This window comes from Taurulus bubalis (genome assembly GCF_910589615.1).
Source record: "Taurulus bubalis genome assembly, chromosome: 6".
NCBI lineage: Eukaryota > Metazoa > Chordata > Actinopteri > Perciformes > Cottidae > Taurulus > Taurulus bubalis.
The window spans coordinates 14,707,969-14,996,326 of NC_136594.1; the positions used below are offsets into that span (position 1 = coordinate 14,707,969).

Below are 288,358 nucleotides of genomic sequence, written 5' to 3' on the forward strand. Positions count from 1 at the left end.
ATTGAAAAAGATAAACGTAGCTTAATCATTTCCTAAATTCATGTTTTTATCTCACGCAATATTATGCTTCAAATCATTTTTGTACATTACAGAATTTGCATTCACGTCAAAAAACTGCACTCCTAAAATAGGACAATAGACATTTTAATTAAGCGTCAACCGAAAACCTTAAATGAAAAAAATATTTATGTGGTATAAAATCAAAACATAAATATAAGCACAGAATTATTGAATATGAATTATTCATATTATTTAATTGGTTTATTGTTATGAAGTGTGGAAAATTGTTCAGGTAACACAATTTACGTGGCACTATTGTTTGTATCTCTTATCTGTAAGTGATCATTTAACTGTGTTCCTTTGCTTTTTGGACACCAAGTGCAGGTGCTATGCAGTGTGAGTGTGAATACATAATGTTTTCTTGTGTGTGTTTTTAATACTGTTTTCTTTTCCAGTGTTTTTTGACAAAGGGGGTTAAACATCGAGCAGCCTGTTGATTGTGAAAGGTGATCAATTCATGATTCATAGTCATCCGATTCCTTTTCCGTTATTTGTGCCAGGGCTCTAACTGATTGACAGAGGGAACATGTTCCATGCTGAATTGACATGATCATTATTTAAGTATTTTTAAACTTATAGGGAAACAGTGAAATCCATTGACTGTCTTTGAGTTACAGGTAGCACTGTATGCTGTATGGCACTCCACAAAAGGCCTGGTTGGGAGGCCCAAACCTATTAAACCAATATAGACCCAGAGGACCCCTCACTCCTCAGTAAAACCTCCTGTCGTTGTTTCTGGGACAGTTATGCTTTCATATCCCCCACGGGCACTTGCTACACACGCACATAAACACTTGACACTCCAGAGAGTGCACTGAGCATTTGACCCACAGGAGTTGTTGCTGGGAGACTGTTTGTTTATGTGTGTGTGTATAGGTATAGTATAAACTGAGCGGTCATGGTGTGTGTGTGTGTGTGTGTGTGTGTGTGTGTGTGTGTGTGTGTGTGTGTGTGTGTGTGTGTGTGTGTGTGTGTGTGTCTGTGTGTCTGTGTGTGTGTAATGTACGCTGGTTCAGTGCCAGGAAAGATTTCACTTTTAAAACACTATTCCCATGTGCTGCCATTTAGCAGTGTGTAGTAACACTACACAGAGATGGTAAAATTTATTCTGGGAAAGAATTGTGGACAGATCAGAAAGGCTGCAAACGGTGTGTGTGTGTGTGTGGTGGTGGTTGTGCACGCACACACATGCATGAGTAGTGTGAAAGTGGAACATGGATCTAAAAGCAACACAGGGGTATTTACACAGCTCTTTCCCTTTGCCCCTCCCTGGTACTGCCCATTAAGTCCTAGAGGCCCCTAAATCTCATTCCACCTTTCCAATTTCTAATTTAGCATGGATGGGAACTGCACAGCTCAGCACAGAACAAATAGGGGATATAGAACCCTGTTAAATATGGATGTACAGTATATCCAGACATATATTTGATCAGGTCGAGATGTTGTAGAGATGGATTCCACACAGAATGCATCTCGACTGACAGCTGGTGGTTAGAGTACGATAACATGTAAATTTATGCAAATGTCAAAAGTACACAAAACACAGCAAAGCAACACAGAAAAACTTGTAATGAGAACAAGGTAAAAATAAGTCATAAATATGGCTTAAAGAGTGAAAAACATTGGGTAACTTTCATTAAATGTTCTGAGGCTTGTTATGCAAAGAACTTTGCAGTTCATCTTTCTGGTCATGTTTACATTGGTTTACTGGTTTGTAACTTATCTCTACTTAGCGCTTACCTAACAAAATGCAGGTGGTGAAAAACTGTAGTATCTACTATGTTGTTGTAATGGCAATTAAGTGATGGGTTAGTCTGTCTGCATGGTGAAGAAACATCCACAAACTAATGTAGTTCACATGATAAAGCAGCCGATAAATAATATGGTGACAAATCTTTTGGGTAATAGATTTTATTTAAAAAATGTCAAACACAAGGGGTGAAAGGACAAACTGAAATTGGTGAAATATGCGTTGTCATAGTGGTGTCAACCAAGATGGGGTGGTTTAGGGTGGTGAGGAGTCGGCAGGGTGGTAAGTCGTGATCGATGGTGCCGATCTGACACTTTTCTGTTTAAGGGCATTGTTGTGTGTGGCTGCAGGCTGCGGCTGGGGAGACTCTGGCAATGTGGGAGAAGAGCTGGTGAAGGTAGTGTCGTTTTGCTTGCCTTGTTTGAGTAACAAGATGTCTTTTTTTACTATTCACTTGTTTACCTTTACTCATACATTTTGTACACATTTACTTCACTACTTGAAGACACTTCTCTTTACCTTCTGCTTGATTGTGTTTACTTCATTAAGAATTATCAGTATTATGGTGATAATTCATCTGAGAGGATGAAAAGGCATATGTTGGAGTCACAATCAATAGGCTGCTTCTGTTATGTGTTTCTGTACAGTTGTTTTTGTTACAATTCTATCGATATCACTTCCATGTTGGCTTGTTGCTTTATCTAAGCTATTGGGTGCCTTTAAAAGTTTAACCAAAGCATCCCATGCTTCAGTGAAACTTTATTATTGACTTCAATAACTGCAAATGTTATGTTTTGCTTGTTGGTAAAAGTTTAATTTATTTGTGTTTTTTGGAGAAAAAAAACTGCATTAACTAAAACAAGACAATGGCATTACCTAGCTTTAGTAAGTCTTCAGTATAATACATACAAGTGGATGCATGTATAATTTGTGTCTGTGTGAGAGGGAAACTATTTTAAAAAGCCCAAAACAGACTGAGAACCTAATAAAACACGTAATATAACTATCACAGTAAGCAGTTGCATGTATCTGTAGCAACCAACGCCTGTACATTAGACAACTTGGTGTAAGACTTTTTGTCCGTCGGTTCTCCGATGCTCATCGCTCTGTTGTGTTGCTCCAGGTGGAACTATGAGTGTGATCCTGGAGCTGCCCTACGTCTACTCCATACTCATCTCCTCAGTGGTGGCCATGGTCTACACACTGATGGGGGGGTTCTACTCTGTGGCCTACACAGACGTGATCCAGCTCATCCTCATCTTCATCAGTCTGGTGCGTAACATCTAGCTATTGACCAGTTCACACAACAGCATCTTGACTAATCAGGGAGGAGAGCCTCATAGCTCCAGCTTCACTCTTCAATTGAATGATCAACATCATTCGTGTGTCCTATCAGATTACTCACTCAAATACATTGTAGTAACAAGTCGATGAAAGAAGACAGATGGATCACATTTTCTGCAGAGGTACCTGATAGCTTATTAACTATGCTAGCTGAATAAATTACCTGCTAAATTAAAGCATGTACAGATTTCATTAGCTTATTCAATAACAGCTCCAGTTACACCGTATGTGTCATTCCCCTCAGCTCAAGCGTGTCCTAGCCTTCATTCAATGAATGTGGCATAGTTGTCATAGTTTTATCAGAAAAATTTGCATGAAGATTTTTCACATTCCGTCACTGCATTTCCGCATAGCACTGGAGAGAAACGCCTTTAAAGCTGCACGCTGTTTGTCTATTAGCCTAAATACTGTTTAACTAAAAAAACTAAAACAAAGGCTGGTTATTAGCTGCTAGAGCTTTCAATCATTTCACATGATCTTTGCCAGGAGCAGTTTGCCCAATTGTAGACGTTGAATTTATTATTTCTGAGCACTTAAAAAACTTCTTGTCCGTGTTCACGCTTATTATTACATCGGCGGATAAAGAGCACGTGATGTGATGGAAAAGCGGGATTTTGGGATCTTGTGTAAACTTAATCATTGTGTAGCATAAGTGTATTGTGCAGCATTCAGAAACTGGAGCTTTAACTCCATCACTGGTTTCAGATTTCTTGATTTCAGTGACAGACAGAAATATTCTCCAAGAGAGCCCACAATCAGATTGGCTGTATCCTTGTGTTTGTGTATACAGTGGGTGTGTGTTCCTTTCCTGTTGACCAACCCTTACTCTGTGGACATCTCACTGACGGCCTACAACGAGACCTTCCAGGCTCCCTGGGTCGGCACGGTGACGCTCGATGAGGCCGGCAAGTGGTTTGATGACTTCATGTTGTTGGTGAGTGGGCTTGTTATTTGATTTGATAAGCCAACTGTCAAGCATAACAACAGCAAGGACATGAGTTGATTGCTCATTCTCATCCTGCACTGCGGTGCAATCCGAATCCTGACATCATGTCTAAACCTTGTGTTTGTTCCAGGCTCTGGGTGGTTTAGCCTATCAGGCGTTCTACCAAAGAATCCTATCCGCCTCATCTTACACCCAGGCTCAAGTGACCTGCTTTGCCTCTTCAGCCTTCTGCCTGGTGCTGGGTATCCCCTCCATTCTGGTGGGGGCTGTGGCTGCCTCTACAGGTACACATTATTAATTTACAGCTCTGGAATATTCTTATGTCAGCTTTCATTTTCAAGGATGAAGGTTCATTTATAGTCATTGCACAACAAAATGTAGCTGTTGTTGTTGTTGTTGTGTTTTGCTTACAAAAATGTACAAAAATGTGTTTATGCTGGAGCGTAGTGGTGTGTGGAGAATGTTAAAGAGTCCCACAGCCTGAGGAAAGAAACTGCTCTGTAGTCTGGTCGTAAAGCAGCTGTTACTTCTGTATCTTCTGCCAGATGGCAGTAGGATGAACAGGCTTTGGCTGGTGTGGACCATGTCTTTTAATATCCTTTGGGCTTTTTGCAATCACCTCTTGTCAACAATATCACTGATGCTCGGAAGATGGGTACCAATGATGTCCTGGGGGTTTTTAATCACCCGCTTTAGAGCCCTCCTGTTCTGGGCCGTGCACATCCCATGCCAGTTTGTCCAATCAGGCTTTCTATTGCTTCTGTGTAAAAGTTTACAAGAACTTTGCACTGGAGCTTTGCCGTTTTAGGTTTCCTGTAGAAATACGGCCATTTGTGATGGAGAAGTGTGATGACCATGTCAGGTTTGTTTGTGATGCTGATTCTCAGGAACTTAAAATTGTTCACCTGCTCCACCTCAGCTCCATTGATGTAGACAGGGGTTTGTTTCTGAAATCATTAATCTGCTCTTTGGTTTTTACTGACGTTGAGCAATAGGTTGTTCTCTGTGCTCCACTCTGCGAGATATGAAATCTCATCGTTGGGTGTCACCCGACCGATGATTATTTTACTTAATCTGAATTTATACATTTCTTCTCATCATTTCACTGAATTTAGCTCTGTTTATTAGATACAACACGTTACTTTGATCTTAATCCAAAACATCATATGTCCTTCCTCCCAGACTGGAATGCAACCAGTTATGGACTGCCGACCCCATATGAGCGCGACCAGGCAGGCTCCATCCTCCCCATCGCCCTGCAGTTCCTCACACCGTCCTACATCTCCATCATCGGCATCGGAGCTGTAGCTGCTGCTGTCATGTCCTCCATGGACTCAGCTCTTCTGTCCTCCGCCTCATTGTTTTCCTCAAATATATACAAGAACATCTTCAGGAAACAGGTGAAAATCTTAAAGAAAGATATCAGCATTGTTCATAACCAAATACTGAATACTACTATTGAGAAAAGAGGGTTTGAAGTTTGAATGCTCAAAACCAAATCTTGATGTTATGTCTTGTAGTTTGATCCTATCATAGCAACAGACCGAACATAACTTTAAAATCTTTAATTTGAGGCATTTGAATATGTCTTTTAGAGGTTGATTAACCATCAAATCATGTGAATTCCACTAGAGGATTTCACTACTGGACTACAAGCTGGAGGCAACAACAAAGTAGTCATTGACTTTACAATACTGTAAATACTGGACACAGTATGTTGTCATACTGTACATTATGTAATACTCTAAAGTATGTGTACAGTATGCCCACTGTTGTACACAGAGTCTTGTGTGTGTTTGCTCTATTACAACAATGATTTCATTATTACGCCCCCAAGGAATGTTCTTGTAGTGCTGTAACTTATGCGCACTGTGTCTTTGTAAGGGGATCTCTTGGTAAATCTCTTGCTAAATTGACTTGCATATTGAAAGGGCCTTTCTAGTCTTCCGACCACTCAAAGCGCTTCCATGTTTTTCACGCTTTCAAAGATTCATCCTAATCAGAATCAGAATCAGAACCATTTATTGCCATGTATGTTTTCACATCCAAGGAATCTGTCCTGGCGGGAGGTGCATAACATTTAACATTTAACAAACATTAAACAGAGTTATAATACCCATTCACACACTCACACACACTGATGGCACAGTTTTTGGGAGCAATTTAGGGTTCAGTATCTTGCTCAAGAAGGACACATTGACACAATGACTGGAGAAGCCGGGGATCGAACCACCGATCTACTGATAAGCGACAACCCACTCCATATCTCTGAGGCAAAGCCACATCTAGGAGGTCTCAAGACCAGATGATCGTTATTATAACAAGTTATAATGTGCAACTTAACTCTCTTTGTATTTCTTGTTGTCATTCTCTCCGCTCCTCCAGGCGTCAGACTGTGAGATGCAGTGGGTGATCCGTATCTCAGTGGTGGTGGTGGGTCTGGCTGGTACTGGCCTCACCTTTCTGGACAACAGCGTCCTGGTCTTCTGGCTAGTGGGCGTGGACATGTCCTACACCATCATGTTCCCTCAGCTGGTCTGCGTCCTCTTCTTCAAGGTTTCCAATGGATATGGAGCTTCCCTGGGCTACCTGATGGGAATCGTCCTGAGGTTACTGAGCGGCGAGCCCCTCATTGGCCTCGCGCCTGCTATCCAGTTCCCCGGTTGCCGAATGAATGACGAGGGAGATCTAATTCAGTACTTCCCCTTCCGCACCACTATCATGGTCCTCTCGCTCTTGTCTATCCTGCTCGTCTCTTGGCTGATGTCCATCGTTTTCAACAAGGGTCTGCTGTCTGAGAAGTGGGATGTGTTTAAGGTTAAACGCAAGGAGAAACCAACAGCCACAGTAGTGGACGACCAGAGGACCGACTCTGGCAACGAAGAAAACTCAACGGCCAAGCATCTACTGGACACCACCAGCTTCTGAAGAAGCTTACGGCAGGGGAGAGAAGACAGGCCCTGGCTGAAGGCGAACATGTTTGATTATCTGCTAAGCAGGCGTTTACAGAGGGGGAACAATGGCAAAGGCTGGAAATTAGCAGTAGCACAGTGAAATTGTAGCGATTATATTTACATGCGCAAAGTGTGATCTGAGCTACTCGCACCCTATTTCATCAGTTGCCTCATTGTGTTCTACAGAGGATACAGTGGAAATAGGTTCCCAGGCTAGGTTTATGTCAGCCAACCAGCCATTATTCCGCACAGCATTAAATGAAAATATTTGCACACATAAAAGCCCAGCATGAAATGCCAGGGATTATGTTGCATTATATATATAGAAATGGATGCACAGAAAGTGCATCCGTCAAGCCATTTAATTTGATTTGGATAAAAAAAAAGGATTAAACAAGATTTTTTTAATTATGTTTTCAATAATACAACTTTAACTGTTCATTAGATACTCCTCCCTAAAAACACAATTCTTTATTTAACAGTGAATTTTAATGTAATCTGTTCTCTTCCTTTCTATAGTTGATCTGCTGCCTTATTAAGCTCTACTTCGTTGTGATTCTTTTTTGAATATTAAGATGTGAAGATTCATATACATGTACATTTTCAGAGCAACAATTACCTCCATTGATCAAAAAACTGCTCCGTAGACGCCATCAAGTTTTAGTCTTTAGTCCCACCCTGTCTTACTGGTGCTGAGCTGTGTCGCAGTGCATTGCTGGTGGCTTTGCTATGCAAGCAATATAGAAAATCACAAACGGCTACCAAGAAGACTTGAACAGAAGAAATTTCAAATTGACTGTTTTGCCATGACTAGCAGCAGGGAGAAACAATACTGCAGAACTTGCTCTCCCAGCATGCTACAATTTTGATTAGCCCATTCCCTTCACCTATAATTTACTCACATGGTAAATAATTGAATGTAGCAGTTTTTCTACAACTGCATGGAGATAAAGGACACCAGACGTATGGTTCGATTTCCTTCTCCATTTCCCTCTCCGTACGTGTGAGAGATGTGCCTTTCAGTTTGTCAGTGACTTTTATCCTATTTGTTTTGTATTATATACTTTATGCAAAGCTGTAGTTTACAGTGGGAACATTATTTCCTCTGTGGTGGTGAAAGTGTGCAGCTAAATTCTTGAGAATTCACATATAGTTTCACAATGGTGAAAATTTGACTCCCTTCCTATAATTGGATTTTATCAGAGAACAGATTGTTCAACGACGATAAGTTTTGTTGTACTGAGCCTTATTGTAGTTTGGTTGTGCAAAGATATTCCTGCAAACAAGTGATAGTCACAAAGCCTTTCTCTACTATACTGTTGCTCAATATCACTGGAATCTGGTCTCACTCCGCTGTCAGCGGTTATGTATTGTAAAAGGGGTGCATACTCTTGACATTGTTCAAATACCTCATGGAGTGCTAATGGTGGCTCTAAGTACACACAACGTTGACCTAAGATTCTAACTTCTATCCAAAGAAAAATGTATGAATGTCGTTTTCCGAAGGCTGATTGCACAGAACAAACTGTTCTCAAAACAGGATGCATTTAAGGCACAATGCATCCATCTTTTTTAAGCGTTAATGTAATTGTAACCTGTATATACTCTTGTGTACTCTACAGTCCTTATCATCATGATTTGTATATTAACACTTTTTTCTATCTAAGCTGATCGCTATGCGTTGTGAGTCCTTGAAAAAAAAAAACACCAAAGTGTATTTTATCTCAAGTTAGCGCTGTTTTTAAAGTGAAATAAATTCACCTGCATTTTGCGGAACATTAAATGCAATTTCACCTTCAGACATGTTTAAATCACTGGGCAGTTGATTCGTGTCAGAAGTAATTCTGAACAGCTGTGCGTTTAACACGTATAACAGGAAATGCATGTTACATACTGCTGAGTGGAAATATTGGCCATTTAGGATGAACACTCCGGCCTGATAACGTCTCCAGACATAGTTTGATGGAAGAAAACTTGCAAGCAGTCATCAGCAAGCCGTCCACAATCTAATGAAGGATGGCAAAGCCTTAATATTGGAGGGAATGTTTATTTTCATCTGTGCATTTCGCCACTCTTGAAGAGAATTGTTTTGTTTTTCATTTGGATTAAATCTAGTATCATTTATGAAAGTACTGATTAGTTGTTAGTTTTACAATATCAATTGGGAGTATATTGTATCATCCCCTAACATGTTTGTATACTAATATGCATGTTGATTTACATCATCAATGATGTTTGTATACTGAACTTTCGTGGAAGCTGTTCACTCTTGCCACTTGGCAAGGTCCTACTTTGTAATCAATTAATGTAAAACTCCATAAGGTGATGTTCTGTCAGAATAAAGGCTGATGCCAAATCACTGTTTCTTTGGGGTCTTAAATCATCTTAGTGGCTCATGCAACTTGCGAGCCTTCCAAAAATGTTCCAAGTTATATATATAAATTGTTTTCCCAGGCATCCAAATAACTTCACTGGTTAATGACGGGCGAGCTTCTCTAAAAACACCGGCAGTCAAATGGAACGCAATGGCCGAACAAAAAAGCAATGACACAAAGTACATAATACACATTACATGTGTTGTATTGTTGATTAAATAAACCATGGAAGGTGTGTCACTTCATCCTCCTGTTAATGAAACTGCCCTTTGGTTTGTTGCAAATGAAAGTTTCAACATGATTGAATTGCAATGTCTGTAAAATAGTTCACATTACATTTTTCATGAGATGGAGGATTACAGCAGCCCATAGTGCAAAGGATGGGTTAAATGCAGAGGTCAAACATAACTATTAATACAAACTGCTTAAGTGTTAATTCTCTCAGTTACGTTTTAACACTTCTATTACAACAGTTTGACACTTTGGCACGACACCTGAGCTTTGGGCTAAACTACAGCTATGTTGAATTGCTTCAACATATATCGCCTACTGGAGACTGAGCCTGGTACTCACTCTGTTGGGTGAATATTAGGTTCTTCCCTGTTGTGTCAATTTTATTCAGCTTGAAAAGATATCACTGATATCTGGCTTGTCCACCATTGTTCAATGTTGAATTAAAAATATACCAAATGACAATGTTTAAGTTTTCCAGATATGTAAGATAAGGTAATTGAGGATTGTTTTGGGGCTTTTTTTCCATAAAGAATAAAATGATAAAGTGAGAACAAAAATAACCTCAAAACCTCTTTGATTGATTGGTATCATGTTTTATTTTGGTGCAAAAGATGTTACTTAAAAAAGCGAGCTCTTATACGGTTCACGAAACGCCTGGGCAGCAAAGAAATACTGCTAGATGAAATATATTCTGATCTAAAAGTCTTAAAGCTGCCCGTTCAGTAGGGAAAAAGGGGTCTCACTTCATTCTCTTTCTATTTATAACAGTTGGATGCAATCAACATGCAATCATGTTCTAAAGCAGATACTGTTGCTCTTAATTATAGCAGCTCCTCAGCTAATTGGTATATCATTGCAGATGGTTTCCGAGAAACGAAAAATCCTTTCTCGGAACAGTCGAGGTCAGGGTTCAAATATAACTCTAAACCATAAAGATAATAACCAGATGTTTTTTTGTTTTCTTTTGTAATTGTAACATTAGCTAAATAGGAGGAGAAATTGTTAGTTTTATTATTAATCCATAAAATATTAGCACTCTGTGATGCAGCCCCGAATGAACCTATATAGGTCCTTTTTTAGACATTTTACTTAAACTGTGTAAAACATTACAATAATCATGAACAAATATATTGATGCTACACATCAACTTAAACAAGAGAACCTGGGCTACAATAATTGGTCAGCCATTTCAACACAACTCAAACACCAACTAAAATAATTATTAAAATAAAATAGTTATAATTTTGTCATGAGTCAGCCCACTCTGCATGTTTCCGTAACTAGCATCTGCCCTCACTCAATCTCAATCTCCACCCTTAAGGACAAACAGACTTTGAGGCCCGCGAAGTCTGTGAGGGTTTAGGGCTGTCCAACTGTCACATCGTCGAGTGCTTGAGGGCTCTCTGGCAGACATTTTGAGCCCTTTATGAACACTTTCCGTAAGTCAGCATTAGATGACGATTTTGCTCAAGGGAATTACCTACAGTTCATAGCAATGTGACGTTAAACACGCAGTTTTTAAGCAGACATTATATGTATATATAATATTTATTTTACATTCATTCAACATTTTGTTTTGACAAAAACAAGTAAATAGATAATTTAAAATGACTTCTCATCTCGTGAGGAAGATGTTCAAATCAGTGAATAAAAAGTATAAAATAAATACACAATTGTACACAATATTTTTGTATGTAGTCACGTGATATGTTGCCGCAAAGTGCTGTCCCGTTATTTACAGTCTCTCACACTCAGCAGGTGACATCAGTAAGTAACTGAGGGTTCAGGGTTTAAGGGTTTAGGGGGGACATTGGGACTGAACCACACACTAATGCCATCTCGCCTTCAGGGTAGGAAATCCTTTTAGAAACCAGCCCCTTGTATTGGCCATAATACAATACAGATCAGAGGTTATCTCAGTATAACTGATTAGTCTGCTCAATACCTTTACAAGTAAGAAGAGACAGCTTCTGCTTTTGTAGAGGAACTATGCATAGAAACATCATGTCTATACATGTCCCTGTTTGTCTTATATCTCTTGCTCTTTCCCATAGGAACAAATACAAACCAGATCAGATTGCATGACTACCCAACAAAGAGAGCACATATGACAATGCATACTCAAATAATGAATCATAACACTCTCTGACGCTTCTGCAACTATTCTGTTGAGGGCTGTGATGGGGGCTGGTGTGCAGTCTCTGCTTTGTCCAGTACTTTTCCACTGACTGAGCTACCGGGCTGCGTGTTTGTGGTTGTGTCTGTAAGTGAATGATGTGCCTGTGTGAAAAAGATACAGCTGCACTCGCCATATCAGCCAATCAGAAGGACAAGACAAAAAAAAACAGCAATTCAGAGGCATGATTTTACACAGCACAGGCTAATTTTGACTTGGCTATTTTACATAGACATTTGACATGCTTATCTGCTAAGAGAGGACAGCCTTAGCAACATTGGCAACTCAAAGTGTGCTAGATATGGCTCCAACAAAGACAGGAGGAAGTGTGGTTGAGCAAGTGGGATGTGGTTTCCTCAGTGTACTGAGATATCATAACTCTGTGCAGTGTGAGATCTAGATATGATTTACTTGTGTGTTAGTGTGATAGTGTTGCGCACCACCTGTAAGCACGTCCTATGTTTCTGAAGACAATAGACCAATGTACACACAACAGAAAAATGTGATGTGTGGAGCCAGATTTGTTTTTAACATTGACACAGTACTGTGGAGATAGGTCTAGCAACGCAAGACTGCTTTCCTAGCACGATGTCACGATATCACGTGAAAAACACAGGATCACATATCACCCAAAAAACATCTTGTCAGTCTTTAAGTTATTGTCCGACAAGCTCCTAACAGGACCAATCAGAGTCCAGTGAGGAGCTATTGGCAAATACAGGCATGAGTGTATGCGAGACGACACAAAGAGACGACTGATTGTTCTAAACAACAATGGCGGCTCCTAAAGAGTTTAGTGTAGATTCAGCAATATCATCACACCTCTTTTCCCGATGTACAGAACACGATGCACCTATCTCTGTCATTGCCTCACTTAAATACTGTAATGTTGCTTTTGTTTTCTAATTTTGAAGGCGGAAATATGCTACTAATGGCATCTCAGTTCACTCAGTGATTTCAATAATGTTTTATTTAGTTTCTACAGTGGCTATTTAACCCCATGTTTGGTCTGTCAATTGTTTTATTATTGTGATTGCTGGAATAATTCTGGACCATATTACACAACAACATACCATGTTGGTAGACATTCAATAAGTGAAGGTGCCCACACCGTGCCAGCTGTTTGCAAATTACCCATATTGTAGAGGTCTGAGTGTGTGCTACGGCCTAGAAACAAAATATAAACAAACAGAAACTATCAATACAAAATCACATCCACTCCTCTCCAATAAGATCCCCACTCCACCACCTCTCTGGTTTACATTGGGATACAACTGGTCACAAAGCAAGGTTGGGTGTTTGTTTCTATATTCACAGGGCTCACAAGTGTCACGCATTGAGCGTGACTGTCACGCATTTCGGTCTTAAGTCACGTCCTCCCGCCACACATCGTATTTCTCACGCTGAAAAAACCCTCTAGGCTATTTAATGTGCCGCAGCGCACAAACATGACCTGGTCGCGCTGCCCTCACCAGGAGGAATCAAGCACGTCTCCCCCGAATCCCCTGGAGTTCTGCCGCAAGGTGCCACTCATCAGCCAATCAAAAAAAAGAAATGGGCTACACGAATAGCCAATCAGAAAAACGTATCTGTTGTATCTGGGTGAAATATAATCCAGCAACCAATGAAAATAAAGCTAATAATAATATGGGGGGGGGAGGGAGGCTGGTCTGGATATGTCACTCTTACCTCTCTTAAAAACTTGAGAGCCCTGTATTCATATCCTCCAATTGTGGTTACTCAAGATTGCCGGTAACAAGTTTGACATTATTGTGATGCTACGGACCTTTGCATGAAGAAATTCTGTTCTGTCGGAAATTATGTTCTCTGCAACAACCAGAGTATTCAGTGATTGGCTTTGTCCAGTACTTTTCCACTGACTGAGCTACCAGGCTGCGTGTGTGTGTGTGTGTGTGGGTGTGTCTCTAAGTGAATTATGTGCCTGTGTGAAAAAGATACAGCTGCACTCGCTGTATCAGCCAATCAGAAGGACAAGACCAAAAAAAGGCTAGTGATTGGCTCAGCATTTTCAATTGTCTTTTTAATTTGGTGGCACATGGCTGGTTAGCTCAGTTGGTTAGAGCATGGTGCTAATAATGTCAATGTAAAATGCTTAAAATCCACAAAACATAGGTTTATATTGATCTTTTTATTTTGATATACAATCAACACCACAGAACAGCACTTTGCAAACAAAACTGAAAGCCTGCTTTACCTCCAAGGGTGGTTGAAGATAATTATTTAATTCTACTTACCAAAATCCTTTCATTGTAAAAAAGAAGAAAAAAAAATCTATACATTTGTAAGTGCAGTCTGTTTCTAAATCGATTCAAACGGCTAAAAACATGATGAGACTTCATGTTCTCCAAATACAGATGGCAGGTTGGAAACATTTGTTATGAGGAGGCGCTGCAGTGTATGGCACTGCTGTAGATGTGCAGATCGCAGGCTGCAGGTAGCTCCATTGGATCCTTCGCTCATTTTTTCTGTCTTTTCTTTGATGCTGCTGCCCCCTTCTGGTGGGAACTGGTCCATGTTTTTCTAGGCACAAGAAAAAGGATGTAAATAACAAAAACATACATACATACATACATACATACATACATACATACATACATACATATCTCCTCAGTTGCTATGCATAGAAAAAGAAAAAAAGGTGCACTCACTTAAGAGTTTTGTCTTGCGTCTCTGGAAGAAGAATAACCACCTCCTCCTCTTCACTGTCAGATATATTAATCACATCTCCTGCAAGTCAAAACAAATGTTAAAAATTAAACACTCACGGGATAATAATTTATATTACTTCAGCTTGAATATCTTTTGGCCCGTCAGCGTGCTGGTTTGACATCCAATTGCATCCTGCATCAATTTCTCTATCAAACTCATTTTATGTTTAGTAAAACAAAACTAATTTTAGTCTTTTCCTGTCCTTTTCTCTAGAAACAGAAATCCTGTTTACCCATTTAACTTTTACATGACATTAAGATTGTTCTTAATGGCCCTGCTTTCTCCTCCCACTGCCCCTGGGATGACCCTCCTCTCTACCTCCTTCTGCTTAATGAATCGTGGCTATCTGGATCATGGCCCATGCATACTACTCATTATATGAATAATTTCTGTCACATTCATTGAATGTGCTGTAACTCTGTTACGTTATTCATTCTGGCCACATGACATCTATTGCTTCTGTCCATCCGGGCTGGGGGATCCTCCTCTGTTGCTCTCCCTCAGGTTTCTTCCCCTTTTTTCCCTGTGAAAGGGTTTTTACTATCTTTTTTGGGAGAGTTTTTCCTGATCCGATGTGAGGTCCCGGGATAGGGATGTCATGTGTAAAGATTGTAAAGCCCTCCGAGGCAAACTTGTATTTGTGATGTTGGGCTGTATAAAATAAACTGAATTGAGTTAACAGACCTGCTCTGCTCGCCTCCTTTTGATGCTGTTCCTCTTCCATCTTTGTAATCGTTTTCTCTTGTTCTTCACCACTGTCACATTCTTCTGCTTCTTCGTCATCATACTCATCATCCTCATCATCCTCCAGTCCCCATGTGTTCTGCAGCCCCTGCCCTATCTGACCAACACCTGGGACGGGCACCATGGGGGAAGTCACTCTTGTAAGTATGGTTAAGGAGCCTACATGACTTGCCTTTATAACATGGCAAAGAGACAGATACAAAGGTAGACATTCTGGTCGGTGCTGTTGTTATTCAGGCCGAGTTCAGGATACTTCTGAGGTGGAGCATCGGCTTTCTGGACGATGTCATTGGCCTTCTCCCTCACATCCGTCATCTCCACTGAGGTCTCATCCATTTTCAGTGCTGTGATTCGCTCCTGTGGCAGAGACTCCGCAAAACCACACCTACCACCCTCCTTCCTGGAAAATGTAAAAATGCAGAGTTCTTGTATATCTAAACAGTTAAAACAGCGGTCAAAAATTCCACTTCCACGATACGGACGTGTGGCTGTGTGATGTCACAGCTCACCTTGCTTTCTTGTCGTTCTCCAGGGCTTTGTTGAGGAGCTCTGTGATTTCAGACACTTTAACACTGGCTATTTTACTGCATCTCATAACCTTCAACAGCACACACACACAAAATATATTGCCGTTAACATTATCGTATTTTTCTCATGTGAATAGGTTGTTTTCTTTGTAACTTCACTTGTGTTCAATTTAGAGAGCAGCTCCGCCAGCAAGCATGAGCGTTTGTGAAGCTCGACAGTGACATCATTGTTTTTAGAGAACAATTGACTTCATGACTGCAAAACCAAAATCAACAGTGTAGTATTATCAAGACTCGCTTTACCTGCTCTTTAAGCAACATGATGCCCCCGCTCGACTGAATGGAGCAGATTTCTCTGTGTTTGTTCATGGCGATCATCAGCAAGCCGTCCATCACCCGCTCCTCCCGTTCACAGGGGTCCACCAGCAGATAGGTTCTGCAGAGCGAGAAGGAGGAACGGAAGAAACTTGATGATGTTCTTCCAATGACTGGCGAACTTCAGTCTACGTGGTACTTTTATTACAATAATCATTGTTTTATACACTTGAATGGCAGTTTATTAGGTAAACTATTGCCGTGTAATACTACAGTCCTGCAGTAACTCTACTCTAATGAAGCTTTGGCTATTTAGTTTTCATTTAAACTGTTTTAGAGAGGTGTCAATTCAACTGTATGATTATTTTGGAGGAGGTAGTTTGGGTTGAATATTGTACACAAGCACCCCTCAAATAAAAATCTAAACTCAGTACTTTGCACAGAAAAAGATTCTGTCTTGTAGTCAAACGTGATGCCTTACCCTTGTTGAAAGAAGGAGAAGCTGACACTGATAGGCATGTGGTAGATACTCAGAGGAATGGGGTCTCTCTCCTCTGGACTGTACTAAGGGAGCACAGGAATAAAAACTCAATTACAACCACAAAGTATTAACTCTATTTTGACATAACTGTGAGGCATTTTTTGTTTTGACAATAAATATATGTATTGACACTGACAAAAAAAGTGGTCACTTGAAGTAAAGCAGGAAAGTTGGCACATTATATCATCAAAGAAATCTAAATAACAGAGCAGTTTGGTCTTTGGAGCGTCAGGCTTTCCCCCAGTAGATTCAGCGATGTAGTGACACCACCTGCTGTGTTTGTTGCCGACTCACCACTGTGACTTCATCGCCCTGGATGCCGACATCGGGGCGTCTGAAGTGGCACAAAGCGGTGATGGCAGCGATGCTGGCAGCATCCATCAGGTTCCCATCGTGATTCAACATGTGAACGTCTACTCTGATCTGCCACACCTAAACACACACACAAACACACATCATCACACACTGCTTCTTCTCTCTTCTTCTACGTGTGTGTGTGTGGGGTTGTTTCACCTTTTCTCCAGACACCACACACAGGGACTCAGTATCAATGCACTTGGAGTTCCTCAAGCATCTCTCCAGCTGTCTGTTTAATTTCACTGACAACTCGGACTGTCTGGAGAGAGGGAAAAACCCACAGATGATTTACAGTCTCTGCACAAACAGGTGGAAAAAAAATCAACCATGTCTCAGACAAAGTTTAGTTAGTCAGTTAGTCAGTCTAGTTTAATACGCCCCACTCCATCAAAGACAAAAACTAAAATAATACTACGCATTACAAAATGGGTTAAGTGAACAAGAGGAGTATGTGACATCTTCATATGTTTATGTAGAAAAGTATATGAACATAATCTCCTTTATTTCTCACCTGCCTTGTTCAAATGCTGGCGAGGCCATGGGTGACAGCTCGATGTTGAAGAACATGATTCCCTCGTTTGGTCGACTTTCTTTAGGAGCCACCAGCTCACATGACACCTGGGCCATGACCCTGAAGAGTGCACCACATTGATGCTCAATTATCACAAACATATAAGTTAATGGTCTTTTTAAACTAAACTAAATGCATATGAATGTGGGTGCATGACATCTGCAAGTGCTCACTTCAATTTGGCACAATATCAGTGCCTTGCAGACTAGCTTTGTTCATCACATTATTTTAACGAGTTTAAAAATTGAAAATGAGTCATCTTGAATTACCAATCTGATAGAATGGTGCAAAAATACATAATCAGAAACAGAACACTGTACATGAAGCTGTCAACCCGAAAACAGGGGCAGATATAAGAGGATAACAAGCAAAAACTTGACACATATCTGGCCTAAGCTTCACCTGGTTTTTCCCAGATCCACAAAGCAGCACCCATAGTCGGTCCCAAATGTGATCTTCATCTTTCTATAGTCGTAGGTCTGTCGTCCATCCAGACGCTGCAGAGAGACAACAGGTGAAACTCTAACTAAGGACTTATTGAGATATTGGGCATGGACAACAAAGCCCCCCAAAAGTACCAAACTCACGAAATTCAGAAACCAGCTCACCTTTTTTTCTTCGATCGCTTTGAGCAGGAAATCCCGCTCACAGTTAGACAGCGGCGTGTCCTTCATCCTCACGGTTCTTGGGCAACTGCAGACCAATTTCAATAACTGTGTTCACAACTGCACTGCCACTGATCCAACACGCATGTGGCTACCATAGAAATGTTCTGAACTCTACCCCGGAAGTGGATACTGCATGCCATAGTAAAGGTTGCGGAAAAGCATTTTATTTATTTGACTAGTTCGCAATGATTGTGAAATTACTATTACGTTTACGTAAGTGTACTTGTATTATTATTATCCAGATATTCGTTGGCAGTATGTGCCCAAGGACAATGTTTAGTACGAAGTAAGCTTTTACTTTGAAAGGCAGCTGCGAAGCGAAACTGCTCCTAGTGTGAACTCGTAGTTTTGGGGCTTTTTTAAAGTATACATATTTACAGCAAGTACCTTGCTCGAATTTTAGGTTGAATTGGATATGTGACTGAGTATTATGTTTGCTCGCTCTTGTTGGATATTAACATAATGAATCTTGTTGATAAAGGAGAAAAACTACATTTCAAAACCACTCTACAACTAAATCATGCTCCATAAAACATAAATAAATGTTTTTTTTTAAATGGTAGGGAAACTATTCTAGCCGTTTCAGTTGCAAATATAATGTATTTGAACGTATCTCATGCAAAATAATAGCAATACTGGAGAGAAATTATCAGCAGCCACGGCAACGCTCTCATCCCGGATAATATCTTTGTGCACGTGAAGGCAGCATTCGCGCTCTCTAACCTGCGCGATGTGCGCATGCGTCATGCCCATTAGCAGGGACTCGCTCGCACTCGTCAACCGCGCACCGTTATCCGGGGCCGAGCTGTCATCTACGTCCTATCCTTGCCCAGCCGAGAACCGTGAATGTTATAGCGGTTCACTGCGGGGCCTCGGTGATCCTCTCGGCACAAGAAACGTCACCCCGTGTGTTTGTTTCCCCAAAGCGGAGAAAAAGCTTTCATCGAAACATCTCTGCAATTGACAAGAAGGCGCAAGGTTTGTTTGTGTGCGCTCATTCATTCTCTCCATCGCTCCCTGTGCGACATTACTACTGATTCAGCAAGCTAACCGTCGCTGTCCACTCCTTCAGTCTCTCACGACTTTAAAATGCATGTTTTCTGTTCGCGTTTTTACCTCCAGTGCCTGTTTCATGGGCATAAGCCCATTTGGTTTACCAGCTAAGCTCGTGTTGTGCTAACGTTCGCTGTTCGTGACGTCCGCGAGCTCCGCGTAGCATCGCGAGCTAGCGGAGCAGGTGTTGCAGCCACAGCCGTTTATCTAAAAGAGTTTGGATATATATTGCGGTGATCGGCGGCAGCCATGTTGGTTCCTCGTGACCTTTTCTGTGCTCTTCCTACATCTGTTTAGGCGAAAGCTTTTCTTGGTTCGTGATGCTCAAATCAAACGGGACCTTTCTAGTGCTGTTAACCGTGACCCGGAGGCAGATAGTTGGTTTTGTTAGACAGGTTTATTTTATTCTATAGCTTTGTTAGATGTGTCATATTACCATTTTACTCATTTGGTACAGGATCTTTTTAACATTTTATTAAGATCAACATTGCTCCCCAAAATGGTTATAATCTGTATGGTTTGGCTGTGTTGTGCCTTGAGTGGCTAATCTCCAAAATACTGGATATTGCTGCTGTATTACTGTATTGTTTTCTGTTTCCTGTTCCTCTGCATGGCTTGTTGACTTGTATCTGGAAATTTGAACCATCACTTGATTGGTTTCATACATGCCAACGGACAGCTGAAAAACAGCCAGCTGACTCACACTGGTGTATTTATAGAAACGTTGAGTGGTGTGTATTGTCCTTTTTATACATGAATGCAATTAAATGAAGTTGGGGAATGACTTGTTTGGGATTTTTACAGCATTCACTGTGCATTCCTGTCTGCTTAGTCAGCAAGCAAGGCCAAGCTGTGATAGATTTCATGAGGAAATAGCCTAAAAATTCACAGAAAGGACACAATTGGAATTATTATTTCTGAGAGGAATATTTCATCTAAAACTGATGCATTACGCTAACCTTATGCCTCCATTGAGTTGTTACCATGGGCTTAGTTCACTATTCCTGACATTTTATAGATGCGTCATGTAGAACAGAAAGCATGTATGATGCATGTAGTAACCAGTCAAGGGTTCGCCTCAAACAGTTCATTTTACCGTTCAGGTGGAAATAATGTGCACTCTGTAAAAGCCAAGGCCACATCTGTGAAGTTACAGTGTAGGTAAATGACCCGTTTCATTGTAAAGCAACTGAACCTTCATCAAAGTAGTGTGCCTCTTCCACAGTTAGTTATTTTATTGTCATTAGTTAGAATAGACGGCTGTGGCTCAGTGGTTAACAATCAAAGGATCGGTGGTTCGAGCCCCGGCTCCGCTAGTCTATGTCGATGTGTCCTTAGCAAGACACTTATCCCCAAATTGCTCCCTGTTGCTGTGTCTACGGTGTATAAATGTAAGTCACTTTGGATAAAAGCGTCAGCTAAATGTAATGTAATGTAATAGAAAGACCAAGAACTGACTCACTACTCCATTTTGACTCTAAATGCCACTGGTTGAGAACCACCTTTGACTCATTCTCGTTGAAGTAAAGAAGCCAGTTAATTGAAGGCTCTCAGTGATCCGCTGCCAAATGATGATTGCCTCATATATTCAATATTAGGATTCTGTGCGTCAAGTACAGCTCAAAAGACTTTGTGCATGAAGTGTTTCTACTTCTGTTCAAGGGCACTCTGTGTTGATTTCAACAACAGCATCAAACATCTGAATTATTTGTTTTATAACCTCTACATGTTTTGCATATTGTCATATCAGAAACATGGGATGTGGCCAAGATTTCTTACAAACTATTGCATTGCTTGCATAAAGACCAAAGAAGCAAATAAATGAGCAACATTTGGATGCTTTTCAAGATGAGATATTTGAAACTGCTCCGGGTTTATCATCTCTCCCTTGTGTTTATCCTTTTGATCCCCCTGCACCCTGTTACCTAATAGAACAACAGCAGCATGGGAATTAAAGTTGATTAGGAATCAAGGGAAGCGTGCTGCTGTGCTGTCTGCAGTGATGCTTTTCAATTCCTGCTGCTCTCAAGAAGAGTGAGCAGGTGGGGCCTGATCAATAGATCATTAAAGCTGCTGTTTGGTTTAACACATATCTGAATTGTACCAGTATTCAGCAGGTAGTCTTTAAAATGCATTTTAGGACACACAGAAAGATTCTAATTCGATGCATTTACTGTCACAAATTAGGAAGGGTATTTGGGAAAGAGGGCCTATTATATATTCAAAGAGGCTTGTATGGTACAGATATTAGTGGCATCTGCTTAGAATGAGTCTGTCTTCATGATTTATCTGGTGGGAATGCGTTGCAGCAGAGATGAAGAAGTCTTAAAGATTTTGTGAGATAAGGATGTGATCTGAGGATACGGGCCCAACATCAAGTAGCACTGTTCTCATGTAATCTCAATCTCTTTTTATTTGATTCTTTTAGGCTTGTGATCTCTATTTATATCATTGATGTCCACCTCCATAAATAACATATCACACCTGCCCCTTCTTTCTATCCCTGATCCTCCCTCCCCATGCCCTCCTCACCCTGCTCATCTCTGACGCCCTTATCGCACACTCTGCTCCCCATCCTGCTATCTCTCCCCTCCCCCCACAGATGAAGTTGGAAAGGGGTTGGATGTGGCGTGCGCTGCTCCTGTCCTTGCTGGCTGTGGCAGCTGTGGCGACCCAGGAGAAGCAGTTTGAGGTTGATATATCAGACATCGATGAAGATATGGGGTTGGACGAGGAGGAATTACAGGTTCTGATGGCAGATGAGGAAGAGGAGGAGGAGGAGGAGGCGACAGTGATGGACGAAGACCACTCGGATGAGACAGACAGCAAAGCAAGCGAGAAGGCTGGAATGGATGCAAATGTCTCCTTCCAGGTCAGAAATGGGTCATAGGTTAAGTCAGTGGTTCTCAGACTTTTTTTGTCACGCCCCACTTTGGAGGAAGAACAATTTTTATGCTCCACCACCAAAAAATTGCCTATTGTGGCAATTAACCTGTTTAGCACTGAATATATTTTCAAGATAATAACAATAACCTGCAACCTGTGCAAAACAAAATGAGTGCAGATGTGTGAGCCATCACGTATCATCAGTATTAGTGGCTGCAATGAGCTGGTTTTCTCTACAAGTCTTTTTAAAACGGGATTGTAGATTTGATACAACCGCTCTCAATTCATGCTCAATGTTGAGCTTAGATCTACATTCTGCAGAAAAGCCGACCTCACGGAGATCGGCTTTTGGCAAAACGGCAAGAATCGGAGAGTCACACAAGCGTAACCTGATAACGGCGTAACAACGCTTTTATGTCTGTGTACTTTGTACTATGTGAAGTTCTCATGTAGCTCATGGAGAGAGTGGTCGTCCTGAAACCACAAGGTAGCCGGTTCGATCCCTGGTCTCCCCATAGTTTGCATGTTGAAGTATGCTTGGGAAAGACACTGAACCCCCAGTGCTTCACAGCAGCACACTGCTCATTAATTACAAATGATGGGTTAAATGCAGAGGATAATTTCCCCACTGTGGGATTAATTAAGGATTATAAAATATATATTATTATTATTATTATTATTATTATTATTATTATTATTATTATTATTATTATTATTTTTTTTTTTTTTAAAGCCTCTCCCCCACCTGTAATACCTCCGTGCCCCACAGTTTGAGAACCACTGGGTTAAGTAATTTGGTCATTTGTGAAACTGAAGTGTGGAAAAGGTTTTCTTATAGTTGCAAAATTTGGGATTAGGGTAAACATGGCCTGGAGATTAATTTCTAATTTATGTTTTCGGTTCCCCAGGTAACATACAAGACTCCTGTACCTACCGGAGACGTCTACTTTGCAGAGACGTTTGATGATGGCTCACTGGAAAGGTATAGCCTTACAAATTTACCTCTAAGGGCTGCTTAAAATGCAGCGTAAATGTTTAATTCATGCTAGGATAAATGAGCCTCTGACCAGGGATAAACTTACACAATCAGTGGTTGTAGTGTGTTCATATTTTCTTGTGGAAGCTGAGGGTTTTGTGATGTTGATCTCCATAGTTGGCAGCTGTCAAAGACAGTCAAGGGGGATGCAGATGAGGACGTCGCCAAATATGACGGTTTGTTCCTTCTTCTTTTTTCCACGCCCTCTTGGTTTATCTAGATGTGTGCGTATGAGCCTCTAGTACAGACTAGAGGCACAACTTGCTGTTTTTATCTTTACCTCGCACACACTCACTTTTCACTCGTGTGATGTAAATAACGATATTTACATGGGTCCTATTTTTCACTACTGGTTAACACTTCGAGCAACGTCATTGCTGTGATATGGGGTCCAACGCCTCAGTTCGTGACACTTAACTGCACTTTTATGTCGACAGCACTAAAGCTGTCTCGAGCAGAGACTCTGCGACCGCGCCATGACGATGAATGTTGACTGTCTCTCTGGCTGCAGGAAAGTGGGCTGTGGAGCAGCTGAAGGAAAACAAAGTTCCAGGAGACCTGGGTTTAGTGCTCAAGTCACGGGCCAAACACCACGCCATCTCCGCAATGCTGAACAAACCCTTTGTCTTCCAGGATGAAACTCTGGTCGTACAGTGAGTTCAAGCACTCGCGCACACACTCGCACGTGAAAACAATAATGTGACCGGACTAGTTAAGTTGTGTTCTGGTTGCAGGTATGAGGTGAATTTCCAGGATGGTATTGACTGTGGTGGAGCATACATCAAACTGCTGTCAGACACTGGCAATCACAATCTGGTTGGTATAAATGTTGTCGTTCTACCTTGCTCTATTTATGTGTAATGTTTTAATGTACACAGACCATTTGATGGGCATGTCTGTCCTAAGTATCTTACACTGAATCAAATACTTAAGATACTTTGTGTTAATATTGGTGGAAATCCAAAACCTTCTGAGCATTCCTCCTCTGTCTTGTGTACATGTGGTAGAACCAGGTAAAGGTTGTCCAGATATAAACCAATTTACTCTTTTAAAATAAACCTTTTTTTTCTTCACTTTAGGAGCAATTCCATGACCGTACACCGTACACCCTCATGTTTGGACCAGACAAGTGTGGCGAGGACTACAAGCTGCACTTCATCTTCCGCCACCAGAATCCTCTGAACAAAGACACGGAGGAGAAGCATGCCAAGAGGGCAGATGTCGACCTCAAGAAGTTCTACACTGACAAGAAGACTCACCTCTACACTCTGGGTACAGAGACAATTCAAATGGAGAATATATGTTTTTATATCTGTCTGAAATGTGTCTTTATATGTAATGGCTTACATGCCACAATTACTTCTGCATACCGATCTGTGCTTTTTTATAAAATGTACATTTCTCATTTTGCTCAGATGTTCATTCAGCATGTTTCCCCCTGTGTTAGTCCTGAACCCAGACAACAGCTACGAGATGTTCATAGACCAGTCCAGTGTGAGCCGCGGCAACCTGCTGCATGACGTGGTGCCTCCAGTCAACCCACCCAAAGAGATAGATGACCCACATGACTCTAAGCCAGAGGACTGGGATGAGAGGGCCAAGATTCCGGACCCTGAGGCCGCCAAGCCCGATGACTGGTGACTGCAACCCACATACTAGTAGACAGTACCGATTGTGTTGCAGACTGGACACATTTAAATGGTAGGGCCTCAGTGACCTAGTGATCAATAACAAACATGGCCGCGTGTGTCTCAGGGATGAAGAGGCTCCAGCAAAGATGGAAGACCCCGACGCTTTAAAGCCAGAGGGCTGGTTGGACGATGAATTAGAGTTTGTCTCCGACCCGAGCGCTGAGAAACCTGAAGACTGGTAAATGAACATGTTCGCAAAGCCATAGCCAGAATTATGTTACGGGAAGGAAACAGGAAGGAAACGATCAAGCCTGACGGCCCTTCTCTGTGTGCAGGGACGAGGAGATGGATGGAGAGTGGGAAGCCCCGCAGATTCCTAACCCAGCCTGTGAGACGGCCCCCGGCTGTGGGGTGTGGAAGCGTCCCCAGATCAACAACCCTCAGTACAAGGGCAAGTGGAAAGCCCCTCTGGTGGACAATCCCAACTATCAGGTAACTATATCTAAACCAGGCTTATAGGAGTCGTATTTTATTTCTCTTTTATTAACTGTTCTTAACTTCTTCTTTTTTTTATTAATGCACAAATAATGCACAAATAATGAAGTGCTGGCAGGGTGCTGGCACCCTGCCAGCTCACTCTCTGTATTACTTGTAACACCTCTGACCTGTCCTGTTGGAGATGCTCTCTGTTTGTACACCAGCTGAAGCCATCATAATTGTTTTCCTCTACATTCTTTTCCCCAGGGAGTCTGGAAGCCGCGTAAAATCAATAACCCGGATTATTTTGAGGACCTGCAGCCGTTCAGGATGGTGCCTTTCAAGGCTGTGGGCTTGGAGCTGTGGTCCATGACCTCAGATATCTACTTTGACAACTTCATTATCACCTCTCACAAGGAGGTGGCCGACCGCTGGGCCGCCGACAGCTGGGGGTTGAAGAAGCTGGTGGCCAGTGCTAACGAGGTCAGTGACGTTTTGTAAGGGCAAAGGGAACACAGAGCAGCACCCTCACAGACACTTACATTGTCTCTTTGTGCATATCATTTATGAAGGGAGCAGTTCACAAAGACTCACTATTTGCTCTTGCTCTCTTGTCTTTCGCTCCTCAATCCCACCAGCCGGGGATCTTTGCTCAGCTGACGATTGCAGCAGAGGAACGACCGTGGCTCTGGGTGATTTACATACTGACAGTTGGCCTTCCTGTTGGACTGGGTGTGCTCTTCTGCTGGCCAAAGGTACTGTGAACCTCATGAGTCATTTATTTATTGAATGTTTCTGATCCTCAATTTATGCGAAGCACTCCAGCAAACCCCTCTAAACCAGACTGTGATCCCATCTCCTGTTTGTGTCAAAGAAATCAGATGACGACTACGTCTACAAGAAGGTGGATCCTCTCCAGGCTGATGTAGAGGAAGAGGAGGAGGATGAAGAGGATGAGCAGGCGGCAGGAGATGAGGAAGACAAAGCAGCTAAGGCTGCTGGAGGTGCTTCAGCTGCAGGTTCGAGGGTCAAACACTGGAGACACACACACACACACTCTTCTGTTGTTGCTGTATTGATCGGAGTATTGGTCTTTTGCTGCTACATTGTTCTAGAATCATCACCGTTACTCTCTTTCAAAAGCAACAGAAGGGGCTGAGGAGGGTCATGTCGATGCGGGAGGTGACAATCTCGAGGGGGATGATGATGACGAGGAGGAAGAAGACGATGAAGAAGAAGAAGAGGAGGAGGAGGAAGAAGAAGAGGAGGAGGAAGAGGAGGAGGAAGAAGAAGAAGAGGAGGAGGAGGAGGGAGAAGAGGAGAGCAAAGTTCCTGAGAGAACATTAGAAGAGGAGGTTAGTGTCATTGTGAGAACCATGAACTGATGATGTTGGTAGAGATCGGGAGGTTCTTGCACACTCTTGGAATTAATACTTGGAAAAAGAGCCTTAGATTTGACCACCTACTTTCTCTTTCATTTCGATTTTCTAGGTATCTGATGGGAACCCCTTCTTATAATTCACATTAACCCGACTCATGACCTTGAATACATGTTGCTGTTTGGTGTAATGATGCCCGTTACAAACCACCTCATGGACCTATAAATGCCACACTTTGTTTTATCACGTCACTTGTTTTACGCATGGTCTCCTGTGGCCTGGAGACAACACACTGAACGGGATCACTCACTCACCTCCCTCCTGTTTAGACTAGCTCATGTGTCAGACACTGTGTCCTTGCCCTTGTGTGAAATGTGCACGGCCAGTCTGCCTGCTCTTGTTTTCATTTTCAGTGATTTCATTTTCGAGAGTGATCATTCCACTTGGCATTTAAAAGGTCTTAATTTAATCTAATCAATTTAATTTGACTTGACGCAAAGTCGAGACACCCTGTAACGTGGGGCTAACTCCACACTTGATTTGTTAACATTTTCGGTAAAGCGACAGATGCAAGAGGGATGTTTTATATCTCGTCCATTAAATTTGCCTTTTTTCTTTCTTTTTCTTTTGTGGCACCGCAGCCGAAGAAGGGAGGAGACGTCGCTGAAGAGAGCCACAAACAAGCTGTGAGAAAGAGGAGGGTACGGAAAGACTGAAGAGGTGAACCCCATGCCTCCTGTCTCCTTTCTCCCCCAATGCGGAGGAGGTGGAAGGGCCACCTCATGCTGCTGCTCCACCCTCTCTGAGCAGAGCAGCATATATTTCCTCCAAACCACCTGGTAGCCTGCCGTCCCATCACAGGGCCTCAGTCTCCCAAAACCACATCCTGCATCCCTCACCTTGTGTAGTCTCTTGCCTGCCTGCTCATTGAACGATCAGATGAATCAATCCTCTGGAGATTCTGTGCATTTAGATGTTTTTCTTCCTCCATCCTGAGCTTCTGCGCTTTCTTCATCGTTCTTCTATTCTCTAAGCCGTTGCTGTCAAAAATGCCTGTCTGCCTAAAAAAAAAAAGGCCCACCCCCCCTTCCAACACTGTTCCCGTTCACCCTGTCTCTGCTGTCACTCTTCGCTCTGAATATATGCCATTGTAGTCCATTTCCTCTGAGAATGATGGCAGCAGGCCGTCTGCGCTGCTGTCGGCTCCAGTTGTTCAAACCATTTTACAGCATATCATAGGGGCTAAATCTCAGAAGTTAGACTTTATCATTGTGTCCTTTTGTTTTAAAGAACATGTTCGAGGACACAGTTTGGCAAACTTCCTTCCTTGTTTGAAAAACAGGCCGGGAGGAGAGGACGCCAGGCTGCTAGGAAAGGCTGTTTGAGATGTCATTGCAGAGTCGGGATATTTCAGCTGATGAATCGCCTCAGCTTAGGTTTAAAGGTTTACCTCTATGAAAATGGTTGTTCTGTTTAGATTTTAGATAGTTTGTTTGTAAGGAGCATCAGTTACTCTATTTTTTTTAATTGCAATAAAAAAAAGTATCACAGACGACCCTATTTATTGATTTTGTTAAAGATTTGTGTTATGCTGGTAAGAATAAAGATTTAATATTGTAGTGTTTGGAATGACTTGAGGCAGTTTTCTTAAATATGAAATGCCACTGATGTGCTTATTCTGAATCTAGGTCACTGAATGCCTTGGCCATCCGTTGTCTATAAAACAAGATTAGTGGGTTTCTAGTAGCAAACCGCTAGATATTAAACCTGCGAAAACATGTCTCATTCAGTCAGTACACAGCAGCGCTTTCCCAGAATATCTAGACTAGCTGGAGTTCAGATCCAAGATTGCCTGGGGAAAACATTGATAACTTATTTGTTTTATATTATTGTCTCAAGCTTTTGTAGTTCATGTTCTTGCCAGATTCTGGCAGAAATCCCTGTTTACATTTGTTTGCAAATTGTACATTGCTCTTGAAAATAAAACTATTTAATACAACAAAAAATCTAAAATGTTCTCTTGCAAGTTAATGTAAGATTGGTGAGTTGACAAAAGACCCAGAGGCGTGATCTTAGGTTTTTATTAAAACAAAAAAACAGTTTAAATGCAAAAGTGCAGGGTGTCTACACACAAGATGGTTGGTACCAGGGTGTGTAGGTTGGGCATATTCAGCATGCCAGACAGAAATTAAAGACACTGTACAACTGTTAAACATATCTAATAACTTCAATAAATTACAGCATATACAGCGTTTATAGCCTCCCATAATATTAGTAAGTCCACCCCTTTCAAACAGCACCCCACTCACTTGATGCTTACACATGACTTCTTTCACGATATTATTTAACTGGATACCGGTCCTTAAATTTAAAAGAAAATGCAGATGTGTTCAGATTACATGACTTCATCTCGTTCCACCCTCAGTCTTTTTGATCTGACACAGCAGTAGTCTTGGAGGACACACCCTCCACTCTGCTATGCACTAAGGACATCAGTCATTTTACAGTCAAACCTCCTTGAGCAGGTGGTGTACTCCAGGCCTGGCTGAATGGATCAATAGCACTCAAGGCCTCTTTACTGCTTGCAGTTAAGGGGAAAGCATCCTTTTCTTCCCTCCTTGTTCATCTGGCTCATCTAGTCCACTCCCCCCCCCACCCCCCCACACACACACAAAATGTAATAATGCAGGGTTTGTCTCTGAATCAGCCCAGCTGCATTTATGACCATTTCCTTTGTCTCTCTTACATTGCAATCTGGGCCACAACACTCATTCACAACATGATAAAAAAAAGAATTTGTAACCCTTTCAGTTTAAGTGCAAAACAAAAAGTGTGTAATTGTGGAGCCATTTATGGAGCCACTCGCAATAAAATGTCATTAATGTTAAGTTAAGATTTACATTTTTATGAAGTCTACATGACTTTTAGTTTCTCTGTGCTTTTACTTACATTGTTGTTGAGCTCTCAGTGGTACCTATATTTATCTAGTATCCATCGCCTATTGTTAAAAAGTTCTCAGTAGCTTTATACAGCCTGTAATTTAGGGATTATTGATTTAATGACATGTCATTAGATATACTACACTTTAAAATAAAAAAAACTCATACATGCAATCCAAATACATTTTATTCTCAGTAATACTGTTCAGTTTGCCTGCTTTAAATGGCAGAATACAGTCATGTTTCCGATTGACATGATGACATCCAAGACCTACCGAAAAACTCAGATCCAGCTGATGTAGAAAATATTTTACAAAAAGAAATAACATAAACCAGTGTTGAAATTAGCGTCATGGTCAACCAGTATTTGTAATATGTTTGGTTTGTTTTCACCCACTTAAAGATCAGTTTGAGACAGGAACACCATCAGAAAAAAAAAAAAAAAAAAAAAAAAAAAAAAAAAAATCACAGAAAATCTGAATTGTCCTCAAACACAAAACCAAGCAGGTAAAGCAGAACTAAGAATTATTTTACAAATACTACTTTGACAGAGAGCATTAAGAAACTCAAGGTACAAATGACCCTTAACCACTTCATATACATAGTCTGGTTATGTTTTAGCGTGGAGAGGGAGCTGCTGCAAAACAGACCTGGGTCAAACTAACATTAAATGTATCTATTTCTGAGTCAGCGGCACATGTGACAAAGTCAGTTTATATTTTTGATAATTAAATAGTTAGTTTCGACTCAAGTAAGTGAGCTAGAAGGGTTACAGAAACCCAGGTCTGCTGAGAAAACAAACCCCTCTCCACGTCTCAGTGGTGGGTTCCTTCTCCCAGCTGCTGGCCTGGGACTTTGTTTTTTTCCAGAGGGTACCTCACTTCCGTTTGCTCTTGGTGTCGGTGGTCTGGAAGACGCTCGAGGCCGACATGAGGTTCTCAATGTACTGCCCGAGGACTTGGTTCTCAGATTTTAACTTCAGGTTCTCCTCCTTGACTGCGTCAACCCGCGCTGACAGGTCTGGAACAAAGAAAGTCCATGGTCTACTCAGCTTAAGCATTAAGTTCTAACTGGTCACAGCTGTACGGGATAACATGTATTTTTTAACATTCATAACAACACCATAACAAAGCCATTTAGCCTAATGAAACCGTTTTGGCCATCAAGTTACTGTATGTAACTCAGAGTTATCAGATTCAACAACTGAATTCCCATTTGAATTCATTTTACAGATGTATTCCCCAGTTGAAAAAAAAGTTTTTTAAATCTTTTTTTCCTACAATCACCTTATCTGCCATCCATTTTTTGCATGGTGTTAGTGAATGTGGAAAAAAGATGGAGGCATAGTGTAGAAGAGGTAGATTAAGTGCATTAGCACAGGATTATATCAAGACAGCACAACAACTGAGATGAGGAACAACAGCAAGAAAAGAGCAGCAGCGCAGCGAGAAGCGTCCAACTCCATGCTTAAAAAAGAGCATTAAAGAGACATATGTTTTGCTGGTGAAGAGAGAGGGCAAGAAATGTTTGAGGTCTTATTTGAATTAGAGAGCGAATCAAGAACTTGGTCAGATAAAGTTGTGTGTTACCTTCTAGCGTGTGCTGAAGTTCCAAAACTTGATTTATTAACCTTGTCTTCTCCTCCATCTCCACCTGGTTCTCCATGTCTCCTGCAATAGATACAAATGCTGATGCTATTAACATGCACTTGAAATATTTTACTATTATTTTTACATCATCAGACATAATAGTGTTTCACAAAGTTGCAGACATACCATCTATATCGCAGTTCATGATGAAAAGATCGTTCTCCTGTTTAGTATACAGGGCTGCAGATCCACTGTCCACTGTAAAAGAACAAGAACAGACACTGTAAGCTCCATAAAGCAGCCAGACACCTTATAATAGAATATTTCAAATGCTGGTTGAGATTCCTGACATTATCTACTCCTCTGTTCACATGAATAACACTAATGACCAGGGGACCCGTTCCCTTGGAAACGGTTTCATCAAGGTGGTAAGAGTAACTAAGTGTGCTCACATTCATCGTATAAATCGAAAAGTTTCTTTTGTTCTGTGAAATAGCACCCTTTTCTATTTTCAAATTTGTGATTTCATAAAGGTTTATTGTTTTACTATTTTGGCTGTAGAAGCTAAGCAATTAAGTATAGGCACGCTATCCCTGCCTGCTGAGGGAGATGGGAGCTGACACCGCACCCAGGGTGTGTGAGATGATGATGATGATGATGCTGCTGGCTACAGTATTGGCTACTACAGCCATAAATAACGCCGAATGTACAGTGGTTCGTTCGTGACAAAAACAACGTTACACAGCACATCGCATCTCCCGTTAACGGACAGCTCGTACAGCTAGCTGAGCGGTCTGGCTAAATCCAACTACTTTATACTGGCCTTGACTTCGTTCATCATTTCGTCCTCCACGTCAATAGATCTATTGTTGATCCTTCATTAGCTCGGTACGGCCAGAAAACGCGCGGACATCATCACGAGAATGTCCGAACACGTTGTGACATTTAGTCACGGAATAAAACGGACGTGTCCGATAATGGAAGCGCGGGCGTTTACTAGCTATGTAGCTAAGCTAACTAGTGCCAGCGGTGTGGCTAGCTACACAAACGGAGCTGCTACTTCAACGCCAGATACAAGGTCGGTTACTCACCAGAAACAACCAAAATGAAATAGTCTGATATTTAGAAGTGACTATGTGATACATCCATTTCACAAACGGGCATCACACCGAGTTCCGTTAAGCTAACGATAACTGTTAATGTTACAAGCTAGCTGCTGCCGCTAGCTAGCTAGCTTCAAACGGATATGGAAAGGCGACCTGGTGTTTAGCTGCTTCCATTTTATTTGACACAAAACCCCTAACCAACTAACTAACCAACTGGCACATGACCGCGACCGGCGACTAGACTCACCTACAGCGAGAAATGTGTTCTCCGTTTAGCGGAGTGACCCTGTAAACAGACTATGTGGTAGTGATGATGAGGAGGAGGATGATGATGATGGGAATAATGATGATGGCGACGTCACCGTGTGTGCGTGGCCACACCGACAGACAGGGGGGGGGGGGGCAACTCTGCGCGCGCACACACCCACACACTTGCTGCAGTCCCCAGACTACAGTCATTCCCACCGGTATAACATCACATACGAGATAGTGGCAAAGACAACCTGACCAGCCATGTTGTTCCCACTAGACCTTTGCATGTTTTTGCTTTTGTGCATCTAGATTTATTACCGTTCCACTGTCTCTCTTCCCACCTGCCTGTCTGTCTGTCTGTGTACATGCATGGAGTGGTTGCCAGCCGCCGTGAACATTAATACATGTCTGGGTGTAGTATTCTTGCAGCCTCTGTGCTGTGTCTCTGCTCGATTTGAGGAGTCCATATGCTGCTGCTTGTTAGCCAAACCAACCATGGGGAGGCTGCTGCTTCAGCCAGAAGCCATCTATGACCAGTCTGCTCTCTCTACATCTTCTTCTCACCCTCTCTTTTGCCTACCTACCGTGTGTGTGTGTGTGTGTGTGTGTGTGTGTGTGTGTGTGTGTGTGTGTGTGTGTGTGTGTGTGTGTGTGTGTGTGTGTCAACTACTATCATTTACAAATATGTACTTTCCAGCTCTTTTTTTTTTTTACAATTTATCTATAACGTATAGCTATGAGTGAACATATAAGAAAGCTCAGTATTGTCTAACCCTAACCTAAATTACAAACTCTTGAGAATGCAAACTAGTATGTAATACTGATGTTGTGGTAACAGATAAACAGTATGCACCTTACTGTTACTTCAAATAGGATTTAGATTGGAAGTGTTTATTCCACATGGTAAATTGGGACTTCTTAATATTTAACTAAATGTTTATTTTTTCAATTTAGTTAAAGGGAAAACAATGTCTATTATCTGCAGTGAATACCAAACTGACTTGTGTAGGAGCCACACCTCTGTCCTGTCAGAGAACAACACACCAACATAACTCTGGTTTTACAAGCTGGCCTCATTTGGTCAGTCACATACCTTTAACAACCGCTGTAACTGTCATTGTCATGTAATTGTACAAATTAAATTATACATTTGATTAAATGGGTCGATATTTTGACAAGTGACAAATAGTCCCTTCACACCTGAAGAGCATGTTCTATCTTTATAGTATATCTCTGCGAGAGTAATGCTGTCTATGACAATGTCTCTGGAGAAAACACGTTGACCATAGAAGTTCACAATTTAAAACAACTTAATAAGGGGGATTTACAAATGACAGTTTGTTGGTTCCTCAGCTGCAGATAATAAGGAACTTATTGTTACTACTGTTTGTTTTGTGCATATAAGAAGACGAAGGGCAGAAAAAGGCTTACTTTGAAGAAGAAAAAAGACCAAAACAATTGCAGAAAAGTTCCCTGAGGCTTTACCTGTGTCGTCTGCCAGAGAGACATTAGTGAACGTCCCATCATCCTCGTCTTCCTCGGCATCAATGGCGTGAGTCTCCTCTCCTTCCTCCAGCATGTTTAATTTTTGTTTTTAACTCACAGACTCATTCATTAGTGTCAGAGCTTTCTCTCTGTTTAAACTTTGCACTCGTCTCTTCTCTCTTCCTCTTTTCTTTAAGCCCCGCCTCCACACACACCTACACCTGAATCATTCACATCGTCACTGTCACCTGCCCTGCCTGACTGGTGGCTCGGGTTACAGGGCTGTCACAAGAGTGGGTCGCCATGGTGACCACTGGACAAAATCATAGACAGACATCAGGGGTGAAAGTTCAAGTCCCAGTCTGCTCACGTGAAAGGGAGCCATGGAGGCAGAGCGGAGGCACACACTTGGTCACACATTAACCTGAACAATAAGAGTGTGTGCTGTTCCCGTAAATACAGTCCGATGTTCCTGCTTTTTGTTTGGTCTGTTTGTTTTTTCTTCCCTTTTGCTCAAAAGCCAGAACATCACAAATCTGCAGTGCTGTAAAGCATCATCTTCATGACAGTATAAATGTGTTATTTGCTACCATTATCTGGTATTCTCAACTAATTAGACAACACCCAGAGCAGTGTTGACATACAATGACAGGAGGGCCATATGAATGGAAAACCAGTTTCTATAGATCTGTGGGAGCAGCCTGCACTCTGGTGGTTAATGCTGAACACTGCAGATCAGTGACAAGTATCAGAGAGTCCATCATGCTCCATCTGAGAGCAACCTGCAATGACGTTGCAGTTTACACACGCACTTGCACACGCACACAGTAACAAGGAAGACCGGAGGTCCAACAACCAAATGCAAAAGCATCATGGAAACTAAGTGTGAAAGTCCTGTCTTGATTTTGGAAAAAATACTTCAAGATCCACTGAATAATAGTGATTAATGGTGACGCCAGAGAAGACAAAAGCTGTTTAAAGATGTTGAAAGAATGATAGTGTAAAGGACTGATAATACTATGTAATACAGTATAACATGATCATACAAACAAGAGAAGGACGCTCTAGCAGGCAAGTCAGATCGGGTATTGAAGTCTAGCCAGCTGAAAATAACCACTTACATACATTGCAGATAGTATGAATTACAGCAGCAGGTGGTTTGTTGTATGACAGATAATTTGTTTGCATTTGCTTTTTCTGTGTTTGTGTTATGGTTGTATTACATATCTGTGTGTAGATCTGCCCATGATCCCAGTTGATGTCACTTTAGTGCATCTACACTCTGTTCTGTTTGCATGACCATGATGATCAGTGTCACTACTTGTTTTATGTCTTGTTGTGTGTGTCACACGTGTGTGTTTGCAGAGGATTCACCCGCCCCATAAAGCTAGAAAGACAGTGACATTTATGAGAACAATTTCACGGGGAAGGGGTCGCCGTTAACAAGCAACAGTTCACTGATAATCCAAACCGTACCTTCATACTGCAGCCTGATCGGCTCTCCCTGAGCTTTATCACTCACATGGCATGAAGAACGACACTGCCAACTCAACTTGGCTGGTGACACTAAAGCAGCGGTTCCACCCAAAATACTTGAAAACATTCAAAGGCGAGTGGAGAACAAAGTCAAAATTTAGAGGCTGGTGGAGGATGATGTTTCGCCCTTTAGACGTTTTGAGTGAAAGAGATAGGTGTGTATTTATTTCTGTAGAGTGTGTGTGTGTGTGTGTGTGTGTGTGTGTGTGTGTGTGTGTGTGTGTGTGTGTGTGTGTGTGTGTGTGTGTGTGTGTGCGTGTGTACAGGTTTCTCTGTTTTTGTATATTAAATGCACAACTGTTTGTTGTCGAAATCTGAAACCAGTGGCTTTCTCTTCTTTTCTTTGTGTATACTGTGTGTAGTTAATTATTGCTAAGCAGCGACATCCATGAAACCTGAACAAGATCTGAAGCAGGATTAGCTGCATCCACAACTTTAGAGAGAGCAAGAGAGAGGAGGGTTTATATTGGTGTTACTGTTCTCTAGCCTCTCTCTCTCCCCTGTGATAGTCCACAGACCAGATGCCCACTTTGGCACCAACGGTCTGCCAGTGTTATGCTAGACATTGGGCACACACGCACACGCACACACACACACACACACGCACACACACACACACGCACACACACACACACGCACACACACACACACACACGCACACACACACGCACACAGGGAGGAGAAGAGGCTGTAAAAAGAGCACTCGTCCATCTGCCCATCTCCCAGCTAAACTGGTACTGAGCACATCAGTATGTTTGTGTCTCCCTACAGTATCCTCAATATGTGTGTGTGTGTGTGTGTGTGTGTGTGTGTGTGTGTGTGTGTGCGTGCGTGTGTGTGTGTGTGCGTGTGTGTCTATGAATGAGTCCAACTGTGAATCTCTGCCTACATTTTGTCTTGTGGTAAAAGAAAAAAAGAGTTTCCTTGAGTTTTCTATAATTCAGTGATTTATAGAATTCAAATTACAAAATTACAACATTTTCAGATGTATAATTTCAAACACTGGGGTCCCAAATCCAAACTACATGTTATATACATTTATCAAATGGTGACATTATATTTTCTTTCATTTTCTCAATGTGAATGACTACACAGTAAACAAAACCTCTTGTAATTACATTATAATACGTTATACGTTGGTACACAGTGTCAGAAAATGAGTCAACATGCCATAATCTCTGACCTCTATGAACATGTTTCCTCAGGGGTTTTGAAAGAATACATGTTATTTGTTCCTACACTGATTCATTTTGTAATGCTTTCGAACATGTTCCATCGTTTCTGACCTTAGATATAGAAAGAAAGTACATCAATTCCCTTTAAATCAACATAGCGGGATGGTCGGAGCACACTGCCCACTTTTTTTTTGTTCCTTGCTGATGTTTTGAAACAGTTGTTTCCCATTTTGTATGGGGAGGGATTACAAGCCATGAAAAAACTGCTATGTGTCACTGTTTTCATTCCTTTCTCTTCTGTTTCTTATTGAGAGTAAAGTGAGAAAGACAAAGAAAGGCACAATGGAGTAATAATCTGTGAGAGGACTCTAACTTGTCAAGCTGTGCATGTCTTTAATCAAGGATAGGGTGAAAAAGACGAGGTTTAAAAAAAGCAAAGTTGCATATGCACATTCATGAAACTATACTGTGCGTGTGTGCTAAAGAAACACTTAAGATGCTAAATGTGTGTTTGTCCCGCCTTGTAGCTTTACCCATTTGACTAATTGAATTGCACTAAAATATGCAGCAGCTAGCAGGCAAACAAGGCATATATCTATATATCCATCCATCAATCCTTCCGTCCTGTTCCTTTAAAAGTCTACTCCGGGATTTGCAGGCAGCCATGAAAGGCTACAGTGTTAGTTTACGATCTTCTCCAACATGCTTCCCCCCCCTTTCACCTCCCCTCGCCTCTCCCCCTTTCTCCCTCACTCTATTCTTCCTGCCTCAACCTCATCCTACTCACACATACTCTGCGGGGGGAGCGCGCGCGCGCACACACAAACACACACACACACACACACACACACACAAACACACACACACACACACACACACACACAAACACACACACACACACACACACACACACACACACACACACCCCTGCAAGAATACTTGAGTGAGTAGAGTCGCCTGCACTCTTAACTGCCATTTCTTTTGACTCTGTCTGCCAGAAACCACAGGACGGAACAGAGCTGCAGATGCATCAGCAGTGGAGGATTGTAGCAGCAGTCGTCTCCCTCACCTGCTCCACTGTCTGCCAGAGTAACACGCGCACACTCAAGTCTTCAAAACCTATGGCACCAACCATGCTGCACAGCATGCTTTAGAAACCTAATGTTTTATTTTTGTACATTGGAAAACGCATAGAGCATATGGTAAATACAACTTGAAGTTCGCAGGAACTGAATACTTACAAACTCTACTCCAAAGGTTGTGTTCATGCTCATCAGTTAACAGCGATACCTTATTTACGAATAATTGTGTTGGAGTAAAGTAATAAAGAGTGAGAGACAACTACTTTATAGATCCTGTTTGAATTGTGCCAAAATAGTCAGTCAAGTTAAAGGATATTTTTACAAGTCAAGAGCGTCGCAGTTTGTCGGAAAACGTAAAGTAAGTAAACTTTAAGAAAATACGTAACTAGAAAGTCTGCACACCCAAAAGTCGCGTAAGTGACGTCTCTCTCGGTACATTTGTACATGGACTATAGCTAAGTCACATAGCTAGCTAGTTGTGCAAGACGATTAACTATTAGTTAATTGAATAGTTTTACACAAACTATTACTCTGGCAAACTGTGACTTTCTTGCAAATTATGTTTTGAATGAGCAAACGTTATATGTGTAAATCAAACGGGATCCAAAGATTATTTGTCTCAAAAGAAGCACTTTTTATGCTGTTTGAGTCCTTTCCCATAAATAAAGTTGCTTTTGTTTCCTTTTTAAGTAACAAGGTATGCACAACATAGAGACAACAGAAGCATTTAGGGCCCCAGGGCTTAATCCACCATTAGCTCCATGATGGAGACTGACTTCAGCCAACTTCCTCCTGTCTATAAACCTATGTAAAAGTACTTTGACTTTCAGGGATCCTGTTAAAATATGTAATCAGACTGACAGACACACCAACACGCATACACGTGCACAAACAAGCAAATGCATATCTACACTTATGATGATCTGTACAGAAATACACATGCACAGGCCAAAAGCATCCTTTAGTGACACTTCCTTCATCATTCAGATGCACGTTGAAGCCAGTTGAAATATCTCTTACTGGCTAAAGCCCCAGCTAAGTATGTCTGACTCACTCATGGACTTTGATCATAAAACCCATGCCATATTGAACAATGCTAATCACATCAAAATGATTCACCCAGAGGCTTAAAACCTGCATTTATTGATCATGTTGGCCACTTGGGGGCAACGAAAACTAGCTGTGAACACAACATTGACGTATCATCACCTTAGGACTTATGTGATGTGGCAAACTTGTTAGCAAACAGTTGCTTATTTACGCATCCGGCTAATACAGAACAACATCAGCATTCATAAGGAGTTGTATAAGGAATGTGAGTCCAATATGCCCTCTTTTAGCTCTGTTTTTGGTCTCCATCACGGAAATATCTGACACTTACTTAAGCTACTAAATGATCTACTCTGTTCAATAGCCAGGGCAAACTCTGTCTGACTGCTGCAGGTAAAGTGTGCAGTGTGTTTTTACAGTTATGTTTGCTCTTCTCTTGTCTGGCTTTGGTAAGAAATTGATTGGCAGACGGTTCATCCAATCACCTACTATGTATTCTTTTGAAAGTGCCTGCCCTTTGCCAAACAGTTTCCAGTGACAGCTTTCAGATGGTTCTGTGTAACAAACCATCTAGCGGGTGTGGCATGCTTCAGCTGATAATGATGCTGATGGGAGCTGGGAAAATGAACCAAAACATCAAGCTGAAAGACACTCCGTAGAGCTGAATGGAACTGCAGAGTATACTCTGAAGGGTCATCCTATAGGACCCTTGACAGAATCCCTTCAGTCATTTGAATATATTGATTATAGCCGCTTTTAGTTCTTCCCAAGCGGAAGGGATTGTCAATTTACTGGCTTTGCTGTATGCTACCAATGCTACCATTCTAAAGGATCTTCTCTTCGTGACACGTTCGTAAGCATTTTGCAGTACCCTGTGAACACCAGTTAAATGTGAGCGAAAAAAATATGAAGAACTGCCTTTCAAAATAAAATGAACAAAAAAAACATTGATAAATGATTTTGGCATCAGTGCTGCAGAGCTGTGGACACCTTGTTTTTCTGTTTTGTAGAGACAAAACAGTCCTATTTAATTGTTCTTTTTTGCCTTGCGTCATCATGACATAGCAAGAAAGTGTCAAATAACATTCATTAAGGGATATGCGTCAGTGGGTGTGTGTCTGTGGTCGAGTTATTGACATCAGTCAGTTGTGGTGCTTCTCCAGCTGACCTGTGTGGACACGGAATGTCTCGATGGTGTCATGAAGTCATAAACGCACCCATGAAGTCATGAACACATTATGATCTAAAGTTAGAAGTCAGACTGTCACATCGTTATGTGTCACTGTTTTGAGTGATTGTGTGTGTGTGTGTGTGTGTGTGTGTGTGTGTGTGTGTGTGTGTGTGTGTGTGTGTGTGTGTTTGTGTGTGCGTGTGCATGTGCGTGTGTGTGTGTGTGTGTGTGTAAGTAAGTAAGTAAGTAAGTAAGTAAGTAAGTAAGTAAGTAACATTTATTTGTACAGCGCCTTTCGCAGACCAGGGTCACAAGGCGCTTCATAATTACAATAAAACAATACACAGATTAAGAAGTACATACACATTTAACTTAAAAAAAGGCCAAGACAACTCAATGATGATCATAACAGCCCCAAGGCAATTAAACAAAAGCCTTGACAAATAAAAGGGTCTTAAGTTTCTTTTTGAAGGAGTCAACAGACTCCATTGAACGCAGGGAGAGCGGAAGATCGTTCCAAAGCCTGGGAGCAACAGCCTGGAAAGATCGGTCTCCTCTGGTCCGGAAACGGGTGCGCGGAGCCATCAGCAGATTCTGACCTCCAGACCTCAGAGCCCGAGCTGGGGTGTAAGGCTGGATCAGATCATTGATATACGGTGAAGCCTGACCATGTAAAGCTCTAAAAGTTAAAACCAGAATTTTAAAATTGATCCTAAAGGAAACTGGCAGCCAATGAAGTGCTTTGTGTGTGTGTGTGTGTGTGTGTGTGTGTGTGTGTGTGTGTGTGTGTGTGTGTGTGTGTGTGTGTGTGTGTGTGTACCTTAAATTGTAGGTGTTTTGATATTGACATGAATGATTGTGTTGAAACAGATTTTGTTGGATCAAACAGCAATCATTAATTACATCAACTCAACTTAATCCATTCATTTTTAAGGTCTGCCCCTGTTGTGTGTGTTGTTGGTACAGAGGTTCTCATTCACTGTTGGTTAAGTACAAACTACGAAAAATAATACACTGTAATTCACATATAACTCGATAATCGTGAGCCAGGACGTGCAGCGCTGTCATTCAGGAAGTCAGGTGATAAAATATAAAGAGACGAAATAGACCAAGTCTGCATAGGCAGGAGGTTCGGGGTGGATGAAGGGTTCAATTGGTGACTAGAACTAGCGCCACCTATGAAAGTTATGTAACAAACGTAGTTATTTTAACCCAAAATACAATCTTTTCAACCCAACCTCACTCCCATCTTGTCAGATACCGACGGTTTGTCAGGGCCACTCCATGTAAACCCACCCGCGTCATTATTAGAAGGTCAGAGGCAGAGCAACTGACGTAATATAAACGACGACATCGCTGCTCACGCCCCATGAAAAACTAAAAGTAAACGTTGGCATTATGTCTTGGCAGTCGTTTGTCACTGTAGTCACAAAAGTTGTTTGTCAGTCAAATTTAAGTCAACCACAATATTTTCCTAAACATAACAGTGGAAGATAAGTGGAAGTTTATTTTGACTTGTTTTGCCTGTAACGAGTCGAAACTGACCCACATTTCCCATCACGCATAAAACTGACTCTAGAGGGGCCCGTAAGCATCATAGTGCTCTGATCCTCCTTATGTTTCTGGACATTCGTAGACAGATGTACAGCAACATTTGAAATTCAAAATGTTCATAATATTTCATACAAACCGTTACGTACAGTGTGTATACATGTGCAGATGAGCTTCTTTGTAGAAGTGTGTGTGTGTGTGTGTGTGTGTGTGTGTGTGTGTGTGTGTGTGTGTGTGTGTGTGTGTGTGTGTGTGTGTGTGTCAGCCTCAGTAGCATGTGCATGGTTCTTAAGAAATTAACATATTGTGAAAAGAAAGAAAAGATGTTGTTCCTTAATGAGAGAGGGCATATGCATCTCATTATGGGATCATTAACATAATTACCCAGCATCCTTTGTGATCATGACATGCACATGTAGATATGCATATAAGTGTGTGTGTGTGTGTGTGTGTGTGTGTGTGTGTGTGTGTGTGTGTGTGTGTGTGTGTGTGTGTGTGTGTGTGTGTGTGTTGTTTTCAGTGGAGTCCACCCCATGTTTTCTGTGTGTGTTCTTTTCTCACACACATTTTTTCTTGTTTCATACCTCTTTTCTTTTCTTTCCACCATATGAAAATGTTGTCAGCCTTTTTTACTGTTAAATAACCAACAGTAACAAGTAGGAAAAAAATGTGCCCCTTCATTCTCAGATCAGGCTTATTTAGTGGAAGTTTACTTTCAAATTGTTTTTCTGTTTTGCCTCATACTCTTCTGCCGATCAGGCAGAAAACAATATGATTCTCCTCTCCAGCCTTCAGGGTGAGTGCGGTCATCACCTCTTGTCTCCCGGCCAGAGTTTTGAGAACGTCCCGGCACTGTGCACTGGGAGTAAACACTGTGGTAATGTGTGCATGTGTGTCGGTAACAATAGCATTCCTGTATGAAAAGCAGCAGTTACTGCAGCACAACACAGTCAAATGCCAGGCAAGGGACACACTGCAGAGACAGTATGCTCATTTAATGTGCGCTGATCATATTTGCCATTAAGATACTTCCTTGCAACAGTTTTGTGTGAGTGAAACTCACACAATTGTAGCCGCATTGATTTCTGTGAGATTTAGTTTTCTTTCTCCATTTCCCATGAGACCATGTGCAACATGAAGTGGGACATCAAACTTAAAATTAGACCTGCTAGCTTTTTTATAATGGTACATACAGACAAAGAGGAATCTAGTCTGGAGGATGGAGTATATGCTTCATCTTCAATATCGACAGCTTCCTTGCTGTTGAGGGTAAAGACAGAGAAGTCGTCTAATGTATTCCACACAAACTATCACATACAGTAGACTGGTTTCATACAGTATATTCAGGATGGTAATATTTAAGCGTTCATTCTGGTCAAGTAATTTTAGCACAATAACTAATGAAGTTACCTCGCTTACCAAGTAAACCATGTCATGTTATACAACCAATTCAGCAGTAGAAAAATACAATTGTTACACTTTTCAAGTCTTATTTGTTAACATTTTCTGATAAATACATGATAAATACATTATGTTTAGGCAGAGAGCTGAGATGATTTGTATGTAGGCACAGTATTCATAGAGCTCACTCACAATCACTACGTCTCGGTAGAAATATGCTTCAGCGATTACATGCATGTAGCCATTACTCGGCCTGCTGTATTGATTAAAATAGAAGCTAATCTGTTCAGTCAGACGCAACAAGCTGTAACATGAGGCTTCTACAGTTAGACCAATTAAGAGGGTCCCTTCCAAAGTCGCAGTCTGTTTAGCAAAGAATTGCCTCTTTGTGTGACCCCTATGGCAGCTCAGCAAGGAACCAGTGTCTGGAAACACCAGCATTTTGAATTCAAATTCAAATCAAATTTCATCTATTTCTCACCTTTCCTCCTTCCTACCATCCAATCCCGTTCCCTCCCTGTGGCTCATCAATATAGCAACCACCCAGATTCTCTCTTTATCTCGCTCTCGGAGGCAGTGCCGTGTACATTAAATATTTAGAGACAGACGGTCTAGTGCAACAGCCCAGCAACTTCTCCTGCCTTTTCTCTCTCTCTCTCTTTCTCTCTCTCTCTCTCTCTCTCTCTCTCTCTCTCTCACCCTCTTTCTCTCTCTCTTTCTCTCTCTCTCTGCCTGCCACTCCAGGGAGGGGAGTCTCCGGAAGAGCCCAAAGAGTGGGAGAGCCCCGTTCTCCCCCTGGGTATCACTGAGCGTGTGTCGGGGGTCATCACAGGGTGAGCAACGCAGTCTGAATGTCAAAACACTGTGGAAGTCAACGTGGTGAGCGCAGAGGAAGACAGAGAAGGCCACATGGAAAAAGAACAGGAGTAGGAGATATGTGGTGTAAGTGTATGAAAACATCTTCAAATTAGGTTAATCACATGTCTGTTTTTTTGTTTTTATTTGTGGATGTGGATGTTTGGTCTGTTAAATACTTCCTTCCAGCTTTCAGTTCTCCACACTGAGCATGTTTCTGTGTGTGCCTTTTGTGTAAACTCATTCTTTACCTCCCACACTTGAAGTCGTGAGCAGACAAACCGGCATGACGGTGAGAAAGGAAAAGAAATATGTCTCTCCCTTGTTTGAGAGCGAACGACAAATTATATTTTGTGCCTTTGTTTAAGTGCACACCGCAGAGGCAGATACAATGAAAACAGCTATTAACATCTCTTCATAATCACTTTAACCTCTAAAAAACAACTCTCTTCTTTAATGACTGGCTAACTACAAGTGTTAAAAGTAATCTGCAGTGCTTTTTTATCAGAATGCATAGAAAATAAAGCCATGTCATGTCAAAAGAAAAAGTTTTAGAAGAAGAAAATCTGTTAGTATTATGACAGCAGAGAGGGAGAAGAAACATAGACGATGCAAGTCATTAAGAAAGTGGTTCATTTGTGCCGTGTGTGTAGGTGTGTGTGTGTGTGTGTTCGTGTGTTCGTGTAAAACAACATTCCATTCATTCCTGAAGAGCTGAGCCGGCCAGGCTGGGCAGCAGCACCGAAGCACCAGTTACAGCCACACGCACAAACACATCCATGGACACATAGCTGAGTCTCTTAATCAAAATGTGCTTGTAGTGCTACTTGGACAATGTTTCTGGTCGCCCTCTGCTTTGGACAGATTTCCAGCAACATGAGGTCTGACGGGCCAATCATAACTGCCACCACATCACATGTTTAGTTGGCTGTAGGTCTGTCCAATTGTGTCCAGAGGCATTTTGGTCCACTCCCTTTGATAAACCAACTTGAAAATTGAGGTTCCACATTGACTCACATTTGAGATTTCTTCTTCTGGCGATGTGAAGCTAAGACCAAGGCCAAATGTTCACAAATCATGTTTTCCTTTTGTCTTAAATCTAAACTGAATAGAAAGCAAATAAGGGCACTCAACGTGTCCAGACGTTTATAACATTTACTTTAAATAACTGTTCTGTCATTGTCCAGCCCAATGGAACATGACTCACTCATTTTGGTTTCATTGGCAACACTAATTGTCATGATGGTCACTGTGGGAATCGAATCCTGTTTATTTAATAAGACTGGGAACTACTTTGGAAAACATGGTGTTTGCAGCAGGAAAGAGGAATCATGGTATCTCTTTTAAGTTAAGGAACTGCTTAAATTGGATTTGATCAGAGGTGGAAATCACAGTAATGGTGCACATCAATGGTCAACAGATGAAAATATAGGATGCAATGTTCAATTTGACCATCTATTTAAATTGTAAAAGATAAAGCGTGGACTACTACTAGCTACGACCTAGCTCATTGGTAATCAATTGACTGACAACTGGCACATAATGACTGATAGTTATAATTAGATAGTACATTTTTATCATAATAACACTGTTTTTTAGCATATTGAATTAAAAGCTAAAGCTGTTGCTCCAGGATTCAGGGCTGTGAAGTAGCTTGTGCTGCTAGCATTAGCTTCAGATGCTACAGAGCAGATAATGGGTTACAAGCCAGAAAGCTTTTATCTACGTTGTCGGAGGTAATTCACCAGTAGTCTGTTTGTCAGTATTAGGACTATGCAGATGTTAACATGAATGTACAGGGTTACCATACACATTTATTTGACATCTTATAAGATGTCAAATAAATTGGTGTGGTAACCCTGTGATCATGTCTATAAACCCTGTTTATGATCATGATGATGGAGGAAATGCATAGCCCAGTGGTAGGCTACGGTGTGTTTGTTCTGACACAAAAATATAAATAATTGGTGGAAGAATCTACTGTTGAATTTCAATTCCGAAGTCACTGGCTGAAATCGGCAAGGTTCTCTCTCAGTCAAGGGATGCACTCTAAGCACGTAAAAAGAGGAACCAGCAAGAGTTATTTGAGCCAACATTTCGCCCAGGGCCAGTGGAGACATCTCCTCGCTCAACCCAGAACAACAACAAGCAAACCAAAGCCCTTCCGCTGTCTACAAAGAAAAGAGAAAGCCAAAATGTTCCAAGAAAATCCTCTTGGCTTCAGGTCTGGCAGATAGGGCATGATGAAACAGTCGGAAAGAGTGGGGTAATAATAATTTTCTTCTGCCACTATTATTCTTTCCATGCCATTGTCGTGTCACGATGGAATGAGAGTTCCCTGTTTTTACATTTTGGAGCTAATATTTTTGCTGTTTGGTGGTTTAGTAATGATCACAGTTTGCTTGATCAAACAGTGTCTACATTAGTCTAGTATGAATAATATGTCATGGGAGAAGATAATTAAGTTTGCTTTTCTGTACAATTATTTTCCGTCCATTCAACTGGTCCATGTAAAATCTTAGTTCTTCTGTTTGCTCCAAACAAACAGCCATTCCTGCGCTCCAAAAGATTTCTTCCCTGGAAAGAGTGCTCGTGCTCAACCAGAACTTTGTTTATGAACAAATGTAAAGCTTTCACCAACATGCTTGGCTGAGTTGGAAAAGTGCATGTATCAATGTATGTATTTTATTTCACTGATTTTTTATTGATTCTTTTTCAAATTTGTGCTAAATTTTGATTTCAATTTTGATTGAGTCAATGGTGCCCAATTTAGGATTAAGATATTCATTTAATTAATTGGCCTAGGTACAAAATAAGATCAAACTAATTTCTGAAACACAAAATTATGTTAATTTATCAGACTCATCTCCAATCGTAGATTCTTTCTCGAGTAATTATATTGTTTTACCTTTTCAGGCTTCTAAAAGTTATTAAAGTGACAGCTGAGGAAAATCACATCTCCAAATGTATATTTACATATAATCTCTTATTATAGGGGTCACAGGAAGGTATTGCTTCATATTTAGGGGTCCCAAGCTAGACTAGTGGGAACCACTGGTGTAGCCTAATATCAAAGTGGAAGAATCTTGACATCAAGACCTTCTAAACACTAAGAGGGATATCACAATGTCTTTGAATGCAGACACATGATCATCCAAACGGATTGTTCTAAAATACCAAAAAATTAAAAGTTGTATATTTTGTAGTGAAGCTAGAATAAATCCTAGTTATCCCACCCACATATTTGTGCTTGGCATATAATTTTGATCACTGGTGCTCATGCAAGAATGACCTTGTTATTATTTCAACATTGAAACGGCATTTGAGTACATGAGTGTATTGGTGGGATGCTCAGAAAGCGACAAGGGAGCACATATGGCTTGTACAGTCGGGGATAAAACTCAATCCTACATGACATGGCAGATCAAAATAAAAATGAGAGAGAGAGAGAGAGAGAGAAATAAAAAATGTGTTGCGAGGTTAAGATCCCCAATGTTGTCTGCTTGTGTGCACATGACTGTGTGCGTGTATGCCTGTGATCATTCTTTGGTGGTGACTGGGAAGAGGAGTGACCATATACTGTAAAAGGGTGTGATTCACAACATTACTTTATATTACAATAAATCATCATGTCATGTGTTTTTACCACATTGGAGATCAAAGTTGAATTATTTAAATATTAGTACATTGGACTTATTATTATTTGAAATCGAAACCAAATTCTGTTTATTTTGTATTGTGCCTCATTATAGCAGGAGTATTATTAAAGCACACTGGTCTATGCTTTTCCTTACTACTGTCTTTAAATGGAACTGAAACGTATTCTACTAGGGAAGCTCGAGCCCTCAACTTTTTATGTGTTACTAACCTGCTTCGTATAGCACATTATACAGTATATTTCCACAAACCATGCAATACACCCAAACAATGCATCACATGAGCAGGCCAACCAATAGCTCACCTCATAGGAAGGCTATCAGCACTTAATGCATTTGATCTGGCTTCAATTCATTTTGTAGTGGTTCGCCAACAACAGAAATGTTTCATCGGAAAAGCCTCACTAACTTTTTTTGCGAGTGATTTCACAATTCGGCAAACGTTATCTCAATTCTGAGAAAGGATCTGAATAAGTATGACCTCAGGTGATTGTAGTGGTGCATGTAACATGCACTCTGCACTGGATTTTAATAGCATTATAGGGTTATTAGCAATACGAATATCATTAATAACAATAATAATAATAATAATAATACATTTTGACAATGAACCTCCCAAACTCCACTCCACTCAATCCATGTCAGAATTGTAATGTACTTTCTATATAAAGTGTGTGTGTGACGGGTTCATTAGTATATCAAGTCCATGTAGCTGCTATGATTTCTATAACCAGTTTCACACCTCACTACTAAACCCTGAATGTGTAATAGTATCACAGCAACCTGTAAATAAATGTAATATCATAGTAATAATAGCATGGACGATCTAAAATTTAAATTTGCTTCTGTCATTTGAAACTGTCTGTATAACACTTTGCCATTGAAACGTTCTAATTCCAAATATTAAAGAAGTTTAATTGTGCTTCAGTATCATGGTGTTTTCTCTTTAATAACTTCATTAATACAGAATGAAATTGAGCAGAACAATTTGTATCCTTTGGTTAGTTACCACTCTGGAGGTTCATCCTAGTCTACATCACTGTGGTCAGGCCCTATTTCCTGGCCTGACCACTCTGGTGGAGATGTTATAATGTCCATTTTTTATTTGTACTATAATTAACATTTGACTAATTGGGCCTCTTTGTGCACCTCTGTATGTGTTTATGTTAAAGAGGGAGGTTAGTCATTTGAAGTCAAAACCATGTATGAAACGTGGTAATGAAGAAATTAGCTTATTTACTCTAATGGCATAGATATTTTTCAGCTCAGGGTTGGAGAGGAAAACAGACCGAGAGGGAAAGAGACAGAAACACAATAGGGGTGTGACCTTTTATTAGGACATTACAACACTGATTCTCGGTGGGATCAGTCCGGTCCATTACGGGACACACTCCGTACTCCAGTCCGGGTTTTCCGAGTACCATCAGCAGGCTCCTCACAGCCTCTAGCTGGTTTTTACTCAACTCCTGTCCTGATATCACTCCGCTGGCATGGTGGAGAAGCGGACCTGATTATTGTGATGGTGGCAAGCGGCAGCCAGTGACTACAGACTTCCGCCACTGCTTCCCATATCCGCGGTTTGCGCCATCTGGGCTACTCTCGTTGCCTCACAACCGGACTACCGAGGGCGCTTGTGCCCCCACACACACCACCACCCCCCACACCAACTCAACAACATCTTCCCCGGGATTTCTTTCAAACCAAAACCATATGAGATGCAAGTTCACTGGGAAACTCCGGAGCCCGTTCGGTTCAGGCAGCAAAACTTTTTCTCAAAGGACAACACCGTGAAACGGCGAGTGGACTGTTGCTGCTGCCGCCGCCGCCGCTCCACCGCGGGACGGGTTGTGTGTATGCGACCGTTGAGTGCCTGCTAACGTTCATACCTTCACGGTATTGTTTTTTTTTTTCTTTCTTTTTTTCTCGTGGAGTTGTTGTTAGCGGCGTGGCAGCGGCTTTACTGTTGAATACTACGCTTCGGGGCTGGCTCTCGTCTTACACTGGCTAGGTGTTCTTGGTGAAACAGTGCCGAGGAGAGGGGAAAAGAAACGGCCACTCGCGAGCCCCTAACCAGATGACTACCGGGCTCCAAGCCCTTTAAACCTAGTTAGTTGCTCGCTTCGGCGGTTGTTGCCGGTCGTACCTCCCCGTCCTCTGTCCGGCTGCTCGGGACCCTTCGCCGGGGGGAGAACAGAGAGTAAGAGGACGCTAGGCGCTGGAGGTGGAGGAGGAGGTGGCCGCAGGAGGAGAAGGTGGCGGTGGTGGCGGTGAGCTTTGACGGGGGAAGAAAAGTTCTTCCAAAATAGCAGCCACTCGGCCTAGTGATGGGGGACTTCGCCTCCCCCGCTGCCGGACCCAACGGCAGTATTTGCATCAACAACAGCATGAACCCGGCCGCCGGGAGCGTGGTGCCCGCCGGGGCGGTGGGCATACCTAAGCACAGCACGGTGGTGGAGCGGCTGAGGCAGCGGATAGAGGGCTGCCGGAGACATCACGTCAACTGCGAGAACAGGTACCAGCAAGCGCACGCCGAGCAGCTGGAGATCGAGCGGAGGGAGACGGTCAGCCTGTACCAGCGGAGTCTGGAGCAGAGGGCCAAGAAGTCGGCCGGCGGCAGCAGCAAGCAGCCGCAGAGCAAGCAGCAGGACCTGGACTCTGCCTCCTCCACCGAACAGAGGAATAACACGCTGATAGCGGTAAGGACGAGCTCTAAACCCCGGCCGAGACTGCCCCGAGACACCCTTCACTCACACATGAACACGGCACACACTTCAGCATACACTCTGTCTTTCATTTCCCCTCCATCTCTCTGTCCACAAATTCTTGGACCCCCATCCAGCTGCGAGCTGCACTCCTATCCTACTACTTGTTCACCACTGTGAAAACTTGTTGAAAACACGTTGACGGAGCGCTTTGCAATTGCTTTGGAAACACACACTTCACTTTTTCAAACCAGAGTGCCAACTATTGCCTTTGTTGACAAAGAAATCCGGCTCTTGCTGAAGAAAAAACAAGTCTGCTAGGGCTTGAATGCTGCAGGATTTTGGTAGTGACAAGCCTGACAGCTGATATTTGATCTTTAGCAAGATCAGTGCTGCTTTTGCTCAAAGGAAGGCTGCACATTTGGAAGGAAGGCACTGCTAATTGTCAAGTTTAGATTTTCACCTCTGAAACTTCTAACTAACTTCTGGAGGATGGCAGCATTTTTGTGTTGTATACAAGAAAGCAACTTCTCCTTTCTTGTTCTTTGCTATTGGGTGCAAATTGTTCCGCAAGAAAAGGCAGCGTTGACGTTGCAACATTGCTTCCCTGCGCTCAGCAGTAGCAGCTTATGCTCCAGCCTGTTTTGTAACCTTTGTAACACGCTCTCAAAATCAACAGCCACTCCACACAGTGTTGCAAACACCTTATCACAGCCACCCACTCACTGAAAGTACCCTGTCATCAGACTTTACAAAAATATATACTTCAGATGGCTGCCACATAGTTACTGAACATTTTCACACTGTAAGTAACTTTTGGATATTCATTCATAATTGACTGTAGAGCTTCATCTTAATATCACAGTGATCTCTTGACACATTTTACAAGTAGACTCTACTTCAAACACAAAACTGCATGTGCTTGTATAATAATGCAGCGATGCTCTAGTAATTGTAAATATTGCAAGTCCAATAGAGTCTAAAAACTCACAGTAGATTTGATACAAATGCTACAGTGATTTCCTGTTGGTAGGGGGCAGTGTACATATGGAGGATTGTTCCGTTTCTCATGGCTGTCTTTTGAGGACTGTGGTTAGTCTCTGAACAGGTCTGCAGATCAGATGTTTAAATGATTGAATTTACAAAGAAAACGTCCTGATGTTTAGCTGTAGTTGCATAAAGACACCGCCAAACTGTGCAGTTTGCCACGCATCATCTCTTGTGAGCAAGCCCCAGTTTTCTTTAGAAAATACCAAAGGATACATCGGGAATGTCAACATTGTTGCCCCTTTTGTTGCTGCAATGAGCCCAGTTCCTCTTCTTTTTGAAATGCAAAGTCAGAACCTCTTTGATTTCTGAGACGGCCCCAGTCGTTATTTAGGAGCCACGCAAGCCTGACCAGCTACGGCTTGAGAGAGCAGCAGTGGTTTTAATAGTGCAGGACCTCCCAGCGTTCCTTATGGACATTAAACTGAACCGCCCATTAGATGGCCGGCAACAAATGCTCAGAGAATGGAGGGATTACTGCTTAAAGACACAGTGGCATCCCTCTGCGCTGTCTCTCTCTGCTCCTCTCCCAGTCACTGAGGGTGACACCTCAAATGCATACACACAGCATTCAATAGCTGAATTACAGAGATCTCCATGTTGGTACCCTTTTTTTTGCTACATTTTAAGTCCTTCTTTTTGCGGCATGAATTGCTAAGAAGATTAAAGGGGGTGAGAGAAAAGTCTGCTTTCCCTCTCCCGTTTTTCCTTTGAGGAACAGAGCTGCAGCTAGATGGCTGTATGTAGTCACTACAGAAGCAGGCATTCTAGGAAAGCCAAGTGTGCTGTTAATGTGACTACACATCACAACCACAATGCACCCCACAATCTGCAGGGGTAATGTTACGAACTGTTTTTAGAAGTATACTGGAGGGTGTGTTTAAAGGGAGTTTCACCGACACCAAAAATATAGCAAATATGCTCAAATATCAGGATATAGTTGCACATGAAAACCTCACAAAATTAGGCTAAAGTGACAAAAATGGCTTCCTGCTTGTGAACTGTGTGTGCTGTTGTACTGGTTAGTTGGCAGTGTTAATGTGGTAATTATCAGTTTGAAGAATGTCAGGAATGTCTACAATGTACAAAAAGTAAATAGAAGAAAATCAATAAATAAAAGATAAAAGCAGCAGGACAGTGTTTGGCAAATTGGTTACTCAGCTATGGCAGATTGTAGTTATTCACTGGAAGTAATAGAGGTGTACCTCCATGGTCCACACACGGTCTTAGTGTGATATTACTTCAGCATTCGGTATTGTCATATGCACTGCACTTTGGTCTAATGGTTCTCAGACACACCCACATCGTGGCAGGGGCAAGCCTATAATTATGGAAAGCGTGTGTTTGTGTTTATAGGCTAACTATTATTGAGAAAGGAAAAGAAGACACTGGGAGCCTGTTCTGGCTTTCCCACTATTTCCTTGACGTCATTTAAGCAGAAATTTAGCAACTACAAACCAGTCAAAGCAGTACAGATAAAGGGTCTCTGCCTGGGTGGGATAATCCCAGTTCAACCACATACAGCCAGATAGTGAGGCCCTACTCAATCATTGCTGATATTCACTTTCACAAGATGGACACTCACAAACTTGTAATTGTCTGATAATGAGAGGGTTGCTTGCGAAACAACAGGCCACGTCTCTGCTTTCTGCCAGTAAGCAGCATGTATCACAATATTGCACTGGGATAGTAAATGATTAATTTACATATTAAGCACTTCTTCACTACTGTCTATACTCCGGATGAGTTGTTTGACAAATGCTGTCAGTTATGGTGATGGCCAAAATGTGTGATTTAACGGTTTAGAAGCAAGCAGACGGTGTCCAACTTGCAGGCACATTGTAAAAGCCGATAATTACAGTTCCTCAGGGGTATTGAAGGCGTGTTATTAGTTCTATGTTCATCGCACGTGCGCTCACACATAAACCTCATACCTATAAAGTGAACCTCAACTGTGGCTTCCACATCAACACCAGATTTATAGTCAATGAACTGATTTAACCTTACTAATTATGTAGTTTACTACATAATTATTAACTCCTCTTTGGGCCTACAACAAAACCATTCAACAAATCAAGTGTCAGTCTTCACTGTCACGGTTATGAATCTAAAATATTTATACACCTTAAAGGGGACACATCATGAAATGTCTCACTTTTTCACTGCTTGTGCACATACGTTTGGGTATCTGGAGTGCTTATCAACCCACAAACTCCCTTTCCTATGTCACTAGCAGACTCATTGGAATATACTGCTCCCATTTCGAGTACCTCCACCCATGGCTTGAGAACTACCGTTGCAATAGTGTATTATATTCTTTTTGCAAGTTAATCAGAGCATACTGGGCTTTTTTGGGAGGGGGGTTGAAAGAGACAGGTAATAAATCAGAGCGTTTCAGACAGAGGATGAATACAGGGATTTTCAGATAGACAGAGAATTTTTTTTTTCTTTTTCTAGTAGAAACCCAAAATACAAATATGAACACAATAAGTCCCCTTTAATGACCGAATATACAGCATGGCGGACGTGCATGTGCACATGTCTGCTTTTACTCCATTTGGTGTCTCTGTAAACAGGTGTGTGTGCCTGTGCAGCCAGCGTGTACATGCCGCATGGTCTTAAACTGCACATGCATGTATGCACACAGGTCCACACAGACCCTTGCGAACATGCGTTGATAGCAAAATGTGCATCACGCAGGCATTTGTGATTGGTCAACTTGGGTTGCATGTGTCGTCTTCTGTAAGTCTCAGATTTCGTTGGACATTGTTGATAGTGAAAAAAAGTCGAAGAAAGGCTTTGTCCTTTCCATAAATTCCTTAAGTGTATTGTTTTCTTTCGGCACAAGAAAGAGCAGTGCACCAGCTTTAGAGGTTAATGTAAATGAGCATTCAGGCTTGTTGAGATCACTGTTGTTGGAGAGATTTGTCTGTATTCTTGTCTTTTTTATTTCTTTTATTTGATGGATAAATGCAGTACAGAATTTTGAGTCTAAAAATGGAAATTGCATGTTGATACTGAGTGAGTGACACCAAAATCTGACATTTGTCAATGTTTTCTATCACTGAAAAATGGTCCGCTGTCAAACTTAATTGTGTCTGTATTCAATATTTTAACATGATATGAAGTTGTCTACTTTTGGCTAGTTATCTAAGGGAACAGACAAATTACACAACATGTTCACCAGTAAGCTGTCATGTTTTCACTGTGCCTTTGGAAGCAGTCAGTTTTTTGTTGTTGTTGACTGTTGTGAAGATCAAACTCGTGACATTTCAGTTACAGGCACGTGTCTCTGAACCAAGGGGCCACGATGGTTCTTAAAAACAGAATTGTGACCTGTACTTTCTGACAAAACATCCAGTCGGCTCTGATTACCTAATCGCTAACAAGTTTACAGCTGCAAGGCTGAGGTGCACAGTGAGGGGCTCGTTAGTTCCACTAAAACACAGTAGCTCAGGACAGTCTGTCTTCAGCTCTGCTCGCTCCTTGGCATCCACCTCACAGAGGAATGTCTCACACACACACACACACACACACACACACACACACACACACACACACACTGTTGTCCTGCTCAACTCTTGGCAGCAGAGGCCGGAGTGTGGGCGGCTGAGTTTTCATGAATCCGAGGCCTTCCTTCGCCCTCCCTTCCTCTCCTCCCTCCCTCTGTTCACCACTTCTCTGGTTTCAGCGCTAATATAGTGTAGATGGGTCTTGGTGGCTATAGCATTGTTAATATCAACTGGGACTGTTGCCCAAGTGCTATATTTAAACCACTGAGCTGGCATGGAGCTGACACTCACCAGTACATACACGCACACACGCCGAGTGTGACGTCGACAGGCACCCGTGACATCACAGGCATGCTGTTTTTAACTCATTACGTGCTTATTGTCACTGGCTCGCTTTTTGGACTGTGTCTTTCAAATTCATTTCAAATTCTTCCTTTTATCTTTTCTGTGTTCATGCGTACTTCATTCAATTTTTTTTATCACTTCTTACTTATTTGTGCTTCTTCTCGCTCTTAATCCTCAGTCCCTACACACATGCCACAAACTCTGGATGTTTTGGATTTGCGGCGGCTGCGACCACATTCCCTTCCACCCACGCTTGTTCACATGTTCTACAGGAACACACACACGTTCGGCACAGACCCTTGAATAAGCGAGGGAGCAGTATTCCCTCTGTATAGGCGGCTGACGCAACAACAAGCTCCTGTCCAGAAAGTTTGAATCACTCAAAGTGAAGTAAATATCTTTTAGATAAAGCTTGAAGCTAATCACACTATTAATACATAATCTTCTGTCATGCTCTCACATACTTACAAGCATACCTGTTATGAAGGTTGTAATCAGTAATGGTTCAACAGGGTATGGCAGAAGGCCTGCTTCATGTTTCAGCCCTCAAATATTTGCTCAACTAGTTCCATGGGCTTGTTTAGTTGTTTCACCTCCTGACCACTTTGTGTTGTATTGTCCTCCCTAAAGCTACATTTGATAACTAAAGTTCCCCCGAAGCTTGTGAACTCGGATCAAACTGTCCAACTAGGTGGCGTTGATCAAATATGACTCAAGATTCTGTTACTGTATGGCCTATTTCTTGCCTCAAATGTTTTTAGTGTACTGTTTAGCTGTAAGATTAAAAGGTTTGCTACAGTCGGTTGACTGTTTTTAACACGGCTGCCAGGTCAAAACCCCCGTCACAAACCATTTTGATGATCAAAATTGTTTCAGTCTTTTTCAAGCAGAAATATTGAAAAAAATCTAGTTTTATATTTTTTTTATGTTCTGCTTCTCTTCGTCATATATAATAATAGTAAGCTGAAAAAATAAATATTTTTGAACTTTGTTTCAACAAAACGATGTTGACTTTCTATTTTTTGACATTCCTTAGAACAACAATTAATTAATTAATCAAAGTAATCTGCAGAGTAATAAATAATGAAAATAATCCTTAGTCCCCGGCCTCCTTACGATGCAGCATGCTTTTGCAGCAACACACGATCAATATTAGATTTCTGAGGCTAATATCAGTATTTGAAAGTTCTCTTCTGAGAATGGTATATTGGACAATATACTGTTGTGTTTACTTAAACACGGAACATGAACAGACATGTTGAACAACTGATCTCTTAAACGTGAATAATGAGAACCCATCTTTGTTCTATTCCCCCCTCATGTACTTGCACACACAGACACACAAACAGTAAAATATAGATGAGGTGGTTATCAGAGATGCCTGGGTCCTGTGAGAGCTAATGTGCATATATGTGCGTTGCGTTCCTCATAAATGTGAGAGTGGAGTAAATGTTTTGTGCATGTAGATATTTGAGTGTATGTGCAATGGCAACGTTTTCTTTGCTCCCACAGTCATGACTGAATGTTGTGAACGGTTCTGTTTCATCTTCTAACATGTAGCATATGACATGTTCATTTCATCTGTATAACACACACACACACACACACACACACACACAGAGCACAGAGCTCAATCAGAAACAGCCAAGACTGTGGTTGTTTGTTTGTTTTCTTGTCTATTGGCACTTTGTGAGGTAAGTGATCACCGATTAGGAAACTGTTCTACAACCAAGCAGGCTTTCTGAACTAATGACCCAGGTCAAGTCCTGAAGTTGACCACCCACTGTTGCGTTAAAACAAAATCTTTCCCTGCACGACCTTTGTATGAAGGATAGAAAAGAGAATAGTATGTCTTAGTAGATGCATGCGCGCGCGCGCGCGCACACACACACACACACACACACACACACACACACACACACACACACACACACACACACACACACACATACACATACACACACTGTGTAACATACAGTAAGGAAGAGTATGCAAAATGTTGTTCTTGGCAGGAACATGTGTTTCTACAGCAGATGTGTGACCACCCAATGTGTGTTTATGTCTATGCATGTCTGCTCAGAGTTGCAGTCAAGTGGCAGCAAGTAGTAGTTAGCCAACCTTAGCTCAGACCTCTGTCCACTGTGGGACATCGAACGTTGCCGCCAACCAAGTTCTGGTTCCGGTGGTTTAGCTTCCTCTGGCCTAAAAACAGGCAACCTTTAGAGACTTTTCTTCTGTTTCAAAACTCTTTCAGTACCGTGATAACCTTTTAAAAAGGTCTTGGTTTAATGATTTTTTGCTGACACCACATTGTAATTGTGGTGTTGTCTTACAAGGGGAATTGTTATAACATTAAAACTAGTTGTAATAACTTGTTCAGTACTTTTTCAATTAGTTGTACCAATGTTGTAAGATTTATTCTCTTTACCTGCTATTACTATGTACTATGGATCCAACACTTCTATCCCTGCTTTTCTCACTGATTTATTGTTCACCAGACAATGCTAGAAGACACACATCAATACAAACTCATCTGACTGTTGGTCCCTGATTCTTCACTGTCAAGTTATAGTCAGTGGTGGAAGAAGTTTTCAGATACTGTACTTAAATTAAAGCTAAAGTATAGAAGTATTATAATCCATCTGTACTGAAAGTACTCATCTGCAGACAACAAACTCCCCTGTCGGTGAAATATGTGGAGTAGAAGTGTAAAGTAGCAGATTAGGGAAATACTCATTAGAAGTATATTAATATTATACATAAGTACAGTACTTGAGCATATGTACATAGTAACTTGTTGTGTTTTAATGGGGAAACCATCATTGTAAGCTGTTATGATCTGTGTGACTAATCTTTCTGCTAAGATTAAAGCTCTTTTTAGAAATATAGATTTTGTTTAGCGTGAATTTGAACAAAAGTCATGCGCCCCTCATCAACATGACTCCTTTATGCACAGGGTTTACTACTGAGGAAATATCACCTCTTTTTTGACGGATAGTTTACAGCAACCGGGTGACCTTCCTGTTACCTTCCTGTTTGTCTGTTTAAACTCTGGGTCCATCACGATCCATTTACCCCCCCCAATAAATCAGTTTCTTGAATTAGATAATATGACCCTCCTCCATCCTTCCTCCTTTCCTCTTTATTTGTACACCCCCCGTCAAATGGCAACCTACCTCCATTTGACCTCCTCTTTGTAACCTTCCCTCCCTACTTTCCCTTGATCATTCACAGCCCACCTGTGCTTTTCTCTCTCTCTCCCTCTCATCCCTCCCTACATCTCTTTGCCCCTTGTCTCCAGTGATCCCTGGTTCAGTCTCAGCTAGCAGGCTTAGCGCTCTAAAGCTCTCTCAGCGCAGGTCGGTGGCAGGGAGAAATCCAGCGCTAAGAGGGAATTACCTACCACACGGACTCCAGCAACACACAGGCACATATACTCAGGCTGTTACTGTATACCCACCGATCTGTACACACAGACACACTATCTATTCAACTGCAGGTAACGGGTCTGTTTGAACTTAACCTGATGATTATTCAGAATTAGTGCAGACACATCTATCTGTATTCACCTAAGTCTGTGTTTTTCGGTCTCATATTGCGCAAAATGTCGAGACCGTTATCATCTGTCTCTTCCCTCCTTTGTTAAATGACATTTGTTGTTCTTTCTAGGGCTGGCCAAACCCCCCGCACCTTCCTATTTAGCCAGTGTCATGAATTTTTTATGAATGTTTGCGTGTGCAAGTGTGTGTGTGGGGCCCTCAGCTGCATCAATAGCCATTAGTGCAGCAGCCGGGGTAATTGTGCCACGGTGGCTGCAGTGCAGGAGGAGAAAAAAAAAGAAAAGAAACCCACATTATCTGATAATACTGCAGAGGGCAATACGGAGGAAAAGATGGAGCGAGGACACAGTAGGGCAGAGCGGGACGGTGTGAGGGAGGATATAAACTGTGTGGTCAGACGGTTATAGCTACGCCACAGTCTGCTAACTGATTTATAGAGGGTGATTTCAGACTGGAAGTCTTATGGTACTGCAGCAGTGGGACCAACAAATATGACACTGATTGCCTGAAACTACACCTGAAGCCAACACATCTGGCTGGGGAAAAAAAAGTTCTGAGATGGATGCTGTCGGTGTCAGCTGATTTATTTGACCTCACACAGGCCTCAATGAATCAATTTGTGGTGATCGTTCAATTGCAGCCTTTGAAATACTGTTTTGTCGCCGTTGTTGAGCATGGTTCTTCGTTCTTGAAACAGTAGTTAAAGAAATCTTACTCCACACTTACTCCAACTTTCTGATTTCATCTTAAGACGAAGAGGTCGGGGATGTAGTTGATAATGTAAGTGGATGTAAATGTTGTCGTGGGAAGTCAAATCTGGCAAATTAAAACCAGCAAGGGATAACAGACATTTCACACTCACTGAAACTGGTTTAAATCCGATACATGGTCTGTGTCTTTGATACGCAGCTCGCGCTGCTGCACTGCTTAACCAATTCCACAAAAGTCAAAAGTAGACTGGAACAAATGGAGGTGTAAAACAGATGGTTACTCTGTCTCCCTGTTCAGTTGTGCTTGTTTTGGTTCATGATGAGTTGAGTTGTGTTTGGTTGAGCTGAATACTCCGTTAGCAGCCTGTCTGCAGATCACTTCCTGAATGGTTCCTAAAATAGCAGCAACAACGATCACAACCAAGGAAACACGGCAGCTGCTATTTATCTGCTCTCTCTCTCTCTCTCTCCATAGGCTAGGGTCATAAAGATTTTTCCAAAAACTAGTATTCAACACTAAGCAACACGTTATTCCCTCTGTTTCCTTTTTGGTTGATTTGTAGCAATTCTACTATTATTCTTAGTCGAAGTAAATAAAGAGGTGTGCTTAAAAATCTAATTTCCCTAGAAATGGCCTAGATCTCGAGCACCTACCAGACAGTGTACTATGGATACAGTATTTACAAGCTAGACGTTTACCCGGTTTCCAGTTCCTATGCCAAGCTAAGCTAACCGGCTGCTGGCTGTAGCTTCATGTCTAAATCAAAGAACAGATATGAGGGTGGTATCAACCTTCTCATCTAACTCTCGGAAAGAAAGGTAATGAGTGCATTCCATGAGGCCAAACCATTAGGTGTTTAATGCAACCTAACTTAATAATTGTTTTTGCCTTAATCTCACAAAGTATTTTTTTTTTTTTTTTACATTTAGAACTGCGATCGTTTTGTTCGGATGAAATTACGTTCCCCTCCAAACATAATTGAGAGGGCAGTTAAGTTGTATGGAAACACGTGGAGACACGGTTGCTTTAACGGTTCATATTTAATAGAAAGCTCATGTGCAGCTAAAATTGTGTATCTTAAGGTTATTTTCCCAAACACATTTTAACAAAAATCTAATTTGTCTGTTCTTTATTCATTGGTTTTAATAAATATCTTGAAATTCTTAAACTGCTTTGTCATGATAGCGACGATATGTGATTGTGTGGAAACAGATGGATGACTGTTATGTTGCGGCATTCCTTCTAGAAATAGTTACCATGACTTTAGTGGAGATGCCTAACATGTCATTGTGTGGTTTAATAATAATTTATATGACACTTATGACCTGGTAGTTGTATGATTTATTCTGAATATTTTTATTTTAGTTTGGACCAGTTGAGAATCAGTACCTGTGTCCCTCAGAACATTTCTTGTTCCGTCTCTGTTATCACTTTCTGTGCCTTGACTTTCCTCTGCTTCTCTGCTCCTGTTCTTTCTTCTTGACACTCTGTGCCCCTTTTCCCTTCACCTTTCAGTCTCATTTTTTCATTCCATCTCCTCGGCTCAGTCTTTCTGCCAGCCAGCCTTTGCATATCACAATGTCTTCTCAACCTCTGTTCTCCATACCACTTCTCTCCCTCTTCTCCCTCCCTCTCTCTCTCTCTCTCTCTCTCTCTCTCTCTCTCTCTCTCTCTCTCTCTCTCTCTCTCTTTGCCTTCACCTCTCCAGCAGAGGAGACAAGATCTGCAGATGTCTACCCTGCTACTTTGCTGTCACAAACTGTTCCCTTCAGTGTGTCACACAAAGCACTTTAAGTCACAAGAGGAGTGGGAAGAACAAAAATATAGCCGTGAAAAACTACATTTCCCTGTAGAATTTGAGCAGCTGTGGGTCAGCCGTGTGCTTTTTGTAAAGTGAGCTTTTGTGAAGTTAGCAGCTTAAAGCTCAGCTGAAACCCTCTAGTGATAATGTTCCCAAAGTCTTTCGTTTGTTACAGTTTGAAAATGCAGCATTTCCACTGACTGCAGGAAAGAGCAGTGATTATGCTCCTTTCAAGCTTTGTAATTGTCCCTTTTCCCTCTTCATGAAAATGGAAAGAGTGAGATGCTTGTTTTATTTTTGGCTTGTTGACAGTGAAGGAGCCATTGGGTTTTTTAATGGATACTTAATGACTGCTGCACAAAACATAACAAAGAAAGCCCCTCGAGGATCCTTACTGTCAGCCAACGGAAGTCCCTGGAGAGACGGAAAAGTCCTAATCTTTGTTATGCACATACACTAAATATTTTGGAACATTAAGAGTGTATTTTTCCACACTATTGCTTTTCCAGTTCATTACACCTGTGTGCCAAGCAAACGGGTTTGCAAAAAACAATATGGTCTTTGCAGATGTAAGCTGCTTTCAGTATGCAGACAGACAGACAAAGAGATATTCTCTTACTTTAAATGTCAAATCTGTGCTGGTATCAGGCTCTAGGAATAGACCCTTTTGTTTAGGTGACAGGACTGTTCACCGCCTACTCAGCGAGGGCCGTTCACACTAAATACTTGATTTTTGTGTTTTTAACATATAATTTAAATGTAAAGCTGCGTTCAGAAACACACTCTGATTTGATTTGTGTGCTATAATGTCTTAAAGTTACTAATGCTAATCTCATCTGACTCAAATATTTCCGCATGTAAACGTTTGTTGACAGGCTAACTACCTTTGCAACGATGATCAGTCCACTACTTTGGTCCAGACAGAAATAATTTTGGGATTTATTGGTACAGACAGTCAAAAGATGTATCGTACTGATTCTATCGTACAGGTCAATGTTTTCACTGATCCAGGGAATAAATCGTCATCGACCAGATGGATTGGCACAGCATTTTGTGTATGTTTATAAACAAATACCTGCAAAACTAATGGCATTCCCACCAGCCGCAGCTGCACAATGTGTCTAGTGCTAATTACAGGGGTTGTATGGCAATGAAAAGTCATAGCAATTTTCCAGGCCTTGAGAAGTTTTGGAAAAATAAATAAACCCAGAAAGTCTGACACAAATACCAGTATAATGGTGTCTCGAAAATCTATATTAGTTAAACAATACTTTAATGTTAAAGTTACATCACTTGACATGGTTCTCTGTGTGGGATAACGTCAGACTTCAACCTTTTATCTTTATTTTGAATATTGTAGGCTTTATAGCTACTAAACATTAGCATGTTAGCACTGCCATTGTGCTTAAGCATTGCTTTACCTAAGTGCAGCTTTACAGTGATGCTAACGTGGCTGTAGAGTCTTCATTCCCAGACGCTCCAAACTGTCATCAAATAACTATAGCGGCTGATCACACTGATTTCTCTCACCCACGGGCTTCGCTGCTTATTCAACATGCTAAATTTGCAGAAAAGCCTCTGACGCAGGAAGACTAGTGCCAACTGTGCGGGACACATCGCAAGGACTGTAGGGCGACAGACGCTCACCGGCATTGGCAGACTGTATATCTTGTCTGTCGTGGCCTTTACTCTTGTTTCACCCAACAGGTTCCCAATTGAGGTTTCAGAACATGTGCAATTTCACAATAGATATTAGTATTGCAATATTTTTAAGACACATACTATGATAGAGACTTATCCATTGCGCCCACTCCTAACTGTGATCAAATGTCCTTGCGAGGTGAAGTTGAGAGTCACCTCCGGTTCTTTCTCATCGTGTTCCTTTTGACTCTTGCCAGCATCGTGATCATGTTTCAGTTTGCCTGAATTATACATCACTGTTGAGGTGTTGCTGTAGCTGATTTATACTTACCTAGAATGTACCTGTTGTCTGTCATAGCATCACTGCAAAACTAGATTACCTGTTTTATACATTCATCCCATTAGTAATCATAGTTACCTTCACATTGTGATGGGGAGATAAACTGATGCTTTTGGGGGTTGCAACCTAAGTGGCTTTGCTCGAAAAAGAAAAGCCAATGCATCTAGCATTAGAGATGATGATGCTGGAGAACATGCGTAGATGAGTTGGAAGATGTTCTACATTGTGCCCTTTATGTACCTACAGAAACACCACAGATCCCATGTGTAAGCGCATAGGCGCCATGACACTTTGTCCAGCCTTATCCCTTCAGCTTTAAGGTCAGACGAAATGTGTCCATTTGAAAAGGTCTCACCGGCTTTGACTGCTTTGGACCTGAGTGGTCAAGACGGCTACAGTCTGATCTGGAATCTTTTCATTCTGCAGCATAATCTGCACTGGTTATCAGACTTGAATGCCCCGGGCATCAAAAGGATCCAATTGAGGTTTGCACTGTAGAAAACATGTACAGAATGCAACCTAATCTTCTATCTTCCAGTGTGATTGATCAGTAGGAATTTAAGAGGCAATGGCAGAATTTAGATTTCATGTTTATTTCTGAGTTAAAGACATTGGAAAACCACAAAGAAAATGGAGATGTGCTGGGAAATGAAATTTGTTTCTGAGGTTTTTCTTTCCTGCAGAGGGCAGGTAAACGAAACAGACGAGGGAATCCGGCAAAGAAATGGCACGGAACCCGAGTTGGTACAGCTGCACGTACACATGAGCTTCCCATTAGCCCCCCTCCTCGTTTCTCTCCCTTTGTCTCTCTCACTCCCTCTTTTTCTGTGTGTCCGTCTCTCTCTCTCTCTCTCTTTCTCTCTGTCTGTCTCTCTGTGTCTCCCTCTCTCCCTCTCTTTGTCTGTCCGTCCATCTCTCTCTCTCCCCCCTCCTCACGAGTGGCTGTTTTTGTGGATTGTTCTCCCGCGGTTGTCATAGCGACAGTGATGCAGACCGCCCGAATAGGCTGCCTGTCTGCTTGGATGTGTGTGTGTGTGTGTGTGTGTTAAAACGCCAGAGTGCCCTCGGCTTAGAGAGGAAGTGTTTGGAGGATTATGTAATGTCCTCTTTTTTTGGGGGGGGGATAGGGGAGTTGGAAAGAAGAAGAATAAACTCCTATCCGTTCATCTGTATGTCTCTCTGTCTGCATATTTCTTTGTATACCAAGGGAGTGTAGTGTTTATGGATACCATGCAGTTAAGAGCATGGCTACTTTAATAGTTATTGTAGATGTTCTGTCTTTCCAGGTTCTTTTTGTAAGTGGGATACTGTTTTTCAGCACACAGTGTCGGGCTATGGGGGTTGACGTGAGGTTCTTTCCTGTGTGTAAAGTTTCCATTGAAGCTGTGGGCTCTGTGCCAGCAGGAGCCACCCTATATAGATAGGGTGGAGGGGGGGCAAGAGGGAGAGGGTGGTTTGAACTTGATGGGGGGAGAGAGGGAGAGCGAGAGGGAGGGACGTTGGGCTTGGTGCCAAGTGGGAGGTGTGTGAATCCTGACGCTGCCATTCTCCCGCAGAGAGCCCTCTTATTGGACAACATAAGGGGGTCTATAAATAGGCCCCTAATCTGCAAAAGAGAAAGCTAAAAATAGAGAAAGAGAGAGAGAGAGATGCAAACAGACGGAGAGAGAGAGGGGGATCAAGAGAGGTAATGATGAACAGTTTGGTGTAGATGGCAGAGTTGTAAACAGAGAAAAAAAGTTTTGAAAAGTCAAGCAAAATGTGAAAAAAAAAAGTTTCATATTCAAGATTTGGAATCGAGAACTGCATCAAGGGTTGTTCGGTCCTGATCCAGTATATACTCATGTTGTCACTTTAAGGGATCATACAAGGTTTAACTTATTTGCTTTAAACTAATGAATACTGAATGAATAATTTTACATCCCAGAGGTTTTCAAAATAAATTGGTGAACTTGGAGCAGACCAGTTCAGGGACAATTAGGGCTGCAACTAACGATTATTTTAATAATCGATTAATCGGTTGATGATTTTTTTGATTAATCGATGAATCGGATAATCATTTTTTTTTTATCAAAAAAGCGTTAATTTCCAACCCTTTATTCAAAAACAGAAGTGACAGTGCAAAGCATCTTCAGAAAGTGCACAAACAGGTTGCTCCTTGAACATCCCTGAGCTGTTAATTAAAACAATAAAATGGACTAACACTAAAAACATACACATGTATACTTTACATCTGCCAAATGTGAGCCCTTTTTACTGTAATTGATCCCTCCAGAGGCTGCATTTACATACTGCTTTACCAATATGTATGAAATACAGAGGGAAGCTGTACTGCTCCATATAGAGCGTCCTCTTCCTTAAACGCTTTCATTCTGGGTCTCTTATGACCACGACATCACGTTGTTGGCTAAGCCCAACTACGTGATTTGCTTCATTCTACTTTGAGTAAAAAAAAAACAACCTGCAGCCAGATCCGCCGGTGTGCCGGTTTAACGTTAACGAGTGACAGCGTGAACTGAACCGGACCCGGGGGGTGACGGCATGTTTCATCACGTTACGTTTTTTTACAAGCAAGACTGAACTGTAACGGAACATAACGGAACTTTAACGACAATACACAACCCAAACACATTAGCTAACGTGATAGCAAGCCGACGAGCTTCCATTAAAAACAAGTTTGAGGAACATGAAGACGCTGATTGGCCAAGACTTGACTCGTCAAAGATCTTCTATTTTTGAGAAGATCACAACCTCAGCTTTTCTCGTGTCTCACTCCAATCTCAGAAACGCTGGCCGGCCAGTTGCTTTGCTCCGCTCTTTTTTTTCTTCTCCGCGACTTATTGCCCGGCGTAATAATCGCGCGACACAACGAATCTATAATGAAATTCGTTGCCAACACTTTTGATAATCGATTTTTATCGATTTTATCGATTCGTTGTTGCAGCCCTAGTGACAATTAACACTAAATCCATTGTGTGACTTTTTAGTTTGCATTGCATTTGAGTTGTTACAATTACTTGAGTGTCGCAATTAATTCCAACAAATATTCATTTTGATTTGGATTAACCAAAAAGATTACATCTCTACAAATTATAACAAGCAACTCAAAACGAATAACTAATCAGTTTTCAGTCAGCAATAGGCTCGTTCGTTTGAGCTGCGCCTCGCCTGGAATCCAGACGAGAGCAGGCGGCCGCAGCAGGAGGCGTTGACAATAACCTGCGATCAAGTCTGAGAGTTTTCAGCTGCCTTCAAAGTAGACACAGGAAGTCACAGAAAAAATGACTTCCTGTTAGTTCCGAACTTTTGTCTACTTGTAGTTTACAGATCACGTTTGGATTTATTCATATGTGTTTGTAAATATATATTTACGTAGAAATGTGTGTGTAGCTGCATCCTTTGGTCTTTTTATGTCTGCCTTTGAAATACATTACTAGTAGTTTTGATGTGTGTTGTATGTGTGTTTAGATCAAACATATCAGTCAATAATCCAGCGTTAAGTTTTCCAACTACACATAAAATAAGGATTTTCTACAACATGTGGTGTTTACTGTCAGATCTAAGAGCCAATCAGCTCTCTGATGTGGCGACAGCCAGGCGTTTCCCATCATGCACTGGGCCACGCAGTCGTTGGAAAGCAACTGTGGCGGCTGACTCTGAAATCGACAGCGACTTGATCTCGTGAGAGTATCGTTGACCACGTGTGCATGACGTCAGAGCAAGTCGGGAGCAAGTCGGACACAAATCTAACCGGCATGCATTGCGTGCCGATCGCCGCCAATCGATTCTGCGCAGAACTGGCTCATCTCGAACGAGCCTAAAAAATGAGGCGCCAGTCAATGAAAGCTACTTAGTTGTATTAGTTACTTATTGGATACATTATTGACTTCTGTTAGGCCCTTAAAAAAATGAAGAGTTCACAATTTCCCACCCCAATTAAGACAATTACATGTAGGGCTTTTAGGTTTTTGAAAACTAGTTTCAAATCTTAAGTTGTTTTGTAATACATTAAAAATGTATGACTAAAGACCCTGGGCATTCAAGACATAGCTGAGATTTATTTAACATGTGGAAAATATGATGGAAATATGGCATCTATGTTTTTTTGGGTTACAGTCTCCTCATTGCTCCACACAGATCTCATGTTTTCATTTGTGCATCATGATTTGTTAGCTGTCTGTTTCCATAACACCTATTGACAGTGCTGGCGGCACCACGAACAAACAACCCAACAACTGTCATCACGTTTTGATTCAGATTCAGACAAACAAACACATATTTCATATGAAACGACCAAAACCATTGTTGTATTCATAGACCCTAATGTCGATCTTAAGAGGCTAGTTGAGAAAATACGTTTCCAGGGCCTGAAAGTTTGTCCTGAAAGTTTGCTTTATTTTCGGAACAGACTTGTACCAGAGTAAACGGGTAACATTCTTCTTCCTCTTAATTTCAAGTATTATTTCCTTTCATAATGCATCTCCTACTTTCTGACAGGGCATTATTGTGTTTATGCCATTTATTGGTGTTTTAAAACTTGGAGCAGGTTTTTTTCACTATGTCCCTTCAGGAACATACCTCAGGGTTCGTACGGTTGTGAAAAATAGACTCCGACCTCAGTGGCAGCTCGCACTTTTTGACAACATGTAAATTCATGCAATGCAAGGAAAATGCAGATTAATGATGTCTTCACTTTAGGGCTGCAACAACGAATCGATAAAATCGATTATCAAAAGTGTTGGCAACGAATTTCATTATCGATTCGTTATGTCGCGCGATTATTAGGCCGGGCAATAAGTCGCGGAGAAAAAAAAAGAGCGGAGCAGAGCAACTGGCCGGCCAGCGTTTCTGAGATTGGAGTGAGACACAGGTTGTGATGTTCTCAAAAATAGAAGATCTTTGACAAGTCGAGTCTTGGCCAATCAGCGTCTTCATGTTCCTCAAACTTGTTTTTAATGGAAGCTCGTCAGCTTGCTATCGCGTTAGCTAACGTGTTTGGGTTGTGTATTGTCGTTAAAGTTCCGTTATGTTCCGTTACAGTTCAGTCTTGCTTGTAAAAAAACGTAACGTGATGAAACATGCCGTCACCCCCCGGTCTGGTTCAGTTCACGCTGTCACTCGTTAACGTTAAACTGGCACACCGGCGGATCTGGCTGCAGATTTTTTTTTTTTTTTACTCAAAGTAGAATGAAGCAAATCACAACGTGACGTCGTGGTCATAAGAGACCCAGAATGAAAGAGTTTAAGGAAGAGGACGCTCTATATGGAGCAGTACAGCTTCCCTCTGTCCCAGTATTTCATACATATTGATAACGCAGGGTATGCTAAATGCAGCCTCTGGAGGGATCAATTACAGTAAAAAGGGCTCACATTTGGCAGATGTAAAGCATAGATGTGTATGTTTTTAGTGTTAGTCCATTTTGTTGTTTTAATTAACAGCTCAGGGATGTTCAAGGAGCAACCTGTTTGTGCACTTTCTGAAGATGTTTTGCACTGTCACTTCTGTTTTTGAATAAAGGGTTGGAAATGAACGCTTTTTTGATAAAAACATTTTTTTTATCCGATTCATCGATTAATCGAAAAAATAATCAACCGATTAATCGATTATTAAAATAATCGTTAGTTGCAGCCCTAATTCACTTGGTAAATCTGGAGAAAGACCAGGATCAGCGCCGTTCAAAATGGGTAAAATGTTTACGGTCTGTAATGGGAAATAATATTTCCAGTACAGGACTCAAGCCGATCACCGTTTTTTCACCCCAGTGACAAACGCGTTGCCAACAAAAAAAGTCAACGTCATGTGACGAAGCAAGCTATTCCACGACAGCCATAGGTTGTCATTCATTTTAGTGCAGATATACTGTGGTGAATTTTGACATTGATTTTTATTCTTATTTTTTTCATGTATACACAGGCGTTTTAGAACTTGTATGGTCATGAAAATGTACCCAAAGTAATGGATATGTATTGGTAAAAATGTGTATGAACTCCGTATCTCTTCTTTCAATGCGCTCAGCTCCACCTTTTCCCCACGTCTCCTTCTGCACTGTCCATGACTGGAACGTTGTGTTGTGTACGTACGTGCACGTAAAGTGAAAACTGCAAGAACTCAGTGTGAAGTTCCTCCCTGATCCTCAACTCCCAAGATAAACTTTTTCATGTCTTCTAATCTCCTCTCCTCCAACCTCCTCTTCTCCCCACTCGTTCAGAGCTTACTCAAGTCTCTAATTATGTGAGTGAGTTGGGAGGGTGGGAGTGTGTATGTGTGTGCGTCTGTGTACTCTACAGTTGCCCGCATGTTTAAGCCTGTAATTAGTGCTCTTTAAGATGACAAAAAAATTCAGAGAAAATGTTTAAAAGAGCAGGCCTAGGCGTGTGCATGGACGTGCAAACTGGGCCACAGAGAGAAGTGAAAAGGGGTGTGTGTGTGTGTGTGTGTGTGTGTGTGTGTGTGTGTGTGTGTGTGTGTGTGTGTTGGGTCTCTTTAAAAATTATCTTCTTCTTTGCTCTCAGAGCTTTGGGAGAAAGGTCATGAAAATGTTGCAGTGGATTAAAAAGGTAATAATTTGCGACAAATTAGGTGATGTCTAGTGTGGGTCAGGACTTTAAAGGGAATGGCTGGCTGGTTACAGAGAGGGTGGGGGACCGGCTTTGGATTTGAGTAGACCGAGTCTATATTTAAAGCTGTGTGTGCGAACTTGTGCCTGTGTGTTTTAGAAAGTGACTCATCATTTGTATTTGTACACGTACAGTAACCCAACACCCTACCCAACCCAGCAAAGGACCGGAGCAACACTCATTATTCTCGCCACCTCTCACTGGGCCGGCCTTCTTTCATTCTCGCTTAGGAAATGTTCTTTTCTGTCCCTTTTTTGTGTGTCTTTTTTATCAACTTTTTTCCCTTTCGAGCATTCTGCCTCATGTTGTTCACTTTCATCTCTCTAAAATGTCTTTCATACTTACTTGTCTTTACTTACCGCTCTCCATGCAGCCTCTGTTGCAGTCGTGTGTCATGTGCTCTCAAACCCAAAAGGATCGTGTGTCTCATTGAAACCACTTTGTCACTTCCCCCTGAGCTCCAGGTTCATGTGAGGTCACCTCAGCCTCCATTGTGACTCCAATACGATGTTCAGTTGCACTGAATGTGAGAATGCAATACACACACAGTCTGCCACTGCCTGCACTCTTTAGGTAACTAGATGGGAAGTCATCGACCTTGTGGTCTTGATTTTTACACATTTTAGATTTCTGTTATACGTTATATTTCTGTTATTTCTATAATAACGTCACCAGAGCATTGGCACCAGACAAAAAGAGCTCCTCGGGTCTGAAAAGCAAGGAGAAGTGAGATCCGATCATATGCCCTCCCCAAGTGTTATTTGTGTGTAAGAAGGTTTAACACACGCGTTTGATTGATTATTAATTGACTCATTAACTGTATTTGTTATAAAACAAGCAAAGGACCAGAAGGGAAATGCAGAAACGTTTTGTTGAATGTAATTTCCAAACTCTCTCCCCTTGCCTCCTGTAAATTAATGTATCGCCCCGAAGTGTAATATATTAATAAGAACTTGTTGGCTGAGACTTTTTATGCCTTAGGTGATCATACAATGTATAATTGCATGATATTTGAACAAAGATTTTGGCATCGAATCTCAACACTTTTATGGTCCCGACCTACGTGTGCGCCTAACATTTGATCAAAAGCTGTCAAGTACCAAAAGATGGCATCGAATGTCCGGTCAGATTTGTTATCTTGTTTATTTTAATTCAAGATTTGGCCAATTTTAGAATTCTATTCTGGCAAAGTTCTTGTGTTTAGATGACAGTTTGCATCTGAGAACTTGAAGTTGGAGTTAATTCAATTAATTTTATAGAATAAAAACATGTTTATATTGAGCAAATTAAGTTGAAGAAGTATTGCTTGGCATTGTATAGATATATATAGGACATGTTTGAATGATACTCAGGTTGATTTGTGTTGTACAAACGAACCAGAAAGGTCATACTGGGTAAAGACGAGATCGTCTGAGATCCTGCTTTGAAAAAAATTAATTGTAATTTAACCTGCAAAGACGATGTGTGGCTCTTTCTGTCTCGGTCCGCCTCTCTCTTGTCCTTTGACTCTCTCTAGCTCATTCTCTGTCTCACCTTCTCTGCTTTTCCTCTCTGACTGTCATTTCACATTTATGACCGGCCGGTGATGTGTACCCAAGACAGATGGGGCACGGCAAGATGGCCGCTGTTGCCCTGGCAACAGTATGGAGAGCAGGAAAAGAGTGAAAGTTCTTCTTTTTGGTTGGATGTGCAGGTTATCAGGGAGTTACAGAGAATATATGAAGAGGGCAGCGGAGACACTCAAAGAGATACTGTCAGTGTTTCAGTTTCTCTGCAGCTTCACTCTGGACATCAGCAATAAAAGATAAAAATAGTACTGACTATCAATATCTTCCTGTACATCGGACCTTCAATTCTGGGTGTTTATAGTGTTGTTCATTAGCGGTTTGAAACGGACCCTGAGATTCAATGTCCAGTGACATTGTGTGTGTGTGTGTGTGTGTGTGTGCGCGTGCGTGTGCGCGTGCGTGCGTGCGTGCGTGCGTGCGCTTAAAGAAGCATGGTTTGTGGTCTTTTGCTGTCTGTCTTGATGCGACGCCGGATTAGAGTGGTTACATAATGTGCTCTGAGCTTCAAGCCGCATAAGCTAAAAGGATTAACACAAGTCTACTAGAGACACTGGTCCACACATACACACAGTTCCACTGCATTATAGTATCCATCTGCATGTACACAAACATCTTGTACACAACATTGAGTCATTTGTTCGGACGCACAAAGACCAACTATACAGATACAAATAGTGACACACGCAGACACAGAGCACCTCCGATGGTGTTATGTAACAGTGGGCTTCTCATCTTGTTCATCGGAGGCAACAAACTTTGTTTGTATCCACCAGCCACAACAACTGATGGTTTTTCAGAAATCGCTCAAAACTAAACCCACAATGTTGGCATCTACTTCTGATATAGTTTACGCTGAACGAGGGACAGTGAAAAAATGGTTGGTTATCAAAAAAAGAAACTAACCAGCCCCAATTAAAGCTGACTAGCATGTGGCTAGTGCTACATATAAAAGTAACTTTGTGTGTTTTTCATTACAACACAAGTGGTGTTCCCCTTTAATATTGGCATATTGTGTAACTGATATCGCTGTAGAAATATTCAGCCTGATCTCATCATGCTGGACTAGATGCCAGTAGAATACAAGATACAAACAATATGAGAACCTGCTCCCTTTGGGAGTCCAGAGACCCGTGGCACTCTGCCAGTCTTCAGATTCATTTCTTGTCATTATCGCATTCTCACAAAAGTCTTCATAGTTCAATGGATAATACTACATTATAATAGTCCAGTGATTAAGTTCTAATCTAACACATCTATAACTAGGATCAGCAAATATTTTTAATACAGTACAAGGGTCACAAAGTACAAAGAGTGGGTCTGAAAAAAGATTGAGAACCTGGTGGTGACACATACTTTTACCTTCGCTACGTTTTCTGCCTCTATGCTGATTTTTAATTTTTTTGGCCTGTCGGTATTGTCCCCTTCTCGTCTTTCTCTAATTGCCCTTTCCTCCACACACTCACACTCATCAAACCCTGCATTGTTTCAAGTCTCTTCGATCTCTCATACTAAATGGATCAGATGTTTTTGCTTCTTTGCACATATTGACGCAGTTGTGCATGTTTGCACATTTACATATTTATTTGTGTGTGTGTGTGTGTGTGTGTGTGTGTGTGTGTGTGTGTGTGTGTGTGTGTGTGTGTGTGTGTGTGTGTGTGTGTGTGTGTGTGTTACCTTTGCCAACAGGACTAGCGTCTAATCTTGTTGTTAGTAGACCTGAGTGTGTGTGTTAGTTGGCATCCACTTTTACGCAGCCATTATTGCAACGAGTAATCTACTCAAAATGAGCTCTCCTACTTTAACTTTTTTTTAAAATATATATTAACGGAATAGGTTGAGATATAGGAAAATACACGTTTTTGCATTGTTGCATAGTTGTATGAGAAGTTTGATCCACTTCACCTTTTAACAGTACATATAAAAGCAGTTTAGCTTAGCATAAAGACTAAAAGCAGGGAGAAACAACTTGCCTGGCTCTTTCCAAAGGTAACAAAATAGACCGATCACACTATGATTGGCCAGCTGTGCGGAGGTAAGAAAGTAAGCAGTGTTTGAAGTTCTCTCTCTCGCTTGCGTTTAAAAGTCTCTACACAACTATTTCTGTCTGTGAACAGCCGAGTGCAACACTACGAATGTCTTCCAGGAGAGACAGCTGGCCAGCTTTTCACTCCGTCAGTCAAGTGCGGCCCTTCAAATCAACTATAAACACTTTGGACTTCCGATCATAAGTGTTTATAGTTAAGCATCCTAGTAAGCATAACCCGACCCTTAAATTGACGACAGGACTCCTAAGCTAAGCTAACTTGCTATTGTTTGTAGCTTCATATTTACATTAAAGACATGAGAGTAGCATTAATTATTACATTTAACTTGGCAATTGAGCATATTTCCCCAAAGACTATTCCATTAAGTAAATTGTGAAGAAGTCTGTGTATATTTCACATTCTATAGTTGATATGATATGTTGTACTTGTGTGAAGCATGCAGTTCAATTTTTCAGGCGTTTTAATGAGGAACTGAAAGTAATGTCGTCACAGACGGTTTATGTGTCTATGTGAAGGTTTGATTTACAGCTTTTGTTAATTGTTGTACTTTTAAATCCACTTGTTGAATGGACTACAGTATGTGGATGTGAATTTACCTCGCTATTGCATGTGTAAGTGTCTAGTGGGTGAGAGGTTAGTACGAGTGCATGGACCACACTAATAGCCACTCACACAGAGCCTAAACATGAGAAAGGGTAGCCTGGGGTTGGCTCAGCAGTTCAGGCGTTTTATTGATGCGTAAAAATGGACCCGGAAGGAAGGAAGTAATGACAGACCAAACCCTCCCCCAACCTTCTGCACGCACACACACACACACATACTTGCACACACACGCTCTCCATTTCCTGCAGTAATTGACCCCTCTTTCTCTACTCTCCTTTATCCCCTCAATTAGACCATCTTTACCCAGTCCCTCACACATGCAGTCTCACACACACAGATACAACGATTTACCATATTTTGTCACATGTGAACAAGAGAGTCAGAGATTATGAGTGGAAAGCGAGGGATGGTGAGTGTGTAGGGGAATGGGTAGAAGTGAGAGGGAGGAGAGATGACTTGAGGAGGAGAGGTGTGTTTAAGGAGGGAGCAGTGACATTCAGGCTGCATCCACACTAATACGTTTTTGCTCACGTACACTGGGCCGGTGTGAACAGGAAGTGGATTCGTTGCTTAGTTACAGAAAATAATAAGTAATATTGTACTCTTTAATAATAGGTTATGCTTGATACTCAAGATCTTCCTCTATATACTAAAACAGACACATTTCTTGGAAAGTTTTAGAAGTTTTACTTTTTCAAACTCGATTACAAGGCTGCAGGTCTTGCTTTATCTATCACATACACACACACACACACACACACACACACACACACACACACACACACACACACACACACACACAACTAATATACTTAAAAATTAACACATACAGATCAAAGTCTACTAGATTATGGGTCAATAAATTTGGTCAACACGCGTCTCTCACTCGTTTCCTCACTGTTGTTGTTGTCTGTTTTTACACTGGTAGCTCAGCCGGGTATCTGAAGTATTTGTCGTACTGGAGAGCAATTTATGTTTTTGTTCGTTTACATTTTAAGAAACGGGGAAGGTCACGTAATGACGAATAAGACCCAATCAAAGAGCAAATGCTGGTGTCTACGTCATTGTTTTAAAACATATGCAGTTCCGCCAGTCAAAGTAACCCCCGGAGTTTTCAGAGTTACCCGGCTTTCAGTAATGTTTTTAAACTTCTTCGTTTTCTGGAGTAGTGCGTTTCAAAAGGGAAACGCAGTAGTGTGGACGGAGCCTCAATGTGTAAAATCTGAAGCTGAGGTGAGTCTGTAGGGCCTCGAGCATGCAAGGGTCGGCTGATTATTGAAAAAGTGACACACACAACAAGATTTATCAAAAGACCTGACGCAGTCATTACAGGAAACTTAATTTGTACCTTTGCTTTGGACTTTGTTCATGTGTTCACAGCTTAGTCACATGTTTTATTATTTTACATATCTCACTAAGACTATGATCAAACTGATGTTTGCTTTCGCCTCACTGGCCGCTTTTTCGGCAGGAGCCACCAAAATCAACACAAAAAGAAAGTTCCTTTTAGTAACTTGAATCAATGATGAACACAGCAAACTATGACCCCATGATACCCCCCTTCCCTTTCTATTATTATGGCTTTTTTTAATTTATTTTTTTAGAGCCAATTACATTATTTATTCCTATTCAAGTTCTGTGGTTGATCACTTTTTGTCAGTGTATGGTCAAATAACAACCAACACATTCATATGTGAATGTTTTATTTCATAAGAATCATACCTTAATGTATTCTCGATTGCCTCATCTCTCGCATCTGAACTGTTGAAGTGTATGATAAAACAGTTCTTGGTGAGCTGAGAGCTCTGAGACAGCTGCAGCTCTCTTTGGGCACTGGCACGCCAGGCTGTCTGATCAAAGCTCCCAGTCACCTCACCTCGCCTCACTACTTCTCTTCAAAGCACACAGTTTTCCTCTGCACTGAGGGTTTAGGCACACTCATTTGTTGGTTTCATCTCCAAATAAAGTGGTTTTGATGATCTGGCTAACATCCGGCCTTGTTTAGAATAGGGTTGGGCAAATGTTCCAACCGTCAGCCCAACAACTGTTGATTGCTAATATATTTGCGCTTGTGTGTGCAGCGTGGCAACACACTGAATCATCTGAACTGTTTCAGATCAGACCAACTAAAGCCAACATCAGAATCACCTTTATTGGCAATATAAGTATTGCGCGCACATACAAGTCATTTCGCATTGTTTTCACATCTCTCTCTCGAGGTATTTAAACAGAAATAACAGTTGGCAACGGGGACAACAAAGCTAGACAAATGAAGGTAAAGGATAGATGGAACATTGTGGGACACATTGCAGAAACTATGAGCATTAGTCAGCCACAAACACTCTATGACAACCAGTGGCACCCTTACTCAAGGTGGTTTGCTTTGACAGTTGGTTTGGTACAAAGGAAATGCTGCTGTGAATATAGTTGAAACAGTCAGGGGACTTTAAGAAATCTTTTGAAAAAGGAATTTGAATATATCTGGTTTGGGAAGCAAATTCTCACAGATGAAACACCACACTGGATTCTCATACAAATATAACAGCATATTTTTTGGTGCAAAATATGACACTTTTACTTTTCATGTTGTGAAGACTTGTGAATCTGCAGCAGTAGGATTTCATGGCCTGATTGACATTCTTTTGGTCAAACCACCAAAATTGTCATTTTGACATTCAGGGGACATTATACATATTTATAATACGGGTAGATCAAATCAAGCATTTTGATTGGTTGAGAGTAAGTCACGAGGTGTAGTTTATTCAGCCATAAAGTACTGTACAGCCTGTTTACATTTAGAGTGTTCTATATCAGTGCGCACGTAAAAACAACAGGTAGATTTAAATTGCGCGACCGTTAGTTGTCATTTCAAGCTTGACAGTTACCAAACATGTTCGTGTAAACTTTGATATTGTAACGTCTGCAGTAACGACCCGCAGACGTTGGTTTCCTTAACTTGCAGGTGTATTGCTTGAGTGTTCACAGTATTGCAACGGGGCTCTTCGCTAACAGTAACGTTAGCTCAAACGAAACAACTAACAAGTTCAGTTAGCATCCCCCACACTAGCATAGCGAACGACAACACAACGTCACTTCCTCCCTAAAATGAGATGAGGAATGAAAAGGGTTTGACCACAAAATCGTGATAATTTCTAGTGAGAGATAATTACGTCGGTTATTTCCCGACGCGAGGCAAGTTCTCTAAACATCATGGAGGAGAAAAATGACGGAGAAAAGACGGACAGAAGCAGCGAGAGCACTTCTTTACATCGGTGGCTGCGTGTCATCCTCCACCTGCTTCCAACCGACAGTCAGTTTCATAGTCCCGTATGTGCGTCCCGTACGTGTATGCATACACGTACGGGACTATTTTCTCTGTTGCTGAAATGCGATACACAAGGTTTGGTGGCTACAACTATTTAGTGCTGAAAGGGAGCTTACTATTACTATTTATAAAGTCGCAGGTACCCGTATTATAAAAGCAATAAGGTACTTGAGGCAGTACTGTGTCTACAATAATGTACAGTTCAAGGGTTTGCCGGCCCTCCGCTGCGCGTTGGGCCTAACAACTCCCTTGAACAGTACATTATTGCACGACACAGTACTGCCTCGAGTACCTTATTGCTTAAGTATAGAGCCATGAGGATCAACCTTAGAAGGATTACGGAAGCCCTTTGAGTTAAATATTTCCCCTTGAGGTGGAAAGCACCTCTGTGATTGGGTGGCCGAATGATTAACACATATAATTGATCTGCATATTAAAATGTTCGACAAACCCAATATCAAACCCAACTTAGTCTAATGTCAGAATATTGCTGCTCTCAACTTGTCTATAGTAGAAAGGCTGTCCATAGTTTGAAACATGGAACAAAAAAAGAGAGAAGAAAATAGCCTTACATTTCTTCTTCTCCTCTTAATTGGCTTTGGTGACAGAGTTCACTCATCTTTTCTCTCTGGGTTTCCATTTCTTCTCATCGTGTCCCTTTTTCAGTCTTCAATCTTTGGACTGTGAGTCTGCTCAAGTATGTTTTACACACACACACACACACACACACACACACACACACACACACACACACACACATACTCTCTCTCTGTTGCTTGCATCATGGATTTATTTCAGTGACTTAAAATGGGACAAAACTTTTCTCTGTGTTCATCTCCTTTCCCTTTTCAGGGTTTTTGTTTTCTTCTTGTTTCTTGGCTGCTTGACTGTAGGACTCAGGCTTGCGGCAGTGACAGGACAAAAAATAAAAGAGAAATAGGGTGGGTTAGAGGGTTGAACCTTTTGTAGCAGGTAACGTTAGAGAACTTTTGCTGTGGCTTCCCCTTTTGAGTAGATTTCCTTGCTTGGTTTCTCTCTCCATGCTGCTGGTTGATCTTTTGCTCTCCTTGTTTTTTAATTTCCTTTAAGTTGATATTTGTCTCTCTACTCTTTTCACAAATTACCTACAAGCTTCTCCCTGCTTCTCTCTCTCTCAATCTATGCTGATCTCTCCCTCAGTATCTCTCTTTGGCTCTCTCTCTGGCTCTCTCTCTGTCTCTCTCTCTCACTATCTCTCTCAGTCTCTCTCTCTCACTCTCCGCCCAGCCAGCCACAGGAATGTATCTCGAGGAACGCCTGGCGAGACGAACTGGATCAAACGAGTTCAGAGCAGCACTGGAGCCCGGCTGTCTGTAGCTCTCTCCCAGCTTCCATCTTTTTGCCTGCTCTCTCCTCGTCTTCCTCTGTGCTCCCCCTCCCATTCCTCTGTCCTGCTCCATGTTTTCTCTCTGTCCCCTCCCCAGGTGTCCCTCTATCCCTTTACCCTCCTTGCTTTCCTGCAAACCCTTTTGCTGCTCTTTTTCTCCTCTTTGCTTGCTCTTTTCTCTCTCTCTCCAGTCTCCCTCGCTTTCCTTCTCTCGTCCTTCTCCTCTTTTTCTCTGGCACGAAACGGAGACAAAAAGATCTTTTGAATGCCTTCGCGTGTAGGAGGTGAACCTCAAGGGAGGGGATCGTGTGGATGTTTGCCCTGTGTGTGTGTGTGCGTGTTAGACTCTGTTTGTGTGCGCATATTAGAGCCCTTTAGCCCAAAGCTTTAGTTATAAGAGAGGGGAATGCAATTTGATACAAAGGCACACACACACACACACACACACACACACACACACACACACACACACACACACACACACACACACACACACCTTCTTCACATCAGACAGCGAGCCGTGTCGTGCTCTCCACCCTGTCTGTCAGTCAATCAGGCGGCACTCCTAATTGGCTTATAATGCCCTTGTTACCACAGAGGGACCCTTCTGCCCCACCCCCACTTCTGTCTGCTAGCCTGTTTGTTACTCTTCAAAGTAGGCCGTCAAGCATGGGGGTGGGTTTATATCTGTGTGTTTGTGAGCATTCATGTGGGGGTTAAGGGGTGGGTGCAGAATCAGGTCTCCCCCTGGGGCACTTGCACAAGGATGCACTCCCTTCTTTGTCTGGGGGACAGTAGAGAGCTCTGGGTGTACGTGTATGTTCGTAGACATGCAATTGTTGTTTTGATCTCTGCTCGCGTGCTTAAGCTTGTGGGTGTGTGTGTGTCTGTTTGTATTTACAGATGTGTATGTGCGTGTGCACAAAGATAATTAGTGTCTCGTTTGTGCATTAGACTGTTGACCCCTAACAGATTCCAAGGTCAAAGATCTTCCTTTCTTGACTTCAGTCCTGTTGATTGCTTATTAGAGAATAGCTTATTTGCTAGCTAGATGCTAACAGATCTTATGTAATTCTAAGGCTCGAAGGCTAAAACATTGCACTGAAACTGAAGTTTAGGGCTATATTGAATTACCAAAGATGTGACTCTTACCAACCTGAATGTACTATATTACAATTATCAAGACAATGTAAGTAAGTAAGGATATGGCTGGTGATCTTATGTATTAGTCTTAGAGCTGCAATGATGAGTTGATTAATCGATTAATCAAAATTGTAATGTACATATAAATAGATGATAGTCGTAATAGTTAGTTGCATACCTAGTTTTCCTATATTCCAGCAAAACCATGAGAAGACCAAAACCAACAATGAAGCGTATTGTCTGTGTCCACAGCCTGATCTAGTTTATTCATTGGCCTCCACTGTTGTCCAAACATATTGTTCCCTGGGTGACATGCCCCTTACTTACCATCAACACTGCCACTATAGTTTTTTGAAAATCAATCCCTCCTTGCCAGAATTAATAAGCACTAGAGCACCAAACGCGTATTAATCCACTGCAGAAAATAGTCCCCTAAAAAGCACTATTTAGTTTAACTATCTATTGCTAAAAAACTGCAATGCTTTGCAAGAAATGTATAATTATTTCTAAAATATGAAACAAAATAGTTTGGTTATATATTTTTTAAGAATTAGGTTTTCTGCGGGACGGCACAGGGAAGTTAGAAAGTATTGAGGAAAATAGCTACAACAATCAAGGATATCAACCCAGATAGTCAACCAACCAGATGTATTGAGCTCAGTCCAGAAACTCAGAATATTTACCTCTTCATGTAATCTGTCTAACAAGTAAAAAGTAGACATGACCATTTTGGGGCAGCAGATCAAGCTAAAAACAAAACATTATCATATTGTCACCCTATATAGTGATTACGGCTAATGTGGGTTTATCAGAGTCTTTCCCTATCCTGAAATAAGCTGCATGCTTTGACTGGAAGGGCTGATGAGACTAAACCTAAACAGAAGTTGTGGGCTGTAATACCAAGGCAGTGACTTCAAAGACGCTTAAGCTCTCCATTCAGCTCAGTTCAGGGGGAACTTCAGAGTTGGGTGATAATTCTCTGTTGGTTTATCACCACAAGTGACCCCTTTCACGTTACACATATTAAAGTATTCAAAAGGGTAACTTCAATAAAAGAGGAGGGACGACATGCAGCAAAGGGCGGCGGGTCGGTTTCTCACCAGCTATAGTTAAACCTTATACGCAGTTATATATTATAGTTTAGTATAGGTTTTCTCTAGTAACCTGTGTTCACTGTTTCAGAGTTATACTTGAGCTAAAGCTTCATTATTAGCAGGGTTGCAATGACGGGTAGGATTAACCCACGCTGACGTAATCCCAACAACGCAACCTGGTTGTTGCTTGATAGTGAAAGCTGTTTTTATAAACTGGGAATTTCTTTCTCTTTGTCTGTCTCTTTTCGTCTCTGTCTGTTTTCCTCTCGGTGTGTGTAATTGTCCAATGCCTCTTTAAACCACATGCCGTTTGAAATAAGGAAGTGGTCTGCCATCATCTCATTGGCTGCTTTAGTGGGTTGTGGGCGGGTTAAAGTCATTGCGACTGAGCAGGGGATAAAAGCCGAGGCGGCTTCTGAGAAGAGGCAGGCTGTGTGTTTCCAGATGATCTCCCGACGGCAGACATAAACGCGCACACACACACACACACACACACACACACACACACACACACACACACACACACACACACACACACACACACACACACACACACACACAAGAAACACAGCGTGACAGCTCAACAGAGATGAGTGAGCTGTGTCTGTGTGGGTGAAGAGGAGGAAAGACAACAGATGAAGTAAATGTAGAATAGAAATGGTTGGGAGAGGCAGAATAGCTAGCTTGGATGAAGAGATCGAGGTAGAATGGCGATATCACAGGAGAAAAGAAGGAGGCAGAAATGATGAGAGATGAGAACAAGACAGGAAAGAGGGAAATTGGAGATGTGAGGAGCGCAGCAGAGATGGGAAATTAGAGTAGAGATGGTGGACAGGTGGTGCTGGAGGAAAGCAAAAAAAACATGAAGAAAATGAGCGAGGTAGGACGAAAAATGTGCATGTCACAGCCGGAATGAACGAGAGGGAGGACGGAGAGGGAGGAGAGGAGAGGTACATATGACGGATAGAAGGCTAGATGAAGGGGGAGGAGAGGTGGGAGGGGAGGAGAAGAGCGGCGTATGTCAGCTAGAGAACAATAAGAGGCGTTCATGACACGTCTCCAGGGGTATCGACTCGCCGTGTTCCTCCTAATAGGAGCTAAAATAATTAATAACTTCCTCTGACGCTTTCATTCTCTGCCTTTCTCCTTCTCTCTGTCGCTCACGCACCGACTCACTTTCGCTCTAAACATACAGGGACCCATTCAGACACTGCATACACACACACACACACACACACACACACACACACACACACACACACACACACACACACACACACACACACACACACACATTGGTGAGTAAACGGCAAGTAAAGAGCAAACTGGTTGTCTGACTGATTCTGTTGTTTCCTGTGGATATGAATCTCCTAAATTCCCACCACGCACACGCGCCACAATAAACCCTGTGTAATCATGCACCACTAACAAACCCCCTCCTCTGAAAAACATACACGCACTGTAGTGAGATGGAGAGACAGATACAGAGAGGGAGAGTCCTGTTCTAATGTTCACTCACATGAATAAGTGATGGTGTTAAGAAGCGACAGTCTGGGTGGGAGGGCGGTCGGGGCAGTGGGGTGTGTGTGTGTGTGTGTCTGTGTGTCTGTGTGCGTCTGCGCATGCAGACACACACAGACTTATTTTTTAGCATGAGTGGTTCCTCAGGACCGCAGAACCAGCGCTCTGGAACAAAGCCCGATGCTGGTATTCCACAGTGTTGGTGGTGTCTGTGCGTGTGTGTCTGCAGCAGTGTGTGTGTTCATTGTGTTTCATGGCATGTGTGTGACATGCGGATGTTTATGGCCTGGGGGCATGAGGGGATAGAGAGCGAGAAGGAGGAGAAAAAGGCAGAATTACAGAGAGGGAGAGTGTGGGAGAGGGGGAGGGAGGGAGAGAGAGAGAGAGAGACAGACAGAGGGAGGGAGAGAGAGAGGGAGAGAGAGAGGGAGAGAGAGAGAGAGGGAGAGAGAGAGAGAGTCATTGAGATGTTGAAAGCGAGCCGCAGGCAGTCTGTGTGCTCTCTCTTTATCCCCCCTTCCCCTCCTCCCCTCTCTTTCTCTCTCTCTCGCTCCTCTTTGTGAGCATGGAGAGCAGATAAAAGCCGTCCTAGTCTTGAGGACAATAACGGCCATCACAGCTTTGCTGCAGTCGGTGTCGCCTACCTGCCTCCTCTTGTCTTTGTAGCATGAGAAAGTGGCTCCGGTGCCAGCTTTATGTTAGCGCCCGCAACACACAGCCAGTGACCGCCTGTACAGATTCTGTACTTCTATCTGAGCTTAGTCTCGTGTCACACCAAACCCTGCTACTCTTTTGTACTCATCACATAAGCTCCTCTCACACATGCAGCTGCAACATTGCAGGGTACTGTATCTGGGTATGGAAGCACTTTTCTACTGTAGATCTCCTAAAGACATATTCTGCGTTGAGCTTGTTCACCAATTAGAGTAATGTTCTTGACAGATGAGGCTTTTTTTTCCACCACGGGGGGCAGCACAGCTGGAAAACAGCAGCAAGCTGGAAAAATAAGGAAACCACAGAAGAAGACGGCTCTTAATTCTCACATAATGCCGTTCAAACTCAAATACAGTTAGGTTATATGGCAAAATGTTTTCATATGTCTTTTCAAATTAGTAGATAGTTTAATAGTCGTGGGAGCTCATACCTCGGATCAGATAGGTAGGTAGATTGATTATTGGCCATTCATAGCCTTGTTTCTGTGATTTGACTGTTTGTTTGTATTTTGTCAAGCAATTTATCCTATTGAACAGGATAGCAAAGTTTTTAATTTTTCTAGTTGAGGCAATGTTTTTATCACACAGCCGTACTTGTAACCTCTTCTGTGTTTTACTACTGTGATGAGCCATGTGAAGAGACGTATCGAAGTCTTAATCTACTGTATGTTCTGACTGTAGCGAAATACCAGATGATATTAGGCTCCAAGGTTTGAGCTATCATATCATTCATACAGTCATTAGCAACAGGAAGAAGTCTATATGAGAAGAAAAAAAAATGATAAGCTCCAACAGGGTAGGAAATTTAAATATTTTTGAGGGGGACATTTTTGCTCCCACCGACTGAAATCCAGGGGCATAAAAAAAAATTGGGGGCACTTTTTGAAACTTGTGAAGTAACATTTAACCTTAAATAATAATAACCATAACCATAATAAATATGCTTATTTAGGCTTACAGTCTCCTACACTTGCAGTCACAGGTCTGATCAAGGAGCTTTCCATTTTCAAGGCGGAAATCAAAAACATTGGCAACTGGACCGGGTCATATAGGCTGCAATGTTTTTGACAAGTTCATTAAATAATCATAATTATTAGAGGAAATTATGGGGGCATTTTTTGCCCCTCTCCTAGTGATATCAGGGGCAAAATTATATTTCTTAGGGGCAGTTTTGCCCTTTGCCCTCGTGTATTTCTGACGCTGAGCTCCCATCTAACAAAAACAAGGCACTGCCGCTGCCGCTTTAAGACGGCCTTTCACTTGTAGTGGCCATTAGTAGAAATAATTATCCTGAGCAACTCAAAAGTGTGAATTTTTTTATGATAAATATATGAATGTGATAAACATATGAATGTGAAGGGCATATATATATATATATATATATATATATATATATATATATATATATATATTCACACAACCCTCTCTGCATGAATACAGTTGTTCTACACATGAGTGAGCTTTAAAGCAACAGTAATTATTTGAAGTGGTCATAAAGTGAAACTTGATTTGGGCTTTAGACTCACCTCGCAATCTGCTGACATTGTGTTGTTAGCCCAAGCTGTGTGGTGTATAGGTGTTATTTCCATATCTCAGGGTTGGCCCTCTTATCCTGTGGGCATTAAACCCCATTACTTTTTATTTTTTAATTGTGTGGTGTGTGCATGGTTAAAGCTGAGTTTTTGCGTTGAGTGTGCACACTATGTGAAATTCTGCTGCACTTAAATGTGGGACTGTGTGTGTGTGTGTGTGTGTGTGTGTGGCTACATTAGCAGATGTGTTTGGCTGGAAGTCATTTATATGGTAATGATGTCATTTACCTCTGAAATGCATCTTCCTCAACACTGCCAAATAGAGCTTATCCAAACTGGCAAAGGTGTGTGTGTGTGTGTGTGTGTGTGTGTGTGTGTGTGTGTGTGTGTGTGTGTGTGTGTGTGTGTGTGTGTGTGTGTGTGTGTGTGTGAGAGAGAGAGAATATGGATTTGCTTTTGGAAGGTAAGTGTGGGGGTGCAACACTCGTATCCTGTAATATATCAAGATGAATTGTATCTGCATGTGTGTTTGTGCATGGTGTGAGGGGTTGGGGGGGATGGAGGTAGCGGGTAGGTTCCCTTAGGAATGTGAAATTACCATGTTTTGGGGAAATGCAGTAGCCATTTGTCCAGAGCAAGTCAAAGCCTGCAGCTACACAGCCTCACTTCCCTTTTTCTGATGGTTAGCAGTGTGCACACACATGCAGGGCCATCACACACACACACACACACACACACACACACACACACACACACACACACACACACACACACACACACACACACACACACACACACACACACACACCACGTATTTATGTCTTTGTTAATGTAAGAAAAAGTGTCAATGCAAGAAAAAAAGATGATCTAAACAGGCAAGGTGCAATCCCAAACTCGCCTGCAGGTGTTTGATATCTTCATAAGCACGGTGCTCATGATATGGTCTCAGATATGGCAGCCACCACGTATACTTCACACCTGTGCTTATAAACACAAGCACAAGCACACATGCTTCTTACCTGCAGCAGCCCTGGGGAGATAATGTGTGTGAGCTATGAACTCTCATATTTATGATGGACAGACAGCAGGAAGTGATCCTCACTGCAGATTTGACCCAATGATTCCCAGAGCAGCACTCACCCTCATTAGAACACCAGCACGCCTTCATCCCTCCTCGTAACGTGTTCTCACATGTGTATCTGTTTGCCTGTGTGTGTTCAGACTGCCAGACTCTCGCTGGCGTCCACAAGCCTGGAATAACCACACAGAGTTTGTCGCTTTGGCGATAACTATCATTAACACGCTGATTACAGGTCTGAGCATCTTTAAAATAACACAAACACACTGGGGCAGTGGATCAATACTTGCATGCTGAGGTAATGATGGGTCTGCCTGCTCTACAGATGAGAGAGATGATGCATAACGCTGGACGGGATAGATGGAGGGGGATGAAGTGAGAGAAACAGACAGGAGACCAATGAAGAGTAATAGGATTTTAGACGGAGGGTAGAAGTCTGGTGGATTTGGTATGAAAAGTACAGTTTACACGAGGGGGGGAATGGCCTCACGCATAGAAACACAGCAAACAGAAACCAACACCACAGCACATCGCTGTTGTTGCATTAAATGAAGATCACTCTGCCATGAGATGAGATCAACGGGATGAAAGAGTGAGTGAGAGAGAAGGGTAGGCAGAGATGGATAGGGAGGTGTGTAGAGGTCTTGATACATTAGTCTTTCTATCTTCTGTCTCCCCTCAAGATTTCTGCTCAGAGGCAGAGCAGTGAACAAACGCAGTCGGAAACAAGCCAGGCACGGGCACAGAAATCCATTCATAGTTTACACGGGCACAACAGTTGAGGTCAAATCCTTTACTATATAAAAGGAGCAATACCAAAAGTCTGAACTCAAAATATGCAATGTATAGATGACAAGGATGTGTAGAAGTTATGAGCAGTAAAATATACTCAATTATCAAAAGTAGAAGCGCTCATTTCCTCCAGAGTTTTAGAGATTGTGCTTTTTCCCACTGATATTTGTGAATTGGACTGTTTTTGCAATGAGTCTCATTTGCATACTGTGTGCAAAATATATGCATGTGACCTAATTAAATATGCGAAAATATCACAGGAGCACCGAGACGCTATTTGCCTGGCAGCGCAGTTATGGGTGCTTTTCACCCTTTGTGGGTGCTGAGAGGATTATTATTTGTGACGTATTTGTGCAGGTTTAGCGATCGCGCAATCCTTTTGTGAATTTGCCCCCGATTGTCTTTTTCCTGTCTAATAGGGAGAAGTGAATGAGTGAATAAGGGAGTGAATAAAGAGTACTCTACAGTGACTACTTGTGGGGCTAGTTGGCAGGCTGCTGTCAGGTAGCAAGCTGACTGGCAACACGCAAGTGTATGCCATCCACAATAGCCTGCCTGGCTTTTTAACTGCCAGTTAGCAGGCTTCCTTGCTCAGTCCCTAACCTGCTATAAGTCAACAAGTATAACACTAATAAATTAATTAAGTTTATTTAATCGACATATTTGTGTCATGACTCTTGCCTCACTACTCAAGACTATTCCCTGGCAGAGCATGGTGATATTAAAATTGGTGCGGCAGAGTTTCAGGTTTTGGATGCTTGGGATGTTTCGGAGGTTTTTCATCCTCTCAAAGGACGGCACAGTCAAGATAGTTTTGGTCTTTGTTTGGCAACATTAAAGTTGAACAAAAGCTTCTAGCGAAAGCTAAGTGTGGATTTATAGTGGTATGAAAAAATTCCACTGTTCACAGCAATTCCATTGTAAGAAAATGTTGATGTTGTAATTGATTATGGTTAAACTACTTTACTACTCACGAGCCAAACATAAAATGCCCCTAGTACACTTACTCTAGTACAGTACTAGAGTAAACCTAATCTCCTCCGATGCATGTTAGCTCAGTCTCAAACACACAAACAAATAGAAGTGTGGCTCAGACACACACTGTCTTACAGGTATACTGCTTTTTCCTAATGCAAACCTTAATATGTGTGTTTCTGTGTGTGATCTTGTATGCATGCTTGGATCTTGCATTTGTTTCCTGAATGCACGCAACTAGGTTGGACTTTGTTCTTTCCACGTCTAGTTGAACTGTGTGTTTAGGCTGTGTAAACACATGCACACACACACACAAGTGCGCGCACATTCAAAGAATTGCACAGCGGCGAGGCAACAGCAGTCTACTACTGCATGACCTAGTTATGCACACATAAAAATTAGAGAGAGGAGAAAGTGAAGGCAGCCAGGAAGAGTGCTGGAATAACAATTTTATTCAGACAACATCCTGCTGCTGTCTCATACAGTGACATATGATGGCTGAAATGATAAAGCTGGTTGAAGAGTATTTGATTATTAAATCACATTTGATAGCAGAACAAGTGGAGGAGTCCTGCAGCCTGGATGTACAAGGGACAGAGAGGAATAAGGAGACTGGTGTCGTGATTCAAGTTAGTGGGATGTGCTCTCGTGTGGCCATCGATCTGCACGACTAAGGACATCTGGAGCACAGAGCGCACACACACACCAGCTCAATGGGTTCATTCCTCCCCAGAAAAAAAAGGCTCGCACACACTTCCCCATTCAGCACGTCTTCTGGTCAACACACACATTTAACACACACTCGTTCACACTGACGCGTGTGTACAGCCAGTGAGATTCTGGCGTTGCTGCCAAGTAGCCATCAGGGCCCCTCCACTCGCTGCCACAGTGATCTGTTACCATAGCAGCCTCTCTCTCTCTCTCTCTCTCTCTCTCTCTCTCTCTTTTTCTCTCTCTCTCTCTCTCTCCATCTCTCTGAAGCTCTCTCTCCATCTCATTCCCTCAGCTCAGAGGCAATAGTGTAGAGAGGGAAAACTGGTGAAAAAGACGGGAGGGGAGATGGGGGGGAGAAACTTGCCGTTCCTGCTACTGAGCATCCATAAATCTGTGTGTATGTGCAGCAGTCCGCCCTCACGACAGGCTCTGGCAGAGGCAGAAGCCGACTGGGTTTTCGACACAGCCAATCGTACGCTGGTCTTCCGTGGCACATTGCCCCACCGAGCCAGTCAGATGAGCCCCTCTGAAACACACAGATGTACGCAAAGTAGTTGACTCATCAGCTGATACAGATGTTATACTAATATGACAAACAAATATACGTTGTTTTTTGGCTGCGGATGTTGTCATCTACATATGTGTGATGATACAAATGGCTCCATATAAACAGAGACAGGTGAAAGTCCTCCCAATAATGTCCCACCTGTCTCTCATACCCTTCTCATTCTTTCTCTTGTACATTGCGCTCTGTTCCTGTCTTTCTTCAGTCCCCGTCTCACTGTCTTTCTCACCTTCTTTCAGATTCTTTCTCTGTGTTTGATGTTACCCCTGTTGAGTTTAGCCGGCCTTTCTTGCTTTCTCTTTTGTTGTTATGTCCAGGGAGGACAGGTGTTGGACACAATCTGTCCCCATATCTCTCTCTTACACACACACGCACACATACACACATACACACACACACACACACACACACACACACACACACACACACACACACACACACTTACACACACACACACACACACTTACACAGAAACCCTCACATACACAACCCCACAGCTGTCAGACCCCTCCTGGTGACCATCTGGCCGTGAAGCCAGGAGTCCCCCCTTCCCTCACTCTTTCTTTCCTCTCTTGTTGTACTATTCTTCTTCCATATCTACAGTCAAGATGGAAAACCTCTTTCATTGGCCTCAGTAGCTAATTAAATACAAAGGCATTGCATTGATTTCTTGTGATATTGACTATATAATAGGGCTTCTGAATAATGTCTGGCTACCTTCCAAAGTGACCAACAGATCAGAGAAACTCATCAGCAGCAACAGGCTAACCAGCAGTATGTCCTCATCAAAGTTTAATATAATGTGTGCCTATATGGAGTCACAATCCGTTCACATTACCTCCGTTTTAGAAGTGCGACTCCTTTGCTAAGCGTATCCAGCTTTATAGCCTTTACTTGCCAAAACAGCTGTTACTAACTTTTAACAATTTTTCCGACCATTTTCATGTCGTTCCTCCTGTCGCTGATGGATGTGGTGCTGTAAAACGGTCCAATCAATGCAGTGTAGAGGCCTAATGTTCCCAAACATCATTACTTGTTTACAACGCTGCTCGTGCAAAACAGGATGAGTGAATACAATTGCATTCAAACTAGAAGTGAAACAAATTTGCATAATTTCAACAGGACTCTGACATTATAGTCATTTCGTAAGGTTTTGGACAGGATTTGAACAGACTTTTATTCATCCCCATGTTTAGAAATGACAAGCCGGCTTGAAGAAAGCTAGTCCTGCTACCTGTAGTAGCAGGACTGATTCAAGTAAGTTATCTCTAAATACAAGAAATGGTCCATTGAGACAATATCAAAGGTATCCCTACAAAGCATACAATGAACTTTCGGAAGACCAGGGAAACCTCCCTCTCTGATTTGGGTGTGTTACAGTATTCCAAGGTAGTTACCCTCACGCTAGGCTTGCACAATTTGTTTGTCTAAATTTGCTGCTTGGTTTAAAATAAACGAGTAACAATTCAACTCTGCAACCAGAAGAGTTACGTGGCATCTTCTTTCAACGAATGCAATTCCTTTCGTATCACTTGGCTTTACATGATCAATGTGAATGAATAATGTCGCTGATAGTCTATTTCATTTGGGTTACAAAAAAAGAGTAAAAAAAGAGTGCATTCAAAAGCATGCTAAGTTCATTTTTAGTCCTGTACATTTCTCAAAGCTCTGCCTAATACTGTCAAATTCATGTTAACAGGGATGTACTTTTAAGATGTTAAATAACAAATTAGTTATGTTTCTAGGTTCTGTAGGGATCATTTTTCTTCACAAAATAATTAGCTATTTTTTAAAATGTTTAAAATGCCTGAGATATATATATATATATTTTTTCTAATAAGAAAAATGTAACAAATATCAGTATTTTTGTGTGATTTTCTCTGATCATCCTCTGGCCATTCCTTCACAGTATAGGATGGGAGTGGCTGTACGGTTTCTAAGGAGTGCCGGTCTCACAGACCGTTTCAATGAGTCTCACTCATTCAGTGTGATTTAATATCTTTCTGTGTCTTGATTTCCAGAGAGACAAACTTTGAATCCTAGTTTGTCTTGCTACAAGCAAACCAGGACGAAAAATAGAGAGGTTTCATTCACACAGATATACCACATGATTTTGTAACACTAATATATCAACAGTTGTTGCTGTTTGCCCTGTTATTTCATGTCAGCAATCATGTCTTAACATTTGTTTTACGTTGTCAACGTCCTGTTGTGCAGCAGAACTCACCATCAGATGCAGCAATATCTCGCTAATCACCCGTTAGCACTGTTTAGTTTTGACTTTTCTTTCCTCTCTCTCTCTCACTTGTGTGTAGTTTCATCGTAGCTGCTGGTGGAGCCCATGTTGTTGAGTGAGAGAGGATGGGGGAGGAAGAAGGGATGGGGTTGTAGGGGGAGAAAGAGAACAAGTAATACAGCGAGAGAGAAAGAGAGAGAGAGAGAGAGAGAGAGAGGGGGTGGATCTGTTGATTTACTAAAGACTCAAACACGACCAGTCTCCCCTCCCACACACCCACTCACACTTCCCTCTCCTCATCTCTCCCTTTTCTCCTCCCTCTCTTCTCTCTCTCTCTCTCTCTCTCTCTCTCTCTCTCTCTCTCTCTCTCTCTCTGTCACCCCCACCCCCTCCTGGCGTGATGGTACAGCTCCAGAAACAGGAAGGAGCCGCAGCTCTATAAATAGAGAGGAGCTGCTGAGCCAGGCACCACACACAAACACACACACACACACACACACACACACACACACACACACACACACACACACACACACACACACAGTTTCCCCTCACTCGTCCCCTCATTTTCTCTCTCTCTCTCTTTGTTGCTTCTCTGCTTGCCCTCTTTTTTTACTTACACTTTATCTCAAAAGTATAAACAGAGACACACAAACTCAGACATACACACATGCAGAGACACACAGAGTCCTTGACTTGAATGAAATGAGTTGTGCGTTTAATGCTAATGGTTTGTAATGGCTGCTGCTTAGTCTACTGCATTTTACACACACACACACACACACACACACACACACACACACACACACACACACACACACACACCAAGGTCTCTGTCAGTGAGTTGGGGGGTCGGAGATGGATGGGGTAGATGGGAGGGAAAAAGTGATGGTTTTCTGTGGCCACTAGGTTTTTTATGTCAGGTCAGCAGGTTTGAAACTGCTGATGACACACGCACATGTGCACGTTCACACTCTCTTTCATAGTGTGCGCACGCACGCATGCACGCACGCATACACACACACACACACACACAGACACACACAGACACACACACACACACACACACACACACACACACACACACATAAATCACTTATAATATATATGTTATAAGTAATAAAGGCTTCATATCCAGAGTTCCCTCCTCACGACTGATTATTGTTAGGCAAAACATGCTTACTTAGAGTATTATATTGTTATATTACATTTCCCAAATCAGAGCTATACCAGTAGATTACTTACATATGCCAACTCTCAAACTAAAAAAAATAAAAGGATTCATTTGCAGAATTTAAAGGTAAAATTTAAGATGTTATTGTTTAGAAGAGTAGTATTGTGTGTTTATTCAAATCATGGGTGTATTAGGCCCCTTGTGTAAAGGAGGCAGACTGGCAGGCGCTCTCTCTCTTTCTCTCACTCACACACACACACACACACATTCTCTGGGATGACTGCCAAATGGTTCTTTTGTTTGTACCTTCCTCTTGTCACTTGGTTCTTTCTGTCCTTCACTCCCATAGACTCTTTGTTTTTGTGTTTTGTCCATATATTACCCAATATTCAGGGATGTGGCCAGGAAAACTAAACAGTGTGTGTGTTTGTGTGTGCACGCGTCTGTGTGTGTTTTTAAAAGGTTAGCTTTTAGAAATAGGATATTCCAAATAATGTGAAGGTGTCAGAGTGGAGTGTTGTACAGGTCAGGAATTTTAACTATGGTACAAAGCCCAAAATCAATGTTTTTACACTCACAATCTGACTTCCCCTGTTTCCAGTCTTGATGCTAAGCGAAGCTAGCCAGCTGCTAAATAATTACCATACATCAATCTCCTCATTTAACTCAAGGCAAGATGGCAAATAAGAGTACTATTCCTTGAAGGTCCTAAGCAGTCTGCTCGCCAGTTGGTCCATTTGGGCACGGACCAAGTTGCAGACCCTTAATGTCAGGGTCATTCACAGAAAGGCTCTTCTTGTGAGTTTCAGTGACTTGCTCAAGGACACTTCAGCAGGATGGATCCTTGCTGACATGTGCTTGAACCAGTACCCTTGAGATGAAGGACAGACTCTCTGACTCTTCTGCCTATTTTCCCTCTAATTTTGTGCTCATATCCTCCTCACTGAAATAACTGGCTAACATCTCTTTTATAATAAGCCAAACCGTCAATCATTGAAGTCATCTTACAACAGTGCCACTTTACTACAGAGAAAATAAGGTTCATGTGACATGTCTGTGAAGAAAACCAATGGTGCATTTTCTTTGAGGTGTATTTCTTCTGTTATGCTACATTCACACTAAATCAGGCGTGCAGCGCTGTGGGAGTGTCCCTTCAATGAGCCATTTGAATGGCCTGGTGATCACTGTTTGCGTGATTAGCCACCACATAGTTACATAGAGTTGCGTTTCTCCAAAAGTTGATTCTTTGTGCCACAGGGCTTTACATGAACTCTGCGGTTATAGCATCCACAGCCCAAACGCACTACCCTCATTCAACAGAAGGGGAAAACTTTTGTTTTTGCCACAATGCCTGATTTGGTATGAATGCTGCACTAACCCTCTCCTTGACATTATGTCTGGGGAAATAATTCCTCAAAACAAGTTAATTCATTTAGATTTTTAGAAACTTTTCAGTTGGGAAGGACGAAGTTGGGTTCCTGAGTTAGAGACCCTGCAACTAAAACGCAGCTTATAGTTTAAAATACTGTAGGTGGATACAGGCTGGAGCTTTTTGCCATAACCCCCGTTAACACCACTCACACACGTAGACCCACAGTGGCACACAAATTTACTTATTAAAGACCTGTTTGATTTAATTGACTCATTTCACAGTCTAGTGGGCCAGACCAGGAACAAGCGTGTGCACACACACACACACACACACACACACACACACACACACACACACACACACACACACACACACACACACACACACACACAGGCAGGGTACATACTGGCCTGCACCAGGGAAACTAAATGAAATTTGGACAATTATGATTCATATCTGTGGGTCTGTGCTACCTGATTATAGTCACTCCACAATATTCATCTTTGCACACAAACGCATGTCGTTATTTGTTTACAAATGTAGATGATAATTAATTCTCTTTGACAGATAGATACCCATATGTTCTCTTTTGGCAGTGAAATATGAATTGCAGACTATGATAATAATCAGAGGACGCTATTGTCTGATAGGTCCACTCCACTTCGTGGATAGGTCCTTCAGAAGGTTTTATTGTTAGCATAAAAGCAGTGTTTGCTCCTGAGATCAGGATTTATCTGAACTCTGCTTTCCTCCAAAATCTTGTACGCCTTTTAGTTAGTTTGTTTTTTAACTGACCAACCAGCAGACAGAACAAGAGTAAACCAGAGAAGGCATAACACATGATGCATGTATATATGCATGACATGCTTTTGGTTCTCACGTTTTCTTGTACAGTAGTCATCCCCCTGTAGCCACTCAGTATGTGTCTTTGTGTATCGCATGGCCACGTCCCACCTATTATCGCCGGGACTGTCCCCTGCAGTCAATGTCAAGAAAAGGATGAGGAGATAATGTGGCAGCGAGGAAGAAAAGAGGCAAGGAGGCTGGTGGGAAGAAGCTGCATAGCATGGATGAAATATCTTGCTTCATCTTCAAAGAAGAGTTGATTGATGTGTGACCTTTGATTAGGTTTACAACAACCTTCTGTGATCAATAATAGGAGTGCAGTATGTTTTTTGTTAGCTGTACAAGTGTTATCCTCCCGTCAAAATGTTTCTGCTGTTGATCAACATCCTCAAGTCTGCCTCCACATGTAGTAGGACAAAGAAAATCCCCATATTATGGAACTGTCTCGACATAGACGTGTTCTTTACATGTTGTGACTTAGGATTTCGATATGATGCTCAACCTTAAGAGAGGGAATAAGCAAGCAGCAGGAGGAGGAGAAGAAGAAGGAGGAGGATGCAGCGCACAAAGCACCAGAGCAGCAGGTTGCTATAACAACAGCACCTTAGCGGTTCCATCGCTCTCCCTCCCTCTCCCTCTCTGATCACCCTCTCATCGTTTGCTCCCTGCTGTCATTTGGCGCGCTATGCCTTTCCATCAAGCACCTATCTCCTCCTCCTCTCTTCCCTACCTACCTCTTCTCTCCTTCTCGTCTCTCTTCCGCTTGATGTTCTTGTTTCTCCTCCATTCAAAGGAATAATACCATCTGCCTGACATAATTCCTTCTTTCGAACTTGTGTGTGTCTCTCTCTCTCTCTCTCTCTCTCTTACCTTTTGTCTCTCTGTATCTTTGTCATTCTCCCTCTTTCTCTCTGTCTGTTGCGGGAGTCGACTGAGGAGCAGTCAGCAGGTGTTTATGTCAAAGAAAACTGAGAGGAGGGGAAACGAGCAGCGCTCTCCTCCTTTTTCTCTCTCTTTTCTTTGCTCTTTTACATCCTCTCGTCCTTTTTGCTCCGATGCTCTTTTCCCTGCGCTCTCGCTAAGCACTCCAGCTTGATTAAACTGATGCAAAATTTGTCTCCGACTCGATATCTTCTTCTCTGTCTTTCTCTCAAACATGCCATCACACGTTCCGCTCAATTCAGATATGTTATTGCTGTGATTGTCAAACGAATAGACACAGTTTCCTTTGCAGTGCACTGCAGCTGTACTACATATTTGAATGACTGCAGATTGAAAATAGTGATAAAAGAAACAAAGGATTAATTAATTGTGGTTAATATAAAGTATTTGGTTCTGGCTCACAGTTTCGTCATTCATCCTGTTACGTTCCTGAGGCTCTGCATGCTGACTCATACATTAGTGTGCAGACAGAATCGCTCTCTTTCTGTCTGCACCCATCTTTGTTTCTCTCAATCTATTCAGCACTGGTAATGATTTTTTACAGGTGGGTCTGTGTGAGTGCGCATGTGTGTGTGGGAGGGTGCTGTAGTTCACACCACCTGGATAATCATGGGAGTTTTTATAGGTGGGCTTTGAAAGCCGAGTCTGTTATTACCAACATGAGTCACTGGCATTTAGGGAAAGCCGGCAACCCACACACACACACACACACACACACACACACACACACACACACACACACACACACACACACACACACACACACACACGCGCATACATGAACACTCGAACACACAAAAGCTGCATTCAGGAGACCTGAATTATTTAAACCCATTGATTGCAGGACCACACACACACAGTTGATGTAGTTGTGTCGTGACAGTGGAGATGTGTGTTTTCCTGTGTTTTTCTCAGTTGTTCTCCTAATGGCTACACCAGCATAAGAGTTCAAGACACACACACACACACACACACACACACACACACACTGTAGTTTTGGCTGTCAATACTAATGGTGTTTATCATGCCATAAATATAATTAGGCTGACTGTCAGTCACAGTGGAGAAGAGAGGGGAAAGCCAACCTGACAGACCCACCCCACACATTCACACACCAGTAAACCAAGGAAGTCCAAAAAGGAGGATTTGTGTGCTGTGGTGTGTGTGTTTTTGTGATGTGGTGTCTTTGTGCTTCTGCCAGCTTGAGTGGGTCCACCTCAGGGTCAGAATACAATCTGAATATATTTTGTCTGTTGTTCCATCTGAATAACAAAGAGCTAAGCATGCATTTGCACACATACATGTAGCAGTTATGCTTCGTGTGTGTGTGTGTGTGTGTGTGTGTGTGTGTTTGACTACTTCACATGTGAACACTCAGAGCATGTATTTCACAAAATGTATTCTACTGCTTCTGAGCTCTCTTTTTCAAAGAAGACTTCTTGAAATAGATTTGCAGTATACGTACACGTACTGTATATGTAACTTGCATACCGCTCCAGTTGATGTGCATTTGTATGCGCTTGTGTAAATTGATTGAGAGAAATGAGATAGAAGAGAGGTTTAACTTGTGTACTATTTGTTCATTTACACTATACATATTCTTTACAGAAATCTTTGTTTCAATTATCCGAAATAATTGTTTTTAACAATACTGAACTATTTAATTTAATTTCACTTCCTTTTTAAAGTAAGCTTAATTTAATACATTTTCTTGACAAATAAAATTAATTGGAAAAAAATCTATATAGCTGTAAATTAGCAGTATATTCTGCTATCAAATGCTCTTCTTTAAAGGCATCTTAAGATGAGTCACTGACTTTATCCAGGGTATGTAGAAAAGATGAAATAATACTGAAACTACACCCTCTAATCTTTGTCCAGTGATGCTAAAGGAAAGCCTGTGCCACTGCTTTTAACCCAAAGAACATCCTATTTTTAAATGAATCCTAAACTTTGGCTTTGATTTGGGTCAGAGCACAACATTTTGCACCATGGGAACCTTTCTTAAATGAGGTCCCTTCTTCCCATCCGTCATTTTAATAACATCTGCTGTTTCTCTGCCAACTTCATTAGTTTTTTTTAAATTAACATGAGTTAGGAGTAAAATTGAGATTGAGAGTCTATTAAATTTCGTGGAAATTGCACAAGACCTCCATTTTGATGCACTCATCAGCCGGCAACCTCTGGTTCTGAAAAGTGAAGCCAATGCGAAAGTGCCTTTTAGCCTCGCACATACCTTCCCCATGAGTGGACAGCTACAGCCTTGTAACCACCGGGCGGGCATGTACACGTTTCCATTCATATTTCTATTGAGGATCCGCGTCGGTCTGGTGTTCCACACATGCGCATCTACCAATCCACAGTCGGTAGCAATAATGCTCCATAACGTTGTTTGCCAATTCCCGTTGTTTACCTGAGCTAACTCCCTTGCTATTCTCTCGAGGGCGAAGACTACAGTGTTCCTACTTTACAGGAAGTCACCAGCTTGATGTCCTGAAACAAAGATTCAAAGGAAGGTTGTAATGCACCCAGAGGTTTAATGCTCCCTCACCCAGATTTTTGAGCCATGTCTTGCTGGTAATGTCTCGTCCTGAATGTAAACGTGGTACAAAACAGTTAGCAGACAGCGTAACAAATTACAAAATACACTTTTGTTTGCAAGCTTGTTAGAAATGGTATGTTTTGTTGAGGTGTAAATCAAATATGTATATATATATATATATATATATATATATATATATATATATATATACTACTCCCCTCAGTTAGATAAACAACTAAGATGTTGCTTTCCATTGCAACATTTTACTGATGCACTGAGCCACCAAAGGGCTGTTGTTCAAAATTCAAATTCCATTGGAGGGGTTGTAGAGAGACAAAGCTAAAATCCTATCCCAACCTTCCTAACACCACAGATTCACACTGACTAAGTTTTGGGTGAAGAGGAGTACATTTTCTCTCTGTCATACTTTATATTTTCAGACAGGCATTGGTAACAGTATTATTATTACTGCATTGAACCGTAAGCTCTGTCTCATCAATCAAACAGAATTATTATCTGTAAAGATGGCACCCTGCTGACAATTATGTATCCATTTTCTAGACTTTGTTTTCATGTCGGTGCTGCAATGTGAGACCGCTGTTTTCAAATGTTTAAACTTGTGAGAGCGCTTTTGAAAAGTACATTTCTTTTGGTGATGGAAAACACATGCTTGGTGTTGGTAAAAGGCCCAAATGGGGAGAAATTTAAATTTCTCGTGTTGGCATGGTCTTACTCCTTTCCCTTACTCTCACTTCTCTCTTGCTATGTCTGAGTTTCTGTTTGCTGTCCCTCCATACCTCCTTACATCTTCAAACCCCGTCTATGATAGTGATTTCCTTAATTGCCAGCCAGTGTTTGTTAGCACCCTGTCGTTATCTTGTCTGCACCATGACAGAGACTGTTAACTTTAGTGGATTGTGCGGTGGCTGTCTACAGTAAGGCTAAGAATGGGGTGTGGATTTAGACTGAGCAGTCCATGTACCCATTGGTTGATGCTAATGATTGGGAGAATACTACAGATGGAACAAGCTGTTCTTTTGATCTTTCCCTCCCCTCCTGAGAAAACCTTGAATCCAGCCTGATCATTGCTCATGGAGAGCGTTGCTGGTCTTCTCTTCTCTCCATGTTTTACTGAATGCTTGAGAAAATGTACACATGCATGTGCCCTGTTTTGAGAACTGGTGTGATCATTATTTCAGCCAGATTGACTCTATGCAGAAAGTGTCATTGGTTTTGGTGATATTTTGATTTTCAGCTCACCTCTGCTTTCACAAGACAGTTGTGGATGTGTGTAAAGAGGAAGCAGCCTGTTGACTTATGGATTCCGTTTGTTGCTTCAATTGTTAGCGCCCTGAAGACCACAGAAAAGTCTTCATATTGCTAACATGTCCCATCACTGTTGCTCCTCCAGCCCTAATGCATTTTCTCTTTGCTTTTTGTTACAGCTCCAGGAGACTGTAAAGAGGAAACTGGACAGTGCACGGTCTCCCCTCAATGGAGAGCAGAACGGCATCTGTGATGGAGGCAGCTACTCGCCGACTACCAAACGGGTACGGAAGGACGGCTCTGGTGGTTTGGACTCACTAACAGGGCTCCCGAACAACAACAATAACAGCAATGTTCCACCCATCTCTCCACTGCATCACCAAATGGACATTAAGCCCTTACTTGGCGGGCCCAACACTTCCACCGGAAACAACACTACAAACAGCAATGGCAACCACGTAGGTCAGGCATCCGATGAGCTGGGGAAGAACGGTGGCAGCCATCTCCCGGACATGAAGTTGAATGGCTCGCTAGACTTGGAGGACAGCTTCGGCCTCCTTAAAGACCTGAAGCAGGAGCCACTGGATGACGGAGGTGGGATGGAGTCCTCTGATCCCCAGTCTCTGTCCAATCAGAACAAACTGTTCTCTGACATCAACCTTAATGACCAAGAGTGGCAGGAGCTGATCGATGAGCTGGCCAATACTGTGCCAGAGGACGATATGCACGACCTCTTCAATGAGGACTTTGAGGACAAGAAAGAGGCAGAGTTTGGCAGGCCGGCAAACAATCAGACCCCAGGCCCACAAGAAGCAGCTGGGAACACAACGGCACCGCCAGCAGCAGCCCTGCCTCCTCCTCAGCCTCCACAGGGAGGGCCACAGGTTTCCATGGGCTCTCCACAGGTCAGTACTAAGAGGGTCAACAAGATGTCCAATGGCAGGGGCTCTCTGTCCCAATTTGTGACCAACTTAGGCGATTTAGTCACATAGCAATATTTGTACGATGTTGTCTCTGAAGGGAGAATTATAGTATGTTTGTTACAAACTGACATTTAAAGTAAGTACACCCTAACAGACACAATAGATCAACATTATATAACAGCAACAAATCATTAACCATTTATAGTCTGTATGCGTTCTACAAATTACCATTTATGATCCATTCCTGATTGCCAATTTAAAGGCTTCAACTGCTTTTTTAACCTCTTTCTTCACGAATCAATTCAAGGAAATGGTTCTTGGTTCAATTCATAGTAATATATTCACACAGGCATGTCCTTATGTTTACTCTTGCTAAATGACTAATACATGAATAAAACTGTGCAGTGCAGAACACGAAACAAACATTAAATTCTTACATGCTGTGTTGGGGTTGTAATATAATAAAGCCTTATAAGCTAACTGTCAGACCAGGTCACTAAATAAACGAAAAATGAATGGCGGAGACGGGAGGTGATTAGCTTACTTTAAAAGCATAAATATTGGAACCAGGGGTGGACAGCTAGCCTGGCTCTCTACAACAATGTAAAGCTGTCTGATTAGCAAGTTGTATGTAATTTTTTTAACATTTTTAACATACAGAAATTGACCGTCCAGGTTAACTATCCATCAAGCCCTTTTGTGCAGTGTCTCCGACTGTGTGACTTGTGAGCACGATGGTTGTAGTATATCTGCACTGGCAAGATGGTAACAAACCTTCAAGAATAAGAAATAACTCCCCACTCAAACCACAATTCATATTTTACTGTTTATATACATATTCAACAAACAAGAGACAATGTGTTAGTTAGAAAGCTTCAGAGGTGTTGATGGGCATACTTTTTAACTTTGAAGAGAACCAGGCAAGCTGCCACTCTGTGTTTATGTTGAATTCATTTGAGAGTTGATAGTACCTGCGTCTCACAGGATTCATTTGTGTTTGGACTCCTCAGGTCCGACCGTCTTCATCAGGCCCTCAGTTTGCCACCACTGCCAATGGAACGCCTCCCCAGCAACCTTTGCAGCAGTCTCCAGCTGTTGCCATGGCATCAGGTTCCCCATTGCACAACTGCGTGGCTCGCTCCCCTCAGACCCCGGCCCAGGTTCAGACACAAGCAGTCTCTAGGCCTGGGAACGGATACATGATGAACCCAGGCCCAGGAGTCAGTCAGGCAGGCACAGGACCCGGAGCAGCTGGAGTTGCCCCTGGAGGTCAACCTGTCGGACCAGTGACGCCTGAACTTTCTCCAGCAGAGCAGCTAAAGGCGATGGCTCAGCAACGGGCTAAACTGCTGCAGCAGAAGCAGCAGCAGCAACAGCAGCAGCAAGCAGCCAACTGGTCCCCTGCAGGTGCCCCAACCAGTCCATATAACTCTGGTCCCTTTAACCAAGACAAACCCAACAGCCCCATGATGTACCCACCGCAAGCCTTTAACACGCCACAGGGCCCTCTAGTGGCTGGGATGACCCCCAACAATGGGCCCAAGGCCCCCATGAACAACTACCTCCCTCACAACCACATGGGCATGATGGGCCAGCAACAGCCAAACAGCATCAACCAGAACGCCCTGTCCAAGCAACAGCAGCAACAAACGGCAGCCATGTTGTCCTATAACAACACCAAACCGCTGAGTCACTTCAGCGGCAGCGGGGTTGATCACATGGGCCAGAGGATGACTCCTCCCATGGGAGGGAACAATCAGGTCAAGAACCCCATGATGCCTCCCTACATGGGTGGCGGTGGCCAGGGCGCAGGGCCCGGGCAGACCCAAGGGCCCATCCCAGGGCAGACAGCCCACCTGAGTGAGGAGCAGAAGAGGATGTTGCTGATGAAGCAGAAAGTGTTAAACCAGAACATGCCCTACAGCGCCATGCAGGCTCATGGACAGGTAAGGGAACTGTAGATTTAATCAATGTGGCTCTGCAAAGTTGTTTGCGTTGTATTTGTGCAGATAAAGTGTAGGAAGGTGTCCCTCAACTGCCATTCCCCAGATGCAAAAAGAAAGCATTTACTCTGGAGATGAGTGTCACGTTAGAGCGTGGTGGTGTTATAGAGCCCTCAACCCATCATGACCTTATGTGGAGAACAATACACCCAACAGTTTTTGCTTGTCACTCTTTGAAATGAAATATATGAAATGCTGGCAGTCTGCTGGTGATTTTCTAGGAAATATACAGATAACTTGGACTCCATTTTTATTTTTCATGTAAATGGCAGAATGGCAATTAAATAAAAAATACAAGATATTACAAGCTTATTCAACAGTTGACCGGGACAGATGTATTTCTGTTTTACAAAACCTTCCAGAGGTGCAGCCAGAGAAGGTAAAATGGCGGTAGTTTCCCCAGCAACAAGCTAGGGCTGGGAATAGGCATAGGAAAATGGCCTGTCGACAGTGTATTGACGCCTCTGCAACACTAGCAGCACTGATAGCCTTCCCCCACTCCTCCTCAACTCAGACACACAAGAGCATGCACTCACACACCACACCAAACACCAAAGCTAAACGGCTCCTTAGCTCATATCCCCAATCTGTCACAGCTGACTGATGACTGAGATTGGACCACTAAGCCAAGCTAGCTGCTGTCATTACCGAAAGCCCACCTCGGGCAGTTTGTTTCCCGAGCCCAGCCGCAGCCACAGCCCACTGTGAATGCTCCGGTGGTTCAGCCAGGTGTCAGGTGTCCTTAATAATCCACGGGACGGAGGAGGTTATGGAAGTGTGGGTGGACTATACCTTAAGAAATAAACACCTACTCAAGTGAAACATCACGCTGGTATGGTTAGTCTCATTATCTCAGGGCCATTGTATTATTGTCAATAGAAAGTGTGTGTGCTCGTGTGTGCGTGCTTGTTGATGATTCCCTTGTCAATGTTGTCTCCTTCTCCCTTTATCTCTCTGTCTCTCTCTCTCTACCTCCCTTGTGTTCATGATATGGCTACAGTCAGTCACCTCTCCTCTTCCCCCTCCCGTCTGGTGATCGCTGCGTCTCCTGTCCTGCTCCTCCTCCTCCCTCCCTAACCTCCCTCTCTTCCCCCCCCTGCCAGAGACACTCAGCACCAATAAAGGAGCAGATTTATTAATATGGGGCCTTTGTGGCTGCTGCCTGAAGGGTTGTGTGTTTGTGTGCGTAAGTGAGTGAGTGCGTGTCTGTGCACATGTATGTTTGTGTGTGTTTCATAGATTTGGGTCGGGGGTGGGTAGAAGAGGGAGGTGGAGAGATTTATTTGAGTGAGCAGAGGAGAATTGGAGACCAAGAAAGAGAGATGTGCAAAAGAGAAGGGGGAAAAAAAACGACTTAAAGGAAAAAGGAAAATGCAGAAAGAGAGATTTATTGTCGAGTGAGGATCGAGCATATTAAAAAGAAAGTCATGGGGCTGGAAAGAGAAAATAAGTGAGCAATGCAGAATGCAAAATATTCACAGTTCTACATGCTCCATTGTAATGACATGTATTATTGTGGAAATAGGTGCAGATGAGCTTCATTTGAGCAATATTTACAGGATGTGGATAACAGGTGGTACCGGTGATGTCTTGGTGATGTCATCAGGATTATCTTGGCTTGAAGATGAACAAATCGCACACTTTCTCAAAACACCTTTTTGCACCTGTTTTATACTCCGGCTGGTAGGGACTGCTTGTGATAACGCAGCTGAGTGCTTTGCTGGACCCCAGCCGCTACTCTGTAGCCAGAGACACAGTGGAGGGAAAACAGTTTGCTCACTTTTGGGTTTTGGACGGTGTGTTTGGCTAACAGCTAACAGCTAATGGAACGACATAAACAGCGGACTGCATCGAAGCTGTTTTTATTGGGCCTCGACCACCACATTTCCACCCAAGTATAATTGAAGTCTAAATAAATGCTTCATGTCGCAGTTACACCCGTGAGATATTGCACAGAGTCGGCGCAAAGATGAAAATGAGAGTGTATGTATTGTATGAGACGTGCGAGTAAAAAGACGTGAGGGCGGGCCAATTGTGTGTTGGATTCATTCAATCAACCAATCCAGCAGTGGCCATTGCAGACACCCCCGTCAGAGACCTGCACACTTCTGAGTTTACCTTTCTTGTTGTTTACAAGAGCTCCTTCACAACAGCTAGCACATCATTCAATGACAACTCCTGTCAGCTTTATCAAGCCTGTTGGTTTCTCTGTCATTAGAATGTGTTTTTGTGCCGCTTTGGTTGGACTATTCAGGTAAACCAATGTTGAGGACTGTCAAAGCTCAGCTGGATGAGAAAGTGTGTGTGTGTGTGTGTGTGTGTGTGTGTGTGTGTGTGTGTGTGTGTGTGTGTGTGTGGGTGGGTGGGTGGGTGGGTGGGTGGGTGGGTGGGTGGGTGGGTGGGTGTGGGTGTGCGTGTGCTTGTGTATTTATTGTTGTGAACTTTTGTAATGTTATTTGTTTGGGTGTAGTGATGCTAGCAAGGTTTAGATTCAGATTTCTTTGTCTGCGTAAGTGTATGTGAACATTAACCTTTGGTTGTTTGTGTGTGTCTTCTCACAGGTGGTGCTTAAACATGTCTCTCTGCTCCATCCTCTCTCCCCCTCTATGTTTCTGTGTGTGTGTGTAGCCTTGGCTAATCCAGTTAGCAGCTGCTCGGGGAAACTTCAGCCTCGCTCCTCAAAAGCTCGTTAGTCAAGCTTTAATTGTTGCTCCCTCGCTTTGCATATCGCCATGACGCTAATTTATGCCCGTTGTCGCGGTTACCGTCGCCACGGTGGTGGATGTCTCAGTGGAAGCAGCAAGTGGGGGAGCAAAGGCGCGTGCACGAGTCTGTGGACGCCATTTGTGTGATTGTCTGCGTGTGACAGATGCGGTTGCCTCGTGTGTGTGTGTGTGTGTGTGTGTGTGTGTGTGTGTGTGTAACAGAATGATTATGAGACGGATGTGGCTTGTTGCACAAGCGTGTGTGCAGCTGTGTGCAGCTCACAGCGTGTGGGCGGGTCTCTGGGGCTATCTGAGTGATGATTGGGTGAGAATGGATTGACAGGTGTTGGGCTCAGAGGTGGGCTTCTGGTGTCATCCTGATAAATTGGAGCGGGACGTTGTGGCTGTGTATATGTGGAGGAGTGCGTGTGCGTGTCGAAGTGAGCACATGTGTGTGCAGGAGATCACAGTGTCGCACACCGACTGCAGTGCATGACACCGGTCTTAATAGCTCTGTGAGTCACGACACAACGACAAAGCTTTTCCTGTATTCTCCCTTCTCGACCCCTCTCTCTCTCTCTATCCAGATGAAAATCCTCTCTTCTCATCCTCTTTTCTTTTTTTATCCCTTTCTCCATCCTCTTCAACTGAGAACCCTGACCTCCACAAGGTCGCGAGGGTGGCAGGCTTAACACGCACACAAACAGATCCAGTTTATCACTGAACCTGAACAAATCATTGGCTGGACTCATATTATTAGCTGCTTTGAGCTCATAAGCGATATTTTGAATCAGTGTGAGTGACATCACCTAAGAGTATGTCAGTAAATAAAATAAAAAATACCAATCTCATGTGGAAAATAATTATTTGTCCCGCTTCTGTGTTCAAAATGCTATTAGCTGTACCTTGTAGTGCAGCAAGGGGAAATCCCATATAATCCCAAATATATGTCATTTTTTCAGGTTTTTCAGAAAACACCAAAAACTAATACCAATGTAATAGGGGTACACAAGCTGCCTCTAGACACTGCACACCAGGCATACTGTAATAACGGTCAAATTATGTTATGATTACTAATATTATGTTCAGTGAGATTTTCATTGACAAAAATGCTAACTAAATTACTAGCTTAAATGCTAGCTTCAAAATGCCATCTTGAAAAGCTTGTAAAATTGCCTAAGTCAGATTGTCTTTTGACTTAGGCAAAATAAAATGGCCTAAGTCACACTCTTGACATAAGCCATTATACTATAGGGGTAGAATCGCATGATCTGTTCAACTGAGGATGGTGGCCAGTATCATGAGGAGATGATTTAGGCAAGACATTCATTTTTGTCAAAAAATTACGTAGGCCATTATTTTAGGAAGGTGTAGATATGTATTGCAGTGGGTCCCAATAGGTTCTGCGACACCTTGGAGTGCCTACGCAAGATGTATTAATTTCCATTAATTTCTGTGTTATTTTCCCTTGAAAACGGAAATGTAAGCCAATTCGTATTTACATTTTTTTCCCAATTTATTGCCTGCATCTTAAATATAGATTTATTTTATTTAATGGATTTGGAAAATTAAAAGTTGTTCTGCCTTTATGTGAACAAAATAACAAATATCTGTATCTGTATCGCCCACAAAAAACAACAACTGGGGAGCTGGGGACATCAATGCCCCCTAACCAAGTAATGTCTCTCTCTCTTCCCTCCTTCTATCCCTATGAGCAGGAGATGTTACTTTCCCGCCCTCAATCCCTCCCTCACGTACACACATTTCATCTTCCACTCACTCTGTTGCCCCCACCCCCGCTCTCTCCATGTCGCACACATGCACACACACACAAGTGAGTACAGCTCTCTCTCTCTCTCTCTCTCTCTCTCTCTCTCTCTCTCTCTCTTTGTGTGTGTGTCTCTCTCTCTCAGGCACACGTGTCAGGGCTTGAGCTGAGCTGCTCTCAGATCCTGTAGAGAGGCTCTGAGGATGGGGAGGGGAGGCAGGTAGTGAAGGGGTGTTCGGGTGCAGCATTGAGGGGGCAGGGTGGAGACTCTCCCTGTGTTCCCTCTGAGATGCTTCCTGTTACGACTCTCTGTGCGTTTCTTCATTTATTTTCTCCTTCCCAACCCTTGTCTGCTCTCATCCTTTCCTCTTCTCGCATTTCCTTTTGCTTCTTTTTTCTCCCTGGTCCTCTCCTCTCCTTCCCTTTACCCATCTTTTTCCTTCATCCTCATCCTCTCTCCCTCTACCTCATCCTCTCCTCTTTAACCACTCTACCTCTCCTGTGCTTAGAGGGAACCGTTAGTGCAGAGCTCCACTCCACCAGTGCGGATCAATAATGTGTGTGTACGTTCTAGTGTGTGTGTGTGTGTGTGTGTGTGTGTGTGTGTGTGTGTGTGTGTGTGTGTGTGTGTGTTACAACAGTGTCGATACATGTGTGATTTCATTCTGTTCTTGTTCTTGAGATAAGAGTGGACACACAAGTGTGTGTTTATGTATCTATGTGTGCGTGTGTGCATAGGCAGGTAGGAAACAATTTCCCAGGGTCCTCCGATACCCCACAACATACACACCCTCCACCAAATCTATTTGGTTCACTCCTTGGTTCGCGCCAGAGAAGACAAACCGAGACAAACCGACTCCACCCTTCCGACACGCCCGGGGGTGTGAATACAGGACTGCAGAGGAAATATCAATACTCACCTCCACCAACAGGCTGCTTTTTCAGAGGAATGTCACTTCATGTTGGAGTGTTTATCACCATTGTGTCTGTGTGTGTCTGTAACCAAGCCATTTCTAATATTAACCTCATCTGCAATATTGACCTGCGGGCCTCAATGTGTAGTAAACCAGTCTTGACACAATGTGTCTGCAGGCACATGGTGTCTGAGTGTATGTGACTTCAATGTGCATATGTAAGAGAGCAACCGCGTGTGTGTGTGTGTGTGTGCGCGTATGTGTGTGCGTGTGTGTGTGCGCGAGCGGGGGGGGTATATCATTCTTATGCTGTGTCTGTTGGCCAAAGGGAGGGAGGAACGGAGATGCAGTCAGAAGGCTGCATACTAAACAGACTGCTGTCACCCTGCCAACACCTCACACACACACACACACACACACACACACACACACACACACACACACACACACACACACACACACACACACACAGAAACATAAATGCATGCTTGGTTGCTCTACCTCTTCTATACACACTCACAAACAACACACACAGACATGCATGCACACACACAGACTCTCCTCATGCCAGCTCAAACTTTGGCTGCCTTGCTCGGCTGCCGGTTGCCATGGCAACCATTGCCCACAGCACCTTGCAGCCCGAATCAATGGCAGCTCCGAGATGAGAGTAGGCAGGGGTGTGTGTGTGTGTGTGTGTGTGTGTATGTGTGTGTGTGTGTACACGTGTACGTACACACACGCGACAGCCTGTCTCTGTCCAAATGTTCCCGGCTATAAGCAGGTTGTACTTGTGTATAGTTTAGTGATAAATATGGCATAAGGCGCAGCTGCAGATTGCATTAACAATGCACTGTCAATGGTGTACAATTTGATATAAGCCTAGAATAAACAGAATATGTATTTCTTTGGGACATGTTGAGAGAAATGAGTCCAAAAACATGTTGCTATTAGAAAGACTATGAGATCAGCCCATTAATTCCGAGTAATAATGTGTTTGTCCCGACTTGCTAATCACCTTGTTTGTGTTGATGGCTCTAAATGTGGCCACCATGCCAAGTGACACACTCACACAAAGACAAACGCTAGGGACGACACAGATGTGACCCCGCCCTTGTCCCCAAAATGCACCCCACCCTCCCCATCTGCTCAATCAGATGCTAACACACAGACGCACGCACACACGCACGTTGCCACTTACCATTAACACCACTCACCACTGTTCAGTGACATGCTCCAGCAGGTGAACACACATACACACACGCGACAAAAGCAGCCAGTCTTGTAAAGTCATACGGTTCACCTACGTGTGTCTGTCGGAGTTTCTGCATTCATATGCCAGCCCTTCCTCTCAACCCCCACCCCGTCTCACTGCACCCTGCCCGTCACGCACGTCTATCACTCTTCCACTCTTCATCACTCCTGTGTGGGCTGAAAGAAGGAGGGAGAGAGTGGAGGAGGAAAAACCTAAAACGGAGAAGGCAGACAGAGGGGGTGCAACACAGGGGGAGGTGTAGTAAGGCTCTTTGAGGATTAGGTTGAGAATTTTGACTCTGTTTTACAGAGGAAAGAGGAGGTGTTGTTGGTGGTGGTAGTGGTGGGGGTAGATTGAGGTAAATGGCTCCAAGGAGTCAAACGACTCCGACACAGCTAATCCGCTCTTAAAGGAGTCTAATCCAACAGTCTTGTACCTGATACTGAGAAAAGAGAGTGGCAGAAGGAGTGACAGGAAAAAGGACAGTGCGTGTGCGCATGCGTGTGCGTGTTAAATAGTTCATAAGCTCCAAACAAAATTTAATTTGCTGCGTTCAGACAGGCGAAATGGTAAATTTGTGGATTGTGGTATTCCAACACTGCACAAGATGGTCAGCCGAATTTTTCAAAGTTTGCCATTCTACAATGTCAGTCAGTGGTCGGTCTTTGGGCTGCTTTATTCAGATTTAGTACTTGTTTTGAGAAGCTTGCAAGTCGCGATTGCACGTAACTTTTACTATCTTTTGTTTGGCGTTAACATCAACACAGATCTCTGTATTTCACAGTATACCGGAGTTGCGGTGTCTTTCCCGCGCTGTTGTGGGTATGCCTGCAGGTTAGCTCACCGGAGGCTACAATCATGCACAGACTTGTAGTTGGGCAATGCCAGAGAGGCAGAAAGTTCCTGCAAACATACTCTCTACACTCGAACACACAGAAGGATGAGGAAAAGAGACGTCGAGCCCAGACAGAGCTGTGGCGGTGATCTTTCTGTTGGTGGCGGCCCAGTGACCTGAGGAGCGCTGGACAGCCTTAGTATTACGTATTTACGCCCACGTAGACGCTGTGTGTAAATTGAAAATGAAATTGTATTTACTCTTTTGTTCAATGTGTTCACAATGCGTCACTGACCACCTCCGAAGGGGGTTTGACCGATTGGATCACAATTCATGCTCAATGTGTTTTGAGTGCATTAACACCTGTACTTTCATCTGGTACCCCTAAGCCCTATCCGATTGCAGTCCGATCTCTCAATATGCATTCCAATGCAAGGTGTAATGGGGGTCAAAATGAAGTTCAACATGCAAAAATAGGTGTGAGAGGCTTGGTGATGGAGGGACTGCCTACAGGGCTATCTAGTGCTAGCTAACTAATGGCTAACACACTAGCAGGACTTGCTATGTGTCGGATAGAAAACCTGTTTGCTCAATTGCCAACGGAAAAATAAGTTCCCTGTTTCGAAGAGAAGCATATTATTGATGGCATCGACTCATGTCTCTTAACTGTTTGAAAACCATGTCTCTTTTGTGAAGTTTCTATCAGTCAGAGTAAGTTAGATGAAAGTGGATGGTGCAGCGCTACATTTGCCACAACATAATCCTGCAGACAACGGCAATTATGTTGTGGCAAATAAAGATGGAGAGACGGGATTTATCTGCGTTTGAGCAGCCGAAGATGGATACAATCTGACCGGCACCCCCTGGTTTATAAGCTACAGTATGGAAGCATTTCGCTTCTTCTTCCCCCCAAACTTGGATTGCAACTTCTTTTTGCTGAAGATTTGCGACCGTACACAGTAATTGAAAATCTGAGCCTTCACCAAATGTTGCTCACTTTAGAAATGAGATACAACGTTTTCTTAACTCTACAACCAAACCAAAGCTAAAGTCTCACTGAGGAAAGTGGGTCGGATGGTAGTAACATTTGTGACATCCGTTAAAACAGAATCTAGTGTCACCATAAACGTGCACTTTATCACTGTAGGTGTAGTTTGAGCAAATGTTCCAGAAAGCGTTAATTTTGTATGAGAGCTGAATGCTCATTGCCTATAACGGGGGCGGGGGGATTTGTTTGAAGAAAAGTCTATATGATTCATTTGTGAATAAGGGTAGCTTGTTGTATCAAATGACATGCTGAATGCTGAATGTTTTTACTCTGAGGATGCTGCTATAGGCCCCATTTTATTTATTTTCCTGTTGGTTCTCTTTGCAATGCTTGGAAATGTAACCCTCCAGTTGACACATCTCTTCTACGTGTTACTAATATTTAATCAATTGAAAGATAATGGAAGTAAATTCATCTGGGTTTTTTTGAATTAGGAATCATTACAAATATGCAGTATTAAAAAAAAATAGCAGATAGTCACAGTGAGATAAAATAAATAATTTATAGAAAGATTTTGATGCATCAAGATGAATCGATAATCGTTTTATAACTGCATCGAAGCCCTCTGAATCGAATCGTGAGGTGCCTAGAGATTCTCATCCCAATAACACCACACACTGACCGCAGCATGAGGTGCAGGAAAAGAGGAAAAAAAGGAGAGAGATGGACAATTAAAAGATAAAACAGAAGGAACTTAATGGCAAGGAGGTATTATGAGTCGTATGGAGAATTGAGCTGCACTGGAAAAGGAGAACTATAAGAGAACATGGGGAGGACAGGCTTATGGACGGTGTGCTGTTTTGGGACACATGGTACAGAGACATGGAAACTGATCACAATATGAGAAAGATTACATGACGCTTGCACAAGAGAGAGGACAGAAGAGAAAAATGGAGTGATACAAAGTGAGAGTAACCTACATACAATTGTACACAGTTATGAAGAGCGACAGCAGCGCAGGCAGAGAGCAGGAGGGACTGAGCAGTGATTGAGGAGAAGGAGATGGAGGGAGCTCTGGTCTCTCATTAGAGCTCGGAGGCTGGCTTTGGGTCCAGAGGCGCGTGCACACACACACACACACACACACACACACACACACACACACAGAAAACCCACCTCGACATGAGCACTTGGCTTATGCCTCTCCTTTCTCTCTTTTTAGAGATGTGTTTTGTGGAATTCTCAATAAGTATCTGCTTCTTGTTCTGGTGCTTATACAAATGTCCGTGCACAATTTTTGCACAAAAACTTGTAGATACAGAGGCATTTTTCCCCTTTATTTCCTGACTTCTCTGCCCTCTCGTCTGTCACTGCTGCCCTCTTCATCCCCTCACTCCCAGGTAGTTTACCCCCTTCTATATGTTATTCTCCACCTCCTTTCCCTTATTCCTCTCTCCCCCCTCCCCCATTTCTCCCTCTGTCTTGCTCTCCTTCTCTCCATCCCCCGGCTCCTCTCCGTCTCTATGTGCTGTATATTTTTAAAAAATGAAGCCAAATAAACTTGAACCCCAAGAAGGTGATTGATGGTTTGCGCAAAGCCCCCTCTCATCTTTTTCCTTTCTTCCCCTGTCTTTATTCCCACACTCCCTATACCTCCCTTTGCTCCCACTGGCACTATAACTCCACACACACACACACACACACACACACACACACACACACACACACACACACACACACACACACACACACACACACACACACACACACACACACACACACACACACACACACACACACACACACACACTCTCTCTCTGTTTGTATAGTTTGATTAATGATTTTGGTCTACAGGAAACAGCTATGCTCAAGTAAGTCATTTTTATATGTTGGAGTGTTTGTTAGAAGATGCTCAATAATTTCAGATGCTTCTGATAGTAAAAATCATGCTTGCTTGTTTAATAGTGATCTGCAACGTTGATACATAACTATATGTTATTTTTGCTGGACAGACAAGAGCGCCACCTACAGAAAAATCAAAAAAGAAACAAAGACATCACATGGCTAGGACATTGTTTTATCTTTGAGATAAAAAATACCCTCCACACTTTCAGTAATGACTCAATACATTGGTCGCTGGTGGTATAGGGCAGAAATGAATATTAAAAAGGAACACAAAGATCTTTTTCTTGCTCTAAATCTCTGCAGCTTTATACCAAGGATGTGAAATTGACTACAGCCTCCAGTTAAATATGGACACAATGTAGCTGTAATTGGGGGTTTTCTCTAAGCCACTTTATAAGGCATTCAGATGTTATTTACATGTCTGTAGGCGGATCTTCCTGGTTAGTGGACTTTGTTATTTACTATCTTGGTTGTTAAATGAATGCAGAAATGTGGTTTCCTGCTTTATTTGCAATCATTATCGTGTATGTACCATCTCCAGCTTCAAGATCAGACTCGCCTGTTCCCACATGTCCTCCGCTTTCTTATCTGAATAGTTCATATGAAATCAAATGGACTTAAAGTATCCCTGTGGGAACATAACATCACTACAATAGCAACAAACGCAACTGCAGTAATTGTATTTTAGGTTAAAAAAAACAGTATAATGGGCATAAAACAGATAGTTTAGAGATATTGTCTTAGAATAAGCAAATTGATTCATATTACTTACTTTTAATTGCACAAGGTGTTTTACAGATTAAACAGCGAGGGTAATATGCATTATAAATAAATTGATGTCAGGCCAAACATGCTGATTATTCACTATTTTTTAAGATTAAAAACGTTGCACGTATTTTGTTTATCAATTCAAATTTACATCATACAGTTTGAAGTAACTAACCCACCCATGGTGCACCATCACAAATGCTTTCAATTATTGCTGCTCATTTGAGCTCTCCCCAGGACCCGATCAGATGGAATAATTGAAAACACCTGTGTAGGTGTGTAGAAACTTTGCCCACACCATTATCCATGATGACTGGTAAATATGACTGATTAGTGGTGCTTAGCTTTGGTCAGTTTCCAAAATAAGCACTATGACAAAATAGGACAAATGAGCAGCTAAAGATATCCGACATCTTCTAGCCCCGTTAACAGTTAAGTGTCACAGGCTAACGAGACAAGTTGTTGTTAAGCTTCAACTGTTCTGGAGTATATCGCTAAAGGTTTAATTTCACTAAAGCTACCTAGCTTACAACCAGTACCACATGGAGTTACAGAGCTGCAGATAGCAGTGTTTTTTTCTACCATAGAAAACTGTCCTTGACCAAGCGTAACATTACAGATGCTAGAGCAATTTTAACATTATCAGTCAAAATGTGAATAAATAGCTCCACCTACCTCACAGCCACTATTACATGGAGCTTTTGCAAAAAGTCATGATGGCGACGGACAAAATGGCGAACTCAAGGCTTCATAACGGCAGTCCACAAACCAACGGGGCGACGTCACGAAAACTTAGTCCACTTCTTATATACAGTGTATGGTTTGTCCGTGTGCGGCTAACCCCCCTTATTTTAATCATTAGGTGGTGAGCAAGACACGGGAACTTGGCTTGGGTCTTTAGGAGTTGTTGCATTTATTCACCAACAAATTAACTGTACACACAATGCACTGCTTCATTCACAGCTAACATTACAGAAAAAAATCATACTTATCATCTCTCTCACTCGAGCCGAAAATCCTTAAAGTTACACTGGGTGTGCAATGCACTGGTGGAAACCCGGCTCACGTGTGCCAGGCAGACACACAGCTGAAAACCTTGCAGCTGAACGAATAGATGTGATGGAGACTTACTGGGAAAGTGGCTGCATGTGTCCTCGACAACACACGCCTGTTTTGCGCAGACACTGCAGCTGGCGGTAAATTATGGATTCAACCTGTTGTGCTAGAGCTGCAGACTTGTTAGGTGCTTCAAGCACAGTATCCCTGCATGCAAGGCAGTGGCCCTAATCTCGTTGGTTAACGCTTAATGATTGGTTTACGAGAATTGGTCAGAGAAAACTATTCAAAAGTAGCATCCCTACCAGGATTTTACTAGATTAGCAAGAATTGTTAAAGTATGAGACATGAGACAATGTCTCTTCAGATGATTTTTGTTGTACTAGTGGTGGCGTTAGTAAAGCACTCATGATTGGAGACTAGTGAAGACTAAATTGCACCTATAAAACAGATTTACAGAGTTTCATTTTTGTTGATATTATGTCAAGCAAGCGTGACCAATGTTTGATTTGATTATATGGTAAATTCATAAGAGGAATACCAGAGATTTGTGCGCATGAGAGTTGTTTGTGTTTGTTTTAGCTCCCCTCCCGTCAGTTCATTCTCAGGCTTCCCAACATCCCCTCCAATTGCCCAAATAAACACACACACACCCTTACCAGGAAAGATGCACTGTCGCACTAATTCCGGGACACATTCATACACACCCACACATTTTAACTTTAGGTGGACACACACACACACACACACACACACACACACACACACACACACACACACAATGAGAGCAGTGAGGCAGACCCAGCCAGCCAAAGATAATTCACTTTAGACAGAGAGCTTCAATTTGGCAGCACTGAGCGTCAGTCTCACATGCTTCATGTCACTCTGTGCTGTCCTTTGCAGCAGCAAAATCAAATTGCATGGTGTGTGTGGGTTAAATGTAGCTGAACATTTTATTTTTGTCTTGTGCGCTGAATATTTCGATGTGCTTGTTTCAAATTTGTGACTGTATGGTGTGTCAGGCTGTGTCTTTGTAACTTTTTATACCACAGTATAGACATTAGGTGCAGGAGTGGTGGGTGGATGGCTGCATGCTTATCAGCAGCTCCTCTTCAGCAACTCTGCTTTCCTAGTTTATTTCATATGCATCTGTAAACAGTAACACATGGGCGATGTGAACAGCAATTTCCCAACATTTGGTTTTAGCGGCCCATGAAACCACATGCGAGTGTGAGCGGACAAAGGGGAGGAAAAGAAGAAATTTCCTGTTGCGTAGTATCGGCTTCATGTCTTTGAATCCAGCGTTTAACGGGCTCGAATAAAAATCTACTGAAGTGGCACAAAATTACACATCTGTGTAAAAAACATTTTCACAGGTGAAGGTACAGGTACATGTATTACACTTTTGGATATCATGAATATATATTATGTTAGATTTTGTGCCTGTTGAAGTACATGTTTCTTGAGGGCTGGTTTCCTCTGGTGATCACTTTACAGTGTAGGACTGCAATTAACGATTATTTTCACTAATAATTAATGTTATGGTTATTTTCTTAATTGATTGACAGATTGTTTGGTTTGAAAAATATCACAAAATAAAGAACAATGCCTGTTACAAAGGGACACTTTTTATTTTTATACAAAATAATAGCTCCCAATAATTGTACAAAGCCTTCAATGGGTTTGTAAGTGACATTCAAGTTTAGAAATCTCAGTCTGCTGAAATATCTACATGTTTTGCGATTACTTAACTTTACATTTGAACGCCTCCAACTTGGAGGATATAGAACATTCACAACCTTGCAGACTTAAACAGAAAGATAATTTGAAATCCAAACTGATTTAACTCCACCTGTGAGTCGTATAAAGCATGTACTCTGTGCTGCTGCCATCCTCAAGACAGAGTTCTCACCTTCCCTCTATATTTTCTGACCATTCCTCATCTACCATCATTCTGTTGAAGGAAAGCACTAAAACACATTGTCATTCTCTCTCTCTCTCTCTCTCTCTCTCTCTCTCTCTCTCTCTCTCTCTCTCTCTTGCATATCTCTCTTTTCCTCCCTCCTTCCCTCCCACCCTCTATCCCCCTCTCCCTTATTGTAGTTTTTGTGCAAGAAGGCAGAAAATCTGCTTACCCTACACACAGGGATGTTTGCCAGTCTCACACAAAGTTCAAACTGCTTGGGAAAGCACAGCTTTACCTGCACCATCAACAGCAAACCTGTGTGTGTGTGTGTGTGTGTGTGTGTGTGTGTGTGTGTGTGTGTGCGTGTGGATATACTGCATGTGCGTGCATATTATCTACTGTGTGTGTGTGTGTGTGTGTGTGTGTGTAGAGTAAACAATGATTGTACATGTGTGTTTGTGGCTCTGCCTCTGTATGTTTAAAGGACATGTTTCTTCTGTCTTGAGGGCATACACCATCATGTCGGAACAAGACGGTGGACTATTAACACATTTTTATTGAAGATCGGATTTGTTAATTGATCATTCGGCACAGTTAATTTCCTTTTGGAGCACAGAGCATGCCGCAACATAAAGGAGTGCCGTTTCCACTCACGCTGCTTTTATTCTGTATTAGCAAAATAGAGAACAAGTCTAGCCCTCAATGCTGAGTTGTAATAAAATGTAAAATAATACAAGTACTTCAGACGCAGTATAATAATGTATTAAACTACATAGCATGCACTTATTGAGTGTATTTTATATGAAGACACAAACGCTCATGAGGCATTAACTTTCTTTGTTTTAGATTTGTTTACACATCAGGCAGCAAACTTAAATCAAGTTTGAGACAGCACCATAGCGTCATATCGGCACAGAAACAACCCAGAAAAGTCACAATAGACAAACAAGTCTCCCAAAATAATATCAATGTGCAGAGCAGATTGTATTCTGTCATTGTTAGCAGTGAAAATCCTGGCTGTCAGCACATTGTCGATGAAGAGTACCCCGACTGCTGCCACATCCCTGGTGGTCCCGGGACCAGCAACTCGGGCGGCAGCGGCTGCAACACACAGAACGTTATTAATGATCCACCTGAGCTGAACAGCAGCAGGAAGGTGCTATAGACTGTCATCTGATTTATTGACCCTTTATCCCAGTTAAACATCCTGTTATTCTGGATAAGTGTTCAGTTCACTGTCGACTTGTTTCAGCCAGGTCACCTCAACCTGAGCCTTTGGTGGTGAGAAATAAGATTGCAATGAAACACTTTTCTCTCTTACTGCTTAAAATCAGTTCATCAGTCGGGTTAAGAGGTAGAGCGGGTTGCCCTCTAATCGGAAAATGTAATTCACATGTCCAAGTTTCTTTGCTCCCAATTTTCTCCCGATGTTGTGTCACTGGTGAGTGTGCGTGAATGAGTGAATTAGTTTAGATCCTGATGGGCATGTGGCACCTTGTATGGTCAGCCTCTGCCATCGGTGTAGGAATGGGTGAATGTTGACATGTAGTGTACAGCGCTTTAAGAGATCGGAAGGCTAAGACGGTTACATACAAATGCAAGTCCATTTTCCATTCTATTGACCAACTTTTATTTTGTTAAGATGATGATAATCAACTCTGTACAGTTGTGGTGTGAAAGTGGCTGGCATGTGGACTCTTTCTCAGGTGGTATTGTGTGTGTGTGTGTCCGTCCGTCCGTCCGTCCGTCCGTCCGTGTGCTATAGTGGTCTCTAAAAACATCGATACTCTTGAATATAACAATATTATGTTTTGGGATACTGTATCAATCCTAAAAAACAATATTTGTATTATTTCCATACTAGCGTCACTGTTCTGATTGCATTGAAACTTTCTTTGCTCAGATTTGATGTTTATTGCTGGGTTTTCTTACTACAACAACAATTTTCCTAAAAATAATTTTTAAACAATTTGTAATACATCGCAATATAATTAATCTTAATCCCTGTATCATGATGTGTATCGTCAGATTCTTGCCTATAAAGCCCTAGTGTGCTGGGAGGGGCGCTGAGCAATATTCTGTTCCAAAATCCGAAAGGAAGCATAAAATCTTCTCCCCCTCCGGTTGACAGCAGAGACGCAGAGGTAGCTCTAAATCCAGAGATGCTAAATACCTGCATTACATCCTTTTAATACATTAGTACCTGTATGTAGGTTAATCCACAACAGCACTGTCTGCTGTTATAACCTGGTTCAGCTCAGCAGTAGCTGAGCTCGCTGGCAGGACGGTAATAGACTACACATCATGCTGACAGTGTCATTCAGAGGACTCATTCGGAGGCATTAGAGGTTATATGTTTCTGTTTTGAGAGAGTCAACACACACCATAGATAGAAACACCAATGAGCTACCATCCGTCTTCAGTAACCGTTTGACACTTGGGCTCCTAGCTGGTTGCTATTTTGCGTCACACACAAGGGCATTTGGGTCTCTTTTGGCCTGTTTTGGAGCCTGTCACATTGCAGAAATATACACACACACACACACACACACACACACACACTCCAATGCATTGATCACAATGTCATCCTTTAACTGAAATAGAAATGTTGCAAGAGCAGCTGCTGACCAGGTGTCAAACTAAGAACGTGTACACAGAGACACACACAATGTGTGATTCAACATCATTTACGTTCACATCTCTTGTCACACGTATGGACCAGTAACTACATATATTGGAAAAGTAAGGAACCTCATCTATGTCTCCTACCCCAAACCCCTGAGGGGTGAGCCGATCCGCCCTGGCCATTAATCAACACACTAGGAGCATTAGCTTGTTCCATGTGGGCTTTTAAAAGGGGCAGCTTAGGTGACATACCTGCCTGCCAATGTGATTTAAATTAGCTTTCTTTTTTAACCACAGCAGGATTTTTTTTCCCAGAATGCCTGAACTTTTCAAGAACTGTTGTTGGCTGCAACTCTTACCCTTCAGTCTGTTGGACATCGGCAGCAGTTGGAGAAGAAGTAAGACATAAGTAAGAAACAGAATAATCTTATTCCGACCATTTGACATCTTCAGGTTCGATGGAATCTGCAGACCTGCACACCTCTACATCTTTATTGTTAGGCTGATTGCTAGACTTAGATGGTAAAAGATAAATCATTCAAGAGTGTGCGCTAGACAGTTATTTCAGAGTCTGACCGGACCAGTGGTTTGCCACTGGTACATCTATTTGTTTTCCTACTCCATTTCACCTTGACATGGATGGCAGCAGGCATGAGTTTATGACATCGTGTGTGTGTGTGTGTGTGTGTGTGTGTGTGTGTGTGTGTGTGTGTGTGTGTGTGTGTTTCAAAAGGCAGGCTAGTATATGTTTCTCCCTTTCTTTTGAAAAGCAATCTCCCAGGTTGAGCTCATAAATCAAGGTGGGGGATGAAAATGGGGATGAAGTGCGTGTGTGTGAGTATATGTGACTCTTCCACCCAGCTCATACCTGTCGTTAGTGGGGGAGTGTGCATCTACTCAGATGTTGTATTTGCTTTGCTCGACGTCAACGCAGTGTCAGCCTCTTTGTTGATGACATGACCGATCTCTCTCTTCCCTCTTGTACGACCTCCCATTTCCTCCTCGCAGTGGGAATAGACCACAGGGCGCCCTGTTGAAAATGAATAGCGATTTAGGAAGCTAATGAGCTGTAATGGACAATGTGCCCTCAGAGCAATGCTAGTGCAGTCACTCATAAGGCAAACTCCTCCCATTCCCCTCCTAAGTGTGCGATGAAAGAACTTGTGGTGGCTGTGTGTAAAGGAGAGAGAACGATGTCTGGTTCTGCTGATGACCAGCGCAACGTATAAAGAGAACCATGTGTGCGTCCGCTGTCCTTTCTACCTTTTTATCTTTCCAAACAACATTCCTGGCTATTCCATATCAACTTCATACTCAGTTTAGGCACAGATGGCCTGCTATTGCTCCCATGTTTTGTGTTGGACTACACTTCACTGACATCTACAGAGCTGGCTAGCTAGTTACAAGCCTATGTGGGAGGAACACGCTACACGGCGCACAACAACACATACACAAAAGAGTGCAGTCAATCGCTCTTGATATGATAACGACCAGCACAACAATGCATAACCAGCCAGTCAGTCACATAAACGCTTGTTTATTTGGCTTGTTGATGGATACTACTTTCCAACAATGCAATGCAATAAAGGAAATAGAGGATCTGCTATATGCAATATGAATATTTGTTGGTGGTGGTGGAACAAATCCAGGAGAATTAATTAAGTTACATTTCAAGTGCAGTCTACAAGTTGCAGTTTGACTTCATACCAGTAGTATCATATCCTGTTGATATAAAATGTATATAAAGGTATGTCAAATTATTGAGTGATAAACGCCGATTAGGATGTAGTGGGTACTTATGGATTCTTATACTTATGGTAGTGGGTTGTATGGATTCAGGACACATTAGTAATTGTAGCCAGCTATCATCCCATGAATCCCATTTTGTGTTGACCTGTTTGCAGACACTAAAACAACAAGATTTGTATGACTATAATTCTTCGAATAATTCTTGTCATTACTATGATTCAGTGCTCATTCAGTGCTTTGTTTCGTCATCTTTGTCTTGTGTCCTTCTCTAGATCACATGGTGACAAACCTTTTTGGCTTGATTTATTGGAAAACAACGCTTGTGTTTTGTTGCCCCGTACCCTTGTTGGGTTTTCTTGTTTCTGTGCCGATGTGTTCTTCAGACAGCAGGTTAGCAGCAGTGCTTAGCTTGAAGGATGCTTGTGTACGGGTTGTCTGGTTTAATACAATGTAAGCTCTCCTGTCTCACCATTGTCAAGGAGTCTTAGGAGTGCTTCTTATCCAAATGCTACACCACTGAGCTGATTAGGGAGGATGCCTATGTGTTTACGTGTGTGTGAGGGTGTCTATGTGTGCTTGTGTTTGCATTCGAGGGTGTATTTGTATGTTTCTGTGAGTGTGTGTTTGTCAATCTGCTTTTACATCATGTTAGCTTAGCGTGCGTGTGTCTGTGTGTGAAAACCCTTATTCCTGTATAAACTGCAAGCCCCTTTGTGTGTGTGTGTGTGTGTGTGTGTGTGTGTGTGTGTGTGTGTGTGTGTGTGTGTGTGTGTGTGTGTGTGTGTGTGTGTGTGTGTGTGTGTGTGTGTGTGTGTCTTTTGAGGCTCCTCAAAAGCTGCCTTTTTCTCTCTCATGTGGCTTCTCTGGTATGTTTGGTATTTCACAAAGCCTCAGATCCTCCTCTCCTCAAAGGCTGGGGGAGGTGAGAGAGAGAGAGAGAGAGAGAGAGAGAGAGAGAGAGAGAGAGAGAGAGAGAGAGAGAGAGAGAGAGAGAGAGAGAGAGAGAGAGAGAGAGAGAGAGAGAGAGAGAGAGAGAGAGAGAGAGAGAGAGAGAGAGAGAGAGAGACTCCTGGATCTCTTTTCTCTGCCTTGTATTCTTGTGTTGGGGGGGGGTGGGGTTTTAAGAGAGTGTGCATGACACTGTGATTAACATACGCATACACACACACACGCGCTGTGGCTCTGTCGCTCCAAGTTCCTTTCCTTGTTAGCGTGCATGGTAGGGATTTCTTGGTTGGCTGGAGAGGCGGCAAATGTGTGTTTATATGCACATATGCTGTGTGTGTGTGTGTGTGTGTGTGTGTGTAAGGGTGTGAGCGTGTGTCTAAGGAGACCAGGATGTAATTAGACACAATGGCAGTAGCTAATGGAACAGCTGCCTCTTTGTAAATGTTGCTTGCTGCTGCCATGTGGACACACACACACACACACTTTGTGACCCACTAGTCGCTCAGAGCACCTCGCCGTGTCTTGTCCCTCAACTTTTCTTTCTTTGTATTTTTCTTTCTTTTTTCTTTCTTCTTGTCTTCTCACCTCTCTGTCACCTCTATGCTCTCCTTCCTCTTCTGTCCCCCCCCCCTGCTTGTTTTTAAACTTTTCGCCGTGCTATAGCACCCTCTGATCTCACACACAAAGAACTCTCTCTTTTCAAGCTCACAGCCTTTTTTCCTCTTCTTTTACTTTCAACTGCTCTCTCTTTCCTTTGCCCTCTTTTTCCTCTGCCTGTCTCTCTCTCTCTTTGTGTATGCTCTGTTCCTTTGTGTGGCACTATGTCTCTATCTCTGCTCTCTCTCTGCCTCACTTTTCCTTTTCCCTCACTCCCGCCCCCCCTCCCTGCCCTTTTCTTGGCTATCAGACCATTTTTCCAGCAATGAGACTAGTCACCCCTCCCCCTTTTCTGTCCTCTCCCTCCATCCCCTGCCTCCTCCTCTTGCTCCTCTTGTGGCAGAGCTCCTATCAGAGAAATGATAACACTACGTCACTCTGTAATCTGGCAGAGGAGGGCTGCAGCAGCACGCACACACACACACACACACACACACACACACACACACACACACACTGAGCTCTTTATTTTCTCCATTGCTGCTGTTGCAAAGACCAAATCTCTCTCGTTTTCCATCTATCACTCTCTCCCTCCATTTTTCTCCTGCCCACCCTCCTTCCCGTCTTTCACTCTCTGGACGAGAGACCTTGATGTGTGCGTCTGTGTCAGATAGTTACAACAGTCACCTTCAACGTCATGCTGCTGTAAAATCTCCATAGTAACGTGACCTTGCCCATCGCAGCCCTTCCGTCTCGTCCATATTTCCATCTTTCATCTCTCTTTCGTTCTGAACGTTTTCCTTTGACAGGCAGCTGTCTGGTCCAATTGATAAGGAAGTAAATCTCTCTTTGACCTCGTTGTGGGCGGGCACTGCCATCTCTCTACCTCTGAGAGAAAGAGAGAGAGAGAATGGGATAGCGATAGAAGGGATGGGGTTGTTTTGTGTGTCTGTAACAAGCGGCCACTAATACAGACACATTCTCCCGTCATACCTTCACCAAACCCTCAATCATCTGTATCTGTGCTAAATAATACCAATCAATACCAGGAGCACTAACCGAGTGGGCTGAGGGATGATTTAACTAAGCCGAGGTTTGGTCGCGACGTTCTGGTGCCGCTGATCGTTTGTTAATGCCTGCCACTGTCACCCGAGTCTGGAACGGCACAAACAGTTCCCGTTGAAATTACACAAGCTTGACCTCCGCCTCCTCCTCTGGCTTGATCTCTCCCTCTCGTTCTCTCACTCTTTTTTCTCCTCTTACTTTTTCACACCTCTCTTCTGCTGCTTTATCTTTCTGTCACTATCACTCCTGCTCAGTTAAGGTGCATTAATAGAGAAACTAGAGAGGATAATTACAGTTTTTGATCTTGTTTTTGTAGGTTAGGCCAAATCTCAATTAACAAGTTAATTGAGATTTCGGAACACATTTACCTTTCACGGCAGCTTGTTTTTAACGATGTCACGGGATCATGAAAGAATAGTGGGGTCACATGTCACAAGAAAATACATATTTGCAGCGTCCTGTAAGGGACTACTGGAAGCTACGGTGTGGTGAGGTGAGAGATGACAAAGAGGCAGCTGTTCGTTCTTAACCACAATGGCGGCTCAGAGGTACACATAGAGTTTGCAATATCGTCAGTTATGTCAAAACTGGAGAAGTTTTCTTCATCGAAAGAAGAGTTTTCTTGATGGAAAAGATGTTTTTGCTCTTTTCCCAAAAGGCTTCGGCAAGATTTTGATTGACAGATGGTTCATTCAATCAACTGCCATGTGTTTTTGTATGGGCCCGCCCTTTTCCAAACAGTTTCCAATGAAGGCTTCTCAGACAGTTCTATGTAAAAAATCATCTGGCGGGCCAGGTTAGCAACATGGCAAAAAAAATACGATTATTTAGATTTAATGGAATTGTTCAACATTTTGTCCACACTTTCTTCCCAAGAGTTAGATGAGGGGATCGATCAAAGATTGACATAAAACTCCAAAGTTAGTCAGAAGTATTGAGAAATCAAAAACGAAGGCAAACTGGAAAATTACCCAATTTGTCAGTAGCACTTTACAGAACAATTTCCTACTTTGACCTTGCTGTAGTAGTGTGCATAAATGTTTTTTGAAAGGGAGTTTTCACTTTCAATTTTACATCCAAATAAAATGTCTAATGGTCTGGCTGCCCTTGTTTCTCTATTTGCTTTTGCTCTATTGGACAGCGATGTTCCTGTGTTGCCAGATTTCCGCTATCACTGATGAGTACCATGTTATCACAACTGATAGAAACGCTTGCCAAAGCTACAGAAATCCAACCCTGTTTACGCATGTTCCAGTCCTCGGAGAGTGGACACAGTTAAAGTGTTGAATCTGTTGAAGTGATTATTTAATGATACCTTCTTTGCTTTTTTGGTCACTCTGGATATGCATGCTTGTTCACAGAAACACAGTGACAGATAAAGGTCACGTGTAACACAAATAGCAGGTGATTTGATTCGAGCACACAGTTACCTGGTGAGTTAGGCACCCCAAGCTGTGTGTGTGTGTTCATGTGAGACTGAGGCTGAAGAACACACACACAAAGCAACAACATTGTGCAAAACCACGCCATTAACTAACTCATTTCTTGTGTGTGTGTTTACACCCACACATGCAATAGGGAGTGGGGGTATGTTTTCATTCCTGTTACTTTGTATTTTTTTAATTCTTATCCTCTCCTCTACTAACTCGCTCTCATCTTTCTTTCCTTTATCTCTCTGCCTCTTTACTTCCAATACCTCTACTCCCTTGCCCGTTCAACATTCCTACTCTCCTCTCCTCCTTCTTCCTCTCTCTATCTCTCTCTCTCTCTCTCTCCACCTCCCTCTGCAGAAGGTCAGGGACCTGAGGACGAGCAGAGAATCACATGATAGTTGCTTTGAGTAGTCAGGCTCTGAAAACTTCCACGTTCACTAGCCAGATAATGAGTGGAAACTTTTCATTCCACGGCATTGTTTCCTTTTAACCACAGTCATTGGTAGTCTATTGTTTTGACTTAAGTCCGTGTTTTAGGGCCCCGTAAAAATGGGATCACCGTCGTCTCTGCATATATCCCACCTCCGGTGCCTCTCTCTCCCTCAGTCTTCCTCCACCAGCAGCAGCAGCAGGGGGAAGCAGTATTATTATTCTCTGGAATGTCGCATCAGGCTAAATTTAGAGCCTTAGTTTCCGTTTTTCCTTCTCCTACCCTCCCGCTCCTACTCTCCTGCTCCTCCTTTTTCCCCTCCTTGCAGATGAGACTGAAATAGTCGCCGTTGTGTCTTCAGACTCACCTGGGAGTACGGGCACTAAATGCTCCCGTCACTCTCCACCTTCTTCATGCCCGGCCCAAACTGGTCATAGATACTGGCATTGCAGCGTTGTCATATTCATGTGATTGTGACCGCTTAATACTTAATTGCATGTTTTACTAAACTTAGTCAAGTAGTTTAATATTTGGTGGTAAAAGGTACCACATTTTAACAGATTTTCTGTTTTGCTAGATACAGGCTGGCTAGCATGTGCACACATGGAAACTGTGAAGTGGTTAAAAAATCTGCAGGGCTCTCAGTTGTAAGATTGTCCCCATGCTGTGTATTCTGTAGACATATATATATTATTGTTTAATGTACTGTCAAGGATGTTGGCTTTTGAGAGAGGAGTGATTTTGTTAGTAAATAACAGTTATTGAGCAGTTGGTTGGTGCATTTCTTTTCCACTTTGGACAGAGCCAAGCAAGCCGTTTCCCCTGTTTCCAGTCTTTATGCTAAGCTAGGCTAAACAATGAAGGTTTAATGTTCAATCTTGACCTTGGAAACACTGTCCAAGGACTATTTAGTAGTTGTTTTGTAGCTTTCAGTTATCTCCCTGATGTTGAGTGGCAGATGGAGTTTTTCAGAAGTCATGGAATTGTTAGATTTTTCTGAACACTTTCTGAGCAGCGTTTTGTATGGTTGATAGCTCCAGAATAAATTCTAAATGGACCTTGAGGTGAGTTAAAATAGCTCCTGCGATAACTTTTCCCTGTGAAATCAATGTAATGTGGAACTGTCATAAACCATGTGTCCTACCTGCACCCTGATCATAAATGTCTCGTTGGCAGAGTGTGACATGTCTTTGTTTCCTTACAGCCACGTCCTGTGTTGTATAGATGTATGGGTCTACTTGTTTTTTGCTACGTGTGTGTGTGTGTGTGTGTGTGTGTGTGTGTGTGTGTGTGTGTGTGTGTGTGTGTGTGTGTGTGCGCGCGCATATACGTGCTTGTCCATGTGTAACAATTTATCAATGCAGCCCCTCTCTTGTAGCCATTACCACTGATTCATGCCTCATTCCTAATGGTCAAATCATTAAACATTTTTACACCACAGGCTGTTTGTGGATGTGGAGTGTGTGCATTTCTTTCCCTCTATGTTTGTCCATAGAGGAATGCATTTGTGTGTGTGTGTGTGTGTGTGTGTGTGTGTGTGTGTGTGTGTGTGTGTGTGTGTTCGTGCGTGTGCGTTTCTGACTGTCCTCGGGCCGCTCTAAGTATTGATCTCCATATGGTCAATGAGCAAGGCTAATGACGCTACAATATGCCGCTCTCGCCCACCCCTAATCAATCTCAGCAGCCCCGGCACAAATAGCCCTCTCTGGTCTCTGAGAGGACCTGACGCATTAGCCCACCTCGGCCGCCATTAGCCAGCACTAATGAATACCTCCAGGTTTGAAAGACATTGTCACTAGTGAGGATTAGCAAAGGGAAGTAAGCATATTTCATCGCTGTCGCTATGAATCACTCCTTTAGCCCTATGGGTTGCAGGGATGAAGGGGATGTGCAAATATCTGCAAACAAGCTCAGATAAACATTCATAAACTTACATGCACACAATGTGCACACTAACACACTTGTGTGCTAACCACCCAATCATTGGTTTTCTAAGGTGGAAGGGTTGTGTTGTCATTGATTTCTCTGCAGAAGAAACTAGAGGCATAACATTTGTCTCCCAGGACAAACACACACACAAACACACACATGCATACACAAAGAATGTGGAACGTATCAATGCACTGGGTCAATAATCTGGAATATCTCATCCGTTAAAGAAGCATCCATTTGTGCCACAGGAAGCAGAGCGAGTCAGAGAAGAGAAATGAGACGCAGGGATATCCCTTCTTCCATCCACAGCATGTTCTTCTCCGCCTGTTTCCTGAGGCTCAGAGAGAACCAGAGAACCCGATACGGAGTGAAATCAAGAGAAAGGGCGACGTTACTGCCGCACTGGTGGGGTTACCTTCACCGTTGGTCCCTGTAGATTTCCCTATCACTCACTAACACCAGTACGGCACAATTAAACACTTACACGGCCAGTGAGTCATTCAGTGCACTCTTTTACCCCCTCTCTCTCCCCCTCTCCCTCCCCCTTTCTCTCTCTCTCTCTCTCTCTCTCTCTCTCTCTCTTTCTCTCCCTCCCTCGCCCTCTCTCTCTCTGTCTCTCTCCTTTCCTCTAACTGTTTGAGGTCTAAATCCCTCCATACTCAGCGACTTAACCCCTCTCTTTCATTTCGCCCCTTCACTCGTGCTTGGATCTGCCAGTAACCATTAGCTGCAGCGTGTCTGCGTGTGTGTGAATGTGTGTGTGTGTGATCAGTAAACTAATGCTTTGTCGAGTACCACGTTTCTGGCACGTGGCGAACCTCACAGCCAGAGTAAAACGCAGGAACTGCAAATGAGCTCTCAGCATAGGCAGAAACACAAACACACACACACTTCCTCTTTAACATTTGTCTTTCTCTCGCGCACATAAGCGGAGGCATGAAGCCGGATCTACGTTATATGAACTTGTGAGCGCGCACATGTAACACAGGTCCAGTTATGCACAAACATACCATGCATATGAACAATTGGATCACAGGATTTTCTGGAAATTCTTGACAAAATCTCCATACTTTTTCCCTGGAGCTGCAATGTTGTAGAGTGACTACCCTTCTGTTATAAACAACCAATCTTATGAGTACCAATACTTTAAGAATGACAGTGTTTTAATAAGAGCCGTATTTATGAGTTGCAACAGACACACTTTGACATATCCACTGAATCGCTGCTTGTTTCACTGAGAGGCAACTCACCACAATAGTTTAATGTATTGCTCGTACTTATCTCTTTCGTGTAGCTAATCAAAATTAAGAGTTTTTCCAGTCCTGGTTGGATATTAAATGAATGAACACACTATGGTACGATAATTCACTCCTTTTGTTTTATGTTTTGTTTCACACACTCAACTGCCTTGCATGGACATTGTCAACATATGTTATGTTTGATTTTATGAATGAAACAAAAAGAAGAATTTTGAGTTGCATACTTTTTCATTAGTTTTCCAGATGTTTTTTATTACCATGGTATCATTTTAGAATCGATACCAAGATACCTTATGCAGGTATCGTATTGAAGTCATATTTGTGGTATCTTGACGTCACTGACATTCCCAGGAAGTAATCATTTTCACGCAAAACTCTTCAACCATACCACACACACACACACACACACACACACACACACACACACACACACACACACACACACACACACACACACACTGTCGCTGTCTTTTCTAAGTAGCAATTATTAGAATACAGTCAGTGTTTAAAGATGACTTCCCCTCATTGGCATGCCAGTGTGTGCATTGTCTGAAGTGGTAAGAGCCTAAATGGGGCTTTTTAATTGTTTTATGTAAAAGCTGCTCAACGCATGGTTAAACAGACGTCACAAGTTTATCCCCTGGGGTTAGCTCTTCTCTCTCTTTTTCTGTCTCTGTCTCTCTCACTTGATGGAGTGGTTTCAGATAACTTCAGACCCACATCACCGCCACCTCCTCACCCCTCCCTCCATCTCTGTTCATAAGTCTTTCTGCACCTCTCCCCACCTATCTTTGTAGCTCCCTCTCTCTCTTTTCCTTACCTCCCTTTCTCCCTTCCTCCTCTGTTCCCTCTCACCCGGGCCATCAGGGTAGTGTGAATCCTTTGGTAAACGTCTGTTGCCTTGTAGAGCTTGTCAGTAAAGCCAGAGCTAATTAGCGGAATCACAGAATAATTAGTTTTTCTTCTTGTCGTTTAATTCCCACCACCCTCCATCACCCCATTCCTCTCCTCCCACCTCGCCTTAGTTTTTCTGCTGTCAACAGCCAACTCTGTTACTGAGCTATACTGTTGCTGTCTGCGTTCCTTTACCTCATATCACTCTCTAAATATCTCACTTTCGCTTTATTTCTTTATCTACATCTCTCTTTGAAGCTCTTGATTCGTCTCGTCCCTTCTCCTCCATCCATCTCTACACTTCACAATGCCTGCCTCGCTCCTACATCTGTCTCCTCTCTCCCCTTGGAGTGTTTTCCCGCCCACACCTTTTTCTCTATTGAGGTTTCTCTTGCTGTTGTTGACTTGAACACATGGCCGAGCTTGTTTTCTCACTCCGTGCTTTCCTCCCACTCTGCTTCCATCTTCCCCTCCCTCCTCTTACTCTCTCTCCAGCGCGCTCTTGTTTCTCCCTATAGCCAGTGTCTGTTTACACATCTATTTCCCCCTCCAGGTTGGCCGACAGTCCACTCCTTCAAAAATGATTTCCCCTATATATCCCTCCCCTCCTCGTGCAGCATCTCTTCATCTCCTCAGGGTGGCTGTTTGCTCCTTTCCTTTATCAACAACTATCCCTCCACCCACCCTTCACTTGGTTTTCTCCCTCCTTCTTAACCACTCCTCAATTGCTCTTGTTTTGTAGAAATGATAAGGCGGTAGGAGGAAGGGTCCCTGGTCACAACCGCGGTAATTGACTCTTTATGGCTCAGTTTTGTGTGGAGAGCTCCCCGGTTTCGTCTGGCTTAGTGGCCTCACTACCGGAGCCCCACAACCTTGTGTCAGCCAGTGAAGGTCTGCCATTATCTACACAGGTATACCTTCAAAGAAGCAATATGTTAGCACACATGAACTGATGGATGTTCTGTGATGAACAATTCTGCGTCTACAATCTGTTCATGCTTTAGGCTTTGCTCTAAGCACACCATTTAATGCATCATAAACACATTGTATGTGTTATATGCTATAGTTTTTCATATTTCATCAAACTTAAAATCTGTATTTTATATCAACAATGGAAGTCCGTAATGTAAAGTGGTTCTAGTAGTGATAAACCACATTGCACTGCCGCTTAACTGCTTCTCCTTTGCACTCTGGACAGATGCAAACTCCATTTTGTTGTTCTATGTGCAATGACAATAAAGTTGAATCTGAATCTGACTGTGTCACCACACTCTTCAGTTCCTCTCATCTCTACAGAGCATTACTCCATGTTGAGCTCACTGTTGTGGTTATATGGCCCAAAAATGTTCTTGGTTCACTGTCATCACCAGTTTAATTTCCAACTTAATTTGCAGCAGCAGGAAGCTGTTTGCAGAAACCCCCCAAAAAAGCTCTGCTATACCAACCAGTTCTCACTACCAAGCTGCATTTGTTGACACAGTTTTGTCAGTGCTACTCGGCCGACATCTGACACGAGGCTCATTTAGCTAGTGTGTGCGACGCACACACACCTGTGACATTACACATGAGGTCCAGAAGGCCGATGTTCGTTTCCCATGCAAATCTAAAAGCAAACGCTGACACTTTTTGTCACATAAATTGTTAGTTGTGCGGTAGTCGATTACTTATTTAAACAACGTTCTTTTCCTTAACCTAACTAAGTGGTTTTGTTGTCTAAACCTAACTTTCAGTGAAGACAGAAGTTTATTTTGAAAAGACTCTGTGCATGTAATGAGGTTATATTGACTCGCCGTCACTGAGTCATACAAAACTGAACCTAGAAGGTAGAAAGAGTGTCATAGTCTGAAGCTTACTGCCACTGACCGAGCTGCGTTATTTGACGCGCTGGTGTGAGAATGTGTTGGATGTACCAACTGTACGCTACCTGCTCAGCCCCAAACTAAGTTCGCAACTAGCTGATGAGCATATGGAGCATTTAGAAGCTAAAAAGACAGAGCTATACGGCCATTTAAAAGTTTGTAATCTCGACCCTCAAAAGCTTTTTTCTTTCCAGATAGTTGAGGGGACTTTCTCTATATATTTTAATTGTCTGCCATGCTTTTAGGTTGTAGAAAAATAGATGTTATTTTGTATGAAGGGTTTGTTAAAAGTCATGTGTGTGTCCATGGAGAACAAAAAATGCTGTGCAATGGTTCAATCAAATTGACAATTGAAAGGGCAGAAAAAGACGGAGATCCCACTGAGCAACAGTTGAATAAGAATAGAAGGAATTCTCAGTCATTGGTCAAATAAATTGAAAGTTTAGCATAAAAATGTAAGCAGATTTAGACAGAAACAGGTTCCTGTTTCAGTGTTAAATCCACGATAATGCCTGTAACAAGCTGGAATATTAATAGGTGTGTTACCCAAGCAAAGCTTTTCTTAAAACATCACAATAGAAATAGAGGGTTAGTGTAGAGGAATTGTACTACATACTAAAAAAGCTGAACATACTCTGGATCTATCTATTTAAGACAAACCACTTTCTTAAATAAACTGCAAACGGTTATCCAATATATATAATTTAATTGTTATTTGAGTCAATTTGCATCGCCTAACAATATCCAATCTACACAAACCTGACTCACCCACAAACTTCATGCGTCATAGTAGCACAATATTCAAAGACAAGAGAGGGTGGAAGTTGGTTAAATTAAAAAAAAAAAAAAATAGTTTTGATCATTTTTACAATATTGCATGTTGCTATTGTCACAGTTCAAGTTTATTGACGTTGCCGTCTCGTCACCATCCCATCATAATCATTGAAAAAGAATGTCCGAAACAAACATCTTTCATAATAGTTGTCGTGAACAAAATTGTTGTGTAGCTAAATGTGATACTGCTGGGCTAGTGCTGTGGATTTCAGTGGTGCAGGAAAAGAAAAAACTCTTCCACAGTCAGTTGACTTCCATGGCTGTGTTTACAGTGTTCACAGTACATGTGTTAGCATGGGGTTTGAAGACACCCCACCTTGCAGATGTATAGCAGGGAACACAGTGGATACTAGCCTTAAAGATTATTGAAACAATAAATTAGCTTTCAGCATCGTCAGTCGACAGACACACTACAGACACACACACGCACCATCACAACCTTTTTGTTCAGTCTACAACTGTACACCTCTCTCTCTCTATCTTTCTCTCTCTCCCTGTCCATCTGTTCTGCTGAGTCGTGCGATCAGAAGAGGGTCTATACATCACCTCTCCACCTCCCTTGGGACAATGCAGTGGAGGAGGGGAGAAAAGGAATGGGGGAGAGATGAGCCTGGTGTTTTCTCTCTCTCTCTCTCTATCTCTCTCTCACCAGCAGCAGCAGCTGTTAGCAATGATGGCAAATTGTTTTTCCTGCACCTATTTGTGGTACTCCACTGATTGGAAGCTCCTTTTCCCGTTTTGTGTGCAAGCAGAGTCACATCCATGCACACATTTGTGTCTGTCTGCACGTGTGTAAGTTGGATTGGCGTTGTAGCTGCATTACGAAGAAAAAACTCCTACTTTTTGAGAACGGGCTGTTATCCGACGACTGATCGACATACACTCATATAGGGTCACATTGACGGGGAGAGAGAGAGAAAGAAAGGGATGAAGAGACAGAAAGGGAAAGTGAGAGACGAGGAAAGCAATAGAGAGGAACACAGAGTGTGTGTGTGTGTTTGAGAGATTGATGGAGGGAGGGGTATCGCCAAACAAGCACAGCAAAAGAGCCAAACAGAGTGAAATGGAGAGAATTTGGAGAAACACACAGTAATGCACTGAATGTCGGAGGCAGACAGAGAGAGAGAAAGAGAGATGAGTAGAATGCAATAATGTGATAAAGCAGCTGAGGAATGGAGGTTTTTCTACACTCTGACGCTTTTAGTTCCATTTCTACTTTTTACGGCAGATTTCATCATATTACCAAAGGCCATTTTGGCTCTATTGTGGATAATAGGCTGCTGTGGAATTATTGCAGATGCTGGCTTAGATAATGGTCATTCTCTCCCTCTCCCTCTCTCTCTCTCTCTCTCTTTCTCTCTCTCTCTGTCTCTATATTTCTCACTCTGCCCCCTTGCTTTAGAGAGGGGCAGAGTAAGGAGGTAAAGGAGGAGAGAGATTAATGGCATACAAAGATGGGCCGAGTCGAGGGCGATGGAGATAGCTGAAGGAGCAGTGTACAGAAAGGAAGCTAAACGTGTAAAACAAAAGGAAGTAAGGATAGCTTGTGCACTCTAGATAACGTTTTCTGTGAGTGCGCTGACTGATTTGTGAATGTTTCCTTCTAATACAATAAGTGGACAAGAAAATTCGATTTATTCCTCATTATATCCCTCCTCCAGAGCGAATATCCAGCAGATGTATTCCTGAAGGCCTACAGTATGTTTAAAAACAACAACTATATATATATATATATATATATATATATATATATATATATATATATATATATATATATATATATATATATATATATATATATATATACACGTGTGTGTGTGTGTGTGTGTGTGTGTGTGTGTGTGTGTGTGTATACACATACAGTATAGAGCACACTGCTACACTGGACTATCTCCCTGGAATATGGTAGGATGGAGGGAAAGGGGGGTGGAGAAATCAAGATGGAGGGAGGGCAAAGAGGATGGAAGCGGAAGGCACTCGGATGATGTGAAGACGAGAGGGGAGGGGAAAAGGGGGGGCGCCTGAAGAAATGTAGAAAGAGAGAAATGGAGAGACTGAGGAGGCATGTGGATGGAGGGAAGGAAAGGGGGAGCCTATTGCCCGAGACTACGGCAGAGGGAGAAGAAAAGAGAGGGAGAGAGCTAAAGAGTGATAGCCTTACAGCAGCACCTAATGGCTTCTCTGGAGAGAGGGAGGGAGTGAAGAGGAGGAGAAGGCATAATGAGGGTGCTATGACAGAGGCAGAGATAGATTTAGAGAGGTAGATGAGGAGGGAGAGACAAAGAGAGGTGGAGGTTATATGGCCATTCGGTAAAGATGGAGTCAAAGAAACCAGAAAGAGAGTGAAATAGAGGAAAGCGGTAAATAGAGAAAGGGAGGGGGGGGGGGACGAAGGAGCAGAATCATAGCAGCCGAGGCGGGGACGGATCCAGACGTTAAATGAGCTATAGCGGGAATAAAGATGGATGAGCGTAGATGTTGAAAAACAAATGTGAAACAGGTAAAACAAATGATGGGGGGGCAGGAGGAGGAGAAATAGAGAGAGAAGCACTGTTGGGCGATTGAAGCGGGCAAACAAAGAAGGGAGGAATAAATGGAAGATGGATGGAGTCAAAGGGTGGCCAGAGAACAAGGAAGGAAGGGCGGAGGAGTGGCTCGATGGAGGGATCTGAAAAGAGATAGAATATAAGGGAGGGATATGAGACAAAATTGAGACGACTAAGAATTGAATGAAAGAAGGAGGGATGGATAGAGTGAGAGCAAAAAGGAAGACAGGAGCACAGAGCGCGTGGTGAGACAGTGAAGGAGGACATTGAAGAGGAGGTTAATCAGAAAGATGGAGGACGGCTGGATGAATAAAAAGGCACTTTACTGTCATGAGAGAGAGAGGGGGAGGTATGGAGGATGGACGGATGTGTGGAACTTATCTTTACCTCCATTAAGAGCGGCGTTACAGCGCTGATCACAGCTGTGAATAATTCAAACCCTCTAGTTGGGCTTTCTCTCTGGGAAGAGACCGATTGTGATAGCCTCACATGCACAGTCGCACACAACAGGACACACTCACCTCAGTGTTTGACTTCTACTCGCTCTCTGTTTATACCTCCAGCTACACGCTGTGTACATTACCCTCAATGCACATGTATATGTGCACATGTACGTGAAGCAGAGTATGCATTCAGGACTAGAGAGTGATGGAGAGAAAGAGCAGTCCACCTGCTGTGGCTCTGTGTTGTCACTCAGACGTGCCATTCTCAGCCGCCATGATTAGATTACACAGAAATACCTCACTCTCACTCTTTCACACATACACTTCTCCCATTTTTAAACACAAACATTTACATCCCTGACACACTCTCCCAGACATGTCCTCTTCGCCCATGTGCGCACGTATGTCTTTAAGGTCTCCATGGCGACCGTTTCCAAGGTGATTTACTATATAGCACCTGGTCCCTCTCAGGGTGGTACACTCGTCTGCTCGCCACAATCACTCCCCGGCCACGAATGATCTCATCCCTTTGCTCGGCTCACACTCCCGCCTCCTCGCTTGTTGTCACCAGCGTGATTTACGCCTGTTGTCTGTCCTCTAACCGCTCGTCATATTCCACTGTCTGCCACCGTTTATCCCGCTCAGTAATAACATTCATGAGAGGGAGATCATGTGGAGCTAAGAGCAAAGCAGCCCTTCAGACCAGCGCTTTAACTGCTTCATTATAGGTGCAAACAAACAGATGTGAGAAGATGGGCTGAAACAATATGTAGTGATTAGTTTTAGGAATTAGATGAGGACATTTTAATAATAAATCCAGACTATAGGACAATTCACAAAGGATATATTGCGACCACTGATGGCACCATGAGTTGCGGCTGTGGCTCATGGGTAGAGTGGCCGTCCTGCGACCGCAAGGTTCATGGTTTGATCTCCAGACAGTCTCCCCATAGTTCGCATGTTGAAGTGTCCTTGAGCAAGACACTGAACCCCCAGTTGCTCCCCGGCAGCACACTGCTCCTTTTTCACTAAGAATGAGTTGAATGCAGATAATAATCTCCCCAAGGGGAATAATAAAGGATACTTTCTTCTTCTTCTTCTTCTTTATTTGAAAACACTATCTGCCCGTCTCAAGGTGCGATTCACAAAAGATGTTGTTAACAGGCCCATAAAGTTGCGCAGCTGTCATTTGCCCTTGTGATTACACAATTTCTGTTTGTCTCATTTGCACGCGCTTAGCGGCCACAGAAGCTGCACTCTTTTTATGAACTGCCCCCCAGACTCTACAACTACATTATACTTCAACACGGCGGTGCATTGAGCTGAACGCTAACATTGCAAACATGCAACTTGCAAACATTCATAAAGATATTGAACCAATTGACATGTTTAATAGGGGACTGTCAAGGGATACATGTTGTCTATAGAGGGAATATTAAATGTGTACTATATCTGTTACTATAAAGACAAACATGGATAACAAGTTTTTGTTTGAGTAAATTGAGGAATGTCATGCTACATGATGAAACCAGCACAAACTGACATTCCAGGCTTGGTGCCGTCTGTGGGTCATCCTGTGAATGTAGAGAAAAGCCTTGTTCAGAGTTACTGTGAGACCGTTGAGCGCAGCGCCGCCACACAGCTACAGGGATTCATTTGCTTAAATTGATCCTCTCCTGCATGCCTACATGGATTTCACAGCATCCCTGCATGACAACATGTTGGTTCAGTTATGGTTAAAGGATGATCCCAAGAAAACCTGTTAAACCAGGCCATTGTTTCTGCGAAGCAAGGGGGTGTGTGTGTGTGTGTGTGTGTGTGTGTGTGTGTGTGTGTGTGTGTGTGTGTGTGTGTGTGTGTGTGTGTGTGTGTGTGTGTGTGTGTGTGTGTGTGTGGAGACACATTCAGAAATAGGCCAGTTAGGGTTTGAGATGTTAAGAGATTAAACAGACCTCTGTGGGGAGCAAGACTCCTCTCCAGCAGTTTAAATATAACTCTCTTCAGGGACAAACTGAGTAAGTGTGTGTGTTTGAGTTTGAGTAGATGGGTGGATGTGTTTGACACAACTGGTGGCTAAGAATCAAACCACTGTTTTTTTACTAGCTGTGTGTGTGTGTGTGTGTGTGTGTGTGTGTGTGTGTGTGTGTGTGTGTGTGTGTGTGTGTGTGTGTGTGTGTGTGTGTGTGTGTGTGCGTGTGTGAGAGAGAGAAAAAGTGATGTCTTCTTTACCTTTGGCGCTGGGGGGATAGTTTGATACTGTGCGGTCTGGCTCCACCATCTGCTCGGGGTTTGTGTGTGTGTGTGTGTAGTATGTACATGCGTCGTTATGGTTGTGTGTGTCAGGTGGTGCATACTTGTGTTTTAACCACGCACTCTAATACACAACACGTGTTTGTTTGTTTTTTACGTTACAAATACTTTATGCTTCAACGTCACACCATGTTCAGCATACAAACTGAGAACATTGGATGACTTAAAGGTATAATATCTAACATTTACGCATTAAATGTCTTAAAACGATGAGACATTTGTTATATGTTTTGTTGAGTTGTGGACTTTCAAAAATATTTCCAACGATATTCAAAACCTATAGAAATCTATAATTGTATTCAGAGTAACTGTGTGTTTCATTTAGGCACATGCAATGGCGTCATATGGCAACTCTTTTGTTGAATTTAATTTGCCACATACCGTTAGCTACAGTAGCTGTCGACTCATCTAATGTAACATTACATTACATGCAACTTACATTAGTTAATTAAATCTATTACCAGTGGCTATGTCATTATAATGAATTGACATAACAAGAATTAACTAGAATAATTGTGACTTAATGTAACATGGTTAAAACTTTAATACATCAGATAGATTTTCATCAACAATGGTGGCTGTTTAACAATGAAGACAACATCTCCCATGATCTAACGCTGCTTTACAATGTCATCAAAGTCCATCTTTTGTTATTGTTTTAATTAGAGCTGCACAATTAATCGAATACGAATCGATATTAATCAATATTATTCTGAAACAATTGCATGAGAGTCTATGGAGCAGAACCTGTCGGACCCTGGTCAGAGCTATGCTATGTTTGTCTACTTTTGAGGTGCGGGACGTAGCTCAGGATTTTGTCCTGCAAGTTACAAAACTGATAGTGATACACACACATACACATTGTATGCATTGTCCTAGTCATCTGTGGAGGGCATCAAGTAGTGGATTAGTTAGCTCTGCTAGCGGCCCATCTCTAGTCTCCCCGTTATTATCTTGTGAGAGGAGCAGGTTGAGTGTGTTGCTTAAGGATACTTGACTTTAGCTCTTGATGGTGCATTGACACAAAATCCAGTCTTCGGCAACCTAATATTTCAATGTGTTATCAGAGTTGCATTGCTTTTGACATTCATTTTGTGTTTGGAGCTGTATATATTTTGAAAGTTTTAATCCAAAAGACATTAAGAAGTTCACTTTTGTTATCCATTTCCATGTGATTGTTGTCTCCGAGCACTGTACATAGGTTAGCACTAGCATACAGTTGTAAGTCACTGCTAACACAGCTTTAACTGTGTTAGCAGATAAAGCAGATCTATTCACTGTGTGGAAATCTATTAGAAATCATATATTCTTCGAAATGTAGATGTTGCATGTTTTTTTTTTATATGAGTGTACAATGTTATTTGATTAGTCATGACTATTTTCACAGAAGTCATAAAGGACAACTATGTGTTAATGTCAAGTGGCTGCTTTGTATTTTTGAGTATGGTACTATATATTGTATATTATATCATCTACAATATTGTAGAAGTAGCTTTACCCCTCCATGCATTGTCAAATATAACCATGACAGCCTTTATGTTCGTCTTCTTATTCATCCTACATCCATCAATACTTGCTACAGTGTATATATACACGTATTGATTCAGGCTTGATGTCGATGCTGAAACTTCAGCTCACACTTTCTTCGAGGCGAGCCGTCCGATTACTGCTAGTGTCTTTTACAGCATTTTTATTTGCATATCTCTACAGACGTCACCAGCAGGCTCAGAGTGCAAGGTCAACCAGTGTGAAGCTCAAGGACATTCAGACATTGATGAGTGCTCGCTGTGAAAGAGATGTGAACCTGTGACCTTCAAAGCTTTAGCTCACTCCGTGCATCTGTACCACAAATTGATGTACCATCAGCTGCTGCAACATCCAGCGTGCCTTCTAAATGCAGAATCCCCAAAAAATAACACAGGCAGATGTACTTCCTGTTCATTTTCTCGGTCTGATGGCAGCCATAGTCTGCGTAAGAGTCTAATGAAGCATCCCCTCATCCATCCAGCCCTCACTCTCTGTTTCCTCTCTGCTCTCCTCCTCTTCACACTCCCTCCCTCCCTTCTCTTACACAAGTGGGTGACAGATGTGAGCCACTCTGGAGAGCACACAGACACCCAGCACTCTGCTGCCAGGCGCCGCCGCTCTTAAAGGCTGTGTGTGTGTGTGTGTGTGTGTGTGTGTGTGTGTGTGTGTGTGTGTGTGTGTGTGTGTGTGTGTGTGTGAAAGCCTGTCTGCATGCAACTGTAAGGTATCGAGTAGTGCTGTAGTAGTTTGTCCATCTGTGGTTGTCTTTGGTTTTTGATTTGTAGTTGCATGTACTGCATTGTGTGTCAGGCTGCACATTGCTGTGTGTGTTTATGTGTGTGTATGTGTTTTCATAGTATCAAGTGCAGCCTTAAATCTAGCCGCTGTGTGGTGACCATGGGATCGGGTGATTTAATCCTGACTGGAGAGCGTACGACCATACCAGTGTATGCAGATGCACCTTTAAACATACATAGACACAAACACACACATAGAATAAAGTAGACACTTATTTCTACTCCCTGAGACGTAGGAATGAAATAGACAACCTCTCTCACTATCTCTTCTCCCACCCTCTCACTTACACACATGCACACACACATTTCCGCTCACTTCACGTGTAATGTAATCACCTGGGCTCTCCATGCTTCCTAACTCAATAACGCTGACAGGCTCCACCACACACACATATGCACACACACACACACACACACAAACAAGCACACACAAACACACACACACACACACACACACACACACACACACACACACACACACACGTCCTCCGGAACAACCTGTGATGCATTCACCTCTCTTTTCATTTTATCCGCTCTGATCCTTCCTGCTTCAAACTGATCTATTTGCAATTTGTAGTAGCTGATGCAGTTTCAAACTTTGTTCCTCTGTTCCTCCGATAGTCAGGAGGAAACCACTGAGTCTCATTAGCTGCTGACCCATTTCTGTTGAAGAGCAGGGAACTCGGGACTGACTCGAGTCGGTCTAAGATGCAAGAATGAAGCGTCTGGAGGGCGGACGGAGAAACGGAGGCAAAGACAGACGATGCTGTAGATGCTCTTTCTTACATTATTCACCAACACCCATGAGTTAGGACAGAGAGGACACAGAGAATGAAAGATGTACTGATAATCCCAGAAAGACTAGGTTGAAAGCCAAAGTAAAATCGGAGGATAAATGTGAGTGTGTTTGTGGAGGGTGACCAGGCGCGGCGGCCATAACCGCTCCTCCGAGCGCCATCTGCTCCTCGCCGCAGCAACTGTTGCCAGGGTACCTGCTCTCCTCCCCTCTAGTCCACCTTTTACTCCTCCTCTTTTGGCTCCTTGTTTCCTCCTGTTTTTTCTCCCAAAACAAGATCTTCTCTCCTTTTATCCCTCTTCTTTTTTCAAATTCTGCCTTCCTTCTTTCCTCACACATGTTCTGTTCTTTTCCCTTCAATTAATTTGAGGATACCTGCTTTCTATTCAATAAGCTTTATTGGCGTGACATTCAATTCAGTGTACATTAGCGACGCTTCAGCAAATTACTAATAGCGCTGAAGTACTAGTGATTCTACTGCCAATTCATCAGCTCTTTTTCATCCTTTCCCTCATCTGCTTCTTTATCTAACTGTATACAGAGTATACATGCTTAAGTTTTAGTAATTTCTTCAGATATAACTGCTAATCTGCCACTACACTGCAACACACACACACACACACTCGCCACCTCCACCAAAATCTTTAATTCTCTCAGACTTTCCCTCCTCCTCCTTCCTTTGAAATCCATCTCTCTTCCGTTCTTTCGTTCCCTAGCAATTGTGCGGACATGACTCAGGGCCCCCTGTCTACAGAGAGGAAGAGAGAGAACCAGAGAAAGAGTGGAGAAAGGAGTTTGATGGTGGGGTGTTTTAGAGAGAAGGGAAAAAAAGAGGGAGTGGGGGAGAGGGAGAGATCGTAGATCAGAACCGTCATGATTGAGCCATCTGCTGAGAGGAGGCCAGTGAGACTCAAACACACACACACACACACACAAATGCATGCTTGAAGATCACCACTGCCACCCGTTGGTCATTTTCTGACACTACGCCTCCTCTTTCCCCTCTGCTCCTTTCTTACATTGTCTCACTGCCCCGCTGCCAGCCGGTAAGAACATGCCAACCGGAGATGAGACACGTAGCTCTGAACATCGATCAGTCTGGTCTGGCTGTCTGCTGAGCCAGTCTTAAGCAGCCGATCCTGTTTGCTCCACAGGGTTTTTTGTGCTCTAATATATGAGGTTTATCTCCACCTAACTCCTTTCTAAGAAAAGCGGAGCCTCAATAAGGATTATGAGGCTTTGGCTCTTTCAAAACATATTGAGTATAGTGATGTGTTACAGACTCTTGCCAATGCTGCGATGCACCGCTGTAATCCTGCTTTTGCTGTTTCATTCTTGTTCATTCTTGCCCTGCAGTTAAATGTGATTTGTTGTACACTCTCTGTCCCTCTGTGTGTTGTTGCATTTTTATGTGTGCAAACACTCTTTACTGGCCTGAATTGTTCTTTCTTCTCCTCTCTTACTGCCGGCAGGCCGAAACGATGTCCAGCCTCGTTCAGCTGTCTAACCTTTAATAGATTCATAAACGATCCCCTCTCATTGGTCAGAGCAGGCCATTTCATCCTATTAGAGATTAGCATATGGCTGAGTGGAGGAGGAAGTGCTCTTTATATGCTAATGAGAAGATAATGTATGCAGCGAGGACCAACCAATGCCCCATTGGGAGGACTCAGGGTGGCCTGACGAGCTGAATCTTGAGGCAGTTCTGTCTTTATCTTGCATTTCACTCTCATTCGCAGACAACTGGATTGTGTTTTTGTGAGTTATCATACAGCATAATGGCTCACTACGGTTTTATGCCTAAATCAGACTGTACAAAGGTGTCAGTGTGGATGGCAACAACGCTGGAAGTGTAGTGTAGCCTTTCCTCTGGACCTGATCTCATTGTGAGACATTCACTTGTGATAAAGAGCCGTAACAAAGGCACTGAAGAAGAGGTTTGAATAGTTTGAAATGGCTTTGTCGGGTGTGAAAAGGCTCATTTAGCCCTTTTTGTTTGGTTTTAGCCTTTGAGATGTACAACCATTTAGGTAGACTTTAAAGCAATAGTTCACCATTTTGGGAAATATACTTGTTTGCTTTCCTGCCGAAAGTTAAACGAGAAAATCAATGCTACTAATGGAAATAAGAGTGGTGTAAATCTTCTCACAGGAAATCCAATCAGTGTATACTACAACTAATCCTTGGACTTGCTTGCTTGATACGTGATTGATTGAACAGCTTCTCTGTCTCTACAGGAACAAGGTGTGGTAGGAATGTCACGACCACCGGGCGCCATCCCGCCTCCTCACCCTGCTGGGGGCGTGGCCTCAGGGGTAGGGCCCAACCAGGGGTCAGGACCACCTCCAGGCTACGTGGGCAACCAGCAGCAAGCGGCCATGATGAAGCAGATGATGGCGATGGAGCAGGAGAAGAGGGCGCAGATGCAAATGATGGAGCAGCAGAAACAGCAGCTCTTCAGAGAGCAGAGACAACAGCAACAGCAGCAGCTACTGGCCGAGCAGGTGAGTGTTTTTTAATCCGTACGCTCATAGCATTATGGTAGTGTGACGTGTGGCGATCAAACAAAATGGCTAGGCCTGTGTGTTTCATCTGTCATGCATTCAGTTCTAATTGTGTTTTTTCATACACTCCTGTATGTGTGTCTGTGTCTGCAGCTCTAACAAGAGCAGCTCATCCTCTCCTCTTCCTCACTGTTGTCTGGTTGCATGTATAATTACCCTCAACCAGCCCCCTCTTCACTACTCCTTTTCATCTCTCTGTGTGTGTGTGTGTGTGTGTGTGTGTGTGTGTGTGTGTGTGTGTGTGTGTGTGTGTGTGTGTGTGTGTGTGTGTTTTTGCCACATGCCGCCTGCTGTGATAATGTGGTGTTTTCTTTTTATTTCTCACTCTGTGAGGGAATCAAGTGTTAAAGAGTTTTGAACTTTGGAGTCACCACCCACTATGTTGGTTTTAATTGGATCTGCAAAAACATACACAGACACACAAATATGAGTCAGAAAGAAAACGCGCCCTGCTGGGGTTTAGTGTACGTTGCTAAATGAATATCGTACCTTTATTTAAATGAACAACACCTTCTGCTTTCCAAGCACACATTCAGTAGCTGATTTTTATGCCGCAAGGACCAAGACAATTAAGTTTTTCCATTTAATGTTCTATATCTGCACCACAACTATGGCTACGATAGAGCATCAGGACTGCCTTAAATTTCCTATTTCAGTTGCATTATTATTTGTGTTGTTGGTCCGATTCTCACTCAGAATGTAATGAAGGTTGTGACTCTGACCGTGTACCTTTTGGATCCACATTCACGACACAATGTTAAGGTGCAAGACAAAAACAATCTAATATGGAGAAATTAAGGCTTTGCACCCTTCAGTAAAATGCAAGTGTTTGATGACACCAAATCAGGCAAACATTTTTGCCCCCAATGAACCTCTAGTGAGCAAAAGCCCTGTTTTGTTGTTAGATACTAAGAGTATCAGTGCATTTTGCAACAGTATTTAATTATGTTCATAAAATCTGTTTTGTTTCACTGTTATTTCTGTGGGACCCTTTTTCTTGTCTGCATCCCATAATGATACCAAATACGGAATTCATGAAGTAGATATGAAGGCATGTAACTCATCGCTAACCTACACTCTTAACAATTGTGTGTGTTTGTGTGTGCAGCTCCAACAGCAGCAGCATCTCCCCAGACAGATGGGGCAAGGCCAGAGGAATCCATACCCCCAAGTCAATCAGTACCAAGGTAAGACACACACACATGTTTCTGCGCAACAAAGCACACAACTTGTGCAAAAAACAAAGAATGGGCAGCACCCCAATAGATTTTCCGATAAACAGGGCAATACCTGACCTAAATACTTCAGCATTTTATTGATGGTCGGATTAGGAAATGCAATTTTTTGTAAATCAGCTTTTAGTCTAGAACATCGGGGTGGTTACATAAACAAATAGCACATGCACATTTGGTCTGCAACGAGTATGGTATACATGGGTGAGAGCCAAGACATTTAGACGTTAAACAGATTTTACAGTTCACACTCTGACATATTCAAAAACAGACAAAAAAACATGTATGCAAACAGCAGAGCTGACTGAGAATAACCCTGAAACCAAACCGCGTCCTCGCTGTCTGTCAGACACATCAGATGGCGCTCAGATGCTCTTCAGCCGTTTCCCCTCTCTCTCACTCTCTCTATCTCTCTCTCTCTCTCTCCTCTTTTTCGCTCCCTCCGAAAAAGAAAAAAAAATAGAATATTCGTGCTCTGCCTGTTACCACGGCAACTTGTCTGTCCTGGATCCCCCAGAGTTCCGGTGAAGTCAGAGAGATGGATGAGAGGAGGGAAGTGGGAGAGGGAGAGGGGGAGAAAATGGGGAGGCTGGCAACATGAGGGATCTGTAGATGATACGATAGGTAGAAGGAGAGATTGGGAAGAGAAAGAAAGAGAGAGAGGAAGATAAGTGGGTGAGAGGATGATAGAGAGATGAAGAGAAATACCGCAAGTGAGAAGAAAAGTCAAGTCAAAAAGCCATTTATAGCCACGAGAGTCTGTCTGCAAGTCTAGGAGATCATATGGAGAAGAAGAGGGGGCTTCAGCAGGAAACTCTGGCCTACAAATATATATGGTAGTTCAGCAGCGTGTCAGGGATTTTAAAAGCAATGATTGCGTTGGCATCACCTGCAATCAGATCTCAATCATAATCACTATACTTATTTATATTAACATAAAGTGATATGCAAAATTGATGTAGCTATTGTGTACTTACTTACGAGTCTGGAGTGTGTGATCCTCTTGGTTCTGACCCCTCTGTTGCTGTTCCAGTCCAAACTGTGAGGTGAGGGATTAGTGGAATGATGTCAAAAGTGGGTTTATTAGAGGATTTAGAGCCATTTCCAAGCTAGCAGACTTCCTCAGCTCTGCCACTACCCAGGCTTTGGGATACTGTCTGTGTTCAGTTTTAGTTTAGCGTAGAGGGATTTGAACTAAATTGAGAGGGAAAAATGTGTCTTTTGAGTAAACAGGTTGTCACAAAACATAAATCTTTGCCTCAACACTGACGTCTTACGTGCTATTTGGTGATTTAAGTGGATCCAGTGTAAAGGCTCCGAAGCTGTTTTATGGAAGTCCAAGCTTCTTTGTGATTTCTGCATCCATATGCCTGTTTTACTCTTTCCCAACTCCATTGGCTCTGGTATCAGGTTTCAACTCTTGGTTCTTCTCTCCTAGGTCCTCCTCAGGATCTGGCCTCCAGAAGCCAGGCTCTCCAGAACATTCGGGCCGCCCGTCTCCTACAACAGCAACAGCAGAACCAGCAGCAGATGGTCCAGATGAGCTCTGTTCAGGGACAGGGGGGCTCTGTGGGACCCCAGACTGACATGGGCTTACCCTACGGCAACCAGGGATCCAACCAGGGGTCCCTGTACGGGCTCAACCCCTCCATGAGCCAAATGATCCACCAGCAGCAGCACCAGAGCCAAAGTGTCCAAGCCTCCATGGGTCTTCCACCACAGCACAACCCTGCCGGAGGGCCGCCCCGGCAGGCAGGTGCAGGTCCCGGGGTCGGAGGTATGCCCGTAGGCCCCGGAGGTGGTGGAGCTGGAGGGTATGGTGCACAGGGGATGTTAATGAACTCCATGACCCAGCAACCCCTCAAAAGCCCTGCCATTGCCAAAGCCCAAGCACAGAGACTGCAAAGCATGCTGGGAGCAGGAGGAGGAGGCGGGGCAATGGCGGCGGGTGGCTGGCCGCAGCAGCAAGGACAAAGTCTGCAGGCCATGGGCGGAGGAATCGGAAGGACTACAGGGGGAGGGGGAGGAGACATGGTGGGGTTCAGCTCCACGCAGGGTTATGGGATGCAGCCGGGTCAACCCCCGCGCATGGCCAAGCAACACTTTCAGGGTCCGGGCCAGGGCATGAGCCAGGGAATGGACCCCAGAGTGGGCAATCCAGCGGCCGGTATGGCAGGCCCGATGATGGGCCCTCACATGGGCGGTCAGCCCAGGACCAACCAGCCTCGGCCCATGGTCTTGAACCAGGGAATGAACCAGGGGATGATGGGCCAGGGGATGACCGGGATGGGCGGGTTCGGGCCGGGCCCTGGGGGGCCTGGAATAGGGGCAGGGGGAGGAGGAGGTGGACCCTACGGACCAGGGGGAGTCGGGGTCGGAGGTCAGCCACCAGGCTACCAGAGGACAGCCAATCAGGACATGTCATCCTATGGATATGGGGGCGGGCCCTCAGGGGGAGGAGCCTTTGGATTGGGCGATGGCTCAGGGGCGGAGCTGGACTCAAGCGATGGTTGGATGGAGGAGTTCTTCCCGAACCAATAGCCAACGGGGAAACTGGACATGAGTTTTTACTGGATGAACTAAACATTAAAGTAGGACAAATGTTAAAACCTGAGAAAGTAAAACAAAAAGGATGACATGATATGGACTGGCATGTTTTTGTTTTGTAAAACATGAGCAAGGTTATAAATGAGTTCTCGTGTTATGTTTTGTGTGTGCGTGTGTGTGATGGAGAGAGTGATCATTATGTCTCGTGCATATAAATGAAAACCCAATATAGAGATTAAGATGTGTGTTTCATTAGTTTCCCTTTTTTCTCAACAGAGTGAATTTTTCTCATGTTCAAGTGTTTGAAAGCGAGCCTCGTTTACACAGCAGCGCTTTGAGCCTGAGCTTCAGCAGGGGCTGATTGAACACCGCAGACTGATGAAGGGGAAGGAAGACTTGTTCTCAAGACAGCAATTTATTTGTGTTTGTGTGCTTGTGCCACCCAGCTCAGTGCTTCAGATCTCTCAACTATGTGAGGAGCTGAAGGGAGGAGAAAGCACTCTCAGCGCTCCCATTTCCTCTCTTAGATTTGTGCCCCCCATATCCATAACACACACGCACGCACAAATCTGTCGCCTTCGCACTCTCTTCACTTGATCTCTCTCTCTCTCTCTCTCTCTCTCTCTCTCTCCCTCTCATCCTGCTTCCCTATCTCCTCCCGTCTTTCCCTGCCTCTCTCCAGAGACTCGTTCTTCGCTCTCAACCCTCCTTTCTCTGTTTAAATTCTGAACATCACAACAGAACAAATGATGTTCCTCTACTGTGCCACACAAGCGCACTCCACCCTCCAGTGCTTTTGCTAGGCAACCGACCTGGGTGGTGTTTTTTTGGGGGAGGAGGGGGGTAATTTCCTGTGGATGAGGATGGGCATACAGAGGAAGAAAAAGAGAGTGGAAAGCAGAAGAAGAGGGAGAGAATAGGCAGCTAAAGCAAGCACTTGGACTCAAAGGCTCGTGCACACACACACACACACACACACACACACACATATATACAAACACATAAACAGACGAAAAAGCATCAGCCTGGGAGGGTGAGCGAATGAGTAAGAGACGGCTAACGGAACTAATATTACATTAAACCCTCTGCCGGTGTGACACAAACCACATCACATGCATCAGGCTGACACAAAGCAAAACGATTGCTGGGCACTGAATGTATTCAAGCACCAAAAGTGACTTCTTCTTTTTAAGGAAAAAAAAACAGCTCATTGAAAACCCACCCACACGTTTTGTTTTTTTAATCTCCACCAATGATGCTGGTTGTGTCTTTGTCAATTAAAAGTAAAAAGAAAAAAAAGAAAAAAAAAGTTAGCCTTCTTTTTAGTTTGTGTTGTCTTTTTGAAAATTAGTTTGTCCTCCCGTCTCGCAGCACAACCTTCCCTCCCGTTGTGACACAGCTGGTTGTCAATCACCGTAGCCACGCTTTACATCGTGGCTTCTCTCGCAGCTCTAAAACGCCCTCGCTCCAAACTAGAACGTAACTGTGCTATACTGTAACACTACTGTGAAGAAATACGAGTTCTCCCCTTCCAGCGCTTTACTAGGAAAATGAACCACTGCTAAGCCTTGAGTTTGTTTTGTAGACAGTAGAGAGACTTCAGACAGCTGATTGGGCCAAGAGGGTGACGACGGTTAGCACCAGTTAGCATCAGAACAGTCAGTATTTCCACTGAAGTCAGTGTCTCCCCTTCTTTGAGCGTACTTCAGAAAACTGGAGGCTGCAGGCCTGATAGACTTCATTCATCAACAACAAGCTGTCCGCTCTTCTGCCCTCATGGTTGCGTAATAAATATGTGTTTTAATACAGTAGTCGTCGGTAAGACAACACCTTGCTTCTCTAACTGTTTTGTAATCTCAGTTAAAAGATGAGTGAACGCGTGGTTGTACTTTGTATTTAGCTCATCAGAGTGAAAGTTTGGAGGATGATGCTGTAATCAACAAACCAAAAAGCCTTCTTCTCTGTAAACTAACTCCTTGCCATCAAAACATTTGTTCTCATGGTCGTTGATGTTGTATAATCCAACCCTTTAAATACAAACTTTCACCACCACGCCCATTGTCCTGACAGCTTGGCTGCATTTGGTCGCACCCACGAGTTTTGGAGTCTGTAGGTCAACAGCGGGCAGACGTTTAGGGACTTATCCCCCAGTTTTATCAGGGGGAGATGGGGAAATATATAAAACCTCTGTGTCGGTGTCTAGATAAACTCTTGGTTTGTTTGAGCCTTCCTTATGCAGGAAATGCAGTTGAGCTCTCACCGCTTCGATGGCTCCACTGCTCACGCTTCCAAAACATTGTTACCGCTCCAATGCTCCAGGCAGGCTCAAACTATATACCAGTGAAATGTAGGCGTTGTGTGGAGGAAAACACCTGAGGTTTATTACCTCTCCACGCTGGAGACAGGAAGTTAGGGGAACACTTTGGGTCAGTGTTGAGGTCACAGCCTTTGTGACCTTTTTGTCTTCAAAGTAGGGTTCATGATATGGTTTGAAATCCCTTCAGGAAGAGAATAGAAGCTTCCTCCAAATATCATTATGTACCGGGACCAAGTCTGTAGACAACATTTTAACAAAAGATTGTTGTTGTTGATGTTCTTTGTTTTATTTTATTTGTTTTTTTACTGGTGCTGACATATATGTGATTATGAGAAAAAGTATATAAAAGATAATGGCTATTTGTAAATATGTTTTTACAGGTTTAAATACATCAGATAATACAGTCTCTACTCTGTAAAGAATTTACTGTTTGTTGAAAAATAGAGAAGTATTTTTATTTTGAAGTTTTTTGGTTTCACGTTTAACCCATCTGAGCTATGCCATTGCACTTCAGACAATGTCTTACTACTAATTTGTATTGTAAACCTCCTCTCTTTTTTGGAATTTTTTTCATTTGTTTTTTCTAGTTTGAGATTGGACTCTGTTCTAAAGCAGTGCTTATTTCTTTTTATCCTGTACAGAATTCTGAAATGTTAACAAAAGAGAATTACAAAAGACCTTTTTTTCTTTTCTTTGTTTTTCAAAAAGATACAATAAAGAGAGACTGTTCTCGCTGATCATATTAAATGAAAGTTTATGTTGTTTATTGGGTTCATGTTTCAATGCAGACATTATATTACGCTTTTGCCTCAAAAGACAAGTCAAAAATATTACTGAATACATCAAAAATGTCCATGAAAACCATAACAATTAAGAAGTTCACATGTAAACGCTCACAAAGTTGGCCAGCTAACTACTTGAAAGTGTTTAGTTTAACATTAAAAGAACACATTGAATCACACACATATATAATATGTTAAGGATGAGACATGAAGTCCACAATGATAGACAATGCCTTGATGAAGACCAGAGGTCATCAATGAAACATAGATTTTAGCCTTCTGGGTGTAGTTTAATGACAGAAGTATGACACAAAGGAAAAGAATGAAGTGAGTTTGGATGAATTTATTTTAAATTTCAATGTATTTCATCAATCGGTTCGTGGTTATTGTCCATTTCGGGGCTCCATGCACCACAACACTTTGTCCACGAATGCACAAAAACATCAATATTATCCAGTTAGCTGACGAGAGAGTCCTTTCATTTCAGACAAGCAAGACTGACGGAGACAAATGCACACACATTCATGTAGCGCCTAAAACCAGACTGACTAACTGCTGTAGTAATGTTTTGTCTAACAGCCCTGATTTGCATAATTAGACTTGCATATGCTAAAGAGCAGAGCCTTAATTCTGTCTGGCAGTAATAGAGACGATGAATCATGGGCTCCCTGTTGGTGTCAGCAGACAGACAGAAAGACAGACAGACCAGGACCTTTTAGTTATAATTCATCTTTTCCGCCCCTCTCAAACTCACTTCTCCTCATCCTCTGTCAGCCACTCCCCTTTTCCTCATCTCTCCTCTTCATCATGGCCACCTTCCTCTACCTTTTCTCCTTACATTCCTGCTACATCTTTCCTTTCTCCTCTACCTAGCTACCCGTTTCTCCTCTACCCCCAACCCACCAGTACCACCCTTACACACACACACACACACACACACACACATTTGCACCACACTCCTGCTTCCCATTTGACATTGATAAATGAAGACTAACAGAGATGACAACATCATTACTCATGTTCAGTAGCGACACCACCTAGGACAGAGAAAAACGAGAGGAAGAGGAAGGATGAAGGACAGGACAGGAGGAAGATGGGGAGTGAAAGGATGGAGGGGGAGGCTGCCGTTGTTTGTTACAATCCAGCCCCAACACACACCTTAACATCTTCGGGGAGCACGATCAGGTGTTCATTACTGGTGTGAAAAAGTAGAGCAACTGTTGATCGTACCAGCAGCACGGAAAGTTGAAACTCGGACGAGAACGGCTGTGAGAAAAAACTATTGCTGCTCCTTTCAATAAACCATTTACATCAATTCGGTCAAAGAAATAATGATAATTGCCGATCGCACATTACCACAGTTTCAAGGAACTTCGTCAACCAGATTTTATTTTATCATATTTATTTCTTGCATATATATATTTATCATTGTATATATTTTGTGAAAATTAGAAACACTTCACATTTGAGAGTTTAATACAAGTATTTGGTATTATAATTTGATAAGTGCTAAAATTACTACTGCAAGAGCAGCAGAGGGAATATAACAATTGTAATAATAAAGTGAACAAGACCAAAAATATATAAAAAAGGTTGAATGGTGGTGCTAGAAAAAAATCTGAGGATCACCGAAGTTAAAGGGCCTCATCCTCCGAGAAATATTAATGTCTGTGATCCATCCTATGGTTGTTGAGATATTTTGGTCAGGACTAAAGAGTGGTGGACCGACTATATTTGCAGAGCAGAAGTGTCATTTGTGAGTTTTCTTGCAAACACACAATAGGCCAACTACTCGTGTTAGTGTACGAGGACATGAATAAATGTTGGCTTGGTACGTTTCTGCAAAACACGGATATGTTCATCGGCGTGATAGAATATCCATAAAGCAATGATGTCTAATTCCTTTGAGCATTCAGTATCACTTAGCATCTGAGACGAAAAACGTAATGTGTTGTCACGGTTGCTTAGCAACAGGGGCACAGGGTACCTCAATTCAGAAACTATTTGATGCGTTTTTTTAAATGAGAGAATGTATAGCCGTCAGGGGCCACACGTGTGAAATCTCTCCAGAGCTATTGGCCAGAGCTCGCGTCTATATTCAACGGGCTTTGCAGAAATATACAATGCCAACATATTTGGGGTGGCCGGGTTGGGCAGGTGAAGGTAAACGCCCTCATACTCACACACAACTGTTTTTCTGGTTCGTCAGCGCTCAGGAGATCATCAGCAAACGCAGACAACAAGCCGGCCGCAAGTCCAAGTTAATGACAGCTAGTTTTCTCCTGTGACCAAAACACTTACACACACACACCCCATCAGCCTTGACACACTCCTGAGGCACCAGTATGGGCTCTAATCACAACGACAAATGATATGTCACAAAGAGTGGAAGATGAGTTAGAAGAATCATTCACTCTCTCTGCCTCTCGGAGAGTAATAAGGTGAAGAAACGTAGCTGAAGAAATGTGGAGAGGAAAGACATATGGAGAGGGAGAGGGAGATAGAACAGGGGATTGGATAGTGTGTGTGTGTGTGTGTGTGTGTGTGTGTGTGTGTGTGTGTGTGTGTGTGTGTGTGTGTGTGTGTGCGCGTGTGTGCGTGTGTGTGTGTGTGGTGCCAAGTTGATGAATGTGGTAGCAGGAGCCATTGTGGTGGTGGAGGACTTGGAGGCCACCAGATAACAGCAGAGCAGGGCCTAAACTGTCTCACAGCATGAATAAAACACCATGAAAATCTCTCTCTCTCTCTCTCTCACACACACACACACACACACACACACACACACACACACACACACACACACACACACATATTTATAATTACCTTCAGATGACTTTATCTTTCTGTTCCATTGAGTTATTTCAATGCAGAGTATCCAAGTGTGGGGATAAGTGCTCTATGCTTCTCCACTCGTTTAAGATAACTTGCATGTGTACTGCTTACAAGACACACACACACACACACACACACACACACACATACACATATATATGCTTACCGAACTACCTACTATACCTACTATCCCCTCACAACATCACAGTTGTACAAAGTCGGCTTGTTGGCTAATAATAATCAGCAAATTGTCTGGATGTGAGCAGTGATGTGGTTTCACCTCTTTTCTTTCATTATGTCGCCCTCTAGAGGACGCTGGCAGGAACTGAGCTTCATCCTGCTAACTGCACTGCTACTTGTATTTCCCCGTTTTAAAATGATAACAGCAGCCGTAAGTGTGGTGCGATCAAATTATTACACCTATTAATGTTGCACTCCACCAATGTTTTATATTTGGATTACGAGTCACAAGGAGTGCCTGTGAAAAAAGTTGTATCGCTTCTGTGGCTTTTCTTTTGGAGTCTGGGAGAATAACCCTGAAGTTGTCATAGTGATGTCAGCCGGGTTATCTCGGCTCGGTCTTGGACGTAACAGGAAGCCATTGCTGCAAACTCATGGAAAGGAGTTTGAAAGACATGGAGGTTTACCTACGCGGAGGGTCGAACCAAAAGATGATCAAAAGAAAAGAAGAGAAGTGTTGGTTAAAATAAAGACAATATCTGATGATTAGTCCGACAATTTACGTGTGAACTTTAGCGCACATGTTTCCAGTTAAACTGTTGTTGTTCATGTCATTTTCACATTGGTTAGCTGGACTTTGGTCTATTTAAATACCAGAGCCAACATGACAGAGAGACAAGACAGTGTGTGTGTGTGTGTGTGTGTGTGTGTGTGTGTGTGTGTGTGTGTGTGTGTGTGTGTGTGTGTGTGTGTGTGTGTGTGTGTGTGTGTGTGTGTGTGTGTGAAGGCTGTCATTCCTGATGTGACCAAAGCATCCATTCACTACATTTTGGAATAGTAAAAAAGTAAGTTGTTTCTTTGTTGGTGTGTTCTTTCACACAGGTTGGTCTTTCCTGTGCCATCTACTGTCAACAAGACAATAGTGGAAAACATGGATGGATGAATACCATAAGAGGGGCAGAAAAGGTGGCCTTACATCAAGCTGTCAACTTAATTACAACGACATGACTGAGCAGCATGATTGTAACGACATGACTGAGCAGCATGATTGTATCCGTGCAGATGTTAAATCTGACTGTATAGTCTGAGATATTGTGAGTAAAGTTGACAAACTGGCTGGAGAGTGGCACTGAAGAAAAAAGGTCATCAAACTGATCTTCACAGCAGCAGCACAGTGTATGGCTGAGATATTTAATCTGTAATCTGGGTTTTTATTTTCCTTTGAGGACCACTAGACAAACTCTCAGATCCTAAACAGTCTTAATTTGTGTGTGGGTCATTCTGTGAGGATGAAATATCATTACCTTCGTGGAGGTAGGTGTTATTAAACACACTGCATGGCTAAATGTGTGCGGGTCAGTCAAGGTTTATGAGGTAAGATTTTGAACTCAGGGGTTCAAACCACAAGAAACAGACCCCTTCATCTGGCAGTCGGTAAAACAAAATTGATTAGAATGTAGCATTTGATTGTGTTATCGTAGAGAAATTCATTAATGTTCATCCTGCCATGATTTTACATTATACTTTCTTATGCTTTACTGAGTGGTGCTCTGAAGGATCAGTGACAGGTGAGCAGTATTCTAATGGATTTAATCATTGTATTATTTGTATAACCTGTTTATATAGTTGAATTAACACGTAGAGGGGCTTAGAGGAGTTAAACAAGAAGTTGGACAACTCGAAGTATCTTAATATTTATTTTACTAATGTATAGATACTTGACATTAAGTAAAATAGTTATTGATGAAATAGTAAGTTGCAGCATCAAAACAGCTCATTCAAAGATGTTAAAGGTATTTAAAACTAGCACAATTATAATATAAATGAATATCAGTAGATCATAAATACCGAACAATTTATCTTCATCTTACTAACTTAAATGCGTCTTTATTTTTTTATTTTGCATGCCTTAACAAATTTCTGCTTTATGGTATTTTTATGTCTGTTGTTATTCCTGTTTTCCAATAAACGCTGGTTGTTTCTATTACCTTCATCTTCTGCGGTCCTGATGTGCATTATGACAAGCTGCTGAAGATATTAAGATATTAATAAAGAGAGGACAACCTCACAACCGTTCGCCACGGTTGAAGCCTGAGATCTTGATCTGAATATTAGAATGAAGACTGTGTATTTAGTCCCCTATGTCTTTCATATGCATTATGCATCATATACATATGGCGTTCCCTTCGGACCCATCCCCTGGTTTTGCACTGACTTCATTGTTAAATGCAGACAGTTTGCATAATATTTATGTTGCACATTTGTATTTCATTTGATCTCATCTTGTTTTATTTTGTGAATGTGCATTTTACGGTCGCAGACCGTGAAGCTCTCATCCAGGGAGCTATTGAGGAGACCGTCAGATTACATGTTATCAAAGACAAAGATGACAGTATTTAGCACCTTTGAAGCACTCCAGAAGGTTGTCATGGGGCTGGAATGTAAGGCACTCTCCAGGATCAGGACAATCCGTGTGCTGTTCCCAAAGTGTAATGGCGAGGCAGACAGGATCCAGTTTTGCATGTTCACCATCTTGGATTATGGATATTATGATTATCGATGTATGATGCATCTAATGGCTTTGGTCATGTGCTATAGTGTAGTTCATCTCACGTGGACCTCATGGACATTCACTCAGTGCATCATGTGTTCTGGCTTCTCAAATTCTAACAACGCTGCTGATAACATTTACTAACAACCATCTGATTCATTTTCAACAAGCATGCATGATATGAGGGGGAAAAGAAGTCACATTATACTTTTGTTTAATTGGGAGCACAGAAACTAACATCTTATTTATTATTTGCCAGGGAGTGAACAGAAGTTTGCTCTTAAAGGTAGAATAAGTTGAATATCATACTAGGCAATCATATTTTATATTTAATAAAGGCCTGAATCGCCACTGTGTTTGTAAATGTACTATTAAAATACTGGTCAAAGGTTGAACCAATTACTGACAACAGATGCATATGAAGAAATGTAAATAAATAAAAAATAGTGTCTCCATTAAAGTGTATCCAGCAGAATCCAGTTATTAAATGGCCCACTCATATCTTGGTCACAAACACAATCCTTTAATAATAAAATATATGGGTTCATACAATGTCTAAAAAACTGATCTATGTGAAATGTGTAGCAGATAATACACACACACACAGACAATGGGATGACTTAACGGTGAGCTAATATGTCTTCAAGTTGAGTTTTATAACCTAAAAACATGGTGATATTTTATAAATGGTCAATAAAAATGAAAAGTAGCATTTGTAAACAGGTTCTTACTGGTTTATGAACCTCCACCTAAACCCACAAATGTTTTGCTTATTGTTACTCTACTTGAGTGTTGGACCTGTGCAAAATGATGGATACACAAACCTCAACGCACAAAGGTCGATTTCACCTTCACCTCCTGAAGGGAGAAAGTTTTTTGTGGTCACTTTAAATAAAAGTTGAAAATGAGCATGACTCTAACAATTGACTTTGTAACATCACAAATAGTTTGGGTGTGAAGTGTGATGTAAACTGGAGACCACCTAGGTGCAAAAATACACTAAAAAACGGTTACGCTTTGAGAAGCATAGATTGTGTTCAGAAATTAAACTTTATAAATCAGCAATATGTAAATTTCTAGATTTTTCAATACTGAAATTATCTAATTTGAATAATGTTGAACAAAATAATGTAACTTTTGTGGTGCAAAACCTATCAGACACAAATCGTTTGTCCAAGCAGAGTATTTGCATGTGTCTAAATACATCCACGGTAAAAGCATGGACGAAAAACCCAGCCGCCGCCATTTTGAAAGGTGTTAGATCCACCACGTGAGGAGGAAGTGAGTGAGGAAAGAAGACGGAGCAATCGAGCGGCGCGGCTGAAACAGGCGAACCTGAGCCATCACTCAGCTCTACTCGTCTTGACTACCCGGGCTAACTTTAGCTACATGTGCTGAGGTCGAGGGGGAAACGGATCTCATCTGCAACGATGCCGACAGTTACTTTACCGCCGAAAGAGAACGCTCTCTTCAAGAGGATTTTGGTGAGTTGATTGTGAAAGAGTTGCGAAGACCTGGCGAGTTTAAAGACTCGTCTGCGGCTCTCTCTCCCTCTCTGTGTGTGTGTCAGTGTAGCTATCCGGCTGCTAGCGCTAGCTTCCGTGTGTTAGCAAAATGGCATCATTGAATGGGCGAGCTAGCCCGGCCCTGACATGCGCTGTCACCGTAACTTGAAGCTAAAATGATTGTTCTTGACTCTGCTGTGCTTCGTGTTCAAAGTGATTTAAACGCAGCTCCACTAAAACACAAATTGGTCCTGGTTCAGATAGCCAAACGTAGCTATCCGTTGCGACAGGCCGCGCCACTCACCATGGACACAACAACCGATAACTTAACGCTCCACGATGTGTAGTCAGGGCAACCAACGGTCGTGTCCGCTCGGAGCGCCTCAAACTAACATTACTGATTTGTTTGTTTGTTCGCGTGTACATGGACGCTCTGCAGATGTGTGTGCAGGTGTATTATTATCTGTGTGATTCGTGGGCCACGCTCATCACACCGACCGGCCACTTGACGTGAGCTAATCGGCTAACGTCCGCCGACTAGCATTGAATACCTCGACTCATCTGATAAATGTCAGTTTAAATCTGCCTGTGCGGGACATCCCGTCTGGAGTCATAAAACCCACGGGTGTAGGGTGGGTCGGGTCAAACCGGGGACGTTAACTTTGAGCTCGTGCGTGTGCGAGGGACGGACTGGTGTGACTGTGTCAGCAAATCTGTGAGCCGCTTCGGGCCTTCTGCGCTGGGGCAGCCACCCATCCATCCATCCCTCTCTTCCATGTTTCAGTACCTGTCTCGCGCCGCTGTTATTTACTAGTTGCACACAGTATCATGTGGGTTGGAGATATTGCTGAACATTTGTGGAACTCGGTGTAGTTTGCTCCATATTAATTAAAATAAAAACCCGCCTTCCTCTTCTCTTCCCGTGCTTTTTGGCTGTTCGAGTGTCCTGTTAAAACATCTCCACGAGCACGTACTTTACAAGAGCTGTGTGGAGTGTCGTTACTTTGGCAGTGACCAGTGTAACGTCACTGGCTCGTTCAGATAACCTTCATTGTTTTGAAAAGCATGCTCTGTGCTGGGAGTCGGTGGGTGTTTATCTTGCACATTGTCAGAGGGCATTCACTCACTCTACCTCTGGCAGGAAAAGCAGACCAGTGACCTGATCTTGTAAAGTTTGCTGCATGCCTCAGAAGGGGTATTGCTTTCCCCTCAAAGTGTTGTGGCGCTGCACCTTCAAATGTGTTGGATGGAAATTGTGTTTTTCTGATCTTGCACTTAATCGTAGAATTGACCAATTAAGAAAAACTGCAGAATGTGTGTCACTCAATGAATAACGGCTGACTATAATGCAGGAAACATTTAGCAGAAAGTTGTATCACTGCCATCATTACTAACTTATTACCAAGTTGTTTTAATTTGTTTATAGCACTGCTACTTTTTGAAAGTATAATCCTGCAGGTTCAAAAGTCTTCTGGTAGTCTTTATTTCTGCATCATAATCGATGATTAGTATATATAGAAGGCATTTACCAGTTAATGTCTTCACCTAAACAACATTGTTAAACACTTAATACAGTAAAGACCTTTAGGTTTTTGTCCTAGTCAAGAAGAGGTCTGAAAGCATGCAATTGTGTTGTGTGAATGAGAAAACCTAGAATTAAATTACTGTCATTGATTTCTACAGTGGTGATATGCGATTTGAAACAGTTTTCTCCCTGACTGTAGTCAGAAGTGGACCACGCCCCTATTTATTTTTGCTTTCCCCCACTGAGTGCCCAAATGCATTATTAGAAGTTGGCAGGTCTCCAACTTCTGCATGGCACAGGAGTTGGACCATTTTCTAGTTGGTTCTGTTGTCGAGGGGGTGCTCTTTTCCTTACTGTTATCATAACTTAAGTTGAACCTTGCACAAAAATATTTCTTTATTATCCATGCTTTATTGCAGTCTTGTTTTGACATGCTTGCAGGACAATGAAATGCATCAAACCAAGTCCTCCTAATTCTACCCTCAGTGTAGCATTAAATGATAAAACTGTGTTGCAGACCGAGGGAGTAAAAAACAACAACACTGAAAGGTCCTTTAGTGCCACACAGCACTGACAAAGTTGACCCTGACTAATGGATGTGATTCCTCAAACTGGACTTCCAGGCTTTTACTTTCACTGACACTTGTAGCAACTTGCCCACATCAGAGATAACCCCTTAAGTTTTGGTTCAGCATTCATCATGCTATGGGACTGCTTCAGTTAAGTAAAACTGAATCTGACTTTTGAAGTTATTTATACGGGACTGTCTAGATGCATTATGGGTAGTATTTTGGTGTATAGAACAATATAGGTGCCATGCCCTTTAGGATGTCACACAGCTGAACTATTGTTTAGATTACACATACTTCTCTTTTCCTGATAGCTTAGATATGTCTCACTAGGTATTGCATAACACAGAAGAGTCTGAAATCATTATGTACACAAATTCACAAACTTAACGACATTTTATATTCACCACCTTGAAAGGTTGCTCTTCACTAAAAAATAATAATGTATCAATGTGATTGCTTGTGAGTTGTAAGCCCAAGACTATCTATCCTCTTCACCATCTTCCTTCCAACATGATGAGAATGTGGCGTTAGGACTTTGGAAAATGTTTTTAAATCCCGCCTAATGTTTGCACTCCTTGTAGCGAGCCCTGCAGCTTAGAGCCACCGCTCTGACAGATTCCCTAACTTGGGGCAGAGTTATTTCGGGTGAGGTAGAGAACATGCTGGATTTTAAGCACAGCTGGTGGTATTAATGTTGCTAAATTTACCTAAAATATAAAGTATGGGTGTGTACCAGCATCATGCTCCTAAAACAAAATGTGTTGGTGTGGAACTTTTACACAACCTGTGTCACACTTAAGAGGCTGTAGCCTTCGAAGGATGTGTCGGCCGAATTGGGACAGTCAAGTGTTTGAGGCGGATGATCGGCCGGAGGAGAGCTAGTTAAAGTTAGCGGTTACCTGGCTGGCAGCACAGTCCTGCTGAAATAACGGTGCTAACATGACCCAAGGCTGCATTGAGTTACATTATGATGCGTTCAAGCTCTATTCAGTTTAAAACAAGTTTTGGGTGAATGTTTTGTTTTCAAATGTAATCTGGTAAAACTGTTTTTGTGGGGAAATTTGAATTAAGGAGGTTTTTTCATAGCAATATGCAGGCATGAAAATCCCTCACCTTTCGTCGAAATTCGCCGTTTTGAAACCAAAATAGGTGACCTACGTGGACCGTGTAGATCCGAAGAGTTTTTGTTTTTTGGGGGGGGGGGGTCAACTGTCCGCCGTTTCTGAGATTGGAGTGGGACACGGGAAAAAAAACTGAGGTCGTGATCATCTTCGCAATAGAAGATCTTTGACTGTCGAGTCTTGGCCAATCAGCATTAAGATGTCTACAGCGGCTTCATTCCCCTCCCACCAGTTTTTTAATGGCAAGCTAGTCAGCTAGCTAACGTTGTTGGAGAGACAGCGAGTGAGATTACTGGCAGCGGAGAGTCCGTGGCAGCGTGTGGCGTCAGACAGGAGAGCGGCGACTCAGCGGCGGCTCAGTTCTACCTACCGACACCTCACTACATATAAGGAGAGGACAATGGAGATTTTATCCAACTTTTATTTTAATAAATAAAAAAAAAATGAGTTTCCTCCGTAGGGTGGCCGGGCTACTGTTTATATTTAAGAGTCTAAGATCTACGTGTAGGAAAAAGTGTATCCTCTAGTTAATTATAATCCATAGAGTTATGCGGTTATAATCACTGTCACACAGAAAGAGGTGTGCATGAAATTCGCCGTTTTGAAACCAAAATAGGTGACCTACGTGAATTGTGAAGATTCGATGAGAATTTTTTTGTCGGGGGGTATTTATATTCAGTGAACTGCGAACAGGTGCGCGTGCCAGAAGGGAGCGCGAGTGCATGGAAATATTAACGCGAAGGACCTTGCATCACCAGTGCAGACCACCATCAGAAGCATCTGGCAGTGCTCAGCAGGCCAAGAAACAGACTGCTGAAGAAGAGAAAAGGGCAAGGCTGAGACATGTGGCAAAACAGCAAAAGCGGGCGATGGAGACACTGGTGGTTCAGGCAAAGAAGAAAAAATAATCTGGTTCTGAGAGTATTACGAACTGTAAATTGTTATCTTTGCCAATAAAATGTATTACAATCTGAATTACATTGTATTGGGTGTCAATCATGATGGAAGAGTAGACAAGTTAAGTTACAGCATGTCCACCATCTCTTGTGGGGGTTATGCATTAAGCCATTTGTGGTGTCCTTACCATGTTGTGCCTCATATACTGTACATGTTCACAGACCCAGTGACAGGCTGGCATGAAATGGCTTGCATAATACTTAGTAAGAAGGCCATAATCATTTTTGACTCATGCCTGAAGTTAAGTTTCTCCAGCTCTCCCCAGGTTGGCAAACAAAGCATCTCAAAATGCATCAGATTAATGCTTTAAAATATGGAATTTTTACATTTTTCTTATGGTGAGAGCCCCCCCCCCCCCCCCCCCCCCCCCCCCGGGCCCCTCTCACCTTTTTCACCCCTGACCCGTTTTCATGCCTGAACTTAGAAATACATAATTAAAACTTTAAAACTACTAATGCAAAAACATTGGTTTTAAACAAAGGAACTATTTAAATACATTATTGACAAGATTTGTTTTAATCAATAATGTTCGGTTGTTATATTCTAAAATTCAAAAATAATCTTTAGAATATTTAGACAAATTGGTTAACAAAATATTAATACAAATATATTGTTAGGTGCAGCCCTAATTGAACAGTTGGTCTTTTACATATACTGTTTTGAAACCAACTGTTTTGCGCTGCTACGCACAATTGTGTGTGACATGTATGCGTTTCAGTTAGTGCACAGTATTGATAAAGCAGCAGCATCCAGGACATTATCCTGTTTCTTCTAGTCCTCCATTTAGTTCAACATTGAATTACATATCATTTCATAACCGACCTTGGCACCCGTATGTGAGGTTGATGTCATTTTTTTTTTTTCACCATTATTGAAGTTGAGGGTGGGACAACAAAATGCCATCTGCCAGCTTAACTCTTCCTAGCTGTCGCTCTCACACACACATTGCTCGAATACACACGCACACCAGCTTAAAAGGCGAGGTGGTGTCCTGTTTGTGCAACTGCATACTAAATTTAACTTTAGGGCAAAACAGCTTGTAATTCCTTCAAGTTGGTGTAATACTGTGTGTGTCTTAGTAAAAAGTCTGATTCAACATTAAGCTTGGCTGTGGGCAGAATCCTGTTAGATGTTAACGATATGGATAGTTTTTAAGGAATATTTCTGGAGTACATTATCTGATAATGCTCTGCTGTTGTAATGATATCTTTGCTGGTGAAAAACTATAACCCACTCTGGTCACTTTTAAACTGCTGACTTCCCAAGACTACATTGTTCCTTGTTCTTTAAGGTCCTTTTATGTAATTTGTAGAACGCTGTAAACATGCAGCTACATATACAAGCTTTTAGTTCATCTGTATGAATCACAAAATAAATGAAATTGTAGAAATTACTGTTCTTTTTCATAGTTTTTCTCCTTGCTAAGTCTAGTTTAGGACTGGGCGATATGGGCAGAATCATCTATTATGATATTGGTCAGTTCATCTCGAACAATACAATCGTTTTCTGGTAATTCAATAGTCTATGTGAATACCACATGGTTTGTTTGTGTGAAGTACTTTCTCATTTTAAGCAATTATTTAATTGTTTATTTTTAAACAATTAAAATAATCAGCTTTTCTGAGAAATTTGAGTTAGTATTCGCTTGTTACTCTCAATTTAGTCGGCGTGATTGGGCATCACTGTATCTCGATATGCTTTCACCACGATATTACCGTTATATACCGTTGAAAGTTGAGCTATTTGCAATGAGCTTGGACAAGGCTGCCAACTTCTGTGTCTATCTGAAATACCACTCTTGTTCTTTTGGCTTAATGTGATCTCTCTCCTTCCGTTCACAGAGATGTTATGAACACAAGCAGTACAGAAATGGGCTCAAGTTCTGCAAACAAATTCTGTCCAACCCCAAGTTTGCAGAGCATGGAGGTAAGCAGCAGACATACGGATGGAAAGATGGATGAAAAAGTTCTCCTGTTCATGGGAAATGTGCATTATTTCTCACTGTCTGCTGTCCCATTGTGTCTCCCTGCAGAGACACTGGCGATGAAGGGATTGACCCTGAACTGTCTGGGGAAGAAGGAGGAGGCCTACGACCTGGTGAGAAGAGGCCTGCGCAATGATCTCAAGAGCCACGTCTGTATCCTTATTCGTGCCATGGCACACATAATGTGTGTGTTAGTGCAGGAGATCGTGGTTAAGCTGCTGTCATGTATAGGGTCCTTGCAACCCCTTAAAAAGTCTTAAAATCAAGGAACGCAACATCATAAATTGTCTTCAATCTGCAGTAGGTCCAACATTTTCAGATGGTGTGTTAAAACTAGTTAGGGATGAACCAAGCTGGGAAGATGCAAGTTTAATGATAAATGCTTGATGGACGATTAGTTTCAGAGGTGGTTGGTGCTGGAATAATACAAAGCCATGTGTTATTAAGGTGGAAAACTTGGTGCCGAACAAGTGGAGAGGAAGCATAAAGCTTTAGTGATACTCATGTTTGGCGCCGTAGCGGGAGCCTCCGCAGATGGCGCGTGAGCTCCGAGCATGAACAGAGGTTTTATACTCTTTGTTGCATTATTCTCCGACACACCAGAGGGTGTACAAACAAAATTAACTGAAGAATCAAAAAGGCAATGAGTGTAACTCATTTATGTGTAGACTGTGGGTGTAACTGACAAGAAGCCATATATATACTAACCTCCACAAAGCTCAGGAAGAATTGTAATTATCTGTAAAAAAAAAAAAAAAAAGAAGATATTTCATATTAATGGACTACTTAATTGCCTTTGCACAAGCCCTGTTAAAAAATAATCAAGTATTGCATGGATTATAAAGAAGCAAATGTTAAATTTCCTGTAAACAATTTGATTTGGCTGCAAAATATATATACTCAAATGGACGTTCTGTTTCTAATGCATTTAAAATCAACTTGGCATTCTTTGTATAATCCCTCGACATGTAAATATTACTTTAATCAGTGAACTATTTGTGACCGTCACGTGATCGTGTGTGCCTCACGCACCAAGTTACAAAAATGTAGAGGTTCGCGACCAAGTGGCCTCTGTGATTACTAAGGCAAGTATAAACTACGGTGTGTGTGCGTGCGTGCGCGTGCGCGGAGACTAGCCTTTCTGCTTCTCTCTGTGATTCCCAGGCCTGAGGGAAATCTCTGCACATTTACTGCAGATAAGTGCTGGGCAGCCTCACCCTAAAGTCAACTTGCTGTATCTAAGCGCAGACGACACACTGCTATCTTTTTCAGCTTCTGCAGTCGGTTCTTATCTTGAGGAGCCAGTAGCAAAAATGTATCTTATTTATGTAGTGTATACTTTGAGGGATGGATGCTGATATACAAAGTGGGTTGTTTTGAATTCTTACTTGGGGATTTTCGTTATTAGTTCCATTAATTGTGAATTGTAGTTGTCATTACTTTCACCTGTTTACAGACCAAACAATTTAGTGATTAGTGGAGAAAATAATCAAAGTGAGTTTGTTGCAGCCCTATTTAAAATGTATTCACAGTGGTCTGTGCTACTAAAAATAATCAATGGAATGAACAGTTTTCTTGTTTTCCTCTAATTTTGTAATTGTTTCTATCCAGGAGAGGCTTATTGGGCCCCAGTAACCACGACATCTCTCTGTTCATCTGTATACTTTTTAATTTTATTACATCTGTTTGAATGGAGATTGTTCCTTAACTTGATGTTGCCCCAGGCTGGCATGTATACGGCCTACTGCAACGCTCGGATAAGAAGTACGACGAGGCCATCAAGTGTTATCGCAATGCTCTGAAGTGGGACAAGGACAACCTGCAGATCCTCCGAGACCTGTCCCTGCTGCAGATCCAGATGAGAGACCTGGAGGGCTACAGGGTGAGAACTAACGGTTGATAATTATTCTGAGATACGATTTGGATTATTATAATGGAAAACCCATTTTCAGTCATCCTGACGCACTCTGCGTCAGGGCACATGGTTAGGCTCCCCAGTTTTGAGAAGCAAATTTTAGAAATATGTTCCTTGTAATAAAAGAGTAAAACAAACTTAAATCATTTGTGGGGGGGGAACTTTCTGGAATAGACACTCCCATCTGTCGCTCTGCTTTGTCCAGGACGCAGTTTGGCTCCAGTTTTGGAGAGGACCGAGCATATCAGCAGGCAGACATCCGGTTGCAGTCAGGCTTCACAAAAACCGCTCTCGAGGGACTACAGCCTGTGATTTAGATGCTTATTTAGTCGGAGGTATAAAATGGCAAGATGAAAGTCTAGTTGAAAGGATTAAAAATATTGATGAGAATGTAGGGGGCTCTAAGTCGGTGTATTAGGTAGCGTTGTAACGGACCATAGTTGAACTCTGACCCTTGTGGAAATCTGTTTTGAAATCGACAGGAGGGGAGTATATACCGTTTGCAGCAAAATAAAAAACAATCCGTATCGGCCAATATGGCTCATCGACGATTGGCATTGTAGCTGTGGTAGAAAACGTGATCGGGGCATCTTCAAAAGTTCTGTATTATGTTTTTATGTATTAAAAGTGATAGTTTATGATCTGTTGCACCCCTAATATTGGTGTGCATACAAACATTGTAACAACCTGGTGTCAACATCATGAATCAGCAAAAAGTCTCCTCGAGTCATCATGCATAGGACTTACGTTTGTTCCTCTGCCACCCCGTTGGTTCTGGTGGTAAGCACGGCTTAAAAAAAACCTGTGTTTGCATTTTTTTCCCTGTAGGAGACGCGTTACCAGCTGTTGCAGCTGCGTCCTGCGCAGCGAGCCTCCTGGATCGGCTACGCCATCGCCTATCACCTCCTGGAAGACTATGAGATGGCTGCAAAGATCATTGAAGAGTTCCGGAAAACGCAACAGGTTAGACCCAATGACTGTTTAGCATTTCTCCTAAATAATATCGGTTCTACATGATGTGAGATATGGTTTTATGATCAGAACTGGAAACTGCTGGAACAAAGATCCATGAATATTAAGTATTTTGTGTATCGCAGACGCTGTGCAACACTTTGTCGTGTACGATGAGTAACAGTATTACTCATTTCTTGTCATATCGTTCGTGTCTGACTTGCCGTTTGATGCAGCGGAGTCACAGTCTGTGCTTTTTAGTTCAACCGAGTTTTAAATATGAATGTTGTCTCTGTCGTCTGTGCATCGGCCACAACTACAATAGCGCTCATTCTCTCCCTTTCGCTGGCTTGCTCCTGATAAGACCAGTCTGCTTCCTGTCTTTGTGCCATAAATGTGAAAGCTGACATGACTAGGCAACTGCACATGCACACACAGAATGCAAACTCCCACACAGATAGTCCATCATAAGTCCATCCAGCAGCTCCTGTTGTTTTTTGTTGAACCTGTTTGTTTTCCCAGACGTCTCCAGACAAAGTGGACTACGAATACAGCGAGCTGCTGCTGTACCAGAACCAGGTGCTGAGAGAAGCAGGCCTTTACAAGGAGGCCCTGGAGCATCTGTCCAACTATGAGAAGCAGATCTGTGACAAATTGGCTGTGGAGGAGACTCGAGGTGGGTCACTGTGCACCACACTAAAGTTACACACCAAGGGTGGATTTAGTTTTTCTTTGTGTGATTAATTTGCACATTGATGTTTTCTAAACTGTTGTTTTTGTCATGAGTCAATATTTGCACGGTAAAAAAGCAACAGAATTGCTTTGTACCTGATGCCAGAGCTGTATCTTTTGCTAGATTCAAATTGTTTTACTGTTAAGCTTCTTCAAACTTTTTTGTCTTAACTTTCAGTTTATCGGAGCAACGTTTTACTCTTATGTACTTTAACACCAACGCTCTTCTCTCATGTTTCCGTAGGAGAGTTACTGTTGAAGTTGGAGCGTCTGGATGATGCAACAGAGGTCTACCGGCGTCTGCAGGAGAGGAACCCAGAGAACTGGGCCTATTACCGCGGCTTGGAAAATGCCCAAAAGCCAGGTATGACACACTATGCATCATCACCACTGACCATAGAAGTATCCACATTCATTGTACAAGCTACAATTGTCAACATTACTGATTTTCTTTTCTCCAGGCGGTGTAGAAGAGAGACAAAAGATCTATGAAGACGCCTGGGAGAAGTTCCCCAAAGGACTGGTTCCCCGCCGACTGCCCCTCAACTTCCTCACTGGTGAGGCCAATGATACATCTCCTTTCAACCAAAACAGACAACATTTCCATCAGTGTCATGGGAATAAATTAACAAGCTAGTAGCTACTTTCAGCTTCAGTTGTTTTTTCATGTTTTTTTACTCCACTTTTCTTTCTTTTTTTACTCGTTTTGTGGAGATTAATGTTTTATGATTATTTTTTTTCCATCTCATCGTATTTCTCTATAGGTGAGAAGTTCCGGGAGTGTCTGGACAGGTATCTGCGGTTGAACTTCAGTAAAGGCTGTCCGCCAGTCTTTACCACCCTCAAATCACTGTACAACAACAAAGAAAAGGTGACAACGCTGCTTAAGATATGACCAAATGAATGTAACTCACAACGACACCTTTTCCTCACTTCACTTCAGACAAGCTTAATAATGCATTGAGGGATGAGAGCTCAGTCTGAGGGAAAGCTTCCTGTGAACTAGGTTTCAAGGGATAGTTTTGCTTTTACATTTATTTGGTTGTGTGAGGTACTCATCTATAGTCATTGTATTACTATAGTAGAAGATGGTAAGCACACCCCTAGTTAGGAGAAGCAGACAGGCAGGAGCACAGGAGCAAAGCAATGTATTGCTGTTAATGGGAACAGCAGCAGCAGAATGTCATTTAGACGCCGAAAACAAAGGCACGCCTAAAAATATAGTCCATCAGTTTTAAGTGTACACATTTTTTTGGTTGGTTTATCTTGCTGTCAGACAGCGAGACACTCTTTCCAACTGGGAACTGAAGCTGTCAGTGTTGGGTGACTGTATTGTGTGAATTCACCACAGTCGCACAAATACAAACAAACCAACTGATCAAGGCAGCGGTAGACCAGCAACTCCCAAGTTCTGTGAGGTAAAATTACTGTTTTTGCGAAGGACGTCTAGTGGCTTTAATGAGATAGATAATGGCCTTAATTCCCTTTCGGAAACAGATGGGCAAGTAAATGGGCATATTCTAAATATGGCGTACTCTTAAACGGATATTGAGCAATACATTTGTTTGCTCCCTTGCTGGTACTCCTGTCTGCTGATTGAAATGTGCTGTTGGTAATACACCGCCTGATAAGTACTTCATACAAGCCCAGTTCAAAAGACACCTTTTACCTTTTTAAGTTATTACGAACTCTTCTCTCCAGATGCGTACTCCATGCTGCAGGTGAGGTAACGTAATCTATCTTCTTTCTCTTTGCAGGTGTCAATAATAGAGGAGTTGGTCGTCAGCTATGAAACCACATTAAAAAGCTGCAGAATGTTCAACCAGAACGGTGAGAGGAAAATGCATCATGACGATGAACTTGATGTCTTTGAGAATATTTTTTTTTTTTTCCCACAATTTTGAGGGAATTTGAAAAGTACCCAAAACAGAATGGAAGATAACCAACATAGCTGTAATCGTATATGGTTCATGCTGACAGTTTTTTGTTCACAATCCTGAAGAAACTGAGACGATCTCTTATTTCACTGTCGCAGATGACGGTAAGGAGGAACCGCCCACCACGTTGCTCTGGGTGCAGTACTTCCTGGCGCAGCACTACGACATCATTGACCAACAGACACTGGCTCTAGAATACATCAACGCAGCCATTGAGAGCACGCCTACGCTCATTGAACTCTTCCTTATAAAAGCTAAGATTTACAAGGTAATATACAAATGTTTACACATTTTAACTGAGAAGCGGAGTGTTGCTGAGCGGTTGTCATGACTCTCCTGCAGCATGCTGGGAACATCAAAGAGGCTGCGCAGTGGATGGATGAGGCCCAGGCTCTGGACACCGCTGACAGATTCATCAACTCCAAGTGTGCCAAGTACATGCTGAAGGCCGGCATGGTCAAGGAGGCCGAGGAAATGTGCTCCAAGTTCACCCGGGTGAGAGAAGCTGACAAGCTGAGAACTTCAAACCAAAATCATGGTTGAATTTCCTGTTAAGTCAATTTGCGAAGATAACTTCTTCAATAGCAGAGCAACTCATTTAAAGTATATTATATGTAGGAGTTGATAATGTTGATGACACACACAGGGTGAACCTAAACAAGCACGATCATTATGGTCAACGTAACTCTACATTAATAATAATAATAGATTCACAGGTACACAAAATTACAGTCTCCTACAATTTGCTCGTAGGAAACAAATCTCTTGGCAGCAGGTGACATGATAAATGAGTCATTTACTTTGCTCATGCTTGTGTTTTTGCGTCTTTTTCAAGGAGGGAGCGTCGGCAGTGGAGAACCTCAACGAGATGCAGTGCATGTGGTTCCAGACGGAGTGTGCACTCGCCTACAAGTCCATGAACAAGTTTGGGGACGCCCTCAAAAAGTGCCATGAGATTGAAAGGGTGAGCCCTTATTATTTGGGATTGAAGTTGTGTGTTATTGCATGAAATGTTTGCATGAGACTCCGTAGATACCCAAATTAAAAACGGTTTGTTTCGTGTACGGGTCAAATCCTTGATTGTTTTTTGTTGTCGTCCTTTCTCCCCTCTTTCATCAGCATTTTGTGGAGATCACAGACGACCAGTTTGATTTCCACACCTACTGCATGAGAAAGATGACGCTACGCTCCTACGTTGACCTGCTGAAGCTGGAGGACGTTCTTCGGATGCATCCCTTCTACTACAAGGCTGCTGTCAGCGCCATCCAGATCTACCTGAGCCTCCATGACAATCCCCTGACCGACGACAGCAAGGAGCTGCAGGCCGACACTGGTGAGGGCGCCGTCCTCGTTTGCACTACTGGGTTTAGGAGGACATTAGTACATTTTGTCCATCATTAACGCGTCACTCTCTTCTCTAGCTAACCTCTCGGACAAAGAGCAGAAGAAGCTGAGGAACAAGCAGCGGAGAGCCCAGAAGAAGGCCCAGCTGGAAGAGGAGAAGAAGATAGCAGAGAAAGAGAAGCAACTTAAGAACCAGAAGAAGAAGAAGGAGGATGATGACGAGGAGATCGGAGGACCCAAGGAGGAACTTGTACCTGACAAGCTGGTCAAGGTTGGAGAAAGAAACCCTTAAGAATCCTTAAAACTTTGTCAGTGGCCAGGCAATGAAAATGTGTCTTTGACGCTGCTCTCATAGGTACACATCAGTGATTGGGGGATCTGAATGAGTTAAAGTCCTGTGTTTCCTCTGTCAATTCCTATTTACAGGTAGAATATCCACTGGAAGAAGCGGTCAAGTTCCTGATTCCTCTCAAACACCTGGTCAAGGACAAAATAGACACGCACCTAATGGCCTTTGAGATCTACTTCAGAAAAGGTAGGCAGGCACATTGGAATGATACTTCTTGAGTTCATACAGTGTTGATCCTGTACCTTTTTAGATTTACAATCCATCTTTCCTTTTCAGAAAAATACCTGTTGATGCTACAATCCGTGAAGAGGGCGTTGGCCATTGACCCAGACCATCCATGGTTACACCAGTGTCTAGTACGCTTTTTTAAAGGAGGTACGAGAGAGGATTCCTCATTAATGCCACAGCTGTTTAATCAGCATATGTAGTTGGTTTCATTTTAACCATAACTTGACCATAACTTCTTTATCCATACATCCTTTCTCTTAAAACTTAACTTAACTACCCAACACCTCCTCTTGCCCTTTTCCCCCCTACTTCTTTTCATTGTCTGTTTTCTACATTCCTCCCATAATTGCTTCTTTAACTTCCTCCCCTCCTTTTTTCCAGTCTCTGAGAGCAAGGAGCTGCCAGAGGTGGTCAGGACGGTGCTGAAGCAGGAGATCACTCGGCTGTTCGGAGACAGCAATGCTATGAGCTTCAACCAGGCCTATCTCACCAAGCACTCGAACTCCATACCACACCGACTGGCTGGTAGGCCACACACATTAACCCTGTGAATACACACACACACACACACACACACAGTAACCCTGTATGTATACACACACACACACACACACACAAGTTATTCAAAAGATTGCTTCACATTTAGTTAGTGAGGTTAACAATATACTGACACAACCTAAACTATCTGTTGCAGTGTCCTTGTGATGGGTTTTAGAAGCAGTACACTTTCTCTATCACACGTCTCTTCCACATTCCTCTTTCCAAACAGTCCCCAACATGCTGGTTGTGTTGCTGAGACTGCATTCAGTCTTGGGGATAATGTAGGGCTGCTTGAATTATAAGCACAATTATTTAGGTCAACATTGAGATCAATATTACTTGTTTACTTTGGAAACATCATGAATTTCTTGACCATAAAGAAGCCACAACTTTTTAACGGTGGATTTTCTTGAATTGAATTACTTAATTAATCTTAGTTTAATTAAAGGCTCTCTTTCGGTCGTCTTGGTTCTTGCTGAACTTAACTGGCTGAGTGAGTTTGGGCTTTTAGGAAGCAGTTTTCTACAGGATTTTGTGAGACTGGTGGGTGAATGTAAGTGGAAAGGTCCGGGCGGTGGAAGCTGTAAAGCTCACAGCCGGAGCCGCGGGTCACCTTCACCTGGGCCTTTTTAAGCCGGCATAGAGCCAGTCAGAGCACGTCGCCAGTGTAAAGGACAGGAATGCCCTGTTGGATTTGTAACACAAAACATGAGAGCATGATTGCAAAACAGAGTGTGGCACAATTATTGTGTGATCTAGATTATCGTGTGATCTAGATTATTTTGTAATCGTTGAAAAGCCCAAATTGGAATTGAAAAATATGTTTGATCAATTGCCCAGCCCTAGATAATGGAAAAAAAGAGAGAAAAAAAATCTTTGTTTGGACCTCATACACATTGTACCATCTTTGAATGTTTTCATCTTGAGTTTTTTTTTCCCTATTTATTTCTAATATATAGGGTTAAGCTTGTTGCACATCATAAAACCTTCATACATCACTAAAATTACTACCAACACTTGTTAAATGCATTCCCCTGAGTCAGTGACTATTTGGTTTCACAGACCGAAAAACAAGCCTGCTTCTTCAACTTCTATTCCTCCTGTAGTTTTTAAGAGCTTGGTTAAAAGCACACACACTTTCCCTCAGACTCATAGACTCTTCTCTCCCTCTTGCAGCTGCGAAGATGATGGTGTATCTCGACTCATCGACAGAAACCAAGGCAGCCGAGCTGGCCACTGCACTAGATGAGTCACTCAACAACAGAACCATACAGGTATTCATGGGATTACGTAGTGTGGCAAACGGTCTCTGGTAAAAAAAAAAGTACAAAATATCAATAATATGAAATCCATTGACACCAAAGTGTAATACTTGTATCGATGTAGTTATTATTGCATACAATGCTGTTGATGGATCAGTTTTAATTAGGTCTGACTTGAAGGAATTACACTTTGCTAAATGTGTAGAGCTAACGCAGGTTTCTCTTCCCTCATCAGATCTGCACGGAGGTCCTGGAGTGTCTTCGGGGCGCTCTGCTGGGCGACTGCAAGGAGCGCACAGAGTCGTACCGTGCAGAGTGTCGCAAGCTTTACCCGTACACGTTAGCTTTTACACCTCCGGGATACGAGGAGAACACCAAGATCGCCAATGGAGATGTTTCCACGGAAACGGAGGAGCTAGCCAATGAGATGTGAGCGCGATAGAACAACAGCGAATGAGAGAAGGAATTGGGCCGAGCACGGAGCCTTGTGGTACGCCTGGCAGCCATTTTGTAGAGCCAGACACAGGGAAGCGAAGATGGTTGTTTCGTTCTTTGGCTCAGCTTAATCGGGTCTGTCCTGGCATGGCTTGGCTCTCTTCCACATGGTGGAAATCAGGACTGTGTGTGTGTGCGCGTGTGTGTGTGTTTGTTGAGAGCATGTGTGCGGTTGTGTATATTTGTGGGAAAGAGGGGGGGTGGAAGAGGAAGATAACGGAATGGCCATTTTACTTTTTTAATAAAGCTGACAACCAAGCTGAAAATAAACAATAGTTATTGGCAAACTGTCGGGAGAGACTGTGGCGGACTAACACGAACTGTCTGTTTCCTTGGAGATGATCAACAACGGTGACAGCAACCACTCGAGTTTGGCTCAGTGCTTTTCTGACACGCCTCTCACACACTGCATTCTCTTTTTTTTAAAAGCTAATTTAAATGATAACAGGACACAACTGTCACTGAGGGACGGGAGACTGAGCTGAGTGGATCTGATCTCTGACGGATCTGTAGGAAGCTGAGCAGGAGGAGTTACTGAGGAGATCAGCAACCACATTCACATCTGTAGCTGCTGTGTCTACATGTGGCAGGGCAGCGGAAGGTGTGAGCAAGGACCTTGCCTCATATGTGAACAGTTTTTCTTTGTTTTTGTTTTTCTTCCCTCACAGTTCCTGGTTAAATGTTGGAATATGTAATCCTCTGTCTGTTGATATGGAGCACCTTGTAGCACAGATTAAAAACTGTAAAGGTTGTGTGATGTGCGCCATTTCAAGTACAGTGATTCTGTTTAACATTTTTACATAATGAGAGTTGGATAGATCTAAGCAATACCATAGACATCTTCCTGTCCTAAATGCATTACTGAAACTCTTATTGATGATAATCATTTCTAGATCTGGTTCTCCTGGCAGTCACTTGCGTTGTTGCTGTTGTCACTTGTTAGAAATGGTTTTATCTGCATGTACACAGAAGTCTGAGGAGCTCTTCTCTGCTAATTAAAATGGCTCCTCAAAAGGTCAGAGTTCAGTGTCCAAGCCCGTTGCTCCGAAGTGACGGAAGGGAAAGCCGAGTAAACTTATGAGCATCTGGAATTTGTTATATTTGTTTCCGTTCCTCCCCCTTTTTCCCCCCAATAATCTATTTTCTTCCTCCGTTTTCCTCTAATTTGGGTTCTAATGTGAAAGATGAAATCTGAGATGGCAATGTATGATATCTCTGGATTTTTGTATTAAAACCAAACGAAAGAAAACAATAATTTCTTTTCATCTGTATGTGTAGCCACTGTTAAACTTGCTTAGCTGCTGCCAGGTCAGACTCAGTATTGTGGGTGAGGCTGACCTCACCTTTTGGTCCTCGGATGTAGCCACTGTATATACAATTCATACAGTTTGTTAGTTAAGTATGGATTTGTTATTAAATAAATAAAATCAAAGCCACAGTTGGTTTACAAACTAAGCAGATTGTTGTAATTACGTTTCCACAGTATTTCCAAAATCTGAAAAACTTGAGGTAAATGGCTGCAAAAAGTGAATCCACCAGTAGGGGACAGCAGCCCTACACTGATGGGCCAAGTGAGGATGAGGCTGCGGCCCTCACTGAAATAACATTGATTGTTAAATGTTTTGTGACAAATTCAAAATGTCCCACATTTTGACAATGCATTCTTTATAACATAGCAGGGGGCAAAGGCAGAAGGTGAGGGAAAGAAATACATAAGCCGGCATAAAAGATGAAACATCTGCATTCGTACCTTGACGACCTTACACTTGCCCTTATAATGTATTGCTCTTTTTATTGGTACAATATTTGATGTGGTTTTTTTAATGTAAAAAATAAAACTTATTACGCTGACACTGTGAATGTTGGGGAACAAGAGAAAGGTGTGTATATATATGCATATGTTGTGTTATACATTGTAGCATTAAGTTCATAATCCCTTTTATATATATATATAGTTTTTTTTATGTAAAACAAAAAAATTAAAAGCGTAATCAATATATTTATTATATGCTTTTTTTTTCTCAAATGTGTGATCGATAAACCATGTCCATAAAAGAGTGCCCAAATATTTGCACAATACATTTGGAAACATGTTATCTTGGCTCGGCTGCTGCAGGCAGGCAGGTCCAATAAGTTCAATATTTTTATTTTGACAAATTAAAAGGTAGAGTGTTACAAAATATTTTCAGAGGAATCCAGATATATCGGCCTGTAAACTAACCGCTGCTCGTCATTTGACCAACTCTCCACCCTCGGACACCAATCACCAGCAAGCTGGCAAATGAAACGCCAGAGACTCCCTCTTCTTCCATTCACACGGATCAGTGCCGTGAGGAGTTTTCAAGGAGCAGTCGGGTGGAAAGGTTTCACTAACCACCTAAAGACCGTGTTTTTTCCTCCAAGAAGTCTTAATCGACTTTGCTCACACCTGCATCTTTATTAGACTCTTGGAGAGAACGTTTGACGCGTAGCGCGTTTTCTGCACTTTGTTTTCTCGTAAATTGACTGACCGACAGGCAAATGGAGTCCTCGCTTGAGTTTTCCAACTCTTTGAGCAGCGTGTCCTCGCTGTTGACCCGTTGTCGGACCTTCAAGGTGCTGGTGATAGGAGACTCCGCGGTGGGGAAGACATGCCTCACACACCGACTCTGCGCCGGAGAGTTTCCCTGCAGGGTGGAGGCTACCATCGGGGTGGACTTCCGCGAAAGACAGCTGGATATACATGGCGAGAAAATCAAGGTAACTGGTGAATTGTGAACGCATCAATTAAAGCAAAAATACATCCACGGTTGACACATTAACAGCTAACTGTGCGCGGGACTGTGCCAAACTAATATTTTACGCACAGCAGCGTCGGTATTCCGACCTGTTAAAAGTGAACTGACTCCACGTCATATTGGTTCTTTTAGGTAGATGTTAATCCCTTATCATTCTCACAATGAATCCAGTGCTCTTCATGGCCCAACCTAACTGACCTAACCCTTAAGCCCACACCCTAACCCCTAATCAAATGTATTGTTTGAGTTGTGTTTAGAGGTTGTACATGGGCATTATATATTATTGTAGCCCTGATTTCTATGTTTAATTTGATACCTAACATGTTTTTTTTTGGGGGGGGGGGGGTTATACCATGATTGACCCTAGGGCTCAACAGGTCAGCCTGGATGAACAAAACAAAACACTCCAGAGACCTATTCCTGTTAGACTTTTGCAGGTGGTTGTGCTTTTTAACCGTGCCTTTGTCATGTTTTATACTGGTTGTATGGTCTTTAGTGATGCCCTTTGCTGCAGTGTGGCTCTGCTGTGTTCTAAATTCCAGATTGAACGACAGAGTTCTCTGGACGGAATAAAATCAGCAGAGCTGCTTGTTTGCAGAACTAATGCAGCCTGTAAGTCTCTGTGAAGATTGCATGCTTGACTCTAGTGGCATGCTAACTGTTTAATTAACAGCCTCTTAAAGCCAGCTAATTCACATCTGATTCATTCCTGAAGTTGTGACCCGTTTTATTTTGAACCCTGTGGTGGGGAGACATGTAGGGACGATGTTTCTATCTTAAATCTGTGGGTGTTGGATTGTGCCATTTCCTAGTGTTTTGAAACAACCACATGACAGAGGAAGTGTCTGTCGGTGGTGACTGTGGATTTGTTCATAGGTTAGAGGAGGTTTCATGCTTTGTTCCTGGTGCATGCAATTGAAATTGTTTAGAGCATTACATTTCATTTAGCTGATGCTTTTATCCAAAGCGACTGACAATAAGTGCATTCAACCATGAGTACAAACTCGGAACAACAAAAATCAAGAACGTACAATTTCTTCAAGATAACCAAACTACAAAGTGCTACAAAAGTGCACATTTTGTTAAACATTTTTTAATTCAACGTGTTTTTAGTTTGCTGCGGAAGACATATACTTTCTGCTGTCTTGATGTCATTGGGGAGCTCATTCCACCAATGAGGAGCCAGGACAGCAAACAGCCAATTGTCAAAATGTAAGGTTTGACAATGTCTTGGATGTAGACTGGACCAGATCTGTTCGCAGCATGGTACGCAAGTACGAATGTTTTGAAACGGACGCGGGCAGCCACTGGTAACCAGTGAAGGGCGTGGAGTAGTGTAGGTGAATTTAAGGAGGTTAAAGACCAGTTGAGCTGCTGCATTCTGGATGAGCTGCAGAGGTCTGATTGCACTGGCAGGTAGACCTGCCAGGAGGGAGTTACAGTAGTCTAGGCATGAGATGATCAGAGCCTGGACGAGAACCTGTGCTGCCTTCTGAGTGAGAAGGGGACGTATTCTCCTGGTGTTGTACAGCATTTACCTACAGAATCGTGTTGTTGCGGTAATGTTGACAGTCAGGGAGAGTTGACTGTCGAGTGTTCCTGGCAGTTGTGGTCGGGTCCATCACGGAGTTGTCGAAGGTAATAGTCAGGTCGTGGGTGGGGGAGCCTTTTCCCGGAAGGAAAAGTAGTTCAGTCTTGTCTGGGTTAATTTCCAGGTGGTGTGCGGACATTCACTGAGAGATGTCAGTAAGACAGGCAGAGATTCGTGCTGCTACGTACCTGTGTTTCCGATTGGGGAAACGAGAGGATCAGTTGGGTGTCATCAGCATAGCTAGGGTAGGAAAAGCCGTGCGAGCGAATGACGGAGCCAAGAGAGTTAGTGTATAGAGAGAAGAGAGGACTAGGGCAACTAACGATTATTTTAATAATCGATTAATCGGTTGATTATTTTTTCGATGAATCGGATAGTATTTTTTTATCAAAAAAGCGTTCATTTCCAACCCTTTATTCAAAAACAGAAGTGACAGTACAAAGCATCTTCAGAAAGTGCACAAACAGGTTGCTCCTTGAACATCCCTGAGCTGTTAATTAAAACAATAAAATGGACTAACACTAAAAACATACACATGTATACTTTACATCTGCCAAATGTGAGCCCTTTTTAATGTAATTGATCCCTCCAGAGGCTGCATTTACATACACTGCTTTATCAATATGTATGAAATACTGGGACAGTGGGAAGCTGTACTGCTCCATATAGAGCGTCCTCTTCCTTAAACGCTTTCATTCTGGGTCTCTTATGACCACGACATCACGTTGTTGGCTAAGCCCAACTACGTGATTTGCTTCATTCTACTTTGAGTAAAAAAAAAAAAAACCTGCAGCCAGATCCGCCGGAGTGCCGGTTTAACGTTAATGAGTGACAGCGTGAACTGAACCAGACCGGGGGGTGACGGCAACAAACGTAACGTGATGAAACATCATCACGTTTCGTTTTTTTACAAGCAAAACTGAACTGTAACGGAACATAACGTAACTTTAACGACAATACACAACCCAAACACGTTAGCTAACGTGATAGCAAGCCGACTAGCTTCCATTAAAAACAAGTTTGAGGAACATGAAGACGCTGATTGGCCAAGACTCGACTCGTCAAAGATCTTCTATTCTTCTTTGAGAAGATCACAACCTCAGCTTTTCTCGTGTCTCACTCCAATCTCAGAAACGCTGGCCGGCCAGTTGCTCCGCTCTTTTTTCTTCTCCGCGACTTATTGCCCGGCGTAATAATCGCGCGACACAACGAATCGATAATGAAATTTGTTGCCAACACTTTTGATAATCGATTTTTATCGATTCGTTGTTGCAGCCCTAGAGGGGACCCAGGACGGAGCCTTGAGGGACCACAGTAGTGAGAGGACAAGGTTCAGACGCAGAGCCTGAGATAGCCAGGTCCTGGAGGGAGGAAATAAGGATCTGGTGGTTCACTGTGTCAAATGCAGCAGAACGGTCTAGAAGGATAAGGACAGAGGAGCGAGAGAGGCTGCTCTAGCAGTGTGAAGCTGCTCAGAGACAGCAAGTTAAGGAAACAGTCAGTTGAGAGGGAGGTGTTAATAAGATGGGTGAGAAAGGGAACTAGGTCAGGAGCAATAGACTGGAGAATGTGAGATGGGATGGGGTAAATTTAAACTTTGGATTTAATCCAATAAACAAACTATCAAAACGTACTTCCAATGTGATCGACACCTCAGGGCATCTCTATTTTTTTGTCCTCATGTTGGACTGCGGGCAGACTGGACGCCACAGTGACTCGCTATCGCCTCTCGAGGTACAAGTGGTATTATGAGACAGGACGAGGCTAGCTAATTAGCGGGCTCATTTTAGTAGATATCTCTGTAACACAAAACAGTAACGCCTTTGACATAACGTCAACACTGTTCTTCACATTCTGTTGATGTTAAACTAAACTTTGGGCCGGATCTTACACATTGCACCTTACGAAACATCTTGGCTTCCTACAACGTAAGTGGATGTTGATCAAGTGCTTTTAAAAAAAGGTTTATGCAAACTAACGTGTCATTTTATCAGTGCTGTTTATAAGACTTCTTGGGCAAGCCAAGCAAGCCAATCTCATGTCTATCAAGTCAATACTCAGGACCCAAAAAGCAAGTCTAAATCAGGTCACAAGTCCTCGGTCTTCCAAGTGCTAAAGAATGACTCGGCATCTGAAGAGTTTCCTTTCAAATCTGCATTTACAGAATTTTATACAAAGTCCTTTAGAAATAGTAATATTCCTCGGTCATCATCGTAGAATACATCAAGTGATAAATATAACATTTAGCACTTTTATTCAAGGAGAGAGAAATCTGAGTTTTGATGATCACATCAACTTGTTTACTCCTTTTCTTTCTTCCCCCTCAGTGATGATTCACTAAATGTGCGTGTGTGTCACCCGTGGGGTATTTCAACACATGATTTATTTTCCTCTTCGTGCCTTCCCTCTCATTCATTTCCTATTTGTCACGTTTTTTTTGTCTCTGCCACCTCGTCATCACCACCAGCTCCAGCTGTGGGACACGGCAGGACAGGAGCGTTTCCGTAAGTCCATGGTGCAGCACTACTATCGCAATGTACACGCTGTGCTCTTCATATATGATGTCACCTGCCCCGCCAGCTTCAGCAGCCTGACCGCCTGGATAGAAGAGTGCAGGCAGAACTCCCTCGGGCAGGAAATCCCCAGGTAATGTGCTGATGTAGCTAAAAGAATAGGTGTATTTCCCCAGGAGAATACAGTAAAAAAAAGTGTGTATATATATATATATATATATATATATATATATATATATATATATATATATATATATATATATATATATATATATATATATATATATAAATTAGTCAATTACTTGCATTAAGACAATTATTTTTGCATTGCATGTTTCTGAAAATGTATGTTTAAATATGCAAATAGAATTATCATATTTGATATCTGCTAATTTGTATACATTAAACACAGTTTGGTGTGCTGCTGAAGTGGATATTTCTGGCTCAGAATTGAATTAAGACATTTTTTTTTTAAACCGGCCTTTTAATATATGCACTGTAACTTTTAAGATGCTACACATGAAGTATTTTCCCCTTAAATCATATTGAACCTTTCTAGCTAAGTCAACATCCTATGACCATATTATTCTTTTGTGGAGGTCTTAATATCATCCTCCTTCATTTGTCCCTTTCCGCTGCCCATCCTCCTACCAGGTTCCTGGTGGGTAATAAGAGTGACCTCCGTGACCCCAGCAGGACTGACAGCCAGGTAAGCCAGGAGCAGGCGACGAGCTTCGCCAAAGCCCACGGCATGATGTGTTTTGAGACGTCGGCCAAGAACCCGCCAAACAAATGCAGGAACGGTCGGCGAGGTGATGGGGAGGTGCTGTACCAGCAGGATAAGGTGGAGGACATTGTTGTTGCTGTTGGTGCCAAATTGAAGAGACAGAAGAAACCTGTAGTAGCAAACACCTCAACGCACGGGTCCTTTAAAGTCCTGAATAAGAAAAGACCAGAGAAAGAGCTGTGGACCTGCTGCTAAAAGGACGGAGCTGCTGGCCTTTTCAGATGGATCAATGTGACGTTTTTAGCCCTTGTGTGTAAAAGTACATGCGTTTGTGTCGATAAGAGAATGACCGTACTGTGCATAATGTTAATATTTGACCAGACAAAAATACAAATCTTTTTGCATTTGAAACACAGTTGCTGTTACTCCCACACTGAACTTTAATATTTATACTCTTAATTATGTGAGACATCCTTTTTGGAAATTGTATGGATATTTGTGATCTTCTTATTTACAATTGCTGCCAAATAAAAGACTGAATGTAGACATTATTTGGTAAAGGATCTGTATATACGAGTAACTTTAGTACAGTGGGGTTAATCGAATCCTGGCTGTTAAGGGTTTCCCACCACAGGACTGTGTCCAGGTGGACAGAACATCACAGCAGTCATGCACCAGTATTGTGTATGAGCTGTGTGGGCGTTGTGGATCACATGTGTTGTGATTGTGTGTCCAATCGATGATTCAGAAGTCGTCACATGATGATGGCGGCAAACCTGTGTGTGTGTGTGTGTGTGTGTGTGTGTGTGTGTGTGTGTGTGTGTGTGTGTGTGTGTGTGTGTGTGTGTGTGTGTGTGTCACACTGGTGGAACATTCAACAGTCAACTGGTAGATGTCTTACTCTAGACTCAAGAAGAAAAACAACAACGGGAGGAGAGTATCTTTTATATTTTTCTAATTTCCCCCTATACAATTATTAAATAACATTTAATTTAGCCACTGGAAAGGTGAAGTAGGAAAAAAACGTGATTTCCAAATTCTCTAATTTGCTGACTATTTGTTGTGTCTAAAGCTTTTTTTTTTTTAGAGAAACAGATACAATCTAAAGCTGATGTTTGAACATCTGAAAAAATTGTCACCAACATCGGGATTTCAAAGACATTTTAAATCTAAGGCCACGAACAGGCCCATTAAATCAAGTGGGCTGGACCAGTAACTCTGTTGTATGTTAACCTATAGGTAACAGCTCCTCCAGATGATTCCCTGTCTAAGTGTAAATTAGTACAAATATATATATATTCTACAAATGTTCTAATTTTATAACAGATTTCTGGGTTACGACTAGAAGTTTAGCAGGCCGGTACAGACTATTATAAACAAACATTGGCGTTGCATTATAGAGATGTGGGGTCCGGTGTTTTTGGAGTTTCATCAAAACTAGGGAATAAAAGTCAGGATAGCTACACCCCTGCTGCTTTGATTTTGACCATTCTTTTGTTAGTCCCTTATCTTTATGGAGGATGACTGACTTATTTCTACGTTTGCTACTATATTTCTACATCTATCTTTCTATACGTATGTTTTCATATATATAGAATGAAGAATCATTTGAGTTTTTTCATACCTTAGACCTTCATATCTCCATATGGAGCCGCTCCTCCTCACGGAGTCCAAACACTGGCTCTGTAAGAGCCTTGCATGTGGAGGGGAATGAGGCGCAATCTGCAACCTCATCTCTAGCTGCTACTTTGTCCTCCTTTAAATCATAGGATCTTTTAAATATGCATATTACATATTTAAATATAAGTGAACTGAAACTATGACACTTTTACTGTCTGAAAACATCTGGTGCTAACAAGCTGATGGGTGTAAACATGTTTTAGTATAACACATAACACTTATTATTATATTACTTACTTCTTGTACTATTTTGTATCTGCCAATCAAAGCCATGCATGGCGCAGTCCCACAATAGCTTTGGGACAGTGTGTATTATGCAACCGCAGTTCACTGTCTCTTTCCATAAAACCACATGGGACTGTAATCCACTTGAAACCAGCATGAGGGATGCCTGATCCTCCTCAGCACAGCCAACATTATTTTATCTCAGTATGCAGCATGCCACATATTAAGACTGCTAAATCTACCCTAGAAAACAATAATCAGATGTTTTATTTATAAGGTTAATATAAATCTAGATCATTACTCTGGTGGGCTACTTGAGAACACTTACCTAAACCCACCACATTTAAACACGAACGTTGTTCTACCAGTTCACCTGCAGGGGGCGCGCGGGCGCATTAACCTTTCTTGAAAGGGGATGTACCCTCTGCAATCAGCTTTGGACAGCAGCAGCTGTGTGCTCCTCCTCAAACATCTTTAAAACCTGCTGCAAAACACACGGACACGCACTCCTTCACCTGCTGCTGATAACCGATAACCAAAGATGTTCTGCAGACGGGCATTGCAGAGAGTCGGGCCGCTGGCACGGAGGGCTTTCAAACCAACATCCAGAAATGGTAAGTCGCCTAAAAGGTTGTCGGTTACTGACTTTCTGAGTGCAATTTACGTGATTTGCAGTCACATTGTTAAAAGAAGAGGACATGAATGTCGCGGTCTCGTGCGTTTAGCGGCTTGGTTTGTTTTAAACTCGGACAAAACGAATCGTTTTCTCAATTGTCTCGTATTGTTTAACTAAACTACTCTAAAGCGTAGTTACTCGTACACCTTTTATTTTTAAAATTAATTTCTAAAGCGAAGATTACCTTCTAAATGTTTGCATTTAATGCGAGACATGTGTGAAAGTCCTAAAAGGATTCATTCTCACAGGGTTTCCATTGTGCAGAGCAGCAGGAGGAGGTGTGTCCTGCTTTGGGAACACACCGTTCTTGCGCGTTATGAAAGAGCGCATCACACGACAAAAAACTCTCTTTGCTTTAAAGGTTTTATACGTTGCATCGAGTGCATTTAGTCTCGAGCAGTTTTAGTATTTGGTCAGGAAAAAAAAAAAGTTTTACGAGCGATTCTTTGTCATCTCATGGTCACACATTGTCCTAGGACTTCTTCTGTAGGGCAGAGCTGCTCTCCATGTGGTCGAGCTCATAAGTGTTGTGACTTCTGAGAATCTTGTATTAAAAAAAAAAAAACATTTACATAACATGTAAGACTTGAATCTAACAACTCTTTGCATCGGGGAAAAAACAATGTATTTTGCATAAAACAAACTTTGTAGCATTGCCATGCAAGGTGAAGTGGATTTTGGTCACTTGGCCTTTCAGGGGCCTCTTTCTTTCTACATGTCCTTCACCCGATCATCCTTGACTTTGGACTCTGAGCATGTGGAATTTAGCATGAGGTCAAACTGCTGCTTTGATTTCCTGTTTCAGAAAAACAACCTCTGGTGAAGCTCTGACTGAAGAAGACAAAATTAATTCTACCTGCAAGCTTTAGTCTTGCTGAAGCTTCTTTCTGTATTCTGAGAACTGCTGGTGTGACTGGTAGCAGTCATGACCTGGTTGACCTGCAGGCCTACATATGTACTGAGCACATGTCAGCTGACAGACGGTAGCTGAAGAGCACTTACCCAACATACACGTGTCTTCACAGCAGCCATTTTGTCTGTTGTTGACTGACATGACATGCGTGTCCATTTCTACAGACTTGAACCTCACTGCAGGGATTAACTGATTACCTGTATAAATAACCTGAACTTGGCCTTGTGTCGCATGGTGCTGCTGTGTCATGGGTATTAAGGGGACGAATGAGGGAGGACTTAATGAGACTATGGCAGAGCATCCACAACATGACAATATCCAGCTTTAATTAAAGAAAATTATCACTTGTAATTTAGTGGTACTACATTTAATGTATAGCTGCAGCCAGTTGGCTTGGCATAAATAACGGGGGTGGTGGTAAATATCTGCCCAGGAGCACCTGTAAAGCTCAATAACTAACATGTGGTGTATATTCTATCTTGTTTGTTTTATCAGTTACTGCTTCGGGGCCAAGCAATAAAACCACAATGTGAAATTTCCAAACTTTGTTTTTTGCACATAATAAAAAACAAGATTTTCAGTCTTTATGCTAAGTTAACTACGAGCTGGCTCCAGTTACATGATTAGCAACAGACATGAGTTTTTTTTTTTTTTTAACTTGTCATTGACAAAAACGAGTGAATGCAAGGGTTAACATAATGTTCTATGTGAAGAACATAGACAGATTCCTTGCTTTTAAAGTTGGGTGCAAGCTGTCAGTGGAGAAGTCACATAGTGAGTTATGATTTTGTCTGAACACATGGGAAGGACGAAAAGGGGCGTGGCCTGCTGTACATTGTGTTCTTTCACAACCTCAGCTTGCCTGCTCGGGTTGCTGAGTAAACGTGAGCACATGCATGTGTGTCGCATGCTAAAGATATCCTATGAACTGTAACTGCATGTACACGCTGTGGTGTGTGTGTGATAGAGAGACGGATATCTACTGTCGGTAGGAAGAGATTAGGCTGAGGCAGTGTTTGGGATGCTGGCTGGTTTTATTTACAACCTCCTCTGCATGCACCACTGGCAATCCTTTAAACACCAGCAAATCTCTTCACATGGGCCAAAGCCTGCCACAATCGCGAACTCATAAATAACCTATTAAGAGTTACTGAGGATCTGCCAAATGCTTCCTGACATGTCGAGTGACTAATTAATGACTTCAAGCCCGCTAGATCTTTTTAGTTTGTTTCTATGGGCAAATCTAAGATCGTGAAGCAGGAAGTGTTTAATTGTTTGTGTTGGATGTAATATAAATGACAATTTGGTGTTTAGCTTGGCTGCTGCTAAATCTTTCCATCTCCTCTGCTGTAATTTACCAGGGCTCTGTTGTGTAACTGGATTAAGGGATGGAGACATGTTGACGCAACCAGAATGCATTAGTTTTTGTGCTAAATCTAAACTCTGATCATTTCCTGAATAAAATTCCCACAAATCATCCAATGTACGTTCTGTGATTTATGTTTTTATTTGTTTAATAAATTGCTTATTTTGGATTTCATGACGCAAAAAACAAATACTCTATTCAATCACTGGTTGAATAAAGTTCCACAGGACTATAGTCTTAAATTACAGTTTGTCTTATGTCAATTTCAATATTGGTAACTTTCTTTGCAGTTCAGCTTCAAATAAAGTTTCCCACCTAACACTGTCATTCTGTCTCAGCAGCTCCAGTGCGACACATGGCCTTTGGGGTTCCTGGTAGCTCCAGCAACATGGCATACATTGTTCTGTGTGGAGGAGGCCTCACTGCTGCAGTCGTCTATGTGAGTATCTGTTGCTCCATACCAGGTTCATCTGACCTGCAAGTTTGCATTATGACCAGGTGGCAACCTCCAGCATTGGCTTTACTTTAAGACTGGAAGTGCCTTAAACTTGCATTGTTTCTAATGGCCATCGGGGGGGTGACGACTCTGGTTGCAAAATGTCCAACATAGTCTATGAATACAAAGGTTCTGTTTGTTTTCATCTTACAACTTCTACTCTTAGAAAGTGTATTTTACATTTCTGAAAGTCAATTACGTAGTTTTAAGCGACTGAAATGTTCCATTCAGCGTTCAGTTCCACTTAGTGCCACCCTCTCGTCTCACTTCTGGTTGCAAAAAACAAGATGGCGACGGCCAAAATGTTGAACTCCTAGCTTCAAAATGGCAGTCTATAAACAAATGTGACAATGTCCACTTCTACTATACGTCTATAATATTACCCTTTTGGTAAAGTGGTATTCTGCCCAATCGGTTCTTCAGCATTAGCAGTGAGTGACTTAAAGATGTTGAGTGGCATATTACTTAAGCGCTTTAAAAGGCTAATAACGGCACATTTTCTACAATAAAAAAATCCTGCGGCACACCAACAACCCAAAAAGTTACAAAATGTCACATTGTAGCATAATACAGCATATATGGTAGGTAATTATTGCACTACCTACTGGCATGGAAGAGTATTCAGTGTTTCAAGTAAACCAGATCACTTTGTTAGAAAAATGAAAATAAAGTTATGCAAAAAATAACTAATATTTAGTTACTACTAAATAGCGTATTGTGGAAAACGATAAGCTATTTTTTTGCAAAACAGTGAGTGCAGATGTGTGAGCATCACGTTGTATTAGTGGCTGCAGTGAGCTACTTTCCTCTACAACTCTTTTATGAACAAGGTTGTGGATTTGATATGGACACTCTCAATTCATGCTCCATGTTGAGAGACACAACAACAGAAAGCCGACTTCACGGAGATCTCATAAAGATCGGCTTGTGGCGAAATGACAAGAATCGGCGACTCGCGCATGCGTAACCTATTAACGGTGAACATTTAAAATCAGCATTTCCTCTTGCGCCCCACCTGTAATAAATACCGCCCCAGTTTGATAAATACTGACTTAAAGGAAATATGGTGTTCATTTATTTCAATGACAACCACAAAGTGTGCAGGCTTTGTTACTGCTATGTGTTTTTCGGGCTTTTGAAGGATATTTCCAAAGCCTCTCGGTATGCAAAGTCAGAAACGTCATTAATGGAGCTGTTGGATGTTTGTCTTGACCTGCAAACACATGAACTGTTGGGCTTTAAAAGTGAGAGCTCATAGCTTAAAATAGTGAAAGCTGCAGCAGCAAATCCCATTCTGAAAAGCACGCTCGTTGCTCTCTCTCGCTCTCTGCGTGTGCAGAGAAGAGTTGTAGACGCGACCCAGAAATGACAAGCTGTGTGTAGATAAGATCAATAACATACGGCCGTTTAGTCTGTTTAATAGCAGAACAAGGTGTAGACCTGTTCTATATTACTCTGCCAGCCACTATATTGCAGCTCAGACGCTCAACAATGGAAAATCATTTGCGGTAACTAAATAGTTTTTATTGGACTTTTTCCTACGGTACACCTGACGATCTCTCACGGCACAGTGGTTGACAATCACTGGACTAGACTGTGTCGCCACACTCCAGACACCAAATGGACATAGAAGGCTCTTTTGTGCTTTCTATATACAGAAACCAGTCCAGACAATGGCTGCCAGGCTCTTGGCAAAGCACAAGTGTATATCAGCTGTGTTTGTTAATATTGGCCAAAATGTCAGCGTAATACCCTCATTTTTATTCTGTTATCATTTGTGTGCTGAAATGTAGTAATTGTGTATTTGCTCTCGTTCTCTCAGGCCTACAAGACAGTCAACGGGGATAGTGAACGCTATGAGGACAGACTCGCCAGCATGGCCCCGACAGAAAAGGGTCAGCTGCTGGCACGCACTCACGAAACACACACCCCAATCTCCTGAGGTTACATTTCCAAGAAAATACTACAGAAAGGACAATGACATTTATTTTAAATTGTCATTTGGTCAAGTCTACAGTAAATTAATTGATTACACACGACATGAATAGAATCTATGGCAGTGCTTGTGCGTTTTGAGTTTGTACATGGGCACCGCAGGGTTTTGAGCTCTGCATGCTCGCAAGGACGACAACCTTTCTGATAAGCAGCTAACATTTTACAATTAGCATTAAACACTAAGTACATTAGCTGGACTGTTCTAAGAAATAGAAAGGCAAAAAAAATCTATATATCTTGCCGCATTTCCTAGCTGGTTCTGGCTGCACCACCCAAATATCGAACACGGTAGAATGATCACACTCAATGGCTTTATCTTGCCTGTCTGGTTAGATTTGTCTGCAATTCATTTGTCTATTCAGCCAGAATGAGAGATCGTGGCGCCGCGCCCAGAGCAGCTAACTAGTCTGTAATGGTGTTAAGCAGCGTCTGCATCTGGTTCAGTTGTGAAGTGTTGTTTTTGGTCACAGGAATATAAAGCTCTGCTCCCTACAGCGCTGGAGAGTGAATTGCTCTGGCTTTAAACTGGCCAGTGATCACGTTATGTAATAAAGCAAAAATGTCCTGGAAACAAAGTCACAGAATCCTCTTGCTGCACATGGTGATTAAAGAGATTGTGATCGAAGTTCATATTGTCCTGACATTTAATCTGGGTACACGCGAGTATAATTGAAGCGTGATTTAGTGTGCTGAGCGGCACAATCGGTGAGTGATTTGGTTTGTTTGGCTGATTTTTAAACAACATTTTGGTGTTGGGGCAGCAGAAGTAATAAAAATCACATTCGTTGCTACTAAAGCAGTAACATTTAGTATGCATTCTGAAGTTTTATTAGATTCTAGTTTCACTATTTAACTAATGTTGTCCTGAATCAGTTGGTTATATGACCTGGAAGATGTATAAAGAATATTAGCTATGAGTTCTTGTCTGACCTACTGAAACAAACTACTCTACATAGATACATACATAGAGTTGTGCCCTCCATAAGGTGGTGTCTTGTTGTTGAACAAATCAGTATTGTTAATGTAAAAGCAGGCAGTTCTATTTTACATGTCAGGATTCTCCTTCACTTAACTATGACTCTATCTTTTTGAGACCTTAAATGCCTAAACGCTTGACCGTCAACTCTACAGTATGTTACCTGTTGACAGGAGTCAATGTCTTCAAATCTCAAGCCTTATGTTTTGCCCAACTGGAGTGTGAGCTCTGTAGCCATCATGTTTTACTTTGGGCACTTCCTTGGCTTTCCAGTGCCATGAAAGATTATTTGAGGCCTTTGGGAGGAGTAGATTTGTAGAAGACTTTGACCTTTTGGCAACTTGGTGCTGATTACAGCAGAGCAACTGACATGCTCCTTACATTACACCAAACCCAAATGGTTTTATTTCCAGTACTGTTTAACATTGCATGTTGAAGGAAGTATTTTGACACTAATTCTCTGTTCCCAACCTCTTGCTCTGCAGCTCCAGAAGTAGCAGCTCCTGCAGCTGAACCCGCCCCAGTGGAGGAGGCAGCGCCGGCACCTGAGGTCGTTGCAGAGTCTGTCGTCGCTGCTGTAGAACCAGAAGCCGAGACTACTGCTGAACCTGTTGCCGAGTCGGTCCCTCCAACTGCCGAACCCGTCGTCGAGGCCGCTGCCGAACCCGTCGTCGAGGCCGCTGCCGAACCCGTCGTCGAGGCCGCTGCCGAACCCGTCGTCGAGGCCGCTGCCGAACCCGTGGCTGAGGAAGCTGCCTCTGAGGTGGTCGCTGCAGAGCCAGCAGAAGCCACTCCACCTGCAGCGGTAGAGGCTGCTCCAGCCACAGAGGAGGTCGCTGCCACAGAGGAGACGCCAGCAGAGGCCCCTGCAGCAGAGAGTCCTGGTACGGCAGTAGTAGATGAAGCCCCTCCTGCTCCCGCTGCTGAAGCAGAGACTGGCTCCGCAGCCCCCGAGGCTGAGGCGGCCCCTGCTGCAGAGGTGGCTGCATAAAGCTGTGATGGTGCTTAGATTCCCAGGAATTAGGCCTTGGAGTTAGTTGTGCTGTGTCTCACCTCTCTGTGCCCAGGAAAAAAGGACTAATGAAACCCTATTTTGATAAAAGTGGGTAACTCTCTTCTGGTTGTTTTAATGAATACCAGTTTGGGGTTCATCAGTCCAGTTTTTGGGATCCTTCCTTCCCTTACCTCAGCCCAACCTCCAGACACAAGCCACAACATTTGGCATTGGGCTATCTTTTAGATTCAGTTTGGAAAATTCAGTTTCTATAGGGATTTTTTTTTTAATAACGAGAGCAAATCTAAATTATGGTTTGGCTGCTGTACAGTTGAGATAGTGAGAGAGTGTTGAACTAGGTGATGGCTAATGTGGTTCTAAGTGCCTTTTCTTTTAAATGGAACAACCTCCTATTTCTTTGCCTTATCAAAATGTCAGCACGGTGAATGCATGTAGCCCATCTTGATAAGTTGTCTCGTGTCAACATTTGCACTTGGTTGTCTTCTCATCAAATGCTTACTTCCAGCTATATGCTTTGAATCATTGCTTAGGTTAGCTTTAGTCTGCAAACCGTAGAGATGGAACTCAGTCGTTTGACCAAAACCAGTTTTTTTTTTTTTTCTTGCTGCAGCTCTTATCTAGTTGTCATTTTCTTATCATAATGACTATATATATTTTTTTCTCACACATTCAAATACTTTGGAAGTTTCCTATCCATGTATCCAAGACCTTTTTGTGTAAACTTACTTCTGTTTCTTTAAAATGTGAAGTCTTTCAGAAAACACTACAGATATTATTGTCATTGAGCAAGTTGCTATTATGACTAATGCAGTTTTTAAAGAATAAAACGTCACTGGATGAGAAGGAAGCGTCTCAATATTGCATTTGTACTCTTATCTGGTTGCAGAGTCAACGTATTATTGAAACTGATTTATTTGCATGAATCAAAAGGATGTAGCTTGTAAAATAACTGGTTCAGAATAAGTCGTCGGGCACCAATTCAGCGACTAGCTTAGCTGCTTGTGCTTGTTGCTTTGATAGTATGTGACGTGTTGTAAATATTGTAACAATTGTAGGTGTAGAAATGTTTAATTTCCTGAATAATCCCTGTGCTATGTTCATGCTCCTGTGCCTTTGAGCTAAAGGCTGAGACGACAACAAACAAAACCCTGTCTCTCAGGATATTGTTTGTTGTGACGAGGAAATGACCACTCGCACAGCTTGTGATCAAGTTAATCGATTTGTATATGGCTATATCTTAAGCATTTATAAAATGATTTAACAGTGAACAAAGTACGACATCTAATTAATACAGACACAATCTCAATGTTATCTGCAAAAAGAGCCACAGAAATCTACCCACCCCATTTGGAAATCGTTAGCATGGTCATTAACAAAAAGTCCTAGTATGGCAATGAATGGTATGTAATGGGCCGAAAGGCGCTGCAGGCAGCACTTTGCGAGAAACTGTCGGATGGATGTCACATGTCCGGCTCAACAAGTAAAAAACTTGCCCGGCTGCATTCTATTTATTTTCTCTCAAACTTCAGATTTGTATTGGCTTTTGCTTTTGAGTCCTAATTGTGACGAGTGCAGTCACAGGCCAGTTAGGACAATCCTAGATTACATTGCTTGTTTTGGTGTCCTTTGGCTCACCAGGATGACGGCCTGGATCATTGTTGGTGGCAATCTAGGAACGTTTACCATTTTAATAAATCAAATTTCAAGGAACAAAATTATTTGAATGTTGAATTGGGAACCTGTATTAAAATGTCCATTTATGATTTCTATCGAACGGACTTAAGGCTTTTATACTAAAATGTAATGAAAACATTTCTCTCCAATAAGTACACTTGGTTCCACTAGCAGAGGGAGCATGAACTGGGCAGCTAGTTTCCTGTAGAATATTTCCTGAACCTGTGGTGAAGGTAAACCACACAAAGATAGACCACTGCTCAAGGTAAGTGCAATTTTCATAAAACACAGCAAACTACTGTATTCCAGGACAAGTGCTGCACATGCCTTCTGTTCAGTTACATGAGGTGTAATCCTCGTTTTAAATGAGGGAATTGATACAAAAAATTACTTTCATTATTGGTTATTCTGGCAATTGCTCAAAGACACAGTCCACAACTCCATGTTACATTACCAATTATTCAAAACAAAAGCAGCAAAACCTCACATGGAAAAGCTGGTTCCAGTAAATGTATGCTTTTTTTTTCTTTAATTAACTTGAGCCATTAGTCAATGGTCAAAATTGTTGCACTACATCTTGGTCTACATTGTCTTTAAAAGCTCTCTACGCCACTAATTCCTGTTCTCCAGAATCTATGCCAGATCTGCTCACAGCTGTGAAGCTCTTGGCCGGTTCTCCAGTTGAGATAGCGGCAGCTTCTATTGGTGAGACAAGTCTGGTGAAAGCTATCCGGAAAATGGAGGGCGATGGAAAAAGTTTGGACTTCACACTGGAGGTGGTAGAGCCAGAAATTCTGGAAGCGACCACAGAGGTGGTAGCTAAAGAAGAAGCTGAAGAGGCAACTGTAGTGAATGAGGAGTTGAAGTCTGAGGCTGATCCAGAAGCACCAGCTGCTGAAGAGCTGGTAAAAGAAGAGACCTCTGCCCCTGTAGCAGCAGAAGAGAAGGAGATGGCTGCATCTCTGTCTGAGGAACTTACAACTTCAGCCCTGATAGTGGAGGTTGAGTCTGAAGATCAGGCAGCAGGTCCTGCAGCTGCCTCAGAGGAGGGTATCTCCTCTGCAGATACCTCACCTGAAGATACTGCTCCTGCTGAAGAGGATACACCAGCTGAGGAGGACACCACCACCACCACTGCTGCTGCTGAAGCTGTTCCAGTGGATGAGACAACACCTGCTGCTGAGACATCGGTGGAGGCAGTTGACGCTTTGGCAACAACACACAGTGAAGCTGCAGCAGTCGTGGACACGACTCAGCTGGCAGCAGCCTCTTCTGGGTCAGACCTGGAGGTCCTTTCAGCTGCCGAACCAGAAGCTACTTCAGAGGCTCCAGTACAGGAGGCCAAGCACTGCCACTCTGCTCCATCAGCAGCAGAGGAGGTGGCGCCACCAGCTGCTTTGGGAGTGCAGTGTTCCGGAGAGGAAGTTGTGGATATAACACAGGAGGTCGAGGAGGCCCTGGTGGAAGGACAAAGTAAGAACCTACAAAGTGACATGCAAGTCAAATGGCAACTTTAGTCTCATATATAATGCTGCATAATAGTTACAATTATTACTTTTTTTTTATTGTAAAGAAAGGAAATAGTAGTATAGAAAGTCCCTCTCCACCACCCCCAAGGCTCCAATAAGCTAAATTAGACCCAGAGTTTCAGCTTGTATCCTGTTAGAGAACCATACTTATATAACTGAAGACGGTAAGTAGGGTAAGGAAAGGAATATTTTTATTATTTTTTGCCAAATAGAGAAAATAGTCTGACTTCACAGATATTTTGGGCACAGTGACAATTTCAGACACTAAATGGCAGAACAAATCTTAGACACAGCAGATGTATTGACGTAACAATAATTACTTTAACATTCTCAATTCTACCTGTGCTTCTCCTGCTGTGATAAACCTTAATTGAAGTAAAGGCAGATGTGGATTCCTCTACTACTACTTTGAGTATATAACAAACATTATCATCTAAAAGTAAATGATTCATATCTAATAAAAGGTTTTAGAGTCGCTGAACACGTTCAACCTATTTCTTTTGTTGTAAACTGACCTTCATCTTTAATGAGGACAGCTGCAGCAAAGACCTAACTATATTATACTAAAGATTTTCAATTGGAAAGCTCTCGTATCATCTGGACTCAACTTGTAGTTTATGAAGACAACCACATTAATTAATATCAAACATAAAGAGCTTGCATCACATGTCAAAAAATTGAAAATACACTCCCAAGTTGTATAGCTATTTTGGGTCTTGGTAAGAATAGGGATGTAGTTGGCCTGCATGTTACTAAAGTAAAACTGTCAGTACACAGAGGTTCATTTCAATGGGTTTTTCTCTGAATCCTGCTTGATTTCTATTTTAAAATAAATCTGAACTGTTTATCATCACATTAACAATATAGGACACATGTGGCTACATTTACGGCTCTTAAATGCGATCATTAAAAATTATATAATCTGAGTCTTCTCTGTATTTGGCTCTGACCACATGTATTTCTGCCTATATCCACAGAGCCAAAGGTGTCTTTCTGGACATTAAAAAGCTGCTCAGTGATGTAATAGAACAGTTAAGAAGGTAAACAGCCAAACACAGCACAGCAATAAGCACAGCTGTCTGTGTAGAGCTAGAGGCAGTAGAATGGACATCTCCAGGATAGATATTATTTTCAGATAGCCACATTTTAGCTGTTTATGAGACTAGTGTGACTCGTATACAATATTACTATACTTTTCTTTGCACTCCATTTAAATCCTGCTGCCCATGTCCATTCTACTTGTTTAAACTCTAGATTATGCATGTTGTAAAATGACATAGTTATGTTCACTAATTGTATGCATTTATCCTATACAAACTAGTGTTGTGCTTGTTTGTTTCAGCCACAGAGACGATGGTGGTGGCGACAACCCGGTCATGACATGACGAACAGTGCCTTCCACAACACGAGGAGAACTAGCTACTGGTCTATAGCAAATGTGTCCTTTTGGAAATGTTTTCAAAGGTGATTTTTATGTTTCCTATCTTTCTTCAGATCAATCTTCATTAGCATTTGTGAAAGTATTCCCATTACGTCGCTTGTCCTCTAGGTGTCACTGTAGCAAAGCTTTTCATGACAAGTTGAATGGAACACAAGTTTCTTTTGTTTCTGATGTAGTAGGCAGTGGAGCGGGGTTTGTTGTTTATGTAAAGTTATCATAGATTAGTACAAATAGTTGCAGACATGATTATGTTTAGTGGTTTAAGACATTACACTGTCAATGTGTTGCTAATTTGAAAGTAAAAACATGACATGAAGCTGACTTTAACTGATATCAATAGTATATCCATATATTGTTCTATATCTATTTTCCTCTTTTTTTCTTATTGTAGACAATTGTACCTTCAACAAAAAATGGATACATTATGTACAGGTTAATTCCTCGTTATTATTATACATCAACTATATTATATCAACATATTAAATAGTTAATTTGTATTTAGTTAATTACAATGTCTTTGCTGTCATGATCATTTGCTCACACACACATTTTCAATAAAGTGATGTATAAACAATTCAACTCAATTTTGCTGTGCATGAAATGATTCGTATTAATCTGTGTTATTAATCAACATGGTTTTGCACTATGCTATAGTGAATGTCAGTGCACCACTTGGTGGATACTGTTATTGGATAATTTGTTAAAAATGTATGGATGTTAGCTTTTCTGAAGGTTTTTGGAACAACTCGTGACCATCATCTGTTGTTCAAAGGCAAAAAAAAAAGCAAGAAAATAAATTTCTTATAAAACGACACAATGATAATCCTTCAGAACCGATGGGTTTAGTATTTTTGTTTGTCAAACAAAAAGACAACAAAACTTGTCAATAAACAAATCAAACCGGAGGAATCTCCTCCGGTGAGGGACGATTGTTTGTTGTACGGCGTGACGTCACACAAGTATTTCGCCCGAGACGAGCAACTGACAACCGCGTCGGTCTCTGTGAGCGGAAGAGTCGTCTGTCCTCCGGTCAAGCTCTCCGCGTCCACATTCACTGTCCCACGAACCACCGGAGGGCTCCGAGCCGTCTGCGCTCGTCCGTCCGGAGGCACCGGGGCTCCTCGTCGTGAAAACAAACGGCTAACTGTTAACGTAAAGCTAGCGTAGCCGTTAGCAGCGGGACGCCTCCTCCGACAGTCGACAGCAGGAGCGAGGAGGAGGAGACAGGAGGTTACTGGGTGTCACATAGCAACAAACTGTCACGGAGCCCGCCAGCTAACGTCAAGTTTCCGCTTGTCCGCTGAGAAGTTAGTTTCCAGCCAGCAGCGAGCAGCAGCGTCTCCCGGTGAGTGAGGGGACCGCCGCTTCAGTTCAGCCGCGTGCTTGTTGGGTTTCTCTTCTGACAGCTTGTTTTTCTAACGGCGCTCACGCAGCTAGCTGTCGTTAGCCGAGTTCAGTTTCTGTTTCCAGTCAGGTCTCTTGTCGTGTGCGACGGTCCTTGAAGTGCATCTCATGGCACATGATTTAATCACCAACTCGGCGTACTAATCTTTAAAAAACGATATGTCATTGATGCAAGAGCTGGATAACAGTTCATTGATAGGGTTAGCGAATAGCAACGGTGTCAACAGTGTATATTCGTGCAGTTGTCTTTCATATCTCTTCATTGTAAACAGTTGGCCAACCAGCTGTGTTACATTGTTTTTTTTGGGATCTAACCTCACAGCTGTTTATGAGCCCAGGTATTGCCAAAATCAAACAAGCTTTGTGTCAACACTGAAACTATATTGGCTTTGCAGGAGAGCAAGTGAGTGCATAACATTGTAACCTAGCAGTGTGACGTAGGATCAGGTAATGATAAGAAGGCCAATGGTGGTGACATGCTGTCAAAATGGTTGTAAGGTATCATGGTATTCATTGTGAAAACTGACATATGTGCATTTGCTTATTTATGGTATTGAAGAAAAAAACGGTGAGTGTGAGTTTAAGTTAAAGACACACACAGAAGCAGTCTGGCTGCTCCATGTTAATTGTTAATAATCATAGGACACTTTTTAAAAGGTCATAGCTGATGTTGTTTTTCATTTAGTAGTTATTTTAAAGGACTAGTAGCTGGCAAATCAGTTTTGATCAATCAGGTAAATGATTAATGGACTAATTGTCTCAGACTTCAAAGGAATGTTAAATGCTAATTTTTCCAAACGGGCAACTTCTTTGATTTAGTTTCCTGAAAGACTCTTGATATTCCCAGGCTAAAGATATTATTCAGTACATTTAATGTGTTGGTTGTGTGAGAGTATAGATAACATAATTTGCTGCCATTTTACTTTTTAAGACTAATGTGTATTACAGAATAAACTGTGACAGTTTCAGGCTTATTTCAACACCAGACACTATAACACGGCAGAGTATTTAAACTCAACCACATGACCATAACGTTTAAACTAAATGATATAGAACTTTGTGTGTGTGTGTGTGTGTGTGTGTGTGTGTGTGTGTGTGGGGGGGGGGGGGGGGGGTTGTATTTGCACATTGTATCATCACTGTGTCTGTGTGTATTGGTAGAGGGCAGGGCACAAGGCAGGGCGTTGTATCTTTACCAGCAGCCCCAGATACTTGGAACAAAAGCTCCGTTGTTGAAAGATCATGTGACTGTGTGTGTGTGTGTGTGTGTGTGTGTGTGTGTGTGTGTGTGTGTTCCACCCTTGTCATGTGATCTGAGCTTAGGGCAGGGTCTAAGAAGTGCTGACTCCTCTCAGAGGCTCCTTCCACCCAGGGAACAGGCAGACAGCGAGCATGCATGCAGAGAGAAGAGATGGACGCCCAGATGGATGGAGGGATGTCAGACAGAGAGGAGATGTCGGAGAGAGTCAGAGACAGGCAGAGAAAGAGAGAAAGGCGAAGAAAAAGTCCTGCTGTTTTCTCTTACTTACCATGCACGACAAGAAAGCACCGCTCTCATTCTTTCATTCTCCGCGTCTCTTTGTGGATTTGTAAATAGCAGCCAAGTAAAGATGCAAGCCTGCATTTTGACTCGCATCAACTTTTCTATGGCAAGGCAAGTCTTCAATGTTTTCCTCTTTTTTGATGTGTTTGTTGGGATTTGTAAAATAATTGATCTACTCATTTGTTTCCACCCTGGTAATTAAAGGTTAAAAGTGAAATTAATTGGCTTATCTTTAGCTCTTGTTCAGAATTGCTTTCAATTATATTGAAATATTTTCAATTCCTGTAACAGCACCATGCCACAGTCACTTCTTCTGATCTTTACTTTTTTTCCTTATAACTTGATTGGTGTATGCTGGTAATTTCAGATTTTAATAGTTTGTGGCATTAATAATGCAGCGTCTTGACTAATTTATGTTTAAGCTCAGAAGCCACAAGACAGCCACGTGTTCGCATTCGTCCTGCAGTTCCTGTAATACGTGTTTGAGTCGATTCAACGTGCAAGTCCTGCTTGAGGTGTGTGTGTGTGTGTGTGTGTGTGTGTGTGTGTGTGTGTGTGTGTGCGCGTGTGTGTGTGTGTGTGTGTGTGTGTGTGGGGTTGTTTGTGTGAGTGAGTGATATCTGCAGTTTGCATGTTTCATATTCCATGTGCAAAATGTGTTTCTTCAGTTGTTGCAGGGTCTTTGTCCACTTAGATTGGTGTTTTTCTAAATATCTTAGAGGGTGAAAATAAAGAAGGGATGGAAAGGAAACAAAGAGAGAAGTTGCACTGCGATGAGAAGTTATTGCCATACTGGCCTACATGCTGTCATTTTAGTGCCAGATCTTTCTGTTGACCAAGTGAAAACATACAGGACTCTGCACGTTGACCCTCCCTTTCTCTCAAGCTCTCTCTGACTATCTAATGACAATAGTTAGATGGGCTGGATTACAAATCCTGGTGTGTTACAATGTCCAACTCTTTCATGAGTTTACATCATAACTTCTGTCAGTTTATAGTGCCACTCATGTGGACACACCTTTCTTTGGTTAGCCTGTTTCTGTGTCAGATTCCTGGCAATGAAACAGCAGGTGAAGTATAAAATGTTCAAACAAAGAGTGAAAGGATAAGAAGAAATATAAATTGGAGTGATAGTAAAACGTATAAAGTACTCTGGTCTGATTTCCTTCAAATCTGAGTTAACCTAGCACCTCCACCTCCATCCGAACTGATAGCATGTTGTTCTCAGTGGCAAAGGGCAAACCAGCACAGCATGGCTCATCCATTATACAGTCATTTAAGTAATCAATGTCCTCATGTCAGTAAGTTTGTACAAAACTAGAAATGCCTTGAATCATGCATGGATTTCACATTGTGTTATGGCTATTTGGAAATGCACCATTACTTTTTCACTAGAAAATTATTGTTGAGGAGAGGGAGTTATTTTTAAACCTTGTCTTTGTGTCTACGGAAGAATTTGAAGAATTTTGCGTTGGATTATCTTTAAGCAGAGAGTGGATGACCTTGTAAAAAAGTGTCATCAACACATCTGAAGGCCAAAATATGAATGATGCACACTTTCAGAGAGGTTCTTCTCATTAATGAGGTTGCAAAACAATGGAAGTAGAGAGCTAGCAGGGATACTTTTACATTTTCCACATACCTAGTTTGCAGCAGGCTCACAATTGAAATTAATAGTAATTTTCCAAACAAGGGTGCTTAATTTCAGACACGGGTAGAGAGAGCTATTAATTAAACAACATTAAAAATGTTGTCTCTGGCTTTTTAATGTCCGCAGATGTCTTTCTTTCAAATGAGAATACTTTAGATTGATCTTAATTATGGACATGATGGCTAAATACTGGATATTGTGCTAAAATACTGAGGCTAAAGCTGCATGTCCCAAGCAAAAATTTGCATCCTCACCAGTTGATGATCCATGTAGAAAACATGGAATTAAAGAAGCAATGTATTCATGTGATGTAGGCTAGAGGTAGTTAGGGATGAAGTTGTAAAGACTCACCAGTGTAACAATATATCAAATCCCAATAGGTCAGTGGCCAAGTCAACCCTTTTAAAAACTGAGTAAAGTCAGAGTAGGTGGAGCATCAGTTTACACGGCGTCATGCATTCCCTTTGTCTTGTATCCTGTTGTCACCCTGCAGAGCAGCACAAAACAGGGACAGAGGGTCTTCTGGTTCCTAGCAACTATTACAATGACTTCAGTCTGCCCTGCCCAGGTCTTCCATTGGACACAGTGTGCGTGTTCAAGGGGCTGACTTGGCTTTCTGTCAGTGCAGTTCTTCCCATAATAGCAGACAGGCACTTCCTGCAAACCAAAGCTCAAAGGAAAGAGATGGAAAAGATACAAGAGATCCCTGGGTTTACACTTAGGACAGATAGCGGAAGGCGGGGTGGTCGTAAGCCAGGTGATTTATATTTTGTCAAGAATTGTTCTGGTTGCTCAGTGTGAGCAAAACTTTTTTAACAAAACTGGACTTCATGATACTTCAAACTTTAAAGAAGAAAAAAAAACACAGATGTGGAGATTAATACCTTTCTCTACGGTACAAAGCAACATCCCACAGCAAGTTAGCTCAGCATAAGAAAGCTACCCTGGCTCTGACCTAAGGTAACAAATACATCCACCAGCACCTCCAAAGCTCACTAAACATTGGCAAAAAAAGTGAATGCACATATTTTTCAAAAGGTCAAACTTGGTTGTGTAGTAAAGGATTAACACGAGGAGCACCAGTATAGTACCACGTCATACAGCCGCCTCAACGGTCTGTCCGACCACCGTATGTAGTTTCATTATTAGTGTTCATAAGCACAGCAATAATGTATGTGTGTTATAAAGTTTCTAGAGGTGATGGGGGAAATAATTAAAATATCACAGATCATATTGGCAACCTTTTTGATGTCCCATTTTTTATGTTCTACATTGATTTACCGTATTTACTGCTGCTGCCCGTCTCCTGTCCACATGGACCAATTTGCTTTACAATGCTAAAATACAACTAATACTAATATATAACTTTTACCGTAGGTATTGTTGTTGTTAGCTGTCCAATGTCTGTCGACAACCAGAGGCTTTGTCGCAGTTTTGATCTCAAACTAGCTCGAGAACAACCATTGAGGCGGTGGGCGTTCATTGTTTCGATCAAGGACACAAAACAAGGATAACATGGAGAAATAGGTGGACTTCTACCATCATCATCAAACAAAAATTCTCTATTGACTCCTTGAATCTGCATCACAGACTTTATTGTGTTAAACAACGTTTTGTTTATCAAGTGTGTCTTCTCTCCTCAGGGGCCTTTATTCACCAAACTGGTGGAGTCCACCAGACGGAGGTGCTGTGGCTAATCACTGGCTGTAATCGCATATCCCTGAGGGGCATGAGTCATGACCTCAGTGGTGCTGGTCGACACTGGTGGGACGGTGGTGGAGTATGTCACAGCTGAAGAGGTGGACTCCCAGCAGGTGGGTCACACATAGGCATCTTGCCTCCTTTTCTTCAAACTTTTTTTTTGACTTGCTCTCTTTCGTCCCCCAATCTGCAGGAGGGAGAGTGTGAGGTGGAACTGGAGTTCGAAGGAGAGGTAGAAGGCGAATGTGAAGCCGAGGAGGCCTTTGAAGAAGTACTGGACAGAGAGGATGCCGAGAACTACCCAGCAGTCATAGTAGAAGAGGTACCCGGCGCCAGACTGGCCGAAGAGCGAGGTTACTCGGCCCAGGTGTTCGTATATAATGACGAGGCCTACCTGATGCAGGAAGTAGGCGATGAGCAGGAGGTGGAGACCGAAGGGGAGGCAGGTGAGACATTATTATACTCCTGTACTTTATAAAACAAACTCACCTAATGGTTCCTCCATAATATTAATGTTGGCGCTGTAGGTCAGTGCATCAGATGACTACCTTAAAGTCTCCTTTGCAACAAAGGTTATTTTTACTTGTCGTTAACTGCTCTTGTACGGTTCACATTTATGGGCGGCATGTTTAAGAAACAAGACCTTGGTTTTGGACTTGTGACACATTTATGACTCCAATTTTGGAGAAGGGTTAGGAAGCTGACCACAAAGAGCCATGCCATGGTTCACATTCACACAGTTATTAGGATTTATGCATTTGCATAATTTCAGCTGGTCAGAGTCAATTAAAACAGGCAGTTGATTTTCCCTGACTCTGTTCCTGATCTTGAATCCACCAAGTCAAAACTACACCTACGACAGGACAGACGTTGGTTATGATTGTATTATTATAAAAAGATAATCTTGGGTTTGTGTAATAAAAGTATGGATAGGGTGCAACTAGGGCTGCAACTAACGATTATTTTAATAATCGATTAATTGGTTGATTATTTTTTCGATGAATCGGATAAAAAAATATTAAAAAAGCGTTCATTTCCAACCCTTTATTCAAAAACAGAAGTGACAGTGCAAAACATCTTCAGAAAGTGCACAAACATGTTGCTCCTTGAACATCCCTGAGCTGTTTATTAAAACAATAAAATGGACTAACACTAAAAACATACACATGTATACTTTACATCTGCCAAATGTGAGCCCTTTTTAATGTAATTGATCCCTCCAGAGGCTGCATTTAGCATACCCTGCTTTATCAATATGTATGAAATACTGGGACACAGGGAAGCTGTACTGCTCCATATAGAGCGTCCTCTTCCTTAAACTCTTTCATTCTGGGTCTCTTATGACCACGACATCACGTTGTTGGCTAAGCCCAACTGCGTGATTTGCTTCATTCTACTTTGAGTAAAAAAAAAAGAAAAACCTGCAGCCAGATCTGCCGGTGTGCCGGTTTAACGTTAACGAGTGACAGCGTGAACTGAACCAGACCGGGGGGTGACGGCATGTTTCATCACGTTACGTTTTTTTACAAGCAAGGCTGAACTGTAACGGAACATAAAGTATCTTTAACAGCAATACACAACCCAAACACGTTAGCTAACTTGATAGCAAGCTGACTAGTATCTTCCATTAAAAACAAGTTTGAGGAACATGAAGACGCTGATTGGCCAAGACTCGACTCGTCAAAGATCTTCTATTTTTGAGAAGATCACGACCTCAGCTTTTCTCGTGTCTCACTCCAATCTCAGAAACGCTGGCCGGCCAGTTGCTCCGCTCTTTTTTTTTTCTCCGCGACTTATTGCCCGGCGTAATAATCGCGCGACACAACGAATCGATAATGAAATTCGTTGCCAACACTTTTGATAATCGATTTTTATCGATTCGTTGTTGCAGCCCTAGGTGCAATATGTATGGCCTTTCTGTATAGACACCCACATTGTCGCTTGTTCAGCTGTCACATACAGTTTTGCTCAGTGTTTCAGCTAAAAGGCATCATGATACCAGTGTATATTGGGAGGCATAGGCATCCGTCCTCTTTAGCCACATACGGTTTGTCTGGTTTTTAGTATGTTTTGGTCATACATTGTGCAGTCAGCTTCATGTTATCATATAAGTTAGATAGTTTATTTTAGAGACCATTAACATCTTTAAAATATACATTTTACCCAAAAGGTACAACCCCAATTTGGTCGAGTTTTTTTTCTCCAAATAGGCTCTTTTTTCTGAGTTAATCATAATGTCGCCCAACCTTGGAGTGAGCTTGATATGTTAGACCAGGTGGCTGCCATTCTTGCCTTGCTCTCAGTGGACAGAGTCTCTATAGAGGCAATGCCTCAGAATTTGTCCAGTTTATTTAGTATCCTGACACGCCTGAAAAATAATGAATCATGGTGAGGATGTGGTGCACGGTTCTTGCAGGACTTCTAGATGGTAGCAAAATAGCATCCGCATACAACAGCAGTTTTATGTTCCCTACCAAAAGTCTTTATGGCAACACTGTTTTGCCTAATGGCAATCGCTAATGAGTCAAGTACGATTAAGGGAGTTAAAGGGCACTGCCTTGTTCCTCTATGAAGCTCAAATGGGACGATTTCCTGCCAACTGTAACCACAGATGTTTAGGACTGTGTTATAATAATTTGACCCATTTTTAAAAAAGGAAAAAAAAGACAGACCAAGGCCAGTATCTTGAAAAGGTATGTCGACTCTACCATGCTAAATGCTTTCTGAGCATACAGTGAGAAAACTACAGCTGTGTCAGCATCATATCCAGCTTGCCACAAGAGATGACGCAGCCTTTTGGAGATTGTCAGATGTTGTCCTGTTATTAATGAAACCCACTTGGTCTGGTTGAAAAAAAGTGTTTAGGCTAGTTGCCAAAATCTTGAACAGTAGCTTCTCCAATGTAATTTTTTAAAGTATAGTTTTTGTAGTATGCCTGTGGCACATTTCTTTCCAATGTATTTTTGGGTACAGAGCATGTAATTAAAATGTTGTGAGTTCACCTGAATCTAGATTTAAGGTAAACGCATTGGTTTCATAAATTCAATCGTACAAAGTGTTACTTCTGTTTGTTGTGGTTGGGCTGAAATGCGGCATTTTTCTCATATGATTCTCCTGCCAGCATCAGTGTGTTGAGGTCTGTTAAAGTAGGCTGTGAGGGTCACCAAGCTCTGTGTTCACACACTGCCACCTTCTGGGTATTTTTGACAGTAACTTTTCATGAACAGTGACGATATCCAGTATTAACTCTCTAATCATCCATTAATTCATTGTGACTAGTGTCCAATCCTGTTCATAAGTATGAAGCGGACTAAAAGACTGAGACAATAGTATTTTCAACTAAAGAAAATGTAATTCTAATCGTACTTACTGAAGAAGTAAGAGTGTTCATAGTGGCCAACTATAAATATATGATTGTTGTCTTTTAGTGTAAATAATATTGAGACCAAAGGACAATAATACCTGACAAAATAACGGGTGTATACAGATTTAAAAAAATGCTGTACATGTAGATACCACACGTTCACTTGAAAAGTGAAGCACATCCACAAATCAAAATGCTGTATACTGTAAAAAGTAATTAAGTATTGCAAACGATGAATTATTGAAATGATAATGAACTATGCTTTAATAGAGTACTTGTATTTATTTATTTGTTGTAATGCATTTGGCTTGTACAAAAAAATCAGTTCAAAAACAGAAACACGTGCTGTACAGTATTTTGAATATAAAGTTTAAATAGGGCAACACACAAATAATCAGTAATTACAAAACATGGTGTTGGTTGTTTTGAACTTAAATTAGATTTACAATACTGACTTGTTGAAGTGAACTATTTTGTACTATTCAGTTCGTTGGGCAAACGGCACATTGGTTTATTTTTGTAGCTTTTTTGTTCAGTGAGTTTATTTAAAAACGGAAATCGCAGTACAGCTTTATTTGACGTAGTCACTACGCAAGCGAGGGAGGGAGGGAGGGCGAAGGAAGGATTTCCTGTGTCGGCTGCGGAGGGATACCGTTCTGCCGCCGTAGTGTGTCTCGTTGAATTCGAGGAGAGATTTCCCATTCGCGGCGGAGTGATCTGAGCTAGTAGCCTATACAATTCAGTGCTAAGTCAATGTGAATCTGCAGCAAGGGGAAAACATGGCGACTTCGCAGCATGAGGGGCACGCAAACCAGCTCGATCTACTCATCCGAGCCGGTAACGTATCTTTGTGTACTAGTAACCTTGATCCGGGAGCTTGCTTTAATGCAAGGGTTGTGTTTTAACCTCGTCCGCGGCGCTCCAGTCCGCTGAGTAGTGTGCTAAAGTAATGGAGGAGGGCAATCAGGAAGTGATCACCTTGGTAGCAACCTGCATGGCGTTGCTATACGGTTTACCGGACCCGGTTTAAGAGAGAAAAAACTTTCGCAGGGCTTGCCAGTCTGCACAAACGGATCGTAATCTGCACGGAGTGTGTTTTGCATGTTGTTGCATAATATTCCCACCGCAACATGAGTTAGAAAAGCAAAGTGCAAATCGGCTCTGCACAACCAGGAAGTGAAAAGATGTTGTCTTTCCTACGTCTTTGCCACGCTGTCTGAGTCGGAAGGACATGTGGGTGTTATTTTTTGCTGGCATAAATGTGGTACACACAGCCAGTTATCACCTGTGGTATTAAATATATCATCATTATATGTGGCTGGCTTGAGGTTTTTCCGTTTGTGGTAGTTGTGTGCACTAAGTCCTCACACATTGTCCCTGAATAACAGCCCATTAGACGTGAAAAGTAATACTTACCGTATGTATTTATATGTATTGTAGGAGTGGGGCCAGATTTTAAAGAGATCTAATTTAGGAGGTTTTGATTATCTATTAATTTTTATTTTTTTTGGTGTGCGCTCCTGTTTCCGTTATGGTGTTGTGCACCACTGATTCACGCGTGGGGTGGCCTGGCTCACTCGCTTTCTTCCCTATAAGTACGGCTTTAACCTTCGACCACACTGACCTGCAAATACACAAACATGTGTGATATCACTCGGGTTTTAACCGTTTGTGTTAATGTGCTCTGTCTTGTGAAAACTGCGTCGTTTCCACCCGGTTTTTCTCAAATTTCAAAGTATTTTTGTCCCGTTTCGATGGCGGAAGCATTGTGTATGGAGAGGGCGTGGTGGTGTGTTGATTGACTTTCCCTCTAGTCCAATAGTGTGCGCGCTGGTTTATAACGTCAGCAGTAGTCCAATCAGATGTAAGCAGGGGCGGGCTGTTGACCGGAAAATTCGCCAATAAGAGATGAGGCGGTTGTTGAGTGACAAGAGGATTATTGAGCTTCTTCGAAGAGAACTGGAGGGAAAGGATGAGGACTGTAAACACGGAAGTGATCAGATGCCGCACTACTTTTTGTCGAACTTGCTGCTATTCTTGGCGCCGTTACACTGTAGTATAGGTTGATAATGGCCATTTTCCTAACTTCTGTTCATTATACTTTTATATATTATACATGATGTGTATTTTTTTACACAATTCTATATGTTTATTTTTTATATATTAAATAAGTGGGGATAAATCTAAATTCTAACATTTTGGAAAGACTAGAAATGGCTAAAGTGTCCATATGTAGGTCATGCTGCAGCTTTTTGACCTCACACCTTTTGGTGGCGGTATTATAGCACGGCTGCCTGGTTTTAAGGGCAGCCCGGTAAGCTGTAGACTCTGCTGTGACAGCCGCCAGCATGTCCTGTTTGTTTGTGAGAGGGAATTGAATGAGTGGGACAATCTAAAGATAGTCAATTTCTCCCCTATGCTGTGCCTGTTGCCTCAGTGAGATAGCCAAACATGGAGAGGGCAGGGTGTAACAGGATCTCGTGTTTCCCACCAGTGATTGACACCGACAGCAGGTGCCCTGGGTTCCTTCTCAGCGTCCCAGATGGGGCAATGTACCATTTTCCTTCAGGCTGAATCCCATATTATATTTAATGAGCATTGTGTCTGTTTCTGTGCCACGTCTTGCCCTATTTGCAATAGCCTAAACAGGGACAATGTTCCTCATGTCACTCAATTAATATCCTGAACCAATCATGGCAACTTCAAACAAAAAACATTACAGTTTCATGATAACTAGTGGAGGCAATATAATGAAGACACTTTTTACTGTGAAGTTTGTACTTTACATACTGTCTGTCTCTTGATCAGAGTGAATGTGTTGCTTGCTGAAATTGCTATATCATTTTGGCAATTTGTCTTTTCACTAGGGGGCGCCATACAGTTGCATTTGATGTGTTATATATGCAGCACTGTTAATTGTGTGACAGAGGTGACAAGCCGTTGGTAGTACTTTTTATAATTTTTTTCCTTTGGATAAATTAAGTTATCCATTAATATAAATAAGTTCCTCCCTAGCGTTGCTATGGGAAATCTAATTGTAACTATTGTAAGAAAGGCTCCACTGGGCTAAACCAGTATTTACTAATTGATTCTGTGTGTTTCAGTGGAGGCTTCAGTCCACGGCACCAGTATTCACTGCTCTGACAAGACCTTTGAGGCTGCAGAGGCTCTGCTACGCATGGACTCACCTTCCAGCCTCAGAGAAGACCGTAGCCCAGGTAAAACACACTAACTAATAATACTCTAAAACACAATTTACACATTTTGAGGCTAAATACTAAATGTGGTTGGTCTTTTAAAGATGGAAAAAGTCATTTATTTCAGCCTAAATATTTCTTAAAGCTTAACTCTTCCCTCTTATATTCCTCCAACCAGAAGCTTTTATCCCGCCCTACATGGTGACACCAGACTTCCTTCACGCAGCCATGCGTCCCGACATGATTGCAGAGACAGAGGTGGAGATATCGACAGAGGAGTGCTGCGAGGAGGAGGAAGATGAGGAGATGGTCACCTTGCTTGAAGAACCAGAGCCAGGCCACGAGCCTGTCAGGAAGAGAAGAGGTAGACTGAAAGACCTTTACACTTTTGTTCGTGCAAACACAGAATTCATCTATAACCTGAGGAGAGTCCAAAGCTGTGGAAAATATCATACAGACTTGTTAAAACTCTAGTTCATGCAATGAAAATAGACTCACTATTGGCACCATATTGTGGAGAGTTAAGTTTTGGAAAAAGGCAAAGTTTTAAATCAAAAACATCTGGCAGCTCTGTGATTAACCTTACACCTCAAACCAAAATCCAGACTTCTGCTGTTATTGAGTTTATCAAAGAGCACCATCTAGTGGTAGAGTCTTACTGTTGGGTCTACACTTAAGCTCACAAGTCAAGAGAATGATGAAGTCCTATTTAAATGTTTGCTTGTTAAAGCTGGACGGAAGCCAAAGACTCATCAGTCATCTATTTCCAACGGCTCACTGGACCTCGGCATCAAGAAGAAACCAAGAGAAGGGAAAGGTACCAAATAGTGCTAATGTTACTGTCTATGCTAAAATGTATGGAGACGTACATCTGTTGCCATGATAAAAAGCACCGGATAAATACAGGTTACTATTTAGCAGTGCAATACATTTGCTTGATTTCCAGTAGGGAGCACCACCTACCTCTGGGAGTTCCTGTTGGACCTCCTCCAGGACAAAAACACGTGTCCAAGGTACATCAAGTGGACTCAGAGGGAGAAGGGCATCTTCAAACTGGTTGACTCAAAGGCTGTGTCCAAGCTGTGGGGGAAACACAAGAACAAGCCAGACATGAACTATGAGACCATGGGACGTGCACTCAGGTGAGCAGTGTGTGTCTGTTTTTTGGGGGGGTTGAATTGTGTTTGAATAATTGTATTTTTGAGAAGCAGCATTATAATCTCGATTGTCATTTTTCCTCAGATATTACTACCAGCGCGGCATCCTCGCCAAGGTCGAGGGCCAACGGCTGGTTTACCAGTTCAAAGATATGCCCAAAAACATAGTAATCATCGACGATGACAAGGCAGACATGCCCTCTCATGACGATCTGATGGGCTCAGAGACTGTATCCTACGAGCGCGTGCCGCCTCCATCAGACGTGCTGCTGCAGGCGACCGAGCTGTCGTCCTCCAAGAAGCCCAACATCTTGCGGGGCGGGAACAGAGCCAACGTGCTCCACGCTACCGTCGCCACAGGCAGTAAAACAGTGGCAGGAGGGGGTGCAGTGATGATGGCAGGGCTACCAAGGATAATGTCTGTTCCAGGAGTATTGGATGGGAGTCAGCAGTCTCATACGGCCATCATCCCAACTGCCACTGGGCCCAGGTTAGACTCCGGCAGAGCGATAAGGACCTCCAGTTAACCTCTTAACGTTCTGCTGCCACGCAAGCGTCCATTTCAACTATAGTCTGTACATTCTGTTGTACACTGTACATCTATTTATAGTTCAGTACGACTGTCATATGTTTCTGGAAACCTACGATTCTTGTGATTCCAGCTGTCCACTCCATTTCAAGATCAGACCACCACAGCAGCTACAATCAATACTTTTGTCAGACAACAACAAACAAGCGATTTGAAAATCAAGACAACTCACCGATGACGCCTCATATTGATCCATAATATTTCAACAAAAACGGCGTTGTTGCGTCGTAAAGGTCCAATAAAAATAAATCCCATAAAAGATTTAGTCCAAAACACGTGATTACATCCATAAATATCCACCAACTGGCGTTGCATCATTTCATTGCAGCTGGAAGTTATGAACGAAAGCAGTTTTGTTTTTAGCAGAAAGTCATGTTTGCATGGGAGCACAGCTACAAACTCGCTATCAACATGTCCGCCGAAATCTAACGGTTCCAATGAGACCCCACTTGAACCAATAGGAGCTTCATGTCCTGACTGACAAGCTACATTACCAAACCAGAAGCTACGTTGAAGTTCAGGCTCAGCATCTATTTTCTTACGTGGCTCAAGCCCGTCGCGTAGTACAGCTCAGATGACAGGCATTTCGGACAGCCAATGAAATTGCCTAAAAAACGGGACCAATCAAGAGGGGGTGGGGATGATCCCAACAGGCTTCAGCTTCACCAGAACAAACTTCTGCTCATAGATCCTCAGTCTGTCATTGAAATAGCATAGAAATGCATTTATACTTCATTTTCTCAGCAATACTGGTAGTATATATGAATAGTACCTCTATAAGTTTGCAAGACTATAAGCCTTTTTAATAGGTATATATAATATATATCATGAATATTTTCAATCTCAAAATGGAAAAACGCCTAGACATTTCATTAGAAAAACCTGTGTAAAATATTCATTTTCTGTGATATTGTTATCAACTTCTTACTCCCATTGTGTTTTCCAGTCCATAAGTCCCATTTATAGTCATCTACAGGCATCTATTTACAAAGAAATGTTCAGGCGGAAATGAAAACCTTATACTTTAGTGTGTTCAAACTTATATAACTCAGTGTCAGCAGCACTTAAACTATTGACTATTGAGGGGAAAAAAGCTTCAGATTGTTACCTTTCAAAAGAGACCAAGACCATGCATTTACTCCAAATAGTTCAAGTACAGCTTGCAATTTACTTTGGGTATACCTGGATTAAGCGTTTTTTCGTCAAATTTTACAGGAATGTTAAGAGGTTAAAGGGTTTCTCATATTGGCAGTGCTACTGCAAGTGGGTACATCTTTCCCAACAGCAAGTATTGACTTTTGACTGTTTGCTGTCTTACCTCTTCTCTGCAGGACGGTGCGGGTAGCCATGCAGGTGCCTGTAGTCATGACAACATCACTGGGTCAGAAGATCTCCACTGTTGCTGCGCAGCAGCCGACACGAACAACGGGGGCCACCGGCCACGCAACTCTGCTCACCAACACTTCTGCTGGTAACAACAACTCGCAACAGAAGGTGTGTGTATGTAGAAACTCATTAAATTACAAGTACTTCTGTATATCACAGCATGGTATCTGTTCTACCAACTATGGCAGCTAAAACGCTTATAAAGGGCAAGTCTCAATTTGAGCAAAAACTTAAAGGAACTTTTGAATTCATCATTTTTTATTAATTCATCTGTCCATCTTCTGCTGCTTATCCAGGTCCTTGTCACATTACTTATATTATTGGGAGTTACTGTTACTGCTGAGAAATGCTAAAAAATAATGAATAATTGTAGTCCGTCATCCCTACTGGTTTTCTATCATAAAACTGTTATATTTGGCTTATAGCTCAATCAAGGAAATTGTTAACGTGTAACATTCTTGGTTTGTAGTCTCTTTGTTAACTTTCAGAAACGTTTTTACATTAATGTGAGTTTCTTGGGTAGGTTGTGATCCAGACCATCCCCACCATGGTCCCAGCGACGGCAGAGAACGGAGACAAGATCACTGTCCAGTTAGCTAAGATCATCACAATCCCGGCCCACCAGTTGGCTCAGTGTCACCTCCAAACTTCCACAGGCTCAAACAAGCTCGGCATCGGGGGCCCCCCAGGGAGCATCAGCCTCCTCAGGAGCCCCCTGACGGTCCGGGCTCTGGCACCGGTCAATGTCGCCCCAGGTACGCAAGTGATGAGACTCACTGTGCCGATGCAGACGCAACCACAGACTCTGGTGGTGTCACAGCCGGGTAGCGGGGTCACCGTATCGACGGCTACTCAGACGTCAGCACACCCTCGGATCATAAGCGCCATCATTAATCGTTCAGAGCTGATGATGGGAGCGCCGGTAACCGGAGGAGTGTCAATGGAGAAGTTGGTGGCAGCAGGAGTCCAGATCCAAACTGTGCAGGTGGCAGTGCAGCAGAACCAGCAGAACCCCAAAACTGTCCAACTCGTCCAATCAGAGGCCGTGGATGCTGAGGTGGTTCTCAAACTGGAAACACCTGGCGTGATGATGAAGACCGATGAGCCCGAGTGTTGAAATGTGCACATTTCAGAGTGGTGGTTTGTATAGATATGACGCCACTTAACTCTTGTATAACCAGCAGCAGTCTGAGAGACTTTACACGACTCCTGAAGACCTGTTTTTACATCTTCTTTGTTGCTCGTATGAACTTTACTGATCCAAGCCGGTCCTCAGAACCACACTGAAACCTCTGTGTCGTGTATGGAGTTCACAGAAATACACGCACTTTGAATGGACTTTGAAAGGTAAAGGGACCAACCTTGATCACTACAATGTATGCTTTCTAAATGGATCACCATCGCTGACTCAAACTCGAGGGCAAAGGAGAAAACCTTAAATAAAATAAGCTGAAACACTACAAAATGAGGCAAATGATCACAACTTACCAAATTACAAAGAAATACACAATGAGGGTGTAATTAAGCTTTTGTAGAGACCATTCATTTATAATTTTGCAACTTCAGATGTTTAAACCAGCAACTTTTTTTTTTTCTTTTTACTTATATCACTGTGCAGATCAAGTGTGGTTGGCGCTACCAGAGTGCTAAGAGTGAGAGAAAGACAGAGAGTGGAGCTGCAAGAAGCTCAAAGAAGGAACGATGTCAGAAAGAAAATGGTCATGTGTGTACATATTTATATATAAATATATATATCTCTACTATTTACAGTTTACGGAGCTAAAATTAACAGCCTTAGATTTTCATTTTGACTTTCTTTTTCATGTATTGTCTGAACAGTAAGATGACTTTTGTGTGTGTGTTTTGATACCTTGTACCAAGCACAGTATTATTAAAACTAGGTGAACTAATATTTGTATTAATAAGTCCACTGTCACAATCAGGCTTCAAATAGATTGAAACAGCAAAACGTTATAGATCAGTGGCCGGATTGTTTTGCTGTGTCTCTACTAGCGTCTGGAAAAACCTCAAGGCATGAATACAGACTTATTTGACGAAAGGATTTTGGCAATTTCTCCATTCTTTTTAATTTTCCTCTTTTCACAACTGTCTGGCTGCACAGAAATGCAAAGGAATGCAACTCAGAGCTGGTGCTTGCTGCCATGTCTTGAAAACAAATTCAAATAGGGATGCATTTGAACTCAGATCAATACTTAATTGAATCAATTATTTTAATTATTAAAAAGAGATGCTTTGAAATCACAAGTTTATGTAAAAAAACACTGCAAAAAATATAAAACCACTGTGGATCCCAGGTCACTTTGCTTAAAACCGAGGGTCAAATATCCAGCGTGCATTTTTTACTGCCTCTTTGGCCCTGCCACGACATTTCATAATTATTATTTTTTTATCTAAAGAGGGAAGAGAGGGTGCTGTTTTGTGTTCAGACTGGACTGTTTCTATATTCAACATTTGAAAGTATATTCTATTTTGTTGTACTCTTGTTTCAAAGTGTATTAAAGTAGATTTTACTGAAATATAAAAAGACATTTGAATCCTGACTTTTCTTCATCATGGTTTTATGAATTTCTTTCTTAAAATATTTAGATTGTGTGAAGATTAGATTTTTGGGGGAGGTCAGTTATTACAAGCACAAATCCTCAAACGGTCCTACATTTTGTTAGATGCCTCTACCCCGAGGTAAAACATTTCGGGATTTCGCCGCGAGACACCGTCCAGTATTCAGCTGAGGATAAAAGAACATCGTCCGGGACAAACATCGGAGAACTTCACGTAGCCTTAAATTCTGGACATCAGATGTTATGATATCCTCAATCCCCCATATTGTATAATGTCATGATTTTTCAACAAACAAAGCTAAAGAGTGCACATCATTTAAAATATACTGTTCTTTCTTAATTAACAATGGTAGTGAGAAACACAATATCTCATGAGCATTAAAAATGTGATGGGGTAGCACATCCTAGATCGTAAAATCATGGACAAGAAGATAGTTGCATTCCACCTGTTTAAGTGGAAAACATCCTCCAATCAAACAAGTGACATTCTAGTATTTTGTCGTCCTGGAAATTGAAAGCTCGGACGTGCTCCTATCACATTTTAATGCTCGTTGGATGTTGGGTCTAACGCTCCACCCTGAATCACATTGTTGAAGCACAATCTCTTTTACCAAATACAAAATATCTTACCTCAGAGCTTCAGCACAAAGATCCATCCATTGGGGCCAAATAACCACAATATTGTCTCTAGATTCTGTTCTACATACTACGTGGTGTATGCAAAAAGGATGCATTGCATAATGATCATGAATACAATACAAAGACAAACTAAGACTCTTCCATAGTTCCCATGGACTGTAAGCACCAGTCCACATGCAACTGTCAATGCAATAAAACAAGTGGATGTTGCCAACTAAAAACAAACAACTTTGACATGGGCACATTCAGACCTCGTCAATACGTGTAATTTACACACACACACACACACACACACACACACACGTCTGGCACCTTTGCTTATAATGTACTCTCTACCAACATAGCATGCTGTGGGTAATATGGTGCAGAATTATTCCACTAATCACAATGCTATTCATGATATGGGTTATAGACCAAACAGGTTAATTAGCCACTGTAGACACAATCAGTATGTATCCCCAAATCTTTAAATTACTGCGTAAACGGCATTCTACCCCCACCTAAAATGATTAAATCTTTCTGATAAAGCTACAGTTTTATAATGACAGCCATAGGAGCATCACATGCTGCAATTTAGAACTGCACCAAAACTAATACAACTGCTGCTGTATTACAAATGCAGAAATTTACTTCAACAAACCATATTTAAGCAAGAGAACATACATCAACAGAATCATGGAAGAAGTCCTCAGTAAATGGCATTATCACACTGCAAGTGAATCAAGCAATGACCATTAGGGCCATTAAACTGCTAGCAGCTGGGTTATTTTATATTTGTTTCTTAAACTCTACAATCTTACACCGAGTATTCTGTTCATTATGAGCTGGTAACCTCTGGCCCATTCGCCACCATCTTTTTCTTTCCTCCATGTTCATAAGTATGAATAAACGCCATGCCCTTCAAGAAGATCTTTAATTTTTGCCCGGCATCATTCAGGTGAATTGGACCTCTGGTCAGCAAGTTAGCTGTTAGCTAGCAAGGAACCCTTTTGGAACGCATCAAATAATTAATGAAAACCAAGCTCATCAGAAAAATGAACATTTTAGCATACATCAGTGTGATAATTACTAACTAAAAGTACATGATAATTATATTTTGTTAGTTCGGCCCATGTCCCTATCGCTCATCGGAGGGTCAGGATTTATAACCTATACTGCAGCCAGCCACCAGGGGGCGATCTGTGTTTTGAGCTGCAGCTCGGTTGACAGGTCTGTGACAAAAGCAGCCCAATGGGAAATCCAAAATATGCCCCTGTAAAACTATATACACTGCTTTTAAAGTATCGTAATATCTAGAAAGTAACATCATAAACGTGTTGCGTACCAGCACTACGCAGTTTTCCCTGAACTTCCCTAAGATGTTCAAATCTACACCGTTTCTGTGGGTATTTTGCACGTCCTGCCATCAAGTTGCTTCAGTGTACAGACTGTATTGTTTTTTGGATAAGGTAGACAAAGATCAATCAAGGTGTGCTGTAGCTGAAAAGAAGCTCATGAATAAAGTGAAGAAATGTACTCTTTGGTATTCGATATTAGAAATGTTTTCAAAAGGCATAATGTTTACATAGTTAGTGTTAGGCATTTAGAAGACCATGGTATACAGTATATGTGGACTCAGTAAGCTGTAAAGGGTCAGTTGCACCACAAACCACGATTCAAAAGCCGGATAAATAAAACCAGAACGATGATCTGCATCACTAGGAACAAATAGATAGTTTGTTTATTTGGGTAAACGATCCTTTAATTTTCCAAACCCATCATCCATCCATCAGCCATTTATCCGGGGTCGGGTCGCAGTGACAGCAGGTTCAGCAGACCGACCCAGGCTTCCCTCTAACCCGCAACACTTTCCAGCTCATTCTGGGGGATCCCGAGGCGTTCCAAGGCCAGCCGGGAGATATAATCCCTTCAGAGTGTCCTGGGTCTTCCCCGGGGTCTCCTACCAGTTGGACGTGCCTGGAAAACCTCTAATTTCCAAGCCACCAAGTAATTAGCAAACCAACGAGAGGGTAGTCAGAAAATAAACAGTACATCTACATAACACTATACTGCAAAAGCAACCGCCATCAAATGTAAACATACATGGTCAGCAAAAACAGTTTATTCTCAATCACTCTGTAGTACAATGGCAGTTTGAAGCAGAACATTTACTACGGTTTCAAGATTGGGATTGGAAACCATGGTTTCCATCCATTACTTTCACTGGGCAGGTAGACTATGTTGTCGTGTTGCAGCAGCATGTTTCTCTGTGACTTCTGAGTCATAAGTTATCCAACTGATCCAGTCAAAAATAACCAACTCTGTTTTTTCTGTAACCTGTCGTCATCTTCCGCCTGTCACTCCAAAATGGCGTCTCATGTGCCCGCCCTCTTGTTGCGTGAAGCCGAGCAGTAGCCAATCTCGACTGTCTCCTCAGTGTCGCCCCTTCCCGTGTGTTGGTTCATCATTTCCTTTCTCACTCCTTCTCCTTAAAGCTGAAGTCACAAACCAGAGAGAGATGGTCTGATGGATAGCTGAAAGACGGAAGCCTGTTTGGCCCAATCTGTTCCTCAGTGGGCATGTCCAAAACTTTGTCCACTCTCAGTGTGTCCTGACTGTACCAGATGTAGTCCAGAGTGGTACAGCATTCCCCCGATGGCCGAATCTTCCACGTTGTGTACTCTGGCTCAGTCAAACCGTCTTGACTGAGTTTCTTATAAGCCGAGTCCAAACAGAGAGGCGACGTGATGAACCGTCGGTACACCTCCTCAGTCGGGACTGCGTTGAAATCTCCACATATGAACAGAGGAATGTCTGACATGGGGGCACCCGCAGGATCACCAGCTTGCTTCCGGACCAGATTCTGGAGTTGTCGCAGGAAGTCGGAGCCCTGGGCGCTGCGGAGCCACTCCCAGCCAGAACGAGCCTTCAGATGGGTCACGGCCACGCACACACATCTCCCTGTGCTCCGACAACGCAGCATCGTCACCACAGCAATCTGTGGCAAGAGAGCTGTGTGTTAGAGGTGCCTATGGGTGGCTTTTTGTATGTGTCCAAGATTGGCTTTACACAGATTTCGACTCACCTGATTGGTTGGGATCCGCATGGCAGAGAGCCTCATGTTCACGCTATCTAGGAACTCGTATCGCGACTCATCAAAGAACAGCGCACAGCCGTCAGGACCGTTGTTGCCCTCCACAGCCAGGCATGGCGACCAGGGTTTAGGGCAGAAGTTGCCGCTGTAACCGAGGCCTGCCAGAACCGGCTGGAGGGTGTCATAGTAGTGGTCAACTTCCTGCAGACACAGGATATGAGGTCTGTAGGTGAGGATCTCCTCTAAGATGAGGTACTTCCTGCGGGACCAGCTGAGGGCCTCCGGGGGACACTTGACAAAACTATCAAGTCCCTCGCCCAGAGCTGAAGGACAGGAGAAGAAAGAAATCTGACTTCAGTATAGAGTTAACCTGGAGAAGCTAAACAGTGCTCCATAGTTTATGTCCATCTAGTTTTTCAATGTCCTCCACTAGCAAGCTTAACGAACTATGTCTGCAGTTTGGTGCTGGGCAGTGTGCTTACCAGAGATATGTCTGTGAAATAAGCTGGAAACGGCCCGATGAGAACGACACAGTGAATTGATATAGTACTTGGATTCAATTTTCTTTAAAATATCTGTTTTTGAGGTCCTTAGATATATCAGAGTCCACAAGTCAGTGTGATGTTATATTAGATGGGCTAAATGCAATCTACCTTGGGCCAATATGTTCCACTGCATCACTCTGACGGAGCCGCCGGGGACGGCGTCTCCATCATTGACGCGAGTGAACTTCCTGTGGAGACGAGCTGGTCGGTCCCCGAGGGCCTCTTCACACTGTCGGAGCAGCTCCACTGGATCGGGGGGACATACTGGGGACGTCTTCTGCCCCTGCAAAACAGACATGACACTTAATCCTTGATTTCACCTGAGGAAGCAGATCACTGCACATAACTGCTGCTGTGTCTGTTTCTGAAATCTGCATTAACAGAAGAGAAAGAGTCACCTGGCAGAAAGCTGGATCCAGGTTTGTGTCCGCAGGCTGGTGGGACGGAGGGAGGGGGATAGCAGAGCTGCTGGTCTGAGTCAGGGCGCTGTACAGCCTGGTGGCACCTCCACCCATCGGACACACTGATTAGAGAAATACAAAGATGGTGAGTTGTGTTTGTGTAAGGATGGTGAAAAAAACAACATAATCCAGAATATTTGTAATTCTCATGCCAAATCAGTGTTGCAGTAATTAGAGTTGATGGATTTTTTAAATTTCAGACACGTCTGTAAATGAACAGGAATACCTCCGATGAGCAGAATGTGTCTGTTGGCCTTCAACTCAGATTATGAGACAGGGGAGTGAGTGGCATAGGCTCTACTGTCTGCGGAAAAGTCATCTGGCGCAGCCTAATTGTGACAAATCCCTGGTTTTTTAGTTTACACAGTGGCTTCAGTATTTCTGCTTCATGGGTGCAGCTCAAGTCACTTTTTGCCCCCCCCCAACAAATAAGACTGATGCTTCCCATAAACTGCAATTGAGTATCAACAGTTTTATCAAATGAGTTGAAAATATGCATCTCCACCACTGAAACCTGCAATAACTCAGTATTTGGACCACCAGGGGCAAATGACATATCACCATATATATATAAAATATAATACAAAATATACAAGCCGACATATTATCACCATATATTGTTTGTTTTGGCATATTTGTTCGCTAACCGTTGCTAATTTACATATCTAGCAAACACAGAGCAACCTTAAAATCGATTTGGAGTCGTGTTTCTGTTCAAGTACAATATTCTCTCCCTCCTAGCCCAGGTTACAGGTCTCCAACAACTCCTGAGAGATAAATCTGACTCTTTAACCGCTAGATGTTCCACTTTGATCACTAGCTAGTTATTAATAGCTTCTGCCTGCTGTTTGGTGCTGGGTAGGTAGTGTACGGTGAGTATATGCAAGATGTGTCTGGAAAAGAAGTTGAGAGCAGTGAGAGTATTCATTATTAAAATATTAAATTAGCAAAACTTCTGTCACAGAGTTTCAACAATTTGTGTTGCAAATCTGAGGGGGAGAAAAGTACAAAAACAAGACCGACCTTTGCTCAGTCAAACAAACACTGGTGACCAACTTTCTTCCCGTCTCCTCTAGACCAGAACTATATGACTACAAAAGGAGAGATCACATCCTGATGTTTAGGATCTAACCAGTTATGTGCCAGTGAGCGATAACAGAAGATAATTCTTTGTCAGCCTCCACTCTTCCCAACACATAAAACAAACCCTGGTGCTTTAGATAAACATAAACAGACCATTGAACTCTGACATTAATGGTGCTCCAAAGCACCACCAGATATACAGAACCTCACTGCCACTCTGATCTTATACCTCTGGTTTTTATTTTCATCTATGGACAGTAGATAATATACATTCAAAAATCATCGCATCTACAGTAAAATAGAGAATATCTTACCCAAAGTCTCCATCACTATCCACAGCTATGTCCACTCTGCACTTGAATAAATTGTCCTTAACGCCTCCTTGTTACGCTGTCACCCTGATAGATACTAAATGTTACGGTCAGCTGATTAAAGCTTGGGTTTTCACTGCAACGGGAGACAGTGACAATGACTATTTGTCAGTGTGAATGCATAAATCTGATGTCTCGCTTCCCACTCCCGCCTATAAAGCCTCGGGGAGGGAGAGAGTGAGATTAGGAAGTATAGACGTCAACAGACCAGATGGATTATTACAGGTCATGTTCCGGGGAGGCAGAGCGGGACATGCTGCGCAATCCAAACCGCTGCCCTCTCACACAGTTACACACAAGCTTTAGTGTGCGTGTGTGTTTTGCAATAACAACTTCCTTGGTTTGCATGTTGTAACAGCACCCAGGCACTTTGATCACAATTTACCGCCACCGATGTAATATCAGTTATTTTATGTACAGTAGTACTTTTGTACATTTCCAAACTGATAAAGCTCAAATTTAATAACATATTTGTCTGTAATCAAATTTGAAACATAACTCCAGTACGAACCTCCCTCACCTGTGATTCATGGTTCCCCTGAGGGGTCGCAACAAATTTCCAAACAGGCATTATCTGGATTATTAACTGACCACATATATCTAAATCTAAACTGCAATGTTAACTATTAATGGTAAAAAAAAAAATCATACCGCACAGTAAAAGTCCTACAATCACATTTTTACTTAAGCTAAGCATAAATGACGGAGCCATAGATTACATCTATGGTATGAGCGGAGCTTTCAATTTTAATATAATGCTGTATAGTTTAAAGAATAATAATGAGTCATGTTTTAATTACAATATATTGTGAGTAAAATCAGACTCTGCAACGTAACCGGTGTGTCACACACAGATGAGCACACATGATAAAGAACTGAACGCTCTATTGACTTGTGAGTGGTGACTCATGTCTGTAGACGCAACACTCAGACTACGTAGTTTACTAACAAGTCACGACACAATCATGGTCGGCTCCGGTGTGAGATTGTCAAACATGGTTTCTTCGGATTAGACGTTGTTTTAGGCAGCAGAAAAAAAGAAGAAGAAAAAAGGTCTTTCACAAAACTAATGTCCAAACATTAATAGATAATATACCAGTGTGTGTGCAGTGAGGGTGTGACTCATATCCTGTGGACAACTTCTTGTGGCTCCATGCAGAATCATTTACTGCGGCGGTTTGTATGCACGAGAGGGAGAGTGTGTCACTCGATCCTTTCGTGGCATAGTGACATTTCCACATTGAAGAACAGCTGCCTCTTGACATTCCAATATGTGTTGTTATTTTATTCATGTGATATAATCAATACGGCCGAAACTATTTCACTGTGATGGTTGTCCATTTGTGGTCTTTACTGCCTATAAACGAAAAACAGCCTTTTCCCTTTTGACAGATCCCATCAGGATAAATTTGTATTATTTATGTACGAAGAAATATAACAATGTCTTCTGGTATCTTGTTGTGTTGTAAACGTTAAATTGTATACGTATGTACTTACTTCTTTCTTAAAAACTCCTGTTATGATTTTATGGTATAGAAATACATTTAATTATATCTTGATCAATTTAATAAAAGATTATAACAAAACAGAGTCTGTGCTAAAGGACAGCAGGGCTTTGGACTAAATACTAGCATCTGCATGCTAATCAGTGGCAGACCATGGATTTCGACCTGCGCATCTGAGTCATAATCTCGATCAGCTGTTTAACAGTTGTCAAGGTAGTTTCTAGCTTAAAGTTTTTCTTTTTCTTTTGGGGTTTTCAGGCAATTGCATCCAACTGCATCCAACATTGCATTGTAGGTGGATGCAGTCGCCTACAAGAGCGATTTACTTGTACCCATTACCCTTGTAATGGGTACGAGGTGTTGTTTTGACTACACATTGGTGTAGTCAAAACAACACCAACGCTCTGAAGACAGTGGAGATGGTTGTGGACTTCAGAAAGAACACAGCCCCCCCCACCCCTCTCACCCTGTGTGACTCCCCCGTCGACGCTGTGGAGTCCTTCCGCTTCCTGGGCTCCATCCTAACCCATGACCTCAAGTGGGAGCTGAACATCAGCTCCATCACAAAGAAGGCCCAGCAGAGGATGTTCTTCCTGAGGCAACTGAAGAAATTCAATCTGCCAAAAAAAAAAATTATGGTGCACTTCTACACTGCCATCGTTGAGTCCATCCTCTGCTCCTCCATCACCATCTGGCACGCTGCAGCTACTGCCAAGGACAAGGGCAGACTGCAGCGCATCATCCGCTCTGCTGAGAGAGTGATTGGCTGCAATCTGCCGTCCCTCCAGGACTTGTTCACTTCAAGGACTCTGAAGCGGGCTAGTAGTAGATTGTAGCCAACCCCGCTCACCCTGAACATAACATGTTTGAGTCCTTCCCCTCTGGACGTTAATGGTCACGCGGACCTGTGGCAAAACAAACGTCCATAACCCCCCTAGCAGGCCTTTTCATATAGCCAGCTCTCGATACCATAGAGAAACAGAAGTGAAATGTGATTGGATGAGCGCTGTTTACCAGATCCTTAACCAGCGGCTGCGCCATGCAGCAGGCTGGAAGCAGAGGAACACAGGAGCTGTGCAATGAGAAAATAAGCTAATTGAGAAAAATAATTATAATACATGTAGTGCATTTGTGAAAAACAATTAAATTATAAAATAGCTACAACTTTTAATTATAAACAATAATAAAAGATATTATAATTATTATAAATTACTTTCTGTATAGGCCCCAATCACCATGGTAACCATTGACCTGTGTCTATAAAGCAATAGCTGCTCTCAAGTCCATCACAAATATAGAAATAACTCCTCAACAACACATCTATCCATACAGCCCATTTGTAATGACAGGGAACCCTTAATAGAAATCCCATTTGTCCAAAATTATGAAATTGAAGTTCATTATTTTCTTAAGTCTTGCACGAACGTGCAGATGCATGAGTGGGATATCTTGCAGACCCCAAAGTCAGCGTTGTGTAAGTTATGAAGTTCATGGTATTAAATTGCTACTCGACTCTCTGGCCTTTAGACAGGCAGTCTCCTCCACTGCAAAGCTTAGTGAACACAACACGTACTATAACTACACTACCACTCAACCCATACATATGCATCTTGCATTAGTTATGATGGCGCCAGCTTGTTTTAGTGGTGAACAAACTGAAACATGAACGAACCCCTTGTCTCTTAGTACAGTATGAGACAACATAGGCTACACTTTAGTGAAAAGCACTCAAACTACTTTGTCACATAATGCAAAGTACATAGGGCTGCAACAACGAATCGATAAAAATCGATTATCAAAAGTGTTGGCAACGAATTTCATTATCGATTTGTTGTGTCGCGCGATTATTACGCCGGGCAATAAATCGCGGAGAATAAAAAAGAGCGCAGCAGAGCAACTGGCCGGCCAGCGTTTCTGAGATTGGAGTGAAACACGAGAAAAGCTGAGGTTGTGATGTTCTCAAAAATAGAAGATCTTTGACAAGTCGAGTCTTGGCCAATCAGCGTCTTCATGTTCCTCAAACTTGTTTTTAATGGAAGCTAGTCAGCTTGCTATATCGTTAGCTAACGTGTTTGGGTTGTGTATTGTCGTTAAAGTTACGTTATGTTCCGTTACAGTTCAGTCTTGCTTGTAAAAAAACGTAACGTGATGAAACATGCCGTCACCCCCCGGTCTGGTTCAGTTCACGCTGTCAATCGTTAACGTTAAACCGGCACACCGGCAGATCTGGCTGCAGGTTTTTTTTTTTTTTACTCAAAGTAGAATGAAGCAAATCACGTAGTTGGGCTTAGCCAACAACGTGATGTCGTGGTCATAAGAGACCCAGAATGAAAGAGTTTAAGGAAGAGGACGCTCTATATGGAGCAGTACAGCTTCCCTCTGTCCCAGTATTTCATACATATTGATAAAGCAGGGTATGTAAATGCAGCCTCTGGAGGGATCAATTACAGTAAAAAGGGCTCACATTTGGCAGATGTAAGGCATAGATGTGTATGTTTTTAGTGTTAGTCCATTTTGTTGTTTTAATTAACAGCTCAGGGATGTTCAAGGAGCAACCTGTTTGTGCACTTTCTGAAGATGTTTTGCACTGTCAACTTCTGTTTTTGAATAAAGGGTTGGAAATTAAAGCTTTTTTGATAAAAACATTTTTTTATCCGATTCATCGATTAATCGAAAAAATAATCAACCGATTAATCGATTATTAAAATAATCGTTAGTTGCAGCCCTAAAAGTACATGTCAAAGTCACTCTAACACTGGAAATATACTACTCAATTATATTATATATTAGAGTTATAGACATGAGATTGCAAATGAGTTATAGGAAAAACTAATTGTTGTTGTCAGCTGCTGACCAATTCTCTAAGCAAAAACATTAACAGGCTTCCGGGACTTGAATAAGAAAAACAATGCATAGACACACATCACTCCGGAAAATAACTACTCTGTACCGTGACAACGATAGAAGACCTTAAAAAAATATACATCTATATATATATATATCAATTACTTTAGGGCAGTGCTTGAAGTGGAAAATAATATTATTATACACGCATGTGTATTGGCAATCTCTTACAATCTTATTCTTATTTAGTCTTTCTTTCTTTCAGCATGTTATAATCTACTCTGTCAGACATAATCAGTTGTGATTTTCTTGTTCAATTATAATATTTAGGCTATGCATCTTCTATAGTAGGCCAATAATACTTCAACAATATAGTAACTGAAACACATTAGGGCAAAGGTGGGGTGTCTCGGCCTGTGAGCGGTTCATTCAGGTTTTAGGAGCAGTGTCCCAGTCAAGATACTTGTACATATTATGCAGCAGGATAGAGAGATAAATTCTGAATTTGAATTGAATAAAAGATACTTGAGATATTTACTGTTTGAGGGTCCTCCCTCAAAATAATTTGACATAAAATTATGCAATTTAAAATAATTTTGGACCATTAAAATAAATATTAATGGCTAAAGAAATTAGCTGGAGTTAAATTATTATTTCAATATTTACACACATCCCTCGTATGAATATTTAATTCCTGTGAAGTGTTTGCCCTGTTAAAATCCTTTTGTAAACCAAAATAGCAGATTCAGGAAACTTTTAAACATCATTTCATTGATTATTTGTTCACAAATTAAAAAAAAAAGTTATATTGAACAGTTCACTATTATTTCACAAAAGGGACGTGAACAAAAAGGGACGAAAAAGGGACGAAAAGGGACGTGAACAAGGGACGTGAACATTGTATTGATAACTTAACTTAAGGGTAACTTAAGTTAACTTAAGTTAACTTAAGTTAAGTTAAGTTACCCTCATTACCCTTTTTATAAGTTACCCTTATTCAGATGAGTGTGTCTCTGAGTAAGGTTTTTCAACTTTACAGCTGCATACAAGTGGAAACCATAAAGAAAGTTCCCACATGACACAGCCACACACCAGAAGTACTGATGAACAAACGTGTTTGTGGGACAAAAATCTCCCCGGAAGAAGAGTCGTGTTACGACATCCATCACATGCAAACACACTATTGATATTGTGGAGCAGTCACAAACAGATACAGCCTGAACATACTTTAGATAATTCAAAGTCACTTGGAAGCAAAAAACTATTCCAAATATATTATATGATACATTCTGACCACACTGTAGAGATAGACTGTGGCTGCCAGATCACACGGCACAAAAGGAGTTCAGAGCAGAGTTTACTTTGTATTTATCCGATGACTTACCACCTTTACTGGAATTAATTGCTCGCTTCCCTTCAGCTCTACTTCTGCAGCTGCCGTCTTGTTTTTTTGATCCCATTCTCTGCCTCTACGTGGTCCCAATAGTGTGCAACACAGACGATGGGAATGTTTCTCTTTGTGCATGCGTCTGCGTGCTTTTGTTTCGTTTGAAGTGGTGGTGGATTGAACCTCTAGCTGCAGGGCAAGGTCACAGTGGAGAGAAACCCGGTCTCCTCTGCCATCTGCTGGTACACAGGGGCCGAGTGTCCAACTTCAGACAGTCTGAAGAAAAGAAAAGTAAGAAAACTCCACTTGAGCAGGTTTTGTCCAAAAATAAACCATGTTACCAAGGCAAGGCCACTTTATTTATAGAGCACATTTCAAAACACAGATCAAACTAAAATTGCTTTACATTGGATCTGATTTTAGCCCTAAAATTGCAGTGGTTCCACAGCAGACATTTTAATTTGTTGTTTCAGGAAAAGCAGCACAAGAAGAACTAATAACATTAACAACGTCTCCGTTTCAGCAATTAAGGCAATGCAGAAATGAACTAAGTTATTAGTGACACCCTTCAAAACGTCTTCACTAGGGCTGCAACTAACGATTATTTTAATAATCGATTAATCGGTTGATTATTTTTTCGATTAAATCGATGAATCGGATAAAAAAATGTTTTTATCAAAAAAGCGTTCATTTCCAACCCTTTATTCAAAAACAGAAGTGACAGTGCAAAACATCTTCAGAAAGTGCACAAACAGGTTGCTCCTTGAACATCCCTGAGCTGTTAATTAAAACAACAAAATGAACTAACACTAAAAACATTCACATCTATGCTTTACATCTGCCAAATGTGAGCCCTTTTTACTGTAATTGATCCCTCCAGAGGCTGCATTTACATACCCTGCTTTATCAATATGTATGAAATACTGGGACAGAGGGAAGCTGTACTGCTCCATATAGAGCGTCCTCTTCCTTAAACTCTTTCATTCTGGGTCTCTTATGACCACGACATCACGTTGTTGGCTAAGCCCAACTACGTGATTTGCTTCATTCTACTTTGAGTAAAAAATAATAAAAAAAAAAAACCTGCAGCCAGATCTGCCGGTGTGCCGGTTTAACGTTAACGAGTGACAGCGTGAACTGAACCAGACCGGGGGGTGACAGCAACAAACGTAACGTGATGATGTTTCATCACGTTACGTTTTTTTACAAGCAAGACTGAACTGTAACGGAACATAACGTAACTTTAACGACAATACACAACCCAAACACGTTAGCTAACGTGATAGCAAGCTGACTAGTTCCCATTAAAAACAAGTTTGAGGAACATGAAGACGCTGATTGGCCAAGACTCGACTTGTCAAAGAGCTTCTATTTTTGAGAACATCACAACCTCAGCTTTTCTCGTGTTTCACTCCAATCTCAGAAACGCTGGCCGGCCAGTTGCTCTGCTCCGCTCTTTTTTTTCTTCTCCGCGACTTATTGCCCGGCGTAATAATCGCGCGACACAACGAATCGATAATGAAATTCGTTGCCAACACTTTTGATAGTCGATTTTTATCGATTCGTTGTTGCAGCCCTAGTCTTCACTACTCATACCAATACAGCATCTACCAAACAATATGAATCTAATCGTGTCATCATAAAGAGAAATCAGGTGAAGAAAATATCCCAGTTTAAACTTGGCATGACTTCATTTCATCTTTTGTTGCTGTGAGCTTTATTACATTTATAGTTTTTTCTTAATCACAAATTAATATCACATTTGATATATATGTATTATATTCCATCTACAGGTTATCTGAATTCACATAAGACTCTGCAGGTTATCTCAACTCTGCTGTTCTACAATTGTTTTGTCCCCCAGTCGTTTGCTGAAGTCTAACATTTGGTGGTGTAGAAGTGTGCTGACATTCCCAAACTGCTGTCTTCTGGTCTTCAGGTGGTTCAACATGGCACTAAACGACACCAACACCACACCATCACTGTTCTGACCGTCCAGAGTTACCAATGAATCCTCTTTCCATGCATCCTGTAAGCTCTCAAACAAGGTCTTTATGTCCCGCTTGACCTGGTGAACCTCCTGCCAGTATCGCTCTTTGTCCTCTCGGACTCCGTCAACATCCTCTGTCATCTGTCTGATACAGAGATGCAGCCTGCTGTTCTCCACGCCGACCTGCTCCAGTTTCATGCCATTGTCATAGATGCTTATCTCGACAGCTCTGAGCTCCGAGGCCTGCTCATCGAGCACATCCATATAACTTTCTCGCAGCTCATCCAGCTCGGTCTTCAATTCCTTTCTGGGCTGCAGCAGAGAGCCCGTTTTCTCCTTCATCCCCTGAATTGACAGCCCCAAAACGGATCTCCTCCTCCTGAATTCGGAGGTCAGCGTAGTTAATCTCTGATGCCTGGTATGCTCTTCATTGCACTTTGCAACCACCTCCTTCAGCATCTCCTCTTGTTCCTTTACCTCCCTCTGCTTCTCCTCGCGGCTCCTCGTGATGCTCACGGTCTTTGCTTTGCACCGCTCTATTTCCTCCTGCTGTTTGGTCTCTTTTAGTCTGTATTCCACCTCACACTGGGTCACATGGCTCATGAACAAGTCAGCATTTGTGCTCTTGGGCTGGCTCTTTTGGAGTGCGGTCTCCCTTTGTCGAAGCTCCTGGTATCTCATCCTGGTGTTCCTGATATCAGAGGTCATCTTCGCCACATGCTTCTCCTGCCTCCTCTTCGCCTCCTCCAATTGCCTCATTAGCTGCCTCTTCTCTTCCTCAAAATGACTGATGTTCATCTTCTCTGTATCAACAATATTGCACAACTCCCCCTGATTCCTCTCAAACACACGCGTGGTGATCGCTTTGGCCTCCAGGAGTTCTTTGATCTGCTTGTCCATCTCTTTCATCTCCTTGCTGTGTTTGACTACGGAGGCGATGCGCTCCTCCAGCTGCAGCTTGGTCTGCTCGAGCTGCTGTGAGACGTGGAAATGCTCTGCCCTGACTTCATTCTCTTCATCACGCTGATGCTTGAATATCTCATAGATTTGAGCCAAGGAGTCTTGACAGAGCGATCTTGATGCTCGACCCGCCTGTATTTTATCTTCCACTGTGGCAATTTCTTCTTTAAGATGCTGGATGGCAACACAGAAGGCTTCCCTTAACTCACGCAACTCCTTCTTCAGCGTTGCTCTCTGTTGCCTCCTCTCTTGATGCTTTTCAGTTTCCCCCTGCAGCTGTTTCTCGCACTGGCACCTAGATGCTGCCAGTCTTCGCAAATTGCTCTCCAGTTTGGCCACGTCCATCATGAGTTCACCTAGATGGTCACGGGTTGCTCGTTTCTTGTTATTAAGTCTGTCCAATTCTCCTCTGCTCCTCTTGACCGATTGCTTCTGCTGCTTAACTTTATCCTTAGCGTGTTCCACTTCTCTGGACAGGTTGTCCCTTTTCACCGTGAAAGCCTCTCTCTCCAGCACCATATTTTGCTGCAGTGTTACTTTGTCCTGTTTGGCAGCGGCGATGCAGGACTTCAGCGCCTCTATCCGGTCCTTCGTCTCACTCAGCTCCCTCTGCGAGTCATACTTTAAGGTGATTTGCTCATTCTGAACGGCGATGATCTCTTCATGTTCAGCCTTCAGCTGCTCTCGCTCTGGGTACAGTGCCTCGTTCTGGCTCAGGAGTGTTTCCCGCCTGATCACAGTGGCTTCTTGCAGCTGAGAGACTGCGTTGAGGTCTTTGTGCAGCTGGTCTATCTTTTCCGCGTTACATGCCCGGGCTGCTGCTACGTCAGCCATAATGTCCTGGCTCATTCTTTCCCTTATATTGTTAATTTTATGTCTCAACTTGCTGTTTTCTATGGTTTCCACTTCTAAATGCTCATGAGCAGTACGACGATCTGCCTCAAGTCCAGTGATAGCAGCAGTTATCTCCGCCAGGTGGAGGCTGGCTTCAGGTGAGAAAGGTACTTCGTCCTCTTTCAGCTGCTTGTCCAGTTCCTTTAAATGCTCGAGAGCAACCATGACGCCCGGGAAGTCCGGCACCAGACAAGAAGCCATGTTCTATCCCTGTTTGTTTTGTACGTGTGTGTCTTTGTGCTCGAAGGAGTGCAAGTGTGTCTGCAGCTAGCATAGTTTAGCTAGACTCGACCACCGATAACTTGAGAGTGGGGTTGCCGTGGCAACAACTAACTGGCCACGAAAAAGGCAGCGTGCTACGGCGAGTGAGAGGGGCCAAGTGGCGAAGTGGTCCGCTACCGATGAGCTAATTGTCAGTAGGCTAACGTTACGTGAAACCAATGTGGTACGTTACCGGAAGAAATACGCTAAAGTTAACTTTAAATACTCAGATAAGATAAGAAACTGTATTTATCCTAATCCAGTTGTTAGAGCGGCTCGATAGTGAAAGAAGCAAGACGATACGTCGGGTGACCTTTGCATTTTAAGCATGGAAACAACGTGTTATCGCACGAGAGATTCTGTCGGCAGCGGGTGCAGCGCTTACCTGAAGTATAACAGACGGGCAGACGTTTGGTTTTACAACCTCGGCCTCCCAAGACGTGCCTACGAGCTGGAAACAAATATCAGACTCACCCCGGTATGACAGCCAAGCTGTAGGTGGCAGTAGCAAGGAGCGCGAGCCCGAGTGTTGCCACATTTAAAAATGTCACGTAAATCAGTTTAAAACGTGGGCTCGCGCATGATATGTGCTCCTATATATATCATACAGTCGTAACGAAGTACATGCACTTGACTGAATTTAAGTGTAATCTTGAGGTACGTGTACTTTATTTAAGTATTTCAATTATTTCTCCTACTTTATAGTATTGCAGCCAAGTATTGTACTTTTTACTACGCTACATTTATTTAATTCATTCAGTTATTTGTAACTCTACAGAATATAATTCAGATTATTAAGACACAAATGTAATCAACAAATAAAATCTCAGATAGTATTGTAGATAAAGCTTTACACCACTATATAAGTATAAGTTGGTGCACTTCTTTTAACAACAGGACTTGGCAACCCTGACCCGTCGCAGTGTGATGCCGTTGGTCGACAAATAAAGACGTAGCAGGCATAGAATTAGATCAGATAGACGATGGGACACCATTTAATGTTTCTCATCCTATCTGTTTTTATTTGTACTTTTACTTTTAGGAAAGCCCCTAAAAGTGTTTGGACTTTCTGTTTTCTCAAATATGGAATATATTTTTCAGTGTAATAGAGTTACATAGAGTTTCATTTAATATGTTTACCATGTGCTGGTCATGATGATATGAATTTGAGTCTCCTGTGGGGTTTTTTTCACACAGAAAGTTCTCTTTACCATCAACATACATTAACAGTACATTTTAAAAGACTGCATTAAAAATATTTTTATTATATACGTTTTCTATCTCACCTAGCTCTTGCAGCAATGCTGCAGCCAGCCAGCTAGCAGAGCGAACAGCCTGCAGAAAGCAGCGAACGGCAACAGAAACATGGATCTCATCAGTAAACCAAGAAGCAAGTCAATTGTTTGGCTGTATTTCGGCTTGAAAGCAGACGATAAGGGACAGCCTTTGAACTCTGGGGAGGCTATTTGTCGTTTGTGCCGAAAAATAGTACTTGCTAAAGGTGGAAATACCACGAATTTAAGAAGTCACCTGAGACGTCGACATCGTGCTGATTTCTTCGAGAACATTTCTTCCACGACATCTGGAGCTTTGTTGGAGGCTCAAGGTACACACATTTCTGCGCTTTCACTTCAAGAATTGTGAATCTATGTGGTGCATCAAATGTGAGTCTTGTTGCTACCACATGCACCCACCCCATTTACCGACACAAATACAATTGCACTACAGGGCACTGTGATGGGGTTTATAAAGTTGCATTTGAATGGGAGCAGTTACAGAACACATGGTACTTTATCTAGTTAGTACAATGTGTCGACAGGCTGATGTCAGTGTAATAAGTGTGTCACTATGAATGCAACATTCTATTCCGACCATACATTAAGATTGTATCAGACACATTCAAATAGTCTATATAACCAAGATGTTAGATTACACTGGAGCGTCATGTAAGTAACAGCGAGTTTCTAAGTAAAACTAAGTCCGTGTCTTTAAACAGGGTGGTTATCTCATGTCCGGTTCTTTCTTTCCAATTTCCAAACATGCTTGTGCGCATGCGCTGAAGAGACCACAGCGCCAGAAGTCTGTTTTACGGCAGTATTGTTGTTACCGTGGTATCACCTAAACAGTCATTCGCGTAACGTTAGACAAGGAACTGAAGGTAATCGATCATTTAGTAAGGAATATGTTGACATGGTCCCGCTGTTATAGAGTGTCGTAATACATAACACTTATGTTGGTTGGAGCCGTCTTAGCCGCCATCTTTAGCGTTTTAAAATTAAGCAATAGGCCACGAGTGGCCGTGTTTTACAATGATTTTACAACCGCCAAAGGGCGTTGTGAGGCACTACTACGCGGAGCGGACTGCGGCTGCTGCAGTCAGATCGCCATTTTTAGCGTAAATCCCTTTTTTTAACAAACCAACTGACACGGTCTCTTCAATACAAGCGGGATAATCACAATGTGGTATAACCGGAACCTCAGTACTTGAGCGGTATCACTCCGCTTTGTTTACATGGCCAAATACTAACACCTGTGCTGGCCTCGTTTTAGTTTTAAAGCCGCTACATTGACAGCTGATGGAGCTAACAGCTACCACTATGAATGCAGACCTGACTGATTTTCGTGAGAAACTGGATTTGTTTGAGCCTGATGTGAAAACTCAAGAGAAGATCATTCTGAAAGAAGAGGACAAGTCACAAGATGGGGAAGGGTGTGAGAAAAATGCCACTGACATTCCCAGGCATGCAATGGTATCAGACATGGAACTGAATGAACTTGAGGACAGCAGGACTGAAAGTAAGCTTACAAAGATGCAGACATTATGGGCTGTGAATTGCTTCACTGGCTGGTTGGAGTCCCAGGGGCTCCAGGTGGACCTGGCTACGGCGGACAAGACTGAGCTGAACGGGCTGCTGAGACACTTTTATGGATCAGTACGAAACGGCAAAGGAGAACTGTATGGGATTGCTAGTTACGTTGCGCTGAGAGCTGGACTTAACCGTTACTTCAAAGAGCCTCCTGTCAGCCGCCCTGTGAGCTTAATGAAGGATGCAGAGTTCATCTCAGCCAACAAGGTATTCTTAGGAGTGCTCAAGAAAATTAGGAAGTCTGGTCGAGACATAACATTACATCATCAGGCACTATCTCCTGATGATATCTGCATCCTTAGACACTCCCGTGCGATGGACACTGACACTCCAAGGGGTCTTCTGAACAAAGTCTGGTTTGATATCCAGGTATATTTCGGCCGCAGAGGAAAGCAGGCCAACAGGAATCTGAAGCCAGATTCATTTGTAGTCACAAAAGACAAGAGAGGACTGAGATACTGCACTTCACTATTTGGTGATGAGACAAAAAATCATACTAAGAAGGACAGATGCTCTATGTTTGAGAAACCAGGCAGTGGATTATGTCCTATTACTTCTCTTCTAAAGTACCTCAGCAAGCTCCCATCCAACGCAACAGCCTTTTACATGCAGCCTAAGAGGGATTTTGTAGATGACATTTGGTACAGCCACACCCCCTTAGGAGTCAATTATCTGGGCTCCATGTTGTCTCGCATGTCTAAAGAAGCCTGCACGTCAGTCATCTATACCAATCACTGCATCAGAAGCACACCATTTCACCAACTATGTGACGCAGGACTGGAGAGAAGAGAAATTATTCCTGTCAGCTTGCACAGGTGGGATGAGTTTATTCATCTGTTCACATTTTTCTAATACATTTATCCTGTTGCACCTGCTGAAATAACTTTCTTATTTTTTTTTTACATCAGGTCTGAAACCTCCCTTCAAAGTCACCAAATGCCATCTGTCGTGAGCCATAAGCCGCGGAGCAAGATATTTCAAGAGAACATTTCATCCGGCCCAGCAGGTCTGTCAACAAAGAAGTGGACACCCTTAACAGCAGTTCATTTAAGCACACACTGCTGTAAAGGATTCATTACCTTAGTAATTACAGTCTGCATGAAAGTCTGAATGATTAAACATGATCCTGGATACTAGTAGCTATAAAAAGCTACATTTTGTTTTGTGGGGGAACAAAATAAAAGTAATCAAAACAAACTCAAAGTTTCTGTCTTTGCTATAAATATTGAAAGTTTAAAATGTTGTGTACTTTCTAAAATGTAATCTGTCCAATGTAGTTTCATATCATTCACATTCAGATGTAGCATTCTCCGCAGGTTTAGTCTTTATTTCCTGTGTTGTTTAATTCCGTCATCTCTAGTTTGTAACCCTTACAACAAAAGAACAGTAAACATGCTCCATGCTCCGAGTCTGGATTGTCAATAAAATATCTTAACTATACTCCATATTTAACTACGTTCTTCTCTATTTTTTTGCCCTTAGCAGGTTTGGATTTGAACCATGATGAATTCTTCGAGGATGTTCCTTTTCTTCAGACTGCGTCCAACACAAACTACGTTCCAGATGCTGTTTTGCCGCCTGGAGAGCCATGGCTCCACGGCGGCCCCTCCCGGGCAGTGCTGTCTCTGCCCTCCTGCCTGTTCCTGTGTGGGGACATTGGGTCTGGGGTGTCTGGTCCTGGATTTTCTAGCGAAGAGCGGATAGGAGAGATGAAAGTGTACGCCAAGTGTCACCTTCAGCAGGGCGTCATGTTTGGGCCATATGTAGGAGAAGTGTGCAGAGGAGAAATGCCGACCAACCTCAAATACGCCTGGGCTGTAAGTAGACCGGTTCGAGTAGATGTAAAGGTAGTTTAAAATATAGTTATAGGGTAAAAATACTTTTATAATACACTTATAGTCCATGATGTAGTTTGTTACTTGTCTTGATGACCAGCAGGATTTCTATAGAATTGGTCATAACACATACACTCTGCTCCCATCTCCAGATCAGGGATGATGCTGCTTTTAACTACGTTGATGCTTCTGATGAAAGCAAATCTAACTGGATGAGGTGAGCAGTTCTCACTGATTCAAGTATTTGTTTCCTCTCTTAACGTAGTTTCAATTCCTACTTCTGTTTTTCTTTAAATATATATATATATATATATATATATATATATATATATATATATATACAGTATATATCTTCTTTTTTTTCTTTTTCTGGTTTTCTTTTACAGTCAATCAGAGCACTTATCCGACAGAGATCGTCTCTTTCTTTCCTGGTCACGGTTACATACTATACATGTTTGCTTTATGTTTCAGGTATGTAACATACAACAGCAGGGAGGAGGGACACAACCTTGTCATCTTCCAGTTCTACCGCCACATCTACTACAAGGTTGCCCAGCCCATTACAGAGGGAGCAGAGCTAAGGGTCTGGATTGGCAAGGATTATGCAACCTTGCTGGGCCTCGGCATGGGTAAATTCATTCACTCAAGCATGGAATGACATGTGGCAGAAGGAAACTTTCTGATTTATATTAGTTTTTTACTTCCACATACATTTTCAAGTGACAATAGCCTTTGTTTTTTGATGGATGGTATACAGGTGACAACGTGAAATGTGAATTTGGAGACAAAGAGACAGTCCTGCGCCTTCTGCAAGACATCCAGTTGGTCACCCTCCCCGAGCCCAGCAGCTCTTCCCTTTGGTCCGACCACAGCCAATCACAGAGCCCCATGTTTGTCATCAGTGACGTGACAACAATGTCAAACCCAGACGCGGCAAGTGATTCAGGCATGGTTTCCGGCTCTGCGTTCCCCTCCTCCTTGACATCCCCGAGCTCTCAGTCTTTTGAAAAATATGATTTTATGCCTGGAACTGAGAGACTGCTGAGTAACCCAAACGCCACACATAACAGCCCATGGTACTTTTTTGGGTTGGAGCCAGACCCCACCGGTCGTCCTCTGGATCGTTGCACTGCAGTGTGTAAGCTGTGTGGGGAACATGTGAGCTGTGGAGGAGGAACAGCGGATCTCCAAAACCATTTGACAAGCAAGCACCACATCAGACCACCACGTGACGGTATCAAGGATCGGAGTTTTCTCACAATAGGTAACTATTACTGTTCACAAAAAGTACACACAGCCTACTACTCATTTAATTCTAACCGGCTGCTTTATTATGTAATTTTTGGGATTCTTATGAAATAGCTTTTATTAAAAAGTTTTGATTCACTCTGTGAGTCAATTTTAAGACCACTAGCCTCTGCGAGAATGATGACAGTTTAAGTCCCGCCCCCACAAGCTCTGTATGAATATGTGTGTGTGTTTCACAAGAAGCCTTAGTCTCTTTTACATCGAGACTCATTAAATGTGTAATAATTAAGATCGGTTCGTATGACGGATTAGTGGCATTAGAATGTGTCAGAGGCCGCCAAATTTGGGCTTCCATGGCCAAAAATGTTCCGAACCCTGCTAGCTGGCTGCTTTCTTCTACTAACTGGCTACTCCATTTCCACTCGGCAAGCCCTGGAGAATATGCCACTAATAAACTAAAACGTCAACCCACAGGTGGTGCTATGCAAAAAGTCAGAAGATCACTAACTAAACTAAACTAATAAACTATTCAAACAAATTAGATTTTCAAACCATGTTGTAGAATGCTGGGACATTTAATCATATAAGTGAAACACCAGAGGAAACGTCACCAAAGCCTTTGGAATTCATCCTCTGTGGATTATGAATATCTTCAAATATTTCAGTCGAGGCGAAAATGGTGGACCAACCCAGCTGCTAGCGTGGCTGAAAATAAGACTCAAGTTCAGGAAACAGAATTTTCCTTTTAACCAAAGTGAAGCTCTTTTGTTGTTCAAAATGGTCAAAAACTCTTTCTCAAGCAAACAAATGTACAGGTCTAACGAGTGAACTGGTATCTAGTGTAGTTCAAGACTGATTTTGGACCGTCTTTGTAAAAATGTGTCAAACTGCTGATTTGTCCTTTTTCACCAAAGGTCAGCAACGCTCACAGCCAGTGATGGGTAACAGCGGTTTGGTCAGCACACTCCCCCTGGTATTCTCCGCTCATGTGACCGATGCCATCGCCAACTTTCTCATCATGGATGTCCAGCCCCCAGCTCTGATAGAAGGGGATGGCTTTAAACAGCTGATCCACACCCTCCTGCCCTCCTACAAGGAGCTGCCTTCACCGTGGCAGCTCGAGAACCTCCTGAAAGAACATCACACCAAAGGCAAGACGAGCCTCGCTCAGCTGCTGAGGAAGAAATTGGGAAGCAGCAATAGCGAGGATATATCCGACTACACGGCTCCCATGGAGTTTGAATCCAGGAGACGTGGGCGACCACCCAGCCATTGGAAGGAAGTGCCTCACTTTGTCACTTTAAGTGTGGATGTTTGGTTGCACACCTGGCAGGGTAACACTGACAGGTACCTCACCCTCTGGGCACATTACATAGACGGCAATTTTAGTTTTCAGAACCTGGCACTGGAAACCCAAAGACTGGTAGAGGGTGGTGTTAAAGACTACAGCCTTCAAGCACTGGAGATTCAAGTGAAAGGGATGGCCCAGGAGTGGGGGATCTCCATGCCTAATCTGATCTTGCTGGGAGGGGAAGTGAGGAACAAGTCAAGGCTTGGGCTAATTAAGCGCGGCAAAGGTGGAGAGGCTGCAGGAAGCGTTCCTCACCCAAACTCAACAACGTTTCTCGAGAAAGAGGACACCGTCTCACCTGATGAGCCACATGGCTTGGAGCATGGCCATTCTAGTGAAGATCTCCCATCTGTGCCATGTTTCTTCAGCGCTGTGCAAGGCTGCATTGAGGAAGTGATGTCACACTCTGTCATCTCCAAGACCCTCTGTCAATTCCAGGGTGTTCTCGCATCCCTGTTCATGCCACCTGCCCAAAACAAAGGCGTGTATCAGCACCACGTCCAGAGTCTGTTGCAGACCCTGAAGAAACGAGAACAGGCAGAGCTGAAGTCGTGGGCTCACAGCCGGCCAACATGGAATACGCTGTACCCTCTTCTGAGCATGCTTATCAAACATAAAAGCCTTTTCTGTGATTTGCTGAAAGAGATTAAAAGTGAGACCTTGTCTAAAGAAGACACTGGTTCAGAATCTAGTTCGTCTGGCAGCTGCCACGCTAACTCCACCTCCAACACATCCTCGGTAAGCTTTACGACTTTGCGATCGGAATGGAAGGTTGTGGAGGAGCTGTGTTTAGTCCTCAAACCTCTGGACGTGGCTTGTCGAACTCTTTCCAAAGAGGCCTTCCCCCGCCTGACCCTAATCAAACCCATTCTCACCGGCCTGCTCTCTCGCCACCTCGTGCCGCGGACGGGAGATTCGTCATCCATCCTGAAGGAAGTGAAGAGGCTGATGAGGCGGAACTTGGCGAGCTGTTATGAGAACCCTGTCGTCAACAGAGTTCTGTGTGTGGCATGTTCCCTCGATCCCCAGTTCCATGGGCTGGGCTTCATGGAGGAAAAGGTAAGCCGTAAAGTTATAATGCATTGATTTCCTAACCACGGCTTTCTAAGTCACTGTTGCTATGAATATATAAGGTTAGGTTTACTTAAAGCAGTCGGTCAATAAATGTATTTTATGTACAGTCTGAAATCTTCAAATCTTGATTTAAATCTAGAACAATCTGATTAAGTAACTTTGACTATGGATCTGTGCAGGAATTTGATTCCAGCTTTTACCCCTTTACAGTTTTCAATACTTTTTGCTATGGACACATTTCTGTCGGTACCAAAACTTTGAGGTCTTACATCCCGTCATCTGAAGAGCACATACCACTTAAAAGCATACATTCAAGTTTCATGCTGAACATTTCTATAAAGACAGTGGTTTCAATGGGCCTCTTAGTATTGTCAGTTTGTTTTGTGATTTCCGTTTTGAAATACAAATTAATGATTCATTTTTCGTTTTCTATTTTCCTGCTTATGTCCATTTGTGGTGCTATTGTGCACTTTCACTTTTGAGGCTATTTACTTGATCTGTTGTTCAAAATCCGTATATGTAACATGGCTAATCCCCTCTGTAATCTCTGTGATAACGATGTGTAAAGTGAAGAATGCTCACAATTAAGTATTGTTGTGTGGTTGGCTTTAAGGAGCAGAAAGCCACTTTTGATTGGCTGAAGAAAGAGGCCGTCAGGATCGTAAAGGAGGACAGGAGGAGAAGTCAAGGTCACAAGCAGAGCCAGAGCAAGAGAAGCCCCTCACCCGGGTCACCAGAGTCCGAGAGTGACGTCCTACGGAGGAGCAAGCGCCTCAAAGAGTCCCGCCCAATTAACTTCAGAGAGGTCGAAGATGAAGAGAGTGATGCAGGGGAGGCTGACGAAAGCGAGTCGGCAGATCCAGGCCCTCAGGGCGGACTCTCTGGTATGGAGTTCCTCCTGGGAGACCTGTTCTGCTCTGCCCCCAAGAGCAAGCAGAGCTCCGTGGAGGAGTCTGTAGACATGGAGATGTCTGTCTTCAGAGCCGACAAGGGGACGTCACTGGGGGTGGAGCCCCTGCAATGGTGGAGGACGAAGGCAGTGCAGTTTCCACTGTTGGCCACAGTGGCACGGGCCTACCTGGCGGCCCCGGCAGTGGCAGGTAGCGCTGCTAAGGACTTTGCGCAGGAAGGAGCATTCGCCACGTACAGGAAGAGAGCCAACATTCCCCCAGAAAGTTTGGACTCCATCTTGTTTCTGCACCACAACCACGTGCCCACCACTGAGAGCGGGCAGAAAGCAGCCAGGAATGACGACAAAAACTGTGGTATATAAAAGGTCCCACTAACACATAAACCACATTCATTCCTTTTTTCATAGGCTTTGAATTCAACCCTCTCAACAGCATGTGAAACATTTATCCTCCTTGTCCAGCAAAGGTGTACCATTTGACTAGAGAGTAGAAAGAAAGAACATTTTGTACTGTCTCTAGTTTAGACTGTTCTTCTGATGTACATTTAACTTTTTTATATTATATATGAAGTATCTTGTAGTGCCTAGTGCCTTACCTCTTTTGGACACAATTGTACCATAATGCTAATTTCTAACAAAGCTGTGATTTGGAGTGTGTAGATTGATCCAAATATAAATACTGTAAGTCATCCATGGTAGCATTGTGTAACACTGTTACCATGTGTCGTTCATTCATACGTTTCGTTAAGTCCTAAAACTAACTTAAACCAGACAGTGTGAACTTCACAACAGTACTCAACACTGATTAGTTATTAAACGTTATTCAAAATAGTATAAATTCAAAATGGAACAGAGCTACAGCATGAATGTTACATTCTACAAAAGTATTTTTATTGAACATACTATTTGAGTGTAGCCCCTTCTTAATCACCAATATTGTTATTAGTAATTCATTTAGTTACATAGTTTTTCTCAGGAATTGATTACTATTAATTATTTTGTAATTCTATATGTAACTCTGTGACATTACATTACATTACATTACATTAACAAGTTACTCCCCAACACTGATTGTGGGTACAAGCCTGCCATTCTCCTCCCCATACGTTTTTGTTTTATTTTCTATTGATAACAGCCCAGCTATGCAAGATTGTTTCACAAAAGTTAAGCATAAAATCATCTCCATAGTTTGATGCATTTTTTTTGGCAATACACTGTTAACACAATGGATGAAGCTTATTCGCACAATGTCTGTATTGCTGTAGACTGTGATGTACTTGTCTTTTCTTATTTTATCTACGTGCAGAAACTGTTTTTTGTTTTGGGTGTCTCACTGTGTCACATTCTTAAAATAATGAATATATTATATGAATTATAAATAAAGGACTGTGTATATCAACACAACGCGCAGTTAGTAGTATTATTTGTACTGTACTTTGTGTATTGTGGTTAATACAACTATGGAGCCATATATGCACTATACTGCATATTAAAGCTAGTGTTGCCTACTCAATAAAACAGTTATTTGATTAAAAAAAACACGTTTATTATGAAATGATTAATACATTTGGATTGGATGAAAATAAAAGTTGTACAAAATGTTTTAATTTAACTTAAAGCATCTGAATAGAAACAGACAGGCATGTACAAAGATTGGGTTTCCATAAGAAAACCTGAAAAGAAAACCATAACCACTTGTATGATTTTCAATATTCCTATAACATTTTGGAGCCGTAAGCAATGTCCGTCGAGGTGTTGTCCTTTCTGTTGCGAGCTACTGTCCTGCAGTGTATAAAGACGTAGATGGGATGGATAAACCCCAGCAGACTGAGGACAATCAGAGCAATATCCACCTGTAACAGATCAGTTATTTATCATTTATTAGAAGTCTGTGTATTTAGTGTTACATGTTGACGTACAGTAATGACCATAGCAGTGGGACCTCTACCTAAATGTGTCCCCCAAAGGATTTAATATTCACCAAGTGTTTTTTTCTAATTTTCTGGAGCACTTACAAAGAAGGGGTCTCCACCTAGAGCTCCTTTGACGAGGGTGAAGCAGGGGTACTGCAGCAGAGAGATCAAAGCAGATATGGACGTCACCAGGCCATACAACTTCCCGAAGTGACACGCTGGAAAGCTGAGAGAGAGAGACATTTCCACATGTATGTCTACGATTTAGCTTCTATCCGTCACGCTAAACCAAAAGATGTCCAGGTTTACAAAAGCTCATTATTGTCTGATTAGTTGACAGTACCACAGAGTAGAAATACTATGTTACAAGTAAAAGTCCTGCCATAACATTTTACAGTACAAATGTATTAGCATAGAAATATACTAATAGGACCAAAAGTAAAAGTATTCATTATGCAGAACGACCAATTTCAGATTCTCTATATTATATTACAGGATTATAATTAGTGATGCGTTAATGAGTTCATCACTTTGATGTCGCAGCTGGTAAAGTGGAGCTATATTTAATTACTTAATATATTGCTGGGTTGCTTAACCTTTGATCATGTACCATATTTTATTCGTTAATTTCAAATTTGTATCAATAATATAAATCTGCGAAGTAACTAAAGCTGTCAAATAAATGTAGTGGAGTAAAGCTAACAACATTTCCCTCTGAGGTCTAGTAGAGTAGAAGTATAAAAAAAGTACTGCAGAATTGCACAATGAGTGCACAAATATACTAAATTACATTCCAACCGAAACTTTTCTGCAGGACAATTGTGCTTTTTTAAATGTATTTTGTCCATTATCTGTTTATGTTTGTGTGTGATTGATACTCACGCAATGCTAATGAACGCTGCGTTTCCCCCATAGAGGAAGGAGCGATTGAGGACTTGTAAAACAAAGGTTAAGTACTGCAGAGGGAGGAGAGGGATGGAGGCACACACAGAGAACAGCAGGCACTGCAGGGCGGTCAGGAACAGAGACAGAGAGGAGGAGTGCAGGTCGGCCTCCTGCGCGGTTTCTCCTACAGGAGGAAAAATGTTTTACTCTCACTCCAATTTCTATTTCTTCTTATCCTCTCACTCTTTGTTTAAACATTTCATACTTCATCTGCTGTTTCATTGCCAGGAATCTGGCACAGAAACAGGCTAACCAAAGAAAGGTGTGTCCACATGAGAGGCACTATATGCTGTTAAACTGACAGAAGTTATGACGTCAGCTCATGAAAGAGTTGGACATTGTGACACACCAGGATTTGTAATCCATCCAGCCCATCTAAGTATTTTCATTAGAAAGTCAGAGAGAGCTTGAGAGAAAGGGAGGGTCAACGTGCAGAGTCCTGTATGTTTTCACTTGGTAAACAGAAAAATCTGTTGACCCCCCTCCCCCCCACCATCCTCCCACCCCACACACACACACATGCAGTTATAACACCACACACATTTATTTACCAGGAGCTAAAGGCTTTCCCTTGTGTCTGTCCATGATGAGTCCGTTCAAGGGAGCACACAGTACTCCACACAGCTGGGTCATGGCGAAAGCATTGGTGTACTGACTCACTGAGGGACATATGGTGGGCGGGAAACAGCCAAAGAGAAGAGCAAAGAAACAAAACAGGAGTAAATACAATGATAATAGGGATTGAAGAGTTGAGTAAGTCAGTTAATCCATAACCAGAACAGTCACAAGTCAGTGACTTTTATAATATGTACATATAATGATTTACCCAGGCCGGGGTCGTTGTTGGCTAGCCGGTTGAGCATAGGGTTGAGCGTGCTAATGAAGAGGTAGTGCCTCAGCTGCATTATGGACAACCACAACAGTTGCCACAGGAAGAACCATGACAGCACACAGCTCCGGAAACTCGCCGCTAAACATTGTGGACATTTACAGAAAGATTAAAGCAAGTCCACACACTGAAAAGTGCTTTAAAGTTGAATACATTTTCTTATATCTGCTTGTGATTTTTGAAAGAGATTTTTTTTATTTATTCTTCCTGGTTAAAGGTTAAATTCATCTCTAAATTAAAAATACCCCATCAACACCACGCCACGTGAAAGTACAGAAAGACCAAATATTCCCTGGTTTTAGCTTGTAAAGAGTTGCTGATATTCTTTGTCATGTGACAGTAAATTCAAACTCTGTTGGTCAGAAGAAACAAAAAGATTTAAAGCAATCATGGGTCCTTCGAAATTTTGAGGTGCCATTTTAGAAAAGATTTTATAGATAATGGTTATTTGTGGCCATAATGTACATTCATTTGTGGCAAAACAATTGTGCCAGAAGCCCAAAAGTCATAACATTTCTCAATTGGCTTCTAAACCTTTGGTCGCACACACACTTTGTAGACTGCTCGTTGATGTGCAGTGTGTGTGTGTGTGTGTGTGAAAAGCAATGGGGATAAATAAGGAAGAAATTACCGCACAATTATTTGGGTTTTCTTTTTTTTATAAAGAGAAACATGTTTTAGTTCCACTTCAAATATGTAGTGATTTGTGTGCAATTTATTGATCAACCAAGTTATTCACACCTGACAATGTGAATCTGGAGGTGATGGCAACAACACGGTTTCGTACCTTTTCCTGAGTCTTGGGCCTTTATCCCGTCCTGCTGGTTGCATGTTGTCCTTCTCATGTTGTCCTTCTCACTGGACTCCTGTAAAACTGTCATGGCACCACCCCTCATCCTCTCAAACTGCTCCACATTGTAAGTGTTGGCTTTTCCGCAATTCAATCTGCACATCAGGAAAAATGGATTGTCACATCTCATCATGAAGATGATGTGCATGACTTTATACAGTAGCTGCTTCAAAGACAAGCTAATGTTCTCACCCGTAGGTGTAGTGTTGTGGCAGAGGGTAGGGGATGACGGTTCTCGGCATCAGCAGGAAGGTTCTCACCAGATGTATGATGTTGCAGAAGGACAAAACAAGGAGGCAGGATCGGAGAGAGATTCCCTCTTCATGCAGAACCTGGACAGCAGAGAGAAAACACTGGCTAAAATTCAAGAAAAACGGATAAGCAATTCTGTAGAAGTTGATTTATGTGTTGCTTTCTGCTCAAATACAAATACTTGTGTGTGTCAAAGAAACACAGAGCACCATGAACTCAAATGGTGCGTTTCCATTATCATAATGGCTCCACTTTTACCTTGATGACGAGAAACACACTTGCAGAGGAATCAAAGGCACCATTGTAGAGGGTGATGATGGTGGAGCGATGAGCAGCGAACAGGTTTCCCACCTTCCCAAAACACAGAGACACAGCTCAGCAATACAACAATTATAGTTATGAGATTTTGAACAGTTCATGGTTGTTTGATCTATATTTTACTTTGAACGTAGATTATATTTTTATGATATATTAAGTCAGAATTCACCTGCATGTTGGTCAAAAAGAGCAGAATTCCTCCCACAGCAATGCAGGACAATGCAGGGAAAAGCAGCTCTGAAAATGCTGCATGACAGTGGAAGACAAGCTTTACTGACAAGTAAAGAAATAATAATTCCCTTGATTATGGGCTTATGACATGTTGCACTGATGAACAGCTGAACCAACAAGCAAAGCTAAACTTGTTCCTGTGGAAATAACGATAGTGTAACTGGTTCAGACAGCTAAACAAAATAAACAGCAAGCACATGATGATTAATTGATTAAAGGATCAATTATGTGCTGTATCTGTCATGACCCAAGGGTTTTTGAAGACTTTTCTTTCCTGTTTTAGCTTCAAAGTCCTTTCCTTTTGGTTCTTGTCTTCCTGTCTTTGTGGTTATTGTCCTGATATGTTCCACTTGTATATAACCACCCTGCTCTCCTATATTTAGTCTGTGTGTTTTCCTTCTTTCAGCTGTCAGGTGGTCAGCTTCATTTACTGGTGTTTCTTGCGTCAGGTTTGTGCTCAGTTTTAGTGTGTGCAGTTTTTCCTTTGTACCTCAGTCTGCTCAGGTTTTGTTTTTTGCGACCAGCTTTTTGTTCTTAAAGCCCACCTTTTGTTCATTTACCTGGCTGTCAGGTGTCTTGCATTTGGGTCCACCTTTTTGAACCGGAAAGGCCACTTCAAAGATGACGTTGGTAGGTCTGCCATATAACTAGAGGTCTGGTTATATATGGCTTGAAGGTCAACGGCATAGTCTCAAATTCAATGAGAAAGTGAGGGAGCCAATGCAGGGAAGCGAGAATTGGTGTTACATGATCCTGTTTTCTTGAACCAGTGATAATTCTAGCTGCAGCATTTTGGAATGCAGAAAGTAAACCTTATTTCAGCATCTAACCAAAAATCCATGAAAAAACATTGACTTTGAGACAAGAACCATAAGTGCAAAAAAGTTGAACTAATTTTCATGTTTTAGGACTCTTTTCTAGCATTCGATATAAAAGAATACAAAGCAGAGGAACTGGACCAGTAATAAAAAGGATATAATGTCAGCCGACTCTCTGGAAACACTTCACTTGATTATTTGAAGTATGTGAATGCTAATGCATGCATCTACCTGCACTAGAGAAGGCCAGAAGAAGGGTTCCAGTGGTGTATAAAGATCTGAAGAGAGAAATATGACGTTTAGTGAAGCAACATTAGAGTCTCAATAGCATACACACACTCGGACACACTAGAAAGCTGACAGCTATTTTCAAACTTTACACAGAGAATATAGTTGTAAATATTAAGTATACACAATGATGAACTTGTATTACATTTAGATGTATTACAACAGTGTGCCTGTTCAAAACATGCATGTTCAGACCAATGTTTGTTTCATACATTACAAACCACTTCACACTCAACAAGGCGCTTCCTGGGGTCTGTATACTGTGTGCTCCTATTTCGCAGGAAAACATTGTAATACTACATTAACTGACAGAGAAAAAAGGTTTCAGATTGGAAAATTAAAATATAATACATTATTAAACTATCCAGCGTCATAAATTGATAGCTCCACCTTGAACAGATGCTAAGTACATTTAATTATGTATATTGAACTGATAATGCCTCTCTTTTACTCTTCATGTTAAGTAACCATTTGAATGCAAGACTTTTAATGTGATGTGTTATTACTTAATAACCTTTGAGTATTGTGAATAAAAAAAAAAGGCACACATCAGTGAACCCATGGTGTGAACAGTCTGCTGGTAAAATGAGACGAGTCTGATTGCAGCAAGTGGCGGACACACACTTTTACGCTATAAAAAAATAAAAATATATTTGAGCGGGATTTGGTTGCGTGTAGGTAAATATAGTCCATGTGAAGAGCAAGAGAGGTGAAATGCTTTGGCCAAAATGTTTGAATCTCCGAACACCTTGTCTGACAACAATTTAGCTTTTTTTTTATTTTGATTAGCTTGTGAACTAGCTACATGTGAAAAAAATCCAGTCATACATCTCAATTTGCTAATCAGAGTGAAAAGAATGATCAATGCATTGTGAAAGGAAGTCTTGGCCTGGATGTCCACGGGTTACATTGCCACCCCAGACATATTGTCCATTGTCTCCAGAGGCTAAAACGTTATGAGACCGCTAGCCAATGGGTTCAGGAATGTGCCAATACAAAAACTGATTGTTGGGGTTTTCAGCTGCAGCCTTGAGATTTTCTCCTTTTCTTTGTGGCTAAAGAGAGAAAAATAAGACTCACATTCCCAGCAGCCTGGTTAACAATGTGCCAAATCGATCAAACACGTAGCCATTGATCAGGTTCAGGAAATTGGTGAGGAAAGAGGCGATGGTGAAGACCAGAGAGAACTGCTCATCCTGTCTACTACAGTCTGTAAGAACTGGAAACACAGAGACAACTTAGGTATTATGGAATATTGAGAAAATTAATGGTGGACACCAAAATGTGTCTGCTTACAGCAGAATAAATATTGGAGTTAGGTTCTTCAGGGGGGCATCGGATGATCATGTTGTTCTGTGTCTGCTCGATGTGTATGAATACATTATTTGTTTAGCCATAATCACAAAGGTTACAGTATGTTGGTGACTGTCATTGTGTTTAGGAGTTTTTCTGTCACCAAGCGGCAAACATATATTTATTTGACAGTACTTTTTTGCTCCCGTTCAAATACGTGCATGTGCCTTTATTTTGTAAACGAACAAACCAGTTGCTCACCTGCACTTGTCAGGGTGCTGTTGGTAACTGGGATGCTGAAGCACAGCTGACTGAAGTAGCCATCCTCCTCTAGCACAAACACCAGAGAGACGTAACCAAACACCACGCCGGTAAAGCACAGACACTCCAGGATCCCCGAGGCCAGAGTCAGCCTGTAGAGCAGCCCGGTACCAAGCGAGACGTGCCTCTGCATGCTTCACTCCCTTCCTCCAGGTCGTCAATTGGTTTACTTCCCGTGTGAATTTTGTCTTCAGAGAAAGTTGCTTGCTGTTCCTCCAATTCAAGCAGACTTTAAGAGTACCTTGAGCTAGTCCAGTGTTGTGAAGGTCTCTGCTGGAATTAAGTTTCTAAGATACAGAACAAAAACAATACAGGTATTTTTCATCTTTCAGATACAGTGCAACATGGATTATTTTCCTTTTTGGTAACCAGTCTTTACAAAACTACTCTAAGTAAATGTATTTCTTCTTTCCTCTAAACTTCCCAACTGTTACTTCCTTGTTTCATAGTCTGGGTTTCTTCTGCTGTACCTACTTTTAAAGCTACTACATGGAACTTTCATTTTATGATGATTTTTTGCGGTCCCTGTGGACAAAAGGAGAGCTTCCAAGCACCAGAGTCCTTTTAGAAAACGTCCAATTTTACAGCAAGGCCGAGCTCCTCCGGGTGTGGGAGTCTTCCTCGCTCAGACCTGGTTCTGGTTCTCCTTTGCCTCCCTTTGCATTCAGCAAGTCCTAAAGCAGCGTGGAGTCCACGTTGGCTTAAGTGTTTTACTTTTACTTATACATGTTGGTACTTGGATAAAGGACTCAATACTTTTCCAACCACTGTGCTTGTGGATATTGTACAAATTATAAGGTGAATTCCACCTTTAAACTTAACTTTGGCCTACACTGAAAAATCAGATGTCCAACAAGCCAATCTTGCTTTGTGTCTCGTGTCCAACTCACCTTGCAAAACAAGGACAGTGCGGCAGTTATCGCCAGGCGGTGCTGACTCTAATCCAGATTAGTTAACTTAATCCATGTGTGGACTGACACATATGGCACGATGTGGACACAAAACCGCCTGATATTAGACCCTTGTAATGGGACTGTTTTATACATTTATAATTAAACACAACATGGGACGACATCTGATACTGCAAAAGATGTCAATTCAACATCCACTCTCACGTTTTAACTCAGATATGAACCTGAATTTGTTGGCTAAAGCACAATTTTAGAAACATCACGTTGACAGACAAATATAGACGTAAAAATGCATAGATTAAATCAGTTTTCAATGTCAAATTGCTCAGTGGAGCCGTTGAATAAACTTACCCCACCCCAGAAACCAACACGTTCTACCATTTACATTTTGAAGGATGTTTACCTTGTAGTTTCCAATCGTTACAGTCTTTCCGTGCAGGGACACTATTGCACTTTGCACCGAGCCACATTATCTGCCATGTGGTGCATCTGTCTGTCTGTCTGTCTGTCTGCCTGTCTGTCTGTCTGAGGCAACAGGTGGAGACTAGGGACTATGAACATATGGGTCTCTATTATATAGGCAGTCATTATTATTAGAAGTTAAGGATAATCTGGTAACTATTTATTCCAACCAAATTAATAAATAAATAAAAAGTAAATTGACAATGAATTAAACTTTGGTTGGTTTAAGATGGCCAGAGGGGATGAGCAGGTCTGCTTCCTGCTTGTTTTCACCTAGGAAATAGATAAATAATGAGGAAGTCTTTCTAAGCCTACAAAGTACTCCTTGAGTACTGATATAAAGCAAGTGTTAAAGTGTTAAACTGTTTACTTGTGTTACTGTTGACGTTTTTGAATATATGATTTGAATTGACACCTACTATCCAGTCAGAAAGTACTAAATGTTCTGATGGCATGGAAGGAATTTCCATAGGAAACTACCGTAACACTGTCTGGTGCAATATATTTCAATTCAATTCAGTTTATTTTGTATAGCCCAAAATCACAAATTACAAATTTGCCTCGGAGGGCTTTACAATCTGTACACATACGACATCCCTGTCCCGGGACCTCACATCGGACCAGCAAAAAATCTCCCCAAAAAAGGAAAAAACCCTTTCACAGGGAAAAAAGGATCAACGTACACGCCTCTCATCGGCATGATGAGAGTGATGATGTTAATGACCACACGTCATTTGACCTTGTTCATCATGCTTTTTATTTGGACAAGCAGGGAGTTACACGCCTGGAAAATGCTCCTATAAATTAAATGTATCACCTTGGGTGATTGTGTAGGAGGCTGAGCTGAAATTAACAAACAGCATTCTGACGTGTTATTTAGCAGACGAGTGATGACTGAGTGCAGAGCAGTGGAGACTGCATCCTCTGCAGATCTGTTGGCTCTGTATGCAAACTGGTGAGGGTCCAGGCCGGCTGGGATGATGTGTTTGATGTGCTGGAGAACCAGTTTCGCAAAGCACTTCATCAGAATGGGGGTGAGTGCCACAGGGCGATCGTCAATTAGACCAGTCACTGCAGACTTTTTAGGTACATAACTGATGGTGGCTGTCTTGAAGCAGGTGGGAACACTCACCTGTGAGAGTGATACGTTGAAAATGTCAGTGATGCCATCAGTTAGCTGGTTGGCACTGGTCAGGCCCAGCAGCTTTACTTATATTCACTATCATCAGGGTTTTCCTCACATCCGCTGTGGATACTGTAGTGGCCGTCTTCTGGAGGCGGGGCCGACTTGACAGATGACTCTTTGTAAGGAGATCAAAGCGTGAATAACAGGCATTCAACTCATCTGGAAACATGAACACATGATGGGGGCGCTCCTGCTTTTATAGCTTGTGACATTTTTGATCTTGTAAAAGGATAGTATTATAATCACAATGTACTTTAAGTATCAAAACTTTGGCTACTTGTTATACAGGATGACCTCTTTCAGAATGTTATATTTATATATATTATCGTATTGTAGGATTATTATTACTGATTATTATTAGATAATGTTGTCCCTCACTTTAAACGGTTAAACAATTATTGTAAGAATAACTGCTGATAATTTGTGAATGAGAATCGATAGTTGCAGCCTTGCTCGTTTCAACTATTTTATATACTGCTGGGTAGTTTAAGCTATAACACATCATCAACATTTAAGAAGGTCATCATATATTTTGGATATAAACTTGAAAATTATAGTAATAGTCTTTAACTATAATGTCATAAATGTGTTGGAGGAAAAGTACAATATTTACCTCTGAAATGTAGTTAGTAGAAGTAAAGAGAAGCATACAATGGAAATACTCAAGTAAAGCACAAATACCTCAATGTTTTCTCAAGTAAAGTACTGTCGGCAGTCTCCAAAACAATTTGAGTACAACTGACGCATTGACTAGTATCCTGCGTTGTAATAGCACCAAATGACCAGACGAGGGCAACATCGGCCCTCTCCTGATAAGCGGCATCTTTCATTTTAGAGGATATTTAAGCGAAACACAAATAATGTGAGATATTCCGTTTAATGTCGGAAGCTAAAGAAAAAAGAGGCAATCCTCATTGGGTATGAAATAGAATGTCCGTAATAACTTATGCTATTTGCTTTATTAAAAGTGTAGTATTATAGTATTTCAAGTATGAATAGTATAATTTATACCAGGACTATGTTTTCTTTGGAAGACCATTTCTGCCATTATGATAGAAAAGTAATTACAATGAGAAACTTTCTTCAAATAATGACTTAGCTTCTCAAGATAATGACTTAGAATCTCATAATCATGACTATTATGACTATGTTTTTGCATCTCAATACTGAATTGTATTTATTAAACTGCACTGCAACTTTTATTCTATTTTTTGCTTTTTGACTGTTTTTTAATGTTTGAATATGTTCTTACTAGTTTTCAAATCTTGTTTTCTTCTGCATTATGTTTTGATGCTTTTAATGCTTCTATGTGAAGCACTTTGAATTGCCTTGAAAAGTGCTATACAAATAAACTTGCCTATGTATCTCCCAATTATGACTTATTATGACTGTTTCTGCATCTCAATACTGCATTGTATTTCTTAAACTGCACTGCATTTTTTTTTGCTTTTGTTGCTTTTTCACAGTTTTTTCAAAATGTTTTAATGAATGTTCTCAATTGTTTTTAAATCTTGTTTTCGTCTGCATTATATTTGAATTATTTTAATGCTTCTATGTGAAGCATTTTTAGAGAGAAATTAAATTAAATGTATTTTTAACAATTCAATAATGATTTCATAATATTCATATTAATCAAAAGCCACATATGAACTTCAATATAGTTGCACTGTTTTGTGCTGTAACCCTTCAACAATAGCTGTCAGATAACATTAATTAGTCCATTATGAAAAAGTGATATTGTCAGTATGTCACACAACGCCCCCTCCCCTCCTCTCCTCCATGCTTCTCCCTCCTCCCCCAGCGGAGAGGAAGAGCAGCGACAAGTGAACAACAAGCCGAGGCAAGGAAGACAGACTGCATAGGTGGGTGTTTTCTCCGTCTTCTCGAAGAGTGCTCTCGCCCGGCGGCGGACAGTTTTATTTGTGCATGTTTGAAGTGTCTGCTCGACCCCGCCGAGGTGTTTTTGTTGCCTCCTCTCAACTCACTTCTCCCCCGAGCTGCGGGTCGTGGATCGTGTCAGCAGCAGCAGCAGCAGCAGCAGCAGCAGCCCTCGGCTAGGCCTGAATCCACCTCGCAAGCGCTTAATGGACTTTAAAAAACAAGCCTAACACTCTCCAGGATCGGTAATGGCCCGTCTTTCGGCGTCTCGTGCTCGGTGCAGCTGGTTGGGGTGTGTTGTGGGTGGGAAACAGCGGGTGACCTTTTATTTGAGTGAACTTGGTGGTTGTAAACGCAGCGTTAGCAGGGGAGCTACAAACGGCTCAGGCTAAGTGAGCTAGCAGCATAGGTGTATTCCTGTCGCTGGCAGGATGAATAACTTATTTAGAGGGAGAGTTGGGGAAAAGTTACACTCAACGTGTGCATGTAGTCACGGAGGGTTGATAGCGAGGCAGCTAACACGCACACAATGTCCGCGTAACGTGAAGGTTTGCAAACATGGCAGTTTATTACACGAATGGTCTGATTTGTGGGTGGCTGGTTATCACGTTATTACACTACACGTTGAGGTCGTTGCTATTTGCTGTCTTCAAACCATCGTAGCAGGAAGATACCGCGGGCGTAACCGCCAGGTTTCTCCCGGGTTATAAAGGTGTGCAGGACAGGTGAGGGTACACGGAAGTGACCGGCCAGCCTGCCGCGTCACAGACCGTAAGTTAGGTCAAAGTCCAGTCTCGGGCTCGCTTATCAGTTTTCTATTATGTGTTGCACCCGAGACTTTCTGCGGACGGTGGAGCTGCGTGGTGCTTTCAGATGACTAGGCGTGCATGGCGTGTGTCTTTTGGCAGACTTTGGTTACATTTTCGTGTTGAAAGTCTAACTGAAGAGACACTGTTTCAGTGTTTCAGCAGCTGCCCGCACCACGTTTGATGTGGTCTGCCAGGTAGAGGATGGATGGAGGGAGGGGTGGAGGTGGAGCAGGGGGGGGCAAGAACCTGTTGTGTGGGTCTGGATGTGTGGGTGTGGCAAGGTGGCAGGCTTGTTTGTTGCCTCATTCAGTCCCTTGTGTAGAGGCTTGCTACTCAGACACCTTCTCGATTTCTAGTTCTTCAGTGGGAACGGGTGCTGGATTACTCAGAGGGACCTATCTTTGTTAGTGGATCGCTCTTGGAGTAAGCGTTGCTGCTTTTAGTTTGCAGTCCTCTGCCTTGATTTGTTTGTGTGTGTGTGTGTGTGTGTGTGTGTGTGTGTGTGTGTGTGTGTGTGACGTTCCACAATAACAACACACAGACCAACCTGCGATGTACTTGACAGCTTGTCTATAGTAACTGATTTGTTGATTTGTGTTGGTGCAGTCAGCTGATTGGTGAGTCTTAGTGCAGCATGGACATGCTTGTCATATTCCTCCAAAGGTCCTGGGGCATGTCTGTTTCAGCCTGCTGGAACAGACATGGAAAAGATTGGGAGCAAGTGTGGACATGCAGTTTTCTCAGAAATATTCCTTCTGTTAAGATGTAGAAAAAAGGAGGGGCAAAACTCCTAAGTTGGACGTTTCTGTTTGCTGCCTAGATTTTTTTTTTCCCGAGCCATTTTGTCTGTGGGGGCTGAATCTTGCTACTAAGCCAGTTGTTTTAACCAGGGCTATCATTTGTGAGCCTCTGTAATGACGGGCTTTCAGAGCACACCATGGGTGTGTCCCTCTGACACACAGAAGCTGGGGTTTTCTTATATTTGCTCCTCCTCCTCCCTGTCTGTCCCTCTCCAATTATCTCTCTTCCGCTATCTACGTCCAATGGTTACAAACCTACAGTCTGTTTTTATTTGAAAGGTGTGCACGTCATCTTATTTTCTATGCAGTGAAGGACATGTGAGATATGAGATGGTTTACACAGAGCAAAAAGTGCACAGGTTTCTAAATCCGTGAAGGGAAACTGTCGCGCAGTACCCTGCCTCAGTGCTGGTGGTTAGCTTCTTGGAAAGACTTGAGAACTTTTATGGTCCTCACTGCAGCTATTTAACCCACTTCCCTGTTAAGTGGTAGCCACACTTTGATTGCAAGTCACCAGCGGTAAATCTTTACTGACTGCTGAATGTTGGTTTTTAGTATGCAATTTTTGTATATAAAGCAATTGAACAGGATTGTACAATATTTGTCAAATGTATTTCTACATTTTAAATTTAGTATTACTAAACTTCTGAGTTTTGTAACTGATAAGTAAATATCTTTCGATGATTTTGAATGACTTTGAGTTGAAGAACAAGATGATATAGTTGCTTCAATGTAGATTAAATATGTATATTAAATGAATATATTTTACAGCAGGGGCGACAATACACCAACATTTGTTGACTTCCAGTGGACTCGTGATAATACTGTTAGCTTATGACATATAGTCATAAACAAAGAACATAAGATGTTATGTTTTACATATGTAGGGAGTTTTGTCTGATACCTATTTCATGGCAATACTGGGATTACTCATCATTTTGATTATTTTCTATGTTGACTTTTGATTTACTTTGGTTACATTTGCCATATTGTAATATACTAGTGTATCGATTTGGAATATACATACAATTATGACATTGATTTTAAACCATATCCCCTACTCCTTTTAATATGCTTGACTCGGTATCAATATTCAAAATGTATATCCACTTTTTTTAGTCACACATTGTCCATCACACACACCTCTTCTTTTTTTGGCTGTTTCGTGATCTATGAATTACAGTTGCCTGCACGTGTCCTTCCTCGCTCAGAATAGTAAATTGGCGTCCTGTAGATTAGACAGCTGTCTTTGCAGAGGTCCCCAATATGTCTGTGTGGTGGGTGGGCGTCTGCATGTGCACTCTCTGCAGCTACCACACTGTAGGCCACAAGGGGGGGAGGGTTTCAAGTCAGGACGGCAAAGGCGGTAGTATTTGGATGTGGGCCAAGGCTAACACACACACACACACACACACACACAGAGGCCAAATCTCTGAGACCATTCAAATGAGGCTGAGTCAGTGTAGAACTTGGCCAAGCCACAACAGCATTTTACCATAGCTTCACCTCAGGTGTGTGTGTGTGTGGGTGTGGAGGGGGGAACTGGAACAGAATGCTTGTCAGTCTGCCACAACCACGAAGTGATTCAATCGCGGAAATAGCAATGATACCATATGATAATGAAGGAATACACATCGGTCACAATACTCAGTGGGCACTGGGTGAGAGACAGAAAAAGTGGCTGTGAGTGTGCACTTCACAAAGTTTTCAGTGAGTAGTGGACACTGATTGTGTGTGCACATTGGTGTTGGCTCAGGATGCCAAGGGACTTAGCGGTGTAATTCTAGGGCTATCCCATTAGCAGATGCGATTTAGCGTAGCCGCTAATGGCCTTACAATAGATTAATGCTTAATGCCCAGGCTTTGAGTGGCTGAAGCCATTTAAAACTCACTCACAAGAAACTATTCCCTTTCACAAAAATGTTAGTGGTGGGATTTGCGTAGCTGTAGAGTTTGTGTGGTTCTGTCTGTTGCACAGAGGCACAAAAAAGAAGTGTTGATGTTTTGACAGAGCCGCAAAGAATAATTCATACTGTGGTATGTCGACTTATCTGACATATGCCGTCAGTGCTCCATTGCCAAGTTAAAATCTTGGTCCCTGTAATGTAAAATCTGGCGGCTGCTATAGACAACCTTCATGACACAACAAACATATATTTGTAGCTTGCTGCCACATCTAGTTCCCCTTTTTTCTTTTTGAGTTTGGGATCTCAGCAAAGAGATCTGTCGTTGTTGAGTGAAGTCAAGGTTTCAATTCAAGTCGTAATGCATTCTTAGCTTCACACAGGGGTTACATATACCCACTTGAGATCATTTCAAAACTATCTCTCAATTTGTGAACGTTATCCACCAAAGAAGCACTTTGTTGGTTTGTGGTCGGACACCCTGATTGAGGTCAGAGAAAGTAATGGGGCCCCGCTCTGTCTTTCCAGAATTGGAGTGTTTGGCTGGGAAGACAACACAATGCTGTGAGAGATGGATGAGAACCGCACAATGAGAGAGTGAAGGGCTCCCTTATTAGGACAGTTTCCAACAGCTGAGACAGGATATGACACGCTAAATCTCACTGTGGAATGTATGACAATGGTGGTGGTGTGTGTGTTTGTGCGGCTCACATGTAAAGAAACAAGGCAGTATTAACTTCACCAAAACTTCGCCACAACTCTGTTTTAGTATTTAAGGATATAACCAACGTCAGCCAGGTGCAACTGCCACCTTTATTTAGTCTCTGACCCACATACACAATCACTCGTGTGCACACACCCGTGCTGGCATTTGTGCACACTCAAACTTCATACAGGAGTCTTTGTTCACTCAGCCAGTCCAGTGTGTGCAGATGGAGAGCAGATTTGATCTACATGAGTCAGTGAACTTTGAAGTAGAAAATGGTTTTTGGTTTGGAGATGAGCCACGCTCATGTCATCCCGTTATTACACAGACACTGTTAAATTAATCTCCCCCAGATTCCTCAATCCTTCCTCAGCAGTGTCCCTGCTGAGGAAGTCTGAGAAAAGGGACTTTGTCATTGTTTGAATTTGGGTTGGAATGACGGCTTATTATCATACCTCTGTAATCTCGGTTGAGGTCATCCGTGGCATGTGTTCAAGCTGCATTTCTTTCCAAAAAGTCCAGGCTGACATCTTGACAATTTCAAAACCAATTTTACTTATTTTCTTGGCTGTTTTGCACTCTAATTCTGTGAAAGCACTTCTCTATAGCTGCTTCCATAGTTTATGTAATTCAGCTTCCTATTTTGAAATACATGTAGTAGTATGTTGCGTTACCTTGAAATGTGTGGCGTCAACAAACCCACCCTTTACATTTGAATAATCATTCAACTCGGCATGTTAGGAAAGTAAAAGTTCTACCAATTTGTAAAGTTGTGCAAAGTTGTGCCCTAAAACACTAAACATTTGTTTTATTTTAAGCAAAGAGGAAGGAATTCATATTATGCAGCAGCCCTTGTGTGTCTTTAATGAGGAGGTTGCACCTTTTGACAGCTTCTTGTTTTGGTTGGTTGGTTTTTTCAATAAAGGAAACCTAGTTGACTATGCGGAACCACTCATTTACTGTTGATCATTGATTGATGTCCAACACATAGTAATGAATTGACCAGGTCCAGTTTGTATGACTTTTCTTATGATTTTGAATCTGATTTTGAATCTTTCAGTTTAAATACAGATGATGGCAAACAGGCTATAAAGAAATGCTTCTTATCGTAGATGGCATGAAAAATTAAATTGCACCCATTATAACTTGCAGAGTACTGTAAGTATCGTACAAAGCTGTGAAAACGAGGCGTGCCTTGAACACACCCTCTCAATTCACCTCTGGATTTTCAAATTTGGTGTAACTTGATTGTGTGATGCCGTCTCTCGATAACTCCTCTGAATGCCCCACACTTGCACTCGTCTCCCCCCTCCGCCCTCACATTCCCTGCATCTTTGGAGGGAAGAAGTGCTAACGAACTTCACACGCTGAAAACAAGCTTTAATTTTTCCTCTTCATGTATCTCACGTTCTCTCTATTTTTAACTGTGCATTGCTGAAGGTGAAGAAACACGCTAAAAACCTGCTAGTAGTTCGCTTCCATTCCCTGATCAGCTGATGCTGGTCCCACCTTGAATTTGAACTGAATAATCACTTTCGAAGACGGATTCTCAAATAGTGAGCTCTCTCTTTGTCCCAGCTGCTCGTCCTCACTGTTTCTTGCTCTTGTTCTGTCTACTCATGTTTTCTTTGCACCTGCTTCTTTATCTTCTCAGTTCTCTCTCTCTCTCATCTTTATCTTCCCTTGCTTTTCCCTCCTGTGTCAGCTCCTGCTGCCTTTAACCTCTATATTTCATCTTCAGTCGCACTTCAGTGTGTGCATTCCCAGATGTGCACGGTGCCAGGGCCCTTCTGTTTTTTTGTATCTTTGTACATGGGTGGTTCAAGCTGGCTGTCTGTAACTTTGATTGACTCTCGGTGTTGGTTGACTCTCCTCTACTCTCTGGTGTTGACCTTGTCCTGTCCTGTCCTGTGCTCTGCTCTGCTCTGCTCTGCTCTGCTCTCAGCGAGTGAATGGAGCAGTGTGCGAGTACGGCCTCCCTGCTGGCCTCGGTGCGGGAGCAGGAGAGGCAGTTTGAGATGCTGAGCCGAGCTCTGGAGGAGGAGCGGAGGTCGTGTGCCGGCACCCTGCCCCGCCCCCTCCCCAACATGCAGGTAACGCGGAATAAACCACGCCCCTCCCCCCCACACTTTCCACCCACCCTCACCCACATTTTCCATCGAGAAGTCCTTCGGATTCACCCTTGATCCGAGCGAGTTCCTCCAATGTCATCTCCATCGTAACCCCCATCCCATCTGTGTGACTGGCTGGATGGCAGCAGAATCGAAACCAAATCTGTGTGGAAAAAAAATACCTCCTTGGTAGGTTTTTGTCAAGCTGGAGTCTTGAAGTGCGCTGGAATTTTCGGTGTTAAAAAAAGCAACTGAACCGTGTAACCATCATGTTTGTATTGACTTGTCCATTGGAGTTTGCATGCAGAGCGATGTCTCCCTTGTCAGAATGTTTGTTGTTATATTTGGCTTTTCCTGGACGATCGATTGGTTCTTCAGTCCATTAGTTTGGACAAAGACATCCTGTGTCATCAGTTGGGAATTCTTGGTAAACATCTTGGATTACCGAATGTTTCATAGCGTTGTCTGCTGTCTTCATCATCTGTGAGTCATTTACCTGGTTGAGAGACTGCAGAGTGACTTCATGCTCTGAGTTCACCTCCCTGGCAGTCACGCGGCTCACCCGCTAACTCTCGCTCGTTCTTTTACTTCCTTATTGACACGTTCAGTCATTAACACACACACACACACACACACACACACACACACACACACACACACGTCCCTGAAGCAACCTTTGAAACAAGTTATCATAAAACAACTCGGCTCTCTGACTCGCTCACTTTCCCTCTTTCGTTTGCTGCTCCTGCATGTGGGCACGCATTCTCCAGGACACATCCCGGTCACAGGTATTTCTAGTGGCAGATAAGGAGCAGAAATATCAGTTGTGTGTGTGTATTTTAGTGAGAACAGGACAGAAATGTAGCCTGTGCTGGTTCTTATCTCTGGTGTGTGTGTTTACATAGCCCAAAGGCTTCGGCATGCCTCTGCTACTCTCCCAGGCGGCGCAAACCCAACCTCAGTCTTTACTGACAGGTTCCCACATGCTCACATCTGCCCGGCACTTTCTACTATTCTCTCTGATGGAGTCCTTATCTGAACTAGAGTGTTCATTTGCTTAAACTAAGTCTTGTTGATTTGATCTGGGCAGAGTGGCGCTTAAAAGGGCTGTCATTGCGCCTCCTGCAAGTATTAGTTCCAGCTTTTTTATTTTAAATTGTTTGGCAGCACGAGACAACTGTTTCCCTTCTCCAAATCACTGTTGAGAAATCTCCCCCCTTGGCTGTGCCCCTTTGACACCCATTGTAGTGGAGATAAAACTACAGAGATGGCATGAGAGATACGAAGAGCTCCCCCTGTGGCTGGAATGAGAAGTGCACCACACCATTGCCACTCCTAGACTGGCAATGCTGGTGGTGTCGACTCAAAAGAGAAAGAAGTTTGTCTCTTTGTTTGTCTCTCTCTCTGTGGATCATTATTCATTTCATTACTAATTATTTCACTCTTTAATCACATTACCCCAGCCCATTCATGAGTTTGTGGGATTAGTGTGTTCTGTTCAGTTGTTTGTGTTTAAGGGTGTGGCGTTGACATGAAAGCATTTCTGTGTGTTCATGAGGTTTACATACCTTTGCTCGTCATGTAGTGTCATTTTTACCCCCGGTCTCAACCACAAGCGTGTCAAGATGCGTTTTTCACTCGCACGTCTCAAGCAACACACACACACACACACACTAGGGGTGGGGGAAAAAATCGATTCAGCATAGTATCGCGATAGTTTGCGTGGCGATATTGTATTTTTTTTTTATGTAATCAATTATGGGAGGCATCGGAGAAAGAAATGAGAAATGCGCCGTCCGCGTGTAAATCAAACGTCTGGACTTCTTGTCACTCGTAGCGGCGCTGCTGCACGGCGCACAGGACAACATCCGTGACACGCCGCTGGTCAAAGACGTTAACTCAAGCATGAATCAAACTGGCTGCTGGTGCTCTCGTAGCGCTGGAAGCGGCCGGTGTTACGGATTAACATGCGGCCGTGTTAACTGGTGACTTCTGGCCAAAAGTCGCCAGTTGACACGGCCGCCTGTTAATCCGTAACACCGTCATCCCGACGCAGTTCCTGGAGGAGTAATATTATGAACCCAGACACGACGGCGTTTGATGCCCGACCTCTTTGGGATTTCCACAACAAGTATAACGCAGAAATAGTAGTTATTTTCATGGTGGACGGCAGAAATGGAAACTCTGCACGGAGATAAACCACAGAGATAAGCCCCGCCCCCTCTCTGGCGCGTCCAGCTCGAATGACGCGACTATGCAGACTGTAACACAAGCAGTTCAGTTTGTCAGGTGCAACATTTATGAAAGTGTTGGTCAGTTTGTCTGCTTGACGATCACATTTTGCTGCAATAAAAATGATTTAAGTGAGATGAACAGACTGAAAACGTTATCTTCTTTGATACAATATATTGACAAAGTTTTCCTTTGGGGACAATTTGCGGTGAAAAAAACGGAATAAAATTACAATATTCAATATATCGCAGAATCGGGACCCAAGTATCGTGATAAAATCGAATCGTGGGACCTCTGGTGATTCCCACCCCTAACACACACACACACTCGTTTTAATTTATGCCGCTGTCTGATCCACATTTGTGCAGACTTGCAACCGTTTATTTACGCATCAAGTCCAAAAAAAATCTCTACTATATGCACTTAATAGCAAGATTGATTGCTACTTCATTACATTATGCCCATTTCAGTTTACTACATATTGTAAGGGTTTATTATTATTTTACCGTTTTAATTGTTAAACTTTTATCATATATATTTTCTTAAAAGATGACCTATGTCCGCACACGAGCGCGATAATAACGTGACGTTTATGCTCTAGAAACGGGGTTACGGCCCATATCTGGCTGAAACACACAGACAAAGCGTTTAACTGTCACTGACTCTTTTTTTTTTTCATTTTGGCTGTCATTCGATTTTTGCATAATCGTAATGCAACATATTAGAAAGAATTTCATAATTTTTTTTTGCTGCAGCAGCAATGCAACTGAAGATACGTTCACGCTACATGCGACAAATCAACAAGCTACAAGCCATTTTCAGTGTAAGCCGGTTACATGAAACCACAAACGCATGACTACAAATCAAAGTCAATGTAAAATCTGCTTCAATGTAGCTGGCCACGCTTGAGCGTTTTAGTTGCTTTTGTCGCTCGCAGTGGGAACATGGCACTAAAGGGCCTGAACTTCACAAGATAAAATTGGGTGCCATTCAAATGAAAGTTGACGATGGATCCAATCAATGTGTGTTTGTGTGTGTGTGCGTTGGATCCCCTAATATGTATTTTGTCCTCCCTGCAGAACGGACGCATTCCTTGTGATGCAGACATAGAGAGGCTGACACTGAACGAGGGTTACATCAACGGGACACATCATGTAAGCATCTTGCGGAGCCCTTCAGCTCTTTAACTCTTAAGATGGTTAACCCAAAGGATAAACCATGTGAGACCTATATTTTAGTTTTTTCTTCTCTGAAATGTATTTGTAGTTCAGGATGGACCCTGGTCAGATGGTGCAGGAGACATACACGGTGGAGGAAGATCCCCAGGAGGTGCCACCTGTTGTCTCTGTGGAGACCGGTGAAGATGGGACCACAAGGCGCACAGAAACCACGGTAACATGAGTAGATGGAAAGCAAAAAAATAACTTTGCAATATGTGCATTTTACTGCAATAATTGACCGTTTTGTGTTGTATACATTAGTAGCTTGTCAGTTAGGATTCTTTGGGATATTTCCTTTTAGATTGTATAATTTTAAGTTTTTAAATATTAACTGTTGAATCTAATCTCCTGCTTCCCTTCTTTTGCCTGTTAAGGTAAAGAAAGTAGTAAAGACCACTACCACTCGCACAGTTATCCCCTCTGTGTCAGACACACTTTCCCTGGATGGTGGCGGTTCAGTCACAGGCATGGGGGGCTACCCTGCCCCTATGGTCTACAGACAGGGACCCGGAGGTGGCGTGCCCATGGACTACCCCACTCACACTGTGCCCCGCAACTACCAATACGGACCGCCGGTGGGCTACGAAGACTACCGAACTGGGCCCCCCCCATCTGAAGCCTATACAAGCCTGAGCAGGGGAGCTCGCATGGATGATCGCTACAGGTATAGTTTTTGTTGAAGCCCATGTAGACAGAGTAAACATTAACTTTACAATTTAATGGAAGATCTGGCCAATATTTTCATCACTTCCCTGTCCCTCCCCAGACCGGTCCATCAAGACGGTTACAGAACTCTAGATCCAAGCTACAGGGCCCCCAGCAGGAACCAGCTGGACCCATATGCTGCTCAGCCACAGGTATCTTCAACAATCATTGCGTCACTTTTTTCTCAGATTGAATTTTGTGTTTTCATTCAATGCTACGTGTTTGGAATTTAATATGATTGCAGGACTACGCACGTATACAAGACTTAGCATGAGTCTACCGCAGCAATTGGTGTGAGGCCTCTATTATTTGGATTCTGTCCCTGTAGGTTGGGCGTATGGGAAGTGCCATGGAGCTGTCCTCAATGACGAGGTTTGTCCCAGAGCCGTATGGTCTGGAGGATGACCAGCGCAGCATGGGCTATGATGAGCCTGACTATGGCATGGGACACCCAATGCACTACAGCACCATGCCTCGCAACCACAATGCATTCCCCCATGGGCCCCCACGCAGGACTGGGTAAGTTCTGTGTTTTTGTAGTGACTCGTCTGTTTCAGGGATGACTCTAGTTGTATGTTTTACATGTGTGTGTATATCATTTACGTACTATCTGTGCATCATCTTTGAGAGCAAGTACTAATGTTCCTTCTACAATAATAATATTTTTGAGAAAATATGGAAGTAAATGGAAAAAAATGTTGAATTGTTATTGTTTTCAAATCACCACTGTTATGAACAACTTAAGGGCAAACTCGGTTTTCCCCCTTTCCTCTCCGTTTGCATTGATGGATGCCTGTATGTTGACCAACATTTTTTACATTCTGTTCTTCTTCTCCCTCGCCAGGAGTTACGAGGGCACCTTGGACGGCGACATGAGCGGCCCAGGGGACATGTACTTTTGGGAAAGAGCGCCGCTGGCCCAGGGGGAAAGAGGTAGCATGGCTTCATTGGACAGCACTTTAAGGAAAGGTCCCGGTCCTGGCCCCACAGGCTGGCGTCAACCTGAGCTGCCAGAGGTCATTGCCATGCTAAACTACAGGCTGGACCCGGTCAGGAGCAACGCAGCTGCATTCCTGCAGCATCTCACCTACAAGAATGATAAAGTAAGAGATGCAAATGGGAAAGCATATAGTTTGATGGTATAAAGTTGTTTGTTTCCAGTGTGATGTAGGTTGGACTAGACTTTAATTCAAATCAATCAGCTGAGGAATGCAAAGGTCAAAGTGCCATATGTCACGACAAAAGATGATTAGTCATGTGTTTTCCAAGAGTAAATGAGGCATGTATGATAGCAGATATAGCAGAGACAGACAGAAAGTTATAATTGTACCAGTGTGGGAGTCAAGATGAGATAAGGAGTAGTTGGATGGGTGCAAAACATTTAATTGGAACTTTCTCCAAATGTAGATTTGTCGATGTTTTAGAAGAAGATGTTGAAATGCACCTCTGTCCGCATGCTGGTTGTTTAAAGTTGTGGCATTGCACCTGGATTTATAATAACATGAACCAAAGATGGATCTTAAAAATAAAGCACAGCTTAATAAACAAGGGTGAAAAAAAACAGAAAATATGTCAAAAACTGGGGAGACTCTGTCTTAATTCAACTTATTTTTTTGTTAACTCACACTACACGTTTTAATCCGCCTTTTTGCTCAAAACTGTTACTTTTATGCTCACACTGAACGTAAGCACAGATACCTCGGTTGGTTTTGTCCAAAGTTAATTAAAACGAGATGGGTATGACTCATAATGTTGCATCTCCAACAATCTTGATAAAATGAGAGATTTGCAGCGTTACTTTGTGCCATTGTACTATGAACTGAATGTAAGAAGGAATAAAATGAAGCTGCACATGGCTGGAAGATGCAGAATGTTTGTTTTGCTGCAACGTTCCTTTCTATAGGACAACAGGCTCAACAATACACTGTTAGCTACAACATGTGAAATAATACTCCAGTAACATTAAACAAGCTCGCTGTAGTTTTAAGCTCCAGCTTACTCTCCAGGTACATTATCTGCTTCCTTTATACATTTGCACAGCCAGGGTATTCTTCTTTTCTCTTCATAAGGATTTTCCAGGAGGTTTCTTCTTCACTGAGGGTCATAACGCTGCCCTTTGACCTGTGCTTTCATTTCTGGACCCCCGTCTACCTAAATGCTCATGTTAATCTTTTTGCTTTCCAGGTGAAGTGTGATGTGCGTCGAATGAAAGGCATCCCAGCGCTGGTCTCTATGCTTGACAACCCAAACAAAGAGGTTAGTTTGCTGATTCTATTCATGGGTTTCTGTTCATTCCTTACTCACTAGGGTGTTATGGTTGGAATAGGTGGGGGTAAAAGTGAGGCTTGAGGGATGTAGTGTATTTCTTTGGCCTGAGACGAGGTGAACTTGAGACTCGGCTCTAATAGAAATTAGAAAGGGGAATAGAAATAAGCACTACGTCTTTGACTGGTCTTGGTCAAATCTAGGAGGTCAACATTTGTGCTAAATATGGTTTCGGCCAAAACATTCTGTGGTTTTTCTATGATCCCCTTTCATTTAGCAAAAGCTGTGGCAAGGTTTTACTGATCTTTGTATGGGCATTACCAGACAAACCACATCATGCATTCCACTCTCGAGGCAAAGAAACATCTTAATTTCACATTTTATGCTGTACGGCCTGTGACAAATTGGAAGTCTGAGTTTGTATAAGACGACTTGTTATCTGGAGAAATGGGTCAAACTGCAACTGCAAACTCTTTTGTTTTAAGTTCGTGTGTGTGTGGTATGTTGGATGAAAAACTTCATAGGATCATGCAAACATGCTAAACCATTTTTTATTTACAGAACAAATGTGTGTAATAGTGTTTTAAAAACAAGTGACATCCAGTCTTCATTATAAATGTTGAGCTAAAATTAACATGGCTATAGTGAAAATAGGCCAGAAATATGGTCCACTAATCCTTCATTATAGACAATAACTTGCATGAATAGAAATGCCAAAACCCATGTACTTTGCATATTAAAATCTGTCCATTTATGGGAGAGTAGTGCTCTCCTGACTCATGGCTCAATAAGCTCTTATTGCGTCTTTATTATAGGTTCACTATGCAGCCTGTGGAGCACTGAAGAACATCTCGTATGGCAAAGATCAAGACAACAAGATCGCCATCAAGAACTGTGACGGAGTGCCGGCTCTGGTCCGGCTGCTGAGGAAGACCCGCGACCAGGACCTCACTGACACCATCACAGGTTAGAGACAACATGCAGTAGCACAGCGCAACCGCTAACCAATCCGGTCAATGGAAATGGTCTTGCATTACTTTTTTAGTTTTTTTCGAAGACGAAAAAACATCCTCGCTCAGTACTATGGAGTTCCCTCACTTATTAAAAAGTTGGCCTCCTTTGTAATATTTAGATGTTTCTACACCGTTTCATTGTATTGAAGTTTTATATACATTTAACGGTGATTACATTTTTTTTTCATCAGCCTATATTTTAAATTACATTTAGTATGAGTGGAAGCTTCATAATTGAATACAACATTTTTACGTATTGAATTGTTTCCATTTTTTGCAGGGACGCTGTGGAACCTGTCGTCTCACGACTCTGTAAAAATGGAGATTGTCGACCATGCACTGCATGCCCTCTCTGACGAGGTGATGGTGCCTCATTCAGGCTGGGAGCGAGGGACCAACGGGGCAGGAGGAGGAGAGGAGAACTGCAAGCCCAGACATCTTGAGTGGGAGACCTCCCTCACCAACACAGCAGGCTGTCTAAGGTATGGAAAGAAGAGCCGTTTGACCTATGCTATGAAGGAGATGGAAGGAGAAAGGGTTGGTGGTATACAAGGGAGGACATGGAAACATGCCAGCTCAACAGACTGACAGAGCAGTGGGATGTATGAGGGAGGAAGGGAGCAGTTAACAGAACAGAAGAGGGAAGAAAACCTCATGGAGTGGTCTTGGAGAGGGGAAAGAAACTATGTTCATGTTATTCCACTAATAATCAGCATAATAATACAGTCAGACTACAAATGCCTAATGTTTCCTCTCAATCAGAGCAAACCCATTCTACAATACATGTTATTGCACTTAATAAACCTTTTATAATCAGTTTTAGCGGATATAAATGTGTCATCATCTCTGGTTCGGATGGCTTTACTGTTTTTGGATAATATTCATACAAGTAAAGTATACTTTTATAAAACCACGCTTTGAGTTAAAAGAATAAGCACCAAGCCCTCAATGCAAGTCCGTCATTCAAAAGTTTGCATGTGGTACTTGTGCTCATCAGAAGCCTTTTAATCTTGACCTCTAGCACATATAAACATATTCAGATATATTATTAAATTTGATTTTTAAAAGACCTTCGGCGTTAAATGTCAGTTATTTATTATGGAAAATATCCTGCTGAATGGAAGAGAAGTGCAGCCTCACAGTAACTCTTGGAGGGTGAAGAAGGGAAGTTTCCAGGAAGGGGGACAAACAGAGGACAGAGGGGCATTGACTTTTCAAGTGTAAACAGTACGTTCTCTCTGTTATCTATGCATTCCCCTTGACCACACGGTTAATTACAGTGTTTATGTGTAGGTTTAGAAAAGTATGTGTAAATAATTCTTTATCTTGAAGACTATAAAAGTTTGGTATTTGCAGAAATTGTCTGCACAGTATCGTCTTACTATCTATCATACAGTGCATTGACCAACAGTGTTGTATAATCTTATTCAGACATGAAAATCCCTCGCCTTTCGGCGAAATTCGCCGGGGGAGGTCAACTGGCCGGCGTTTCTGAGATTGGAGTGGGACACAGAAAAAAACTGAGGTCGTGATCATCTTAGCAATAGAAGATCTTTGATCTTCGAGTCTTGGCCAATCAGCGTTAAGATGTCTACGGCGGCTTCATTTCCCTCCCACCAGTTTTTTAATGGCAAGCTAGTCAGCTTGCTAACACGTTAGCTAACATTGTTGGAGAGACAGTGAGTGAGATTACTGGCAGCCGTGTGGCATCAGACAGGAGAGCGGCGACTCAGTTCTACCTACTGACACCTGACTACATATAAGGAGAGGACAAGTGGAGATTTTATTCAACTTTTATTTTAATAAAAAAAAACGAAATGAGTTTCCTCCGTAGAGTGGCCGGGCTACTGTTTATATTTAAGGGTTTAAGATCTACGTGTAGGAAAAAGTGTATCCTCCAGTTAATTATAATCTATATAGTTATGCGGTGATAATGATGTCACACAGAGAGAGGTGTGCATGTTCAGGTTTACCTGGTGGAAACATTATTCAGTGTTCTAGACTAACAGTGTTGTTTCCTCAAAGTAAAGTGGTATAACAGTATGACATAATATGGTCAAATAAAAATAAAAAGGCTAGTAAATTCACATATTATGGCATATAAGTGTAATATTATGAAGTGAAAGGTAGTAGTAGCAAAACAATATTCAGTATAGTACAGCAGTATTGCATATTGTAAGTATTAAGTTTTTTATATATATATATATATATATATATATATATATACATATATACACACACACAAGTTTCTCCAGCTCTCCCCAGGTTGGCAAAAAAAGCATCTCAAAATGCATCAGATTGATGATTTAAAATATGGAAGATATCAATTTTTTCATATGGGGGAGCATGCCCCCGGACCCCCCTAGAGGGGTAATATCCTTCTCACCTTTTTCACCCCTGACCCCGTTTTCATGCCTGCTTATTAAGAAGACTAAGGAAATGCATCAGATTGTTTAAACTGAATCATGGTAAGAAACCCTGCTTATTAATAAGTTTAGAATCTTATTCAAGTAAACACTTAGAACTTTTATAGATCACATTACATTTTCAAAAAATGCATTAAAATTGCTCAACATATAAAACATATGCTTTCAAAATAATGGGAAATAGGCTGCAATCACACGAACATTCTACAAATATGGGCTTTAATTACAATATCAGAGGATCTTCAAATTTCTATACAGCAGTTGTTAACTTGGATAAACTTTAACCTGTTCGGGTGAGGAAAGAAAATGGTAATATTAGTAACTACAGACCTGATAATGTGAATACAATACACTGTAGAGAGGTTTGAAATGGGCAATATGTAGATCTTACATGTTCAAATGAAGAGAAAGAGAACTGCTCTAAGTGACGTAATCCAAAAAGACTGCAATCATGAGGAGTTTAAGGTAAATCCAGAACAATCTGAATTTGATTCTGAAGTTTAGTAGAGCTTAAACACCTATTACGTTTAGCTTCATTATGCCTACATCAGCTTGTTCGCTTGCTAACATGCAGCTGCGGATGAAGGGATTGTCTTTAGTTTTGCAGGTGTTTTGGATATAAACAAAACCATTGGTGATTGATAGAAAGTTAAGGGTGCATTTAAATTGGACATTAATATCTGTTTTTTTTTTTAGATATTTCAGTCTAAACCAAGCTGGTCAGTACATTTATTCCCCCCCTTACCTTTTTTTGCCAACTGCAACATGTAAATAAACTTCCTGAACTATGCAGTGAAGTGGAATCAGTGCCCCATGCTGTGGAAGGGAATGTGTCCCGGTATTGTGTGAGAGGGCGGGGCCTGTCACTGGGAAAAACAGGCCAGCACAAAAGACCAAGGCTGCATATCATTCCACAGAGTTTTTTTCTCCCTCATGTTCTTTTCTTTACATCGTCTTCTGCATCAGTGAATAGAGAACTAACTGGGTCTCAGTTTCCACATGTTTCCATCCACCCATTCCTGTTGGATCTCTAAGTAGGACAGAGTCAGAGAGCAGCTGAAGAAATTGGTCCAAAGCTGTTACCTGATCCCACCAAACTTTACTCTCTTTGTAAACCAGTAGATTTAACAGGAGTTTCATTCAAACAACTCTTGGGGGCGTGTTCAAACATTGTGTGCTGGAATCCTTTTGTTGTCACTAAAACTGACTCTTTCCTGTCACCTTTAACCTCTTAACTGCCTCAATTATTTCTCCAACCTTTCACACTGCTAATCCACGTTTTGTTTTGCATTCTTGTTTCCCCTCTTCTCAACTTTCCACGGGTCCAAAGAAACGTGAGTTCAGAGCGAAGTGAGGCGAGGAGAAAGCTGAGGGAGTGTACAGGATTGGTTGATTCGCTCATGTACATTGTCCAATCTCAGATTGACTTTAAAGAAGTCGACAATAAGGTGAGTTGAACTCATTAATATCGGTCTACTGTCGATGTGAACATTTTTATCCAAACAACTGTGGTCCCAGAGAGAGAGCGGTGCAAAGTCTGATAAATTGCCTCAAGTAATGTCACTTGAGTCGTCATTGCTGGGGGCTGAAAGGACTACAGGTTAGAAAGGAAAATTAATCTAGGGGTGTGGAGTTAGAGAGAAGTGAGCTTCTCAGACTTCTGAAGTCTGCTTCTCATCTCCGCTTGAGGCTAGTGTCACTTCAAGCATAACGCATCTTCGAAATCACTGTCGGTTGATGGAATAAAAAAAAAGCGTGATCCTTTTTTTCCTCCAAACTGACCCTAATGAGTGCAACAATGTTATAGGAGTGAAATGTAGTGAAAAGTCGGTCGAGTGCTCTTTTTTTAAAACTAAATGAAACTAGTTAATTAAAACATGAGTGTGTTTGTCTGCGAGTTGGTGATTTGACGTACTTACAGTAAGAGACTTGGCAGAGTTTGCATTCCAATAATCCCCCCCACCACCTCCTCTCTTTTTTCCTCCATCTTTGCAGTTGATAGAGAACAGCGTGTGTCTGCTGAGGAACTTGTCCTATCAGGTGCATCGTGAAATCCCCGGCTGTGAGCGCTACCAGGAGGCCGCACCCCTCAACCAGGGCCCCGCCCCCTCCGGCCAGAAGGGCGGCTGCTTCAGCTCCCGCAAGGGCAAAGGTCTGTGTCGGAGAGAGATAGAGGCAGTATTTGTTAGGTCAATCGGAGGAACATTTGCAGTGATGTCACTGTTGACAATGGCGTCTCACTAAACTGATACTCACTCACACGCACGCGCACACACACACACACACACACACACACACACACACACACACACACACACACACACACACACACACACACACACTTGTGCAAACAAAAGCACTCGCTCACACAGGAATGTTAGCAATTTCCCCAACTGCAAGAAAGCTCATCCTCTCCTGCTGCTCACTGTTTGTGTTTCACTGAGAGTATTGATTTGTATTTTCTAAACTACACACCCCCTTTTCTACTGTTTAGCCGCTTTTACCATGTTATTATATTCATTTAGCGTTTTTCAGCATTCAGATTCTGTATATTCTCCCTGGTATAAAATATAGAAGCAATGCTATCAATGTATGAAAGCTTGACTGTACATGATAACTGTATACATGTGTAAAAAAAAAAAAAATGTCCATCACAATTTCTCAGAGTCCAAGATATTCATTCTACATCAGTGGTTCTCAACTGGTCTCACTCCGGGACCCACCATCACCCCTGAATGACAGGCCGCGACCCAAATCAAGGAACATTCTTAACTTCTCAAATGTATTTAATGAAAAGATGGTGCAGTTTGAACCTGAGATAGTACAGGATATGTATGCCAACACAAAAACAAGTTTAATGATGAACCAAAATGAGCAGCTGGTGACTATGCTAGAGAGGGAACTATTCCCTTTTACTCTCAATTAGCTGCATTTCAATTGAAAAAACTAAAAGTGCATCTTCAGGACACGAGGTATTATGTGTCGGATCACTCCATATCACACACATTCAGACATCAGCTTTCTGGTAAATGCTTACCTGTGTATATAAAATGATAACATGAGCTGCGTTGTCCTAATTATTTGCTTTATTTGACTTTTACACTTGGCATGCCACATTGCTGATTTCTATGTGGTGTCAGCAGCGCTGTTGTTGGGAAGCAGGTGTTAAATTAGGTGGCTCAGTTATGGCTGCTTTCCTCTTACTCACTGTAAATGCTCTCTCTTCCTCCTGTTCTGTCTTCCTCTCTCCCTCCATGCTTCTCTTCCCCTTTTTGCGCTGGGCTACAGATGAGTGGTTTTCCAAAGGTAAGCTCTTTGCCTCTGTGTGACTGCACTTTGCTGCTTCTGCTGTTGTTGTTGTAGTAGTAGTAGTAGTAGTAATAGAGTAGATGAGCTAACAGGTCAGTGTAACTGTCTTAGTACTAACATTGCACGTCTCATGCATCTCAGTTTTAGGTCATAGCATACATCTAACCGAACTAGAAGACATTTACTAACAGTAGAACTTAGCTTGTGTGTGTTTCTCAAGCTGTGATGTTTGATTCCAGGTAGAAAAGATGAAGATGCAGCTTCAGACATAATAGACATTCCAAAGAGGACCGCACCTGCTAAAGGTAACAAAGTCAACACCTTTTAAATATATGTATCATGCAGTACAGAAAAACAAAATATACAGTTTTTTTGTTTCGTAACATTTTTATTTCCCCACTCTCTTCTTCACTGTAGGCTATGAGCTGCTGTTCCAGCCGGAGGTCGTCCGCGTCTACACCTCTCTGCTGAAGGAGTCCAAGAACCCCACCGTGCTGGAAGCCTCGGCTGGAGCCGTTCAGAACCTGTGCGCCGGACGCTGGACTGTAAGAGACGCTATCAAATTATTATCATGCTGCACGTCACCGACACGCCCTGTGATGAATGGACACACTTGTTTTGGAAATATGGTCTAAGATTGGAATCTCAGCAAACATGAACATAGACCTATGCAAAGCTCATAGAGCATGCCAAACAGATATTGTAAGATGATGGTCTTTCAAATCTGAGGGCATTGGGAATGAACTAAGGCATTAGTACACTAAGTATTACACTTTCCAAAGTGCTTACTTGCCTTTTCTTGGCACTTGCCCAAGACCATACACAACTACCATGACCTTCAGAATCCACACATTACGGCACAGGAAAAAAAAATAACCATCTCTTGGGTTAAAGGAGGCATGTCCAGTCTTGAATGACACTTTCTAAGTAGTGTAGCTAAGAAGGGGGAATGGGAGTTTGAATACCACCTGATGAAATCGTCTTGTCTGTTTAGTATGGGCGATACATTCGTGCCTTGCTGCGCCAGGAGAAGGGTCTGCCCATGATGACTGAGCTGCTGGCTCACGGCAACGACCGCGTGGTCCGCGCCATGTCTGGAGCCCTGCGCAACATGGCCATCGACGCACGCAACAGAGATCTACTCGGTGAGACTGAGCTACTCCTACTGTCACAAGGATTTATTGTATGAAGAGCGTGTTTTAAATGTATAGCACTCTTCTCATACTTGTGTGTTTTCAGGTAAACATGCGGTGCCTCACCTGGTGGCCAACCTGCCTGGCGGTGGGCAGAGTCAGCCGGTGCGAGGTCTGTCAGAAGAGACGGTGGTGTCGGTACTGAGCACGCTCCATGAGGTGCTGGGCTCCAGCCTGGAAGCAGCCAAGACTCTGAGGGCCTCGCAGGGAATCGAGAGACTGGTGCTCATTAACAAGGACGGGTAAGGGCTGATATCTGAGATAATTTTCTGTCCATGGCGCATGTGTGTCGCCAGTTTTGAATTGCATGTCTCCATTAAGCATCCTGTATAAGTCTCATCAACTTTTTGATTACCTCTCTGCCTCCCCGTGTCCACTGGGATCACCAGTAATCGTTCTGAGCGGGAGGTGCGTGGGGCAGGCCTGGTGCTGCAGACAGTGTGGGGCTACAAGGAGCTGCGGCGCACTTTGGAGAAGGACGGCTGGAAGAAGACGGACTTCATGGTCAACCTAAACCCTCCCAGCAACAACACCAGAGCCAACGGAGGATATGAGGACAGCACTCTGCCGCTCATAGACAAAGGTCGGGAGGCAAAAGGGAAATGCATGCATGTAAAGTGTGCTGCACTGCAAGGCCAAATATCTCAGAGTTTAATTTGTTAAAGTATTCAGTGTCTCATGTCTAAAATGGTCCAGTTTGAGTATTAGTTTATTGCCTCAGTGTTTGTATTGCATATTGAACTACCGCTAGAAGTCACACCATTAGGGGTCAGATGTCTATCACTTTATTACTGTTTACTTTGCTAATGCATGGCACATTTTTCACGTGATCATTTTACTTTGCACACAGGTCCACTCCGATTGCTCTAAAGACTGAATTAATTAAAATATAGTGTTCAATTGCAACAGCTTAAAGTAGGGCATTGAAATGCTCCATTTCCAGTGGTTTTGCCTTTTGCATGTCAAGCATTTTACTTAAAGGGATAGTTTGGATTTTTAATTTGGAAGTGGGGTTATATGAGTTGCTTATCTACAGCCAGTGTATTATCTTAACTAGTTCGGTAATATACTTCGTATAAGTACCTCACATAATCCCACTTCAAATATCAAAATGTTCCCTTTAAATTCCACAGATCTCTGCTTTATATTCTACAAACATAATCCTGGCAGTGTTTCAAAAAACAATCACCACTCCTCACAGTGTTGCTGTGTATCTATGTGCTGTAGTTTATACAGGCTGTTTGCAGAATGAAAGAGGAGTCGCAATTAATTCATAGATGTTTGTCTCAACCGGCTTGGCCTGTTTTTTTTTTTGTTTTTTTAAGTTTCTAAACCTCACATATTACAACATAAACTATATATTTGCAAATACTAGCTGGATCATGCCTGCCTCTTGAAACTCTTTACAAGTCACTCGCACACCTCCACACTATTCTATCTTTGGCAGTAGCGGTTCTCACTGCCTCACTGTGTGAACAAAAACATTTGATGCTCATGGTCTTTGTGTCTTTATTACACAGGTGGCAAAGGAGACCGGGAAATGATTCCAATGAATGACATGGGACCAGGCAAGTGAAAATATGCACACAGACACAACTGGCCAGTGTCACACTAGGCTGTGTTATTGGCATGTGTAACAGATGAAACTTGTCAAGGAGTATTTTTTGTCACACAGGCACACTTTGCTGGTTAAACATAATGTTTGTCCCCTTCAGATGCCTACTCCACATTGGACCAGAGAGGGAGAAGGAACACTCTGGATAACACACTCGAACCTGCTGACAAAGATGCAGTACAGGTAAAAAATAACTGGCCACATGAACACACACTCTTCTTACACACATAACCCTGCATGACTGCACTTTAATGAAAATAATTCCCTCAAGCCTAACATACTTTTTTTACATACTTTACTTCCCTACATATTCTAGAAAACTAAAATCTTAGCTCATGACTTTTCATGACAAGCTCATGACTTTCAAAAGTGGGTCTGTAACAACTTGCTGTACAGTGTCGAGAAATCATTCACAGGATGTTATGGTCTGTTATCTTATTATCCCGGCCTCTGCAGCGTCTCTGAGAATATTTCCAGTTCATTCAGGAGACGTCACTGTAAAGCTGATTAACAATAATAATCGTTTTAGATTGGATATTGATTGCACATTATCACTTAGCTGAAAGATCGAAAATGGTTGGAAATATGCAACTAGTTAATCATGTGCAACACACGTATATTTGGTGGTTCCAGATTTCAGGACTTCCTGCTAAAAATGTTACCGTGTGAATGGACATGCTCTCACACACATCCACAGACGGCATGTTGATGCACGTCTCGTTAAAGCACTGTGGTTGATTTGTGTCTTTCACATATTTCTCACCGGTGTTCTTTTCTCCTACCCTCAATGTAACGTAACATGAAACTAACCTTTTTATTAATCCTTCTTTACTTTTTCATCTGATGCCCTTATTTCCCTCCACTTTTTTTCTCTTTTCTCTCTCTCGCTGTTCTTTTTCTGTGGTCTTTCTATTTCATGTTTTCTCCTTTTGGGATTTTCCCACTCAACCCTTTTATTTCTGTATTTGCCCTCTCCTCGCTGTGTATACTGTCTCTATGTACGTCACTTTTTGGTCTCTCTCCTTTCTCTATCACACACTCCTTCTCTCTCTGTATCGCTCTCTTAGGGAGGGATGTATGGGGAGAGGCAGGCCTCTTTGCCTCTAATGGATTCTTACGATGGTTAGGCTACACCCACTGTCACACTGCATGTCAGCGCATGGTATGTGTGTCCCACAGGCTGCTCCTCTAAACTCACTGCATGGCCAAATATCTTAGTTGTGTATTAAGAGTTGTGACTTTTTGTGTGTTTGACAGTGACCAGTATTGTTGAGCTTCCGTTGTACTGTTTGTGGACTGTTTTTTTTTTTTGCTTTCCCTGCTGGTGTAAGAAGTGAAAAGTGTAAAGTGATTTGTTCTCCTGAGATGTGTTTTTTTTGTCTAACTTGTGGTGACTTTGTTGCCAGCAGCCACTATTCTTAATTGTATTTTATACTTCAAAATATATATATAGAATTTAAGCCCCTGCTGTGAATTTTAAATGAGTGATTCTTCCCGCCTAGGCATGAACGCCTCACATTAGCTGCTCCACATGATCAATTCCCACACTTGTCTCTCTTGGTCTCTTGCAGAAAAACTGATTGTGTGCATCACAAGACGACAACCTCCTCCCACCTACTGCCCTTGCTGAACTGACTATGGGGGGCAACTACACTATCGATGGGACTAAACTCCATCCTTTACGCTCAAATCCTCTGTCCCTCTTCACTCTATTGCAGCCTGTCTTCTCTCTTTCACTTTGTTACATTCCTCCATTGCAGCTGACAAATTAATGGAACCACTCAGAAAAAGCTGACGTGGATCTGCGCTCCCTGTGGACAACCGGACGAGACACTATGACCACTTTGTGCTCTGAAAGTCCCTGAACTACAAAATACTAACCACTCAGTCAGATCCCGTGGCCACAACACTACAGCTCCACGCTACACTACTACACTACAACTTGCTTGGACAACACAAATTCTCTCTTTGACGAAAAGCAGAGACTGTGGCTACATCTGAGAACTTTTCTATTTCTTGGAGGTGGGAGATTAGACGTAGACCAATCAAACTAATTAGAAAGTCGGGATCAGAACAGGACACTTTATGTTGAAATTTTGCATAAATGGCTATTACACTCTGACGAAATCAAGGAAACGTTTACTTCTCTCTCTCTCTCACTGATGGTTAAATACTACAAAAAAAGTTTTCCTATCACTGATCTAATCAGATATGTGTAAAGCTTCTGTTTTTGGTAGTGGTTGTTCCTCTTCTTGCTTTGCTCTGTACCACAGTGATGTACATGTGCCAAATGACACTGCTATTGCTGCGACTGCCAATACTCAACGCAAGAACTTTACACAACTTTTACAGCAGCTACACTGAAAATGCTTTGTTATGTGTGCATGGGGATGCTGCATTTTCTGTATTTGATTGTGATCCATAAATATACAAGGGTGGTGGTTTCAGTATGGATATTCCCACAGACAGAAATAGAGCAGACAGGTTATTCTCCATCTCATTGGAATAGACGGTATAGTCCATTTCTGTTAAATGTAAAGCCCCTTAATATTGTAATTCTTAGAAGATATCACAGAATTTGTGGGGTGCATTTACTTGTATCTGCAGGTCTGTCCTCTTATGAATGTGTACATACCAGACGGTCTCTAACAGCATCTGTGTGGGCTAACTGGAGTGCCTCGCTCATTCAGAATAGGTCTGATGGGTGTGCCCAACATGACATGGGTGACCAATCATGGTGTCTTTTTCTCAGCAGGTTACTAGTTGAGAATACTGTATATGGGACTCATCGGTTTTCTATTCTGCAAAATAATATAATATGTGAACTTGTACGTATGTAATACTGGATTCTTGTTAATTGAATTGGTTGTTTTTTTAATAAGATATACAACTCTTGAGTTCTTACTGCTTCTCAAACCCATAGCCTAGCTGGCTTTAAGACTACAGAACAGTACATGGGAGAAGACGCAGTATTGTCTGTTTTTGCCCGCATTTCTTAAGTACAGTGCTTGTTCTGTAGAAGAATACTTATTCTTAGTGCCGAGTGAGATGTAGATACTTACTGAGTGGATGATTAAAAGAAGCACTAGGGGGTATAATTATATTTTTTTTCTTTCTTTTTGTTACCTTTTTAATTTGTTTGTTTTCCATGAAAAATTGAAACAGACAGAGGGTGCCTCTTTTTCTCAAAGTAACAAGTTGCCTTCGAGAATGGACTGGCCAAAAGAGGAGAGCGAGGGTTTGTGTTAGAGCATCGTAGTGTACGGAGGCATAGACCAGAATTTGCTATTGGAAAAAGTGGAGAAAAAAAATAAAAGCACATTTAAACTATATACAAGAGTATATTTGTTAATTTTAATGGTTTTATGTATTTCTTTTTTATATTGATTTGGGTTCAATTATTTGTGGGTGCTCTTGGTGAATGCATATGCAATCAGTTTATCTTTTGATTGAAAACATTCAGTCTGTATCTAAATTAAATGCAAAACAAGTAAGCTAAACAAAATCCTCCAATATAGCAGATACTGGATCACTAATGAAAAAAAAAAAATCTCATTCTGGACTTCACCTTAATCTCTTTGCCTTGGCTCTTAAAGTTGCACATTCTCATTTATGAATGAATCATGTAACTAGCAATACTGTTTTTAATAAAAAAGAAAATGATTTTTCAGAGTTCATGTTGTGCCTCTTGTTTATCACACTATTGATAAAGGATTCAGTGAAGAGAAGTCATTGTGAGCTTTACCGGTAGTTTCCCCTCGCTGTCATGTGACCGAGCGGCCAGTAGGTGGCGCTTTGAGTTGGCGGCCCACTTTTGCAACTGTCTGCGACAACTTTGAGCTGGGAGGGAAGCAACGAACATGTAATGCCTCCGCGACTTCGGAGTTTAACGAATGAACGTACAGCTTAATGGTGCAGAAAAACCCTCGCAAGTGCAACAGATGTATAATGCAACTGGTAAGTGTTATTTTAAGCTGACGCTCACTTTCCTCACTTTAGCTGCGGAGTGCGAGCTTTACGCTGTTCGCTAACATAATTATCTAACTAGCGCACTGCGTTAGCTTTACGCGTTCATTCTGCTGGGCTCACGCTACATCATCAATCTACTGTTTATAATTAAGGTGGCCATTTTTTTTTTCTTCAATTTGTCTGCTAATGGTGTAATGCTAACTAACTTTATGCTGCAGCGACCAGGAGACTTAAAGTCCCGCAAATCTTAACGTAAATGACATAAATGGTTTTGGTCAAATTGTAAACAAGCCGGCTGTGTTTTAACATAACATTGAATACATTAGTGGGAATGTACAACCATGCTCTCAGAAGTAAAATCGTTGTCACTTTTTTTTAACATGAAGTTCACCAACATTGGCTGTGCGCGAGCCGTTGCGCTTCTCCACGTGGCTGAGTGATATGGCTGCCACCTGCTCTGAGTACTTCATTAAGGTTGACATGAACCCACGCTATTCAAATTTAATGGTAAACCATGTTGTTGATTGTTTACGTTGACGTTACATCTCATTGAATGCAAAATAACTGATACCAATTACTGCTTTTAAATCTAAAATGAAAGAAATAGAGGCAGGTTCCCAAAAATGTAAATGTTTCTTAAATTAACTCTGTTACGTCACTGTCTCTTAGCTTTTAGTTTCTTTTAACTTGTCTTGTTCTGTGTTTTGTCTGTAACTATGTGTTTCTTATGTTGCTGCCTGTCTTGGCCAGGTCTCCCTCGAAAAAGATTTTTAATCTCAATGGGACTCCCCTAGTTAAATAAAGGTTTAAAAATGCATTGCCTTTTAAGGAAAAGGTTGCTTTAATAATCTAGTGAATAATTAGTTTAATGTTATTATTTAGGTGCATTTCATTCAGTGTGGCATTACTATAAGGGGCTTTACTAATTGAAAAGGAACTGCACAGGATAAACACATTTAAATACTTAAATGAAGTGATCAGTAGATGGCACAAGTTAAATTATAGGCAACAGTAAACAGCTAGATTTTAATTGGGGCCACCACTGGTACCAACAGTAGTAGGTGTACAACAAGATGAACCATATTTATTTATTGGACGTCCCCACCTCTTATGTCCTTCCTTGTTCCCAGTACCCATGAGGACATGCAGCGGTACAGGTGGCCAGGTTATGACATGCAGCTTCTTGGAGAGCTGCAAAAACAACAAAACAATGCCCAATTCTGTGATGTCCTGTTGAAAACTGAGGGTGAGCGGTGTAGCATACCTACAAGTTTTAGATTAAATGGTAATAAAATATTAACCTATTTTTCTGACTTTGTAAAGGTATCTCGGTCCCAACCCACAGTTGCATCCTTGCAGCGCTCAGTCCTTACCTATGTCAGAAGCTGTCCGCCTCCCCGTCTCCTCCATCAGGCCAGAAGCGCGAGCTCTGGCTCCAGGCTGTGAAGTCCCAGACCCTGCTGAAGCTGGTTCGTCTTCTGTACTCTGGGGAGGTGGAGGTAAAAGGAAGTGCAGAGCAGAATGACTTGTTGTCTGCAGCCTGCCAGTTTGGGATCTCACACCTTGTTGAAGGACAGCAAAATAGACAGGTGGGGGATGGAACACCCCAGAAAAGTTTTCGGAGTTGCAGAGAGAGGAATGAACGCAGAAAAAGGCAGGATGCACAAGTTCAGGCTAAGGTGGCTGGATGGAGAAACGGTGTTTCTCCAACTGAAAAGAGAAGTTGTGTATCCACAGGCAGAGAGAGTGTTAAAGCGGATCAAAAGACAGTGGGCTGCTCTTCTACACACTCTGTCCAAACTGAACATCCAACCCCAGAGCCTGAACCCTCTGTCACTAAAAATGGGGATTGTTCTATCTCATTGCAATCCCAAAGCATCACACTTGATACACACGTTACCTCCACTCCTTGCCCACATGTTTCCTGTGTGCACAGTGGAGTACAAAGTGATGGAGAGTCTGCATTCGATCAATCCTTGGGAAGTGTAAAAAATCTAACGCCAACTTCATCTTTGTCCAGCAATGTGATGGCATTCTCTTTTTCTCTTAATGATGACTCAAACTCTACAACACCTCAGGAAGACAGAGCCTACCAGCAGTCATCTAACATTGGGGACAGCATACAGGTGTTTGCTAAAAAAGGGACAGGACTGACGGATAGAAAAACAAATGACAAAACAGCTATCAATGGGGAGAATACAGAGCAGCCGAGCAACAGAGATGAGATGCTCGGAGAGGAAAAAGGAAACTTGACAGAGATAAGGCATGCACATGCAAATGTAGGGATAAAGAGCCTGACCAAGATGAGACGGATGCAGCAGATGATGGAGACGGAGACCACACAGATTTCTATCAAGGTATGGAGGACTAGTTCATTATTTCATGTAGAAAATAAACCTGGATTGAATCATCTTGCAGGTGTGTTTGTAAACTATAAAGCTAAATTAGGTGAGATTATTAATTGATTGTGAACCAAGTCAAACTTCCTTGTGATGGACAGTCAAGTTTCAGACAAATTAAACCTCAGCAGACAGGAGTCCTGTCTCCTCTCAGTTATAGTCTTTCCTTGCTCTCAGGAAGGGCCAATTTGGCATTACAAATGGAAAAATACAGGGCACATCTACAAATTGTGGGTTAAGGATGTCAACCATGAACCATGACATCCCAAGTTTAAAGTTCAGCCAGGGATCTTAACATATCTGTATCAATGCATGTCTTCTGTCTACTTTCAGGTGTAAAAATGCTCAAAAAGGAAGACCACCTTCTTTTTTTATGTGTCTTACTACCTTTTGGGACACTTTTCACAGACAGTTTTGGTTTGTTAACTGAGGCTGTTGAGCGCATTTTATTGTTGTATCATGCAGTTTGTGATCTTACCATTCTGGGAATTCAGCTAATGTGTGCAGTTATCTAGTGTTTCTTGAATAGGATGTAATTGAAAGATTAGAGATCAACTTGTTGGGTTGCAACTACTGACTGTACTGAACATTTTCATCAAATCAAAATTGCCAGGGTATCCCAATTGCTTTAACTCTTGTTGCCTTTAAGTTTGAGCCTTGATGTCTTCATTTCCCCTGGAGCGCAGTCACGGCTGTAAAAATGACAAGTCATTTCTACATTTCATAAACAAAGAAAAGAAAGGAAATTGGAGGATTTAGTTTTTATGACAGAATTGTTTCGTCTTCGCAATGGTGTCTTCAGAATGTCATAACAAACTTGAAAGAAGCCCAATTGTTGCCATGTTTTCTTCCCTCTGTGCAGGTGAAGCTGAAGAGGAGGACCAATGGAGAAGTGTGGGAGGTTGTGAGCATGCAAAACACAGATGAGGCATTGTCAGTTCTTACCTCCCTGAAACAGGTATACGTGTGGTGGTGTTTTATACGCAAACACACTTTTCATCCAGTTTACTTGTATGTGATTGGATGTTAACATTACAATTAGAATCACTTCGTCTGCTAAATCTAATAAATACTCAGTATTAATGTGTCTGGGAGATGCAGTGCAGAGATAAAACAAAACTATTGTTTCACAGAAAATTACCTTTGCGATCACAGCTACAAAGCTGGGTAATTTTAGCCAATTTGTCGCTCACAACAATTTTGGCAGGGACTGTTGCACTTGCAGTTGTGGGTACAATATATGGGGACACTTTGGACCTCCTGGTCTCTTATTGCTTTAAAACTAAGAGTGCTAGACATCTCTTTTTCATTAAATGCACAACAAACAAAATAACTTCTGCTTTTAAACAAATTCACTCTTTAGGCAAGGAAAGTTTATTTGTATAGCACATTTCAACACACATAGACCATTAAAAGCATCACAACATAATGCAGAAGAAAACAAGATTTAAAAACAATTATGAACATTCATTTAAAACAATAAAAACAGTCAAAAAGCAAAAAATAGAATAAAAGTTGCAGTGCAGTTTAAGAAATAAAATGCAGTTTATGAGATGCAGAAATTGATTAATATCCTTGAATATCCTTAAAGGCAACAGCAAACAGAAAAGTCTTCAATCTGGATTTAAAGGAGCTGAGGTCTCGGCAGACCTGCAGCATTCAGGGACCTTGTTCCAGATATGTTGAACGCTGCTTCTCCGTGTTTAGTTCTGACTCTTGGAACAGAAAGTAGACCAGACGACCTGAGGGGTCGGGATGGTTCATAAGGTAGCAGCAGATCACAAACGTATTTAGGCCCTAAACCATTCAGTGCTTTATAAACCAGCAGCAGGATTTTAAAAGTCAATTATTTGTTGGACAGGGAGCCAGTGCAAAACTGGAATGATGTGATCCACTTTCCTGGTCTTAGTGAGGACTCGAGCTGCAGCGTTCTGAATCAGCTGCAGCTTTCTGATTTACTTTTTACATAGGCCTGTGAACACACCGTTACAATAGTCAAGTCTACTGAAGATAAATGCATGGACAAGTTTCTCCAAATCCTGTTGAGACATAAGTCCTCTAACCCTTGATATATTTTTCAGACTGATTTTTTTTTTTTTTTTTTTAAGTTTGTCTTGATATGGCTGTTCAGGTTGTGGTCTGAATCCAGAACTATACCTAGATGTTTGGCTTGGTTTGTGTTTTTTAACATTAGTGATTACATTTAACAGTTTGCCTTAAATGGAAAGGAAAGGTTTTGTGGAATAGTTCATACTCTGATGTTGTGTTGTGGGAGAAATGAAAGGCAGTGTGACGCAAAAAACTTCCCAACTTACTATCTCTAGACTGCCTGAGCGGCTCCCTGAGGCTTCATGGACAGCAGGTCTGTTTCATCAGCAGCACAACCACACTTAATATGTAACGAATAACATGAAACCGTAATTGGATTTTTAGAAAGGAAGTGGGTATTTAACACTTGTGTGGTGTTAATATTTGTATTATTCAGCCATTGTTTGTTGGCCTGTTGGGACCCGCTGCATTTTGTTTTTTTAATTCAACACAATCACACAATTTTATGTTAAAATACTCAACAGATGTTGACTTCATCCCAATTACAAGCAATATAAACAGCATATATTGTTAATATTATCCCTTTACTTTTGTTAGATCACATTTATGAATTAATGTGCTACTCGTATTTTTATTTATTTATAAAATGTAATAAAAAAAAGAAATAAATTATAATCAAGATATGAGTGATGCTCCTGGCCACATATTTAGGAGCTCCTGTTTGCAGCCAGCTTTTGTGAGGTACATTTTTTTTTTTTGCATGTGATGTTGTGTCCACTGAGTCCCTGAGTCATGTCCAGGACAACGCTCATCGCTTGATTTTGCTCAGTGGCTCCTCCATCAGGCTTCCCTGTGTAGACGTGTAAGTTATGCATATAACAAGCATATGAGGAAATGGCATCACAGGCAGCCCAGATCTTTATGCAAGAAGACATCACCATTTTTTGACATCCATATTTCTTCACTTGCTGACAGGCTGGTCCTGGGGCTCGTCTTCATTTTGGAACTAGCTGAGGTCAGAGCATAGAACCTTGAGATCAGAGAACCCTGAGGTCGTAGCGTAGAACCCTGAGGTCGTAGCATAGAACCCCGAGGTCATAGCATAGAACCTAAATAAAGCAAATAAACAAAGACTGGTTCCTGCAAGACAGAGGCTAAAATGTGCGGGAATGTGAGAGCAGACAGGTGTCGGTGCTTGAATTTATCAACAATGTTGCAACCTTGTGCGGGAACGGCAGGGGCATAAAAACAAAACTATCTCACTCACTTACTTACAATAAGCAGGCCCAGACAGGAGGACAGAGTGAAGGTACACAGGACCTACAATTTCGACTCGTTAGCTCCGGGCCCAGTGGACCCGAACATCCTTTTATGTAATATAAATGTGTAGTGGGGTGTACAGTGTGTGGTCATTGAGAATGTTTTCTGATTTATAGTATGTATATTTACAGGAAATGAGCCAAGGCCAATGAGTCTGAGTTTGAAAAAAATAATGAATTGTATCATTTTTTTCTTTTGATAAAAAATGAAAACGGTTCCCACAGACCTGAACACCACACAAGGGTTAATAGACATTTGGTTGTTTTCACACTAAACTTGATAAAAGGTATGTGACTGTAAGTGTCTTTTTTTTAATCTTTTTAACAGGATGGCTCTAGCCACAAAAGGCTGCAGACGGACCTTACAAACAGTGAGCCTCCTCCCTCCTGTGTCCAGCCAGGCCCAACTCATAAACCCGAGACCCCGACTATTCAACCTGCTACCACCGAGCCCCCTCACCCCAACACCCCCTCTGACTCCCAGCTTCTCTCCAGTGACTGTCTTGATAACGGCCTTGAGTCGGTTCCGCTGCCCCAGCCTCCAGGCCCTGCGGAGGAGTGTGATGAGCAGATAGAGAAGCTGTTGGAGGACTTCATGATGGGCCTGAACATCCTGCCAGACTTGGACAGAGACTGCACAAAGTCTTATCTTCAACCAAACCATGAAGGAGCACAGGCCATTTGCCAGGTCCCAGTTACAGAGAACGAGCGACCGCTGAGTCGGATGCATGCGGCCAGTACAGCGGGATGCGAGTATTACCAGGATTTTGGGACACAAATTGGTCATGCATCAACAGATACAGGTATTTAGACGCATTTAGACACATGATTGCCTCATTGTTAAATTATGGGTTAATGTGTTGCATAGCAGTGGCAGTGGGCTAATTAAACAAGTAGCCATCTTTAATCCAAAGAGGGAGAGATTTGTTAATTAGGATAATGAAAAATAAATATCTGACACGTTGTGACCCCTTCACCTTCATATTTACTAACATAACTTTGTACATGTGGTGGGTATTAAATCATGGAAGTCAACAATTTAAGGCTCTCTATAGCTTCATCCTTTATCTATTTAGTCCTTTTGATCGTAGTTATATTTAGCTTTTATGATCCAGCACTTAACACCATTTAGAAAAATGGCCATCACAATTTCTAAAAGGCGAGGGTTTAAAAAAAAAAGAAAAGAAAGTGGGGTTGTACGAGGTACTTATCCATAGTCCGTGTACTACTTACAGAAGAGAATTGTTCGTAGAAACGGAGAGGAGTAACAGCCGCAGAGCAAAGCAACAAACGGTCTGTTTCTCCAAACTGGTGGCGTGCCGACAGCATCTCCTATTGGTAATACACTGACTATGGATAAGTACCTTGTACAACAAAATCTGAACTATCCCTTCAAGTCTGAGGAGATAACGTCCAATTGCTTATTCTGTCTGAACAAATGTCCAATACTCAAATTTAGTAATTGTACTATCACATAAAATAGATAAAAGCAAAAGATGGATTAAGGAAATGCTACTTGAATAATTATTTTATTCAATTAATTGTTTAAACTCAAATTTCAACCTTTTTACATCTGGTAATGAGCAGTACGGTTGAATCTTGTATTGTTCAGTGGGCTAAAGTTAAGCAGTTGTTAAAGAAACCAAAGGACACAAGATCAGGTCAAGCCCACCTGAAATGTTTCTTCTTTCTCTTTAATTCCCCCTAATCCTCCACTCACTTCACACCGTACCATAATCTAAATGCCCACACTGCTTCTGCTCATCTTTTCAATCTATCCATACGCCAACCACCTCGGCGTTGTAAATTCAAGATGATTAATGACGGTCTTCTCACCTGTTGTACAGGTATCTATTGTTGTTTTACAGCTCAGAACCAACCCAGCTGCTCAAGCCTTTCATCTGTACAGCCGGCTGCAGCGCTGATCCAACAACGGCAGCGTTCTCCCCAGTATCATTCATCTGTCCCCTCCGTGGGGCAAAGAGATGGAACAAGCCACGAGGGCTTGCCATTTTCCAAGACACACATTTCTCCATATCCTGAACCACTCACTGGGCAGAAACTACTTACTTCCCTTACTTATTTCCCAGCATGCCAGGAACCACCTTTACAAGACAATCAGAACATACTAGAGCTTTTGCCCCTGATTAATGGAAATGAAGCACAGTCCTTGCATTCCTTACCTTGCATGGATGATTTGCGGCTTCCTCCCTGCCTCTCTCCGTTAGAGCCTTCCACCTCACCACCAGCAAAACATCAGCCGACCCTCAACAGCTCAACAACTCAAAGCGATAATATTCAGCCACAGTCACCTGTACATGGCTTCCGACCCTGGCTTGCAGTAAACCCCAGGCCACTACAGTTTCCTCTCAGTGCCATCACTCACGAAGCAAATCAAAGTGCATCTTTACCCCAGGATTCAAACCGCAGCTGTGAGCCAAAGAAACGGAAAAAACATCTGAAGTTGAATCCACAGAGTGGTCAAACCCAGAAAGCGTCTTGTTCTGTTAAAGAGGTGGAAGAGAGAGTAGCCATATCTGCTGGTCATCAAAATGTGACTGAACAGAAATCTGATCTCAGGAAGAAAAAGAAGAAAAGTTTAAAATGTAAACAAGGTGACACTGAAGGTGATGCTGCAATGCCTAGGAAGAGGAAGCGCACAGATTGTCCACAAGAGGCCAGTTCCCCTTTGTCATACAAGCATTTGAAAATCAGCGATGGAACAAAAAAACGCTCGGGTCAAATCAACCTGGGTGTTTGTTTAGTCAGTTTGTCGAGCAACAATGTGCTGGCAAAGGAAAGAGAAATGGCTGCCGGTTCAAACATGCCAAACACATTTGTAAGGAAAAAGAAGGAACCGTCAACCATCACGGAAAGTCGGAGAAAGAAAACCAGAGGGTCTGGGGATCTCGATACTAACCAGACGCGGATCGAGACCAGGGGCTTCTTGAAAAAAACTCAAGCGACCTCGAGTAGCTCAAGCATAGAAAGTTTGCTTTTAAAACCCCTGATCTGCAGAGCTCAGATTGTGAAGAAACCAGAAGTACCCAAGCGGGGACGTGGAAGGCCACGAAAAACAAAGGTTGAAGAGATCCCTCCAGAGAGCTCTCTTGCTGTCAAGGACAGCAGGAGCCCCAATGTAAAAAAAGAGGTGCAAATTGACAGTTTGTTGAAAGAGGAGAGCAAAAAAACAAAGAAATGTGAAAAACGGATCAGGAATAGAAGTAAAGTGGAGGCAGTTACACCGATGGCCTTAAGTGCTGAGGCAAACCTCAACAGTGATGTAATTCTAACCGGAAGAAAGCATGGGGGACCCAAACGGCCACGAATGGTCAGTCTGCAGGACTTTAAAAAGCTTATCAAACGCCAACACTCAAAAACAAGGAAGTCAAAAGAAAGCCAGGACAAGAAAACAAGTGAAACTGCAAAAGTTGTAGAATGTGAAGAAGGGAAGACTTGTGGTAGCAGATTTGAAGAATTAACTAACGGGACCGAAATGTACATTGCTCAGCCTCAGGACGGGGTTAAAGAGTGTCACGCCGTGTTCAATGTCACAGTTGATAAAAATCACAATCAAGTTGTCAACAAATCAGCAGCTGAGTATGACGACTCACAGCGAGATGAGACGAGCCGCTCTACTAGTAATGAGACCTGTTTTTTGGGTGATGAGTCCCCTCTGGGGTTTTCCTTCGATGAAGAGGCCACGTTGGCAGCTGAGACGGAGAAGCCACTGAAGAATCCTGATGAAGGTAAAGTGTCTCTTCGAGTCTTAAGTGGCATTTTTTTTCAAGCCCTTTTTACTGTGTTCAGTGAGAGTAGAACATTAGAAACTCAAACTATTGAACCATTTGAATTATTTTTTGATTTGAAATGGACTCATTCACTGCAGTATGCATAAGATTAGAAACTCAACCTACTTTGGTGTGATGTGATACGATATAAAGCATGACACTGACAGGTAGCAATGACGACAACATGCTTAAATTGTTGTTTGCATAATGTTGGGCTAGTTTTAAGATGAGCCGTTGAAAAAGAGCCTTAATGGTTTTGGCAGAACCCCGTTTACAGGCTTAGTTCATCCAATTCACATACAATATTTTCCTATTTAACCTTTTAGATGTATTAAGTCTTGCAGCAGTGCTGGAAGAAGTACTCTGATCCTTTACTTATGTAAAAGTATCAATAGGACTAAGTAAAAATACTCCATTGCAAGAAAGTCCTGCATTCATAGTACAAGAGCAAAAGTATTATCAGCAAAATGTTCTTACAAATATCAGTAGCATTCCTGTAAAATTTGACGAAAAACTTATTTTACACTTGTTTTTCTAATTAAATGTCTAGGCATTTTTCCATTTTGAGACTGAAAATATTCACGATTATATATATACTATATACCTAATTAAAAAATTAAGTATAAATGCATTTTCATGCTAATTCAATGCCAAACTGAGGATCTGTGAGCAGCTGTCTGTTCTGGTGAAGTTAAAGGCTGTTGGAATCAACTCCACTGCCACTTCCTGGGATTTGTTCCTGGGACGAGCTGTATAAGGTGACAGGCTTGAGCCACGTAAAAAAATAGAGGCTGAGCCTGAACTTCAATGTAGCTTCTGGTTGGGTAATGTAGCCTGTCAGTCAGGACATGACGCTCCTATTGGTTCAAGTGGGGATCCAATAGAAAGCTCGCTTTCGGCGGTCATTTTGGTGCCGAGTTTGTAGCTGTGCTCTTATGCAAACTTGCTTTTCTTCTAAAAACTAAAATGTTTTCTTTCATATCTTCCATCTGATATGAAATGATGCAACGCCAGTTGGTGGATATGTATGGATGTAATCACGTGTTTTGGACTAAATCTTTTATGGGATTTTTTTTTATTGGACCTTTACGTCGTAACAACGCTGTTTTTGTTGGAATGTTGTGGATTTATTGATCAATATGAGGCGTCATCAGTGAGTTGCCTGGATTTTGCTAGAGTTTGTTTGTTTGTTTGTTGTTTGACAAAAGTCTCGTTTGTTGGTCTGCTGTGGTGGTCTGATCTTGAAATGGATTGCACAGCTGGAATCACAAGAATCGTAGGTTTCCAGAAACATATGGCACTCGTACCGAACTCGTATTGAACTATAAATAGGGGGTACAGTGTACACTAGAATGTCCAGTAAAGGACGCCTGCGCGACAGCAGAACGTTAAGAGGTTAATAGTAGTGGTTGTGCTGTAAAATGTCTCCCATGAGGCTGATGTAAAAACTCTAAATGGTATTGTTAAGATCTGGAGTTTACGGTTTGGTTTTTAGAAGTTAAGGAGGGAGATCTCCGTGGAAAAAAAAATCTCAAACCTCCTTTCACGGTCTCTGTGTCGGTCTTTGCATGATGGGCGTGGTTATGTTTTACACAAACTCCGGCTCAGTACAGCATGAGACGCACATCATGACAGTGTATGTGTATATATACACTCGCCTAAAGGATTATTAGGAACACCTGTTCAATTTCTCATTAATGCAATTATCTAATCAACCAATCACAT

General features: G+C 42.2%; 13 protein-coding genes across 13 annotated transcripts in view; 8 read left to right on the forward strand and 5 right to left on the reverse strand.

The window, feature by feature from the left end:
* LOC306737696 (high affinity choline transporter 1-like) overlaps positions 1-8,782 on the forward strand; it is a gene marked incomplete at its 5' end in the record, with an annotated part of 11,546 nt that extends 2,764 nt beyond the window's left edge. The window contains 5 exons of the mRNA XM_079219453.1: positions 2,934-3,082; positions 3,945-4,088; positions 4,231-4,384; positions 5,283-5,500; positions 6,486-8,782. Of these exons, the coding sequence (XP_079075579.1) occupies positions 2,934-3,082; positions 3,945-4,088; positions 4,231-4,384; positions 5,283-5,500; positions 6,486-7,028 (1,208 nt within the window). The 3' untranslated portion in view covers positions 7,029-8,782. The remainder of the gene's footprint in view (positions 1-2,933; positions 3,083-3,944; positions 4,089-4,230; positions 4,385-5,282; positions 5,501-6,485) is intronic.
* A 5,263-nt stretch (positions 8,783-14,045) lies between these two features.
* exosc9 (exosome component 9) lies at positions 14,046-18,326 on the reverse strand. The gene is made up of 12 exons (XM_079219670.1): positions 18,233-18,326; positions 18,027-18,121; positions 17,565-17,684; positions 17,210-17,312; positions 16,991-17,128; positions 16,637-16,719; positions 16,144-16,276; positions 15,823-15,911; positions 15,567-15,713; positions 15,254-15,450; positions 14,509-14,587; positions 14,046-14,380 (listed from the first exon to the last, which is right to left on the reverse strand). Exons 1-12 carry the CDS (start codon positions 18,296-18,298, stop codon positions 14,317-14,319), a joined length of 1,314 nt encoding a protein of 437 aa, XP_079075796.1. The 5' UTR covers positions 18,299-18,326; the 3' UTR covers positions 14,046-14,316.
* Positions 18,327-21,947: 3,621 nt separating this feature from the next.
* clgn (calmegin) lies at positions 21,948-28,378 on the forward strand (the record flags this gene model as incomplete). Its single annotated transcript, XM_079219105.1, has 14 exons — positions 21,948-22,217; positions 23,140-23,213; positions 23,385-23,443; positions 23,779-23,920; positions 24,002-24,083; positions 24,347-24,539; positions 24,715-24,904; positions 25,023-25,136; positions 25,234-25,390; positions 25,643-25,858; positions 26,014-26,130; positions 26,250-26,394; positions 26,519-26,730; positions 27,396-28,378. The coding sequence occupies 14 exons, from the start codon at positions 21,948-21,950 to the stop codon at positions 27,468-27,470; spliced, it is 2,046 nt and encodes a 681-aa protein (XP_079075231.1). The 3' UTR covers positions 27,471-28,378.
* A 1,804-nt stretch (positions 28,379-30,182) lies between these two features.
* On the reverse strand, positions 30,183-32,689 carry scoca (short coiled-coil protein a). Its single transcript, XM_079219278.1, has 4 exons — positions 32,636-32,689; positions 31,469-31,540; positions 31,283-31,363; positions 30,183-30,713 (listed from the first exon to the last, which is right to left on the reverse strand). The coding sequence occupies exons 2-4, from the start codon at positions 31,485-31,487 to the stop codon at positions 30,571-30,573; spliced, it is 243 nt and encodes an 80-aa protein (XP_079075404.1). The 5' UTR covers positions 31,488-31,540; positions 32,636-32,689; the 3' UTR covers positions 30,183-30,570.
* Positions 32,690-49,926: 17,237 nt separating this feature from the next.
* maml3 (mastermind-like transcriptional coactivator 3) lies at positions 49,927-146,695 on the forward strand (the record flags this gene model as incomplete). The annotated part of the gene is made up of 6 exons (XM_079220376.1): positions 49,927-50,298; positions 99,471-100,196; positions 101,225-102,160; positions 142,596-142,862; positions 144,031-144,109; positions 145,593-146,695. 6 exons carry the CDS (start codon positions 49,927-49,929, stop codon positions 146,693-146,695), a joined length of 3,483 nt encoding a protein of 1,160 aa, XP_079076502.1.
* A 10,098-nt stretch (positions 146,696-156,793) lies between these two features.
* naa15b (N-alpha-acetyltransferase 15, NatA auxiliary subunit b) lies at positions 156,794-174,642 on the forward strand (the record flags this gene model as incomplete). Its single annotated transcript, XM_079220003.1, has 20 exons — positions 156,794-156,847; positions 162,885-162,969; positions 163,076-163,180; positions 164,752-164,909; positions 165,771-165,905; positions 166,416-166,569; positions 166,870-166,989; positions 167,087-167,182; positions 167,390-167,496; positions 168,383-168,455; positions 168,661-168,830; positions 168,905-169,057; positions 169,398-169,526; positions 169,682-169,895; positions 169,984-170,177; positions 170,333-170,441; positions 170,532-170,630; positions 170,865-171,008; positions 172,200-172,297; positions 172,521-174,642. The coding sequence occupies 20 exons, from the start codon at positions 156,794-156,796 to the stop codon at positions 172,716-172,718; spliced, it is 2,595 nt and encodes an 864-aa protein (XP_079076129.1). The 3' UTR covers positions 172,719-174,642.
* A 658-nt stretch (positions 174,643-175,300) lies between these two features.
* On the forward strand, positions 175,301-180,848 carry LOC306737952 (ras-related protein Rab-33B-like; the record flags this gene model as incomplete). Its single annotated transcript, XM_079219765.1, has 3 exons — positions 175,301-175,519; positions 179,616-179,794; positions 180,316-180,848. The coding sequence occupies 3 exons, from the start codon at positions 175,301-175,303 to the stop codon at positions 180,641-180,643; spliced, it is 726 nt and encodes a 241-aa protein (XP_079075891.1). The 3' UTR covers positions 180,644-180,848.
* Positions 180,849-182,791: 1,943 nt separating this feature from the next.
* On the forward strand, positions 182,792-190,555 carry LOC306738427 (uncharacterized protein). The gene is made up of 4 exons (XM_079220276.1): positions 182,792-182,907; positions 185,587-185,687; positions 187,567-187,639; positions 189,201-190,555. The coding sequence occupies exons 1-4, from the start codon at positions 182,835-182,837 to the stop codon at positions 189,704-189,706; spliced, it is 753 nt and encodes a 250-aa protein (XP_079076402.1). The 5' UTR covers positions 182,792-182,834; the 3' UTR covers positions 189,707-190,555.
* Positions 190,556-195,699: 5,144 nt separating this feature from the next.
* On the forward strand, positions 195,700-212,913 carry elf2b (E74-like factor 2b (ets domain transcription factor)). Its single transcript, XM_079219825.1, has 10 exons — positions 195,700-195,719; positions 200,616-200,786; positions 200,867-201,119; positions 207,142-207,255; positions 207,413-207,598; positions 207,965-208,051; positions 208,181-208,376; positions 208,477-208,881; positions 210,312-210,474; positions 210,890-212,913. The coding sequence occupies exons 2-10, from the start codon at positions 200,709-200,711 to the stop codon at positions 211,481-211,483; spliced, it is 2,076 nt and encodes a 691-aa protein (XP_079075951.1). The 5' UTR covers positions 195,700-195,719; positions 200,616-200,708; the 3' UTR covers positions 211,484-212,913.
* A 2,368-nt stretch (positions 212,914-215,281) lies between these two features.
* On the reverse strand, positions 215,282-217,720 carry noctb (nocturnin b). The gene is made up of 4 exons (XM_079220299.1): positions 217,601-217,720; positions 217,311-217,485; positions 216,649-216,980; positions 215,282-216,561 (listed from the first exon to the last, which is right to left on the reverse strand). Exons 1-4 carry the CDS (start codon positions 217,715-217,717, stop codon positions 216,040-216,042), a joined length of 1,146 nt encoding a protein of 381 aa, XP_079076425.1. The 5' UTR covers positions 217,718-217,720; the 3' UTR covers positions 215,282-216,039.
* Positions 217,721-226,681: 8,961 nt separating this feature from the next.
* Positions 226,682-228,898, reverse strand: ccdc175 (coiled-coil domain containing 175; the record flags this gene model as incomplete). Its single annotated transcript, XM_079219170.1, has 1 exon — positions 226,682-228,898. One exon carries the CDS (start codon positions 228,896-228,898, stop codon positions 226,682-226,684), a length of 2,217 nt encoding a protein of 738 aa, XP_079075296.1.
* Positions 228,899-239,958: 11,060 nt separating this feature from the next.
* On the reverse strand, positions 239,959-246,494 carry slc43a3a (solute carrier family 43 member 3a; the record flags this gene model as incomplete). Its single annotated transcript, XM_079219171.1, has 12 exons — positions 239,959-240,096; positions 240,259-240,382; positions 241,039-241,225; positions 241,653-241,760; positions 241,928-242,071; positions 242,778-242,935; positions 243,033-243,172; positions 243,351-243,443; positions 243,580-243,656; positions 244,691-244,737; positions 245,828-245,966; positions 246,302-246,494. 12 exons carry the CDS (start codon positions 246,492-246,494, stop codon positions 239,959-239,961), a joined length of 1,548 nt encoding a protein of 515 aa, XP_079075297.1.
* Positions 246,495-256,969: 10,475 nt separating this feature from the next.
* ctnnd1 (catenin (cadherin-associated protein), delta 1) lies at positions 256,970-276,771 on the forward strand (the record flags this gene model as incomplete). Its single annotated transcript, XM_079219711.1, has 22 exons — positions 256,970-257,110; positions 260,440-260,514; positions 260,627-260,752; positions 260,955-261,244; positions 261,347-261,437; positions 261,614-261,804; positions 262,130-262,388; positions 263,470-263,541; positions 264,366-264,516; positions 264,844-265,045; positions 268,320-268,437; positions 268,985-269,141; positions 270,278-270,295; positions 270,538-270,603; positions 270,716-270,843; positions 271,293-271,443; positions 271,538-271,733; positions 271,881-272,074; positions 273,012-273,059; positions 273,207-273,289; positions 274,174-274,228; positions 274,678-276,771. The coding sequence occupies 22 exons, from the start codon at positions 256,970-256,972 to the stop codon at positions 274,734-274,736; spliced, it is 2,871 nt and encodes a 956-aa protein (XP_079075837.1). The 3' UTR covers positions 274,737-276,771.
* Between the last annotated feature and the right edge of the window lie 11,587 nt (positions 276,772-288,358).

Coding starts and splice junctions, on each gene's coding strand:
- exosc9 (XM_079219670.1), bottom strand. CDS start 18,298: ATGAAGGACACGCCGCTGTCTAACTGTGAGCGGGATTTCCTGCTCAAA. Junction 17,313..17,564: donor CCAGCATTTGAACAAGGCAG/GTGAGAAATAAA, acceptor CCCTCTCTCCAG/ACAGTCCGAGTTGTCAGTGA. Junction 16,277..16,636: donor TTCTCCTTCTTTCAACAAGG/GTAAGGCATCAC, acceptor CTCGCTCTGCAG/AACCTATCTGCTGGTGGACC.
- scoca (XM_079219278.1), bottom strand. Junction 30,714..31,282: donor ACTTCAGCACACGCTAGAAG/GTAACACACAAC, acceptor TCTTTGTTCCAG/ACCTGTCAGCGCGGGTTGAC.
- LOC306738427 (XM_079220276.1), top strand. CDS start 182,835: ATGTTCTGCAGACGGGCATTGCAGAGAGTCGGGCCGCTGGCACGGAGG. Junction 185,688..187,566: donor TCACTGCTGCAGTCGTCTAT/GTGAGTATCTGT, acceptor TCGTTCTCTCAG/GCCTACAAGACAGTCAACGG. Junction 187,640..189,200: donor CATGGCCCCGACAGAAAAGG/GTCAGCTGCTGG, acceptor CTTGCTCTGCAG/CTCCAGAAGTAGCAGCTCCT.
- elf2b (XM_079219825.1), top strand. CDS start 200,709: ATGACCTCAGTGGTGCTGGTCGACACTGGTGGGACGGTGGTGGAGTAT. Junction 200,787..200,866: donor AAGAGGTGGACTCCCAGCAG/GTGGGTCACACA, acceptor CCCAATCTGCAG/GAGGGAGAGTGTGAGGTGGA. Junction 208,882..210,311: donor CCAACTGCCACTGGGCCCAG/GTTAGACTCCGG, acceptor TCTTCTCTGCAG/GACGGTGCGGGTAGCCATGC.
- noctb (XM_079220299.1), bottom strand. CDS start 217,717: ATGGGTGGAGGTGCCACCAGGCTGTACAGCGCCCTGACTCAGACCAGC. Junction 217,486..217,600: donor TGGATCCAGCTTTCTGCCAG/GTGACTCTTTCT, acceptor TCTGTTTTGCAG/GGGCAGAAGACGTCCCCAGT. Junction 216,562..216,648: donor TGCGGATCCCAACCAATCAG/GTGAGTCGAAAT, acceptor CTCTTGCCACAG/ATTGCTGTGGTGACGATGCT.